The sequence below is a fragment of the Dendrobates tinctorius genome, unplaced genomic scaffold, assembly GCF_039654945.1.
Source record: "Dendrobates tinctorius isolate UK_male_01 unplaced genomic scaffold, ASM3965494v1 ptg000022l, whole genome shotgun sequence".
Taxonomy (NCBI): Eukaryota; Metazoa; Chordata; class Amphibia; order Anura; family Dendrobatidae; genus Dendrobates; species Dendrobates tinctorius.
The window spans coordinates 24,452,274-24,690,000 of NW_027361690.1; the positions used below are offsets into that span (position 1 = coordinate 24,452,274).

At 45.7% G+C, this 237,727-nt stretch overlaps 2 protein-coding genes across 9 annotated transcripts in view; one reads left to right on the forward strand and one right to left on the reverse strand.

Annotated features, from left to right (window-relative positions):
- Positions 1-23,600: 23,600 nt before the first annotated feature.
- Positions 23,601-168,260, reverse strand: USP8 (ubiquitin specific peptidase 8). Of its 4 annotated transcripts, none has more exons than XM_073568503.1 (21): positions 168,075-168,260; positions 152,067-152,766; positions 151,045-151,223; positions 140,754-140,898; positions 139,478-139,563; positions 129,766-129,883; positions 117,146-117,200; positions 108,559-108,712; positions 106,808-106,970; positions 98,772-98,916; positions 93,783-93,991; positions 77,615-78,022; positions 59,472-59,549; positions 54,305-54,379; positions 53,312-53,559; positions 51,666-51,878; positions 50,255-50,465; positions 27,371-27,607; positions 25,823-25,965; positions 25,603-25,732; positions 23,601-24,469 (listed from the first exon to the last, which is right to left on the reverse strand). In XM_073568503.1, exons 3-21 carry the CDS (start codon positions 151,146-151,148, stop codon positions 24,284-24,286), a joined length of 3,108 nt encoding a protein of 1,035 aa, XP_073424604.1. In that variant the 5' UTR covers positions 151,149-151,223; positions 152,067-152,766; positions 168,075-168,260; the 3' UTR covers positions 23,601-24,283. The 4 variants fall into 4 exon arrangements, with proteins under 4 accessions (XP_073424604.1, XP_073424603.1, XP_073424602.1 ...); XM_073568502.1 differs by having other exon boundaries at positions 151,045-151,226; XM_073568501.1 differs by lacking the exon at positions 152,067-152,766.
- Positions 168,261-209,863: 41,603 nt separating this feature from the next.
- Positions 209,864-237,727, forward strand: part of GABPB1 (GA binding protein transcription factor subunit beta 1) — a 97,144-nt gene continuing 69,280 nt past the window's right edge. For 2 of the 5 annotated variants that reach the window (XM_073568504.1, XM_073568508.1), the window contains exons 1-2: positions 209,864-210,270; positions 231,585-231,692. In XM_073568504.1, coding sequence (XP_073424605.1) covers positions 231,585-231,692 — 108 coding nt within the window. In that variant the 5' untranslated portion in view covers positions 209,864-210,270. Of the gene's footprint in view, positions 210,271-210,413; positions 210,507-222,193; positions 222,315-231,584; positions 231,693-237,727 lie in introns of those variants that run through there. The other 3 variants (XM_073568506.1, XR_012230927.1, XM_073568507.1) reach the window with 3 other exon arrangements.

Here is a 237,727-nt window from a genome sequence, read left to right on the forward strand (position 1 = left end):
GGGGGAGGGATGCCAATAGGCCGATACTTGAACATACAGTGTAGAGGGGGTGAATAAACAACCCAGATGTTAATATAAACGAATACCAGAATATCATATACATGCTATAATCTCCCATATTCCGATCATTCAAAATATGTTTACAAAGACATAATAAAAAGTCCCAAAGATGGAAAGAGAGAGAGGCAATATAACCACATCCTCCTATGTTCGACGTGATTCCCAGCATCATGACGAAGTATCATTAATAATGTACAGATTAAACACGTCAAGACGGGAGATCTCGGAGTCCAGCCAGTGAAGGAGAAAGGTCCCAAGGCCCAATGTGTAAGAGGAACCAGGACCTAGACTCTAGGGGGAAGAAACAAAAGGAAGAGATATATTAGTAGGATGACCCATCACGGTCTATATCTTCTTATAGAAACCGTTGTAAAGCAACTCCTCATTGAGACCTCGAGGTGATAGGCAATACAAGACATAGATCCACCTAGCTCCCCGACGGAGGAGCTTGTCTGAGATGTTATCCCCCCCTGATGTTGACACGAACCCCCTCCAGTCCTAGAACCTTGAGGGAGTCAGGAGAACCCCCATGGATGTCAAGGAAATGTGTGGCCACAGAGGTCAGCGGTTTCCCCTTACCCCTGTCGGACCGTGCCGTCATGATATTCGAGAGGTGCTGCTGTGTCCTACGTCGTAATTCTTGCGTTGTCTGCCCCACATAAATTTTCTTGCATCCACAAACCAGGGCGTAGACCATATTGCGGGAGCGGCAGTTGAAATACGCCTTCGGCTGTATCTGTGTGGGCAGACAAAGCACAGAAATTAATCGATTAGACAAAATCCGAGGACAGATAGAGCAAGCACCACATGGGAAAGTACCCCTATTGTCATTACCGGTACGAATCTTGGTGGTAGGGCATCTAAAATGACTGTTAGACAGAATGTCTTTGAGGTTCTGCGCCCTCCTGGCCACCACACTAGGGCGTTCATCTATAAAGCGTCGTAACTTGGAATCACTTAACAAAATGCCCCAGTTGTTCCCAAGGATTTGGTAAACGTCACTCCACTGGTTGTGGAACCTCGTAATGAGACTGATCCGATTTCGGGCATCCCTTACCCGTGGAGTTAAAAATTCCTCCCTGGGCCTATTCCTGGAGAACTCAAAGGCCCCAGATACAATCCTCCTTGGATATCCTCTCTCACAAAATCTGTTGGACAGTTGGCATGATTCCCTCATGAAGTCTTCTGTACGGCTGCAGTTTCTCCTGATTCGAATGAATTGTCCTTTGGGAATTCCCTTGCGTAAATGTGCAGGGTGAAAACTATCAAAGTGTAATACGTTATTTGTTGCTGTTTTTTTGTGGAACAATGTTGTAGTGATACGATTTTGGCACATTCCAGTCCTAAGATCCAAAAAATCCACCTAACTGGAAGAGAAAGCACAAGTGAGCTTGATGTTCCAACAATTCCCATTTAATACTGAAATGAAATCCATTAGCTGGGTTTCAGACCCCGACCAAATGATGGAAATGTCATCAATATATCTATACCACTTGATCACCCATTTGGAAAAGCTGTCTTGTTGGTAGACGTGTCTCCTCCCACCAACCCAAAAAGAGGTTGGCGTAGGAGGGCGCACACTTCGCCCCCATGGCGGTCCCAGACACTTGCCTAAAAAATGCCCTATCAAAAACAAAATAGTTTTTTTCTAGGACTAATTTTAACAACTCCAGAATGAACGTGTCATGACCCCTATCGCCCGTGGTATGATGGTTTAAAAAATAAGAGACAGCCTCCATACCAAGACTGTGGCTGATGTTGGTGTAAAGTGCCTCCACATCTAGGGTGACCAGAATGGTGCCATCGGGTATTACCAGATCCTTCAGAAGTAATAGCAGATGAGTGGTATCTCGGACGAAAGACTCCAACCGCTGGGCCAGAGGCTGCAAAAAGAAATCAAGATAAGCACAAGGTTTCTCGTACAAACCCCCCAGCCCAGATACAATGGGTCTGCCCGGGGGCTCCATGATAGATTTGTGTACCTTTGATAATAAATAGAATGTTGGTACAACCGGATGGCTGGTAGTCAGAAAATCATGCTCTTTTTTTATTAATGGTGCCACTCAGGAGTGCCCTAGAGAGTAATCTATCTAACTGGCCCTTGAAGATAGTGGTCGGGTCTGAAGGTAAAATTTGATAATACAGAGTATTATCAAGCTGGCGGTGGGCTTCCAGGCAGTACATGTTTTTAGGCCATAGGACGATGTTCCCGCCTTTATCAGCTTCCTTAATTTCAAAGGAATCATTATTTTTCAGACTCTTAAGGCCCTTTTACATTTAGCGATGCACCAGCGATCCGACCAGCGATACGACCCGGTCAGGATCGCTGGTGCATCGCTAAATGATCGCTAGTGAGCTTTCATACAGAAAGACCTCACAGCGATGCAGCAGCGACGCAGCGCACGATACTTACCATTCACACACAGCGATCCTGACGTCCTCCCACCCGCCTCCACGCGTCGCTCGTCGTCACAGCAGGAAGTCTCAGCAGGAAGCGCCCGACGAGAAATGGAGCCGGACATTCTCGCGCGATCAGCGATGGACAGCGGGGGAGCCGGTCGCTGGTAAGTATCACACATAGCGATATCGCTAGCAATATCGCTATAACGTCACAAAACCAGTGACGTTTTAGCGATATTGCTAGCGATATCGCTTAGTGTAAAACCCCCTTTAAGAGCCAGTTTCTCCCCTCTACTCAGATTGTTTTGGCGAGGCTTGTCAATCCTGAGTCTCTTAATGTCCCTGCATGTCTTACTCCACAGGTAAGGGATGCCCGAAATCGGATCAGTCTCATTACGAGGTTCCACAACCAGTGGAGTGACGTTTACCAAATCCTTGGGAACAACTGGGGCATTTTGTTAAGTGATTCCAAGTTACGACGCTTTATAGATGAACGCCCTAGTGTGGTGGCCAGGAGGGCGCAGAACCTCAAAGACATTCTGTCTAACAGTCATTTTAGATGCCCTACCACCAAGATTCGTAGCGGTAATGACAATAGGGGTACTTTCCCATGTGGTGCTTGCTCTATCTGTCCTCGGATTTTGTCTAATCGATTAATTTCTGTGCTTTGTCTGCCCACACAGATACAGCCGAAGGCGTATTTCAACTGCCGCTCCCGCAATATGGTCTACGCCCTGGTTTGTGGATGCAAGAAAATTTATGTGGGGCTGACAACGCAAGAATTACGACGTAGGACACAGCAGCACCTCTCGAATATCATGACGACACGGTCCGACAGGGGTAAGGGGAAACCGCTGACCTCTGTGGCCACACATTTCCTTGACATCCATGGGGGTTCTCCTGACTCCCTCAAGGTTCTAGGACTGGAGGGGGTTCGTGTCAACATCAGGGGGGGTAACATCTCAGACGAGCTCCTCCGTCCGGAAGCTAGGTGGATCTGTCTTGTATTGCCTATCACCTCGAGGTCTCAATGAGGAGTTGCTTTACAACGGTTTCTATAAGAAGATATAGACCGTGATGGGTCATCCTACTAATATATCTCTTCCTTTTGTTTCTTCCCCCTAGAGTCTAGGTCCTGGTTCCTCTTACACATTGGGCCTTGGGACCTTTCTCCTTCACTGGCTGGACTCCGAGATCTCCCGTCTTGACGTGTTTAATCTGTACATTATTAATGATACTTCGTCATGATGCTGGGAATCACATCGAACATAGGAGGATGTGGTTATATTGCCTCTCTCTCTTTCCATCTTTGGGACTTTTTATTATGTCTTTGTAAACATATTTGGAATGATCGGAATATGGAAGATTATATTCTGGTATTCGTTTATATTAACATATGGGTTGTTTATTCACCCCCTCTACACTGTATGTTCAAGTATTGGCCTATTGGCATCCCTCCCCCCCCCCCCCCCCGTTTTTCGAATCTGTACTCAAACACATGATATAAAGATATGTTGATAGACATTTATGGTTAGGTGAGTAAACTCTGATTGTCTGTTACTCAAATTGGTTCCATTCTTTCCCATTTTTGGGTTTAATGAGTCATCAGCAGTGTTTGGTCTTTACCTGTATTGGTTTGGCGTTTGTTTATTCACGCTTTGTATCCACTTTCTATATGTTTAGAAATATGACATCAGGTATGCCTAAAATTACTTATATACCTTTAGTCTCCATTATCATCATTGATGGCTCTGGTGTTCATTTCTTACTTATATTGTGCTACATCGAGCTGCATATGGGTCATTACAATGCGCCTTAATACTATCACTGCTCTTACCTTTTATAATATTCTGGTGTGATGTTTGGTATTATTACCTCTGTAGTTTGTTGGTATAAGTTCAACAACAATATGATCTCAAGTGGGGGGTCTCTATGTATTTATCACAGAACCAGGCCTGGTTTCCGTCACATCAAACTAGAATCTGTACCTATGTATGATTTTATTTCATCTAATACCATTGTTATAGGCTGTTCTCATGTAAGATGCCCATCAAATGTCGACCTCTCAATTTAGCAGATACAGCGACAATATATTTTTATTATTAATATATATGGTAATGTTTTCAGTTGATGTGTATTTATGAGATGTTTCTCTGATTACTATGATTATCTTATCATCTGAGCTGTTGGTATATGGGCTGTATCACTGCTTTCTGCTACAGCTATATTACGTATGCATGGGTTGTGTAAGTCCTATAAGATCTAATCTTTATCAAGCGCCGCCCTTTTGTCACATAGTGTTTGTGTATCAAATCGTCTTTTGTCATTTTTAGTCATCGTTTTCCGCAACATAGCGGACACTTTGACAGTGTTCACACTTTAAACATGTGTGTCTAGCATTTATTGCTTTGGTCATTCGTCCAGTCGAATTGTGCTTACATGTGATGTGTAGGCCTTATGAGACTTTAGTTTACATCAAATGCCGCTCTGTATGCTGTGACAGCACCTGCATGTATTGCTATGGTTACCCTAGGGTTGGATTGCGCATGCGTGAGATTTGCAAATCACACGAGACTTTGACTTACACTAAACGCCGCTCTGCAGTCTGTGACAGCGCTTACAAACAGCGCTATGGTTACCCGCCTGGTTGCAGTGCGCATGCGCGGGACATTCAATTCCCACGAGATCTTGACTTATACCTAAACGTCTGCTTGTTATGCTGTGACGGCGCCTGCGCACTACATTTGAAACTTGTGACGCTATGTCCGCCTCCCTGTGTGTCTGCACGCTACTAGCTGCCACCTGGTAAGGATTTATCTGTGATTATTGTGATTTAAATAGCTGCACTACCAAGCAACATCAGCACTCACCTTGAGAAAGACACCTGCGGTGTCGGAATACGTGGGTTACTGTATCCCGCTGTGGCTGCTAGCACCTTACACAGACGCTGGGGCGGCATTGACTGGACTTTCTGACTGTTTGCTCCTGGGTGATGTATTGCACTCCAGTTTGGGGTATGGAATTATCGCACATTATTAGCCTCTTCATTTGGAAGCTTCAGTGGCTCTTTTGAATGGTGATTTCACCCCATGAGGAGCTTCATTGGTTACCCATGGTTTTTTTACCTTTTTCCATCAGGTATTTACCAAACACTGCAGGGCTCTTATCAGGGACTGTTGATTGTTACTCCCTGCTGTTTGTTATGCATTCAGTGCAATCTATCACTATAGGGTTACAATAATATGTCCAGTCATTTTTGATTGCTTCTTTCTATTGTTCCCACTGTATTGTCTGTATCACATGGAGCTTTACTAATAGCTTGATTGATCTATATTAGTGCCTGTATATCTTTTAGTCAGCGGTTTACATGCTGACTAGATTGTTTTAATTGTTTTTAATGTGTGGTGTTTTTTGCTGCTTTTGTGCAATCAATAAAAACTTATATTTTCAAATAATTGTTTCATGCGTGGTGATCCCACATATATGCATAGTCTTTTTTCTTCCTTTGTTTATTGATCATGGTTATAAAGGGCGCCCAAAGCCACTACTTGCACCTTTAATGTGTTGACCGCTAGACCCTGTTCTAGGCCCCTTTGTAGAAATTCTAGGATCTTATCAATGTGAATCCCGTCCTAAACCTTTACCCCAGAAGTGGATAAGCATTTTTTCCACATTCTCCCATAAGCTCTCATTGTAACCGGTTTTCTACTTTTTTGTAACGTAGTTATCAGGTTCTCTGAAAACCCTCTGTCTCTCATCAGTGCCCTCTCATATTCCATGCAGTTAAATGGAGGTTCTCTGCCTGAGGGTGTAACACTGGGCCCTGCAATAGCAGGTCCGGGAGATCTGGTAGGATCCATGGGTCCATGGGTCGGTTACTGAGAGCATTCTTAGCCAGGAGAATCAAGTTCTTTTGGTCCAGAAGGGGGCTATTAATATCATTCTTGTCCTGTCCTCCCTGACTTTTCTTAGGATGGCCGGAAAAAGCATGATCGGGGGAAAGGCATATATTAGGCTCTGTGTCCATGGGAGCATGAAAGCGTCCAGAGCTAGAGGATTCCCCCTGTGGTCTAGGGAGCAGAAAGTTTTCACTTTTTTGTTTCTGAAGTCGGCGAACAGATCTATGTCCGGGGCCCCCCACACTTTTACAATCTGCCGAAAAACAGACCACTTTAGGACCCATTCCCCTTGCCGTAATTGGATGCGGCTCAGAAAGTCTGCTCTTTGATTCTCTGTGCCTCGGATGTGTAGCGCTCACAGAGATGGCAGGTTTGCCTCTGCTAGTTTGAGGACTCTGGAGGATGTATCCATTAGGGCTCAGGACCTGGTTCCCCCCTGATGATTTATATAGGCTACTGTGACTCGATTGTCCAAAAATATGCGGACATGATGACCTTGGAGCAAGGGTAGGAAGTGTGTTATCGTGTAGCCCACTGCTAAGAGCTCTTTCTGGTTTGAGGAGGTTTCTAATTCTTGACCTCCCCACGCACCCTGAGCCACCTCGTTGTTCATGTGTGCTCCCCATCCTGTTGGATTGGCATCCGTGGTAACTATGTGTATTATTTTTGTTACCCAGGGGATCCCTTTGGAAAGGTTGTCGACTTCTCCACCAGGCTAGGGAATGAGTAGTTTTTGAATTTAGGGTAATACGACCCTCTAGGTGTCCCCCCCTACTGCTGACTCGTTGGCTAGTACGTCCCACTGGAGATCTCTCGTGTGTAACTGAGCCCATTGGACTGCTGGCAGGCAGGCGGAGAGAGAACCCAGCAGTGACATAGCTTTCCTTAATGTCATGGAGGGATTTTGGATTGCTCGTTACAATTTGAGCGATTTTCTCCTTCTTGCGGTCTGGGAGGCGGCACTCCTGAATGTTTGAGTCCAGTGTTAGACCCAAGAATTCCTGCACTCTGCTGGGCTCCAATCTTGATTTTTTTTCAGATTTAGGAGCCAGCCCAGGCCCTGTAGAGTGTCCATCACCCTGTCCCTCTGTTCCTGGCATTTTTGAGCCAAGCTGCTTGCTATTAAAAAATCGTCTAGATACGGGATTATTATTATGTCTTGCTCCCTTATATGGGCCATCATTTGTGCTACTATTTTGGTAAATACCCATGGAGCTACAGATATTCCAAATGGTAAGGCTCTGTACTGAAATTCTTTTACCTCGCCCTTTATCGAGACGGCTAACCTGAGATATTTCCTGGAGTCTTTGTGAATTTGGGAAGTGATAATAGGCGCCGCTGAGATCTAACACCGTCATGAAGCAGTTCGGGAACAGGATTTTGGTGGTGGACCTGATCGACTCCATTTTGAAGCTTTGATTCCTGATGTATCTGTTTAATTTTCTTAGATTTATGATTGTCCAAAACGTGCCATCTGGCTTGGTCACCAGGAAAAGAAGGGAGCAGAACCCCCTGCCCCTTTCCTTCAGGGTAACCTCCTTGAGGACTCTTTTTTTTTTTTACCAGGCTTAGGACCTCGCTTTCTAGGGCTTCCTGCTCTTGCATACTGGATCTCAGCGGAGTCATTACATACTTTTGAGGTGGGAGAGAGAAAGTCTATTCTTAGGCCCTCCTGGATTAGGTTTACTATCCATGGGTGGTTTGAGATTTTCTTCCAGGCTGGCAGGAAAAGGGTTAACCTTCCCCCCCACCCTGGGCAAACTGTCACTTAAAGGGTTTTTTGTCTCGGGACGAGTTACCAAAGAGGAACCCTCTATCTCTTCTCTTGTCATCCCACTTTTGTTCCCTCGGTGGTCTCCTCTGAAAAAACTTTCTATTCCGTAAGGGCCTTTTAAATGCTGCAGGCCCAAAAATTTGGGAACCCTTTCTTTTTGTCCCCCGCTTTCTGGAGGATGTTGTCTAACGTCTCCCCAAAAAGGAATTTCCCTTCACAGGGGATTGAGCACAGTTTCATTTTGGTCTGTAGGTCCCCTGGCCAACTTTTGAGCCATAGTGTTTTTCAGGCTGCATTTGAGAGTGCTGCTGCTCTGGACGCTAACCGGACTGAATCGGCTGATGAGTCCGCTAAGAAGGCAGCCACTCCCCTTATTACTGGGATAGAATCTAGGATCTTATCCCATGGCGTCCCTTCCCTTAGTTGCTTTTCTAGTCGTTCCACCCATACCATTAGGGCTCTTGAGGTACATGTTGCCGCTATGGCTGGCCTGAGATTACCTCCTGCTGACTCCCATGCCCCTTTAAGAAAGGTATCTGCCTTTTTATCTAGGGGATCCCTGAGGGTGCCCATGTCTTCAAAGGGAAGGGCGAATTTCTTTGAGGCCTTTGCAACGGCTACTTCAAGCTTCGGGGCTTTATCCCAAGATGTAGATGCCTCCTCCTCATAGAGATATTTTCTTTTAAGGGAAGGGACAGTGGTGTTTTTCCTCTCCGGTTTATCCCATTCTTTTTTGATTAGGCCCTGAACATTTTCATTTAGCCGGAACACTCTCCGCTTTTTCTGGCCTAGTCCCCCGAACATTATGTCCTGGACTGTTTTATCGGGCCTAGGGTCCAACACCCCCATGGTAGACCTTACCGCTTTCACTAGCTTGTCTACCTCTTCTAGGGGAAAGCAGTGGCGCCCCTATGTTTCCTCGTCTGAAGATGAGGAACCGGATTCTGAGGTTTTAGACGCGATTTCTCCCGACGTCGAAGAGTCCGACTGGGAAGTCCCTATTGTGTCTTTCTTTTTTGATTTGTCCCTGTGCTTAAGGGATGTAAGGGCACTCTGAACCTCTGATTTGATTGCAACTCTTAGGTCAGAGGCAAAATCCGGAGTCTCCTGCCAGAGGATTTATTTTGTACAAGACTCGCAAAGTTTTTTCTCCCAAGATATAGGTAGGGGTCTAGTACAAATGGGGCATTACTGTTCTTTCTCCCCTTCTTCTTTCCCTAGTAAGGGAAAGGAATACTATTACAATGGTGAACATTCACGAAGATCACTCACCCAGAAATATGCGGCTGCAGGTACCGATTCGGGAGGAGTCAGGTCCTGTACAGGCTGATCTCCTGGTGGCGATTTGCTCCTTGCAGCTGACGTGCTACGCTGCGTGGAGTGACTGCTGGAATGGCCATTCCTGTCTCGTTCCTTTTGGCGATGATGGTGGTGGTGGTGCTGCTGGTCACTATCCCCCATTGTTCAGGATCGCTTCCAGCCAGGAGTGTTTCTGGCCCCACCATTTTAAAATTTCCCGGCGTGTGACGTCACCGCTCCCATCCTGCACCGCGTTCACCGGGGAGAGCGCTCCTGGGCATGCGCCGGTTCCCGGAAGCCGGTTTCTATTTCCGGGGCGGCTTCCATCTTGGTACACCTCTGTACCATGGCACCGCCTGCATGTTTACCGGGGTCCCTGCGAGCCCCGACCTCCTCTCCGGAGCGGCGGCTCCGACGTCTCTCCTGCCCGCTCACCTGGCAGCCCGCATCGGCCCAGCAGTGGCGGCTTCGGGCACCGCACCTCCCCGTGGCAGGGGCCTCCCCGCTGCCATGCATCGGTCAGGCCGGCCCCGGATCCGGATTACGATGAACAGGTATGTACCGTCCTGTGGGTCACCTGTCAGGGACAGGAACCCAACTGAAGGCGGAGGAGAGGTCCTGCCCTTTTTATCTGTAGGTTCCTGTCCCTGAAGGGCGGATCCCCTCTCTCCGTGGTGCTGTCATGGGTGAGAAAGGGCTGTTATCCATAAGGTTGCTACTTCATATAAAAACAGCTAAATTCTCCAATAATGCATATTTATAAGTAACGCAACTGTGTGCTGAATGTCCCCATATAAGTAGAAGTAGTGTCGACTTAATAGCAATTGAAAAAAAGAGAGGAAAAAAGTCGCAAAACTACAATAAATTATAAACTTTGATTACAAAAGACACATAGTGAAACAAGACATGCTACAAAATTCACATGGTATGTTGAAATTTGTGGGAAGGAGAAAAATGACCATATACCCCTGATGTATAAAAATCATATAGGTGGGATAAGCAAGTGCAAAAGTCATGCCAAATTCAGGCAGCTTGCCAGTTGGATCCCATGTGGGAATTTCATGTCCATAAGGTAATATATCCGAGTACTCCCCACTGTGCAAGTGAACATGAAAGTGGCCAGACCAAGCACCTTAAATACCTCTAATGTAAACCTAAAACCACACGGTGCAATGAAACACCAGGCTGCAGGATCAACCTCACAAATATCCAATGCCCATACCTCAGCCGAGGTTATATCTAATGAAGAGGGGTCTGTGCCATACCAGGAGCCAGAACACTGGGTCCGGAAATGGGTCAGGAAAATGAAGGCTTACCCATTGTAAGAGCCGCTCAGGTGCACCAGGTCCATACCAGTAAGAATCAGAGGTGCAATCAATGTCACAGTCAAAAACATTGCAAGTAGAGTTGAGCGACTTTAGTTGGATCGGGTTTCATGAAACAAAATTTGTTTCAGATGAAACTGGTCCGACTAGGGCAAAAAAAAGTTGTAGTTTCATCCGAAACCCGACCCCAATGCGAGTCAATGGAGAATAAAAGTCGACATTGAGTGGATGAATGTCATCCACTCAATGCCGACTTTTATTCCATTGACTTGCATTGAGGTCGGGTTTCGGACGAAACACCGACTTTTTTTGCCCTAGTCGGACCAGTTTCATCTGAAACAAATTTTGTTTCATGAAACCCCATCCGACTAAAGTCGCTCAACTCTAATTGCAAGTACTACCTTAGTGTGACTTGTGCACATAAAGGACACAGATGTGTGTTTAAGCTTCTTCCTAGGGCTATGTGAATGAAGAGGGGTCAAAGCAGTCCTTAAATATGTATGTGTGCTGTCACCTGATTGACGGCGCTTGCAACAGCCATGCCGTGCGCCGGAAGCAGTGGGTTTTGCCGCCCACCTCTCGCGCGTCAGATGATGACAATGTGAGGGATGCATAACTGAAGCAACCGAGGACCAGCCGGCCGGAGCAAGAGCACAACACTTAGTGTAAGGGGTATGAAGTACACATTCATGTGCAAAGTACACTTTTATGTGCACAGAACAAGGTGTTCAAGTGAAGATCATGTTCTCGGTAGCATTTATCCTGCTTATATAGGACAACATGCTGCCAAGGACAGTGATTTCTAGCTTACTTAATCATTTAATTCAATACATGTTTTGCTTGATCATCAGATGAGTGCCAAATTTTTTTTTAGATAGGCCAATAGTAGGGACATGAGCAGTCCTAGGAACACTCACTCCTCTTTATTGGCAAATGTAATCAGGTGCCAAGAACATTGGCTTTCTTGAGACCAGCTTCCTGGCATGCTCCTCAGAAGGTTGCCTCTTGGTTGCTTCAGCCTCAAGAGTCTTGTATGGAAGGATGTAGCAGTGTGGATTGGCTACCTCCTACCATACTAGATATGTGTATCTAACATAGGCAATAGGCTTAGTGTATTTAACCCCTTAATGACAGTTTTTTTCTGTTTTGCGTTTTAGCTTTTCGCTCCCCTTCTTGCCAGAGCCATAGGTTTTATACTTTTCCATCACTATGGCCATGTGAGGGCTTATTTTTTGCAGGCAGAGTTGTACTTTTGAACGACATCATTGGTTTTAGCATGTCGTGTACCAATAAATGGGAACAAATTTCCAAGTGCGGTGAAATTGCAAAAAAAAGTGCAATCCCACACTTGTTTTTTTAAAACTGCCCTGCCATTATGATTCTCCAGGTCATTACGAGTTCATAGACACCAAACATGTCTAGGTTCTTTTTTTTATCTATGTGGCGAAAAAAAATTCCAAAGTTTGCTTAAAAAAAAGCGCCATTTTCCAATACCGCAGCGTCTCCATTTTTCGTAATCTTGGGTTGGGTGAGGGCTTATTTTTTGTGTGCTGTGTTGACGCTTTTAATGATACCACTTTTGTGCAGATATGTTCTTTTGATCACCAGTTACTGCATTTTAATGCAATGTCGCGGCGACCAAATAACCGTAAATTCTGGTGTTTGTTTTTTTTCCTGCTATGCAGTTTAGCGATCAGGTTAATCCTTTTTTTTTCTTTTTTTTTTTTTATTGATCAGGCGAATCGGAACGCAGTGATACCGTCTATGTGTGATTTTTTTTTTTTTTGTTTTATTTTGAATGGGGCGAAAGGGGGGGTGATTTTAAACTTTTTTATTTTTTTTTTTAAATTTTGGCATGCTTCAATAGCATGGGAGGCTAGAAGCATCCACTACTCGATCGGCTCTGCTACGTATAGGTGATGTACAGATCACCTCTATGCAGCAGAATTACAGCATTGCTATGAGCGCCGTCCACCGGGTGGAGCTCATAGCAATCCAGCATCAACAACCATAGAGTTCTCCAGGAGACTTCTGGTTGTGATGTCAAAGCATCGCTGACCCCCGATCACGTGACGGGGGTCGGCGATGCGCGTATTTCCGGCCCGGCGACTGGAAGCGGGTGTTTAATGCCACTGTCAGCGTTTGACAGCGGCATTAAACTAGTTAATAGGCACGGGTGGATTGCGATTCCACCTGCGTCTATTGCGGGCACGTTAGCTGTTCAAAACAGCTGACATGTCCTGGCTTTGATGCGGGCTCACCGCCGGAGCCCTCATCAAAGCGGGAGATCTGATCTTGGATGTACTATTGCGTCCAAGGTCAAAAAGGGGTTAAACGTATATGATTAAGAACATGTCTAAGTCAAATTTATTTTCTCAGCCTATAGGAGATTCACCTTACTTGTACAACTGTCTAACCCTAGTAATTAGGCAGAGAACCATGTAAAAAGCAAAAATGTGAGCTCTTGATGTGAGAAGTCGGGTGGCTGTGCTTCTCTGCCACCATTAGCCTCAATTATCCTGCACAGAGCCCGAACTAGCTAATTCCTTTACCAGGATCAGATGTCTGAAGGTCATAGGAGTCAGGGGCGAGCTTCAGCCAGACTCAGAGAGACAGACATGGGCCGTAAAAGGCAGAAAGATGCCGGAGCCTGCAGCAGTGCCCCAGTCCAAGATGGCGCTGAGAGAGAGGAGGAGGTGGGAAGAAGAAACACAGCCTATGCACAGAAGCTGGAAGTCTCAGCCCGGCTGAACAGGTATGTGAGGGGCATGGAGACAGATGAAGAAGGAAATGGAGGGAGTGAGAAGCACAGAGATGAGGAGGAAGACGATGAGGAGATGCCTGTGCTGAATGCAGAGCTGGAGCAGCAGGAAGAGGGGGATGGTGACACTATGCAGGCAGCTGAAAGTGCAGATGTAGCAGAGCCCACCCTGCGGGATGTATTCCAAGCTGTCTTATACTGCAAAACTGCCTTAACTGCTCTGACAAAGCAGGTGAATTGCCTGAAAGTGGAAATGGGAGGCATAAAAACATCTATGCAGAAAGTTACAGCCAGATTAACTGAGGTGGAGGACAGAGTTGGTTTAACAGAAGATCACTTAACCTCAGTGCAAGAGACACAACAACAGCACACTCAGAGGATCACGGTAGTAGCCAATGAAAATGATGACCTGGAAAACCGGTCACGTAGGAACAATTTGCGCATTGTGGGCATCCCTGAGAGAGCTGAGGGTGCTGACCCCACAGCCTTTATTGAAACCTGGCTGCTGGACAAGTTTGGTGCTGATAACTTGTCGAGAGTGTTTGCGGTGGAGCGTGCCCATCGCGTACCCATGAGACCCCCAGTGCCGGGAGATGGACCTCGCACGATGCTAGCCAGAATCCTGAATTGCAGAGACAGGGACACTATCTTACGAAAGGCTGGAAAGTTGACAGATCTTAACCTGGAGGGCAAACAAATCGAAATATACCCGGATAACTCAGCCGAGGTGCAAAAGTTACGACTGCGGTATGGCCAAGTGAAGAAACAGCTCCGCTCTTTGCATTTGAAATACTCTACAATTTATCCTGCTAAATTAAGAGTGGAAGCTTTTGGAAAGGTCATTTTTTTCCAGTCACCGGTTGAGGCTGCTTTGTGGTTGGAGCGCAACCGGAGCAAATTGAGAAGATAATGGCAATATGACCACATGATCCTGCTAGACTGATCACTGGACAGGGTTGTGGCGCTGCTTTACTCTGCGAAATAGGAGCGCAGAGGAGGGGGAGAACTCCCCACTGAGATCTACGTATTATGGTTAATTGTTTGACTAATGGTTCGGGACTATTCATACTGTTGACAATATGGCGGAGAGGCTGCCAATGATGGAGGACACGACGCATGTTGAAGTGCGGAATACTGAAACGCTGCTCTGGTTCTTTGAGTTCCCACTCTCACGTTGGGGAGAGAGTGACAACTGCAAAAGGGGAAGGGTGGGGGGAGGGGAAGTGGAGAGGGATGGGGGGAGGTGGGCGGTGCGGTTTTGTAGGGAGATGGGGGTTTTCATGCTGTTTGACCGGGTATGATTGGGACCACAATGTAATGATGTTACTTGATGATGATGGATTGTTCTTTCTAATGCACAATGAGTAACCGTACTGTTCGGATGTTAAGTTGGAATGTACGTGGTATATCTGATAAGGTTAAGAGGGCGGCTGTTCTGAATCATATCAAATCCTGTCAGCCTATGATCGCGTGCTTGCAGGAGACACATCTCACTAGAGACACTATGCACTGGTTGTCAAGAGCCTGGATGCTAAAGACATATCATTCTACGTATTCCTCGTATTCCAGGGGGGGTGTCAGTCCTAATACACAAAAACACACATTATGAAGAGCTGGAAGTGCATGTAGACAGTGAAGGGCAGTATGTATGGATTGCTTGCAGATTGTTCGGACACAAAATGATTTTAGTGGTTTTATATATCCCTCCAACTTACTCTAAAAAGAAACTACAAGTAGTACTGGAACTGACGGGCAGATGGGGGGAGACTCCATTGTTGATTATGGGAGATGTTAACAACACTATGAATGATTATTGGGATAAAGTACAACCGGCAGGTACGGAGCTGGACAGGACAGGATGACTGCCTTTGGCACGTATGTAGGGGAACTTGGGCTGGTAGATCTGTGGAGAGTACAAAATGAGGGTAAGAGGACTTTTTCATGTCATTCGGCAACACATGGAACACTGTCGAGGATAGACCTGGCTTTGGGGGATACCGCTATGGATGGAATGGTGGGGGAGGTGGAATACCTACAGAGGACTCTTTCGGATCATGATCCTGTGCTGGTCACGCTTCTGGTGAGATCTGTTCAGGGTCAGAGGGGAGGTTGGCGTCTTCACCCGACGTGGCTTAAAGTGGTGGATATGGGTGGCATAACCAAAGAGCTAGAGCACTTCTTCCAAATGAACGAAGGGAGTACTGAGGCCACAACGGTATGGGATGCCATGAAGGCGTTTACGAGGGGACTTTTTATAAGTGAGATTGCGAGGTGTAAGACCAAAACTAAATTGGCAGATCAACAAATAAAGGATGACCTGACAAGAGCGGAGGCAGACATGATTTTGGCGCCAACGAGTGAAGCTCACAATAGACTAAAATTGGCTCAGGAGGCAGTTGATAAACTGCACATGATGCAAGCTGAGAGGAAAAGGGCATTTCAGCAAGCCCAATTCTTTGAAGAAGGAGAGTGGGTCACTTGTTGGTGGTGATATCTGCGGCACAGAGGGAGTCTTCCAGGGTGTATAAACTGAGAGATCAAACAGGGGCGACTCTGACAGACACAAAGGACATACTGGAGGTCTTCAAGGAATATTACATGGCACTGTACACTTTGAGAGCACAGGACACAGAGGGGGATGTGGAGAATTTTTTGGAAGGCATTTCACTACCTAAATTGTCTGAGGAAGATAGGTTGAGGTTGGAAGAACCTGTGAGTGTGAAGGAGGTGGAATGTGCAATACTGTCTATGCCCAATAACAAATCACCGGGAGCTGATGGTCTACCTGGGGAGGTGTACAGGGAGTTAGTGGAACTGCTGGCTCCGAAATTGAAATCTGTGTTTGATGAGGCTTTAGTGACGGGGGCACTGCCGAGATCAATGGAGGAAGCGGTGATGGTAGTTCTGCTGAAGGAGGGAAAAGATCCCATGGATGTGGAGTCGTACAGGCCCATTTCGTTGTTGACAACGGATGTCAAAATACTCGCTAAGATCCTGGCCACCCGGCTCACCGGGGTTGCTCATACCATTATACACAAGGACCAGTCGGGCTTTATGTCTAACCACTCCACAGCTGTTAACTTAAGAAGATTATTTCTTAATATGCAACTGCCTGCTGATAATGGTGGCAGGAGAATAGTGATGTCATTGGACGCTAGAAAAGCATTTGATAGCGTGGAATGGCAATACTTATGGAAAAATCATGGAACTGATGGGATTCGGCCCCACGTTCATGGCCTGGGTGAAGTTATTGTACTCATCCCCAAAGGCGGTAGTTAAGGTGAATAGAGAACAGTCCGGAATGTTTGACTTGCATAGGGGCACAAGGCAGGGGTGTCCGCTATCCCTGCTATTGTTCGCGGTGGCAGTGGAGCCCCTGGCGGCCAAGATAAGAGCTGAGAGGGGAGTGGTCGGATTTAAATTTGGGAAGCTGGAAGAAAAAATATCATTGTATGCCGACGACATCCTGTTGTTTTTGGAAAGTGCAGGAGAGACACTGGGGTGCACGATGGATGTAATTAAACAATTTGGGAGCATTTCGGGACTGAAGATAAATTGGCACAAGTCTTATGTCATGGCTGTGGATAGAGCAATAGAAGTGGAGGAGATAGATGAGAGGGGGAAACAACTCCAGCTAGTTTCACAGTTTAGATACCTAGGGATATGGGTAGCTCTTCCACTGTCCCGATTCATGGATCTGAATTTGGTTCCTCTGCTAGAGAAATTTAAAGGGAAAATAGGTGCATGGTGCAAATTGGCTTTAACGGTAACGGGTAGAACTAACCTGATTAAGATGGTCCTTATGCCACAACTAATGTACGTTTTGCACAATTCGCCGATATGGCTACCAAATAAACTGTTTTGGGGCGTTGATTCTATCTTCAGATCCTTGATATGGGGCAAGAGGCAGGCACGGATTAAATTTGGAACTCTGCAAAAAGGGAAGGACGAGGGAGGACTGGCCGCACCAAGTCCATGGGTCTATTTCTTGGCAGTACAGGGCCAGCATGTCAGGGGATGGAGAGAGCTCGATTGTGGAGGAGCAGCTCACCGGGTGCTGGTACATGTGACGGGGAGACGCCCACTTATCCAAGGTCTAGAGGATGGTACCTTTAAGAAACTGGGAGCACTATATCCTACCATAGGCATGATTAAGAAGGTATGGGATACCATTAAAAGGATCAAAGGGGTGGATGAGCTGACTAGGTACTCACCGGTGTGGGACAATGAGCATCTTCTGGAACTTAATAAGCTGCGTCAAATGGGCAATTGGAAGGCGAAAGGAGTGAGATATGTGTGCCAGCTGCAGAGTGGAACGGACCTGAAGACCTTTGAGACATTGAGAGAGGAATTTGATTTGCCTTCGGTATGGGGGTTTCAATACTATATGCTTTGACATGCTTGGAGGGCACAGTGTAGATTGGGAGCCATGACGGTTCAGGGCGACATTGTACTAGACTTTGTGTGTATGAAGGGAGGGACGAGGGGAGTTATATCGAGCATATATCATTATCTACTACACTCTTATCTGGGGGACAGTCACCTCACTGCAAAGAGTAAATGGGAAAGGGAGGTGGGTACTCTCACAAAAGAACAATGGGAGGCTATTCTTGAATATGTCCCGAAGATCTCTCTAAGTGAGCAGGCACGGCTCTCCCAATTATATGTAATACATAGAACATACAAAACACCGCTGGTCCTATTCAAGGCGGGCTTGAGGGGAGACTCTAGCAGCCCTAGATGTGGCACAGACCAGGCCGGACTGTTACATATGTTATGTTCGTGTCCGCGGCTGGTGGCATACTGGCTGGTCGTTATCAACAAAATTGAGAGCTTAAGCATGTACGCTCGACAGGAATCCAGTGCTGTGTGTTTTGGGGGAGGTGGATGGGATACCTGTCTCAGAACATTTCAAGGTGGCAATAGCATCGTTCTGTATGTGGCACGCAAACTAATAGCACGAAAATGGAAGGATTCGGAACCCCCCACTAGGAGGGAATTTATTGCTCAGACACGTACGGTAATGCATTTAGAGGAAAACATTTACAGGCGAAGGCATAGTGAAAGAACTTTCGAAAAAATATGGTCCGCCTGGATGGCGGTGATATGATTGCTAAGACTCTCAAGTATACCCGGCATAAGGAGTATTGGGGGAGGGGGGGATGGCTTTGATTGTATTATTACAAGATATGTGAATTGTTACATGTATATTCATATCCACTGTTTATTGTTTAAAATCTTTTTAAACCTAAATAAAAATAACTGGTTTAAAAAAAAAAAAAAAAAAAAAGCAAAAATGTTTTAATAAAATGTTATGTAACTGCCCTGCTTTTTTTTCCAGAATCATTTTGGGGAACTAGATTTTGGCCATTACACTGCATTTTGCAAGCACCCTGGGACCAAAGAGTGGAATGCTTTTGACGATATTAGGTACTTCCCGATAGCAGAATCTACGGTGCAAACATCTTCAGCTTACATATTGTTCTACACCAGTCAGACATTCGGCTTGCCAAAGAAGACCTCATCCTGCTCGGCGTGCTGATCCATAATGAATAAACAAAATTGAGTGTATATGTCTTCTTGGTCTTTCCAATAGCTTAGAAAAGAAGGAACATGGATTTGCAACTGTAAGGAATCACCATATTCTCTGCTCTTTGAATATTCTAAATGAAACAAAACAAGAATAGGAGAATATATCCCTAAAGTTAAAGCATTCCATCCAAAAGCTGGAAACAAATATCTGGGAACAGAAGCAAAGTCCATATTTTGGTGGTATTTTCTTGTAAAGAAACATATCATTGTTTTTGAAAAATTACATTTAAATGAAATCGTTTTTTGTACCCTAATCCACTGGCATGTCCTTATACTGCTCGGAATTAGGTTACCAAACATGGACCCATTGAAACTCTCCGTTACGTGGGATAAAAGTGTTTCCATACACTGCCCGATGTATGTATTTACTGTAAAATGCTCAAACAGCATTCATCGGCTCACTGCGCATGAACTACACAACGCATGACTAGGCAGGCTGCATCCAAATTATGTTGTAACAGTGTTGTCAACAGCACGTCTAGTGCCCAAAGTCCCTACAGCACATCGTCGTGCTAGTGTTTAGGAGTACACATCTAGTGATTGGTTCCATTCAATGTTCAAATGGACAACACAGTAAACTGGAAAAAGTAATATTTTGGAAGTCCAAGTTATAGGCCTTATAGACGGTTTGTAATTGTAACAAGTCTGGGTCGGAATGTAGGAACTGGAGCAAGGAGACCAGCAAGGAAACCTAGTAAGCCAAGAAATTGGGGATTGTTTAAGTATGGCTTCTTTTATTATTTTAGCTCATTCTAAGCAGTTTTCAAATGTTCCTGTCTGTACAACCTCTTAAAATGTGACATGTTAGGATTCATCAGATTACATATCCTTTCTATAAAATAAAAAAACAATTTACAAAACGTTGCAAAGAAATATAGACCGCTACACTGTAACAACCAGTTCTGTATTGCAACCGTAATTTGTTGAGCACTCGCAATACTGCTCAATGACCCTCAGAAACTTTGCCTGCTGCGTCCGGTCCTGTTTCAGCATGAAAGTGATTCCGATGACGCGAATGGTATGACGACATGACCAGGCAAAATTAAGGGAAAGTCTTTCTTTTCTTTTACCATGTACAGTTTTTATTTTCAATTTACTACTTACAGCAACCCAAAACCTTTTAGAATTCTTTTTTGCAACTAGCATCACCCATTCGTCAAGCATCTTTACCCGTTTTCGGCACCACACGTTCTTTTCTGAATACCCTGGATCCTCTGTCCTATACATAGTGCTTGCCCATTTTTCCTTTTATTGACCAGTATCAGATGTTGTTTTTTTTATATTTGAAAAGTTGCCAGGAACAATCATCCCAGAGCCGCTTCTTTATTGTAAAAGTCTGGTGTTTTGGAGCTGCTTAGTAATATACCGTCTTATAAGCTGTGAGGTCTACATTACTCATAGGGACAGCATGGTGGCTCAATGATCAGCCCAATCGACAACATCTGCAAGGAGTTTGCATGTTCTTCCTTTCTATGGTTTTCTCGCACACACCAAAGATATTTAGATTGCGAGCCCCAATGGGGACAGTGAAGATGTCTGTAAAACGCTGTGGAATATTGAGGACAGTAAACCAAAATAAACCCGAGACTGACATTAAATGATTTCCATAGTTTTGCATCAGAAACCACCCACTTCTTCCAATCCTGGTGAGGACTAGTTTGAGATAATTTGTAAAGTAAGTAGTATACACTATGTTGTAGCTCCAGTTCCTTAGCAAATCCTTGAATGGAATGACCATTAGGTCTCAGAACCATAATAAATTGATGACTTTTGAAACAAGCTGTTTTCTTTGTACCCAGTTTGAGACCAAACTAACCCCTGAATCACATTGTTTTAATGGAAACACAGAACCACTCTAGGAGAGAAAACCGCAAATAGGGTCTTATCCGAGGATAGTTTCAAAGTAAATATCAGTTTGCACTCACCTAGTCTTCCATATAATAAGAGCCCATAGGACTCATCAGAGCCAACAGCTGCCGCAGATCCACAGGTCAAACCATTTGACAATTCATAATAAAAAAAAATACCAGTTTTTTAATCCATATACTGGGATTGTGATTTCTACAGCAGCGTGGTCAATAGGTACGTTTCTTTCTATCTACTATTGTTTTAATGGAGACATGAGATCTACAACATATGATACTGTCAAACGGCTGAGATTTAAATTCCAAAATATTGCAAAGAAAATCAAGAAAGGCCAATCAGACAACACATCCATTATTAACCATTCCTGAGTAATAGCCTCTTCGAAAAATACCTCAATAAATGGAATAGAAGAAAAACTTTATTTCATAAAATGCATTTCTAGAGAAAGTTAAGTGCATATACAATTTTTTTTTCTTCAAATTCTGAACAGAAAAATACTGCACAGAAGTGGAATGAAGGCTATTTTAAAAACCCAATTGTCTTACTAGCACCCCTCTCAAGGTGAGCATGATGACAGACACCAGCCCGTACTGAATTACGTGCATGTGTTTATGCATCAAATATGATTGTGGCTGCAATATTTTAGTGTCAGATGTGATGTGCAGGTCTACATATAATAACCCCTCCACCCCCAGGTGATTTTTTCCATTTTTTTTTTTTTCACTTTTTGCACCCCTTACTATATAGGTAGGGCTTGAGTTTTGCGTTACGAGTTGTACTTTTGAAAGATACCATTTTTCTATATAGCATACTGGAAAATGGGGGGGGGGGGGAAGACAAGTGCGGTGAAACAGCAAAAAATAAAGTGCAATTCCACAACTGTTTTTTTCGCTTTTTTTTTTATCTAGTGTTCACTAAATGCTAAAACTGACCGGCCAATATGATTCCCCAGGTCAGTATGAGTACAAAGATCACACATGTATATGTTCTTTTTTTATTTAAGTGGTAAAAAAACCAAAACAGAATTATGTAAGAAAAAAAAAAGTGCTTATGTCGCCATTTTCTGAGACCCCCAAACCATAGGTCTCAATTGGAAAATCCCAAAGGGACAGAAAAGTGCAACACAACTCCAATCAATAAAAATCACAACTTTTTTAACTCATTTAATGAAGCAGGAAAAGTAATAAGCAACAGTACCTCATGAGAGATCAAAGCACAGATATAGCCCTATTGCTATATCATCCCTAACATGCTGATTTTGCTTTTCTTACTTATATGATCTATTTGGTATATGCCCTTAGTGATACTATTTAATGCTGACACCACTGGGCTTTGATATCTCATGAGGTACTGTTGCTTACTATTACTTTTTCTGCTGCCTTATGTATCTTAACTAATTTCTTCAAAAAATTTGTGACTATTGATTGGCGTTGTATGGCACTTTTCTGGCCCCTTTGGGATTTTCCCAATTGAGACCTACGGTTTGATTTTTTCTTTTTTGATAGAGTGTATCCATATTATTGTTCATGGATCGATTTAAGGAGTAATGTTTATATTTTCCACAGACACGTAGTCTTCATTTTTCGGGATCTGGTGCTGGGAGAGAGCTTATTTTTTTACTCTGAGCTGATGTTTTTATTGATAGCATTTTGGGGTACATGCAATGTTTTGATCGCCTGTTATTGCATTTTATTACAATGTTCCAGCAACCAAAAAAAATGGTAATTCTGGGGCTTCGATTTTTTTTCTCGTTACACCATTTAACGATCAGATTAATTTACTTTGCATTTTGATAGGTCAGACATTTTCTGAAAGCAGTGATACCAAATGTGTATTGAGTGGGGCAAAAGGGGTAAGATTTGAACGTGCGTGTGTGTATATATATGACATTGTAAATCTTGTGGCCGGCGTTGATGCCGCTGTCAGAGATTGACAGAGGCATTTAACTTAACAGTAAGCTCTTACGGGTAGGGTCGTCAGTATATTTGCATTATCGCTAACTTTGTTATGACTGTTGTATATGAACTGTTGAATTGTAAGCACAGTGGAATATATTAGCGCTACAGCTTAATGTGGATTGTGGCTGTTAGGGGCATATGACAGCTGATCATTTCAACAGTCGTGTGCAGGAAAGATGTGGGCTCAGCATCAAAGGCAGGGACAGTACCTATACGTCAGTCATGAAGAGGTTAATGGATGAGAAAAATGAAAAAGCGGCAATGAAAGATTAGTACAGACATGAAAGTGGAGGGGGGGAAATCACAAATAAAACAATTATCCAAAATATGAATATATTGGGGGAAAAAATTATCCTAAAAAGACGAATGGTCAGAAGCCAACGATCATTAAATAAACTGAGCCGATCTTCAGGTTTGGATGGCTCCCATACAAATAGCCAGCAGAGGTCTTCTGACCGCTTCCAAGCATTATATAGGTAGGGAACATTATATATCATTGATAGGGCAGTGCAGTTGCTTTTGGACCATGTTACATCAGCAAACTACATGCACAATAAATATTTCAGAAAAATGCTGTATTCTGCCCTCTGAATGGCTGCTTCCAGGACTTGCAGAAGGGCTCGGTATCTGTATATTGTGATTTTAGAATACTAAGTATATACATCCTCAAGTAGATAGATTTATTTAGATATTAGACAATTTATCAAGTGCTATAGGTATTTTACATAAATATGATTTACAACAAAGGATATATATATACATACACATTAGGAGTGATGTGCAAGTTTGCAGTCTTTGATTCAATATGTTCCATTCTGCTTAGACCGTTTGTTTGTCACAGTAGAGAAGCATATGGAAAAGGCAAGAAAAGGACACTAGACAAGTTACTTATCAAAGGATTAATACGGACAGATCCAAGGCATTTCCAGTTTCTTGATGCTGCAGTGTTGGATCACAAGTGCAACCAACCTGATTGCTATATACTGTAAGATTCCTGTAAGCATAGCCTGCCTGTTAGTACAAAGTGTACAGCATAGACGGTCCAGAAAGAAGAGCAGAGGAAAAACGTGGAGATCACCTAAAGCCACCATTCAATGCTTTTATTATACAGCAGTCCGCATGAGTAAGAACTCTAATCATCTGTATGAGAATAGAAATGCGGCTTAGGCTCTCGTCTTCTTGGGAGCCTCAGCCCATCATACTACGAGAGCAGGAGAGTACCCGCTCTTTAATACCCCTGTGGGGAGGAAATAAGCGTCGCACCACAGTACTTCATTGAAAATAAGACTATGTAGAATGCTCTACTTTTTTTGAGAAGTAAATCCTAAGGAGTGTTTCTGGACAAATGCTTAAGTCAAAAGCTCAGCTCCTCGAAGATCCAATGAAGTGTAAAATAGGATGTATGCAGCCGAGGTTTTCACAGATGAGACTGAAATGTCGGACACTTCATGGTCATCAAACTTAAACCACTTCTGTTTCATTGCATTTTTGCAGTAAGCAGTGTAATGCCCACCATCCAGTCCACCATAGTGATTCTGTTCAAAACACAAAACGTGATATGTCAAAAGTAGCAACATCACACGGGGAACAAAAAACTAAACTAATAAATTAAACTATAAATACAACCTGCCTAGTTTGAATCGCGTCATCCGTTTCATTAGCCTTGCATATCACACCACCAATGCTGAGATCACTAATGAACCTGAAGCGTCCAGACACCGGTAAGGAATCAATGGATTCCTACTCCCAGCATCTTTATAGGGGCTGTACAGCATTTACAACATATAGCTTCTACAAACTTAGTGTAATATCAGTCACTAGGATGTATGGAGTTGAACTGCAATACCTGACACAACCAGTGACAGGTGTGGCACTGTGTAGGCAAAACAGCAGCTATGCTTTTCAAACACTGTACCACACTTCTAAAGCCCAAAAGCAAGCACATTTAAATGGAATCTGTCAATAGGTATTTGCCACTTAATCTGGGAGCAGCTTAATGTAGAGGCAGAGATCCTGATTCCAGCGATGTGTGGGCCTGCTTGCTGCAACTTTGACAAAAATCAGTTTTATCAGCATGAGATTATCACTAGTAAACCTGATGTGATGCCATGTAGTCCTCCATATTCATGAGCACTGTATAACCCCACCACCACAACTGATTGGCACATTTCTGTTTACACTGTGCACAGGCAGAAAGTTGCCAATTAGCGGTGTGGTTGGGGTAATATAGAGCATTTGTCAAACAGTTAGATGTGCATCAGATAAAACAGTGATTTTATTACAAGTGCAGCAAGCAGACCGGTAAGTGACATTGCAGGAATCAGGGTCTCTGCCCCTATACTATACAGCTCTCAGATGGGGTAGCAAAAACCAGGTGTAGCTTGGACCTATAGCATTGATGACCTAGCTCCTATACACTAAACCAAACTGTACTGTTCAGCTCCATGCACAACTAATTGCGGAGGGTGGGTGTTTAACGCCAACTGATCGGTCATCAGTATTATATGACTGGACAATCCCATTAATAAGGAGACAGAATAGAACAATTCATTTTTACTGTTGTTCAGAGTAGTTTAGTACATATACACTACATTATCACAATAGCCTCAAAAGGTGTACTTCTTATAAATAGGACAGTTTTTTTTTTTATTTAGAATTAACTACTTACAGATACTCCAAATAAACTGTATTTCTTAAACGTCTTGGGTCCTATGACATACTGTGACAAGTCAAGATGTTCCAATGGAAAATCCACACATGTCTGAAGTTTTTGCTTCCAGCGTCCTTCATAAGAAAATCTAGGAAACATTCATACATGCCATTGTTACAACCAACTGATCAGCGGGGTTATGACAAGTATTGTGAAAATGAACATAAAATACAATTACCGTTTTAGGTGCACAAGGAGAACTGGGGGGAGTTTCCAAATCTCCATTTTCTTTGTAGAATCTCTACTAGCTTTACAGTTGCTACAAAAAAACCTATTGTTATCCGTGAGCTTTTCTTCTTTGGAAAAAGACTTAAGGCAATCCTAAAAATAAATAAAAACAATCAATCCCAAGCTGCTTGATTGCATTAATTTTTTTTTTTTGGAGGGTAGGTGGTGAGGTGAGAGGGGGGGGGGGGGGGACAAAAGGATTAGGATACTAGAAACATCCTTGTGCTAGGTTCACACATTGCGAATTGGCTGAGGTTTTTTTGGCTTTTTTTTTTGGAATGCAAATTAAAAGCTTCGTTTTACAGTACCAGCAAAAGCTATGAGATTTCAGAAATCTCATGCACACACACGTTGTTGTTTTTTCCTGACAGTTGGAAAACTGCCGAGTTTTTGAAAGCTGCCGCATGTCACTTCTTTCAGTGTTTTTGGAGCGTTTTTTTCACCCAGAGAAAGCAAATGAGCAAGTCCAAAAAAAGCAGCAAAAACGCAGGTTTTGGTGCAGAACACTCAGAAACAACAGGCACTAAACTGTATCAGAATGAGTAAGAGACAAATGTACCTGAGAAACACAACAAAAATACAGCAAAACCTGCTTTTTTAAGCAACTTATTTACTGCCGAGACAGCAGGTTTTGCCTGCAGAAAAAAATGCAGAAAAAATGCAACATGTGAACAAAGCCTAAAGGTTTTCTGTGACTTCGTAATAGCAAAAAAAATCAGAACGGTGGAGATCCGACACCCAGCAGCTCCATGATCAGTTGAATGAGAAGGAAAGAGACATCTGGGCGTTTCAGTACCAGGCAGAACCACTGCCAAAACTACATAGCTTCGCCTAGTAAACTACAAAGTGGAAGAGGGGCTTACCCATGCACCCTGTCCTTCAATAAGCTGGTCAGTGGAATGTCACTGATCAAAGATTCGATTTATATCCTACACTGAGAGCTATCTGAAGCGCCCGTGTGACTGTAGTGTTGATCATGCACACTGCCACTCCATTTATTCCGGACAGTGCTGAAGACCAGTGGAGCGCAGCACTCCGCTATCTCCGGCGGTCCCATTAGTGATCAAATGGAGTGGCAGTGCGCATGATCAGCCAGCTGGACCATTCACACAGGACGCTTAAGAGCCCCGGTTTTTCGGGATCAGTTGGTGTCTCAGTGATCAGAAACTTATGCCCTATCCAGTGGACCGGGAATAACTTCCAAACTTGAGAGTACCCCTCTTACACCAGTTAGAAATAGTTCATGACATCAGTAGAGTTCTGTTCATGGAAATAATTGAAATACAGCAATTAACCCAAGTATTCATAATCCCTTATGAAAGTGTCTTGCATCAAAAAAAAGCATGGCTGCTTAGTCTTCCATGAACAGCAGGCACGCTCACAGCTAACACAAGAAAAGTTGGTTCCAGTGGGATATAGACATTTCAGATTTATTATATTTTGTCATCTATTTCTGTACCTAAACTTAAAGAAGGAGAAATTATCTTGAAACAAATACCTGAAGAGAACATTTGCTTAACGATGGAAGTGGTAGAGACAAGTACATGAAAGCTTCAAACGTTCGGGACTTTTTGTGGCAAGTTAGACATTGCACTGTCGACTTGAACTGCCCTTGGAAAAGTGCCACAATGATAGATTCATTGAGCTGCTTGTGCTTTATCCAAGCCATGTCTGCAGCCTGGGAGTCATTCAAGTGATCGTTGTTTTCTTCCTTATGTCTCTTCCTATTGTCAGCCTGAAAAACACAGAAATGACCCAATAGAAAAAGTACGACAAATACAGCAATACTATAAGCAGGTGACATTTTAGGTCATGACTATATGGTAATTGGAACCAAGAATTAAAATAGGTAACTTGTAATATCACAACTACGGGTCGTACTCTGTAAGATCAGCACTTATAATATAGACCCGTTCCTATATATCAGATTCCGATCAAGCTTCCATTGCTTTCATTACCATACTGTCCTCTCACATAAAAAACTGTTCAAATCATAATGCATGGAAAAATTACACAGCATGGGAACAAGTAAGGAGAATTGGAGCTGCTATCACAGGAGGAGAGATATGATGTCATAGGCATCACTGAAACATGGTGGTGGGATGATACACATGATTGTAATACAAACCTTGAAGGCTACACCTTATTCATTTGAAAAAGGATTAACAAGAAGGGAGTAGGTATGGAATCGTATGTTAGGAAAAAGTATATCTCCACAGAGATCCAAGCTTCAGAAAATGGTAGCTCTGCAGAATCTGTTTAGGTAAAAATACAAGGAGAGAAGAACAGACAGGACACTATTGTAGGCCACCTGGACAGACTGATGATATGGATGAATTATTTTTTCATCAGATGTACAGTACAGACCAAAAGTTTGGACACAGCTTCTCATTAAAAGAGTTTTCTTTATTTTCATGACTATGAAAATTGTAGATTCATTCTGAAGGCATCAAAACAATGAATTAACACATGTGGAATTATATAATTAACAAAAAAAGTGTGAAACAACTGAAAATATGTCTTATATTCTAGGTTCTTCAAAGTAGCCACCTTTTGCTTTGATTACTGCTTTGCACACTCTTGGCATTCTCTTGATGAGCTTCAAGAGGTAGTCACCTTAAATGGTCTTCCAACAGTCTTGAAGGAGTTCCCAGAGATGCTTAGCACTTGTTGGCCCTTTTGCCTTCACTCTGCGGTCCAGCTCACCCCAAACCATCTCGATTGAGTTCAGGTCTGGTGACTGTGGAGGACAGGTCATTTGGCGTAGCACCCCATCACTCTCCTTCTTGGTCAAATAGCCTTTACACAGCCTGAAGGTGTGTTTGCAGTCATTGTCCTGTTGAAAAATAAATGATGGTCCAACTAAACGCAAACCGCATGGAATAGCATGCCGCTGCAAGATGCTGTGGTAGCCATGCTGGTTCAGTATGCCTTCAATTTTGAATAAATCCCCAACAGTGTCACCAGCAAAGCACCCCCACACCATCACACCTCCTCCTCCATGCTTCATCTCCATAACCACCCCATATGATAACCACACATACAAATCAGCACAATACAAAACCCATGAGAAGTGAAGTGGGGCAGGTAGAGCCAGAGACCCGACGCGTCGCCACTCTAGATGGCTTCGTCAGGGGTACAGATTGCCAGTCAGCTGTGTCAATATATATGGTTGCGTAATTAGTAGACAGGGAACAGCTGCGCTGCTGCTTACCATGACAGAGTTAACATCCAATATACCTGAGAGTCAGCGGTTAGTCACTGATCCATGTGTGAGCTTACTAATTCTCCTATTGAGAATCCTGTTTACATGGACCTAGGGATATAGGCATCATTCTCGGTGAGGGTGATAGTTGGTAGCAGGTGGGTTGCTCTATTATGAGCATTGCATTATTTGTGTATGTGTCACATCTGTGACCATTTTTAATATTTTTAAGAATTTTTGCTGTTTGCTGTGTTTAATAAAATTTGTATTATACTGTATATGCTATGTCCTATTCAGGGTGATCCCCTGCTCATGGCCTATTTCTTTCTTTCCTTTTTGTCAAACATATGTACTATTTAGGTCTAGGTTGGATCCGCTTAATTACCTTTCGGTGGTGCCCCCATTTCTTTGTTTCTCACGGTGGGAACCAGGCATGTAGAGTCCATCCGTTCACCTTTTCTGCGTCGCACAAAGACACGGTGGTTGGAACCAAAGATCTCAAATTTGGACTCATCAGACCAAAGCACAGATTTCCACTGGTCTAATGCCCATTCCTTGTGTTCTTTAGCCCAAACAAGTCTCTACTGCTTGTGGCCTGTCCTTAGCATTGATTTCCTAGCAGCTATTTTACCATGAAGGCCGGCTGCACAAAGTCTCCTCTTAACAGTTGTTGTAGAGATGAATCTGCTGCGAGAACTCTATGTGGCATTGACCTGGTCTCTAATCTGAGCTGCTGTTAACCTGCGATTTCTGGTTGGTGACTCGGATGAACTTATCCTCCGCAGTAGAGGTGACTCTTGGTCTTCCTTTCCTGGGGCAGTCCTCATGTGAGCCAGTTTCTTTGTAGCACTTGATGGTTTTTGCCACTGCACTTGGGGACACTTTCAAAGTTTTCCCAATTTTTCGGACTGACTGACCTTCATTTCTTAAAGTAATGATGGCCACTCATTTTTCTTTACTTAGAATTTGTATTATGGAAAGAAAAAAGCAGCTAACAGTCTATTCAGTAGGACTATCAGCTGTGTATCCACCAGAATTCTGCACAACACAACTGATGGTCCCAACCCCATTTATAAGGCAAGAAATCCCACTTATTAAACCTGGCAGGGCACACCTGTGAAGTGAAAACCATTTTCGGTGACTACCTCTTGAAGCTCATCAAGAGAATGTTAAGTGTGTGCAAAGCAGTAATCAAAGCAAAAGGTGGCTACTTTGAAGAACCTAGAATATAAGACATACAGTATTTTCAGTTGTTTCACACTTTTTTGCTAATTATACAATTCCACATGTGTTAATTCATAGTTTTGATGCCTTCAGAGTGACTCTACAATTTTCATAGTCATGAAAAGAAAACTCGAATGAGAAGGTGTGTCCAAACTTTTGGTCTGTACTGTATATGTTCACCAAAAAGTTTGACATGGTTATCATGGGAGATTTTCATTATAAAGATATTAGTTGTGAAGCTCTCTCAGGCAAAAATAATGAATCCAGAAAATTCTTCTCTTGTTGACATCTTTATCTTTCAAAAGGTAGAATAGAGAACAAGAGGATCTGCAATCTTGGACTTAATAATTCTTACCAAAACGGAGGAAATAGCTGAGAAAGCAAAGAGTGGTGATAAATTGTTGCACATTCATTTGGAAGAGTGTTTCAAGTGGGGTACCACAAGGCTCTATTCTGGCCCCAGTGGTGTTCAACATTTTTATAAATAAGGGAAATGAAGGTAACCTAATCAAAATTTGCAGACGATGCAAAGCTAGGAGGGATAGCTAACACTAGAGAAGACAGAGAAAGGACTCAGAAGGATCTAGATAAGCTTGTGCAATGGGCAGTCACTAATAGAATGATATTGAACAGGGAGACATGCAAGATTCTACATTTGGCAAAGAAAAACGAAAATTACATCTACAGAATGGGAAGAATAGAACTAAGCAATAGCACGTGTGAAAAAGACCACAGTCATCAGTGTTATGCAGCGAAAACATGGATTTTTGTGAGTACTCACCGTAAAATCCTTTTCTCCGAGACGCTCATTGGGGGACACAGATACTGTGGGTGTATGCTTCTGCCGCTAGGAGGCTGACACTAAGTGAAAAAAAGAGGTTAGCTCCTCCTCCATCGTATACACCCTCTCCCCTATTGCGGGTGGAAATCAGTTTGGTGCCAAAGCAGTAGGAGGACAACAAAATCAGCCTTAATACAGGTACAACATATCCAAAACACCACCCTTATATCAAATTAGTAAATGCATATAAATTTAAACAAAACAAGAGCCAACTGGCTAATAGGGTGGGTGCTGTGTCCCCCAATGAGCGTCTCGGAGAAAAGGATTTTACGGTGAGTACTCACAAAAATCCATGTTTTTCCTTCGCCTCATTGGGGGACACAGATACTGTGGGACGTCTTAAAGCAGTCCCTGGGTTGGAGATTGACTCACCGATCCAAGCTACATGCACCTCTTGTTTAAAGGTGCGCCACCGTTGCTTGGAGAATCCTTCTACCCAGGCTCGCATCCGCCGAGGCCTGAGCATGGATATTATAATGTTTGGCAAATGTGTGCAGGCTGGACCAGGTTGCGGCCTTGCAAACCTGTTCCGTCGAAGCCTGGTACCAAAGAGCCCAAGAGGCGCCCACTGCCCGGGTAGAGTGCGCTCTGATCCCTGCTGGAATCGGCGTGCCTCTAATGCGGTAGGACTCCTGAATAGTCAGACGAATCCATCTGGCTATGGTCGACCATGAGGCAGCGAGTCCCTACCTGCGCTCTTCCGGGAGCACGAACCGCGTGTCTGTCGACGAAAAGGTGCCGTCCGCAACACGTACCTCCGGAGGGCTCTTACCAGGTTTAACGTGTGAAGCGCCTTTTCCACACGGTGCACCGGTGCTGGACAAAATGAAGGCAAAACAACATCTTCATTAATGTGAAATGAGGACACGACTTTCGGCAGAACAGGAGGGGCTGGTCTGAGGACCACCTCATCCTTATGGAAAGTGAGGAACGGAGCTCGGCAGGATAGAGCCGCCAGCTCTGAAACCCACCTGATGGAAGTGATGGCCACTAGGGGAACAACCTTCCAGGAAAGGTACCTCAAAGAGATATCCTGAAGCGGTTCAAAATGGAGCTTCCTGCAGAACACCTAGGACCATGTTAAGGACCCAGGCGTCCATAGGCGCCTTATAGGGAGGTATCCAGTGGGAGACTCCCTGGATGAAAAGTCTTCACCTGCAAATTGGTAGTAATTCTGCACTGGAACAGGACGGATAAGGCCAACACTTGTCTCCTGCGGGAACTTGGGGCAAAACCCAAGTCTAAGCCCGACTGGAGAAAAGCCAAAGATGTTGGGGATCGAGAATCTCAGCGGAGAAACACCGCGGCCTCGACATCAAGCACAGAACACCTTCCAGGTGTGGTAGTAAATTCATGCTGAAGCAGGCTTTCGGGAGCTAATCATTGTAGCGACCACCTTGCTCCCGAACCCTGCCTGGGTTAGAACCCAAGATTCAACGGCCATGCTGTCATACACAGAGTCCCTGAGTTCGGGTGGCAAATCAGCCCTTGAGACGGTAGATCTGGGCACTCTAGCAGGCGCCCAGGCACGTCGGCGAGCAGCTGCATTAGATCTGCGTACCACGCTCGACGGGGCCAGTCTGGGGCCAGCAGAATCGCCGGCCCCCCTTCCGTCTTGATCCCTTTGCAGACTCTCGGGAGTAGTGGTAGTGGAGGAAATAGATATGGGAGGCGAAACTGGTTCCATGGCAGAACCAACGCATCCACCGTGAATGCCTGCGGGCCCCTGGCCCGAGTGACATATGTGAGCACCTTGGCATTCACTCTGGAAGCCATCAGGTCCACATCCGTAGCTCCCCACAGTTGACAACTCTGCTGAAGAACCTCGGGATGTAAAGACCACTCTCCGGATGCAAGACCCTGCCGGCTGAGGAAGTCTGCCGCCCAATTTTCCACGCCCAGGATGTGGACAGCCGAAATCACCGATCGGTCTGCTTCGGCCCACTGAAGAACGTGCCCCAACTCGTGCATGGTTGCTCTGCTGCAGGTGCCCCCCTGACGAATTATGTAAGCCACCACCGTGGCGTCCGATTGAATCCGGACGGGGTGGCCTGCTAGAAAGTGATGAAACTCCTGCAGAGCCAGCCGAATTGCTCGTCTCTCCAAAAAGTTGATCGGGAGGCGTGCCTCCTGTGGCGACCACCGTTCCTAGGTTGTGTGGTGGTGAAACACCGCTCCCCATCCGAGGAGACTGGCGTCGATTGTCATTCTCAGCCCATGACCTGGGGGGGGAAAGGTTTCCCCTAGGCCAGAGAGGAACTGGTTATCCACATCCGAGCGACTGCCTGACCTGAGATGACAGTTGGTACCGCCGATCGAGCGTGAAAGGATTCTTGTCCCAGGCTGACACGAGGCATGCTGCAGGGGGCAAAGATATAACTGGGCGAAAAGGTATCGCTTCCATTGCTGCCACCATTTTCCCTAGGATCCTCATCCCAGATCGGATGGTATGAGGGACTGGTTGGCGTAGTGTCTGGACTCCCTGCCGGAGACTAGCGCCTTTTCCTGAGGAAGAATTACCAACCCTCGGCTTTCGAAGATCATTCCTAGGAAGGAGATCCTTTGAGCTAGCACAAGGGATGACTTCTTCGTATTGACCAACCATTTAGGCAGGCAAGAGTATCTAGCGTGATGCTGACACCTTCCTCGCATGCCCGTATTGACGGGCCCTTGACCAAGAGGTCGTCCAGATAAGGCAAGACGACCATGCCTCGAGAATGCAGTGTGGCCATGACAATTGCCATAACCTTTGTGAACACTCTGGGAGCCGTGGCTAGCCCGAAGGGTAGCGTTACGAACTGAAAATGTTGAACGCTGATGGCGAAGCGTAGAAACCTCTGATGAGGAGGAAACATGGGAATATGCAGAAATGCGTCCTGGCTGTCTATTGAGGCCAAGTATTCTCACTGCTCCATGGCCGATATGACTGAACGCAGAGAATCCGGGAATGTCTGATCCTGCTGAATTTGTTCAGAAGCTTCAGGTGCAAAACAGGCCTGACCGACCCGTCCTTTTTGGGGACCGCAAAAAGGTTGGGATAGAACCCTGAGCTCTTCCATGTTCCGGCACTGGAACAAGGACTCCGTTGTGCAGAAGCGACTTGATGGCTCCTAATAGAGCCCTTGCCTGGGTATCCACCCTGGGAAGCCGGAAAAGAAAAAAAAAACATTTTGGACGATATCAGACAAAATCTATTTTGTAACCTGAGGCCACCAATTTCTTTACCCATGCGTCGTGAGCGACATTGACCCAGATGTGGTGAAACCAGAGTAGGCGGCCGACCACCTTGCCTGTTTCGCCCGGTAAAGGCCTCGAGTCATTTGGCCAACGATCTTTGGGATCTGGATCCTCTCGATCTGAGCCGCCGAGTATGCAACCTCCCCAATGGGTTGGCTCTATATGAGACCTGCCGCCCCTATCCTGGCTGGCGCGGCCTGAGGCGGCGGCATTGGCCGCTGTAGTCCACCTGGAGTTGCGAAAGGCCCGAAAACGTGCCTGAAAACGGGTGACGAAAAAACGTTTTGACCCTTTGTTGAGGGAGAAACCCGCTCTTTGCTCCTGTGGAGTCGGAGATAAGTTGATTCAACTTCCCCCCAAATAGATGGCTACACTGATAAGGCAGGGAAGTCAGACTTCTTAGAAGTAGAGTCGGCTCGCCATGTCCTTAACCATAGGGCTCTTCTGATAGAAATTGCATTAGTGGCAGCAAGTGCCGAGCAATTGTCCGCATCCAAAGACGCATCGATTACATAGTCTCCGGCCATCGCCATCTGACCTGCGACCTCCGAAATCTCTGCAGGAAGATCCTGCTCCTGCGCGACCTTGTTTAATGTTTCTGACAATGATATCATGGCCTTGGCCACCCAAGTTGCTGCGAATGAGGAAGCGAGCGCTGACCCCGATGCCTCATATACTGCGCGAGCTTGGCTCTCTATAAGGCGATTCGTGGGATCCTTAATCGAAACCGGAGGATCCACCAACGGGGATTCCATCCCTTTCTTACGGAGATCCGGAACAAACGGATACCCTGTTTTGAGTGCCTTTTGACCTGAAAAAACGCCTGTCTGGACGTTCTCTGTGCCGCTGCACTATGTCCTCAGACTCCGGGTGAGAGGAAAAAAATTCTGTGCGGGCGCTTCACTCGCTTAAATGCCACTTTATGCCCCGTAGCCGCTGCAGGACAATCTTCAATCCCCAGGGTCTGATCGACGGCTTCTATGAAGCTGTCCACTGTTTCACGTGATCCTGGCGTGTCCAGGTCAAGGGGCTCGTCTGAGTTGCAATCTGAGGTCTGCTCGCTATCAACCACTGGTGACGGGGAGCGAGAAGCAGAACTTACGGATGCCGAAGCATTGGATGGACTGGGCGACACCGTGTGGACTCTTTTTCCCCGGGTCTGCCTGGAACGAGAGCGGCCCCTGCAGGCCAAAGGCTCTTGTGAGGTGGAGGTTCCCTCTAAGGCCAAGTGCACACGTAGCGGAACTCTCGCGGAAATTACCGCGAGAATTCCATTCCGCGGGAAAATCGCATTTTAAATTCCCGCGATTTTCCCGCGGAAAAACTAGCATTTTGCAAGCGTATTTAGCTTGCAGAATGCTAGCATTTTCCAAGCGATCTGGAGCATCGCTTGGAGAACTGATTGACAGGTTGGTCACACTCGTCAAACATAGTGTTTGACAAGTGTGACCAACTTTTTACTACTGAGGCCGCCTATGCAGCATCAGTAGTAAAAGATAAAATGTAAAAAAAAAATAAAAAATGGTGTTATTCTTACCTTCCGACGTCCCGCGCAGCCATTCCCAGTAATCCTTTGCGAAAATGCCCGCGATGACGTCCGTTCTCGCGGTCATTCGCGATGACATCGCGCGAATGACCGCGAGACTTCGCGATCCCGCGAGAACGGACGTCATCGCGGGCATTTTCGCAAAGGATTACTGGGAACGAGAGCGTGGAGAGAAGCGGGAAGGCCGCGCGGGACGCCGGAAGGTAAGAGTAACAATATTTTTTATTTTAAATTCTATTTTTTACAGTGATATGGTACCCAAAGCCCGGAGGACAGTCTCCTCTCCTCCGGACCGTGGGTACCATCCGCAAATGTTCTGCTTACTTTCCGCAAGGTGTGCACAGCCACATGCGGGAAGTAAGCGGAACAATGCATTCCTATGGGTGCGGAATCGCCGCGATTCCGCAAAATTAATGAGCATGCTGAGTTTTTTACCGCAAAGCGATTCCGCCGCGGTAAAAACCGCAGCATTAGCACAGCATTGCGGAATCCCATAGGAATGCATGGGATGCTTATTTTTTGCGTTTTCGCGGCAAAATCGCGCGGTTAAAACTGCCACGGAAACGCGAATAAAACGCCACGTGTGAACTCAGCCTAAGGCCAGCGAGCCACTGTCCCTGCCCCTATCTGGGGTCTGAAGGGACTCAACTGCCCTCGTCAGCGATGTCATGGACTGTGATAGAGATAGCCCACTCCGGGGGGGTCCGGGACCTCGGTCGCAGGGGAGGGCTCCTGGGCGCGTTCGGAGTCACAGGCTTCGCATAATTTTGGCTCTGCGCTCGTGGAAACCTAACTCCAGAAGAAATGCATGCGGCATAAAGGAACGTGTGCCTTACCCCGTCCTGTGTCCCCACGTCCGCTGCCTCTGCGCTCCTTTCCTCTGGGTAGGCCGGGACGTTCCTCTCCCGGATGTGGCCTACCCTGCCATGAAGCCGGGGGCTCAATTTGTTCGGCGTCCGCCCCAGGCCGGGGGGCGGCGCTGGAAATGACGTCACACCAGGGGCGGTACTTCCGCCCGCGGCCTAGTCACAGCCGTAGCCGCTGGCTAAATTTTGCATGCCCGCACGCCGCGAAAAGAGGGGAGGGGGGGGTGTCACGCTGCTGATCCCTGCCGCCGGAACCCGGCGTCCACGCCTGGCGGAAAGAGGGAGGAGAGGGAAGGAGGAATGCCTTACACTTCCTAAGATACCTGGAGCTTCAGTGGATTCCCCGGAGCGCTGCCGCAGGGCCCTCCCCAGCCCTCCTTACCTGACTCCAGATCTAGCACACCAGGTAGAGGGGATGGGGTTAATTTCTGGACGGTGCAGGCACCCTAGCTCCGTCTAAGCCCTTCAGGGGGTGAGGAGAGGGACCGTCCGCCGCCTTGCAGCACCGCCGTCTAGCGTTGGTGGAGCAGTGGGGGCCGCACAGACTAGTCTTGTGCCTCTGTACAAGCCCATGGTTTCAATACCTAGGGGTGGACAGGGCTAAGTCTGGCATAATGTCCCACGACGCAGGAAAGGATATGTGGAGGGACACTCGCACGTACTCGTCCTTTGATGGTTTGGGGAAATCAAGACACTAAGCATAAAACTGATTTCCGTCCGCAATAGGGGCGAGGGTGTATACGACGGAGGAGGAGCTAACCTCTTTTTTTTTTCCACTTAGTGTCAGCCTCCTAGCGGCAGAAGCATACACCCAATGTGTCCCCCAATGAGGCGAAGGAGAAAAAAAAAACGCAAACACTGTTCTAGGATTGTATTAAGAGAAGCATAGATTCTAGATCACGTGAAGTAATTATCCCCTCTGCTCCTCCTTGGTCAGGTTTCATCTGGAATACTGTGTCCAATTCTGGGCACCACATTTTAAAAAAGACATTGAAAAACTGGAGCAAGTTCAGAGAAGAGTTACCAGGATTGTGAGAGGACTGCAAAGGATCTGGGAATGTTTAGCTTGTAAAAAAGAAGCCTAAGAGGACACTGAACAGCTACCTACATATATTTGAAGGGCTGCCACAGTGTAGAGGGATCATCCTTATTCTCATTTGCACATGGAAACACGAGAAGCATTGAAATTAAACTGTAAGGGAGAAGATACAGTTTAGATATTAGAAAAAACTTTTGGACAGTGAGAGTGATCAATGAGTGAAACTGGCTGCCACGAGAGGTAGTGAGTCCATCTTCAAACAGAGGCTGGACAGACATCTGTCAGAAGGTTTAGTGAATCCTGCGTTGGACACGATGACCTTGGCGGTTTCTTCCAACTCTAAGGGTATGTGCACACGTAGTTTTTAGTCTCTGCGGATTTTGTAGAGAAAACCGCAGGAAATCCGCAGGACAAAGTGCTGCGGTTTTTCTGCGGTTTATCTGCGGATTATCTGCGTTTTTTCTGCGGTTTTGCCCTGCGGTTTTACACCTCATAATGGATGAGGTGTAAAACCGCAGCGTTTCTGCACCAAACAATTGACATGCTGCGGATTGTAAACCGCAGCAAAACCGCGCGGAAAAAAACGCAGCATGTGCACAGCTTTTTTTTATTTCCATAGGAAATAAAGGTACTGTACAACGCAGCAAAATCTGCTGCGTTTCTGCAGAGCCAAAAACGCTGCGAAAACGCAGCAGAATCCGCAGCGTGTGCACATACCCTAACAGTCTATGATTCTATATTGCAGAACATAAAGATGATGGATGGTTGTGTGATAGAGGACATGTAAAAACAATCGTTCTTTGCAAAGGTCTTACCTTAGAAGTGTCAAATAAAAATCATTTCAGGTAAGAGGCAATATTTGCATTTGCAGAAAAAAAAAAATGTATTTAATCAGTCTTGCCTTTTGGGAATTTTTTTTTTTTCATTTAATGGAACTTAACAATTCTCTCCAAATTCTGCTCAATGCTAAAATAAACGAACAGTAATAAACACATTTTATACAGTAATGAGTAGTACAGCATCGGTGGCAAATATCAGAACCCTTTTATCTTGGCAATAAAGGGAATAAAATACATAAGTTGATACCAAGACAAGATATGTTTGCGATTTATGGATTTTGTCTGGGTGTTGCCATATAAAGAGGCTTTATTATGGCTGATTCTCGACTTCTCATTGCTACTTACTGTATGTGCTCACTACCCTGTCCAGGCACAGTGGATGGTTGCTGCAGAAGAGCAGATATTGCTGAAAGGATTACACATTTAAACATTATATTTAATGCCCTTTCCATCTGGTTTGTTTCTTGGACAGAACAATGACCTCTAAAGTTTCATTGATCCATACACACACACACAAGTCAGGTTTGAAAATGGATCTGCGCCTCCAGTCCATGAGACTCAGAACATGTCCTTTTCTCATCAGTTTTTAGGATTGAACTTGGCCATTACAGGCTATGGCTATCCATGTAAAATGAATGAGATTCTGTACTTGAGAGTTCCATCAAAGTTTCATCAGTTTTTAACTGATCCATTTTCAAGAATCGATGGATACATTCTCAGACAGTTCACATGTTTCAATGAAAAAAAAATGGTTAAGCATAAAAACTGAAGCATCCAGGATGACACCCAAGGCCAAAAAAAAAATCAAATGGGTCTCTTTCTCCTGGATAGTAACACTCACATGGATGCGTGAATGCAACCTTATTGCCATGGCAGGTCGATTATCCCATGAAGGTGTGATTATGAAACGACTGGTGGGAGTACCGTTGCCGAGTCTCCCATCAGTCACACACAGGCACATCCTTGTAATTAATGGGACTCTGTCAGCACAGAATGACTGTTCAAAAAAAGTCCTGCTGCTCGGCGGGGGCCCGTCATTTATATACACCACTCACCGGCTTTGTCCCTCAATCTCCATACACCCTCTTCTTTGATTATGAAGCCAGAGCTGTCAGAGAAAGGAGGGGATAGATGGAAAACAAATAGGATTGAACAGTCATTTTGTGGTGACAGACTCCCTTTAACTCCTTAATGACGGGAGCTTTTTTCGGTTTTGCGTTTTCGCTCCCCTTATTTTCAGAGCCAACTTTAATTTTTCTGACAATATGGCCATGTGAGGGCTTATTTTTTGCGGGACAAGTTGTACTTTTCAATGATACCATTGGTTTTACCATGTCGTGTAACAGAAAACAGGAAAAAAAATTCCAAGTGAAATTGCAAATAAAAGTGCAATCCCACACTAGTTTTTTGTTTGGCTTTTTTGCTAGGTTCACTAAATGCTAAAACTGACCTGCCACTATGATTCTTCAGGTCATTCTAAGTTCATAGACACCAAACATGTCTAGGTTCTTTTTTTTATCTGAGTAGTGAAAAAAAAATCCAGAGTTTGCAAAAAAAAAAAAAAAATTGTGCCATTTTCCGAGACCCGTAGCATCTCCCATTTTTCGTGATCTCGGGTTTGCTGAGGGCTTATTTTTTGCATGCCGAGCTAAAGTTTTTAATGATACCACTTTTGTACAGATACGTTGTTTTGATCGCCTGTTATTTTAATGCAATGTCGTGGCGACCAAAAAAAGTAATTCTGACGTTTTGATTTTTTTCCCGCTACATCGTTTAGCGATCGGGTTAATCCTTTTTTTTTTTTATTGATAAAACGGGCAATTCTGAACACAACGATACCAAATATGTGTAGGTTTGATTTTTTTTTTTTATTGTTTTATTTTGAATGGGGCGAAAGGGAGGTGATTTGACCTTGTTTTTTTAAACATTTTTTTTTTTTTTACTTTTGGCATGCTTCAATAGTCTCCATGGGAGGCTACAAGCATCCACTACTCGATCGGCTCTGCTACATATAGGCGATGCACAGATCACCTCTATGTAGCTGAATTACAGCATTGCTATGAGCGCCGACCACAGGGTGGCGCTCATAGCAATCAGTCAACAACCATTGAGGTCTCCAGGAGACCTCTGGTTGTGATGGCAACGCATTGGTGACCCCCAATTACGTGATGGGGTCAGCAATGCGCCTACTTCCGGCCCGGCGTCCTGAAGCGCTTGTTAAATGCCGCTGTCAGCATTTGACAGTGGCATTTAACTAGTTAATAGGCACGGGTGGATCGCGATTCCGCTCGCGCCCATTGCGGGCACATGTCAGCTGTTGAAAACAGCTGACATGTCACGGCTTTGAGGTGGGCTCACCGCCGGAGCCCACCTCAAAGCGGGGGATACTGCAGTCAGGGGGCAGTAAGAACTATGGTGTAAACCCCATTAACGTTCATTGCACTACATGGATTTTTCCAGTCTGCAGATAAGTAGTGTTTTCCCCCTATTGCAATGTTAAGGATAACGGTGTGCAGGATCCAGTCTCTGTAGGTGTACTCTACAAGGCCTGTAGAAAGATAGCTTCTGGTAAGGTGGAAAATGGTTTAAATAATACACAAACGGAAAAGTGGTAAATCATCTAATGAAACAGAAAACCATGAGTATGAGGTGACCCACATTTAATGGTCATGCTGCAGATGTGAGCGAAGAAAATATACTCTGTTGTAATGAGAAGACGACATATACGGAACAGTACAACACAGACATATTACTTCATGTCACTGCTTATCCCACAAAAAACAACACAGACCTATGTATAAACAGAAAACGGAGCCTTTCGCCTTTACAAACACGAATGGTTTGGCTTACTTACTCTCTACACGGATCATCAAACGACACGTAAAATAGAAAGTAAAACAAAATGAGATATTATGTCACGCATAATATTAATTCCATGTATAACAACATGATAAACTATCCCTGCACCATGTTGTAGCAGTCACCAAGGAGAAACACATGTCAAATGTGGTGACAGATTGCCTTGAAGCCTATATAAGCTGTTAGTATGGACATAGAGGTTATACACTGCTGGGCAGAGTGATGCCTCATATCAAGATGTCTTGTTGTGGATAAATCATATTTTATCACTTTATGTAAATGATCTCTTCCAGACTCGGGAGGACGCTGCCCTGGAGATTACACTGCCTCCAGAGCTTATTTTACATGAAGGGAGGAGAGTTACCAGAGTGATATGTAATGGTTACCAGTGGTATGTGTAATGGCCGCTCTCTACTCTCCTGATCTCACTGCAGAGCTGTGTGTGATTATACCTGATACACCTGTATGTTCCTCTCAGCTTCAGTTTCCAGCTCACAGGCAGACAGAGTTGTAATATTGTTGCAATACAGCAGAGCTCAGATAGCTGCAAAAACAGGATTTTTGGGTTGCTTACCGTAAAATCTGTTTCTTGGAGCCTTCATTGGGGGACACAGAGACCATGGGTATATGCTGCTGACACTATGCACAAAAAAAGGTTAGCTCCTCCTCCGCAGTGTACACGACCGGCAGGGAATTCCTCAGTTAGTGAGAAAGCAGTAGGAGAAGTAACAGAATAGATTGAAAAGAGAACAAACAACTCAACTGTAACCAATCAACCAAAGTAAGAACAGGAGTTGTAGAACATGGGAGGGTGCTGTGTCCCCCAATGAAGGCTCCGAGAAACAGATTTTACGGTAAGCAACCCAAAAATCCTGTTTTCTCATTCGCCTTATTGGGGGACACAGAGACCATGGGACGTCCCAAAGCAGTCCCTGGGGTGGGAAACAAACTTCCATCAGGCCAGTGGACTCACCACCGCTGCCTGCAGGATCATTCTACCTAGGCTGGCGTCCGCCGAAGCGTAGGTGTGGACCTTGTAGAATTTCACAAACGTGTGAACCGAAGACCAGGTTGCAGCTTTGCAAAGCTGCAGCGTGGAGGCTCTGTGGCGTACCGCCCATGAAGCACCCACTGCCCGGGTAGTGTGCGCTCTGATCGCCGGAGGGGCCACTCGATGCTTAACCCGGTAGGCCTCCAAAATTGCTGATCTGATCCAGCGAGCAATAGTAGCTTTGGAAGCCGGGTGACCTTTCCGCGCCCCATCTGGAATGATGAAAAGAGAGTCTGTCTTTCGCAAGGAAGTCGTCCTAGACAGATAGACTCATCGCCCTGACCAGATCCAGCTTGTTCAGGGACCGCTCCCGAGGGTGAGTTGGACTCGGACAGAAGGACGGCAGAACAATATCCTCATTGAGGTGAAAGGAGGACACCACCTTCGGAAGAAAAGAGGGCGGAGGCCGCAGAACTACCTTGTCCTGGTGAAGTACCAAGAAAGGAGAGCGGCAAAAAAGAGCCGCCAATTCTGACACGCGCCGGATGGAAGTGATGGCCACCAGAAAAGCTACCTTCCAAGAAAGGAGAGAAAGGGAAACATCCCTGAGAGGTTCAAAAGGAGAACCTTGCAGAACCTCAAGAACCAGATTAAGATCCCATGGATCCACGGGCGCTCGATACGGAGGAGCCGTGTGAGTCACGCCCTGAAGAAAGGTTTTGACCTGAGGGCGGGAGGCCAACGTCTTCTGAAACAAAATGGACAGCGCCGAAACTTGACCCTTCAAGGAACTGAGAGCAAGCCCCGCATCCAGCCCTGCCTGAAGAAACGCCAGAACGGAAGGGAGCGAAAAGCACATGGGCGCGATGTTATTGGCCTCACACCAAGTGAAATAGGCCTTCCAAGTACGGTAGTAAATTTTGGATGATGATTGCTTCCTGGCTCGGATCATGGTATGAATTACTCGACCGGAGAATCATGCTCGTTTCAAAACCTCGGTCTCAACAGCCACGCCGTTAAATTGAGCGGCCGAGAATTGGGGTGGCAAATCGGGCCTTGAGACAGCAGATCTGCCCTGTCTGGAAGCTTCCAGGGGGCGTCCGCGAGAAGGTTGACAATGTCCGCGAACCAAGACCTTCTGGGCCAATTCGGGGCGATGAGAATGACTGGAATTCCTTCTGCTTTGATCTTCTTCAACAGCTTGGGAAGAAGAGGCAGGGGAGGAAACAGGTAGGGGAGCTCGAACTGCGACCAAGGAATGGCCAGAGCGTCGGCGCCCACTGCGAGAGGATCTCGAGCCCTGGATACGAACTGTGGGACTTTCCTGTTGAGGCGAGAAGCTAGCAGATCTACGTCTGGGGTTCCCCAACGACGGCAGAGCTGAAGAAATACCTCCGGATGTAGGGACTACTCTCCTGCCGCGAGGCCCTCGCGGCTGAGAAAATAGGCGGCCCAGTTGTCTACGCCGGGAATGTGTACCGCTGAGATTGTCGGTACCGAAATCTCTGCCCACTGAAGGATCTTGGACACTTCTGCCAGGGCTGAGACACTCCGTGTCCCTCCTTGGCGGTTGACATATGCCACCGCTGTGGCATTGTCTGTCTGAATCCGGACAGGCAGGCCCCTGAGGAGCCTCTCCCAGTGGACGAGAGCCAGATGGATCGCTCGTATCTCTAGGACGTTGATCGGCAGAGCAGATTCCTGAGTCGACCAACGACCCTGAACGGTGTGATGGCGGAACACTGCACCCCAGCCGAGGAGGCTGGCATCCGTTGTTACAATCTGCCAGTGAACGGGAAGAAAAGACTGCCCCAAGAGGATGAGAGGTGACGTCAACCACCAGTTGAGTGACCGCTTGATCCGGCATGAAAGATGAACAGGGCGATCCAGGGACAGAGCCGACCTGTTCCACCTCGACAAAATGGCGTGTTGGAGAGGTCTGGCGTGAAATTGGGCAAAGGGAACTGCCTCTATCGCCGCCACCATCTTTCCCAGGACCCTCATGGTTGTTCGGAGGAACGGAAATCGTGTGGTCTGCAGCGATTGTACATCCTGCCGCAGGGAGAGAATCTTCTCTTGTGGGAGAAAGACCCTTGACCGACGAGTGTCGAACAGGAGGCCCAGAAACACAAGACGTTGAGTAGGAACCAGACAGGACTTTTTCCTGTTGACGATCCACCCGAAATTGGAAAGAGTGTCTAGGACGATCATCAAACTTAGGTGTGCCTGTTGGAAAGAGGGAGCTTTGATCAGAATATCGTCGAGGTACGGAAAAAGAACGAGACCTCTGATCCTCAACAAGGCCATCAACGCAGCCATGATCTTCGTGAAGACTCTGGGAGCGGTGGCGAGACCGAAGGGCAACGCGACGAACTGGTAATGTTCCTGGCGAACCGCAAAACGCAGGAACTTCTGATGTCCGTAGAATATGGGAACATGTAGATAGGCATCTTGGATGTCTATTGAACACATGAATTCCTGCTCCTACATGGAAGCGATTACCGAACGAACCGACTCCATCCAGAAGTGGCGAAGACGGACTCTCTTGTTGAGCAGCTTGAGATCCAAGATGGGTCGGACCGCCCCGTCTTTTTTCGGCACGACAAATAGGTTTGAATAAAACCCTGTAAACCACTCCGATTCGGGAACGGGCACAATCACCCCGGAACTGAGGAGAGAGTCGATGGCTGTAAAGAACCCCGGGATCAAAGCTGGATCTTTTGGAGGACGGGATTCGAAGAAACGATCCCGTGGAAGAGAGACGAACTCTATCTTGTATCCTGACGATACAACCTCTCTGACCCAAGCGTCCTCTACTGAGGCCAGCCAGACGTCCTTGAAGAACAGGAGTCGACCTCCCAACTGGAAGGGACCCTCGGGAGTCCGAGGATAGTCATGCTGATGTGGACCGTCCAGATCCGGATCTGGATGGCCTGCCCTGCGAAGAGTGGGAACGCCAGGAGGGAGTGGGTCTGAAGGAAACTTTCTTCCTATCTTGGCGTGCCTGCGGTTTTTGTTGGTTAGAGGTCTCCGCTGTATTGAAACGGCGGTAAGCCCGAAAGGGTCGAAACTGACGCCTTAGTGGAGGTCTGCGAGGCTTGGACTGAGGCAGGAGAGAACTCGTGCCTCCGGTGGCGTCCTTAATAATCTGGTCCAATTGGGATCCAAAGAGGCGCCCTCCCTGAAAAGGCAGATTAGTAAGAGACTTTTTAGAAGACAGGTCCGCCTGCCAGGCCTTGAGCCAAATTGTACGTCGGATTGCCACAACGTTACTGGAAGCCTGAACTGCGCAGGATGTGGCATCCAAAGAAGCAGAAAGCAGATAATCCCCCGCATGGGAAATCTGATTGGCGAGATCGGCCAATCGATCTGGTTGTGCTTTCTCTAGGATGCCCTGACGAAGATCCTCTGCCCAAGTAGCTATGGCCTTTGCTGCCCAAGATGAAGCAAAAATTGGGCATACCGCCGAAGCCGCTTTGAAGGCAGACTTCGCTAGGGATTCTATAATCCTATCATTAGAATCCTTTAGAGACGCCACGCCTGAAAGCGGGAGAACAGTGTTAGTAGAAAGCCTGGACACGGGCGGGTCGACCGAGGGGGAGGCAGACCAGTTGTCCGTGAGCTCTTTAGCAAACGGGTACAGAACGCCGAGACACTTTCCTCTTTGAAAGCGTCTGGTCGGATCGCCTCTTTCCCTGGTAAAAATCTTTCCAAACTCGGAATGTAAAGGGAATACCCTGGAGGGTGTTTCCTCCCGTCTGAACGAAACCTCCTGATCTGAGGATTTCGCAGGGGGGTCAGCAATGTCGAAGGTCTGATGGATCGCTGCAATGAGGTTCTGTACAGTAACCCTCATGTTCGCATCCTGGTCCGAATCCAGCTCTAAGATCCCCTCAGATGACCTGTCCGAGAGAGCTTCACCTGACTCGGGAGAGGAGGCACGGGAGGGAGGCTGCCGAGAAGGACTATGTGGTGACATGGGGCGAGGAGAGGATTCCGGCTGGAGATCCTGCCTGGGTCTTTTGCGACTAACGCTGGCCGACTCAGATGGAACCTCTTGAGGCCTGCTGGACCCTGTAGAGGTGTCCAGGGGTAACTTATCCAGAACGGCTACTAGGGACTGAGACACCCTGGTGAGGTCTGCCACTGACTGTGATAGAGACGAGGCCCAGCTGGGCATGGGGGGGTTCACTCTCGCCTGGGGCACTAGATGGCTCCTGGGCGGCGTCAGGTTGAATAGGATTGCTACAATCCAGGCAGAGGGAAGTGGACTGACCTGAGGGAAGTTTGCGATTGCAAGACGAGCATGCAAAGAACTTGACTAGAGTGCAGGAGGGAGCCGCAGGGCGGTTACTACGGTCAGATTTGGAGTTAGACATAGTAAAACCTGAGGTAGTGCCGAAAGGTTGGGGGACAGGGTGCAGAGAAGGGTGTCAGCCTGCAGATGACAGCTACTCACGGTCCGGTGACCCCGGAGACGAAGATATCCACCTCTCTGCAGATGCAGGACAGCGCAATATCCGTCTGACAGGCCCAGGGAGCGATATCCAGCTGACAGGGGCGTCCGGCTGTGCAGCTGAAAAGATGGCGACCGCCTGAGAGGAAACCGGGAAAAATGCGCTCCCAGGGTAAGAAGAAGGGCGGAGAACCGCCTGCTGAATCCGGCACCGCCCCGGCCAGAAACAGGCTGAGAAGGGCGGTGGGAGGGCCTGGAACAGGCGGGAGAGAAGCTCGCTTAGAAGAAAGGGGCGGGGGGCGTGGACGCGACGCTAAGGTAGGCCCGACAGAAGCCGGGGCCTTAATTACTAGCGGCGGCCGCCTGTCAGCACGGGGTCGGCACGGAGGTGCCGCAATGTGAGCGCCCCCGCGAGAGGACCCTGGAATACCCAATCGGAGTGTAGGGGAGAAGAGGACGGTGAAGGGGCTGGCTGTAGGAGCAGGATGGGCGCAGGAGTTCGCAGTGCCACAGCATCCCTGCTCCAGGGAAGACGCTGCAAGCGTGCCCTCGGCGAGGAATGCTGCAGGCCAAAGGGTCCCAATACTTACCCGTCCCGGGCCCGAATCCTCCCTGTACATGAAGAGTCTGCGTCTCATCCAACCGACAGGCTCTGGTAGGCGAGTGGATGGGAGACTGGCGACGAGGACCCTCTGGATCGCTGACACATCTTCGTGTTGGCGTCCGCCTGGAAGGCTGGTGGTCCTGCTATGGAGAACTGTGAGGATACGGGGTGGCAGTACACGCCGTACTCACAGACTCCTTGTGGGAGTACAGATGTGACCATTCACACTGTATCCCTCCGGGAAAACCTGAAAAGGAACGACGCACATCGAGGTAGATATGGTCTAATTAAAGACCCGTGTCCACCTCCTACTGACACTAAGCTAAACTGAGGAATTCCCTGCCGGTCAGTGGGGTGTACACTGCGGAGGAGGAGCTAACCTTTTTTTGTGCATAGTGTCAGCCTCCTAGTGGCAGCAGCATATACCCATGGTCTCTGTGTCCCCCAATAAGGCGAACGAGAAAAGTGTGTTTTTAAGGAGGCAGAGTTCAGTTCTATTGCACTGTGCTAGTTACTTGTCTCCCACTGATAACGCCCCTTCCTGTATAGGCTCTGCGGGCAGGGTTATCTTTCCAGGCAGCGTTCGCCCCATAGCCTGGAAGAGATCATTTACGTAAAGTGGTCAAATGTGGCTATAGATTTTTTTTTAAATGGGTTTTCTGCAGGGGTTGGCTGCAGTTGAGACCAGTGGAGGGACCAGTGTTGAAAGAAGAGCGTTGGGCTGTTTCTGGCATGGTTCCAGTCCTGTGGCCGTCACCTTATGACAGCAACTTCGGACCAGAAGTCAGAGGCAACAGTCACAAGCTCTCAATGTAGGTCTATGAGAGCCAGACCGAGGCTAGAATGAGGCAGTCATAGACTTGCATGGAAAAGTGACCTCCAACTCAGTGCAGCAAACACTGAAACAATCCGGTAGGTCACAAACTGTGCGCACGTTGGGTCTGTGCACACTTTGCGGATTCTGCTGCGGATCCGCAGCAGATTCTCCTGCGGTGTACAGTACCATTATATCCTATGTAAAATAAAAAAACGCTGTGCACATGCTGCGGATTTATCTGCATTTGAATCTGCAGCATGTCAATTCTTTTGTGCGTATCCGCAGCATTTTTACATCTGCTCCATTATAGAAATCCGTAGTTGTAAAAACGCAGGGGAAATCCGCACAAAATCTGCAGAAAATCCACAGGAAATCTGCACTAAATCCGCAGGTAAAACGCAGGTCATTTTACCTGCGGATTTAGCTAAATCCGCGCGGAAAAATCCTAAGCACAATCCGCAAGGTGTGCACATACCCTTCAACTAAGGACAGGGACTTTACATTAGGAGCACCACTCCAGCACTGCAATAAAAGAAAACACTGGAGTGTTGCTGTAAGTATACCATGTGATACATGGTATTTACTGCATGCCTCTGTGAAGAGCATAGATAACTGAACTACTTTCCTCAACAAACATAAAAGTACAGCGACTAGTGAGGAGCAAACATGCTCTGATAAGGTGTTATCATGAGTATGCTCAGTGCTAACCAAGCGACTTTGGCATGCTCAAATAATATGTTTGATACCCCACGCTTGCATGTGTTGTGGCTATCGAACAACTGTGAGACATGCGGCTGCGGGAACGCAAAAATATTTTTCGAGCATGCGGAAGACACTCTGTTAGCGCACGAGCGACTTATATTGGGCAGACAGAGGCCAAAAGAACACAGACATTTCTCCAGGTTCTTATGCCAAAACATCCTTCATTTCTAACCATGCTACTCAGAAATGAGACTACAGCATCACAGATCAATACTGTGTGCTGGAATCAGGTTAATGAGGATCTCTACTCAAAAAGCACAAGGTTTTTACAAAGACTGAAAACATATACCTACAATATGCCATCAGTGGGTGATTGCTGACTGATGGTGCTAGCCCGCCTGTAGAGAATCCAACAATCACTATAGACTGTGCTGTGTATCCTAGTACTGACGCTCAATTGCAGTGTTTGGTAAAACCAGAGGGGCACTTCAATGGGAGAGGTCGGCCATTTCTAATCACAAAATGATGGCATATTCTAGGGACACTGCCATTTCCACTCGGCTTCTTTTCCCCTTTGAGGACACTACTCGACTTCTAATACACAAAAATGTTCAACACACTGCTGTAAATGATACAAGTATTATACCAGTACTTAGTTTTAACCACTGAGTCCCTAAACAAGCACATTCAGAGAATGTATTTACAATAATTCCTACAGTATAAGGCTAGTTTCACACTAGCGTTCTTGGGCGCAGCGCAGGGCCACCGTCAAGCCCCGCCCCCGGCCGCGCCTCCTCCGATTAGTTCCTCCTCTGATCAGTTCCTCCTCTGATCACATGAGGCTGCATGCGATCAGCGTATCCTATATTTAGTGTTGGATAGGCTGATCGTGCGCTGATCTGATTTTGCTGGCGCTGCGCCCAGAGCACAAAAATGCAACATAGCGTGCTTTTTTGCGCAGTGCCAGTAAAATCAGACCAGCGCACGGTCAGCGTATCCAACACTAAATATAGGATACGCTGATCGCATGCAGCCTCATGCGATCAGAGGAGGAACTGACCGGAGGGGGAGCGGCGGCGGCCCTGTGCCCAAGAACGCTAGTGTGAAACTAGCCTAACAGAGGCACATTCTCATTTAGGAACAGTAAGTAGATTACCTTATTGAGATCCTCATGGAGTCCATCCATTAAGAATAACAGCAGCTCTTGGGAGTCTTGCTGACTGTATCCCGCAAACTGGTCATTGATTTTTCCAATTGTTACCTTGAAATCTTTAGGGCTTATGTATTTATATTGACCAGTCCAAAGAGCCTTCATTATAATACCAAACTCCTCGGCCACTTCTCCTTTATGACCTAGAAGATTAAATCTGCACAGAACAGACACCGTTCAGAATCCCAGGCATCACATTCACCCAAACAAGCAAAAAACTAATATGGCAATGATTTCTCCTGCATCTGAGCAAAATGCAGCTCTCAGCTCCGTTTTGAGATTTCTGCACTAATTATATAAGATTGTAGGCCTGTAACTTCCCAAACTGATAGTACAGGACAATCATCAATAAGTAAAGAGGTTTCCATATTTTCATTGTGCACCTCAAGTCCTTTTCTGCATAATGTCTCATAGGTTTGCTTTAAAGTTGAAATATTACCACGTTTCACAACCGAAACTCCATACATCATTAAACAAATGTCTGTGACCTGGCAAGCTCACTTTGAAAATTCACATCAGAATGGCGGTATAATCATTTCCGAATGTTTTAACTCCATCTCCGCTCACCTCACTAGAATGCCAGTTCCTCAGCACCCCTCCTCCCTGCTGCGATCTCACCCTGCTGAGTATAAGTAAGGCGGGATGGATGGTGACTGAATACACTGACTGAGTTCTCTTATTATTCAGCAAGACTCAAACTTTATTTTCTTAAAAAAAAATAAAAAATGACATTTTATTTGTAATATATGAAAAATGTACGCTACAAAAATAGAGCCCAGGAATACATATTATGATCCATGCAGAATAAGTGTTGTAAATCATATTATAGGAATAAGCTACTTATTCCTGAAGAACCAGCTACTAGAGGGGAAGATCTATCTTGGAAAGGGAAGCACAGACTGTAGAGACTGGACAATAATCCAGGTCTATGAATAGCAGACATGATTTAGGGTCTTCTGCTATGGGCATCCCAATCCTATTTGGAAATGTGATAATTTGGGCCCCAAGAGCCCCCAATTTCCAGGCAGCCCCACACAAAATGGAAAAACGTCTAAACTAGTACCAGGACTAGCCGTACGACCTTTGAAGGATAAACAACTGTTCGGGCCTTTCTGACTAGCTAAGGGATACCGACTTGGGGGCTTCTGGGGCCAAATATCACATAGCCTCTAAAATAAGAAGCTCATTTAATTATTTGGATTAGACAGTCATTCTGATGTGAAGTTTCACAGTAAGTACATCAGTCTCATCACACCTAACAATCCTTATTAATGATCCATGCTGTTTACTGACAAGTCCGCTTTACACATCACCTGGCAAAAAAAAAAAAGGACATAGGGTTATAGGTTAAGCCTACCTGTTGATATCTGCCTGATAGCAGTTCTTGTGGAAGTACTCAGCCAAGTGAGGAGTGTTACAGAGACACTGTAAGATCGAGTTCATGTAACACGTATTGCCAAGATTCCTGAGACCAGTAAGAGCTGGGCCGACTCCTCCAAACACGGGGTTCAGGCTGCGGATCTTGGATGCAGATAACTTTGTGATCTCGGTTTTAGCATGGGTTGTTGGCCTGGAAATCATTCGTTACAATTAAAAAGTGCAATTTTCCAAACAGTAAAAAACAACGGCAAAACCATTTTTATTTCTCCGTTTGGTAGTAATGAAGTGTGTATGTGTAATGATCGCAGAAACATAATCACCTGTCTTTGTATTTTCAATGGCGCACCGGCTTCACGTGACTGCATTTGTGATCTGCCGAATCCCACAGCTTGTTTGTTCTGTGTGGCTCAGAGGTCACTTTCGAAATCTTCTCAGTCCAAGGCTATGAGACTCAGGAGGAGGTCGCAGTGCCTCACAAAATCGCATTGAGGAAGTAACCACCATCCCACTCAGCAGACATTGTGTGATCCAGGAGGCTACAACTGCAGTCAGTTCACAAATGGAAGAGACAAGGGCGCTGTTGAAAACAGCAGAAGATGGCGACCAATGAGTATGTTACTCCACTAATTACACACTTCATTGCTAGCAAAGGGAGAAATACAAATTTTCACCAGAGTGGTCCTGTAAGAGACCAGTAACAGAGCAGCCATGCAGTTTAACCCATTATCTCCGTAAATAAAGGTTTACGTTACCATCTTGCAACAATAAAGTTCCTCACTAGGTTTATAATTGTGTCAATCAGTTCTATACAGTCTTGGGTATTGCAAAGTGATGTTCCTGACTACTTTACTAATATAGCAGCAGAGAACACACTGAGAAAGACTTCAGTGGAATTAAAGACGGCCTTCGATGATGAGAAGGTCTTCTGAAAATCTTGTAAAATCTCCACGCGCCTCCAAATGTAGAAATGCCTGTCCGGGTGCTTGCACTCTTTGGCCAAAACCTCGTTGAATTCCATGTGGATCGAGAAACGTCTGGCAGCTCACCTGACCCTCTTTAAGAGCATAATCTGCACAGAGAAAGAGGGGTCTGCTTTCTAAACGGTCCAGGGATTGGTTTACAATCTGGACCAGACTGTCAACCATGTCTCTCAGCTAACACGTCTGGTCGGAGTCCAGGTCTGAATCTGAGCCGGAGACAGGGACTAAGCTGTCAAATCAGTTGAGCCCCATCGACAGAGCAGCCTGCAAGAAGAGCTGCCCTGTTGGCACGGAACAGCTGAATAGCCAGCAGGATCAGTCAGTGACTGCTCTGAGCCGGGTTGAACAGGTAGGTAGTTGTTTCTGTAAGCAACTACCTGTCTGTTAGGTTTTAGGCCAGAAGTAAAACAGAAAAGAAAAGCTCTTGGATAACCCCTCTAATCTCAAAAAATTAACAATTGGTGTCTTTTCAGTACATTTAACGCAAGAGCAATGGCCTGCGGAAAAAAACTATCAGGTAATGTCATGTCTAGGATTAGGAAAACAAATCCAACTAGAATCAATCTGAGAACATGGCACAGGAATTATTTTCAATAGAATATGTTGCAGTCATTCACAAAATTACAAAGGCGAGCAAACTTACTTATTTTCACGGTTGATAATCGGTGTTGGAATCCTTTTTTCTTCTTTAATAGCCTGGGTTAAATCTGGAGAAGAATATGATCGTTTCAACTTGGTTTGCTCTTTGTCTGTGTCTGAATGTGCCTGATGCTTGACTTTCTGAACTTGAGTCGATGGTGCAGACGACGGCTTCATTTCAGGCGGATACATGTGAACAGTGTGCGTTGGTGAATGATAATAGCGGTAAGTACCAGTTACTGCATCAAGAAACTGCAGATGAATGAAATAAGAGTTTTATTACGCATGCAATAATCAGGATTCAAAGGATAAGAGAATAACTTGCTGACTGCTGGCGATCCAACTGTTGAGACAAATGGGGCTCTAAAGTCCAATCCTAAATGGAGTGGAGGTGAGCAAGAGTGGCCTGTGCTTATTTATCTATGGGACTACCCATTGCATCTGTTTCAATCAGCTTCACATAAAATGAATGGAACAGAGGCTGCACTTGTGTACCTCTGCTTCGATCAGGACTGGGCTGTAAAATCATAGTCTCAGTATTGTTTGGTGGAATAACAGCAGTCAGACCCCTAGGGATAGGGGGAAACTTGATTAAAAAAAAAAAAAAAAAAATCCCTTTAAATGTAATTTTATTATGATTATATTAACTTCATACACTCACATTAGTATGAGCTCCCAATAATCATCTGTATTGTTTTAAAGAAAAATATAAAAAAAACCAAATAAAACACCTAAATGTTTTTATTTATCTTTTTATTCTGGCCCACTTAATCAAGAAGAAAAAAGAGAACACACATTCTGTGCAAAGCATAGAGGTCCTGTACATTGCACACAATGTGAAGAAGGAGGCCATAGCTCAGTGCAGTGAATGTATTGGGGGAGTTAGGACAGATATTGTCTGTCACCGGCCAACCATCTCAAATGTGTGGCCAGCTAAAGCCTTTTTTCTTCACGTCTTAATACTTGTGTGGCAGTCAGATATTTATAAGCTAATTACCTTAACCCAGCCTTCGGGCATTCCTGGAACAGTTCTCCCCATCTCTTCACTTCGAGCTCGCATCAAAGGTTCTCGCTAAAGCAAAAAAAAACAAAGATACAAATGACACTAGCCGCAGCAAGAATTGAATTACAAGTGTTCTAAAGATAATAAAAGTGCACTGGGCATCTCATCTTTATAGTTTATGAGGGCAGGGACAGTACAAATTGTTTTTTCTTTTTTAATCTCCATGGAGTACCGCTTTAACTCTTCAGCCTGAAATGAAGCTACTGCACATACTCGCTAAGCTCTGGTGGTTGGTCTCCTTGGCAACTAGCTGTAAACCATGTGAGAAAAAAGCTCTCATTGGCAGAGAATGATAGCAGATAAAGCAAGTCAAATTCACCCCTCATTTTTGTAAATATTTTATTATATATATATTTTTAAACTCTTTTTATTGAAGGATTCCACAACATAGTATATCAAGCATAGAACATTACAATATAAAGTCAGAGTTATTCATAATAACATAACCATGATATCATATTCCAGTAATAAGAAACAAACAAAACAGTTACAACACAATATTCTTACTCAATACAGTATACCTTCCATTGCATCTTGTAACTAACAGGGTCTATTTAGGATCCGTGAGCTCGTATCAGGTCAGATTATAGAAGATACACATTCTAAAATTGACATAAATCAAAGCTAGAAGTGACACACATCATGGACCAGATCTCGAAATCGAAGAGACCATATCATTAGGATCCAAGTGTGTCAAAGGGGAGTCACACTACCTTTCCCAAATCCTATGGAACTTCTGAGGACATTTTCTGTTTTTATATAATACTAGCTGAAGAGCCTGGCGTTGCCTGGGCACAGTAACCAACTGTGGTTAGTTATAACAAATTATAATGATTATATTGCACATAAAAACATTTCACATCATATATTCAACACTACAGATTTGCAACACAAATTAACTAAACGATTACCCAAGTATTGATAGTATTTTATTTTCAACTCATTCAAGAGCCTTTTGATAAACATTTTTGGTTTTTCCTTTCGGTGCAAAGATGAACAGATTTTTGGCAGTTCCAACTCTTGAACAGATCACGTAAAGCTGACCATGAGAAAAGCATGGAGATTGCAAATCGATCCCTTCTACTTTCAAGGACTGTCCCTGAGCATTGTTAATGGACATTGCAAATAGCAGTTGAACTGGAAACTGGGGGCGTTTAAAATAAAAAAACAAATAAGATGGAATGAGTGGAATTCTTGGAATGAAAATGTCCTCTCCTTTGGCACATCCTGTTTCTGAGCTGTGTATCTAACCCTATCCTGTGTGATAATGTCTGCTGAGCTGTGTACCTCCTGTGTGATACTGACTGCTGAGTCGTGTACGTACTCCTATCATGTGTGTTACTGACTGCTCAGCCGTCTATCTAATCCTATCCTGTGTGATACTGACTGCTGAGCCGTGTATCTATTCCTATCCTGTGTGATACTGACTGCTGAGCCGTGTATCTAATCCTATCCTGTGTGATACTGACTGCTGAGCCGTGTATCTAATCCTATTCTGTTTGAACTGGAAACTGGAGGCATATTCTGTGTGATACTGTCTGCTGAGCCGTCTATCTAATACTATCCTGTGTGATACTGTGTGCTGAGCTGTGTATCTAATCCTATCCTGTGTGATACTGTGTGCTGAGCCGTGTATTTAATCCTATCCTGTGTGATACTAACTGCTGAGCCATGTGTCTAATCCTCTCCTGTGTGATACTGACTGCTGAGCTGTGTATCTAATCCTATCCTGTGTGATACTGGGCTACCCCTGCAGTCTGTGTCAGAGGGCGGTCTTTGTTGGCACGGTAATAAATTGTGTTATTTCCAGCTTTACAAAAGGACGATAACACCATAAAAAATTGTTTGGTGAATTGGAACACGCGGGGTTAAAATTTCGCCTCACAACATAGCCTATGACGCTCTCGGGGTCCAGACGTGTGACTGTGCAAAATTTTGTGGCTGTAGCTGCGACGGCGCGGATGCCAATCCTGGACATAGACACATACATACAAACACACACACACATTGAGCTTTATATATTAGATGTTCTCGTAAGGAATTATGTCATTTACCAATTTCTTCCATTCATTAACTGCCTTCCTAGCCATAAATAAAACCTCTTGAAGAAATATTCTATCATAATGAACCCACATCTCTTCATCCACAACACCCAGGAGACATAATTCAGGAGTGCATTCAATCAGTATTTCCAATATTCATTCCAACGTATAAATGACATCTCTCCAATACCCCCGAACGCTACCACAGCTCCAGATAAGGTGCCAAAAATCCGCCCCCGATTCCCCACATCAATGGCATTCATCTGCTGCCCTTCTACCGAATTTATAAAGTCTGCTTGGGGTCAAATACGACTGGTGAAGAATATACAATTGGATTAATTTGTTGTTTGCAGCTGGTGACACCATCGTATGTGCTTCCAGGGCGTCATTCCACTGTTCATCAGTGATGGCAGGTATCAAGTGGCGCCATTTACTCTCTACAACGAGCTGAGTGGATGCAATCTTAGAGTTCAATAAAAAGGTGTAGAGAGAGGAAATCATCCCCGTAGGTCCCTGACTTGATAATATTCCTATCAATGGGTATTTAGATATTCTCATTCTAGGAAACGGGAATTGATACATTATGGCGTGTCTCAGCTGCAGATATCTATAAAATTCTCTGTAAGAGACTCCAAATCTCACATGCATTTGTTCAAACGAAAACAAAATTCCATTTTCAAAAATCTGACTAAGTGTTATTATTCCATTCTGTTTCCAAAAATTTGGATCCTGTAAGTTCTGAAGGTGTGGGTACTCAGGATTATCCCATATCAGAACATCCCCAATCTGATCAGTAAATTGCCAAATTTGTATCGCTAATTTATGTGCAAATAACAATTCCTGGGGGGGTCTACATGAGCCCTCCAATATTGCCCACGGCGTATGTCCATTCAGGAAGTGCACTAGATGTGCCTCTGCATTACTGAATCCTGCTCCAATTAACCAGTGTTTTAGATGACGTAATTGACCAGCTAAATAGTATAAGTACAGGTCTGGGAGAGCATAACCACCCTGATTTTTGGGCCTCTGCAGGGATCCAATACTCAACCTAGATCTAGACGATCCCAATACAAACGTTGCCATCATACTATTTATTTGTTTAAAGAAACCCTTAGGAACCCTTATTGATATGTGCTCCAGCATATATAAACATTTGGGAAGGATTATCATTTTGATTAATCCAATCCTACCCACAACAGATAGGGGAAGTCGGGACCACGTCTCAAATTTTTTCCTGATCATATCTTCCAGGGGGTAGATATCATCTTTAAGGTCGTTGATTGGGTTCTTATTCATCATGATACCTAAGTATTTAAATTTTTGTACTACCTGTAAGCCACATAGCATAGGCACAGGTATGTTATCCATCATCGGCATAATCGCCGACTTGCCCCAGTTGATTTTTTTATTATAACTTTAAATGGGACAACACTGCAAATATGACAATGAAAAGTAGTCCGTGTACAACTTGTATAACAGTGTAAATTTGGTGTGCCCTCGAAATAACTCAACAAACAGCCATTAATGTCTAAACCACTGGCAAAAAAAAGTGAGTACACTCCTAAGAGAAAATGGCCTAAATTTTCCCTCCCCAGTGTCATGTGACTCAGTGTTACAAAGTCTCAGGTGTGAATGGGGACCAGGTATGTTACATTTGGTGTTATTGCTCTCACACTCTCTCATACTGGTCACTGGAACAACATGGCACCTCATCGCAAAGAACTCTCTGAGGATATGAAAAAAAAATCATTGTGGCTCTACATAAATATGGTCTAGGCTATAAAAAGATTGCCAACACCCTGAAACTGAGCTGCAGCATGGTGGCCAACACCAAAGAGCGGTTTAACAAGACACATTCCACTCAGAATAAGCCTCGCCATGGTCGACCAAAGAAGTTGAGAGCACATGCTCAACGTCATATCCAGTGGTTGTCTTTGCAAAATAGATGTATGAGTGCAGCCAGCATTAATGCAAAGGTTACAGGGGTGAGGGCAGCCTGTCACTGCTCAGAGAATACGCATCAGATGGCATCAAATTGGCTGTCTTCAAAAGCTGATGCACAAGAAAGTCCACAAACACTTTGCAGAAGACAAGTAGACTAAGTACATGGATTATTGGAACCATGTCCTGTGGTCTGATGAGACCAAGATGAACATATTTGGTCCAGATGGTGTCCAGCATGTGTGGCGGCAACCAGGTGAGGAGTATGAAGATAAGTGTGTCTTGCCTACAATCAAGCATGGTGGTGAGAGTGTCAAGGTTTGGGGGATGCGTGAGTGCTGCCAGGTGTGGGGAACTACAGTTCATTGAGGGAACCATGAATGTCAACATGTACTGTGACATACTGAAGCAGAATATGATCCCCTCCTTTCGGAAGGGCAGTATACCAACATAACGTCCCCAAACACACCTCAAAGACTACCATTGCCATGCTAAAGAAACTGAGGGAAAAATGCTGGACTGGCCAAGCATATTGACAGATCTAAACCCTACTGAGCATTTGTGGGGCATTCTCAAACGGAAAGAAGAGGAGTGCAAGGTCTCCAACAACATCGACCAGCTCAGTGATGTCGTCATGGAAAAGGATTCCAGTAGCAGCCTGTGAAGCTCTAGTGACCTCCATTGTCCAAGAGAGTTAAGGCAGTGCTTGAAAAAAATGGTGGCCACACAAAATATTCACAATTTAGGCACAAGTTGGCCATTTTTACTTAGGGGTGTACTCACTTTTGTTGCTAGCGGTTTACAAATTAATGGCTGTGTGCTGATTTATTTAAAGGGCAGACCAAATTTACAGTTATACAAGCTGTACACTGACTATTTTACATTGTATCAAAGTTTCATATCTTCAGTGTTGTCCCAAGAAAAGATACAAAACATTTACAAAAACATGAGGGGTGTACTCACTTTTATGATATACTGAAGGTTTTCAAAGTTGTCTAAATAATCATAACTTTTTTAGAATATGAGAATAATCCTTAAAATGTAATAAATCTACTATATAAACAATGAATAGCAAAATTTAATTCCAAAGTCAAATTAAAAAGTAAAGGTGCACATACTTTAGGTCTATCATCTTCGGCCACCTCTTTTGTAACCATCTCCGCTTTATCTTCTTGAGGTCCTTTTCCTACTTCTCGCTGCAAAATAAAGTGCAGTAAACATTTGCAAAACGTAACAATAGTTTCTACACTGCAGTCCTCAACTACAACTCAATAAAACAAATTCATGGAAATTGTGTTTCTCTGCACATTACCAAATTCCACAATTAATTTTTGTTAGGGTCAAGAGGAAGAGAGCAAAAAAAAAAAAAAATACCTGAAAGGTATGAAAGAGGTCTTAATCAGAATTAAAGTGGTGGTCCAATACCTATAAAGCACTTTAAATATATTTATAAAGCTGTAAGCACTTTTGTAATTAGTTTTATTATTAAATTCCCTACTTGTGGTGTTTAGGCTACTTTCACACATCAGGTTTTCGGCGTCAGGCGCGATCCGGCGTCGTGCCGGAGCGCTCCGGCAAATATTTCGTAAAACCGGATGTGACGGATCCGTTTTTCAAAAAGGCAATGACGAAATTACAGTTGGTAATAACAAGGTAGATGAATTAGCCAAAGAGGCAGCAGTGATAGGAGAAAAGTGGGCTTCCTATGATGTAGAGGAAAAGCAAGCCTGGGAAGAACAAGATTTTGAGGACAAGGATGAAGATGAGCTTGAGTTAGAGTGTTTCCCTGTTGTTAAAGTACCTACACCTTGTTTGGCAGCAGAACAGGATAATACAAAATTAAGGAAGGACCAGGCAAGCCACCAAAAAATTACAACTAGGTAACAGGGTGATGGTAAAGAATTTTGTACCCAAATCTTCATGGGATGCAAATTGGATAGGACCTTATGTCGTTAACTATGACACTGAGTGAACAAGTCGTAAAAGTTAAACGAATAGACAAGAAAAGTGTCAAATGCATGAAAAGGAGAGATATAGAAAAGTGGGTTCATGTAGATCAGTGTAAACGGATATAACTGATAAGAATTTGATGCCGCTCTTGTTCTTGTTTCCCAGGATCCTAAATGAAGCGTGAAGTAAAAGATGGAAATTTCTGGATTCTGGATATGAGAATTGCAGCAATTTTGTTGGCAATTGGAATCATCAATTCTATGGAATCAACTCACATTGAACACTCTGGAGATATCGATAAGGGTATATTACCTAACAAGGAAAATGGACACATGTTATTTACACACCCAGACATAACCATTGATGCAAATAGCGACTACAAAGATAATGGTGTTAAAAGTAGGACAGCTAGACTGATACCAGAGGGTAAAAAGTTAACTGGGAGATATTATCAGGGTCCCAGCAGTCAGTATAGTGTTGTCTTTTCGTTTGGGAGAGTCAATCATAGCTCTAGTACCCAGAGGTTAACGTATATGGAAGGAGTACAAAATATAGATCCAAAATCACTACAGCCATTCATGAGCGCTACAATATATGTAAATGAAACTGGGTACTGGTTGGGGGAAGAGTCTAAGTTACCCAACAAAAATGAGGAAAAGGGGATAGATTATGGGTTTTTTAGTGACAACTTAAAAGAAGGAGAATATTTATTTGTATGTGGTATATATTGGCATAATAGTATACACCCAATGTTCAGGCCAAAAAGGATTACCCACACATATCGTGAAGCATACATTGGAGATGCTACAGAGGTGGAGATGTCAGTTCAGCAAGGGACAAATTTTATAATTGGTTCAATGTCTGGTTATTGGGCATGTGGAGCACCAGAAATAGAGATAGGTGAGATGCACATTATTGATGCCGCTCCAGATTACATGAAACCATGTGTCACCAATGAATCTGACAGCAATCAGCAGACAATGTATTTAGAAGAGGGACACCCTTTACAGGTCAACCTAGATTCTACTCAAACAATTGCTAGTGACGTTCAATATGCGTTTGTTACTTGGAGAGTTAATATCTCCTTATGGTTGACAAAAACCTACTACCCAATTTGTACAGGATATACATTAAATCATGTACATGCCCTATATAGATGGTTTACTAATAAAAATTTGGGAAATCAGATAAGACACAATAACAAACCATTTAATTCTAAGAATGACAGAGGGCGAAGAGATACTTTCAGAACACAGTTGTGAGAATTAGGAACAGGTATGGGTATCATTAATGAAGCTGATATCAGTAGTTTAAGGACAAAACTTATAGACATAGCAACCAATAGCAAGAAAGGTTTTGAAGTACAAAGGAAAATCAATGATGTAATTAACAATTTGAAACAAGATCATGTAAACACTTATATCGGAGTAGCAAAAGATTTCATCCAACATTTTAAAGAATTAATGGAAGATACGCTGGCAAGAGGTAGGAATATGTTTTGGGCTCTAGTCTGTACACAAGGACAAATGGAATTATCAACTAACTTCAAGCTAGCAGTACAAGCTATTTATGATGGACAATGGCCATTTGAATGGTTGTCTCAAGCCACTACAGTGTTACCTGAACTCATGAGCTGTACACATTCAAAATGGTGGGTGAACGCATGGGTTGGGTGCAACAACTATGACTTGAGAAATGCTATGCCTCTTCATTTATTCCATATACTAATTCACCTTTAGAGCTCATACATAAAGTTAGTTCAATAGGTATTTTAACTGGAGATTCTACATTACTACACCCTAGATTAGAGCATCCTCAAGTAATTCGGAGAAATGGTAAGTGGAAACAGGTTGACATTTCTCTTTGCATAGAAAGGAATCATGTTCTATGTACGCCAGGACAGTTTAGGTTAGTTGAAGACAAATGCTGGAATAATTCATCCACTTGTATTCTAGATGGGGAATCAATCTCAAAAGACATAGCACCAATCTTCTATCTAGGGCATCAAAGAGCTTGTTGCTTTCTCCTAAATACCGCCAATGTATCTATAACAACACAACATTGTTATGTAATGACATCTGTAGCTAGGGGAGCATGGTGCACTCTTAGTGGAGTTACAAAAATTGAGACAACTAACTGGCATTATGTAATTCCTACTATTGCTAATCTGTCAATTGATCTGAAATACCACACTCCAGTTAATTTGCAAGCCTAAAGCCTAGGAATGGGAAAAGAACTTGGAGAATGGTTGGTAAAATTTAATAGGGATGAATATTTATTGATGAAGCTTAATCAAGAAAAGGCCAATGCCACAATTCTATTACATCATGACCAAAATGAACTAAAGGAAGTTACCCATCTGTTAGAAAATAATGCTAAGGGTTATTGGTGGGAGGTAATATTTGGTCATTCAAATGCGGCAAATGGCATACTGAATTATTTAATCCACCCTATTGTTATATTGCTTATTGTTTCTGTAATTTTAATCCTTTTACAAGTCTATATGTGCTGTGTTACCCGGTACCTATATAGGAAGATTCAGAGCTTAACTGTGAAAGGACAAGCCAATGTCAAAATTGCATCATGTGTCACGGATGTACAAATTCCCATCGAATTAAAGGAAATTGTAATATGTGAGAACTGTGGCAGAAGAGGGCACAGTAAAAAAGGTTGTTTGATTCCAAAACGAAACCTATAGGTAATTCCTAGTAAGGAATTGGTATTCTATCACAAATTATAAAATTGCTTGTTTTCTATATGATTTTTGTGTGATGTAAAGATTATATGTATAATATGATGTATTTTTTTCCATGCCTCCTTCAATGTCCTAATAGAAATCAAGCTATAGCAAAGTTATTTTTTTTTCTTCTTTGGAGTGAATGTTGGCAGCTAATGAGTGAGTGTATCAAGACTCCTTGCCCTAAGAAGAATCAACCACAGTGGTGAAGAGGATTCTGGATTTGTGGCCTCCTAACAGTTGTGTGTCATTCAGACACAAAGGGGGGTATGTTGGAAGATGACATGGACAACGATATATATCATAGGAATCACTGAACTTTATATTGAATTTATGAGAGCTGAATAGTTCCAGGACTCTAATCATGAGATAAACCAGATGCAAGACTATGTACATGAGAAGGCCTACGTTGGTGTGTGATGTCTTTTTGTTTTAGACATAAGATACAAGTGCATCTGCATACGAAATGAATACTGGCCTTCCAACATAATAGAAGATACAGGTGTAAATTGTGGAGGTCGTGAATGAATAGCCTCTATCCTGTTTGTGACCTATGGTTATCTACATATGTACACAGCTCCTGTGGGTTTCCATTACGAACCAGTGTTCCTGAGATAGACATCCTGTCTCCGGCCTATGGATATGTATATTGATACACAATGTCTGTGGTGCTTGGATAATTAACTATTATTCATCAGATGGACATCTAGTCTTGGTCTAAACTGAATACCCTCAGGCCTTTTGACCCCAGGACTTTATGCTAAATACAAGGCCGCCATCTACAGGAAAATGTTGAATACTGCAGCCAATGACAGTGTTCCTATTACAGGAAGATGATTGGATATTTGCCACAGTAGATACCAGAAGAAGGGTGGAGTCATGGGTTGTATGTGGGTGTGAATGTGAAATCTGGGTATAAATGAAGGAAGAATCAAGGCAATCTCTCACTCTCTCATTATTGCCATGAAGAACCATTGCTAAGTATACTTGTATTACATAGATATTTGTATTGGTATTTATCTAATTCTAGGACATTGAAGAAAGGTTTTGTTGTTATATTATTGTTTGAATTGTCTTATTACTATTTTATTTTACTTGTCCTTAAATATCTTTGTCATTCTCCCAAACTTGAGTTATTGATTATATAGGAAATATTCAGGAAGGAAAATCACCTCCAACATTGGATGTGACGGATCCGTTTTTCTGCCGGATCCGTCTTGTTCTTGACAGACAAAACCGGATCCGTCTCATTCGGTTTTTGTTCCATTTTTCGACGGATTACGCCGGATCCGGTTTTTAAAATCGCCCCTTGCGGCCTTCCGAACGGGATTGGCTACTGAAAAACTATATATAGCGTGTTCCTACAGCCCTTCTTTGACAGGTTGTAGAGGAGAAAGTGCAGGTTGAAGAGAAGAGCAAGTTACTGGCGAAGATGGATGTTGTGATTGGAAATATTTTGAAGAATTTGGCAGATTTTACAGCGGAGGCGAATCGTTTGAGGGCGATTGTTCTGGAGAAGGAGAGAGCGAGACAGCAGCGCATCAGGCATCGTAGACGACGTTTGTGGATCCACCCCATCACAGCCAAGAGAATGACGCGTGGGGTCTATTCTACACTCTGCATGGACCTTAGACGAAACCCGGATACATTTTTTGGATATGTTCGGATGAAAATGGAGAATTTTGATTACTTGGTGGAGCGCATTGCACACCTCATAAGAAAAGCGGACACCTATTGCTGCTTCTCTGTTTCACCCGCAGAGCGTCTGATGGTGACTTTAAGGTAAGCCACATTTATTGGATATGCTCACATCAGAGCACACTTTCACTGCAATCTTGTTGGTGGTAGTTTGTATCTCCAAGTGTTATAGCTGAGTTTTGGTATGTAATGCTGTGATTTTAAACTAATTGATTGTTTTTTAATTCCCCACAGATTTCTTGCAACTGGAGAATCCCTTTCGTCACTGCATTTCCAGTACAGACTCGGGATTTCCACCATATCTGGAATAGTGAAGTACACATGCCGTGCACTGTGGGACTCCTTAGCTGAAGAGTTTTTACCAGAGCCCACAACAGAGAGGTGGATTGAAATTTCAGAAAAGTTACTACAGATATGTCAGTTTCCGAACTGCTTGGGCGCTGTGGACGGGAAACATATCCGCATTGTAAAGCCAGCCGGATCGGGATCGGAATATTTCAATTACAAGAAATATTTTTCAATTGTCCTCATGGCCATCGCTGACGCGGAATACAAATTTATTGCTGCTGATATTGGGGCCTATGGCCGCTCCAATGACTCTCAAGTTTTCAAACTGTCTGCCATGGGGCGTAAACTGTATGGAAACACCTTCCAGTTCCCACCCCCTAGACCGCTGCTGCAAACATCTGGTCCACCTATGCCATTTGTCTGTGTAGGGGATGAAGCCTTCCAGCTGTCAGAACACCTTTTGAAACCGTACGGTAGCAGAGGATTGTCAAGAACAAAACGCATTTTTAATTACCGCCTCACAAGAGCAAGAAGAATGGTTGAATGTACCTTTGGTATTCTGACAGCCAAATGGCGGGTCCTATTGACTGCGATCAACCTCAAGACAGAAACTGTGGAGGAGGTGATCAAAGCTTGCGTGGTACTCCACAATTTTGTTATCTGCAAGGAACCCATTTCCATTGAGGACACCTCTGAAGAAACCACCTTGCAAGATTACCATGACATTACCACTAGAAGTTCTGTGACAGTTTCAGTAATGAGGGACAATTTTGCACTATACTTTATGTCACCTCAAGGCAGAGTACACTGGCAGGATGACAGAGTGTGAAAGATTTGTGCCCTTAACCAAACTTGTGTACCTTCTGTACCAACAGTATATACCTTTGCCAACCAAAGTTGGCTATCTTGTCATGGTCTTACTATTTTTACCTTTAGGCCACAGGTGTGTACCTGGTTGTGTTTTATGCAAAGTATTTCACCTTTTAACAAAAGTTGTGTACATTGTTAGGAAATCACCAACAATAAACACAACTTTTTCGGTGAAATACTTTGCTTCAAACACAACCAGGAACACAGCTGTGGCAAAAAGCTAACATTTACCCACAGTTATATACCTGGTTTTGAATACCTTTTTACCTTTGAAATACCCTGTATTTAACCTTTTTTTTTTTAAACATAGTTCGCCGCAGAAAGAAATGACAGACAACCATTGTGAAACGATAATTTAACTTTTATTTAAAATATTTTTTTTTTTTGTAAAATGTTTTTACTGTGCAAAAAAGAGGGATTTTGGGTTCTTACCGTAAAATCTCTTTCTTGGAGCCTTCATTGGGGGACACAGATAACCATGGGGTGTATGCTGCAGCTGCTAGGAGGCTGACACTATGCAAAACAAGAAACTTAGCTCCTCCCTGGCAGTATACACCCACCGACAGGCACCAAGCACCTCAGTTGGTGAAAAAAGCAGCAGGAGAAGCAACCAAAAACCATAAACATATGTACAAACTCAACAAGGGACTCTCAGACCCAACACGGTACTACTTAAACAGGGAGGGTGCTGTGTCCCCCACTGAAGGCTCCAAGAAAGATTTTACGGTAAGAACCCAAAATCCCTCTTTCTTTATTGCCTTATTGGGGGACACAAATAACCATGGGACGTTCCAAAGCAGTCCCGAGGGTGGGAACAACAATAAAGGAACGAAATAAGGAAGGGCTTAGGTCGGTCGATGCGCCACCGCCGCCTCCAGAACCTTCCTACCAAGAGCTGCATCAGACGAGGCCTGGGTATGAACCCTGTAGAACCTCGCAAAAGGTGTGCAAAGACGACCAGGTCGCGGCCCTGCAGAGTTGTAAGGCCGAAGCCTGGTGCCGCACAGCCCAAGAAGCCCCTACAGCCCGGGTGGAGTGGGCTTTCACTCCCGGAGGGGGCCGTTTCTCCTGAAGACGGTAGGCCTCCAGGATGGTAGACCGAATCCAACGAGCAATTGTGGATTTGGAATCCGGAAGACCTTTCCGGCGACCCTCAGAAATGACAAGGAATCAGATTGGCGAAAGGAAGCGGTCCTGGCAAGGTAAACACGCAAGACTCTCACTACATCCAGTTTGTGGAGCGACTTTTCCAGAGGATGAGCAGGCGCAGGACAAAACGATGGAAGGACGATATCTTCGTTAATGTGAAAGGGAGATACCACTTTCGGAAGGAAAGAAGGAACTGGCCTGAGAACAACCTTATCTTGGTGGAGGATAAGGTACGGAGAACGACAGGATAAGGCCGTCAGCTCAGAAACTCTCCTGATGGATGTAATGGCGATTAGAAAAGCCACCTTCCATGAAAGAAAGGACAGAGGGATATCCTGGATCGGCTCGAACGGCGCCTTCTGGAGAGCGCCAAGAACAAGATTGAGATCCCATGGATCTATCGGAGAACGATGAGGAGGAGCCACATGGGCGACTCCTTGGAGAAAAGTCTTCACTTGCGGTAAGGAAGCTAGATCCTTCTGGAAGAGGATTGCTAGGGCAGACACCTGGCCTTTGAGGGTACTGAGGGATAGGCCCGCATCCAAACCGGATTGGAGGAAACCAAGAATGGGAGGAATGGAGAATGATAGTGGAAAAACATCGTTCTCGTCACACCAACGAAAAAAGGCCTTCCAGTACCTATGGTAAATGCGGGAGGAAGCCGGCTTAAGAGCCTTAATAAAGGTCTGAATGACCCGGTCGGAAAACCCTGATTCCCTCAGAATCGTGGCCTCAACGGCCATGCCGTTAAACTCTGAGACTGAGAACTCTGGTGGTAAAGGGGGCCTTGCGAGAGAAGATCTGGACGGTCTGGAAGCCTCCAGGGGACATCCGCGAGCATGTTCACCAATTCCGCGTACCAAGGGCGTCTCGGCCAGTCTGGAGCCACTAAGATGATTGGGATGCCCTCTGACTTTATCTTTTTGACCACTCTTGGGATCAGGGCAAGCGGAGGAAACAGGTAAGGTAGTTGGAACTGGGACCACGGAATCACTAGGGCGTCGTAACCGAAGGCTAAAGGATCCCTGGACCTGGCTACAAAGTGAGGAACCTTGTTGTTCATTCGAGATGCCATGAGATCGATGTCCGGGGTGCCCCAACGCTGGCATATCTGACTGAAGACTGTGGGATGAAGGGACCATTCGCCTGACGCTAGACCTTGGCGACTCAAGAAGTCGGCTGCCCAGTTTTCCACCCCTGGAATGTGAACGGCGGAAATCGCCGGCACATGACGCTCCGCCCAGCGGAGTGTCCTTGCCACTTCTGACATCACCTGCCTGCTGCGAGTACCGCCCTGGTGGTTTATGTACGCCACGGCCGTGGCGTTGTCTGACTGAATGCGGACCGGTTTGCCTACGAGAAGATGCTGCCAATGAAGGAGAGCGAGGAAGATTGCCCTGATCTCCAGAAGGTTGATGGGCAGAAGAGTCTCCTGGGCGCTCCAACTCCCTTGGGCCGTTCTCTGATAGTAGACCGCCCCCCATCCTAGGAGACTGGCATCGGTGGTGATGACCTGCCACCGAGGCGGGAGAAAGGATCTTCCGCGGAGAACTGACGCCGGCAACGTCCACCAAGTCAGCGATTGTCTGACTCTGAGCGGAAGAAGAATGGGGCGATCCAGAGAAAACGAGGTCTTGTCCCAGACTGACAGGAGGAACAGTTGGAGAGGGTGAGAGTGGAATTGTGCAAAGGGCACTGCTTCCATAGAGGCTATCATCTTCCCCAGGACTCTCATGCAGGACCGAAGGGACATGATCCTCGAGCGCCGAAGGGACTGGATCCCCTTGCGAAGGGTTGAAAACTTGTCCCTCGGTAGGAACACTCGGGCTAGAGTCGTATCGAACTCCATGCCCAAAAAGGTCAGACGCTGGGTAGGGTGCAGAGTGGACTTGTCCTTGTTGACTATCCATCCCAGGCGTCTGAGGGCATCCAAAGTTATGTGAAGACAGTCTTGGCGGGACGAGCCCTTGATCAGGAGATTGTCCAGGTAAGGGATGATAAGAACCCCTCTGGATCGAAGGATGGCCATGACTGTTGCCATCACCTTCGTGAAGACACGAGGGGCGGAGGCTAGGCCGAAGGGAAGGGCCGTGAACTGATAATGATTGTCCTGAATCGCAAAGCGGAGGTATCTCTGATGCCGCCGAGAAATGGGGATGTGGAGGTAGGCATCCTGTATGTCCACCGAACAGAGAAACTCTCCGGGCTCCATCGAGGCTATTACCGAACGCAGAGACTCCATCCTGAAGTGGCGGATCTTCACGTGGCAATTGAGCAGCTTGAGGTCCAAAATCGGGCGAAGAGAGCCGTCCTTTTTCGGGACTACAAAGAGATTCGAGTAGAACCCTAAAAACCGCTCGTTTGTAGGAACGGGAACGATGACCCCCGGCGGAAAGGAGAGAGGAGACGGCCGGAAGGAACCCTGGAACCTGTGATCGCTGTTTTGGGGTTCGAGTCAGACAGAAACGACTGTTTGGGATGGAAGAAAACTCGATTTTGTATCCGGATGTGATGATTTCCCTGACCCAAGCGTCGTCGACAACGGATAGCCACGCATCCTTGAAAAAGGAAAGTCTGCCTCCCACCCTGGAAAGCTTTCCAGGTGGGGGTGACCCGTCACTTAGATGAAAACCTTCCGGATCGAGAGCCTGAGGACCTGGAAAGGCTGACCCCTGGATTTCCAGCGAGGGGCCGGCTTATACGATGGCTTTCTCCAGTCACTGGAAGCAGTGTTCCGGTCCTGCTGGGATGAACCGTCTGTGGGAGAGAAGGGACGAAAGGACCTAAACGGCCGAGAAACCTTCTTGTTAAAGAACCTCTTAGGGCGGGACTGGGGAAGGGAAGTGCTCTTTCCACCAGTGGCATCCGAGATTATCTGATCCAGCTTGGCGCCAAAGAGCCTAGTGCCGTGAAATGCCAGGTTGGTGAGCGACTTCTTTGAGGTGGTATCCGCGTTCCAAGACTTCAACCAAAGAATGCGGCGTACGGCCACAATGTTGCTGTTAGCTCTAGCTACGCACCCTGCCGCGTCCAAGGAGGCGGCCAGAAGGTACTTGCCTGCGTGATTAATTTGGTCTGCTAAATCTGCCAGCTCGTCCTGAGGAGCTGCCGCTGAAATGCCCCTGCGCAGACTTTTCGCCCAAGCCGAAATGGCTTTCGCCACCCAAGCGGATGCGAAGATAGGGCAGAGGGATGCACCGGATGCCTCAAAGATAGACTTAGCCAACGACTCTATTTGCCTGTCTGATGGGTCCTTAAGAGAAGCTCCGTCCGGAAGGGAAAGAACCGTCTTAGATGAAATACGAGAAACTGGTGGATCTACCTCGGGAGCTTTGGTCCATTTTGTGACTAGATCCGCATCGAAGGGATAAAGTACATCTAAGTACTTGCGTCCTGAGAAACGTTTCTCAGAATGTTGCCAGTGATTGGCTAAGGAAGTGTCAAAATCCTTATTAGGAAAGGTTCGAGATGGAGGCCTCGCCTTCTTAAGGGAAACAGAGCATTCCTGAGGGGGGGCCTTGTCCTCTTTTATCTTGAGTGTTTGGTATATAGCCGATATGAGACTATCTACCATAACCCGAGTCCTAGCTATGTCGTCCGCCTCTGAGTCTGATCCAGATTGTGAATCCTCGTCTGACCCAGGATCGTCTGCCGATGAGGGAGACGAGGAGCGTAGCCTGAGAGAGGCGGAGGGACCCTGCGAACCGGAAGAAGAGCCAGACAGGACCCGCTTCCTAGAGCCCCTACCCGGTCTGTCCGTCTGAGGGCCACGGTCCGGTGCTGTCGACTCACTATGCGAGGCGGTCGGTGCACAGGTGACTGCAGATAACTGAGGTAACCGCTCTAAGACCTGGACCAGCGAGTGAGACATCTTTGTCAGCTCAGAAACTGACTGAGACATCGCCACGGCCCACTCAGGGGGTGGGGTGGTCTCCGCCCGGGGTTTGGAGTGCTCCTGAGGGGCAGACATGGTGGAAGGGCTGCAGGACGGGCAGAGGGGAGACGACTGACCCGAAGCCCACTTCTTTTTACAGCGCGCGCAGGCGTAGTGAGTAGCGGTGGGTCTGGAGCAGAAGGCCCTTGCAGGGTTGGGCATAAGTCTCACTGGTAGAAAAAAACTGCGGGGGGGGAAGCTAAGTTAGGTGTCAGGGATAGACAGCGTCTAGCCTACCGAGGTTCAGAAGGAGCTAGCGATGTGTCCCCCAGGCAAGGTCCGGAGAGAAGGAGAAAGCAGCTCGGCAATTCAGGAAGGAACGCTGGCGGTGGGCGGAGCTAAGCCACCGCACCGCGCGATTGGCTGAGACCCGAGTGGGGGGGGCGCGGTTAAAGACACTGACAGGGCTGAAATGAAAGCAGCCTTGAGATAGGCTGAAGAAGCGCGCAAAGAAAACGCGCGCAGGGAGAGGGAGGACCGCTTTTGAAAATGAAAGCGCTCCCTCAGCTTTCACTAGCGACGGCGCGCCCGGGCTCCCTGTTGAATACTGAGGAGGGGAGCGCGGACAGAGGAAGCGCCGATAGGGGAAGCGCGCCCCCCCCCCCCCCCGCCGGACCCCCCGCGACAGGAGGGACGCGCGCCTGTCAGAGCGCTGGGTCAAAGGAGCGGGGAATTCAAACAGGAGGAGGTGAGGTACTCTGTTGATCTGCATGTGGTCCTTGATTGGTCTGTGAGCGCAGGGCTGCGGGGATCATTCAGACAATCTTACCTGATGTCCCTGAAGAGGCTGACCACAGGGGCCACGATAGAGCGCAGGCCGCTGGGAGAGGTGATCCTCAGTACCCGCACCCGCTGTATGGTGCAGAAGACGGCTCCAATCCCTGTGCCAATGGAAACGTCACCGCTGGCGACCGCCGTCTTCCTCTCAGCCCTGTCCTAGGAGAGGGATGAGGAGGGGAATCGGCAAGGACCGGACACCTATCCATGGACCCTAGCACCCGAAGGTGATAGGGAAAGGTCCTGCCTGCGGGCCTGAGAGTTGCGATGTGGGCAATACCACATTGCTCGCTCAGCCGCATTACTAGGAAAAGCAGGATGAACTCACATCCCGTTTCCTGATGCTGTATCTGGAAAAGAAAGGGGAAATCATTAAAAAAAAAAAACACAACTAAAACCTGAAAAGAAAAGGATTAAATGCGGATCTGGGGAGATCCCGGTCCGCCTCCTACAGACACTAAGCACAAACTGAGGTGCTTGGTGCCTGTCGGTGGGTGTATACTGCCGGGGAGGAGCTAAGTTTCTTGTTTTGCATAGTGTCAGCCTCCTAGCAGCAGCAGCATACACCCCATGGTTATCTGTGTCCCCCAATAAGGCGATAAAGAAACTTTTTTAATAAAGGTTTTAAACCCAATGGGCATTTTTATTTAAAAACACATTATAAATCTGTGTGTGGAGAGAGGACTGGGATCGTGGTGGGGAAGGAACAGTTAGAGGTGAAGGTGTGGAAAAAGCTACAGAATGGGTGGACATGTGGGAGGCAGAAGAGGTGGTGGGCGGTGGAGTGGAGGGTTGGGCAGGGACTGTAGGAGCAGATGATGTTGATGGCAAGTTGTATGGGGAAGGAGTTTGGTACGGGGAAGGAGTTTGGTACGGGTCAGGTTGCTGGAAGTGGGGAGATGTCTGGTACTGGGGAGGTGGCTGGTGCTGGGAGGTGGCTGGTATGTAATAGGAGGGGGAGGATGGAAAGTGGCTGGAGGGGGTGCAGATGGAGGAACTACTGGGGTGGGAGGAGGAGGTTGGGAGGTAACGTGCTGGAGAGCACCGTGGCATGAATGCATTACATGCATCTGCAGGGTAGGAAAGAGCGTTTCCATGCGCTCCACAACAGACCTGAAAAAGGTGTGGTTTGGCGAAGATCTTGCTTCTGAATGCATGGTTTGCATAAGTGTCTTCACCTCCAGAATGCTGGAGTTGATCTGCTGAAAGCCTGCGGAGATTTGCTCTGACAAGACTTTTAGACAGTTCTGGAAAGATGCATTCAGATGCAAGAACTCTGGCGCATAAGTCTTTTCCTGACCCCTCTGCCGCTGCCGCCCAGTACCCGCAGGTGTACTAGAGGTGGCAGGGGCAGAAGGGTGGGGTAAAGGGAAAGCGATCTCCTCACCAGCAGCTTCATGTAATGTAGGCGGCCACGATGCTCCTGTGCTGGTGGATGGGACAGATGGGTCGAATGTGTGGGAAGGTGCAGATGTACCGGGGCGGTCGAAGTGTCCCTCGGTGACGGTCTCCTCAGGGATCGCCTCAGAAGGGTCCAATCGTGCAGGCTCCCGAGTGCTGCTCACCGTGCTGTGGAATAAAGAGAAAAAAAAAACAATTAAAATAGTGACATGGCATGGCCCTGGCTGAAAAAAAATTGTTACATCTAAACATTTTTTTTCACATGTGGTGTGTAATATTTACCTTCTGGTGACCATTGTATCCCGGAGGAACGACAGGGCTCGTGCGTACTTGTACTTGCTCCTGCGTCCTCCAGATCCACTCGGGGCCAGCATCTCTTTATTGAACTCCTTCTTGAAACGATCCCTCACAGACCGCCACCGCTTCACAATTCTCTCCCCTGAAACGAGAAAGGACAAAGTGGTTAGTATACAACATCAGTGTTTCCCAAACTCCAGTCCTCATGGTCCCCAGGGGTCATGTTTTCAGGATTTCCATAGGAAATAGAAATCCTGAACACATGATCCGTGGGGACCACGAGGACTGGAGTTCGGGAAACACTGGTTTACATCAAGCAACCGGTACTGTATATACTTACGCTCTTTAATCTGGGCCCGAGCATCGAGGTCCTCCCAGCGGTCCACAAGGAGCGAACAGATTTCCTCCCAGAGTCGTCGGGTAACTATCAGGTCAGCATGGCGGCGGTCAGCCATATTCCATAGCGGCTCCCTTTCTCTGACGAGATCGATGAGGTGGTCCACATCAATTCCTCCATCCTCACAGTCTGAGTCGGGAGCACGCTGTGATGGCTGTTAAAGTGAAAGAGAAAAATAGCAAAATTAGTCACCACACTTAAGACATGAAATAAAAAGTGTACCAAAATTTCACTTAAATATTATACTTACACGCTGGTGACCGCCGCATTGCTGTCGCTGACGACCCTGGGAGGCACTGCGAGGACCTCTTGGCCGAGCACCAGATTGGGAAGACTAGAGAAGAAAAGAAAAAAATTTATGTGTTTGGATGTAGGCATTTGTTTGCTGTGTGTGGTCTGCAGAACATTGTTTTCTATGTGTTGTGTGTAGTGTGATGTTGTGTTTCTGCGTTTGATGCAAAAAACTTACCAATTGTGAGCCCACTCCAGGTGTCTGTCCACCCCTTCCTTCTTCTTCTGGGAGCTCCTCTTCAGCTTGTGATTCCTGTTTTGAAATAAAAGGCAATGAATAGACATATATTACAGAGATGATGGATTTTGGAAATAAAAACTTACCGTCAAACGCTGACGATGCGAGGGAGGGCTCCCAGAAGAAGATGTGCTGTCTTCCTGCTGGCCAGACTCCATGCCTGTGGGTGGTGTTACTGCTGCTGCCAGTGCTGCCACTGTTGCTGCTGCTGCATCTCTTGGGCGGCTGTTGAATAAAGAGAAACAAAGGGCCAATGAATATCTTGATATTCCATGGCCCTAGTTTGGAGGAATGGGGGATTTGATAATTACCGTCTCTCATCTGCTGCTGGACTCCCCTCCCGTTGTTCAGCATGCTGCTCCATTTGGGGTGGTGGTGGTGCTGATGGTGCTGCTGCAGTGGTCTCCTGCCTTCTCCTGCGCCTGGTTGCTGTCTTGGGTGGCATGTTGGGTGTGGCTGAGGGTCCCACTGTCATGCTTTTATATATGTGTCTTGTGGGCAGAGCTACTGAGCATGCTCAGACCAAAAAAAAACGGATCCGGATCAGGCGCATTGCGGCGCTCATAGGCTTTCATTGTGTGAAAAAGCCGGACACGCCGGATCCGGCGTGTCCGGCTTTTTCGCCGGAGACAAAAAAACGTTACAGTAGACGTTTTTTCCAGACGCCGGATCGCGACACATTGCCGGATCCGTCGAAAACCGGATGAAACGCATGGCCATCCAGCACGATCCGGCGCTAATGCAAGTCAATGGGGGGGAAACCGGATCCGGCATTGCATTTCGCCGGATCCGGTTTTTGTCAAAAGTGCCGGATCGCGCCTGACGGCGAAAACCTGATGTGTGAAAGAGGCCTTAGAGAGGAGTCTCAAATAGGACATCACAGGAACCTGGGGCTGCACTCAGTTCTCTGCCACATCTATAGCCCCTCCTGGAAAAGTACATCAGGAGGTGGAGCTACAGTCACTTACTGTCACAAGTGTCCCCAATGACATCCTGAGTTCAGTAGAGTTGCCAAGCCGTCATCATAGTTACTGCTTCTAACACCACAGTCTTTCCCTGAAACGAATAGTCATCAGGGGCCGGTGATACCAGCCGATTCATTCGAGGACAGTAAAAAAAGATTGGCGAGTGACAGCTGTGTCTCGCCAAAGATTCTTTAACCACACTCAAACGAACTGCCATCAGGGGTGGTGCTTGTGTCACTAACTCCACCCCCTGATGAGGATTAATTTCCAGGACAGAGACTGTGGTGTCAGAAGCAGCGATTGTGTGACAGTGACTGAAGACGTGGCCATTTCTTGATCACCTCTACTGAACCAGGTGACCATCAGCAGGAGGCGGTGACAGTAATGGTGATAAGTGACCGCAGCACTGCCCCAGAATATGTCTGGTTTCAGGAGGGTGATAGACGCTGCTGGGAAGGGCGTGCAGTCCCAGCTTCCGGTGACATTCGGTTTGAGGCTCCATTCAAACAAAACGTCACAGTAAGTAAATTAAAACAATGTACGTATAGGAAGAAGCAACATAGGAGCAAGTGTTGTGAATTTAATAGTAAAGCTAATTACAAAAATGCTTAAAGATAGGCTTTAAAAAATGGCTTTATTATAGGTATTGGGCCACCCTTTAAATCTACACAACATCTGTAAAATTGCATTTACATAATCACTATTGTAATTAAAGCAATATAGAGGTAAGCACTAGCACTATCACAATCTGAGCTCATCTCTTAATTTTGTATTTTATTTTTGAATTGTGCACTTCTTTTCCAGCTTACAGAAAATCATACAATGTACAGTGGGGGAAATGATTATTTGATCCCTTGCTGATTCTGTAAGTTTGCTCATCGACAAAGTCTTGAACAGGCTATAATTTTAAGGGTAGGTTAATTTTAACACTGAAAGATAGAATATCAAAAATAAAATCCAGAAAAATCACATTGTATAAATTTATTTGCATTTTGCAGTGGGAAATAAGTATTTGATCTTTCTGGCAAACAAGACGTAATACTTGGTAGCAAAACCCTTGTTGGCAAGCACAGCAGTCAGACATTTTTTGTAGTAGATGATGAGGTTTGCACACATGTCAGAGGGAATTTTGGTCCACTCCTCTTTGCAGATCATCTCTAAATCATTAAGACTTTGAGGCTGACGCTTGTCAACTCAGAGCTTCACCTCCCTCCATAAGTTTTCTATGGGATTAAGGTCTGGAGACTGGCTAGGCTACTCCATGATCTAATGTGCTTCTTTTTGAGCCCCTCTTTAGTTCCCTTTGCTGTATGTACTGGGTCACTGTCTTGCTGAAAGACCCAGCCACGACCCATTTTTAATGTTCTGGTGGAAGGAAGGAGGTTGTCAGTCAGGATTTTACGGTACTTGGTTCCATCCATTCTCCCATTTATGTGGTGAAGTAGTCCTGTCCCCTTAGCAAAAAATCACCCCCAAAATATAAATGTTTCCATCTCCATGCTTGACAGTGGGGATGGTGTTCTTTGGGTCATAGGCATCATTTCTCTTCCTCCAAACACAATGAGCTGAGTTAATCCCAAAGAGATCAATTTTTGTCTCATCTGACCACAGCACCTTCTCCCAATCACTCACAGAATCATCCAGATGTTCATTGGCACACGTCTTACTTATACTTTTGTAGCCCATTCCAGCTTAGAGTCTGACTGATTGAGTCTGTGGACTGGAGTCTTTTATAAAGGTGACTATATAAGACAGCTGTCTTTAATGCAGGTAACAAGTTGATTAGGAGCATCTAATTGGTCTGTAGGAGCCAGAACTCTTAATTGTTGTAGATCAAATACTTATTTCTCACTGCAAAATGCAAATAAATTTATACAATGTGATTTTCTGGATTTTATTTTTGATATTCTATCTCTCAATGTTAAAATTAATCTACCCTTAAAGTTATAGACTGTTCACGTCTTTGTCAGTGGGCAAACGTACAAAATCAGCAAGGGATCAAATACTTATTTCCCCCCACTGTATTACAGAGACTTATATGGTCCCTTAAAGATGAGCTAGTCACAAGGAATACTTCTGCTCAGACTCCTGGGGATTATATACAATCACAGGAGCTGCTAATATTGGGGAATAAAGCATTGAAAGATACCCCCATAGAAACCAATGGCTGTATGTATAAAGCATGAACTTGTGGTCATCAGAGAAGCTCCTTGCATAATTTCTCAAAAAGCAGCTGGAACATACTGTAATTGATAGAAAATCACTTTACCTTGTTAGGGTTAGCAGCCACAGACATATCTTTCTTTTTCTCGGAGCCAGCTTTTTTAATTTCCTTATTTTCGTTATCAATCACAACTTTTTTTTCTGGCTCTTGTTTCTTCTGCGGAGTCCCAGAGTCCGATTCTCCGGTGTTGAGCCGATTAATTTGCTTTTCTTCTTGGGTACTAGCAATTTGGACTTCCTCTTTGTCGGTGTTCTCTTTTTGGTCTTGAGATTTTTCTGATGTGTTTTTATCTGATAAAGAATAGGTTTCTGCTTTTTTGGTGTTTATTGATGGCTTGGTAGAACGATCTGGAATGATTTTACCATTTTGCATTGGATTGTTTTCTTTCACTTCATTTTTAGCTTTTTGGGGACTGTCACCCATTCTAACAGTCGGTTTCTTTGTGCGATCAAACTGCAAGTGACATGTATAAAGAAAGAACAGGGCATTATAATACAAGAAATGTGATATAAAAAGATTACAAAAGAGAAACATTCTTGACATAGCACTTCTAGGAAACATACAAAAACAGGAAAATAAATATATATTATATAATTTTTCTCTTCTGACCTATCTTATAGCACAGGAATAAAATATCTTGTGGTATTGCAGCACATAAGGGTAAAATAAAATCATACCGGGGCAATCAATTTCCCCTCGACGGTATTCGCAGAAAATTCCCAGTGTTCTTTACCAGCAAATAGACTGTAAAGCCACATGTCAGGTTATATAAAGGAGAGTTTTTGGCTTGCTTTCATTTACAAAACTTGCAGTTAAGACACAAAATGGTTAATAAATTACATTTCTCACACATTACATTAGCATCATTTTTCAAGTGGGTCACAAATATAAAGGTATCACTTTCTTCAGCTTCGTATGATCTACATGCCCATAACGATGGCTTAGGAGGGTTCATCCTACTGACAATCCTTTTACTTCACAGGTAGTCATTTTGCGCTAAATAAAAATATATATATCACTTGAGCGTATATACTCTCACACAAGAGAATTGGATCTATTATGGTAATGACACTTGGCACAGACTGACCAAAGTGTCAGCTTACTGTAGTCAGATTCTCTTTCAAGGAATAATTGTAGCACAGGCGTGGAGAACACTGCATACTTCATTTCTCCAACTTCTCTGTGGCTGTGTCCGCATAAACTGGACTGCACTCAGATGACATCCACATGCAGTCCAATGTTTCACTGGAGAGTTGTATGGGTGCACATGATCCAATTTGTGGAGCCACTTTGCAGCATGCTGCAATTGTTTTCTCATGTCGTTGTGAGCGAGCCCTGACATTGACACAAGGCATGTTAGACTATGCTTGTGGCAGGGACTAGAGGCCCACCGTACCTACCGTGCAGACCTGTAGGCCACTAGATGGCTTCTGGTTGCCATAGCAACCATTGGCACACTGCGATCAGATAGCAGGGTGGCTGATAGTTTGAAAGCGAGAGCTTTTTCCTCCCTCTGAGAAGATGCAATGGTCTTTATTGATCATGGCATCTAGTGGAATAAACAGCCAGAATCGGTGCTGGCATCCACCATGCTTGTTGCTGCTCGTCTGTCAGTTAAGCAGATCTCTATTATGTGGGAACGCTTTCCTAATCATAATGTACACACGCGGTCAAAATCGTTAGTGCCCCTCGTTTAATGACAGAAAAACACGGGTATCACATACCTGGTAATGTGTTTTTTCATGAGACATGACGGCACCACGAGAGATGGGATCCGTCCAACAAGGACAGGAAACCTTCAAGATAAAAGGGGCGGCTCCTCTCTCCGCATCAGTTGTTTTACAGAGCACGAGAGGAACTCCGCAGGTTAGTATGCATATAAATAATACATCCTTTATACTACTAAATTTCCAACACCCAAGGACATGTATATTGCTAATAATGCACCCAACTAATGATGTTATCAATAGGGAGGGAATATAAGGGTGCCGTCATGTCTCATGAAAAAAAAAAAAACACATTACCAGGTATGTAATACCCGTGTTTTTCCATTCTACATGACGGCACCACGAGAGAGTTAGAGATTTGTGCTCTCTTAGGGAGGGATCACTGCTTGTAACACTCTTCTCCCGAATGTGAGATCAGAGATAGCAGATAGGTCTAACCTATAATGTTTGAAAAAGGTAGACGGAGAGGACCAAGTGGCCACCTTACAGATTTGGTCAATGGAGTCGTCTGCTCTCTCCGCACAGGACGTCGCCATGGCCCTCGTGGAGTGGGCTTTTAAGCCCTCTGGAACAGCCCTGCCTGCACTACTATACGCTAGCATGATGGCCTCTCTCACCCATCTAGCTATAGTCTGTTTAGAGGCTTTAAAGGGCATGTCACACTAAGAGATATCGCTAGCAATATCGCTATAACTAATGACGTTATAGCGATATCTCTGTGTCTGATACTTACCTACGACCCGCTCCCCCGCTGGTTATCGCTGATCGCGCGAGAACGTTCAGGACTGTTTCTCGTCGTCAGCTTCCTGCGACGTGTGGAGCCGGGCGGGAGGACGCAGGATCGCCTGGTGTGACAGGTAAGTAGCGACCCCCGTCCCCAGCGATGTCGCTAGTGAGATCTGCCTATGTGGCAGCTCACTAGCGACCACTTAGCGATGTACCAGCGATCCTGACCGCGTCATATCGCTGGTCGGGATCGCAGGTACATCGCTAAGTGTGACAGTACCTTAAGGCCTTTTCTTGCCCCCTGGTATGAGACAAATAAGGCCCTCTGTTTTCTCCATAGTCTTGTCACCTCTAAATACTGCAGGATACATCTCTTAACGTCTAGGCAATGAAGCCTCTCCTCCTTCTGGTTGTTAGGGTTAGGACAAAAGGATGGTAAGACTATCTCTTGATCCCTATGGAATTTCGATACCACCTTAGGAAGGTATGCTGGATCTAATTTTAACACAACTCTATCGTCCATGACCTGAGTGTAGGGAGGGTCTGCTGATAGTGTGTGCAAGTCCCCAACCCTACGGGCCGATGTGAGTGCCACTAATAAGGCTGTCTTTAGTGTTAGAACTAATGTTGTGTTTAGTGGTTCAAACGGACTTTCTGTCAGAGATGATAGGACTAAAGTTAGATCCCAAGGAGGAGGAGTAGGGGACGGGACAGAGTCAGCTCTAGTACAGGCCCGGATAAATCTGACCACCCACCTATTGTTTGCTAGGTCACAGTTGAATAAAACTGCCAGGGCTGAGACGTGTACTTTGAGGGTACTGACAGCTAACCCCAACTCTAAACATTTCTGCAGAAATTCCAATATTGTCACTATCGGGACTTCCCCTTCCCGTATTGGGCCGGAGGTAGAGAAGAATTTTTTCCATAATCTACCATAAATTTTTGTAGTCACTGGTTTCTGCTACTGAGTAAGGTGGATATTAACTCTGCTGAGAATCCCTTCTTTTCTAGTAGTGAGCTTTCAAATTCCAGGCTGTCAATTGCAGCCCAGACTTCGGATTGTGATTGAAGGGACCCTGTGTTAGGAGGTTGTGGTCCTCCGGTAGCACCCATGGGTCCGGCACCGACATCACTCTCAGCCAATAAAACCATGGTCTTTTCGGCCAAAAGGGAGCTATCATAATCACTCTGGCTCTGTCCTCCCTGATCTTCCTCAGAACTGCTGGAATGAGGCATATAGGAGGGAAGGCGTACAGGAGACCTGATGTTCACTCTATCCTGAAGGCATCTACTGTCAGTGGCCTGTCTGCTGGACTTAGGGAGCAGAAATTTTGAACCTTCCTGTTGGTTTTTGAGGCGAAGAGATTGATGTTGGGTTTCCCCCACATATGCACAATCCGTTGAAAAATGGACTCTTTTAGGCACCATTCTCCTTGCCTCAAGTGGTTCCTGCTCAGAAAGTCTGCCTTCAGGTTGTCCATGCCTCGGATATGCAGGGCCAATAATGAGAGGAACTGGTGTTTTGCCAGAGTCATGACCCTTTTTGCTATTTGCATCAAGGCCTGAGAACGGGTGCCCCCCTGGTGGTTCACATATGCGACCGCCGTTTGGTTGTCTGATAGGACTCTCACATGGTGTCCTCTTAGATGTGTCAACAATCCTTTCAGTGCCCTTTCAATTGCTAGCAGCTCCCAATCGTTTGAGGATAGATTTCTTTCCTCCTGGCCCCAGGGATCCTGGAGCCATAGTGTGTCTAGGTGGGCACCCCACTCCCAAGGGCTGGCGTCCGTTGTGACTACCTTGGAGGCTGTGTACGTCCAGGGTACTCCTCTCGGAGAAGACTGTAACCACCACCTGAGTGATTGGAGTACAAGGTACGGGAGGGTGAGCTTTTGCTCTAACTGTCCCTGGAGCCTCAGGTCATTTTGTAGCACACACCACTGAAGTTCTTTTGTGTGGAACTGGGCTCATTTTACTGCTGGTATGCAGGAGGTTAGGGACCCCAACACTGACATGTCCCTTCTCAGAGTAATTTCTGTTTTTTTTTAATGTTGTCACAATTAGATTTTTGATCATTTTTTCTTTTTCCTCTGGGAGGCGACACTCCTGCACTACAGAGTCCATTGTTAAGCCTAAGAAATTATGGATCATGGCTGGTTCCAGTTTGGACTTTTTGAGGTTCAGCTGCGATCCCAGCGTCTGTAGTGTCTCCATCACTATTTTGACTTGTTCTTGACAGAGAGAGAGATTTCTTCCCACTATCAAGAAGTCGTCCAGATATGGTATCACCAGAGTGTCTTTTTCCGAGATGCGCTGTGACCTCTGCAATTAATTTCGTGAAGACTCGGGGGACTATTGCTACCCCAAAGGGCAGAGCCCTGTATTGAAAGTGAAGCCACTGAGACCTCATCTGGATCGCCACCCTGAGATATTTGTGATCTTGTTGCCGGATAGGGACATGATAAGCATCCTTGAGGTCCAGGACTGCCATGTAACACTGAGGAAAGAAGAGCTTTACCGCCGATCTTATTGTTTCCATCTTGAATAATGGGACTATCAGATATTTCTTCAGGCCTTTCAGATTTATAATCGTCCCCAAGGAATTGTCTTTTTTTATGAGAAATATGGCGTAGTAAAAACCTCCCTTCTTTTCCTCTTCCGGAACTTCTTCCAGGACATGTTTGTCTAGGAGTGATATTACTTCCCCCTCCAGACTTTGTTTTTCTTGAGATGACTGTACTGGAGTCTGCATGTATCTTCATGGCGGCCAGTGCTGGAACCTTAACTTCAGACCTGACCCCACAATTTGTCGGATCCAGGCGCTGGATGAGATACTCTCCCAGGCTGGGAGGAAGTGAGAGAGCCTTCCCCCCACCTGAGAAGGACCATCACTGGGAGGGTTTTTTGGCGTCTTTGGAGGGCTTGCCGAAGTAGAAGCCTCTCTCACCTCTGGATCGCTTGTCAGAGTTGTTTCTGTCTCGATCCCTGTACTGCTGTCTTCTGAATTTTCGGTCCTTCTGAGAGGAGCGCCGAAAGTCCTGAAATGGCTGTTTTGGGAAATTTTTCTTTTTGTCGCCAGCTTTCTTCAATACGTCATCCAATGCCGGTCCAAACAGGAGATTTCCCTCACATGGCAGAGAGCAAAGTTTCATCTTTGCCTGTGTGTCCCCCGGCCAGCACTTGAGCCATACTGCACGGCGTCCCACATTAGTTAATTCTGCTGATTTTGCTGCTAGCCTGGCCAAATCTGCTGACGCTTCAGCGAGAAAGACTGCTGCTGCTCTGATGGCCGGTATTGCATCTAAGATAGACTCCCTGGGGACTCCTTGCTCTAGCTAATCCTCCAGGTTATCAACCCATATTTTTAGGGATCTAGCAACACAAGTGGCCGCGATAGCAGGCCTTAGTGCACCAGCCGAGGCCTCCCAGGATGTTTTAAGACAATTGTCTGTCTTTCGGTCCAGAGGTTCCTTTAGGGAACCTAAATCCTCAAAGGGTAGGGAGGATTTCCTGGTGACTTTTGAGATCGCTACATCAATTTTTGGAGCTCTATCCCAGGATGAGGATGCGTCTTCATCAAAGGGATACCTCCTTTTGAGGGAATTGATTATCTGAGACTTCTTCTCTGGTTTTTCCCATTCCCTTTTTATGAGCCCTTCCAGCTGTTCGTTAATAGGGAAGGCTCTACGTTTCTTCTTTTACAACTCGCTAAACATGAGTTCCTGAGCCATCTTTTTTGCTCGCTCATCTACCAGCCCCATAGTAGATCGGATTGCTTTTATAAGCTTGTCTGTAGCTTCTACTGGGAATGCGTCTTCATCAGAGTCTGAATAGTGGGATTTATCGGAGTCCTCCTCTGACCCTGTGGAGTCTTCCTGAGAGACTACTGAGGGGCTGGATCTATCTCTTGCTTTGCTATTCGTATCCACTGAATGTAAAGCCCTCACTGATTTACAGACTTCTGATTGAATCAGGGATCTCAGGTTATCCAAAAAAGAGGGATTTTGGGTTCTTACCGTAAAATCTTTCTTGGAGCCTTCATTGGGGGACACAGATAACCATGGGGTGTATGCTGCTGCTGCTAGGAGGCTGACACTATGCAAAACAAGAAACTTAGCTCCTCCCCGGCAGTATACACCCACCGACAGGCACCAAGCACCTCAGTTGGTGAAAAAAGCAGTAGGAGAAGCAACCAAAAGCCATAAACATATGTACCAACTCAACAAGGGACTCTCAGACCCAACACAGTACTACTTAAACAGGGAGGGTGCTGTGTCCCCCAATGAAGGCTCCAAGAAAGAGATTTTACTGTAAGAACCCAAAATCCCTCTTTCTTTTTCGCCTTATTGGGGGACACAGATAACCATGGGACGTTCCAAAGCAGTCCCGAGGGTGGGAACAACAATAAAGGAACGAAATAAGGAAGGGCTTAGGTCGGTCGATGCGCCACCGCCGCCTGCAGAACCTTCCTACCAAGAGCTGCATCAGACGAGGCCTGGGTATGAACCCTGTAGAACCTCGCAAAGGTGTGCAAAGACGACCAGGTCGCGGCCCTGCAGAGTTGTAAGGCCGAAGCCTGGTGCCGCACAGCCCAAGAAGCCCCTACAGCCCGGGTGGAGTGGGCCGTTTCTCCTGAAGACGGTAGGCCTCCAGGATGGTAGACCGAATCCAACAAGCAATTGTGGATTTGGAAGCCGGAAGACCTTTCCGGCGACCCTCAGAAATGACAAACAAGGAATCAGATTGGCGAAAGGAAGCGGTCCTGGCAAGGTAAACACGCAAGGCTCTCACTACATCCAGCTTGTGGAGCGACTTTTCCAGAGGATGAGCAGGCGCAGGACAAAACGATGGAAGGACGATATCTTCGTTAATGTGAAAGGGAGATACCACTTTCGGAAGGAAAGAAGGAACTGGCCTGAGAACAACCTTATCTTGGTGGAGGATAAGGTACGGAGAACGACAGGATAAGGCCGCCAGCTCAGAAACTCTCCTGATGGATGCAATGGAGATTAGAAAAGCCACCTTCCATGAAAGAAAAGACAGAGGGATATCCTGGATTGGCTCGAACGGCGCCTTCTGGAGAGCGCCAAGAACAAGATTGAGATCCCATGGATCTATCGGAGGAGCGACTCCTTGGAGAAAAGTCTTCACTTGTGGTAAGGAAGCTAGATCCTTCTGGAAGAGGATTGCTAGGGCAGACACCTGGCCTTTGAGGGTACTGAGGGATAGGCCCGCATCCAAACCGGATTGGAGGAAACCAAGAATGGGAGGAATGGAGAATGATAGTGGAAAAACATCGTTTTCGTCACACCAACGAAAAAAGGCCTTCCAGTACCTATGGTAAATGCGGGAGGAAGCCGGCTTCCAAGCCTTAATCAAGGTCTGAATGACCCGGTTGGAAAACCCCGATTCCCTCAGAATCGCGGCCTCAACGGCCATGCCGTTAAACTCAGAGACTGAGAACTCTGGTGGTAAAGGGGGCCTTGCGAGAGAAGATCTGGACGGTCTGGAAGCATCCTGGGGACGTCCGCGAGCATGTTCACCAACTCCGCGTACCAAGAGCGTCTCGGCCAGTCTGGAGCCACTAAGATAACTGGGATGCCCTCTGACTTTCTCTTCTTCACCACTCTTGGGATCAGGGCAAGCGGAGGAAACAGGTAAGGTAGTTGGAACTGGGACCACGGAATTACTAGGGCGTCGGAACCGACGGCTAAAGGATCCCTGGACCTGGCTACAAAGTGAGGAACCTTGTTGTTCATCCGAGATGCCATGAGATCGACGTCCGGGGTGCCCCAACGCTGGCATATCTGACTGAAGACTGTGGGATGAAGGGACCATTCGCCTGACGCTAGACCTTGGCGACTCAAGAAGTCGGCTGCCCAGTTTTCCACCCCTGGAATGTGAACGGCGGAAATCGCCGGCACGTGACGCTCTGCCCAACGGAGTATCCTTGCCACTTCTGACATCACCTGCCTGCTGCGAGTACTGCCCTGGTGGTTTATGTACGCCACGGCCGTGGCATTGTCTGACTGAATGCGGACCGGTTTGCCTACGAGAAGATGCTGCCAACGAAGGAGAGCGAGGAAGATTGCCCTGATCTCCAGAAGGTTGATGGGCAGAAGAGTCTCCTGGGCGTTCCAACGCCCTTGGGCCGTTCTCTGATAGTAGACCGCCCCCCATCCTAGGAGACTGGCATCGGTGGTGATGACCTGCCACCGAGGCGGGAGAAAGGATCTTCCGCGGAGAACTGACGCCGGCAACGTCCACCAAGTCAGCGATTGTCTGACTCTGAGCGGAAGAAGAATGGGGCGATCCAGAGAAAACGAGGTCTTGTCCCAGACTGACAGGAGGAACAGTTGGAGAGGGTGAGAGTGGAATTGTGCAAAGGGCACTGCTTCCATTGAGGCTATCATCTTCCCCAGGACTCTCATGCAGGACCGAAGGGACATGATCCTCGAGCGCTGAAGGGACTGGATCCCCTTGCGAAGGGTTGAAAACTTGTCCCTCGGTAGAAACACTCGGGCTAGATTCATATCGAACTCCATGCCCAAAAAGGTCAGACGCTAGGTAGGGCGCAGAGTGGACTTGTCCTTGTTGACTATCCATCCGAGGCGTCTGAGGGCATCCAAGGTTATGTGAAGACAGTCTTGGCGGGACGAGCCCTTGATCAGAAGATCGTCCAGGTAAGGGATGATAAGAATTCCTCTGGATCGAAGGATGGCCATGACTGTTGCCATCACCTTCGTAAAGACACGAGGGGCGAAGGCTAGGCGGAAGGGAAGGGCCGCGAACTGATAGTGATTGTTCTGAATTGCAAAGCGGAGGTATCTCTGATGCCGCAGAGAAATGGGGATGTGGAGGTAGGCATCCTGTATGTCCACCGAGCAGTGAAACTCTCCGGGCTCCATCGAGGCTATTACCGAACGCAGAGACTCCATCTTGAAGTGGCGGATCTTCACGTGGCGATTGAGCAGCTTGAGGTCCAAAATTGGACGAAGAGAGCCGTCCTTTTTCGGGACTACAAAGAGATTCGAGTAGAACCCTAAAAAACGTTCGTTTGTAGGAACGGGAACGATGACCCCGGCGGAAAGGAGAGAGGAGACGGCCTGAAGGAACCCTGGAACCTGTGATCGCTGTCTTGGGGATCGAAACAGACAGAAACGACTGTTTGGGAGGGAAGAAAACTCGATTTTGTATCCGGATGTGACGATTTCCCTGATCCAAGCGTCGTCGACAACGGATAGCCACGCGCCCCTGAAAAAGGAAAGTCTGCCTCCCACCCTGGAAAGCTTTCCAGGTGGGGGTGACCCGTCACTTAGATGAAAACCTTCCGGATCGAGAGCCTGAGGACCTGGAAGGCTGACCTCTGGATCTCCAGCGAGGGGCCGGCTTATAAGATGGCTTTCTCCGGTCACTGAAAGCAGTGTTCCGGTCCTGCTGGGATGAACCTTCTGCGGGAGAGAAGGGGCGAAAGGACCTAAAAGGCCGAGAAACCTTCCTGTTAAAGAACCTCTTAGGGCGGGACTGTGGAAGGGAAGTGCTCTTTCCACCAGTGGCATCCGAGATTATCTGATCCAGCTTGGCGCCAAAGAGCCTAGTACCGTGAAATGCCCGGTTGGTGAGCGACTTCTTTGAGGTGGCATCCGCATTCCAAGACTTCAACCAAAGAATGCGGCGTACGGCCACAATGTTGCTGTTAGCTCTAGCTACGCACCCTGCCGCGTCCAAGGAGGCGGCCAAAAGATACTTGCCTGCATGATTAATTTGGTCTGCTAAATCTGCCAGCTCGTCCTGAGGAGCTGCCGCTGAAATGCCCCTGCGCAGAATTTTTGCCCAAGCCAAAATGACTTTCGCCACCCAAGCGGATGCGAAGATAGGACAGAGGGATGTGCCGGATGCCTCAAAGATTGACTTAGCCAACGACTCTATTTGCCTGTCTGATGGGTCCTTAAGAGAAGCTCCGTCCGGAAGGGAAAGAACCGTCTTAGAGGAAATACAAGAGACTGGTGGATCTACCTCGGGAGCTTTGGTCCATTTCGTGACTAGATCCCCATCGAAGGGATAAAGTACATCTAAGTACTTGCGGCCTGAAAAACGTTTCTCAGGATGTTGCCAGTGATTGGCTAAGGAAGTGTTGAAATCCTTGTTATTAGGAAAGGTTCGAGATGGAGGCCTCGCTTTCTTAAGGGAAACAGAGCTTTCCTGAGGGGGGGCCTTATCCTCCTTTATCTTGAGTGTTTGGTATATAGCCGATATGAGACTATCTACCATATCCCGAGTTCTAGCTATATTGTCCGCATCTGAGTCTGATCCAGGATCGTCTGCCGATGAGGGAGACGAGGAGCGTAGCCTGAGAGAAGCGGAGGACCCTGCGAACTGAAGAAGAGCCAGACAGGACCCGCTTCCTAGAGCCCCTACCCGGTCTGTCCGTCTGAGGGTCACGGTCCGGTGCTGTCGACTCACTATGAGAGGCGGTCGGTGCACAGGTGACTGCAGATAACTGAGGTAACCGCTCTAAGACCTGGACCAGCGATTGAGACACTTTTGTCAGATCAGAAACTGACAGATATCGCCACGGCCCATTCAGGGGGTGGGGTGGTCTCCACCCGGGGTTCGGAGTGCTCCTGAGGGGCAGACATGGCGGAAGGGCTGCAAGACGGGCAGAGGGGAGACGACTGACCTGAAGCCCACTTCTTTTTACAGCGCGCAGGCGTAGTGAGTAGCGGTGGGTCTGGAGCAGAAGGCCCTTGCAGGGTTGGGCATAAGTCTCAGTGGTAGAAACACTACCTGAAAGAAACTGCGGGGGGGGAGCTAAGTTAAGCGTCAGGGAGAGTCAGAGTCGAGCCTACCGAGGTTCTGAAGCAGACACACTAGCGTTGTGGCCCCCAGGCAAAAATCCAGAGAGAAGAAGGAAGAAGCTCCGGAAATCCAGGAAGAGTATGCTGGCGGTGGGCGGAGCTTAGCCACTGCACTGCGTGATTGGCTGAGACCCGGGGAGGGGGCGCGGTTAATGACACGCTGACAGGGCTAAAGAGAAAGGAGCCCTGAGATAGGCTGTAGAAGCGCGCGAAGAAAGCGCGCGCACAGGGAGAGGGAGGACCGCTTTGAAAATGAAAGTGAAAGCGCTCCCTCTGCTTTCACTAGCGACGGCGCGCCCGGGATGCCTACTACCGCAGTTAAAGGAGAACTCTCTCTGGGCTGAATACTGAGGACAGGGGACGCAGACCGAGGAAGCGCCCCCCCCGCGACAGGAGGGACGCGCGTCAGAGCGCCGTGTCAAAAGGAGGAGTGAGGTACTTGATTGCAGAAGTCTTTGATAGGTCTATGAGAGCGGGGCTGAAGGGTACATTCAGAAGCTTACCTGATGTCCCTGAAGAGGCTGACCGCAGGGGCCCACGATAGAGCGCAGGCCGCTGGGAGAGGCGATCCTCAGTACCCGCACCATCCGTATGGTGCAGAAGACTGCTCCAACCCCAGTGTCAGGGGAAACGTCACCGCTGGCGACCGCCGTCTTCCTCTCAGCCCTGTCCTAGGAGAGGGATGACGAGGGGAATCGGCTAGGACCGTCCATCCATGGCCCCTAGCACCTGAGGGTGATAGGGGAAGGTCCTGCCTGCGGGCCTGAGAGTTGCGATGTGGGCAATACCACATTGCTCGCTCAGCCGCATTAAAAGGAAAAGCAGGATGAACTCACATCCCGTTTCCTGATGCTGTATCTGGAAAAGAAAGGGGAAAACATTAAAAAACACAACAAAAGCCTGAAAAGAAAATGATTAAATGCGGATCTGGGGAGATCCCGGTCCGCCTCCTACAGACACTAAGCACAAACTGAGGTGCTTGGTGCCTGTCGGTGGGTGTATACTGCCGGGGAGGAGCTAAGTTTCTTGTTTTGCATAGTGTCAGCCTCCTAGCAGCAGCAGCAGCATACACCCCATGGTTATCTCTGTCCCCCAATAAGGCGATAAAGAAAGAGGGAGTTTCTTCCGCTACTGTTTTATTAATACAGTCCTGGCACAATCTTTTACTCCAAGATGCTCCTAAGAGACTATTGCATATGGGACATTCTATATTCTTGGAATTTGTCCTACTCTTTTTAGGGGCCTCCTATACTCCATCCCGCCAATGTAAGTAAAAAGAGGGGAGAGAGGAGACGAAAGAGAGAGAGAGAGAAAGAAAGAAAGAGAACAGGCATTAGCGTGCTGGACTTTCTCGAAGCTCACTCACCACTCGGTCGCTTCACAGAACGGGTATCGGATCTGGAGGCTGACTGGTCTTCTCACTGTCTCCCAAAGAGACTAAGGACCCCTCCTTTCTGCGGTGTCGATCCACCCATGCGCTGCCCGAGTGGCTCCCACTGCTACTGCGGCGTGTCTGGCTCTTCTATTCTGAGCGAGACCGCCTTTCCTGCACCTCCTGGTGCGGTTGAAGGTGCTCTGGCAAAGGGCTCTCCATCTTACAAGCTGCTTTTGCTGCTGCTTCCTGACGAGAGTATTCACACTCGACCTGAAAATGGTTTGGTGACGCCTACTAGCAGTTCTGCTGTGTTTAAATATCAGCACTCTTTTTTTTTAATGAACACCTGGTTGTGCACATGTGGCCGCCTGCGCTTTCTGTATTATGTGTGTGCGCGCCCCCAGCAATCATATCCGGTGCGCGCTCATTTAGTGCCCGTGTCTCCTTGCTACTATGCATGTGTCGCTCGTGCACCCCCGGCTGAGGCAGGTACACGCGAACCCGGCAACCACATCCGGTGCACGATCTGTACTGCTCCCTTCTGCGCGCCCCTGTGCATGACATCCAGAGCGCGCCCGCCCCTGTAATAATGGAGCGGACAGCGAGGTGCCGGTCTTGCCGACGGGCCGTCTCCCTTACCCAGCTCTGGCGCTGCCTTAGTGCTGACCCCTGGGTGTGCATACCCGAAGCACGCACCCAGTTTACTTCCGGTACGCGCCCAGAGCATAACTCTGTGTGTACCTGGGCCATATACCTGGCGTTTTCCTGCCATACCCCCAGTGCTGCTTTGTCATGGTCGTCAGATCGGAGAGCCACCCACGCTGTGTTCTACCTTGCCTGGACCGGAGGAAGCAACAGCACCGCCACCACTGCAGGTATTTTCTCCCCTGGGGCAGTTCTTCTGGCTCTTAGCTGCTCAACAGGGAGGGTACACATATGTGGCCTCCTAGGAGCTTAACTTCTGCCCGGCCACCGATGTGCCACACGGGCTGCATGGCCACCGTATGTCGACAGGGAGGGAGCACGGAAAGTGGCCTCCGTGGACTTCTATGGGGTATGTTTAGCATCAGGGAGGGAACACCCAAAGTGGCCGCCGAGGCTCTAACTTCACCCGGGCACTTGCCTCACGGGCTGTGGCCATGCACTCGCTCAGGGGGGGGCATAGGAATATATGGCCCCTGAGGCGACTACCGGTACCTGGTGACGGGTGTAGCAGACCGGTGTCTGCCAGTAATCACCCGACCCAGGCATCCTCTTCTTTCTTCCAGAATCTTCAAGAGGTTTTTCATCTTGACGGTTCCCCATCGAGGACAGGAAACCAACTGATGCGGAGAGAGGAGCCGCCCCTTTTATCTTGAAGGTTTCCTGTCCTTGTTGGGCGGATCCCCTATCTCGTGGTGCCGTCATGTAGAATGGAAAAACCCACAATGGTCACAGAAATAACTTGAATCTGACAAAAGTAATAAATAAAAAATCTATGAAAATGAGCAAATGAAAGTCAGACATTGCTTTTCAACCATACTTCCACAGAATTTTTATTTTTAAAATACATGAAATAGGTCTGGACAGAAATGATGGTACCCTTAACTTAATAATTTGTTGCACAACCTTTTGAGGTAATCACTGCAATCAAACAATTCCTGTAACTGTTAATGAGACTTCTGCACCTCTCGACAGGTATTTTGGCCCACTCCTCAAGAGCAAACTGCTCCAGTTGTCTCGTGTTTGAAGGTTGCCTTTTCCAGACGGCATGTTTCAGCTCTTTCCAAAGATGCTCAATAGGATTTAGGTCAGGGCTCATAGAAGTCCACTTCAGATTAGTCCAATGTTTTCCTCTTAGCCATTTTGGGTGTTTTATGGGGTCATTAACCTGTTGCAAGACCCATGACCTGCAACTGAGACCAAGCTTTATGACACTGGGTAGCACACTTCTCTCTGAATCCCTTGATAGTCTTGAGATTTCATTTTACCCTGCACAGATTCTAGACACCCTGTGCCAGATGCAGCAAAGCAGCCCCAGAACATAAGAGCCTCCTCCATGTTTCACTTTAGGGACAGTGTTCTTTTCTTGATATGCTTCATTTTTCCGTCTGTGAACATAGAGCTGATGTGCCTTGCCAAAAAGTTCTACTTTTGTCTCTTATCAATAGGACATTCTCTCAGAAGCTTTTTGGCTTGTCAACCTGTAGTTTGGCAAATTCCACTCTGGCTTTATGAATTTTTTTTTCAACAATGGTGTCCTCTTTGGTCGTCTCCCATGAAGTCCACTTTGACTCATACAACAATGGATGGTGCGATCTGACACTGATGTTAATTGAGCATGAAGTTCACCTTTAATCTGTTTAGAAGGTTTTTTTTTTTCCATTCATATTATCCATCTCTTTGATTTGTCATCAATTTTCCTCCTGCGGCCACGTCCAGGGAGGTTGGCTACAGTCCCATGGAGCTTAAATTTCTGAATATTATGTGCAACTGTAGTCACAGGACCATCAAGCTGCTTGGAGATGGTCTTATAACTTTTACCTTTAACATGCTTGTCTATAATTTCCAAAGACATACTGATAGGGAATTTAGATTGTGAGCCCCATCGGGAAGAGTGATGATAATGTGTGCAAACTGTAAAGCGCTGCGGAATATGTTAGCTGTATATAATAATAAAGATTATTATTAATTATAATTTTCTTTCTAATCTCCTGAGACAACTCTTTCCTTAGCTTCCTCTGGTCCATGTTGAGTGTGATACACACCATGTCACCAAACAGCACAGTGAGTATCTGTAGCCCTCTATACAGGTCCATTCACGGATCCCAAGATTGTAGACACCTGTGATGCTAATTAGTGGACACACCTTGATTTAACATGTCCCTTTCGTCACATTATTTTCAGGGGTACCATCATTTCTGTCCAGGCCTATTTCAGGAGTTTTTTTTTTTTTTTTTTTATTCTGTGGAAGCATTGTTGAAAAGCAATGTCTGACTTTCATTTGTTCCTGTTTTATAGATTTTTGACTATTAGTTTTGTTAGATTCAAGTTATTTCTGTGACCACTGTGGGTTTTTCTGTCATTAAACGAAGGGTACCAACAATTTTGACCACGTGTATACATGTAAGACAGGTATCAAAAAGGGATTACTTATGTTCTATTAATTTAAGGTGAATTTCGTATCTATCAAACAGCTAATCACAACCATGGTCTCTAGCAGTGATAGGAAGTCAGTTATGACCTCTGCGGCCCCTGGTGCTAGTTGCCTTCACGCTGCTGTAAGGATTTCTTTAAACATCTGTGAATATCATTTGTTATCACTAATTATTGGCCATTTTTGAAGGAGTCAGAACTAAAGTGTGAAAAAATAGAGTAGTCAGAACCTTGGCTTACCAACTACACAATCCTAAATTGACAGGATTGGGGGATGACAGACAAAACAAACATCCAAAACTAAGGTCTACTACGCAATAGAAACTAGCAACAGCATCATACTAACAACTTGATTGTGACAGCCGCCCCATGGTTATATTCTATGAGCAGACCTGTGGGATAAGCTTGGGTGCTTCTGATGGCTGTACCGAGGCTGCAGGTTCTGCCTTCTGAATTACACTGATGGGTTCCTCTACAGTTTCTTCTTTAATGGCGTTCTTGCCTCCGTCTTGTACATCTGGTGTATGCACTGGAGAAGGATTAACCTGGACAGCAGGTGGAGGAGGTGGTGGTTCTTCTAGAGAAGGATAGCTGAAATTCACTAGCACAAATGAAGTAAACAATTCAATAAAGGTAAGTAAAAAAAAGAGACAATACCACGATGTAGGTTGGACTAAGAGTGGACAACCTATTCGCAAATGTGTCCTTTTTTCAAAACGCCAGGTACCATTTTGCAGGTTTATCCCCTTCACCCCTAGGCCATTTTCCATTTTTTAGCATTTGTTTTTTTGCTCCTCTTCTTCCCAGAGCCATAGCCTTTTCATTTTACTGTCAATATGGCCATGTGAGGGCTTGTTTCTTGCAGGATGAGTTGTACTTTTGAATGACACCATTGATTTTACCATATAATGTACTGGAAAATGGGGAAAAAGTGCCAAGTGTGGTGAAATTGCAAAAAAAAAAAAAGTCCAATTCTACAATTTTTTTTTTTTTTTTTACCATGATCACCAAATGCTAAAACTGACCGGCCATTATGATTCTACAAGTCATTAGAAGTTTGTAGATAAAAAAAAATGGTTATTTTTTAAGTGGTGAAGAAGAAAAAAAAAAAAGGCACTATTTTCCAAGACATGGGGCTGGGTGAGGGCTTATTTTTTGCACACCAAGTTGATGTTTTCATTTACACCAAAAATGTATCCATACGATCTTTTGATTGCCCGATATTGCATCGTATTGCAATGTAGCAGCGACCAAAAAAAAAAAAAAAAAAAAGTAATTTTGGTTTTCTGACTTTCTCGTTACGCCGTTTAGCGATCGGGCTAATTCTCTTTTTATATTGATAGATTGGGCGACTCTGAACGAGATACCAAATAGGTGCATGTTTGACTTTTTTAACCCCTTTCCTACAATGGACGTAATATTCCGTCCATGTGACCCTGGACCTAATTCCCATGGATGGAATATTACGTCATAGCGATCAGCGGTGAGCGCCGCTGATCGCGGCCGGGTGTCAGCTGATTATCACTGCTGACACCAGGCACAATGTGTCAGGGGCGGTCACGGACTGCCCCCGATACATTAACCCCTTGCACACCGCGATCAAACACGATCGCGGTGTACCGGGGGTTAAAGGGAAGAAGGGAAGCATCGGCAGGGAGGGGGCTCCCTCCGTGCTTCCCTGAGCCCCCCACAGCAGCGCAATATGCAGCGCTGCTGTGGGGGGCTCCATCCCTGCAGGTCCCCGGATCCAAGATGGCGACAGGGGCCTGCAGGGAGCTGGCTTCCTCAGTGCCTGCAAAGCGCAGACACGAGGAAGCCTTGTGCAATGCCTGTGACAGATCGCTGAGCTGTCACAGTGATCTGTGATGTGACAGATCAGCGATCTGTCACATGACAGTTATGTCCCCCCTGGGACGATGTAATAAAGTAAAAAAAAAAAAAAGTGTAAAAATTAAAAAAAAAAAAAAAATTCCCTAATAAATTCGTTTTTTGGAAATAAAAAAACAAAACAAAAAAAGTACACATATTTGGTATCGCCGCGTCAGTGACGACCCGCCCTATAAAACTGTCCCATTAGTTAACCCCTTTAGCGAACCCCTTAAAAAATAAAAAACGAAGCAAAAAATAATGATTTATTATCATACCGCCGAACAAAAAGTGCAATAACGCGAGATCAAAAAGACGCATATAGACGCATATAAATATCCATGGTACCGCTGAAAACGTCATCTTATCCAGCAAAAAACGAGCCGCCACACAGCATCATCAGCAAAAAAATTAAAAAGTTATAGCTCGCAGAATAAAGCGATGCAAAAATAATTATTTTTTATATAAAATTGTTTTCATTGCATAAAAATGCCAAAACATAAAAAAAGACCTAACTGAGGTATCGCTCTAACGGTAATGACCCGAAGAATAAAAGCACTTTATCAATTTTACCGCAGGCGGAACGGTGTAAGCGCACCCCCCAAAAGAAATTCATGAAACGCTTGTTTTTGTTCATTCTGCGTCCCAAAAATCAGAATAAAAAGCGATCAAAAGATGTATTTATTTCCATTTTCCCATTAGGGTTAGGGCTGAGATTAGGGCTAGGGGTGTGTTGGGGTTAGGGCTGTAGTTATAATTGGGGGTTTCCACTGTTTTGGCACATCAGGTGCTCTCCAAATGCAACATGGCGTCTGATCTCAATTCCAGCCAATTCTGCGTTGAGAAAGTCAAATGGTGCTCCTTCCCTTCCATGCTCTGCCATGCGCCCAAACAGTGTTTTACCCCCACATATAGGGTATCCGCCTACTCAGGACAAATTGCAAAACAACTTTTGGGGTCCAATTTCTCCTGATACTCTTAGGAAAATAAAAAATTGGGGGGCAAAAATATCATTTTTGTGGAAAAAAATGATTTTTTTATTTTCACGCCCGGGCATTATAAACTTCTGTGAAGCACTTGGGGGTTCAAAGTGCTCACCACACATCTAGATAAGTTCCTTAGGGGGTCTATTTTCCAAAATGGGGTCACTTGTGGGGGGTTTCCACTGTTTAGGTACATCAGGGGCTCTCCAAATGCAACATGACACCCGCGGACCATTCCATCAAAGTCTGCATTCCAAAACGTCACTACTTCCCTTCCGAGCCCTGACGTGTGCCCATACAGTAGTTTTCTCCCACATATGGGATATCAGCATACTCAGGACAAATTGGACAACAACTTTTAGGGTCCAATTTCTCCTGGTACCCTTGTGAAAATACAAAAATTGGTGACTAAAAGATCATGTTTGTGGAAAAAATACGATTTTTTTATTTTCACGCCCGGGCGTTATAAACTTCTGTGAGGCACTGGGGGGTTTAAAGTGCTCACCACACATCTAGATAAGTTCCTTGGGGGGGGTCTAGTTTCCAAAATGGTGTCATTTGTGTGGGGTTTCCACTGTTTTGGTACATCAGGGGTTTTCCAATCGCGACATGGTGTCCAATCTCAATTCCAGCCAAAAAAGTCAAATGGCGCTGCTTCCCTTCTGAGCTCTGCCATGCGCCCAAATAGTCGTTTACACCCACATATGCGATATCAGCGTACTCAGGACAAATTGCACAATAACTTTTAGGGTCCTGTTACCCTTGGGAAAATAAGAATTGAGGGTGAAAAGATCATTTTTGTGGAAAAAATATGATTTTTTAATTGTACCGCTGTAAGTTATAAACTTCTGTGAAGCCCTTGTGGGTTCAAAGTTCTCACCACATATCTAGATAAGTTCCTTGGGGGGTCTAGTTTCCAAAATGGGGTCATTTGTGGGGGGTTTCCACTGTTTAGGTACATCAGGGGCTCTCCAAACGTGACATGGCGTCCAATCTGAATTCCAGCCAATTTTGCATTGAAAAAAATCAAACGGCGCTCCTTCCATTCTGAGCTCTGCCATGTGCCGAAACAGTGGTCCCCCCTCATATCAGGTATCGGCGTACTCAGGACAAACTGCACAATAACTTTTGCGTCCAATTTCTCCTGTTACCCTTGGTAAAATAAAAAAAATTAAACCTGAAGTATTTTTTTTAAATATTCAAAAAAATTCCTGACGCACCTGATGGGTTAATAAACTTCTTGAATGTGGTTGTGAGCACCTTAAGGGGTGCAGTTTTTAGAATGGTGTCACTTTTGGGTATTTTCTATCATATAGACCCCTCAAAGTGGCTTCAAATGTGATGTGGTCCGTAAAAATAAAATGGTGTTGCAAAAATGAGAAATTGCTGGTCAACTTTTAACCCTTATAACTTCCTAACAAAAAAAAATTTTGGTTCCAAAATTGTGCTGATGTAAAGCAAACATGTGGGAAATGTTACTTATGAAGTTTTTTTGTGTGCTGTATCTCTGTGATTTAAGGGCATAAAAATTCAAAGTTGGAAAATTGTGAAATTTTAAAAATTTTCGCCAAATTTCCATTTTTTTCACAAATAAACGCAAGTTATTTGAATGAAATTTTACCACTAACATGAAGTACAATATGTCACGAGAAAACAATGTCAGAATCACCGGGATCCATGGAAGCGTTTCAGAGTTATTACCTCATAAAGGGACAGTGGTCAGAATTGTAAAAATTGGCCCAGGAGTTAATGTGCAAACCCCCCTTTGTAGTGAAGGGGTTAATGGTTTTATTTTGAGTGGGGTGAAAGAGGGACAATATGAAATTTTATATTTTTTAAAATATTTTTAAAAACATTTTTTTTTTTTTTTTTTTTTTTTACTTTTTGCATGCTTCAATAGTCTCCATGGGAGAATAGAAGCTGCAGTTGTCCGATCAACTCTGCTACACACAGGCGATGATCAGATCGCCCGTACATAGCAGAAATGCTAACTTGCTATGAGCGCCGAATACCGGGCGGTGCTTATACCAATCTGGATAGGACAACCATAGAGGTTGCATGCCCACCCATCGGTGACCCACGATCATGTGATTGTATTTCCGGCACGCTTGCCGGGAGCGTGAGTTATATGCAGCTGTCAGAGATTGACAGAGACATTCAATGTGTTAACAGCGGTGGGTGGATCACGATTCAAAACAAAAGGGGTTCAAAACAGCTGACGTGCAGTGAAAGATGTGGGCTCAGCGCCAGAGCCCACAACAAAGGGATGGATTCCGACGCGGGCGTACCATTCCGCCCAACGTCAGAAAGTGGTTAATGATACTATGTGTAATATGTAGCAGATTTTCAACAAGTGGGAACATAGCCTAACTACAGCTTAGGAAACAACCTTGATTTTTATGGTTAGTACCAAAAATTCAAAATTATAGTAAGGCTTAACTCACATTGGTTTACAAATATAAGTTTGCTGTATATAAAAATCTATAATTAAAACAACAAAACACTGAAATATTTGAGATAAACTTCACTCACATGACAGGACCGCGTTTTCATCTTTCTTTCTTTTAGGCACAGATACTTTCCCATTCGTGGTGTACATTGGATAGGAAAACAGCCAATTTTCATAGCCGCCATCCAATACCAAAGGCTCACTTTTCAGGATGGCTTTAGTTTCCCACTATAAATAAAGAATATGCAGGCAGATATAATGGAACGTTTACCGATGTGACAGACCTCCTGAATCACGTGGAAAACTGGAGATCTCTCAAAATGTGGGATAAGCTTCTACATCACTGCGCCTATGTTCTTTGCACAATTTTGAGCATTATGACCATTTATTTAGATTTATCAATGTTCTGATAAGTTTTGCTCCAGAATAAATCATGAATTCATTGCTGACCATTTTGTGCATTTAATTTGTGAACTTATAGTTTCTAATCTTCCAGCTAAAGAGTAATTGAAGTGCAACACTGACCAACGCCGGCCATTCCCAGGCTCAGCAACAGTATAATGTGCATGGGGGCCTCCTGACACTCCCCCAAAAGATGATGTTAGGAGAGATAAGGACCTGGAATATAAGATTTTGGACTGATGACCTTTCAGGACTCAGCGAGAAAAAACGACAGTAGATAAATCTGTCAGTGGCTCTTAGATCACAGGAGCGCTCAGATGACAGCCTAACGTGTATGGAGGAGGCGGGAGAGATGGCTGCCGACCGAACCATCATTCTGCTAACAGCTCTCTATTGTGTACGGGGCTCATAAGTCTCAAACAAGTATCAGTTTAGGTATTAATGGACAAAAGGCCACATTCACATTTCTCTCACCATAATCTATATCACTGCAGTGAAAGTTTGTGTGGTAACATTTTATATTTTCCCTTTAAAGGAACCCCAAAATGAATGGCAATATTAGTGAGGGGATAAGCTCACTTAGGGACATGCATAAAAAATGTTGCTAATACAAAGCGTAATTTCAGAAACGTTGCAGAGAAGGCAGGAGTTAATGTCCTGCTGATCTCCTTGATCTTGGCTGAAGGTGGATGAGGGCTGAGGCATAATTAATTAATGCCATTGTAACCTGCAGAGATTGCCAAACGAACAGGAATCCTATCGAACAGCCACGAGACATGCAGCTGTGGGGACTTGGAACATATATTTCGAGCACACCGAATATACTTAGCACCCGATCATGCTGAGATAACACCTTATCCAAGCATGTTCACTCATCACTAGCGGTCACGCATGTGCAGTATAAATCTATTTCTGCATCACATATTGGGATGGATGCAGCTCCTAGTGCTTGACCCCCTTCCCGTGGACAGATACAGTAAATGTATTTAGTGGGAAACCTTGCTTAAGGGCTTGTTCACACACTTGTTTTTTATTCCACCTTTTCCCCCAAGGTAAAAAACGCTGCACTTTACAGAACCAACAAAGTAAATTAGATTTCTGGCATTTAATGCACACACTGCTTATTTTTCAAATTTACAGCATGTCCATGCTTTCAGCATTTTTGCAGCGTTTTTTCACTCATTTAGATAATAGGGAAAAAATTCAAGTAAAAGAGTTAAAAAAACAAACAAAAAAAAACAAAACAAAAAAAAAACTGCAGCACGTGTTTATTTTTTCAATGTATTTTGTACACAGAGGGGAATAAAATAAATATGTGGAGAGAGGAGGGGTGGAAATTTAAAGATGTGTGTGTACCCACTATAAAATCCTTTTCTCCGAGCCACTCAATGGGGGACACAGAACCATGGGTGTATGCTGCTGCCATTAGAAGGCTGACACTAAAGGGGGTTTTACACATAGCGATATCACTAGCAATATCGCTATAACGTCATCCATTTTGTGACGTTATAGCGATATTGCTAGCGATATCGCGGTGTGTGATACTTACCTCCGACCGGCTCCCCCGCTGTCTGCCGCTGATCGCGCGAGATCGGCCGGCTCCATTTCTCGTCGGGCGCTTCCTGCTGGAGCCAACGAGCGATGTGTGGAGGCGGGCGGGAGGACGTCAGGATCGCCTCGTCTGAAAGGTAAGTATCGTCCGCTGTATCGCTGCTGCATCGCTGTGAGATCTGCCTGTTTGGCAGCTCACTAGCGACCATTTAGCGATGCACCAGCGATCCTGACCGGGTCGTATCGTGGTCGGGATCGCTGGTGCATCGCTAAATGTAAAAGGGCCTTAAGGTAATACAAAAAAAGTTAGCTCATCTCTGCAGTATACACCCTTGTGCTGGCTCCAAGAGACCCAGTCCAGTGCAAAAGAAGTAGGAAAATATTAACAACATAAGAATACAACATGGTAACCTAAAGAACAGTCCAAACCAATAGGCTAGCAAGGTGGGTGCTGTGTCCCCCAATGAGTGGCTCGGAGAAAAGGATTTTACGGTGAGTACACACAAAAATCCCTATTTCTTCTTCGCCTCATTGGGACATTGGGGGACACAGGACCATGGGACGTCCCACAGCAGTCCCTGGGTGGTAAAATAACAGAAAAGATTAGGCTTCACGTACCAACTGCCTAGATGTGCGCTACCGCGGCCTGCAGAATTCTTCTGCCCAGACCCGCATCCGCGGAAGCCGGAGAGTTAATATTATAATGCTTTGAGAACGTATGTAGACTGAATCAAGTCGCAGCCTTACAGACCTGTTCCGCCGACGCCTAATGACGAATGGCCCAAGAAGCTCCACCGCCCAAGTGGAGTGTGCTCTGATCCCCGCTGGGATGGGTTAGCCTCTGACTCAGCAGAACTCTTGGATGGAAGAACAAATCCACCCGGCTATCGTGGCCTTTGAAGCGGCGAAACCCTTCCTATGACCTTCAGGGATCACAAACAAAGCATCCGTCCTTCTGAATGACGCCGACCTCGAAACGTATCTTCTCAGAGCTCTGACTAGGTCCAGTGAGTGGAGAGCTCTTTCCACCCTGGACAAAATGAAGGAAGAACAATGTCCTCATTAAGATGGAAGGACGAGATGACCTTGGGCAAAAAGGAAGGGGACAGCCTGAGGACAACCTTGTCCTGATGAAAATTAAGGAAAGGCGCCCGACAGGACAGAGCGGCTAGCTCCGAGACATGCCTGATTGAAGTAATCGCCACAAGGAAGGCGACCTTCCAGGACAAAAAAGTCAGGGAAATGTCCTGAAGCAGTTCGAAGGTTGTTCCTGTAGGACACAGTACCAAATTGAGGTCCCAAGGCTCTAAAGGCATGCGATGGGGGTACCAAATGTGAAACCCCCTGCATGAAGGTCTTCACTTGAAGTTTTGTTGCGATCCTTCTTTGGAATAAGACCGATAGGGCAGAGATCTGGCCCTTGAGAGAGCCGAGCGCCAGGCCCGAATCCAGGCCGGCCTGTAAGAACTCTAAAATGGTGGGGATGGAGAAGATGAGAGGAGGAAGCCCCCAATCCTTGCACAGGCAAAAAATGTCTTCCAGGTTCGATGATAAATGCGTACTGACTTCTGTTTTCGAGCGCTAACCATTGTGGAAATAACCTATTTTGAAGACCAGCCTGGGTCAGAACCCAGGATTCAATGGCCTCGCGATTAAACACAGGGTCCCTGAGTTCTGGTTGCAAATAGGACCTTGGGAGACCCGATCTGGACGTCCCCGCAATTGCCAGGGCACGTCAGCGACGAGGCGCACTAACTCCGTGAACCATGCGTGGCGTGGGCAGTCCAGAGCGACCAGGATCACCGGGACTCCCTCTGCCTTGAGCTTCCTGGTGACTCTCTGAAGCAGAGGCAGCGAAAGAAAAAAAAGGAAAAACGTATGGAAGATGGAATTGACGCCACGGAAGAACCAGCACATCTACTCTGATGGCTCTTGGATCTAGAGACCGAGCTATGAACTTTGGCATTGAGTCTGGACGCCATCAGATCCACACCTGGGGTTCCCAAGCGAAGACAGATCTGTTGGAACAATTCCAGATGAAGCTCTCAGTCCCCCGAGGTGAGACCCTGACGGCTGAGGAAGTCTGCTGTCCAGTTTTCTACGCCTGGTATGTGCACAGTTGAGATTACCGAGCGGTTTTTCTCTTCCCAATCGGAGAATGTGAGTTAGCTCGGATATGGCCGCCCTGCTGCGGGTGCCCCCTTGATGATTGCTGTATGCCACAGCCGTGGCGTTGTCCGATTGAATTCGGATGGGGTGGCCAGCTAGGAAACAATGGAACTGCTGTAGGGCTATCCGGATTGCACGGATCTCCAGGATATTGATCAGCCTCAATTCCCGAATAGGCCAGAAGCATTGATCGGTGTGATGACGAAACACTGCTCCCCGGCCCAGACGACTGGCATCGGTAGTCACCACTAGCCATTGAACCGGGAGAAAGGACCTCACCTGATTGAGAGAAGGACTCAATGTTCACCATCTGAGAGCCTGCCTGACTCGCAGGGATAAACGGCACCGGCGGTCGAGGGAGACCGTGTTCCTGTCCCTAACCGCCAGAAGAGCATGCTACAGGAGATGAAGGTGTAGCTGTGCAAAAGGGACCGCTTCCATCGCTGCCACCATTTTTCCCAGTACCCTCATAGCAAACAGGATGGAATGAGGGGATGACTGACAAAGAGCGCAGGGTCCTAGTCGAAGGGCTAGGAATTCTCGAGAGGTGTCCATGGTCATCTCTAAAAAGGATATCTGCTGGGCTGGGACGGGGGATGACATGCTTAAGTTTATCATCCAGCCCAGGCGAGAAAGGGTATCACAAGTGATGCGAATGGACTCCACACAGTCGTGGAAAGACGAACCTTTGACCAAAAGGTCGTCGAGATAGGGCAGAACAACCACGCCCCGAGAGTGTAAGATGGACATAACAGCCACCATGACTACTGTGAACACTCTGGGGACCGTAGTGATGCCAAAAGGGCAGGGCCGTGAATTGAAAGTGCTGGTCGTAAATGGCGAAGCGCAGGAAACTCTGGAGGGGAGGAAAAATAGGGATATGCAGGTAAGCATCTCTGATGTTGATGAATGCCAAAAACTCCCCTTCCATAGAAGTGATGACTGAACGCAAAGATTCCATGCAGAAATGCCGGATGATGACAAACTTGTCTAGAAGTTTGAGGTCTGGAATGGGTCTCACCTTCCGTCCTTTTTTTGGGACAACGAAAATGTTCGAGTAGAAACCCTGAAACCTTTTGTTTTCTAGGATGGGGACAATGACGCCGTTGCGACGCAATGAGTCCATGGCTTGGAAAAAGGCCTTTGCCTTTGATGATGGAGGTCGGGAGGGGAAGAAACGAGTTGGGGGACGTGCAGCAAAATTGGTTTTGTATCCAGAAGACACCAGGTCTCTCATGGACGACGGAAAGCCAGGCATGACGAAACAGGAGTAGGCGGCCACCTACCCTGCCGGTGTCGACTGGATAGCACCAGGAGTCAGCGGGCGGAAAATCTGAGACCTAGATCCCTTAGATCTAGCCTGATTGGGTCGAGATTTCCATTGCCGGCTAGGCCTATAGGAGGCCTGGGATCCTCCATCCCTGCGTGGAGAGCGTCTTGACCCAGAAGAGGTAGTGGGCCAGCCCGGGTTGGAGCGAAATGATCGGAAACGGAACTGTTTTTTTCTCCGAAAGGGACACCTAAGCATCTGTTGGGGAAGAAATTTACTCTTTCCTCCCGTAGCATCAGAAATAAGCTGATCCAGATTCTCTCCAAATAGGCGGCCATTCTGATAAGGAAGAGATGTGAGAGACTTTTTTGACGCATTCCCCTTTCCACTCTCTGAGCCATAATGCTCTTCTGATCGAGATGGCATTAGCGGCTGACAGAGCAGCACAGCCAGCCGCATCCAAAGATGCATGTACCAGGTAATTTCCAGCCCGAGAAATTTGGCTGGCAAGATGCGCTGCATCAGGGGGAAGATTACTGCTCTGAATGGAATTGGCTAAGGTCTCCGACAAGAAGACCATTGCCTTAGCTATCCATGCTGCAGCAAAGGATGGATAAAAAGCCGAACCTGAGGCTTCAAAGACAGAGCGAGACAAATTTTCTATCTGACGGCCCGTGGGATTTTTAATGGATGACCCATCCAGCATGGATAGAAGGGTCTTGGATGCCAGACGGGATACTGGAGGTTCTACTACAGGAGATTAAGCCCAATCTTTCACCAGCTCAGCTGAAAAAGGATATTTCGCTTCAAGAGGTCTTTGTCCTGTGAAGCGTTTATCCAGTTGCTTCCTGTGCCGATTAACTATGGCCCTAAACTCAGGGTGAATGGCAAGTGCCTTATGAGGACGTTTAGTCTTAAAGGACATGGCTTGTTCCGGAACGGAGCCTGAGTCTTCTTCAACCTTCAGTGTCAGGTTGACCGCCTCAATCAGTGAATCCATCATTTTCTGAAAATCGGGCGAATCCAGATCCAAGGAACCTTCCGCTTCGTATTCAGAATCACGTTCTCTACTGAGAGGGAGCGCGAGAAACAGAATTTGCGGACGACGGGGCACGTGTTTGCTCGGGAGACGTGCTACGGATCCGTTTCCTAGACGCCCGTAGGCGTCTAGGGTGCTTCCGTCCCCTGATAACCAACTGCTCCCATATGGGGGAGGATCCGTCTACATCAGTCCTGCGCACGCTACGATCCGCAGAGGGATCACGGAGGGATTCAATCGCTTTGGCCAGAGAAGCCATGAATCGTGACAGTGACAAAGCCCACTGAGGGGGACTGGGTACACTGAACTCGGTGGCGGCGGAGGGCTCCTGGGTGCATTTAGAGTCACAGTCTTGACAGAGCGGCAAACTCTGAGCCTTAGGAAATGTAGAATGGCAGGAAGAGCATGAAGTGAAAAAGACTGCAATCGCCTTGCTAGCCTTTTTAGATGCTTTAGGTTGGGACATTGTACCCTTCTATTTGTCCCCTTTAAAAATTAGAGATTCCTTTGGTGAAAGGGTTACAGCAGGGAGGAGGGGGGATGGAATAGAGCAGCGCTCCCTTACCGAGATCCTGTGTCCCCAGCTGCTTTTTGCGTGGCACTTCAGCTGTCGAGCCCAAAGGGAGTGCTGACGCCTGCGGTGACAATTTGGCACAGGGAGCACTGCCGGATGCCAGCGTGTGTCCGGAGGGAGATGGCCGCCGAGATTAGTAGAGGTACTTCTCGTCCAGAAAAGTGGGCGGAGCCGCCGAAGCACGTCCTAGTGTGGGAGGGGATTCAGGTTGCGGCATGCTGAAGGCCGAAGTCGGGGACTAAATTTATCGGCGCAGACGCAAGAAGGACCAGGGAGTGCCGCTGCTTGCCAGGATGAGCCCCCTTATGCCAGCGCCACCCCAGACCGTCTGCTCAGAGCCCTCCAGCCCCGTCATTTACCTGGAGAAGCTTCCCGGTGGCAGGTAAGCCAGCGATATGCAGCGGGTAGTAGTCCTCCTCCTGCCGCTGCTGGTTTTGGATGGTGCAGTGATAAAGGGATAACTCTCAATCCACCATGCCTCTAACAGAAAGGGGAAAGAAACCGTCTGCCTTCTTGCAACATCCGCTTTAACAGTGGTGGTGCAGTGGGGGCTGCATGGACGCCAAAAGGAGTCTCTGTACATCCAAGGGATTAAATCCTTTAGGATGGGACAGGGCGAAATGTCCGGCATTAGGCCTGGCTGCGGAAGAGGATACATGGAGGCAACACTCCATGTGCTCGTCCGTTAAGGATGCGGGGAGATCGGTGCCCTTTAAGGGACCCGTCCCCCCTAAAAAAAAAAACAGCCCAGGCATGGCATCCCATGTCACAGGAGAGGATACGGGGAGGCGACACTCCCCGTGCTCGCCTGTTGATGGCTCGGGGAGATCGGAGCCCCATTCGTCCGTGTAAAATACAAAAATAAAAATCAAAATGTAAAAAGATAAAATTGAAAAATAAAATAAAAAGAGCTTTTGGTCTGGACACTAAGCAAGAACTGGGTCTCTTGGAGCCAGCACAAGAGTGTATACTGAAGAGGAGAAGCTAACTATTTTGTATTAACTTAGTGTCAGCCTCCTAGTCCCAGCAGCATAACACCCATGATCCTGTGTCCCCCACTGAGGCGAAGTAGAAAAATGTCATTTCCACGATTTTCAAAAGTGTTCTTGCTTACCTTAAAAAGGGCATCTTTCAGACTATGGAGAGTTGTTCCAAGCTTTAAGTCACTGACTGAACTGAACCAGTCCAGCAGAACAATGTAATCTGCGTGGCTTCTGGTGCTCCATAAATGCTTTGATGCCTCTGGAAGGTCGCTCTCAATCCGTGTAGCTATAAATCTGAATGTAACACAATGTCTCTCATTAGTAAAATGCAAGAAGATTCCAAACCAGCCAAACATACACTAATAAAGACCTGAGTGTGCACCTCAGCAACAGGAACATTTTAAAATATTGTGAACGAAAAAAAACAACATGTACTGACACAGCTAGAAAAAAAAAAAAAAAAATCAGGTCTTTTATCATTCCATTACTATCTACATAATTTTAACTCCTTCATGCACCCCGACTCAAGTGTACCTCAAAGTCCGGGCACATGGAATGGAACGGGATCAAGGTGATAAACCAACACCATATTGGGAAGATATCGGCTGTGTTACACAGCCAGTATCTGCATGTAAAATCAACTCTGATCTCTGCTGTTTAACCATTTAGATGCCACTGTCAACTAGTGGCATCGGAATTTAAACTGTCTAGTTTCTGTTACGCTCGTGCACCAGCAAGCATAGGCCAGCTGTCGACATGATTGCAGAGTGCTGATGGGTTGTTATGGCAGACAATGGACAGCTGAAGGCCCTGTCACTGCCATGTTGGTCAATTACACATCAATTATACCACATGACGAAATTCAGAAGCGATGTATACATGAGAAAAATAATCACAGGTTCAAGTCACCAAGAGGGACTATAAAAAAAAATAAAAGCTTTTAAAATAATATAAAAGTTTGAATCACCAAATCAAACAAATTTCCAATCAAATGAAAGAAAATAATAAGACAAAACACATTTGGTATTGACATGATCATAAAAGTGAAATTAAAAAAAATTATAACATGCTATATTACTTTAAACCGTAAAATATACAAAAATAAATGTCAGAACTGCTGTTTTTTAGTTGCTCCACATCCCTCAAAACGTGCAATACAAAGCAATCAAAACATTGTGTATACCCCAAAAGCTTCATTAATGGAAGAATAAAAATAAAACGACTCTCAGAAATGGGTAAAACCATACTATTCCCTACAAACTTCTGTTTTTTAAAAAAACAAAAACACTAACATATACATATATTAGGCAGTATCGTAATTCTACTGATCTGAGGAATCGAGCCGCCTGGTAACTTTTACCACTTAATGAACATTGTAATAACAAAAAACTCTAGCAACACTGGGGAATTGCATTATTATCACCCAAATTGGAATTTTTTGTCCATTTTTCAGATTATATGATGAAATGAATGGTGTCATTGAAAACTACAGATCAGCCCGTAAAGAACAAGCCCTCATGTTGAAGGAAAAATAAAAAAGTTATGAGTCTTTGAAAAAAGGGGGAAGAAAACAACAAAAGTGTAAGATGTGTGTGCGAGCGTGCATACACACACATGCAAGTTTATTATTGCTATAACTTTTCTCCCCACTTGTAATTTTATCCCGATTTTACATAACATTGTTTGGTAAAATGATTTCTTTTAATTCAAAAGTACAAAAAATAAGCTGTCATTTGGCTATGTCAACGGAGTATTTAAAAAATATGGCTCACGAGGAAGAAAACAAAAAAAACTGCAAAAAAAAAGAAAAATGTTCTTGCTATGAAAATGTTATGGTCTGGCTCCAAAGACATGGCAGAACCAAGACTGGTCCCATACATACCCAGGACAGATGGCCTCCTCTGGGATATTTATAGAGGAATTAATATGAGATTCTTCAAAATCGATTGATCTACGAGCATCCATTATAACAACATTAATATCGGGGTCCTTCATCATCGCAAACAATTTCACTGGAGTTATAGATCCATTAGGCACTAAAAATCGATATGAGAAAACAATATTAATTTACATCTAATATAAGCTATGCATAATACAAGGAAATTATAAATCAATAATAGCTTTAGACTATATGTGCACGTTGCGTATTTGCTTGCTGAAATTTCTGCAAGGTTTCAGCATCTCTTGGCAGGAAAACGGCTACATAAAAAAACAAGAGTTTTTGCATGCATGTTTGTACAGCAATGAAAGCATTTTTGCAATGTAATTTCTTGGTTCAACACCACCTTTTTCATGCTGATGCAGGGTGGCATCAGGGTGATGGGATTAGGGCTTAGTGTCAGCAGCTGTCATTGACACCTATAGCTCTAGGCTTAGTAAAGAAGTAAACACAAACAAACCTACACACATTGTCACCAGCCTATGTAGGAGCGTTAACAGAACGAACCTACATAAGCTGTAACAAGATAGCAACTGTTAATTTTAATTACCAGCAGAGGAAAAGCCGGCTGAGGGCTAATGTTAATATTCTGGGAAGAAGCCAATAGCTATAAAGGTTCCTAGGCTATTAATATCAGCTCACAGCTGTTTGCTTAGCCTTTACTGGCTAGATTACAGAAGGATCCCAGAAAAAAATTGATATAGAGTCCCTCTATAAAATCTAACTAGCAAAGGCTAAGCAAACAGATGCAGGCTGATATTAATAGCCTAGGAAGGGACCATGGATATTGGCCCCCTCCCAGGCTAAAAACATCAGCTCTCAGCCGCCCCAGAAAAGGCGCATCTATAAGAGGAGCCAAATTCGGTGCTTAGCCTCGCTCTTCCCACTTGCCCTGTAGTGGTGGCAAGTGGGGTTCATATTTGTGGGGTTGATGTCATCTTTGTATTGTCAGGTGACATCCAGCCCACAGGTTACTAATTCAAATGTGTCTATAAGACACCTATCCATTACTAACCCCATAGTGATATTATATTAAAACACAGACACCCAGAATAAAGTCCTTTATTTGAAATAATGACACAGACTCCTTTCATGAATCTTAATTTAACCTTACTTATCGAACGGCTAAGCCACCAAAACCAACGTCTCTCCTGCAACAAAAACAGGATTTTTGGGTTGCTTACCGTAAAATCTATTTCTCGGAGCCTTCATTGGGGGACACAGAGACCATGGGTGTATGCTGCTGCCACTAGGAGGCTGACACTATGTACAAAAAAAGGTTAGCTCCTCCTCTGCAGTATACACCCCACCAACCGGCACTAATTTGCTCAGTTAGTGAGAAAGCAGTAGGAGAAGAAACAAAACAGAATGAAAACAGAACAACTCAACTGTAACCAACAAACAGAAGAACAGGAGTTACAGAACATGGGAGGGTGCTGTGTCCCCCAATGAAGGCTCAGAGAAACAGATTTTACGGTAAGCAACCCAAAAATCCTACTTTCTCTATCGCTTCATTGGGGGACACAGAGACCATGGGACGTCCCAAAGCAGTCCCTGGGGAGGGAGAAGCAAACTTCCATTAGGTCTGAGGACTCAACACCGCCGCCTGCAGGATCTTTCTGCCTAGGCTGGTGTCCGCCGAAGCGTAGGTGTGGACCTTGTAAAATTTGGCAAACGTGTGGATCGAAGACCAGGTTGCCGGTTTGCAGAGCTGCAGCGCGGATGCTCTGTGGCGCACCGCCCAGGAAGCACCCACTGCCCTGGTTGAGTGAGCTCTAATTCCAGGAGGGGGAACTCGACGCTTGACCCGGTAGGCCTCCAAAATTGCTGATCTGATCCAGCGAGCAATGTTAGCCTTGGAGGCCGGCTGACCTTTCCGTGCACCATCTGGAATGATGAAAAGAGAGTGTCTTCCGCAAGGGAGACGTCCTAGCCAGGTAAACCTTCATCGCCCTGACCAGGTCAAGCTTGTTCAAGGAGCGCTCCAGAGGATGGATTGGACCAAGACAAAAGGAAGGAAGAACAATGTCCTCATTTAGGTGGAAAGTAGACACCACCTTAGGAAGGAAGGAAGGCGGGGGCCACAGGATCACCTTGTCCTGATGGAGCACCAAGAAAGGGGGGTGACAAGAAAAGGCCGCCAATTCTGACACGCGCCGGATGGAGGTGATGGCCACCAGAAAAGCTACTTTCCAGGAGAGAAGAGATAGGTAGACTTCCCTGAGCGGTTCAAAGGGTGACCGTTGAAGAGCCTCCAGAACCAGATTGAGATCCCATGGATCCACGGGAGCGCGATAAGGGGGTGCCGTATGAGCCAGTCCCTGAAGAAAGGTCTTGACCTGCGGACGGGAGGCCAACGTCTTCTGAAAAAGGATGGAAAGTGCTGAGACTTGACCCTTCAAAGAGCTGAGGGCAAGGCCCGCATGCAGGCCTGCCTGGAGGAACGCTAGGATAGAAGGGAGAGAAAAGGACATGGGCGGAACGTCATTGGCCTCACACCAAGTGAAAAAGGCCTTCCACGTACGATAGTAAATTCTGGAAGACGATGGTTTTCTAGCCCGGATCCTGGTGTGAATAACCCGATCCGAAAAACCTGACCGTTTCAGAACCACGGTTTCAACAGCCACGCCGTTAAATTGAGTGGCAGAGAATTGGGGTGGCAGATTGGACCCTGAGACAGGAGATCTGCTCTGTCTGGAAGCTTCCAGGGGGCATCCGTGAGGTTGACGATGTCCGCGAACCAAGCCCTTCTTTGCCAATCCGGAGCGATGAGGATGACTGGTACCTCTTCCGCCTTGATTTTCTTCAGCAGTTTGGGAAGAAGAGGAAGGGGAAGGAACAGATAGGGGAGCTTGAACTGAGACTGGTCAGAGCATCGGCGCCCACTGCGAGAGGATCTCGGGCCCTGGATACGAACTGTGGGACCTTCCTGTTCAGGCGAGACGCCAGGAGATCCACATCCGGAGTCCCCCAACGACAGCAAAGCTGATGGAAGACGTCCGGATGTAAGGACCACTCTCCCACCGCGAGGCCCTCGCGGCTGAGAAAATCGGCGGCCCAGTTGTCCACGCCGGGAATGTGCACTGCGGATATCGCTGGGACCGATACCTCTGCCCAGAGAAGAATCTTGGACACTTCCGCTAGAGCCGAGGAGCTCAGTGTCCCCCCTGGGTGGTTGACATATGCCACAGCTGTGGCATTGTCTGTCTGAATCCGGACCGGCAGACCCCTGAGAAGCCTTTCCCAGTGAATGAGAGACAGATAAATGGACCGAATCTCGAGGACGTTGATCGGCAGAGTTGTCTCTTGAGTCGACCACCGACCCTGAACAGTCTGATTGCGAAACAATGCACACCAGCAGAGAAGGCTAGCGTCCATTGTCACAATCTGCCAGTGAATCGGAAGGAATGACCGGCCCAGGGAAATGAGAGGTGACGTCAGCCACCAACTGAGGGACTGTTTGACCAGGGACGAGAGGCGAATTGGACGATCCAGGGAGAGAACGGACCTGTTCCACCAAGACAGGATGGCCTGTTGAAGCGGTCTCGTGTGGAATTGAGCAAAGGGAATCGCTTCGGTCGTCGCCACCATCTTTCCCAAGACCTTCATGGCTGACCGGAAGGATGGAGGCTTTGGACTCTGCAGCGATCGTACATCTCGCCGCAGGGAGACCATTTTCTCTTCCGGAAGAAAGACCCTCGATCGACGGGTGTCGAACAGTGAGCCCAGAAACACAAGACGTTGGGTCGGAACGAGGCATGACTTTCTTTTGTTTACAAGCCACCCGAAACTGGACAGGGTGTCGAGAACGATGGTAAGGCTTTGGAGAGTCTGGTGAAAAGACGGAGCTTTGATTAGAATGTCGTCGAGGTACGGGAAGAGTACGAGACCTCTGATCCTCAACAGGGCCATCACCGCCGCAATGATCTTTGTAAAAACTCTGGGCGCGGTGGCGAGACCGAACGGCAGGGTGACAAATTGGTAGGGGTCCTGATGAATCGCGAAACGCAGGAATTTCTGATGCCCGTGAAAGATGGGGACATGCAGATAGGCATCTTGAATATCTATTGAGCACATGAATTCCTGCGCTTCCATGGAAGCGATTACTGAACGAAGGGACTCCATCCGGAAGTGTCGCAGGCGGACTCTCTTGTTCAGCAGTTTGAGGTCCAGAATGGGCCGAACTGCGCCGCCTTTTCTCGGCACTACAAACAGGTTTGAGTAAAACCCTGTGAATCGTTGTGTTTCGGGAACGGGCACAATCACCCCGGAACTGAGAAGAGAGGCGATGGATGCAAAGAAGCGTAGAACTAAGGCGGGGTCTTTTGGGGGTTGAGACTCGAAGAAGCGATCTCAGGGCCGAGAGACGAACTCTATCTTGTATCTTGAGGATACAACTTCCCTGACCCAAGCGTCTTCCACCGAGGCAAGCCAGACGTCTCTGAAAAAAAGAAGTCGCCCGCCCAGTTGGGGATGCGCCCCGGAACTTTGCTGACAGTCATGCCGATGTGGATTGTCCAGTTCTGGACCTGGAGGATCCGCCCTGGGAGGAGTAAGATCGCCAGGAGTAGGCCTAAAAGGAAACCTCCTTCCTATCCTGGTGCGCTTGCGGCCTTTGTTGGTTGGACAAAGTTTCCGCCATTGCGACGCGGCGGAAGGGCCGAAAGGGCCGAAACTGACGCTTTGGAGGGGGTCTATGTGGCTTGGACTGAGGAAAAAGAGAGCTTGTGCCCCCAGTGGAGTCTTTAATAATCTGGTCCAGCTGGGAACCGAAAGACACGCTCCGTGAAATGGCAGATTGGTAAGGGACTTTTTTGATGACAAATCCGCCTGCCAAGCCTTGAGCCAAATTGTACTCCGGATTGCAACTACGCTGCTGGACGATTGAGCTGCGCAAGACGCGGCGTCTAAGGAGGCAGAGACCAAATATTCCCCTGCATGGGAGATCTGATAGGCCAGCTCGGCCAGTCTCTCTGGCTGGGCTCCATCAAGAATGCCCAGGCGTAGATCTTCCGCCCAAGTAGCAATGGCCTTGGCTACCCAAGTGGAAGCAAAGGTTGGGCTTAGCATCGTCGCTTCGAATGCTGACTTTGCCAAGGATTCTATGATCCTGTCATTAGAATCTTTCAGAGACGCCACACCTGAAATCGGAAGGACAGTGTTGTTAGATAGTCTGGACACAGGAGCGTCTACAGATGGGGAAGCCGACCAGTTGTCGGTGAGCTCTTGAGAAAATGGATATAGCACGCCGAGACGCTTCCCTCTTTGAAAGCGTCTGGTCGGATTTTCTCTTTCCCTGGTAAGAAGCTTAACAAACTCAGAGTGAGGAGCGAAGACTCTAGAAGGTGCTTCTGCATTTCTGAACGAAACCTCCTGATCTGAGGGTTTCGCATGGGAGTCTGTAATCTCGAAAGTATGGTTAATTGCTGCAATGAGGTTCTGTACCGTAACCTTCATGTCAGCGTCATGGTCCGAATCCAGCTCTAGAATCTCTTCGGATGGCGCATCCGAGAACGTTTCGCCTGACTCGGGTGAGGAAGGACGGGAAGGAGACTGCTGGGGACTATGCGGTGACATGGAGCGCGGGGAGGAATCCGGCCGGGGATCCTGCCTGGGCCTTTTGCCGCTCATGCTCCCTGATTCAGATGTATCTTCTTGTGACCTGCAGGGCCCTGCAGAAGTGTCCAGGGGCAACTTATCAAGCACGGCCACTAGGGACTGAGAGACCCTGGTGAGATCTGCCACTGATTGCGACAGAGAGGAAGCCCAGCCGGGAATGGGGGGTTCACTCTCACGTGGAACATTAGGGGGCTCCTGAATGGCAGGCTCAATTGGATTGCTGCAGTCTAGGCAGAGGGGAGTGGACTGACCAGAGGGAAGTTTGTGATTGCAAGAAGAGCACGCAAAGTACTTGACTAAGGTGCAAGAGGAAGCAGGAGGACGAGAGCGGTCAGACTTAGAGATAGAGATAATTATGGAAAGTCACTGAAGCAGTGCCGAAAGGTTGGGGGACAGGAGGCAGAGGAGGGTGTCAGTCTGCAGTTCCAGAGCTACTCACGGTCCGGTGTCCTGTCGCGGCTTCCAGCAATTAAAGAAGCACGGCTCGTCTGGACTTGCAGGGGGCACGGCAGAGAGGACAGCGTCCAACTGACAGGCTGCGAAAATAGCGGCAGCCTGAGAAGAACAGAGCAGGAAGTGCGCGCTTTCCTGCAGAGACCGAGGAAGAGGATGGCTGGAGCTAACCGCCGATGCTAAAGATGGCGCCGCCCTCTCAAAATAGCCAGACTGGGGGTGGGTGGAGACAGCGCCGCCTCAGGGACGCCTAAAATGAGGGGAGAAGGCGGTGGGTGGACTTAAAGCAGGCGGGAGAGAAGCCCGCCCGAGAAGAAGGCAGGGGGGGCGTGACCGCGATGCAGGACAAGGCCCAAATGGAGCCGGGGCCTGGATTAAACGTGGTGGCCGCCTGTCAGCACGGGGTGGCGCGGAGGCCCCGCAGCACTGCCGCGGCGACCGCTTCCGAGGAAAGCTGTGGCCAGGCGGAAGAGAAGCCTGCATAAGAATGCAAGTGGGGGCGAAGTCGCTGCAGAACAGGCCCAAAACAAAGCCGGGGCCTGAATTAAATGCGGCGGCCGCCGGGAGACGCGGGGCGGCGCGGAGGCCTCGCAGCACTGCCGCTGCGACCGCTCCCAAAGAATCCGTGCCTGAAGCTGCTGAGGAGAATGGACTCGGGGGCCTCATACTTACCCTGCCTGATCCGTCTTCTGGTAAACCTGTGAGAATAAAGGTACCTTCATCATCCAGCGTGTGCTGTGATTCTTGTAGCAAAGTGTCCGCACCTCATCCAACCAACAGGCTCTGGTAGGCGAGTGGGTGGGAGACGGGGGAAGAGGACAATCTGGGTCGCTGACACTCGTCCGTGTTCGGAGCTCCTGGTCCTGCTGTAGAGAGCTATGAGGATACGGGGTGGCAGTACACGCCGTACTCATAGTATCTTTGTGAGACTACAGATGTGACTATTCACTCTGTATCCCTCCGGAAAACCTGAAAGAAAAACGACGCACACTGAGGTAGATATGGGTCTAAGAAAGACCCGTGTCCTCCTCTTACTGACACTAAGCTAAACTGAGCAAATTAGTGCCGGTTGGTGAGGTGTATACTGCGGAGGAGGAGCTAACCTTTTTTTGTACAAAGTGTCAGCCTCCTAGTGGCAGCAGCATACACCCATGGTCTCTGTGTCCCCCAATGAAGCGATAGAGAAAATAAAATAATAAACCACAATATTCCTCACCTGCCTGCAGAGATAATTCATAATGTCCCACGACGATCCTGATCACTTTGCGAGCAGTCACTCTCAAAGACAGCCAGCGATACACTGACAGGAGGTAATCGCTTCCGCAGTGTATCACTGAGCTGCTGTGAGAGACTTCATAGGAGTTAATCAGCTCCAGTGATCTCCCTTACGGCACCACTGCTGCGTGAGAAAGCTCTCACGCAGTGGTGCCATAAGTGGGATCACCGCAGCTGATGACCTCTGGTGAACTGTCTCATGGCAGCTCAGTGATACACTGCGGGAGCGATTACCTCCTGTCGGTGTATCGCTGGAGGCCATTTCCTGATGTGACTGTTCTACACACAAGACAATCGAGATTACGTGGACTACGGCGGACAGGCGAGTATATGGTGGTTTATTACGTTACATCATTTCTAAAAGACGAGCACATCAGGGGAAATAGTGCGTTTTTTATTTTTATTGAATACGTATGTAATTATTTTACTACGACTCCCATCAGCGGCACCTGCTGTCACTGTTATTAGAAGACATAGCCTGATGGGAGCAGTCATCTCATCAGCCCACACCTGCTGACCTGTGGTAAACTTTTTACCGCATGTCACCGCTGCGGGTCACAGTCACAGCTGTGGGATCGCGCTGACATCTGACAGCATGACCCAGCAGTGCTCTGACAGACTGTCTTACCACCGTTAACCATCGCGCTGGTATTTCCCACACTGTCAAACAGATGACAGCGTGGGAAACACCATAGGAAGCTGGTAAAACGCAAAGCAAAAACTGAGCAAAACCAGTGCACATCCGCAAACATTTTTTCATACCTGCGTTTTTGCTGCAGATTTGACTAACTCAGTTGAAGTCAATGGGTGAAAAAGGCAGCAAAAATGCACAAAGAATTGACATGCTGCAGAAAAAAAAAAAAAAAAAAAAAACACACTGCAAATACTTAAGGAAATTTACTGATCATGTGCACAACACTTCAGGATTGTCACTGCATTAGCTTCCATAAGGATTCCATAGCACTTTTGGCCTATTTCCATGGGGACAAAACGCATAAAAAACGGTCTGTGTGCACATAGCCTTACACGGTCATGTCCACAATTTATTGTCAAACAGCATCCACCTATTTTGATCAAGGTGTACAGATTTCATTGTTTGCCGTTAAAGATCAGTACAATTATTAATTTTCTATACATAATGTAGATAATATAACAATACATTGGTACAAAAAGGTAAACCTACCATTTGAAGACACTTCATTCTTCATAGGAAGGAGCTGTTTTTTATCACCACTTATCTGAATAAGAAAAAATAAAATCCTTACATTTGTAAGTTTGGAAACATAAGCAGCACTATCTCTCAAAACATACACACACACGTAAAGAGTACATACACACGGAAGTTATAAGTATATATTAGGAGTATACCTATCACCTTCGCTGCCAGTATTTCCAGGCTTGTGGCCTACTTACAGTGGGGAAAAAAAAAAAGTATTTAGCCAGACACCAATTGTGCAAGTTCTCCTCCCACGAGGAGAGGCCTGTAATTAGCATCATAGATAGACCACAACTATGAGAGTCAAAATGAGAAAACAAATCAGAAAATCACCTTGTCTGATGTGGCAAGATTTATTTTGCAAATTATGGTGGAAAATAAGTATTTGGTCATTAACAAAAGTTATTATTATTTATATCGCACCATTAACTCCATGGTGCTGTACATGAGAAGGGGGGTTACATACAAAGTTATAGATATCATTAACAGTAAGCAAATTTACAATGACAGACTGGTACAGAGGGGTGATTACCTTGTCCTTGCAGACTTGCGTTCTATGGGATAGTGGGGAAGAGACAGAAGGTCGGGGGTGCAGCAGCTCTGGTGGTTTTGAGGCAGCAGCTCGGGCGGAGGTGAGGTGGCAGAATGGTTATTGCAGGCTGTAAGCTTTCCTGAAAAGATGGGTTTTCAGGTTCCGTTTGAAGGATCCGAGGGTGGTGGATAATCGGACGTGTTGAGGCATGGCATTCCAGAGGATAGGGGATATTCGGGAGAAATCTTGGAGGCGGTTGTGTGAGGAACAAATAAGTTTGAAGGAGAGTAGGAGGTCTTGGGAGGATCGAAGATTATGTGAGGGAAGATATTGGGAGATTAGTTCAGAGATATAGGGAGGGGATAGGTTTGTAGACTTTGTAGGTCAGTGTTCGTAGTTTGAACTGGATTTGTTGGTGAATTGGGAGCCAGTGGAGGGATTTGCAGAGGGGAGAGACAGGGAAGTAGCGAGTAGAGAGGTGGATTAGTCGGGCAGCAGAGTTGAGGACAGACTGGAGTTGTGCAAGAAAGTTAGCAGGGAGGCCACAGAGGAGAGTGTTGCAGTAGTCAAGGCGGGAGATGATGAGGGCATGTACAAAAGTTTTAGTAGATTGAGGGCTGAGGAAGGGACGGATTCTGGAAATATTTTTGAGTTGGAGGCGACAGGAGGTGGCAAGAGTTTGGACGGCCCGAGCTCCTCAGCCACCAGCGATACTAAAGCAGCTCAAATAACAGCGGGGTGACTGGAGGAGGCTTATTTCAAGAGGCAGGGGCGGCGGAACCACTGGAGAGTGAAGTAAGGATGACGCAGGGGAAAAGGAGGGAGCAGGCGCTGGGCAGGGTCTAGGTCTTTGAGGCGGCGGGCAGCTGGATCTAAGATGGCGGCGGCGACTCTCACCACGAGGCCGCCGGCAGCAGCAGAAGTAGTAACAGTGTGCGGCCAAGCTTGGAGTCACACGCTGAAGCACATAATCAGCACCACACCCCTAATAAAGATGCAAACACCCTGGTTGCACAGAACTTCTAACCAGCGCTGCAGTCCCTGCTCCTCTCCCCTGCTAAAAGTGCTGGAGGTCCAGAGCCTAATGATTTACAGTTACAAAGCACGGCCCTGACCATCCCCTTGCAATCTCCTATTTAAGACCCCAATTCTGCCTCAGTCATTGTAGTCACACTCAGATCCCTGCTGGGAGATCTGAAACAAGCCATTCATACTGACATCACAATGGCTTTCACTGCGCTACATAAAGAAATCACGCAGATTGGTGACAGAACCTCACACAGAGGGGAAACTGGAAGAATATACTACGGCACAGAACTATCTTGTGGATGCACATAATGAAGCGGATGAAGAAATCATGGCCTTAAAACTGAAGCTTGCAGACATAGAAGATCGATCTAGGCGCAACAATTTGCACTTCTGAGGGATGCCTGAGAGCGTGACAGCGGAGGCCTTAAAGGCGTTTCTAAGGGACTTTTTTACAACCCTAGTGCCGTCGGCGGATCAAAGAGACCTGTTGATTGACAGGGCGTATCGGATCCCTAAGCCAAAGTCGGCTCCAAGCTCCACACCACGAGATGTGATAGCCAGGCTACATTTCTATCATTTTAAGGAGGCAGTGACCAGGGCAGCGACAGCAAAGCAGGATCTTTAGGAAATATTTTGGAACATCTCAGTATTCACCGACTTGTCTGCGACCACTCTGAGCAGAAGGGGGGAATTTTCATCTGCAACCAAGATTTTACGAGACAACAATATCATCTACAAGTGGGGATATCCGGTAAAGCTCATCATGACGAAGAACGGAGTCACTCACATCCTTGTGTCCCCCAGAGAGGCCATGACCCTGCTTCAGGAGTGGTCCCTGGCATCGGTGGATGAAGACACCAGCTCCCCACTAAAGAAGAGACCCCCGTCGCTGAGCAAAGAATGGACCTAATCTCCATGCAAGCAGGGCTGTGGAGTCGGAGCTCATTTTGGTGGAGTCGGAGTCGGTATAAAATGGTCCGACTCCGAATCCTAAATATATAATAAATTGGGTACAGTAGTTCAATGCAGAATGTGCTGAATATTTTTTCATAGGAATTTGGGAAAGTTATGAAATGTCCTATAAATGGCTGTTCTATTCCTGATCTAAGGCTACATTCACACACAGCGTTTTTGCTGCGTTTTTTGAGGATACGTTTTTCAGCTGTAAAAGCAGATCAGCTTTTTAAAAAACCGCATCACCTGAAAGGTTTTTGAGCTCATAGATAATGTTTTCAATAGCAAAAGCAAATTAGAAATCTGCTCTATCCATCCATTTATCCATATCTGTCTATCCATATCTTATCTGTACCAAAAAGAATGAAAGCCTGGTAGCACACAGACTAACACTCCTTTTTTTTTTTAGCACCAGTCAGGTACACCTCATAGCTGCCCAAAAGGACGCCCAGGACAGGCATTGCTCGTCTTCAGTAACACATCAACATCAATTGATAGTTGGAATAAATAGACTCACCACATCTTAAGGTTCAGGCTTTATTTTCAAATGTAAGGGTGTGCAGTATAAGGTTCTGCAACAGCTGAGGTGTGCAGTATGAGATTCTGCGGAACAGTATGAGGTTCTGCCCCCCCTAGCTTTGATCCTGGCTAAAACCGTTTCTTATAGATATGGCGAACCCTCAGGTAACCCTAAATGTAGGTCAATGGACACAGGTGGCTGAATTGAAGGAATTGCTTAAATCACCTATTTACCGTGACTAAAGAATTACAAGCTGAGGATTAAACTCCTGGCATTTTCATAAGGGAGTGGAAGAACTTGCTATTTTGCCTGTCCCAAAGAGATTTAATCGCAGATGGCATTTCTGCTTCAATGAAACGGAGAGAGACACAGTTATTGGAAAATAAAATTTTTCTGGCAGCTGTTTATGTGGACCCAAGTCATCGTATATTGCTTGATGATCAACAGCTTACTAAAGGAAAAGAAGCTCTGACTGAGGTAGCAGTTAGGATGAGTGGCCTACAGGAGGACTGCCAAGCACAAGAGGACTTGGGTCCTGACAGTGCTACTGCTGCCAAATCTTCATCCTCATCAGATGAGGAGTTTGACTTTGACAAGTATTTGGATGATATGGAGCAGGCAAAGCGTTGCTGCAAGGAAAAAGATTTCACTCCGTCTCCTATAGCAAGCAGATTGACCATATTTCAGCAAAATGTTTCACTTGTTCTCAAAGAAAAATTCAACCGTTCATCAAAACTGACTGTTTATGAGGCAATTCCTTTATACTTGGAAATTGTTAGAGATGTTGCCCATGTGGTTACGGCTTTGCCTCCAACCCAAGTTAGTGTGTAGAGAGGTTGTTCTCTGGCCTTAAAATTATTATGTCAGATATTAGGTCATCTATGAAGGAGGATCTGATGGAGGCAATTCTATTTCTTAGAACAAATTCATAGACTGCACAAATGTTATTTAGTATGTTTTTGTTGAAAACTGTTTTTTTTGCCACTTACATAGTTTATTACATAGCTATATATACGGTATATGTAATTGATATTACATAGTGTATTACAGATTTACAATCAGTTTTTTGTGTTCTAAAGTTGTATTCCAATAAATATATATTATGTTCTATCTAAATGTCTTGATAATTGTATCATAAAAATGATTAAATGTCTGATGTTCACATTGTACTACAATAAATTTTTCACTTAAATATAAGCAATATATGTGGGAGTCGGAGTCATGGAGTCGGTGGAAGGGAAATTGAGGAGTCGGAGTTGCAAGTTTGGCTTACCGACTCCACAGCCCCGCATGCAAGTATTCTGTGACCATATGTAGCCCCTGTGTGCTTATGCCGGGACACCCCACTGCTAGTTTTTTTTTTGCTTTGCTGGCAGGCTGAAGGGACATGAGAATAATATTTTCTTTTTTTCCATTCTCACCCCCCCAATACTGGATAGGAACGAATATCCAGTTGGTTCACATAGAACCGGACTCTGAGTTGTACAAGTTGTACTTGTTGTTAACTTTAACCCCTTCATTTCCCCAATTATTGCCCCATATTTGGTGACTCATTGATACTTTTACATACTACTGTAACTGATGGTACTTCAGATTTCAAGCATTAATGCAAAAGGTCTAAATAGCCCCTTCAAAAGATCGTTACTTTGGAAGGAAGCCCAGAAACTTAAGGCGGACATATTATGTGTCCAAGAAACACATCTAAACCGTGAGGATGCGCATAGATTACAACATAGAAACTACCCCCCATATCTATGTGTCATATGCGGCGAAAAAGAAGAGGTGTAGCGATCGTAATAAAAGACACTATAGCGTTCCAACTTATTGACAGCGTTCTAGATGAAGGTAGATATGTAATATTAATATGTAATAATAATAAAGTGTATACAATCACATCCATATATACACCCAATTCAGGTCAAATCTCCTTCATTAAAGATCTTATAACTAAATTATCTAATATAAAACAAGAATCCCTGCTAATTTGTGGGGATTTTAACATTGCTCCGATTCCTAGTATAGACAAATCATGGTGCTCAAAGAAAAAACCCCAGTCCCATGCGTTATCCCAGTGTCTCATGTCAGAAGAATTGTATGACGCGTGGACAGTCCTTCACGCTTCTGAACGGGATTATGCGTATTACTACCACCCACATAAAATATATTCAAGAATAGATCTAATGGTAGTGGATAAATGGCTCCTACAAAATATACAGTCAGCCAAAAATGGAAACATACCTTTGTCGGACCATGCCCTTGTAACGTGTCAAATTAAAGAGACGTACAATAATGTAAATTATTCCCCGTGGAGAATTAATAACTAATATCCTCAGATAACATCAAATCCCAAGTAAATGACCTCCTCCAAGAATATTTTAATATCAATAGTACCCCCGATGTGTCTCCGACCACAGTGTGGTGCGCCCACAAGGCCTATATAAGAAGGCGGCTAATGCAGATAGCAGCACAACACAAAAAATTAAGAATGCGACAAATAGAAGAGCTAAACAAAAATATAGGAACACTGGAGGACACCCATAAACAGAATCCTTCACCCACGGTATATAGGGAACTACAAAAGGCAAGATATGAATTATATCAGCTACTCCAATATAAATATGAGCATAACTTGAGGAGAAACAAAGCAAAATATTATTGGCAAGAGAATAAGACAAGTAAAATTCTAGCCAATAAGATCAAAGCGAGATTAACAAAGCAAAAAATAGTTCATGTACAAGACTCGCAAAAGAATAAAATTTACAACCCTAAAGAAATTTCGAATACCTTCGCAAAATATTATTCTTCACTCTATAATCTCGAGAACGATAACCTGACCCCACAACCAAATGCGGATCTAATTAATAATTTTTTGAACAGCATATCCCTACCCCAAATCCCAGAGGATAAACTGATGGTAATAAACCAACCCATAAGCCAAAAAGAAATCCAGCAAACCATTCAAGCAACCAAAAATAACAAATCCCCAGGACCGGATGGTATAACCAATGAATACTTAAAGTTATTCAACCAAATTTTGTCCCCACACCTATTAGTCTTCCAAAATATATTCGAAGCGGGCAAAATACGTGATGAAATGTTACAAGCGACTGTAGTCCCCCTCCCTAAGCCAGGCAAATCACCCGACCATCCAAATAATTTTAGGCCAATATCCCTTTTAAATACTGACCTCAAGCTGTACTCCAAAATTTTAGCAAATAGAATCTCTGATATAATCCCTTCCCTGGTGCTCAGGGATCAGGTTGGATTTATTAAATCTAGACAGACATTGGATGCCACCAGACGAATGATTAAGCTCATTCATGTGGCGGGGGGAATCGGACGCCTTCTCTGCTCCTATCATTGGATGCGGAAAAGGCGTTCGATCGGGTGCATTGGGGATATCTGTTTGAGGTTTTAACCAGGCTCAGATTTAAGGGTAATATTTTTAAGGCAATTACTCTGTTAGAAACTGATGCTGATGGGTGAGAATATATCTTGGGAATGATGTCGGATAGGTTTTTTATTACCAATGGGACGAGACAGGGGTGTCCGTTGTCACCCCTTATATTCGCTTTGGTGATTGAACCTCTAGTGGAAAAAATGAGGCTACATTCAGCAACATCAGGAATCCCAGGTGCATAAAGCAGAACACAAAATCGGATTATTTGCGGATGACATCATCTTAGCGTTAACAAATCCCACAGAGTCATTACCGGCAGCAATGCAAATAATTGAATCATACACTAAAACATCATATTATAAGCTGAATATGTCCAAATGTCAGGTATTAAATTTAACCCCATCTGTAACGTATCCAAAATTTTTTTAGGATAAATATCCTTTTAAATGGGGGAATGATTGTATTGAGTATCTGGGTATTCGGCTTACATTATCAGCAGATAATTGCTATTATTAAACAATGAGGCTCTGAGGAAGAAAATCCAAGTTCACATGCTACGTATGAAGAAACATGAACTATCATGGCTGGGCAGGATAGCGTCAGTTAAAATGTTCATTCTCCCACAGATATTGTATTTGTTCCGCAATCTCCCCATCATATTCCCAATGAAAACATTAAAAGAGATCCAAGCAATGATCTTAAAATATATTTGGCAAGAGAAAAAAATCCAGGGTCCAAGCGTTTACGCTTTACATCCCTATGAGCAAGGGAGGTCTGGAATGCCCCTCGGTGGTCCGTTACTACAGAGCCGCATTATTCGAATATTTACGATTCATGTGGAATAACGATGATGACCGGCATTGGATAACAACTGAAAAATATTTGATGAGAACCTCCAATGTCTCAGCCTTTTACCATGCACATCACATCACATCACATCACAGTCCCTAATAGAAACCTAAACATACAACAGTTGACGCAGCTCTGGAACTATGGAAAATGCTGAATAGTAAACTAGGCCTTATACAAACCGCATTTCTAAAAGCCCCACATAGAGACAGACGCTGGAGCATTGCATCCCGGACCTCAAACTCAAAAATTGGAAATCTTCCGGAGTCGCTTCGGTTGTGGGTTTGTATGAGGGGAGGGAACTAATTACTTTCTCATCATTGGAAGATAAATACAATGTCACTCAAATGGATTTCTATAAATATTTGCAAATCCGGCATTTTCTAACTGAAAGGAAGGAACAGGTTCATGTTCTAGCTAAACTATACTCTATGATAATAAATCCCACATTACAAATTAGGGCGTTATCAATAGGCTATGATTGTATGATGGAGAATACCCTGCCCTCACTAACTACATACCTACACGTTTGAAAAAGACCTTAACTGCACATTTACACCGGATCAGTGGAGGGCATCCTTCTGAATTATTGGAAGCCAATCTAAATGCACTATCCACTTAGAGAATGCAAGGAAATTATTATATAGGTGGTATTTCACTCCTTATAGGCTGTCCGGAATGTTCCGCAGTTCCCCAGACACGTGTTGGAGATGTGGAAACCCTGGCGCAGACATGTTACATATATGGTGGAGTTGTGGTAATGTTAGGAGTCTGTGGAAATAATAATCTTTATTTATATAGCGCCAACATATTCCGCAGCGCTTTACAGTTTAACAGTTTCAAAACACAAGTCATAAGTAACAACGTTCATAAGTAACAACGTTAACAGCTATAGACCATTTGATACTTCAAATTTGTGGTATATCAGTGTCTCGTAAAGCACAGCAGGCGCTACTCGCCATTGATCTGGACTCGTTTCCCTATGAGTTCCGCACAGTAATTGTACATATTATTGTGGCGACAAGTATTAAAATTGCTAGCTACTGGACAAACTCCAAATGCCCCTCGTTTTCCGAAGTAGTCTCGCTAATTAACGAGAATTGTTTATCAGAAAAAATAATTGCTGCATCTAACAATATGTCTCAATTTCATAAAAAATGGAATAATTGGTTATCCTTCCATTTAAATACTGTAGTTAAGTAAATATGTAGATTCGCATTTAGAGAATGTGATTGGATTGTAAATGCAATGTCACCACCTACCCCATTTCTCCCTCCTTTCCCCATCCCCTATAATATTGTGTTATTCATTAAGAAAATAATGTCAATACGATGTAATGCTTGGCACATTTTGTTAATAAAATTTATGGTTTAAAAAAATAGATATATTGGGTAGAAAAGATACGCGAGATGGAGGAAAGATAATGAGTTCAGTTTTGTCTACAGTGAGTTTTAGGAAGCGAGAGGTGAAAAAGGAGGATGTGGCTGATAGGCACTCCGGGATTCTGGACAGCAGAGAGGTGACATCTGGGCCAGAGAGGTAGACCTGAGTGTCGTCCGCATACAGGTGGTACTGGAAGCCATGGGACTTTATGAGTTGTCCTAGGCCAAGAGTATAGATGGAAAAAAGTAGGGGCCCCAGGACAGAGCCTTGGGGACTCCAACAGAGAGAGGGCGGGATGAGGAGGTAGTGTTGGAGTGGGAAACGCTGAATGTGCGGTCAGAAAGGTATGAGGCAATCTAGGACAGGGCAAGGTCTTTGATGCCAAGGGAAGAAAGAATCTGTAGCAATAGGCAGTGGTCGACTGAGTCGAAGGCAGAGGACAGGTCAAGAAGGAGGAGGATGGAGAACTGTCAGTTAGCTTTGGCTGTGAGTAAGTCATTAGTAATTTTGGTAAGGGCAGTTTCAGTGGAGTGGTGGGGGCAGAAGCCAGGTTGGAGGATGTCAAGGAGGGAGTTAGATGAGAGGTGGGAAGAAAGTTGAGCATGGACATGCTGTTCAAGGAGTTTGGAAGCAAACAGGAGCAGTGACATGGGGCAATAGCTGGGCATAGCAGTTGGGTGAAGGTTTGATTTTTTGAGGATGGGTGTGATGGTGGCATGTTTGAAGGCAGAGTGGAAGGTACCAGAAGATAGGGATAGGTTGAAGAGATGGGTTAGGGCTGGAATGATCATGTTAGTGAGGTTGGGGAGCAGGTGGGAAGGGATGGGGTCAAGTGCACAGGTGGTGAGGTGCGATTTGGAAAGGAGATGAGTAAGGTCTCCTTCAGTGATGTTGGAGAGGGAGGTTATTGGGGAAGGGCAGAGGTCTGGTACGTGGAGTGGTTGGGGTGATGGGACAGTAAAGATTTGCCTTGTTTGGTCAATCTTGTTTTTGAAGTAAGTGGCAAAGTCCTCAGCAGAGATGAGGGGAGTTGGGGGTGGCAGTGGTGGGCGGAGGAGAGAGTTGAATGTGCTGAACAGTTGTTTTGGGTTGTGGGATAATGAAGATACAAGGTTTGTGAAATAGGTCTGTTTAGCAGAGGTGAGGGCTGATTTGAAGGCAAGTGTAGCTTCTTTGAAAGCAATGAAGTCGTCTGGCAGGCGTGTTTTCTTTCAACGCCGCTCCGCGACCCTGGATGCTTGTCAAAGTTTTTTGGCAAGGTTGTTGTGCCAGGGTTTCCTATTGATTCGTCGCAATTTACCGTGCATGAGAGGGGCGACTGAGTCTATGGCTGAGGTGAGGATGGCATTGTAGAAAGTGGTGGCACTGTGTGTTGTGGAGTGACGATATGAAGGACAGAGGTAGAAGAGTCTGTGAATGTCTAGGTGTGTGAGGTTTCTGCGAGGATGTGCTAGTGGCTGGATATGGGGGGCAGGTGAGGACAAGGATGAGAAGGTGAGTAAATGGTGGTCAGATAGGGGGAAGGGAGAGGTTGTGAAATTAGGTAGGGAACAGAGGCGGGTGAAGACATCTAATGTATGTCCGTCTGTGTGGGTGGCTGTGGAGGACCACTAAGTCCTAAGGATGAGGTAAGTGACAGGAGTTTGGAGGCTACTGGCTGGTGGGTGTCAATGGGGATGTTGAAGTCCCCCATGATGATGGTGGGGATGTCAGCAGAGAGAAAGTGGAGGAGCCAGGTGGAGAATTGGTCGATGAAGGCAGTGGCTGAGCCCAGTGGTCGGTATATGACAGCCATTTGGAGATTAGAGGGAGAGTAGATACGGACAGAGTGAACCTCGAAAGAAGGGAGGATAAGGGTGGGTGGGGGTTGGATAGGGTTAAAGGAGCAGTTTTTCGAAAGAAGGAAACCCACTCCTCCACCATGTCTGTTGCCAGGGCGAGGAGTGTGGGTAAAGTGGAGGCCACCAAAAGTTCATCTCAATATTTTGTTATATATCCTTTGTTGGCAATGACAGATGTCAAATGTTTTCTGCAAGTCTTCATAAGGTTGGCACACACTGTTGGTGGTATGTAGGCCCATTCCTCCATGCAGATCTCCTCTAGAGCAGTGATGTTTTGGGCCTGTCGCTGGGCAACACTAACTTTCAAATCCTTCCAAAGGTTTTCTATGGGGTGGAGATCGAGAGACTGGCTAGACCACTTCAGGACCTTCATATGCGTCTTACGAAGCCACACCCTCATTGCCCTGGCGGTGTTCTTAGGATAATTATCATGCTGAAAGACCCATCCACGTTTCATCTTCAATGTCCTTGCTGATGGAAGGAGGTTTGAACTCAAAATCTCATGATACATGGCCCCATTCATTCTTTCATGTACACGGATCAGTCGTCTTGGTCCCTTTGCAGAGAAACAACCTCAAAGCATGATGTTGCCATCCCCATGCTTCACAGTAGGTATGGTGTTCCTTGGATGCAACTCAGCATTCTGTCTCCTCCAAACACGACGAGTTTTGCTTCTACCAAACAGTTCTATTTAGGTTTCATCAGACCATATGACATTCTCCCAATACTCTTCTGGATAATCCAAATGCTCTCTAGCAAACTTCAGATGAGCCCGGACATATACTGGCTTAAGCAGGGGGACAAGTCTGGCACTTCAGGATCGGAGTGCCTAGCGGCGTAGTGTGTTATTGATAGTAGCCTTTGTTACGGTGGTCTCAGCTCTATGGAGGTCATTTACTAGGTCCCCCTGTGTGGTTCTGAGATTTTTGCTCACCGTTATTGTGATCATTTTGACCCCACTGAGTGAGAACTTGCTTGGAGCCCCAGATCAAGGGAGCTTTTCAGTGGTCTTGTATGTCTTCCATTTTCTTATTATTGCTCCTACAGTTGATTTCATCACACCAAGCTGCTTGCCTATTGCAGATTCAGTCCTCCCAGCCCGGTTCAGGGCTACAATTTTGTTTCTGGTGTTCTTCGACAGCTTTTTGGTCTTCACCATAGTAGAGTTTGGAGTGTGACTGTTTGAGGTTGTGGACAGGTGATAAGTTCAAACAGGTGCCATTACTACAGGTAATGAGTGGAGGACAGAGGAACCTCTTAAAAAGAAGAAGTTACAGGTCTGTGAGACAGTGAGAGCCAGAAATATTGCATGTTTTTAGGTGACCAAATACTTATTTTCCACCATAATTTGAAAAATAAATCTTGCCAAACCAGACAAGGTGATTTTCTGGATTTATTTTCTCATTTTGACTCATAGCTGTGGTCTACCTATGATGTCAATTACAGGCCTCTCTCATCTTTTTAAGAGGGAGAACTTGCACAATTGGTGGCTGACTAAATAATTTTTTTCGCCCACTGTATTACAGCCTCAGTCTGCAAAATAAAATTTCTCTTAACAAAGATACCCACGAGTTGAGTGCCAAGTTTTCTTATTATATCACATTGTGATTTGGGTAACCTACTTGTGCACCTTCACAGTAGTGCCATGGTATACTTCACATTATACTCTTACATCATGGACTTGTTACCGTCCAGCAAATGGTAACCATCAGCAATTTCTAAACTACAAATTATGCCTTAAGTACATTTTGGATCATGATAAAAATGTATTTGGAAGGTAGTAATGACACCTAGGTGCACTGCCCCCTCCAGAGACCACCAGGTCTATCTCAGTGAGCAGCAGCGGTCACTTTACATAGCTGATATTATCTACAGAGAGTGCATATGATTTCATAACATCTTATCCTCAACACTACCAGTGTAATATGCAGCGGAGTTTTCACCCAAAAACGTGAATGGCCAAATCTGCTACATATGCATCTTATGTGCACAAAACCCTTACAGTCAGCAACGAGCGTAATATGAAGCAGAAGCCTCTGAAAAGCAGACCAGAAAGCAATTCATGAGAAATATTATTACATTATCAGATTGTGGAGAAATATCAGGAACTTCCTTCGAGAAACACTGCCCCTCTTGTTTCTTCTGTTCTTCCTTGTCTCGCTCTTCAAGCCTCTTTCTAACTTCAGCTTCTTCATACCTAGTGAGGAGCACATGAGTTACTGTACTTTATACACAACTCCATCATTTAAATTAAAGTTAAAGGGAAGGTGACATCCAAAAAAAAATTTTTCAGCATTTGAAAAAATGTAAAGAATTAATGTTTACATTTTCTTAAAAAATATTATCATTTGTTTTTAATTTTGTAAAATATGAAAAATAATTTTAAAAAGTTTGGCATTTCCACTTGTTAACACTAGGGGGAGCAGATACTGAAGTTTGGCACAAAAACCTAGTGCAACTAGCTCACATTACTGCACTGGAGTAAATATGGGCGGAGTCTGCTGACATGTGTGTGATGTCACTCCTCTCCTCCCCTTCTGGGTGTTTGCTAAGGGAAAAGAGAGGATGACATCTAGGAACACAGTGAGCAGCCATTTTGATGGGGCCTGCAAAGTTACTGACTGTCTTTTCATGTAAAGTCTGGATCAGAACAGGTCACCAATCAGCAGAAATGTTTCCTGGATTTCTGTGGAGCAGACAAGCAGACAGTCCATCCATGTGTATAAAACACAGCGCTCTATGTACAATCCCTGGCACCGATCAGGGCGCCCCCCATAGACCAGCACACTGCTCTCCTGAAATACTCTGTGCTGCTGTCACTCTGCTCCTTCCACCATACATCAGGCCCGTCGCCTCACTTTCACACATCGCCAGGACAGGATCTGAGGAGAGGAATGGGGTCTTCGGTCACCGAGGATGGCAGGCAGCAAGGATTCTGGGAGCAGGGAGACAGCAGCACAGAGTATTTCAGGAGAGCAGTATCACACGGGATAGGATTAAGGGCCTGTCACACTAAGAGATATCGCTATAACTTGTGACATTATAGCGATATCGCTATGTCTGATACTTACCTACGACCGGCTCCCCCGCTGATTATCGCTGATCGCGCGAGAACGTCCAGGACTGTTTCTCGTCGTCAGCTTCCTGCGGCGCTTCCTGCTGTAACGACGAGCGACGCGTGGAGCCAGGCGGGAGGACGCAGGATCGCCTGGTGTGACAGGTAAGTAGCGACCCCCGACCCCTGCGATGTCTGTCTCACTAGCGACCACTTAGCGATGTACCAGCGATCCTGACCGGGTCATATCACTGGTCGCGATCGCTGGTACATCGCTAAGGCTAGTTTCACACTAGCGGCCTGCGCACGGCTGCCGCTAAGCCCCGCCCCTGCCACGCCTTCGCCGGTAGCTCCGCCTACCGGCGCATGACGCTGCATGCGTCCTGCGTCCCCTATCTTTATCACTGGGGGCGCAGGCCGTGCGCAGTATGCGTTTGGCGGCGCATGCGTCCTTTTGACGGTGCGCCGACCTGTGCCAAATGCAACTGCTGCAGTTTGGATGCGCCGGCGCACCGTCAAAAAGGCGCATGCGCCGCCAAACGCATACTGCGCACGGCCTGCGCCCCCAGTGATAAAGATAGGGGACGCAGGACGCATGCAGCGTCATGCGCCGGTAGGCGGAGCTACCGGTGGAGGCAGGGCAGGGGCGGGGCTTAGCGGCGGCCGTGCGCAGGCCGTCGCTGCGCTCAAAAGCGCTAGTGTGAAACTAGCCTAAGTGTGACAGTACCTTCAGATACACAGCTCAGCAGTCAGTATCACACAGGAGGATTAGATACACAGCTCAGCAGACAGTATCACACAGGAGAGGATTAGATACACGGCTCAGCACACAGTATCACACAGGAGAGGATTAGATACACGGCTCAGCACACAGTATCACACAGGAGAGGATTAGATACACGGCTCAGCACACTATCACACAGGAGAGGATTAGATACACGGCTCAGCAGTCTGTATCACACAGGAGAGGATTAGATACACGGCTCAGCAGTCTATCACACAGGAGAGGATTAGATACACGGGTCAGCAGTCAGTATCACACAGAATAGGATTAGATACACGGCTCAGCAGTCAGTATCACACAGGATAGGGTTAGATACACGGCTCAGCAGACAGTATCACAGGAGAGGATTAGATACACGGCTCAGCACACAGGAGAGGATTAGATACATAGCTCAGCAGTCAGTATTACACAGGAGAGGGTTAGATACACGGCTCAGCAGTCAGTATCACACAGGAGAGGATTAGATACACAGCTCACCAGACAGTATCACACAGGAGAGGATTAGATAAACAGCTCAGCAGTCAGTATCACACAGGAGAAGATTAGATACACGGCTCAGCAGTCAGTATCACACAGGGGAGGATTAGATACACGGCTCAGCAGTCAGTATCACACAGGAGAGGATTAGATACACGGCTCAGCAGTCAGTATCACACAGGAGAGGATTAGATACACGGCTCAGCAGTCAGTATCACACAGGAGAGGATTAGATACACGGCTCAGCAGTCAGTATCACACAGGAGAGGATTAGATACACAGCTCAGCAGTCAGTATCACACAGGAGAGGATTAGATGTCCAGCAGATTGCCAAGTGTTTTGAAACAGCAGGGAGCAGCTCCTCCTATGTTTTGCAGGGGCAGCAGCTGGTCGGGTGATTTGGGAAAAAACAGCTCGGTCTCCAGCAGCTCGTCCTGGTTCCTCTCTTACAGCTGGTATGTGCAGAGTGAACATCCAAGCCGTTATGCTGGAACAGTACAGCATCCAGGGCTTGCAATAGAGTGTAAATGAAGCTAACAGGAAAGCACTGGGCTCTAATAAGATGGCGCCTGGCCACACCTACAGCTGTGATTGAGCTGCCCACAGAGGCGTGGCCAGTTCCCTCCTGATGCAGCTGCAATGAAAGAGATAGGGGTCGGGAGCCGACCGTTATGTCTTAGGCCCAGGGACTGCAGTAAATGAGCATGGAAAGTGTCGTTCAGCAGCCAGAGAGGTAAGATGGCAGCCCCCAGTCGCTGCATTACTACAGAAAAAAAAAAAATCCATACACACCACTGAGTCAAGCTTAGGGGACAATATCTTTTTAAACTATTTTCTTTTTTACATTCAATTATGAAAAAACACGGCACCTTCCCTTTAACTATATCTGACAATAAGCGAATATTACAGGCATACTGCCATCCAGGTTCCATGGAAGACCTTGTGTCCGCTGTAATTGACATTAATTCTCTATGTATGGAGAATGACACTAAGGAATTAACAACCTGGACAACACCTGTAAAGAAAGAGCAACCAATCGCAGCTTTGGACACTAGACCCCCCCACGGAACTTATCTAGATGTGTGGTGAGCACTTTGAACCCCCAAGTGCTTCACAGAAGGTTATAACGCCCGGGCGTGATACTAAAAAAAACAATTTTTTCTACAAAAATGATATTTTTGCCCCCAATTTTTTTATTTTCCTAAGGTTAACAGGAGAAATTGGACCCCAAAAGTTGTTTTGCAATTGGTCCTGAGTACACTGATACCCTATATGTGGGGGTAAACCACTGTTTGGGCGCATGGCAGAGCTTGGAAGGGAAGGAGCACCATTTGACTTTTTCAACGCAGAATTGGCTGGAATTGAGATCAGACGCCATGTTGCATTTGGAGAGCACCTGATGTGCCCAAACAGTGGAAACCCCCAATTCTAACTCCAACACACCCCTAATCTCAGCCCTAACCCTAATGGGAAAATGGAAATAAATACTTTTTTTTTATTTTATTATTTTTCCCTAACTAAGGGGGTGATAACAGGGGGATTGATTTACGATTTATGGCGGTTTTTATATTTGGCAGCTGTCACACGCTAAAAGACGCTTTTTATTGTAAAAATAGTTTTTGCATCACCACATAGAGCTATAATTTTTCCATATTTTGACCCACTGAGTCATGTGAGGTCTTATTTTTTGCAGGACGAGTTGACGCTTTTATTGGTATCATTTTCGGGCACGTGACATCTTTTGATCGCTTTTTATTCCGATTTTTGGGACGCAGAATGATCAAAAACCAGCGTTTCATGAATTTCTTTTGGGGGGTGCGCTTACACCGTTCCACGTGCGGTAAAATTGATAAAGCGGTTTTATTCTTCGGGTCAGTACGGTTACAGCGATACCTCATTTAGGTCTTTTTTATGTTTTGGCGCTTTTATGCAATGAAAACAATTTTATATAAAAAATAATTACCGTATTTTTGCATCGCTTTATTCTGCGAGCTATAACTTTTTTATTTTTTCACTGATGATGCTGTTTGTTGGCTCGTTTTTTGCGGGACAAGATGACATTTTCGGCAGTACCATGCATAGAGTCTTTTTGATCGCGCGCTATTGCACTTTTTGTTCGGTGGTATGATAATAAATCATTTTTTGCTTCGTTTTTTATTTTTATTTTTTAAGGGGTTAACTAACGGGACAGTTTTATAGGGCGGGTCGTTACGGACGCGGCGATACCAAATGTGTACTTTTATTGTTTTGTTTTTTTTATTTCCAAAAAATGAATTAGGGAATATTTTTTTTTTTAATTTAGCGATTTTTTAAAAATTATTTTTACATTTTTTTTTTTTTTAAACTTTATTACATTGTCCAAGGTGGGACATCACTGTCCTGTGACAGATCGCTGATCTGTCACATCACAGATCACTGTGACAGATCAGCAATCTGTCACAGGCACTGCACAAGGCTTCCTCCTTGCCTGCGCTTTGCAGGCACTGAGGAAGCCAGCTCCCTACAAGCCCCCCAAAGGTCCCCGTCGCCATCTTGGATTCGGGGACCTGCAGGGATGGAGCCCCCCGCAGCAGCGCTGCACACTGCGCTGCTGTGGGGGGCTCAGGGAAGCACGGAGGGAGCCCCCTCCCTGCCGATGCTTCCCTTTAACCCCCGATAGACCGCGATCGTGCTTGATCGCGGTGTGCAAGGGGTTAACGTGTCGGGGGCGGTCCGTGACCGCCCCTGACACATTGTGCCAGGTGTCAGCTATGATAATCAGCTGACACCCGGCCGCAATCAGCAGCGCTCACCACGTGGGCGCCGCTGATCACTGTGACGCACTATCCCATCTCTGGGAATTAAGTCCCAGGGAACATGGACGGGATAGTACGTCACATGACAGAAAGGGGTTAAACTGACTCCAGCATCTCTGCAAACTCTGAACTTGTGGAAATAGTAAAAGTCCTTGGATATACACGTGGGTGATTATCTGTCAACACTGAATGATGTCATTCTGCTATGATGAACATTATTGAATATTTTATAAAGAAGTGTCTCAGTACAATTCTACATATGCACCAGTTACTTATATAAAACCCGATTGGTTTGCTTTTTAGGTATTTTAGAGCATTTGAAGTCCAATTTCTTGAAAGTGGAACAAACAATTTAAAAAAAAAAAAAAAAAAAGAAAAATACCTAACACTTTCTCTCAATTGCTACTTCAGTCACAAAATCATATGAAAAAACCCTAAAAACGATGCTTTATTATTAAAAGACCAAAGGTCACACCACAAAGTGAACAAAACAAAACAACATCCAGTGGATGGAAAAGGTCCCTTTACTAAACTCAAAAACAAGAGTGAAAAGATGCCACCTCAAGGGGATACTAAGAACATTGACATTTTTGCATCATTAGTTGAGAGAGATCTCAAAAGGATTATGAAAAGAACTAACTGGGATGATGAGGAGAATCTGGCAATGGGGGAACGGGATGCCCTCATGGGTCTGAAGAGAAATGACCATTTGATTATTAAATCATCCGATAAAGGTGGTAACCTTGTGATTATGAATCATCTAGAATATCGCAAGATGTGTCTAAATATTCTGCAGGACGCTTTTACCTATGAGGTCCTGAAGGTAAGTCCATTATTGGACTATAAGGCAGAACTTAGAACCTTAGTTGATGAGGCTCTCTTGAATAAATTAATCTCTAAAACTGAATCTGATTTCCTTGTACCCAAGTTTCCAATGATAGCGACCTTTTATGCACTTCCAAAAGTACATAAAGGTATAGATCCTCTGAAAGGACGCCCAATTGTCTCAGGGGTGGACTCCCTGATACAAAATTGTGGGATATATGTAGATCAAATTCTGCGTCCATTTGTGACCTCACTTCCCTCATATCTGAGGGATACATCAGACCTATTATTAAAACTGGAAGGTATCCATCTTGAGGAAGGTACTTGGCTGGGCTCTATTGATATAGAAGCATTATATAGTAGTATCCCACACCAGGAAGGGATCAGCAGTGTTGAACACTATCTACAACAAAGGTCAATTGCTTGCAGAAAGCACAATAGCTTTGTATAATCTCTTCTCAATTTCACCCTCACACGCAATGTTTTCACCTTCGACGGTAGGTTTTTCCACCAGCTCAGGGGCACTGCGATGGGGAGCCCCTGCGCCCCGTCGTATGCAAATTTGTTCCTGGGCTGGTGGGAGGAGACTATTGTGTTCGGAGGTGACACAAAATGGTGGCAGCAACACATCTCTATGTGGTATCGCTATATAGATGATGTTTTTGTTGTATGGTCAGGATCGAAACAACAATTTGAGATGTTCGTTAATGAGCTTAACCACAATGTTATTAATCTCAGATTCACTTTTGAAATTGAGAAGCAAGAACTGGCCTTCCTGGATATTAAAATCAGGAGAGAATCTTTTGGGAATATCTCAACGAGTATCCATCGTAAACCCACTAGTACCAACAGTCTGCTGCACTGGCAGAGTCATCACCCTGTCCCTCTCAAGAGAGGCATCCCTAAAGGCCAGTTCCTTAGACTGAGGAGAAATTGTTCGAGAAAAGATCTTTTTTATAGTCAGGCTGGTGACATGTATAACAGATTTAGGGAAAAGGGATATCCGACACATGTCTTGGATACAGCATTAAACTTTGCTGAAAGAGCGGATAGGCAGAAACTCCTACAGAAACGTACGGAAAGGGATACATCTGAAATAGTCAGAATCATAGGTACATTTGATGATAAACATCAAGAAGTTAGGAGAATCATTACAAGACATTGGGATATTCTTAGACTAGATCCGGATATTGGAAGTCTGATAGGCGAACGCCCCAACATCACATTCAGGAAAGGGAAGTCCATTAGAGACATGCTAGTACATAGTCAATACAAGAGACCTGAACCGAAGGGTACTTGGCTTGAGAGGAAACCTATCGGTTTTTTCAAGTGTGGGGACTGTAGCCTCTGTAGATGGATGAAGCCCAACAAATTCTTTTGTAGTGCTGCCACGGGGAAAACCTTCTACCAACGCAATTTCTCAAACTGTAAGACCACTGGAGTGATCTATCTAGCCACTTGCTCTTGCCCTAAGGATTATATAGGGAAGACGAAGAGGGAATTCAGACGTAGAGTAGGCGAGCACATGGGAGATATCAGGAATGGTAGAGACACCCCTTTGGCTAAACACATGCTATTGGTCCACAATAATTCCCTTGCTGAGGTCAGGTTCACGATTATTGAGGTAGTGAATATTAACCCTAGAGGAGGCAACACAGATAAAACCATCCTAAAAAGAGAGTGTGAATGGATATTCAGGATGGAGAGTCGTGAACCAAGGGGACTAAATGAACAACTATCCTTTGCCTGTTTTTTGTGATTCTTCATCCTTGTTCACGGGTCTGTTATATATTAAATTTTGCATTAAACCCAGATATAATTCCTATGAGGACCAAATGTAAGACTGGACTGTTTTCCAAATTCTTGTTAAGGTCTAGGTTTAAGACCTACATGGATCTACCATGACAAATTATTTTGATGACTTAAAAATTCCCCCTTATACTACTAGGGACTTGACACCCCGCCTTGAGACCACCCAGATGATCAAGGTAGTTTGAGGTCTGATATTGGCCAATCACAGATTTATGTATTGGCGTAACATACACTAATAAAGGATTCAATGCACCTACTAACAGGGTGTCCTATTTGGCACCATATTTAAGAGATGAACACGGGCATTTAAAATGCATGTTTACCCATGAGGATAGTAGTATATATTGCCTCTGCTCTGCTAATATAAAATATGGTGTTCAATTATAGATGTACACATTGGCCAAATATATATATATGAATAGAGGACAGAATGCACCTACTAACATGATGATTTCTATCATGGATCTACATTGAATGTGTTTCATCTCGTACTATAATCAAAGAGATGAACATGGGCATTCATTGTATGTCGTTTGTGGTGCTAGCGTTATATATTGCCTCTGCTCTGCTGGACTGGAGGATCGGGTTCATCTGTCCCTATTGTGCCTTTGTTCGGGATGCTTGCTGCCGGCTTCCATTGAGTGCTATGTACCCGCTACGTATGCGGGCTTTGAATGGCCGGTGGTGGACATGCGCAGTAATAGGGATTCATGATGGTGGTGTCTCCCAGCTGGAACCCGCCCGGTGGACACTTTCGGGTTATGGATGCAGTGAATGCGCTTTTGAGAGACCGTGGCTCTGCACGGTGAGATCCACCTTTGACCTACCCGGAAATAATACAATCAGTTCCGGGTTGTATATACGCAAGCCCCTTATTGTGGTATATTGATGAGCGACATGCGTGTTAGGAACTAGGTCACACTAAATATCAATACATGTTGTTCTTATTAACACATACCCACCCCCCGTGACTTTGCGCGTCTATCATCAAACGCAGTATAATACGGGGGTAGGGTGGGATTGTCTTTACATCCGTGACAGGGGCGTTATCTAAATCATGACAGGCGCACTCGATGTGAGGAAATGAATGAGACACTCTACAACCAATGGGTGAGTCTCTTTTCTAGTCGGGACATGCGCAGTAGTGTTAAGGGGGTGTGTCCCTTCATAGCGTCCGGAGCTGGCGAACGCTGTGGCGGTAACTATAAAATAAGGGTTATCGTGCCAGCACATCTACTATACCACATCAGGACACTATTTTTATTGAGACCGGCCCTCCTGATGAGCCCAGATGGGGCGAAACGCGTCGAGGCGCTTCACGTACATGGCAGAAGGCGTTTGACATGATGAGTATCTGCAGCATTGATCATTGAGTGTTTGAATTATGTATCTATTGGCACCGTATTTCTAGTCAGGTGGCATGTTCATTGTCACTATGCATGCAAATCTTTGGCTATTTAGTGATTGACCATTTGTGGAGTTTGCATCTTTGTGCCATTTTGATCTAACCTCATGTAAATGATATTGGATACCCTATATGCTGTGGACTTTCTCTACTGTATCTATTTGACTCATGTCACTGAGATGCCATCACTTTTATGCCAGTACATTAATGTGTTCCTTTGATTTTAATCCTTTTGGGGATTAGGGTCCTCCTTACTATAGTTGATCTCTGTCTAATGATAGGGGCCCCTTTAGCATCGGGGAAGGGATCCCTAGTGGCTGCAGGGTTCATCAGGGTCCATAGGGACAGCCACCGTTGAGCGGGGGCGCCACAACGTTCCCCCTAGGGTGCCAACCTCCGCGGCAAGGAAGGATTGAGCATTAGACGTCAATAGGGACTCCTAGGAAACCCCCATTACATGTTTTTTGTATTTGGGTACTAATTTGGACACGTTGTTGTTTTGTTTTGTTCACTTTGTGGTGTGACCTTTGGTCTTTTAATAATAAAGCATCGTTTTTAGGGTTTTTTCATATGATTTTTTGGCTTGAGACCCTCTACATTTGATAGTTAATTTTACTTCATAGTCACAGCACACTTACCGGTTCTTAAGACTTTTCGAAAGCTTTTCTGCTTCTTCAATTGATTTTAAGATGGTGGTAGGCCCAAGTAAGGATTTAAAGTAGTCCTATAATTATAAACAGTCAGTCTGAGTGTTGCTTCTATTACTGCATATATTAACTGTTGAACATGTCAGCAAACAGTGATGATAAAAACCAGGAGTACTTATCATACCCAAAAGGTGTCCTGACCTCCAGACATCAGCCTCAGTCCAGGCAAGCCCAGCTTCAAAGCTAAGGTACAAAACAGGAAAAGGCTTCCACATTGCCAGTTTGTGTGTAGGGTTTAGCAAAAGGGGCTGGATAATTGGCTGAGTTCAATTCCTAAGCCAGCTTCATTTTCTTTCACAGCTAACAGAAAATGGGGCTTGCTTAGCTACTAAAGAGCCAGTTAGTCATCCCCTTTCACCTATACAAAAGTTCTCCTCTTGTCTACTCCCAAGTCAGAACTGGGAGTGATGCTGGTATCCAGAGATCGGACTCCTTTAATATTAAAGGTTTTCCCCATATAAAGTAGGGCCAGCACCTGTAAGCAATCATATACAGCATTCTAGAATGCTGTACATAAGTCCTGAATGCAATCTGCATAACACAAAAAATATCTTTTAGTATACTGGCCACGGGGCAGGGCGGTCCAGTCCGATGGGCGTCTCGTCTTGATCTGGCGCCTCCTATCTTACAATTACTGTCCTCCTTGCCTGCTTTGACATGTCCTATGTCATCCACACAGCGTCTCCCCATCATGCTCCTGCATAGGCGCATTTCTCTTTGTCTTGTCGAGGACGGAGCAAAGTACTGTAATGCACATGAGCACGGATAGTCAAAAGAGCGCCGATATCCCGTAGGTAAAGCCAGCACATGTGCCCTATAGTGCTTTGCTCTGCCCTCGGCAAGGCAGCGAGAAGTGTGCCTGCACAAATGTGTGTGGATGACATGGGACACGTGAAGCAGGGGAGGAGGACAGTGATTGCAAGAAAAGAGGGTATAGGGTTACAGAATCCATACAAAACAGCAAACAGTGGCTCCTTTGGTCACAAATAATATTACAAGTACCAATACGCAGTAAAAACTATATTATATACAACAGTCAACATAGGCATCCTCTATGCCGAGCACAATACCACATACATGGCTGGAAGCACTTTTACTTTGCTGGGACACCAAGGTTCAGGGCAAAATTTTATGGGTGCACAGTACAGATCTGGTATAAGATTTCTTTGACTATCTGTAATATAAACATTTTAAAAAAACACCATACCTGGTTTTGCTTGAAATCCGACCTTTTTTTAACAAGGTCAAATACAAATAAGAACTTCATATAGAGGACGTAAGCTTTCTCTTCATCTCTGTCAAGTCTGCATTCCTCCGCTTTCTGAAAAATCTTGCAGGCAGTGGCGACATAGCTGAATAAAAAATAAATTATGCATATTAACAAGCTAGAACCACATTTGACAGGAGCATATAGAAAGAGAACACTGAGCAGCTGCTAATAAGCATTTTTCCCACTAATCAAATGTATTATGAGGAAAGGGTGGGGCACCAGCTTATAATTACTGCAAAAGCAACTTCTTTTAGGCCCCACTTGGACACTTTGGTTATGGTGAGAGAAGGTATTCTGGCTGTCTTTTGAGACTTGACAATTTCTATACATATATATTTTCTATATCTTTTCTATAAGATTACACTACAGGTTTTGTGGCAGGAGGACAGACTGGCTAGAGGCTGTACCAGATGAACTACAGGAGGCTGTGGCGGTTATGGCAAATGAGGCATCTGGCTCTGATGAATTTGCCGTTGTATTGTACAAGTTATTTGGGAGATGTACTACGTCCTGATCAGTTACAGGTTTTCCAGAACGCTCTGAGGATAAGACGACTACTTGCCTATGTCTGATGCCTTTAACTCGATCTTGTGCCAAGGATCTTGAAGGATAAACACTGCAGGATGATCGATCTTGTGCAAGCCTAGATAAGGTCCACCAGGGTCTTCACCACCGTTATCTAGACTGTATCATGTCACCTGTTGCTGATATTCATCTTCACCTTGTTCCTTCTATTCTTCCAACCATGAGGTCCTTATCCAGTGATTACACTCTTCGTATTAAGTGCCCAAAGTAGGCAAGTCAAACCTTGGTGATACTTGCGTCGGGTGACATGTCTGGCTTGTTTTGTTCCAAAATATATATTTGTTGTTATTGCCATCCATGGTATTAAAAAAACATCCTTCTCCAGCACCACATTTCAAAGGCATTGCTTCTTCTACAGTCTTCTTACTTTATCATCCAAGTTTCGCATCCGAATGTTATCAAAGAAAAGAACTGACTATTAACGAGCCGTGTCTTCATTGCCAGTAAAATGTTCCTCGATTTGAAGACATTGTTTAGTGGCTTAATTGTTGTTTTGCCATAGCTATTCTAACATTGACTTTTGGGGTTATCACTGCATCTTAAGTGATCATTGAAGTCCTTTACAAACTTTCAGTTCATCGTTGTCCATCTCAAATATGTCCCAGGCGTACCAGGCAGTAATCAATATATTTGTCTTTTTTTTATTGAGTAGAGTCCCATATTCGAGCTTTCCATCTTGACACTCCGTAAGATGTTCTTCATTCTGCTTGTTGCCAGCAATGGTGTATCGTCTGCATATTTAATATTGTTGATGGTTCGTCCAGCAATCTTGATTCCTTCTTTTTCAGCAAGTTCAGCCTTCCTGAAATTAGATTCTACATGTAAATTGAATAGAAATGGTGACAGGATTCATCCTTGTCTGATGTCTCACTCTACTTTGAACCATGCAGTGGTCGCAGCGTACCATTTGGACTATTGTTTCTTGGTCAATTTAAAGGTTCCTAATGAAGCTGATCAGCTGGTTTGACACACCCATATCCTTAATGGTATTTCAAAGCTTATGGTGTGCAACATAGTCGAAGGCTTTGCTGTAGTTGAAGCAAAAATAGATCTCCTATTTGTATTCTTTGGCCTTTTCCCATTATCCATCTAATGTTAGCGATCACATCTCTTGTTCTCTTTCTTTTCTGAATCCTGCTTGTTCCTCTGGCACCTCTTTGTCAAAGTAAGGATGTAGCCTTCTTTGTAGGATCTTCACTATCAATATCTTCCAAACCATGACCATTATATTATTATTTATATAGCGCCATTAATTCCATGGTGCTGTACATGAGAAGGGGGGTTACATACAAAGTTATAGATATCGTTCACAGTAAACAAATTTACAATGACAGACTGGTACAGAGGGGAGAGGACCCTATCCTTGCGGACTTACATTCTACAGGATAGTGGGGAAGATACAGAAGGTCGGGGGTGCAGCAGCTCGGGTGGTGATGAGGCAGCAGAATTATATACTGTAATTATAGTGGTTTGAAAAAACCACTATATTGTAATCCGAACGCTGCTTATTCTTCTTCTGCTCCTTCTTATTATTCAGCCGATTCTCCGCAATTAATGCGGCCTGAACCGCTACACACACAGACTCCGTTGAGGTGTCGTTTCGAAGCCAGCGTCCACGAGTGGTGTGCTAAGTAATTTTCGTGTCCATCGGATGTGTAGTTTTTGCGCAATTTGCATTTGAAAAAACATTTTCCTCAATGCATTTCAATGCGAAAATGTTGCCACAGAGAAAACATGCCCTGAGGCGATTCAAATGGCAGTTAAGCTCATTGATATGCGCAGGCAGACCCACTTACTATGCCAACGCCTACGAACGTCACATGACTCCACCAGGACACCGTTTCTGCCAGATAATTTCAGCTCTTAAAGCGAAACCCACAGCACAAATGCAAATCTAGCTTCATCACATGACGCATGCCCCTGAGAGAGAATGTGCGCCAAAGTGGATTTAGAAGTCCAGTGAGCCAAACTGGCTCTTAAAGGGCCGATGCGCCAAAGTGATTCTTAACCCCTTTCTGCCATTAGACGTACTATCCCGTCCATGTGCCCTGGGACTTAATCCCCAAGGACAGGATAGTACGTCTAATGCGATCAGCGGCGCCCACGTGGTGAGCGCCACTCTTCGCGGCCGGGTGTCAGCTGATTATCACAGCTGACACTCTGCACAATGTGTCAGGGGCGGTCACGGACCGCCCCCGACACGTTAACCCCTTGTACACCGCGATCAAACACGATCGCGGTGTACCGGGGGTTAAAGGGAAGCATCGGCAGGGAGGGGTCTCCCTCCGTGCTTCCCTGAGCCCCCCACGGCAGCGCAATGTGCAGCGCTGCTGCGGGGGACTCCTTTCCTACAGGCCCCCGGATCCAAGATGGCGACAGGGGCCTTCGGGGGCCTGTAGGGAGCCGACTTCCTCACTGCCTGCAAAGCGGCATGAGGAAGTCTGCAGAACTGCCTGTGACAGATTGCTGATCTGTCACAGTGATCTGTGATGTGACAGATCAGCGATTATTTATTATGTAATAAAGTAAAAAAAAAAAAAATAAAAAAAAAATAAAAAAAAAAAATCGCTAAATAAATTAGTACAAAAAAAAAAAATTCCCCAATAAATTCGTTTTTTGAAAATAAAAACAAAAAAACAAGAAAAGTACACATATTTGGTATCACCGCGTCCGTAGCGACCCGCCCTATAAAACTGTCCCATTAGTTAACCCCTTTAGCGAACCCTTTACAAAATAAAAATAAAAAACTAAGCAAAAAATAATGATTAATTATCATAGCACCGAACAAAAAGTGCAATAACACGCGATCAAAAAGACGCATATAAATATCCATGGTACCGCTGAAAATGTCATCTTGTCCCGCAAAAAACATATCATCCGCAAAAAAATAAAAAAATTATAGCTCGCAGAATAAAGCGATGCAAAAATAATTATTTTTTTATATAAAATTGCTTTCATTGCAAAAAAACGACAAAACATAAAAAAAGACTTAAATGAGGTATCGCTGTAACCGTACCGACCCGAAGAATAAAATCGCTTTATCAATTTTACCGCACGCGTAACGGTGTAAATGCACTCCCCCAAAAGAAATTCATGAAACGCTGGTTTTTGTTCATTCTGCATCCCAAAAATCGAAATAAAAAGCGAACAAAAAATGTCACGTGCCCGAAAATGCTATCAATAAAAACGTCAACTCGTCCCGCAAAGAATAAGACCTCACATGACTTGGTGGGTCAAAACATGGAAACATTATAGCTCTCAATATGTGGTGATGCAAAAACTATATTTACAATAAAAAGCGTCTTTTAGCGTGCGACAGCCGCCAAACATAAAAACCGCCATAAATAGTAAATCAAACCCCCCGTTATCACCCCCTTAGTTAGGGAAAAATAATAAAATTTAAAAAAAAGTATTTATTTCCATTTTCCCGTTAGGGTTAGGGCTAGGGCTAGGGTTAGGGCTAGGGCTAGGGGTGTGTTGGGGTTAGGGTTGGAGTTATAATTGGGGGGTTTCCACTGTTTGGGCACATCAGGTGCTCTCCAAATGCAACATGACGTCTGATCTCAATTCCAGCCAATTCTGCGTTGAAAAAGTCAAACGGTGCTCCTTCCCTTCCAAGCTCTGCAATGCGCCCAAACAGTGTTTTACCCCCACAATATGGGGTGTCAGCATACTCAGGACAAATTGCAAAACAACTTTTGGGGTCCAATTTCTCCTGTTACCCTTAGGAAAATAAATAATTGGGGGCAAAAATATCATTTTTGTGGAAAAAAATGATTTTTTTATATTCACGCCCGGGCATTATAAACTTCTGTGAAGCCCTTGGGGGTTCAAAGTGCTCACCACACATCTAGATAAGTTCCTTAGGGGGTCTATTTTCCAAAATGGGGTCACTTGTGGGGGGTTTCCACTGTTTAGGTACATCAGGGGCTCTCCAAAAGCAACATGACACCCACAGACCATTCCATCAAAGTCTGCATTCCAAAACGTCACTACTTCCCTTCCGAGCCCCGACGTGTGCCCATACAGTAGTTTTCTCCCACATATGAGGTATCAGCGTACTCAGGACAAATTGGACAACAACTTTTGGGGTCCAATTTCTCCTTGAACCCTTGGGAAAATGAAAAAATTGGTGACTAAATGATCATGTTTGTGGAAAAAATACGATTTTTTTATTTTCACGCCCGGGCGTTATAAACTTCTGTGAAGCACTTGGGGGTTCAAAGTGCTCACCACACATTTAGATAAGTTCCTTGAGGGGTCTAGTTTCCAAAATGGTGTCATTGTGGGGGGTTTCTACTGTTTTGGTACATCAGGGGCTTTCCAAACGCGACATGGTGTCCGATCTCAATTCCAGACAAAAACGTCAAATGGCGCTGCTTCCCTTCCGAGCTCTGCCATGCACCCAAATAGTGGTTTACCCCCACATGTGGGGTTTCAGCGTAATCAGGACAAATTGCACAATAACTTTTAGGGACCTGTTACCCTTGGAAAAATAAAAATTGGGGGTGAAAAGATCATTTTTGTGGAAAAAATATGATTTTTTAATTGTACCGCTGTACGTTATAAACTTCTGTGAAGCCCTTGTGGGTTCAAAGTTCTCACCACATATCTAGATAAGTTCCTTGGGGGGTCTGGTTTCCAAAATGGGGTCACTTGGGGGGGTTTCCCCTGTTTAGGTACATCAGGGGCTCTCCAAACGCGACATGGCGTCCGATCTGAATTCCAGCCAATTTTGCATTGAAAAAGTCAAACGGCGCTCCTTCCCTGCTGAGGTCTGCCATGCGCCGAAACAGTGGTTCCCCCCCACATATCAGGTATCAGCATACTCAGGACAAATTGCACAATAACTTTTGCAGTCCAATTTCTCCTGTTACCCTTGGTAAAATAAAAAAAAAAAATTGAACCTGAAGTATTTTTTTTAGTGAAAAAAAGTTAAGTTCATTTTTTTTTTTAAATATTCAAAAAATTCCTGTGACGCACCTAAAGGGTTAATAAACTTCTTGAATGTGGTTTTGAGCACCTTAAGGGGTGCAGTTTTTAGAATGGTGTCACTTTTGGGTATTTTCTATCATATAGACCCCTCAAAGTGGCTTCAAATGTGATGTGGTCCGTAAAAATAAAATGGTGTTGCAAAAATGAGAAATCGCTGGTCAATTTTTAACCCTTATAACTTCCTAACAAAAAAAAAATTTGGTTTCAAAATTGTGCTGATGTAAAGTAAACATGTGGGAAATGTTACTTATCAAGTTTTTTGTGTGCCGTATCTCTGTGATTTAAGGGCATAAAAATTCAAATTTGGAAAATTGGGAATTTTCAAAATTTTTGCCAAATTTCCATTTTTTTCACAAATAAACGCAAGTTATTTGAATGAAATTTTGCCACTAACATGAAATACAATATGTCACGAGAAAACAATGTCAGAATCACCGGGATCTATGGAAGCGTTTCAGAGTTATTACCTCATAAAGGGACACCCTTGGGACTTAAGGGGTTAAAGGGCCGGCGCACCGAAATGAGTCTTAAAGGGCCAGCACGCCAAATCGAAAGCTGATTGACCCCGGCTTCCAAATCGGAGCTAGAGTGGCCCCGCCCACCAAAGATCCTGAGAGGCCCCGCCCACCAAATCGCACCGAGGGTCCCCACCCACAAAATCAGACCCTGAGGTCCCCACCCACAAAATCAGACCCTGAGGGGGCCCCACCCACAAAATCAGACCCTGAGGGGGCCCCACCCACAAAATCAGACCCTGAGGGGTCCCGGCCACAAAATCAGACCCTGAGGGGTCCCGGCCACAAAATCAGACCCTGAGGGGCCCCGGCCACAAAATCAGACCCTGAGGGGCCCCGGCCACCAATTCAAGCCCTGAGGAGCCCAGGCCACCGAATCGGATCCTGAGGGGCCCCACCCACCAAATCAGACCCTGAGGCAACAGTGGCCCCTGAGAGGCACCCACAGTTTAAACGGATCCTGAGTTGAAAGTCTTGCAGGGGCAGCAGGCAAGTCTCTCTTAAAAGGGGCAGCCCGGGCACCATTTCAAAGCACTATCTGTACTTCCTTCAGGAAATACACATCTAGTTGTATACCTCATGACCATGTGTCAGTAAATGGCCAGGAAACTAAATTACAATGGACACTACACCAGAACATAAATCCTATGAGAAACGGAGTCAAAAATCCAAAATATAATTGGTTTTTAAAACGAGCAAAAAGTTTATTATACAAAATGACAACTACTGGCACAAAATTACACCGTGATCAAAGCAGAAAATGATGGTGGAAGCCTATGTGAAACGCAAGTTGGGGCTGTTGTCAGTTGCTTTTTGTTCGCACAGGGTACTATTGGTGAGATAGCCTTTTGACATACCTTCAGTATTTGTTTCCCCCTTTCTCTATGTACTTTTAATGTTGTAATTCTTTGATCTCGTCGTCACCTAATAACTGCTATATGTATTCATTGTAACCTTATGCTATTTTTCATATATGAGCAATGGGGGGGGGGGTTCACCACAAATGTATGGTGTAATATGTATGGTGTTGCAGAAATCATGTACCATCATGGTCTACTTTGATCACGGTCACACATGTGACTTCCTGTAGACAGACACCATATTTATGGACTTAATTGCACCCATTGGCTTATTTTGCTGCTAAACCTGCTATAATAGTGCATATTTGCATCAACCTGATACTGTGTACCATCACCTTGAACTGTTTTTATAAGTGTATTTTGTGCCAGTATGATCGCAATAGTCTGATATTTTCCACAGGCGGCAGCATCTACCTTCTTCTGAACAGGAATAAACACCGATTTTGTGTAGTCCTTCGGTCATTTAGGGTATGTGCACACGTTCCGTTTTTTTATGCATTTCCGTGGCGTTTTTTGTAGCGCAGAATTGCGTCAAATCCGCAGTGCAGACTGCACACAATGTTAGTGAATGGGAAATCCAAAAACGCTGTGCACACGCTGTGGAAAAAAACGCACAGATTCGCAGCGTTTAATTTTCCGCAGCATGTCAATTCTTTGTGCAGAACTGCAGCGTTTCTGTACCCATTGACTTGCATTAAGTCGGGCACTTCTGCAGCAAAACCGCAGATGTAAAAAATATCTGCGGTTTTGCTGCGGATGAAACGCTGCAGATCAGGAGGAGAGAAGAATGTGGGCGGTGACTGTGTGCGTGTGCGCTTGCGTGTGTAGTCAGGCATCGTCCGATGGGACTACAAGTCCCATCCGGCTATGTCTGCTACAGTGATTAACACCTTAGCCAATGATGGGAGAGTAGTAGTCCCATCACCCGGCTAATGTGTTGAATAAAAACAAACAAACAAACAAAAAAAAAAAAAAAACACATACACACACATCTAGTCCATACTTACAATAATAATCTGCTAATCCCCAAAACCCTCACTCACCAGAAAAAAATTAAAATAAACAAACACTATACTCCCTGTGTCTGACGTAGTCCAATTAATACGACTGTCGCACGACGATCTCCCGTGGAGAGCTGTCACATCAGCTGATGCAACCGCTCTCCAGGGGCTCCAGTGATACAATGACAGTGATAATCCTCCGCATTGTATCACTCTGCCGCCGACAGGTCATCTGAGTTCACCTGTCACTTTGCGGCACTCCAGCGTGAGAATTTTCTCACACTGTAGTGCCGTAAAGCCAGAGGTTTATCTTCAATGACACACTGAAGGAGGGTCATCTCTGGTCAGTGTGTCATCGGAGGCCTATAGAGCAGTCACATGATGTGACAGCTCTATAGGGGAGATCGTCGTGGGGCAATTGTTATTAGTGGAATTACGTCGGACAGGGAGTATATTGGGGGGTTTTTTTTAATTTTTTTTTTTTTTTTTTTTTTTTTTTACAGGTGATGGAGGGCTTTGAATGAATTTAGGCGTTTAATAAAAATTATGAAAAATGTGTAGTGTTTTAGATTTCATTAAAATAATTTATTCTGAATGTGTTTTTTTAACCCTTTATTACTTAGATTAATAATGGATAGGCGTCTTATTGACACCTCTCCATTATTAACCGGGCTTAATGTCACCTTACAATAGCAAGGTGACATTAAGCCCTTATTACCCCATATGCCACCACTACACGGCAGTGGGAAGAGAGGGGCTAATTGCCAGAATTGGTGCATCTTAGAGATGCCCCATTTCTGGGGCGGCTGTGGGCTGGTACTTGTAGCCGGGGGGAAGGGGGAGGGGGCAATATCCATGGCCCCTTCCTAGGCTATGAATATCAGCCTGCAGCTGTCTGCGTAGCCTTTCTGGCTATAAAACATAGGGAAGTCCCCCTATTTTAATAGTCAGTAAAGGCTACGCAGACAGTTGGGGGCTGATATTCATAGCCTCGGAAGGGGCCATGGGTATTACCCCGTTCCCAGGCTACAAATATTGGCCCCCGGCTTTCCCTCTCTGGCACAGAAAATTGCGCAGGAGCTCACGCCATTTTTTCCCGTTTTTTTTTTTTTTTCAAAATTAAACATTGTTCATTAATAAACATCGGCCTTGCTATTATTGGTCTATCTCTATCCATAGATATATCAAAAGATTGATAGATCTATGGATATCTATTGAAGCAGGGCAAGGATGTGTTAATTGCGGATTCCTACAGACATCTCCATTTCCAGCTGATGGTAAAATAATAGCAATTAATTTAAACTTTTATATTTTTTTTAATATTAAATATTTTTAAAACTTTTTTTTTTTACTGGCTTCAGTATTGAATACTCTCCATGAGAGACTAGAATCTGCAATCTTCTGATCACTTGCACTAAACATAGCAAGGCTTCAGCCCTGCTATCTGTTGCTAAAATGCTCATCTGCTATGACCGCCGGCCACTGGGTGGCGCTCATAGCGGTTCTTCTGCAGACCTTGGGTTGTCATGCCATTTCATTGGCAAGGACATGTGACATGTGTGCCGATGGACTGGGTTTGTGACGCACTTCCGGAGCGATCATTTTAGATTGAGAGTGGCATTTAACATGTTGATCGCGATTCCACCTGTGGCAGTTAGGAGCACGTGTCAGCTGATAAAATCAGCTGACATGGGCAGGAAAAGTTGTGGGCTCATTACCGGCGCGCGCATCAAGCAGGGGGAGTCGACCTATGACGTACCTATACGTCCAAGGTTGTAAAGGGGTGAAAGTGTAAAGCTCTCTGTAACACAGCAGCATTTCAGAATCAAACGTACATAACTGAGTTCATGTAGCCAGTGAATGCTAAGTGTTGCCTGAGGTTCGAGGAGCATGTATCAGCTGTCTGGTTCACTTTAACATATGTTTAGGAAAACTGAGAAGGGGCAACAAAGTAAAATGCATCGCATCTGTAATTTTAGCTTCCCCCATAAAAAGAAAAACAATGTTGCAAACCTAAAGTCAGCAATACTCCCCCCCTCACACGGACTCATCTCATAATTATTTCAATATTTATTGCAGCACATTTCTTCACAGATTGTGCAATGGAAAGTTTTAAGCATTTCTAGTACTCTTTGGAACATGATGCAACTCTCAGAAAGACAAAAAAGGTGAAACAAGCCTTCACTAAAAAGTGCAAAACAGAGCAAGACTTTACTAGTGGTGTGGAAGTCTGTACTAATCTGTCTTCCAGGAGTCAAGTAAATACACATACCTCTTGGTGCTGGATGTATCTGCTTTAACCTCAGCTTTCTTATTAAGCTCTGACAGAGAGGTGGAAAGATACAGCTCTTTGGGTAATGACGATGCTGTCGGCATGATGCCCCTGGGTTCCTTTCTTTTTTGTTCACATCAGCAGCAGGTCGATCTTCTAATCATCCTGGTGTCAAGGAGCTTCTTTGTGCAATGAATAAGGACAAACATATTAACAAAATAACTACTGGAGCCAGATAATTATGAATAATATAAGTAGGCTCTGAAGGAAATATATACAGTAATGTAAGGGAAACTATAATATCAGCAAAATAACTAGTTAAGCCTGGTTTCACATTAGCGTTTTTTTGCGCAGCACATCGTGCGCGTCCATGCGCATGCATCATGTGCACCTATGTTTAACATGGGGGCACATAGTCTAGCATTCGCACACGTTCATGTGCGCTTTCGTGCGCATGCGGTTTTTTAAGGTGTGCGGCCAGACGCAACCTGTTGCATTTTTGGGTCCGTCCAACGGCGCCAAAAAAACAAATGCGCACACATGCGACAAATTAACGCATTACAGTCTATGGGAATGCAGGCGTGCGCATGGACATGCGCATGCCTGCATTAAAAAACGCATGCATTTTAAGAGTTAATATGGCTTCAAAATGGTTAAAACGCCTGCACCTAAAAAAACGCAAAACGCATGCAAAACGCATGATGCGTTTTTTGCATGCGTTTCCATTGCGCACGAAGCGCTGCGCTAAAAAACGTTAATGTGAAAGTAGCCTAAGGCTGCATCCCAATGATTGGCTCTACACAAAGGAGATAACATCTACCTACTCTTATTGCAGGGACTCATAACCACAGTGGGTAGGGGTGGTCTGCTGAGAGAATACAGAGATGTGCCAAACATATCAGCTGGGCTCCTACCCTTAGCTTCAAAGGGGTTAGCAAATGGTCTGTACTAGGAAGAATATTTACTATTGACTGTATAGAGAAGAGTGGGGGAGACACAGAATAATTTAAATGCAATCTCACCAATCAGTCACCAAACAGCAGTTTTTAAATAGTCCAATCAGGTAATCCTTGAAATATGAGCCTATGGTCAAGATGATAAAGCTGTGTGGCACAAAAAAAGTTGTTCACATGTGGAGGCTGACTAGGAGGCTGATCTGATCCATAATAAATTTGTCACGTGTACCTGTCCTGTGTGACAGGACCCGCAGGTCGGTAACTGAAACAACAAGACAAAAGGGGAACACCGGGGAAACGGTTACAACGGTGGGCCCTGCAATAGGGAACGGGGACGTGGAGACCTCCTGCACTGCCTGAGGCAGTGTCCCTGAACACTCCTAACGTTCCCTATACAGGCTCTTCACCTGTCGCCAAGCAGGATACCTGAACCCCTCACTATCCCTGCACTTATCCCTTGCTAGGGAACTGGATAGTACGGACACTGGTCCCACCGCTACACTAATACACACGAAGGAAAAAGGGGAAAACACCAAAACACTTATCTTTCTCTGCTGCAGTCACCAGGCAGCAGAGTGCAGCACCAGATCAGCTTTCAGCAGTGGCTCGACACCTCAGAGCCAGCTGCTACTTTCACCATCTTTCTCTGCTGCAGACACCGGGCAGGCAGAGTTCAGCACCAGTTTCAGCCGTGGCTAAACACCTCAGAGCCAGCTGCTCACTTCACCGTGGTTGGAATCCAAAAAGGACCTGCTATAACCAACACCTGTTGATACACCATGTGACTTTATATAGGAAAAGGGAGTGGTCACATCAGCAGGGAAACCAACAGACATGCAATAACACCTATGGCCACCGGGGGGGGGGGGGGGGGGCAAAAACCCATATTAAGCTCCCAGGCCTGAAAGGAAAAAAAAAAAAAAAGGTTTAAATGAGGGAATCCAGAATCTGACACAGATCCAAGAATTGGACTGTGATAGTACCCCTCCCTCAATAAGCGGCCTCAGGACCCTCAACACCGTACTTCACTGGGCCACCTACAGTGAGGATGCCTTGTTCCACCATAGTTCACTTCAGCAATCATCTGACACTCCGGGTCATGGCAAGAGAGGGCAGATGGAAGTGACGACATATACTGCGGAGGTACCACAAATCTCCAGAGCGCCGACCTGGGGAATGAGCTAGGCCTGGGTATAACAAAGGGTAACTCAGACACCCATACAAATACGTACATACCCAGGTCCGGACCTGCACATTTATTGTCATTCACTCTCTTGCCACTAGATGGTGAACTCCTAACAGAAACAACAACAGAGGCGTCCCCCTGTGTCGTAACACTCACACTCCCACAAGGCTCAGAGGTAACCACTCCTCTCTGCCCCCTTCTCCTATGAGGACTCCGACTCTAAGGGGCAGCTTGTGGTGAGGGGTGCGACTTGCCTCTACTTCCTGGCAGCAGCCCTGCTGCCACTACTGGAGGAGAAGGGGATGGGGATATGGAGGAAATATACACTCCCTGGTCGTCTTCCTCCACACGACCAGGAGGGGGCGGCTTCTTAGATGGTATAGAAGTTTCGTCGTGAGCCCCGCGGACCAAATCATCAGTCTGTTCACCGCAGGGAGGCGCCCCCTCACCTCGGAGAACATCAGGCAGCACCACGGGGACACCAACTCCTCCCACCTGCCAGGGTGCGTCTGCATGTATGAGCAAGTCCTGCTCCCTAGCAGGGACTACAGGGGGCATATTTGCCAGAGCCGCAATTGGGAAGGGAAGGAAGAAGGACAGGGCTCTGTCCTGGGCCCTGTATTGTTCAACATCTTTATCAACGATTTAGATGAAGGAATTGAGGGTAAACTGATTAAATTTGCTGATGACATAAAGCTAGGAGGGATAGCCAATACTAGAGGAGAGAGGATTCAAAAAGATAAATAAACTGGAGCAGTGGGCAGCAACTAACAGAATGGTTTTTAACAGGGAAAAATGCAAAGTACTACATCTGGGCAATAAAAATGAAAAAAGCATATACAGAATGGGAGGAATAGGGCTAAGCAACAGCACATGTGAAAAAGACTTGGGTATACTAATAGATCACAGACTGAATATGAGTCAACAGTGTGATGCAGCAGCAAAAAAGGCAAATGCAATTCTAGGATGTATTAACAGAAGCATACAGTCTAGATCACGTGAAGTCATTATTGCCCTCTACTCCTCTTTGGTCAGAACTCATCTGGAATACTGTGTCCAGTTTCAGGCACCACATTTTAAAAAAAGACATCAACAAACTGGAGCAAGTTCAGAAAAGAGCGACCAGAATGGTGACCGGTCTGCAAACCCTGTCTTATGAGGAAAGGTTGCAGGATTTGGGAATGTTTAGCTTGCAAAAGAGAAGACTGAGAGGAGACTTAATAGCTGTCTACAAATATCTCAAGGGCTGTCACATTGTAGAAGGATCATCTTTATTATCATTTGCACAAGGAAAGACTAGAAACAATGGGATGAAACTGAATGGGAGGAGACACAGATTAGATATTAGAAAAAACTTTTTGACAGAGTGATCAATGAGTGGAACAGGCTGCCACGAGAAGTGGTGAGTTCTCCTTCAATAGAAGTCTTCAAACAGAGGCTGGACAGACATCTGTCTGGGATGATTTAGCGAATCCTGCTTTGAGCAGGGGGTTGGACCAGATGGCCCAGGAGGTCCCTTCCAACTCTACGATTCTATGATTCTAATATACTCTTCTGGTCGTCTTCCTCCACACGACCAGGAGGGGGCAGCTTCTTCGATAGTGTAGAAGTTTCGGCGTGAGCCCCGCGGAATAAATCATCAGTCTGCTCACTACAGGGACGTGCCCCCTCACCACAGGGAACATCAGGCAGCACCACGGGGACACCAACTCCTCCCACCTACCTGGGTGCATTCCTGTGTATGAGCAAGTCTTGCTCCCTATCAGGAACTACAGGGGGCATATTTGCTAAAGCCGCAAATTGGTGTTCTGGTGGAGCCAGAGGGGAGGCCCTAGACCCTGATAACTGCTGCTGCACCAACATACCATGCAGCTCCTCACTCTCCTCAGTGAGGACCTGAAGCAATTGATCACAGGTCTGTACTTGGCCCATGGCTCACCAGAGAAAATGGTAGGGGTTGGTTATAAACTGTCACGTGTACCTGTCTTGTGTGACACGAACCGCGGGTCGGTAACTGAAACAACAAGACAATGTCACGTATACCTGTCCTGTGTGACACGACCCGCAGGTCAGTAACTGAAACAAGACAAAAGGGGAACACCGGGGAAACAGTTACATTGGTGGGCCCTGCAATAGGGAACGGGGACGTGGAGACCTCCTGCACTCCCTGAGGCAGTGTCCCCGAACCCTCCTAACGTTCCCTATACAGGCTCTTCACCTGTCGCCGACCAGGATACCCGAACCCCTCACTATCCCTGCAACTATCCCTTGCTAGGGAACTGGATAGTGTGGTCTCACCGCTGCACTAATACACACGAAGGAAAAAGGGGAAAACAAAAAAAACACTTATCTTTCCTTGCTGCAGTCACCAGGCAGCAGAGTGCAGCACCAGATCAGCTTTCAGGAGTGGCTCGACACCTCAGAGACAGCTGCTACTTTCACCATCTTTCTCTGCTGCAGACACCAGGCAGGCAGAGTTCAGCACCAGTTTCAGCCGTGGCTAAACACCTCAGAGCCAGCTGCTCACTTCACCGTGGTTGGAATCCAAAATGGACCTGCTATAACCAACACCTGCTGATACACCATGTGACCTTATATAGGAAAAGGGAGTGGTCACATCAGCAGGGAAACCAACAGACATGCAATAACACCTATGGCCACCGGGGGCAAAAACCCACATTAAGCTCCCAGGCCTGAAAGGAAAAAAAAGATTTAAATGAGGGAATCCAGAATCTGACACAGATCCAAGAATTGGACTGTGACAAAATTTCTCAAGGATACAGAATATAACAGTAGAAGTAAACATTTAGATATTTCTGCTATTTCTCCCTTTTTACTTTATAACTGTTTTGCATGTTTGAGTTTTGCTTTATTTTTATCTTTTAATATCCTTTATTGTAAGGGCTGTATATTTTTATATTAAAGCTTAAAATATTTAATAAGCTTAATCCTTGTATGCTCTAAAGAAGCATAGCTTTCAGAGAGTGTATGACCTTTTGATTGTTTAACAGTAAGAGATGAGTGAACCCGAACAGTAAAGTTCGGCGTCCGTACCTAACACCTACTGTTCGGGCACGGACGCCGAACACTGACTTCACCAGGAAGTTTCTGTTACAGTTCGGGTTCAGCTGCTCTGCAACGTACATGACAGCGCGACAAACACGGCTTATGATCGGCAGGGAAATCATCCCCGCCGGTCAGAGAGCCGTGGTTCCCATGCTGTCAAAAGACAGCAAGAGCGCTCAGCTCTGATCAGAGGTATAAAGCTTACCTCCAGTCACTGGCGTCTGCTGATGGGACTACTGATCTCATCATTCGACACCTGCCACCGCTAATTACAGTGGAGAGCAGGAGCAGTGGATGGGAGTATTCATCAGCTGCTCCTGCACTGTAAATCGGTGTGAGTTGCCATGTATTTTTGCTAACCAGCCAGCCAAAACTCACAGCTGGGGGCTGCAACCCTCAGCTGTCAGCAAGGCAGGTTATCAAGAATAGAGGGGTCTCCATGCTTTTTTTTTATTTAAATAATTTTAAAAAATTTTGTGGGGTCCCCCATTTTTGACAACCAACCTTTCTAGAGCAGACAGCTCGAGGAGAGAGTTTTTCTCACCGTGCTAGTGAAGATGTCACCGAGGTTCAGCCCGGCTGGGAACAGAGCCTCACTGTAGGTAACCTCGATGACGTCACCACCGGTCACTGAGGCTGTGCTGGCCGCATCTCATTGACCATTGGTTTTCAGCCGGGGCGGTCGCATCTTGGCACCGTCCAGGTTGAAAACTGTTTATCCCCTAGTCATGGATTAAGGCGTCTTGACAGAATGACAGACAGGTATGGTATACTGTCGTTTTTTTATTTTACTTTTACTACAGGAGAACGAGGGCTTCGCAGGAATTAGGCGTTTAATAAAAATGGAAAATTTAGTTTAGTCTTATTTAAAAAAAAAAGCAGTTTATTCTGGCTGTGTCTTTATTTACCATACAACTATAGGAATAGTAATGGGTAGGTGTCTTATAGACGCCTCTCCATTACTAAGCCGTGGGCTTGATGTCAACTGACAATACAAAGGTGACATCAACCCCAGAAATATTACCCCACTTGCCACCGCTACAGTGCAAGTGGAAGAGCCGGGCAAAGCACCAGAATTGGCGCATCTAAAAGATGTGCCTTTTCTGGACAGCTGCGGGCTGCTATTTTTAGGCTGGGGGGGGGAGGGAGGGGAGGGCAATATCCATGGCCCCTTACCGGCCTGAGAATACCAGCCCCCAGCTGTCTGCTTTTACTAAAGTTGGTTGTCAAAAATGGGGAGGGGACCCCCACGCCGTTTTTTTTTTTTTTTTTTTTTTTAATTATTTATTTAAATAATTTAAAAAAACAACGTGGAGACCCCTCTATTCTTATTAGCCAGCCTTGCTTAAGCCCCCAGCTGTGAGTTTTGTCTGGCTGGTTAGCAAAATTACAGGGGAACCCACGCAGTTTTTTTTTTTTTATTATTTATTTACAGCGCAGGAGCGGCTGATGAATACTCCCATCCGTCGCTCCTGCTCTCACTGTTATTAGCGGCTGCAGGTGGCGGATAATAGGATCAGGAGTCCCATCAGCTGACACCAGTGACCGGAGGTGAGCTTTATACTTCTGATCACAGCTGAGAACTCTCGCTGTCTTTTTTACAGCGTGGGAACCGCGGCTCTCTGACTGGCGGGGATGATTTGCCCGCTGATCAGAAGCGGTGATTGCCGCGCTGTTATGCACATTACAGCGGAGCCATCACTGTATGTTCAGGCCCCCCATTCAAGTGAATGGGTTCTTGGTTCAGGTACTGTTCTGGGCCCCAAACTTTTTGTAACTGTTAGGCCGAACCCAAACATTCAGGTCTTTGTCATCCCCAAGTAACATATATCAAGGACTCATCACCTCATGTTTGATGAGTAGTGGCAGCATGCTGGGTGTGTTGAATGTGTCAGGGTGTGATTTATGCTCACTTTATAGCCAAAAACAGAGGTTGAGCACTAGATTGAGTTAGAAGAGAAATTAACCTTTGTAGGAGCACCCCACGTCATGTGCCGAGAAGTGTGTATGTGACAGGCACAATAGGTACCTATTCTATCCGTGAAAAAAAATAAAAGAGACAGGACATGTAGAAATACAGCAGACTTCTGAATGAGACCTTCTGTACAGATGATTCAGTCCCTTATTTTATAGTATTAAAGTGCACCTGTCACCTATTTTGGCCGCTATAAGATGAGGCCGCTGCCTTTCAGGGCTTATCTACAGAATTCTATAATGCAGTATATAATCGCCCGATCCAACCTGCAAGATAAGAAAAATAAGTTTTATTATACTCACCGGGGGGGCTCAGTCTGGTCCGATGGGCGTCATCGCACTTCTGAGCCTCTCTTACCTTTCCCGGCGCCTGCGCACTGTAGTACTTTGCTCTGCCCTCAACAGGGCAGAGAAGTACGCCTGCACAGAAGTGTGATGCAGGGGGCGAGGAAGCAAGCAGAAGAGTGGCGGCGCATGAAGATGGGAGGTGCCGGACCCGGACCTGCGACACCCATCGGACTGGACCGCCCCCCCGGTTGAGTATAATAAAACTTATTTTTCTCATCTTTCAGGTCGGATCAGGGGCTTATCTACAACATTATAGAATGCTGTAGATAAGCCCTAAAAGGCAGTGGGCGCATCTTATAGTGGCCAAAACAGGTGACCGGTTCCCTTTAATGGGTTGTATTCCAACCACACATCTCCTATTGATGTCCTATTAAATTTTCTTGGTAATGAAACTTTTTCAGTGTATGATCCCATAGCATATAGTGGCCTCAGGCAGCAATAACACTGCAAAAAAAAATGCCGGGATGATGCACATTTCACCATTGTATCTCTAAACTATAGATTCACGCTTTGGAACACCATCTATTAGCTATTGTTGAATTGTTGCTACAATGGACATCAGGAGTACTCAAAGCATTAGGCACTGTGCACACGGTGCGGATTCTGCTGTGGATCTGCAGCGGTTTTACCGCTGCGGATCTGCAGCAGAACTGCAGGTGATGTACAGTACCATTAAAGACTATGAAATAAAAAAAACCCCGCTTTGCACATGCTGCGTTTTTTCCGCGCGGTTTCCGTGCGGAAAAAAAAAAGCAGCATGTGACTTCTTTTGTGCGGTTTTCCTGCAGTTTTCCACCTACTCCACTATAGGAGTCCGCAGGTGGAAAACCGCACGAAAACCACAAAAAACAGGAAGAAATCCGCAGGAAAAATGCAGATCATTTGACCTGCGGATTTCGTGGATTCTGCACAGAAAATGCAAGCACAGAATACGCACAGTGTGCACATAGCCTTAGACTGCAACTGTGGTGAATGGGTAACCCCAGCTGATTGTTAGAGGGAGTGGCCACTGATTATCAGGGTCTACAAAGACAAGTTCAAATAACAGTTTTTGGTCCGTGTGCTGAAAAAGTAGCCCAAAGACAGCACATGAGCCATGTATGTAATTGGCTACGTCAGATTATTTTTCTCACATTGACTGCCATGTAGAAAAGATACAGCATGCACATATTCAAAAGAGATTTACCTATAATATAAATATATATATATATATACACACACACACATACATACATACACACTGTATACATACTGTAAGGTAGCGCTTATTGTTAGTGTTGGGGGACACTCACTTGGCTGCGATATTGAGGCACACCAGAACACTTTCACTTAAAACAGTTAAGTGCCATCATAAACCGCACCGTAAGCCATGTTATACTTCACAGGCTTACACATAGTCCATAACATAGTACACGGCTTTAATACGCTGTCACTAAACACGCTGGACCTCTTTGTCCAGTTACCGTGGGCGACCGTACGCCGTACAGTTCATTAATGTCCATAGTTATATCTCCATGTCCGGGGTTACCTCGCATGAGCTCCGACTCCAGATGCCGAATCTTTGTCAGTCCTCTCTTCCCAGGGAAGCTACCGAACTGGGATCACCGTCCTGGACAACGCCTTGCTCACCAGGCCACCTGACAGTACAGATCCACAGATGGACGGTAGCTCCCCCCAATGCAGTGCCGTCTCCAATTCTGCAAACACACGTGGCCTGTCCGTGTGCTGTTCAGGACGTCCGCCCCCCACTTGGAACCGTCCAACACACAGGCCTCACCGGGTGCTATTCATAGATCCGACCCTACTCCCAGGGTCTCCCAACACACTGGCCTCACCAGGTCCAGGGCCTCAGCGGGTGCTATTCAGGACGTCCATCCCCTCCTGAGACCGTCCAACACTCACACCTCACCGGGTGCTATTCAGGGATCGGATCCTACTCCCAGGATCTCCCAACACACCGTCCTCACCAGGTCCAAGGTCGCAGCACGTGCTCCAGGGATCCGATCCTACTCTCAGGATCTCCCAACACTGACCCTCCAGGACCTTGCACCCTGAACCACTCAGGTACACACACTCTCTCCATGTGACCCACCTCAGGCACATTACATGGTACATAACCACGCCCACAGCTGAGGTAAAGATCACATGGTCATGACCTCACATGGGTCCTTTTAACACACCCAGCAACACACACACACAGGCTTTACTTTGGGCATTCAGACACACACCCCTGGGTGGGTTTGTAGGTGACTGGTCCCACCCATCTCACCAAGTCGTCACCTAATACACAGTAACATACCCTCAGCAGTATATCTCTGCTGATCAATACACGTTCCAGCTTCCATCACAAGACTACCCATTCTTGTGATACATATCGGCCATTTACAACCCTGCCACTCACCATTTCCCCATCACAACAAAGGGAACGCCTGCATACATGTCCTGGGAAGCCCATACAGCGACCCCTAGCTGTCACAGGGGTCACTGCATAACAATACATACACAAACACACATGCAGCGCCTTGAAAAATTATTCATGCCTTGCGGTCTTTTCCACATTGTTTCACGTTACACTCACAAACTTCTGTATTTTATTGGGATTTTATGTGATATACCAACACAAAGTAGCAAGTATTTGTGAAGAGTAAAGGAAATTATATATACCATAGCTTTCTAAATATTTTTAAAAAAATCTAAAAATTGTGATGAGAATTTATATTCAAGACCTCTAATCTGATACCCCTAAATAAAATCCTGGGTGACCAATTACCTCCAGATGTCATACAATTATTGAGTCCACTTGTGTGTAATCTATTCTCTGTGTAACTACAGCTGTTCTTTGAAGGCCTCAGAGGATTGTTTGGGAACATTAAGGAACGAAAAGCATCATGAAAATCAAGGAACACACCAGACATGTCAGGGATAAAGTTGTAGAGAAGAGTAAAGCAGGGTTAGGCTACAAAAAAAAAAAAAAAAAAAAAATAGCCCAAGCTCTGAACCTCTCACGAATCAATCATCCAAAACAGAAAGACCATAGCACAACAGCAAACCTACCAAGATATGGCCGTCTACCTACACTGAAATCCCAAGCCTTAATTAGAGACTTATGGTCACTGTAGAGAAGCTTTAGAGATCCACAGCTCAGTGTGAGAACCTGTCCACAAGATAACTATTAGGCCACGGTCACACGTTCAGTATTTGACATCAGTATCTGTAAACCAAAGCAGGAGTTAAATAATATGAAGAAAATTATAGTAGAAAAACGTCACCACTTCTGAATTTTTCACCCAACCCTGATTTTGGCTTATAAATCTGGATGTGAAATACTGACCAAATACTAAACTTGTGAATGTGGCCTTCGTCGTATACTCCACAAATCTGGCCTTTAGAAGAAAAGTGGCAAGATGAAAGCCATTTTTGAAAGCAAATCATAAGAAGTCCCGTTTGCAGTTTGCAAAAAGCCATATAGGGGACACCGCTAGTATGTGGAAGAAGGTGCTCTCGTCAGATAATGCCCAAGTAGGCTAAATGCAAAATGTATCTGTGGCGGAAAACTAACATTGCACATCACCCTGAAAACACAATCCTCACCATCCAACATGGCGGTGGCTAATCATGCTGTGCGGATGCTTCTTTTCAGCAGTGACAGGGTAGCTGTCCAGAGTTGATGGGAGATGGATGGAGCTAAATACAGGGCAATCCTGGAGGTAAATCTTTTAGAGGCTACAATGACTTGAGACTGGGAACAACAATGCTAAATACACTGTCAGGGATACAATGTGATGGTTTAAATCAAAGCATATTCATGCATTTGAATAGCTCAGTCACAGTCCAGACCTGAATCCCATTGAAAATCTGAGGCAAGACTTGAAAATTGCTGTTCACAGACGCCTCCATCCAATCTTACTGAGCGAGAGGGCAAAGAAGAATGGGCAAAATTAGTCCCGCATACTATTGGATTCGGGGGGCAGAATATAAATACACGTTCTGAAAGTGCACGTAGTCGCATAGTGGGCATGGGAATTCTAGAAATCCCATCCACTACGCTGTAACATCTGGACGCTGCGGTTTTGACGCAGTATAAATATGGGTCAAAACTGCAGCAATTCCTGAACGTAGGAACATATCCTGACAGTGGTTGCATTCATGTGCGTTTTTTTATTTGCCTGCTTCAATAGAACTGGGCAAGTTGCAGAGTCCACATATCCACAAGATGAATTACACCGGAGATGAGCAAGATTATTAGGACTTCAATATCGGCCAGATTCCTCATAAATTACTGACGTCTTTACGTAAACACATTATATATACACATGTAAATAGAGAACCATAACATGCAAACTGTCCAACCAAGAAATGGATCCTGGAGATGAGGTACAAGATGACAAACACTCTACATTCCGATCTGCTAGTGCCAGATCGGACAAGCTCTGTCCTGTATATGAGCCCGCCATTAATATACACTGTGTTCCAAATTATTATGCAAAAAATATTTCCTCATATTTTCTCTAAATTACCTATATGAATTGCAGTCATTGTTATTTTCCAGTCACCTAATATTCTAGTATAATTGTAATGTTTTTGAACAAACTGCCTATGAAAACAGTATATTTTTAAATATAAGAAACACTCAAAATGCATGTTCCAAATTATTATGCACAGCAGGGTTTTCAACCTTTTTATTTTGAACAAAAAAATGGTCAATTGTGAAATTATAAGCATTATCAGCTTATTACAAAATGAAATCAAACAGTTTTCAAGTCAAAACTTTATTCTAGGTGATGTTACATTTGCACATAGGACATAGGACATAGGACCCCTTGTTCCAAAGAAGCTTCTGAACTCTCTCGTCCATTGAATGTCAGTTTTTGGACGGTTTATGCTTCAATTGTTTGGCATGTGGACACAATACTCTCCCAGAGCTGTTGCTTAGATGTGAACTGCCTCCCGCCATCATAGACACTCCTTTTGATGATGCTCCAGAGGTTCTCAATGGGGTTGAGGTCAGGGGAAGATGGTGGCCACACCATAACTTTGTCCTCCCATAGCAGCCAGAGATGCAGATGTGTTATTTGCAGCATGAGACGGTGCATTATCATGCATGAAAATGATCTTGCTGCGGAAAGCACGGTTCTTCCTCTTGAACCATGGCAGGAAGTGCTGTTTTAGAAACTCCACATATATTATAGAGTTCATCTTTACCCCTTCAGGGATCCTAAAGGGGCCGACAAACTCTCTCTCCACGATTCCAGCCCAAAACATTACTCCACCTCCTCCTTGTTGGCGCCTTAGCCGTGTTTTCATGGGGTGTCCATCAACCAGCCATCCTCCACTCCATCCATCTGGACCATCGAGCGTTGCACGGCACTCATTGGTGAACAAAACAGTTTGGAAGTCAGTCTTCATGTATCGTTTGGCCCACTGGAGCCGTTTCTGCTTGTGTGCAGTGGATAGAGGTGGTCGACAGGATGGCTTACGCACAGCTGCAAACCTCTGAAGGACCCTGCATCTTGTTGTTCGGGGGACGTTGGAGGCACCAGCAGCTTCAAAAACTTGTCTGCTGCTATGACAAGGCATTTTTACAGCTGCTCTTTTAACCTGACGCAATTGCCTGTTGGAAAGAATCCTCAATTTTTCAGCACGCATACGTGTGTGCTGGGAATCAGCTACAAACTTCTTGATTGTGCGATGATCACGATGAAGTGTCTTGGCAATGTTGATTGTAGTCATGCCTTGACCTAAATACTCCACAATTTGTTGCTTCTCAGCAGCCGACACATCCTTTCTCTTTCCCATTTTGGCAAAAAATGTAGGCTGCTTAATAATGTGGAACAGCCTTCTTAGGCTATGTGCCCACGTAGCGCTTAAATCCGGACACTGAAAGCCGGACTCCTTCCCAGAAATCGCGCGATTATGTTCGCGAATTTGCCGCGATTTTCGCGTGCGATATTCAAGCACTTTCCAAGCGATTTGAGCATCACTTGGAAAGTGATTGACAGGTTGGTCACACTCGTCAAACATAGTGTTTGACAAGTGTGACCAGGTTTTTACTATTGAGGCTGCCTATGCGGCATCAATAGTAAAAGAAAGAATGTAAAAAATAATTACAAAATAAAAAAATCGGGGTATATTTACCTTCCGACGTCCCGAGCCTCAGCGTTCCCAGTAATGCCTTGCGAGACCTGTGATGACGTTGGTCTCGCGTTGCTATAGCGATCTCACGAGACCGCTAGAGTAACTCGAGACTACGTCATTACAGGACCTTGCCGCAAGGCATTACTGGGAACGCTTAGGCCCGGGATGGCAGCGCGGGATGTCGAAAGGTAAATATACCCCAATTTTTTATTTTACAGGGGTATGGTACCCAGGGCCTGGAGGACAGTCTCCTCCACACCGTGGGTACCAACCGCACGAGACGCTTAACTTCGCGCATGGTGGGCATAGCCACATGCGAGAAGTAAGCGATTCTCATGCATTCCTATGGGTGCGGAATCGTGGCAATTCTTTGGGGAAAAAAGCGCAGCATGTGCGGAATGCCATAGGAATGCATGTGGTGCGTTCTGTACAAGATTTTTAAACGTTTTCGCGCGAAAATCGCTGTAAAAACGCTTAAAAATCGCATCGTGGGCACACAGCCTTAAGTAGTCTTGCCTTTATTTGGACACACCTGCCAAACTAATTTGCACAAGTATCTGCAATTGCTTTCAGTGATATAAAGAGCCCTGACACACATCACCATCAATGAGATTAAATGACAAACAAAAAAATTCTAACCTTATCACTCCTAAACTCTTTTTGCATAATAATTTGGAACACAGTTTAGTCCTCAGCAAGCGCAGCTTGTACAGCATACCTGATCCGTACAACACACAGACAAGAATCTAAACGGAAAGTAAGATTATTCATCAGCTCACAAATTTATATCCTGCAGAAGTGAAAAAAAAATTGCCTGTGCGCGCGCACACACAGCCACGCGCTCCTGCACCCCACAAACACACAGCCACGCGCTCCTGCACCCCACAAACACACAGCCTCACGCTCCTGCACTCCCCACAGCCTCGCGCTCCTGCACCCCCCCACACACAGCCTCGCGCTCCTGCACCCCCCACACACAGCCTCGCGCTCCTGCACCCCCCACACACAGCCTCGCGCTTCTGCACCCCACACACACACAGCCTCACGCTCCTGCACCCCACACAGCCTCGCGCTCCTGCACCCCCCCACACACAGCCTCGCGCTCCTGCACCCCCCACACACAGCCTCGCGCTCCTGCACCCCCCACACACAGCCTCGCGCTCCTGCACCACACACACACACACAGCCTCGCGCTCCTGCACCCCACACACACACAGCCTCGCGCTCCTGCACCCCACACACACAGCCTCGCGCTCCTGCACCCCACACACACACAGCCTCGCGCTCCTGCACCCCACACACACACAGCCTCGCGCTCCTGCACCCCACACACACACAGCCTCGCGCTCCTGCACCCCACACACACACAGCCTCGCGCTCCTGCACCCCACACACACACAGCCTCGCGCTCCTGCACCCCACACACACACAGCCTCGCGCTCCTGCAACCCACACACACACACAGCCTCGCGCTCCTGCAACCCACACACACACACACACAGCCTCGCGCTCCTGCACCACACACACACAGCCTCGCACTCCTGAACCCCACACACACACAGCCTCGCACTCCTGCACCCCACACACACACAGCCTCGCACTCCTGCACCCCACACACACACAGCCTCGCACTCCTGCACCCCACACACAAACAGCCTCGCACTCATGCACCCCACACACACAGCCTCGCACTCATGCACCCCACACACACAGCCTCGCACTCATGCACCCCACACACACAGCCTCGCACTCATGCACCCCACACACACAGCCTCGCACTCATGCACCCCACACACACAGCCTCGCACTCATGCACTACAACCACACACAGCCTCTTGCGCGGTACCACCAGCGGAACACTGTCGCACTGCACCTGCACGAATTCTGCTAAGGAGCAGTAAATCATTCGGATGATCACGGTGGCAGATGCACGATGTGTCTACAGGCAGAGGAAGTCGGTCACATTAAAGGGGTTTTCCCACAAATGAAAGTTAATTTTAAAAATTCTCTGTTTAACCCTGTACGGAGCATCCCACATCTCCTGGGCAGGGGAGGAAGCAAAAGACAATACTGACATTACAGCAGGGGATCACAGAGGAATCATTTTGTGAGGTAAATTATTTCACTGACTGTTTTTAAACAATATTTTACCTCACAAAATATATTCTCTGCAATCTCCTGCTGTAATGTCAGTACTGTCTCTTGCTTCCTCCCCTGCCCAGGAGCTGTGGTATGTTCTGTACACGGTCAGACACAGGGGTGAGAGAGACAGAGCACAGGGGGGAGACAGCTCAAACGGGACAGAACATGAGTGTGAGAACACAGCACAGGAAGGAGCGAGACAGCAGACAAGGGGGATAGCACATGGGGTAGACAGGTCAAAGAAGAGAGCACAGACAGGAGGGCAGCAAATGAGGAAAGAGAGAGTGGATAGGTGGGTGAGCACATGGAGGGGGGGAGATTCTCAACGCTGCAAAGCCTGCCCCTATCGTGACATTACCGCCCTCGCATCGGGCCTCCATCTAGTTCTATATAAGCCACAACCAGGAGTGGGTGATGAATACAGAAGTGGTGACGGGTTTCTATTATACTTTCCCTCTGATTGTTCCACTCCAGGCTTTGGTTTACAAATACTAATGGGAAATACTGACCCAGTACTGAACGTGTGACCGTGGCCTAATTGCTGCACAAACCCCAGGAGCGAGCGGCGATACGACGCTCATTACTTATGGAAAGGCCTACTGGGGAATAATAACTCAACCAATCTGGCACCTAAAGTCTTGTTCACCTGGATGGGGCAGTGTAGTGGGAGTCCGTCCCGTGTAGGGGGCAATTATGTATGGCAGCCACAGCAATGTGAGCGAGCCTGTAACTATGGCGCTGGCACTACAGTGGTGGGTGATTATGGAGGAATTATCAGGGGGCAGTCTGTGGAGCAGGAGGGCCTTCCTGGGCACCGCTTGTCAGCGTGGCACACAGTACATATACCCTGTGCAGACCACCACCCTCCACAGCTAAGGACATGGTCAAGAAGTTCTGCTGGTGAACACTGTAGTGCTCAGGGCATGCTGGGATCTGTAGTGCTCAGGGCATGCTGGGATCTGTAGTGCTCAGGGCATGCTGGGATCTGTAGTGCTCCCAGGGTCGTATCACCCACACCAGGGAGCGTCTGTGACACCACGTGATATATGATATACAGCCACTCCCCACGATGTGCACACACGTACCAGCAACGCTAGCGACATACATCGAGACATAGGTCGGAACATCACATGACAGCTGGCCGGAACACAGCGGCCACCGTCTATGTCGCGAGAGTCAGGGCCGCACACTGCCCTAGTTTTGGAGCAGTCATAGTGACTTACCGCGACCGTCCCGTCCCAGGCTGTTCCACTCCAGCACATCGCCCACCGTACACACAGGACCGCGGCTCCGGTAGCTGCACAAGCCAAAATGGCCTCGGATTGTTTTCCTTGCGGTGTCAGTGAGCGGCCGGCGTGATGACGTCACGAGCTGAGAGCACGTGACTCTCCTATGGCGTGAGGAGCCGGCTTCGTGTGTCCCGTCACCCAGTGTGTCCCTCCGCTGAGCACCGGCTCTACCGGGAGATAACGGGAGTGTTGGGCGTCACTGCAGACACTGACAGCTGTGTTGGCGGAAAAGTGAAACTGCTCCACAAGCATATGTGTGTATTGCACTTACAGGAGTTTTCCACCCCGGGGCGCGCTGTACACGGTCAGGTTACGGCCGCGCTCTGTCAGCAGAGTCTTCTCTATGTTCTAATCACACAGGTAAATCCGCAGGTCACTGAACAATGAGGATTTACCGCATCCAGTACATTCTATTCTGGAAACTTCTGTTGCGGAGACTGGTGTCTTCACTGCGGATGGCTGACACGCTGCGGCTCATAAGGTTCTCATTGGCTGTAAGCCATAATCTTCAACATCAACAGAAATAAACACTTGAAATGGATCACACTGTAATGACTCTATAATATATGTGATTCACTTTTTATATTGAAGAACTGAAATAGAGAAAGGGTATGTTTCCACGCTGCGTAGTAGCAGCTCTTTGGATGCGGCGGAAACCCCGCTCCGCCCAAAGCGCTGCCCCCTTTTTTACGCGTGTCTCCGCAAGATAGACATAGTGCGGGCTATAAAGACGTGCTGCTAGGGATGAGCGAGCATAATCGTGGGTATTCGGTACTCGGAACAATGCGAGTATTTACTCGCCTCGCACTACTCGGATCTCCCGCCTAGCAGCTAGTGTAGGGAGAGTGTGAGCAGCTGCTAGGGAGAGTTGTGTTTGTTTCTGCAAATCATCCAGAAATCCTCTGTAAAACCCAAAAGCTCTTTTCAGAGCTGAAAGTATAATGTCAGGGACTGAGTAGTGACCGTTTTCCCAGCTATTTTTGGGGTCTCATTTACCCCTGCAGGGCAGTTTTTTGTGCCGTTGTGGTGCTGCTGTGTTCACAGCGAATAGTACGCACGCACGGTACTGCACAACTGACACGCAGCCAGCACCGCTGTCTTGTGTGGTGACTGGGGTGCATAATCTCGCCTTATACCTCAGGGCAATTTTTTAGTGGCAGCACCGCTGTCTTGTGTGATGACTGTGGTGCGTAATCTCGCCTTAAACCTCAGGGCAATATTTTTGTGCTGCTCCAGTGCTGTTTGTAAAACACAAAGCAGAACTAGGCTGTAGCGCTACCTTCCACAAAGCCCTAACTGCTCCTTGTTCCCGAATATCTGCATCTGAATATCTGCAACTATGGCAGAAAAATCCAAAATTCCTAAAAAGGCTGTTGTGAAGGGATGTGGACGTGGGGTTGTCATTGGTGCCCAACAAGGCACAGAGTCTGGGAGACCGAAGAAGGTTGATGCATCTAGGTTCCTGGCGAAAGTTCCCGGTCTGGAACATAAACTGGTCTGGAAGCCAGAAGAACAAGAGCAGATATTGTCTTGGATGACTGATAAGGCCTCAAAGAAATGTTCTGGCAGCACCCAATCGTCCATGACAAAAGAGTCTACTGTCCATACAGAGAACGGTGGGTCATCCTTTTCTCAACCTGTTCCTAGTTCATCACCTGGTCAGGAGTCATAGGAAATATTTGACCCCAACCTTGGTCACTCCGAGGATCTGTTTGATCCAATTCCTTTTGTTGCCTCTGGCCTCTCACCGCGCAACATTGAAGAGGAACGTGAGGGGGTATCGTCCATTGATGATGGCCAAATATTTGAAACCCCAAGGCCTTAAGAAAGCCACTTTCATCCATGTGATATACCGGGTGAAGAGATGGAGGCTGATGGTGATGACACACAGTTGTCATCTGGCCAGTTGCCAATATCAACATGGAAGGAGGATGACATGGACAACGAGATGGTCGATGATGAGATCTCTGATCCGACCTGGACCATTGACACGCATAGCCAGCACAGCAGCACAGAGGAAGAAGGTGGATACGTAGCACCAAGGGCTACTGGTTTGAGCAGAGTGCTAAGTGTGTCAACTGTTGCCAAGAGCAATCCCGCTGTGCCCCAAGTCAAGGGAAGGGTGCATTCAGCAGCTGTCTGGAAATTTTTTTCTGATAGTCCTTCTGAACCAAATGTCATCTGTAGCATCTGCTATACGAAGCTGAGCAGAGGCCAGGGCAAAGGCAACCAAAGCACCACCAGAATGCGGAAATACATGGCAGCCAAGCACCCTAGTCAGTGGGCTGAACAACAGGGTACCAAATCAGTGTCTGCGACTGCAGGTCAAGCCACTGCCATATGATACGTCCTTTCCAATCTGCTGGGCAGGAAGCAGGTGATCATCATACCTCTTGCTCACAAGCTGTGGTTGCACAGACACAGGCCACAACAAGCTCATCCACTTGTTTGTCCCAGGAAAGCGTCCAATTGTCTGTGCCCCAGATGTATGAAAGGACGCGTAAATACCAAGCCACGCACCTGCAAGCACAAATACTGAACGCGCACATTGCCAAGTTGCTAGCCGTGGAGATGTTGCCATTTAGGCTTGTGGGGACACAGTCTTTCCATGATCTTTTGGCTGTGGCTGCCCCACGATACTCAGTTCCCAGCCGGCAATACTTTTCCTGGTGTGCCGTCCCCGCGTTACACCAGCATGTCTTAAACAATCTAAAGCGTGCTCTCACCAACGCCATAACCTGGAAGGTCCATCTTACAACAGACACGTGGACAAGTACTTGTGGCCAGGGATGATACATCTCTGTCACGGCACACTGGCTCAACCTGGTGGAGGGTGGGACAAAGTCTCAAACTGCACCATCATCACATCCTACCCACGCCTCGAATAGCTGGCCCAACCTCAATCAGGGTTTCCGCCTCATCATATACATCCAGTCTCCCCTCTTCCTTCTCCGCCTCGTCATCCTATGCTGAATTACCCTCCACATCACTCCCAAGTTGGGAGCTGTGCAGCAGCGCATCGGTTAAGCGGCAACACGCTCTGCTGAAGCTGATCTGCTTAGGTCAAACACCACACACTGCAGCAGAGCTGTGGCAAGGACTAAAACAACAGACCGATCAGTGGCTCTCCCCACTGCAACTCCAACCTGGTCTGGTTGTCTGCGACATTGAGCGTAACCTGGTGGCGGCTTTAAAGCTCAGGAAGCTGGTACACGTGCCATGCATGGCTCACGTGCTGAACCTAGTGGTGCAGAAATTTATAAAAAACATACCCTGACTTGCCGTACCTACTTGAGAAGGTGCGCCGTATTTGCGCCCATTTCCGCCATTCAACCGCTGTTGCTGGTCTTGCAGCGCTTCAAAAGCAATTTAATTTGCCAAACCACAGACTCATTTGCGACCTGCCAACATGGTGGAACTCAAAATACGATATGTTGGCAAGGGTAAGTGAGCAGCAGAGGGCACTTTCTGAATACCAGCTTAAACATGCCCGTCACACTGAGACTCAGCCAAGACACATAACAACTGTCGAGTGGGTGTGGATCGCTGATATTTGTGAGGTGCTTGATAACTTTGAGTACTGCACCAAGCTTGTGAGCGGTGATCAGGCTATTATCAGTGTAGCCATCCCTATGCTATGTCTGCTGAAAAAATCACTGCAGAATCAAAAAATGGAATCTTTACATGCCCAGCAGCTGGGTATGGAGCAAGATTTCACCCAGCCCACTCATCCTACCCAGCCCAGCCAATATCATCAGGTAAGATTGGGGGATGAAGATGATGATGAAAATGAGGAGGGAGAGGTCTTTTTCATCGGTACCGAGGGGACATCTCATGCTACAGAGGGGAATCCCAACCCCAGCTTCATGTCTGTCCAGCATGGGTGGGCTGAAGAGGAGGAGGTGTAGGAGGAGAGTCAGTGTGAGGAGAGGATGGGTATTGTTCCTCCTTCTGGGGTCACAAAAGATTTGCCTCTTGCAGCTTGGCACACATGGCACACTTCATATCTGACTGTCTGTGCCAAGACCGTTGCGTAATGCACATTTTCAATAGCAACCTATACTGGTTGGCCATCTTTCTAGACTCACAGTACAAGGACAAATTTCCTTCGCTACTGTTGCACTCACCAAGGGGTTTCACAATGGAATCCTTCAAGAAGGCCGTTGTTGATCATTTGATGGCAACAGCACCCTCAGACACCACTGCTAGCAGAGGTACCAGCTCTGTGCAACAGCATGCATTAATGGGGAGAGGCACGCCAAGCAGGTCCAAAAGAGGTGGTGGTAAAATGTCCACAAACTGGGCCATCTTTAATAAAGCGGCTCAGCTTGCGAGCAGGGCCCTCATTCCTCTTGGTATCTGTTATGATCTATGTGATTATTCTTATGCTGTAATGTCTATTGTCTGCACAAGTCCCCTCTGAAATGTAAAGTGCTGTGGAATATGTCGGCGTTATAGAAATAAAATGTATTATTATTATTATCACCAAGGACTAGCTGGAACAGTAACAATGTCAAGGAGGGAGAAGTTGAACAAGATGGTCAATGACTAAGTGACCATACCTGCGTCCTTCCTGACACTTCTGTTCAGAGGCGTATCTAGGCTTTCTGGCACCCGTGGCAAGAATTTGGTTCGGCGCCCCCCCCCCCAAGTACATATGCGACTTGCACAGTTAGTCATGTACCCACGAGTTGCTCTCCCTAATCCTCTCAATGTTCAGTAAAAAACTGAAAGCAGGAAGAGAAGCTCGTTGTCACAGGACCATAACTATGAAAATTGCATTTGAGTGAAGTGTCCATGTGATGACACTGGAACCTGCAGAGCTGAATCCTGACATTGCAGCTTTTGAATTCTCACAACTAATGCACTGCACACTTTTAGGATTCTCCCTTGCCGATGTACAGTCATGTCAGCACAAGTATGTGATTTGTATACTTCTGGCCACATTCCAACTAGATGTGCCCAGCATCGCTCTGTTCATTTTCATTGAGTGAGGCCACACACGTCTAGTCAGCATGTGACCGCATGTATGTAAATTACCGGCACGAGAGAATCCTGACAGCGTTCAGTGAGCACTGTGAGAATTCAGAAGTCTGCAGTCACATAGAATGACTGCAGACTCAGCATAAGCCTGGACAACCCTTTTAATGTTCCTAACAAATTAAAACATGAGAATTAGTCAGTATCACAAATAATATTTACATCCAGGTACCTTATGTCGTCTCTGGAGTCGTTCTCCTTTTCTTCTTGTCCAGACCCCATGATGAGTTTTCTCATCCACAGCCGTCTCTGCTGACGTCCATCTTCTCCCGTCTTCTGCAGCAAATCCCCACATGATCCCCTTAAAGATAGATGTGTCATTATAATGCTCCCAAATAAAAATGTCTGCAATACACTGTCTCCTCACACTATTCCCCTCCCTCCTCATACTGTCTCCTCTAACATCCCCCTGTTCACCATACTGTCTCCTCATATATTTACCCCCTCACTCTCTATACTGTCTGCTCACACATACCCCCGACTCCCCATACTGTGTCTGCACACACCCCATCACCCTCACTCCCCATACTGTGTCCACATACATTAACCAGTTCGCTCCCCATACTGTCTGCACCCATCCCCCATACTGTTTCCTCATACATACTCTTCATTTTGTGTCCTCAAATCTCCCCACACACATTAAATCCCCCATCCCTCACACACATTAAATAACCCCCAATCCCTACTCCCAAATCCCCCCACACATTATTTACCCCCCACTCCAAATCCCCCCACACATTAACCCCATCCCCACTCCAAATCCCCCACACATTAAGTATCCCCCATCCCCACTCATTAACCCCCCCCACACTTTAACCCCCATCCCCACTCATTATCCCCATCCCCACTCATTAACCCCCCACACACATTAACCCCCATCCCCACTCATAATCCCCCACACATTAACCCCCAAGCCCACTCATTAACCCCCCACACAAATTAACCCCCATCCCCTCATTAACCCCCCCACACATTAACCTCCATCCCCTCATTAACCCCCCCACACATTAACCCCCATCCTCACTCATTAACCCCATCCTCACTCATTAACCCCCCATCCCCACTCATTAACCCCCCCACACACATTAACCCCCCACACACATTAACCCCATCCCCACTCATTAACCCCCCACTCATTAACCCCCTTCCCCACATTAACACCCCCCATCTTCGGTCTCTTTAGCTCCACAGTGGAGCACTTACCACCAGCGTTCGCTCCGGGTGCTGGGGAGTGACGTCAGCAGTGTGATCACATGACCTGATCACGCTGCTGACATCGCTCTGGCCCGGCGGTCAGAACTTCAATTGTACTGGCGTCTGCATAGACGCCAGTACAATTGTTCCCTGGGAGCCGGCACGCGCACCTCTGCGCCAGCTGTCAGCTTGACAGCTGACACAGAGAACCGCTGACTCTCAGGCCGGGGGCGACAGAATGCAGCCGCCAGGGAGGACACTGCGGACCGCTGCAATAGGCGGGCCGTCTCCGTCCCCTGCCGGCTGCGCCCGGGGCAACTGCCCCGGCTGCCCCCCCTAGATACGCCCCTGCTTCTGTTCCGTTTAATTACTGGGTATCCAAGCTGCATAGTTGGCCAGACCTCTCCTTATATGCCTTGCTGGCCTGCCCTGCTGCTAGTGTTATGTCAGAACGTGTTTTCAGTGCCACTGGGGCAATCATCACTGATACACGCACACGGTTGACAACAGAGAATGCAGACAGGCTGACTCTGAAAAAATTTAACAATGACTGGATTTCACAACAGTATTTAAGCCCTCCAGATGACAGTATCCCAACCTAAAGTCACCCAAAACGTAATTTTTTTTAAAATTGGTGATCAGTCACGTCCATCCCTTCCCAAACAAGCCCCTTTTCTTCTTCTTACCCATGTTTTCAAATCCTGCTTCTGCCACATGTACCTCATGGTCAATAAGCTAAAAACAATGTTACGTTAATAAATATTTCCTATCGGAGGCACTTGTGATGAGAGTGAGACCCTTCTGCCTTCATCAACCATGGTATCATGCCCCTTGGGCTAATTTTTGGAGACACTATGGCTATGCCTGGACACTGGGCACTGCCACCTCTATGCTAGTAGTCCTAGCTTCATCATAATTGTTTGGCCCTTCAGACCTGCCTTGCTTTCTTCATCAACCATAATAAAGCCCCTAGGGCTAATGTTTTGAAGACACTATGTCTATGCCTACACATTGGGCAGTGGTAGTGGAACAACAAGGACAATAGTCCAAGCTTTATTATTGTGAATCCCTTGTGATGATGATGATGGGTGGCTTCTTCCTGCATTAACCATCACACAGCCCCTAGGGCAGATCGCTCTCCTTACACCACTTACACACTTAGTTGTCAGAAGATCGCCTCCATCATCACTCGCTCTTACGGCACTTCTGATATATCACTGGCAGTGCGTAACTGGCGTACGAGTCCCACTCTGCCGGCAAAAAATCACAGGACTTCAAATAGTGTTTGTACATTCTAGTGAAGCAGTGTCATGTCCGCCATGCCTGTTATGCCGCAAGTTGCCTGGAGCAGTGTGCACGGGTGCCTTACCTCATGGCTGCACGCTGTTGCTGGGTAACCATCCGTCTCTGTCTGTTCTGCAATCCGCTGTATTCCAGGAACTCCTGATCATGTGACCTGCTCTATGGTTCTACCCAGGCTGTTCTAGCGATGCTCTTTATGATCCTGGAGGATCTGAACCGGAAGTCCTTCCATGATCCTGACCCAGAACTGAAGGTGCTATGGTGCTATATCAGACCGCCCCTCCCTATGGTCAGGGCCTGAGTATCGTGTTGTTTCCCTGCATGGCTGCTTGGTCTGCTCGGTCGCTCCCTGTATTCTGTGCCCCTGCACTCTGCCCTGTCGTGCGTCTCTGCACACCCTCTGTGTTTGTACTCTGCTTCTTGTCTTGTGCCTTGTCTTGTGTTGTCTCTCATGCCATGTTTGTCCTTGCCTTGCAGTACTTCCGCTGTTCTCTGCCTTAGCCTGTTTTGCTATGTCTTGTCTAAGCTCTTCCTTGCCTTGTTGTTCGTCCTATGTTCCGCGTCTAGTCTCAAGGTTCTCCCTTGACCTGGCTCTGGGCTTCGGCCTACGCTCCGCTGCTAGACTCTGTCCTATCGTGCTCTCTTGCACATTTTCACGCTAGTCTCAAGGTTCTCCCTTGACCCGGCTCTGGGCTTCGGCCTACGCTCCGCTGCTAGCTCTGTTCTCGCTCTGACCTGGCTCTGTGTTTCTGCCTATGTTCCGCTGTGTTCCATACCCCGTCTTGCCTTGTTTCTCGCCTAGCTCTGCCTTGTTTATTGCCTTGCCTTGTTTCTTCGTGTGCCCTTTGCATGTGCCTGGCCTTCCTAGCCTCCTGCTTGTGCCTCAGCCATGCCTGCTTGCTTGTGCCTCAGCCGTGCCTGCCCTAGCCGTGCCTGCCTGCTTGTGCCTCAGCCATGCTCGTCGGTCAGTGACAGCTGTGTTGCCTGCTATGCCCTAGCCGGGTTCGCTGGAGTCTTGCCCGCCTGTTTGTGCTGCAGCCCGTCCAGCTAGCCAGTGGCCCAGCCGTGCTCTCTGTGCCTCCTTGCACTCACGCTGTCTCTGCACTGTGCTCTCCGTGCTTCTATTAGCACGCGCAGGCCCTCGCCTGCCCCGTGGCATACCTCCCCGTACTTCTGTAAAAGTACGCGTCCCTTGTCGTGCCCTCTCGCACACACAGGTCCTAGCCTGTACTCTGTCCCTGGTGTGCCCTCTGCACGCACAGGACTCTGCTTTTAACCCTGACCCTGGCGTGTCTCTCTGCACGCGCAGGACTCTGCCTTGAACCCTGACCCTGGCATGCCCTCTGCATGCGCAGGACTCTGCCTTGTACCTTGTGCCTTGGCGTGTCTCTACACACGCACCCTGTCTTGTTTGTTGTACTTTGAACCCTGGCGTGTCCCCTACACATGCACCTTGCTTTGACCTTGCTTTGACCCCTGGCGTGTCCCCTACACACGCACCCTGCCTTGCACCTTGCCCTGGACCCTGGTGTGCCCCTAGCACGCACCCTGCCTGGAATCCTGCCTTGGACCTCGGCGTGTTCCCTAACACGTACCATGCCTGGATATCTGTCGTGCCTCCTTGCCTGAACTCTGGTTTGCCTGCCGGATGCCCGGAACCTGACGATCGCTGCCAGAGATCGTAAGCCTGATGACTACGGCCTGATGTCCGCAGCCTGATGCCCTGATCATGTTGATCGTGCCAGCTGACCGGAGTCCGATGCCATTGTGCCTTTGCCTGTACCCAGGCGTGTCACCTAGCACGTACTATGCTATGGACCTTGGCGTGCCCACGCACCTTGCCGGGTTTGCTTGTTCTCACGTTTTTGCACTGAATGTTCCTGCAGTTGTCTAAATGAAGATACCTTGAACTTACGTCTTGTCTTGTTTCCTGCTTGTCCCTGGTCATCAGACACTCACATAGTGTCCCTTTGAGCTGGCCATCTGGTCCCAGCAGTCGTGGTGGCTCACCCCCTTGGTCTTGCCCCTGACACTCCCTGTATAGGGGTGGTTCCTCACAAGGTCAGCTCGCCCTCGGTGGGTGGGTGCCACGACCCAGAGGGTCCACTCAAAAAATGGGCTCAGCAGAAGCTGAGCCCGTCACAAGCAGTGGTGTAAAACCACTCATGCAGCCTCTGACCAGGTGCCCCCATGTTATATACATTTGTTTACAGCATACATTTTTTTTAACATTTACACATTTTTTAGCCTTTTCCTCAGCTCCCAGACCGCTTTGTAGGGTCCAGCAGACAATTACTCGCATTTTCCATTGACTATCATTGGACTCGCTAATCGTACTGAATACCCGAATACTTCAGTACTTGCTCATCCCTATGCGCCGCATGTCTGGATTCGTGGGTGTGTCACCTGTGTCTTTGTACGAAGAGTGGAGACGGGATTTCATAAAATCTCCACTATGCTGTAACATCTGGACGCTGCGGATTAAACGCTATGGCTGTACGCAGCGCTCAATCCGCAGCAAATCCTGATGTATTATGCCACGTGGAAACATACCCTTACTTTTTTGATATTCTAATTTAGTGAGAAGCACTTGTACATGCGTGAGGTTTGCAGACAACCAATGATGACGTCGCTCTAGCAAATCCCATCAATCACACCACAGCGTTGCACTTTCAAGAAGGGAGGGTCTTTCTGGTTCCTTTGGCGTCAGTTATGCAACTAATCCATTTTACAAATGAATCCTGTTCGCTTGATTCCCAAAATGAAACAGACAACTGAAGACCCCGAACCCAGTTATGAACCTAGCCTTAGGCTGCTTTTACACTTACCGTGGTTTTGCGGGCCGTTTTTGCGGCCCCAACTGATTTCTATGGGGCCGCAAAATCGGCCCACAAAAATTCCACATTGCGCCATGTGCTGTACAGCCGTGAGGGCTATATTTGCAGCCATGAAAAAAGATTGAGCCTGCTCGATCTTTTTCACAGTGTACAGACACGGCCTTCATTGAAAATCAATGGGGATGCAACTTCTGGTTTTGCGAAACGCCGTTTTTTTTCCCAATTCTATTTCCATAGTATTGGAAACATGAAAAATGGCGATGCGCAAGTTTTTTGCGGTTCATTATTGCGGCAGACCGTAAAAATTGCGGCGATACGGCCCTCAAAAAACTTGGTAAGTGTAAAAGTAGCCTGTGTGTCTAGTGTTTTTTTTATTGCATTTTTTTACATTATGTGGAATCAGAATCACATGAATTATAATGCTAAAAATGTAACTGAAAGAAAAACACGTGAATTAACCCTTCCCGACATGGCCAATATCTATCTTTGTGGGTTTTAGTTTTAGCTCCCCTCCCAAGAGCCATTTGTGTGAGGGCTTGTTTTTTGTGGCCCGAGTTGTACTTTTGAATGACACCATTAATTTTACCCCAAAGTGTACTGGAAAGAAGGAAAAAAAAATTCCAAGTGCTGTGAAATTGTAAAAAAAAAAAAAAAAAAAGACGATTCTGACATTGTTTCTTGGGAATTGCTTTTATTGCATACATTGTATGGTAAAATGACCCGGCATTAAGATTTTATTTGTCAGCATGATTACAGCATTTACAAACTTGTGTAGTATTTTTACTATTTTCGTGGTGAAAAAAATCTGAATTTTTATTTTTTTTTATTGTGTTGCCATTTTCTGAGACCCATAATATTTTTATTTCTCACTCAATGGGCCTGTGTGAGTGATTATTTTTTGTGGGGTAAGAGAATGTTTTTACTGATATCGTTTTAGTATAGATATTACATTTTTATCACTTCTCTCAGCATTATTTTGCGGTGCTGTGTCGACTGAAAAACCATAATTTTGTTGTGACTACTTTTTTGGATTTCCCCTTCAGCTTTTGAAGTACCCTCCTGGCATATGACCCCGGACTGTTACCTGACTACTCTTTTGTATCACCCCTCTATACTACAAGCCCTCCTGGTGTCTGACTTCGGAAGGATTCCCCCCCCCCCTGTGATCTTCTTCATTTCTCAGAAATCAAGGCAAGGACGGAGACCCCCATCTCTCTTATTTACAAAGAAGAATTCAGCAGCCTCTTTTTTTCTGAGAACACAACTGTGAAGTAGACAGTTCTGGGGCTTGAGAGGTCAAAGAAAATGCCTAAGTCTGGGGGCCACCTCGAAATAGGGACATAACTTTTCCCACCTGCAGTCTTTATGCATTTTCGCCTCCATCCTGCATTCTTCCTAAGGACATTGTAGGAGGAGATCCGTAAAACTCAATTGTTGGCCCTGTCCGCCACTCCAGGGTCTAAGCTATTTGTGCCTGTGTACTTAAGATTGTGCCTGTTATAGGAGTTTCATGATTCCATCATGAGTGGTCACCCGGGGGTCACAGCTATGCAGAAAGCTATTTCCAGACTCTTTTGGTGGCCATCTATGAGTAATAATATTAAAGATTTTATATCAACCTGTGAAGTTTGCACACACGCCAAAGTTTGTCATAACCAGCCCGCTGGGGAATTGGTCCCATTGCCAGTACCAGAAAGACAGTGGACTCATCTGTCCATGGATTTCATCACAGATTTACCTTGGTCTGATGGGATGACTCTTATGTGGGTGGTAGTTGAGTATTTCAGTAAACTAGCTCATTTTGTTCCATTGTCAGGATTACCTAATGCAGAAACACTCTCCAAGTTGCTTATTAATCATATGGTGAGGTTGTATGGAATTCCTCTTAAAATTGTGTCTGATAGGGGAGTGCAATTTATATCCACGTTCTGGAGGGCTTTTTGTAAGAAACTTAGGATAGACTTGCCTTTTTCCTCTGCTTACCACCCTGAAAGCAATGGTCAGACAGAGAGGACTTTTGTCCAGCAAAAAGCAGCCGACCGCACAACAGGAGCTAAGTGGATGCAGGTTCAAAGGTTCACGAACCCAAATGAACAAAATGTCCATATAAGAAAAAGGAACAGCATCCAATCCAGGTGAAAATCGTATCAAAAATTTATTCTGCCATTGTGAAATAGAACGTTTCGACCATATTGTGGTCTTTTTCAAGTATACCATAATAGCACAGATGTGGCCTTTTATGGTGTGGCGCAGCCAATCACCATTTCAGGTAACACCCATCACATAAAGTCATACATAAAATACATACAAATACATCCATCAGATACAAATATCTTCAATAAAACTGTTTATCTGATTAATATCAATAACTGTCATAATCTTATTAGAAATATTACAAAATATTTCATCCATAAACAGAAATCCCCAAATAAACCCACCAATGATCGTCATGCATCTAAAGTATCCATGGAGATAACATACCAATCACCAACAATGATACATATCCCTGTATAATCCACCAATCCATATTCCCATAGTAATGGTGCCATCCCCAAAAGCCAATTATATGAGGACTCACACATCCATGTATAGGCAGAATTCCCTCTCACCTCCATGACATCAGCAGGAGCCAAGCTTTGTCAGAGGCGCAACCCAGTGACGCATGTCACCAGGACACTGCGCACGCGCCGCCCACTCCAATAGGCCCGTTCTCATGACGCATCCCACACAAAGCACCGCGCTTGCGCAGTGCCGTGCATAAGAAGCAGCCACACGAACCGCCCACCAGAGGGACCGCGCACGCGCAGTGACCCGGAGCCTGCAGACACACGAGACGCCCCCTCTCAAGCTCGCACCTGCGCAGTTGATCAAAAAACAGTACAATACCGCACTTGAATAAATGAGTCCACACAAATGAGCCAAAGATCTCCTACATAACAATAATATATAGCAACATATAGGGCATTACAAATCAAGTAACCACATCCATAGTAACTTTAATATTTTATATTTCGTAAAATCCCCCAAAAAATGGGTCACCATATATTGCATATTATAGAAGGAGCACAATCATGACGGGGATACATGTATAACAGGAGACAAATAAGAAAAAAAGAAAAAAGGAAGAAGAGAGGGCACGGGGAATGATGGGCAAGAAATATATGACAAAAAATCTCAAAGGACAACATCCTCTTCACAATTCAGGACTGTTCAGTCCCCGTGTCCTCCACTCCATACAAATGTGCAACCTATAAACACAAAAATAAACATAAGAAAATTAAAAAAAAAAAAAAATCATAAAAAACCACATATATAAATATATTCCCCAACATCAAAGGATAATGACACAGGACAAGGGATTAAGTAACACAAATCTGTAAATTATAATCTAAATTTAAACCCCTTGGTTGCAATGTATCCAAAATCGATATCCATCTCAACTCCTTCTTTTTCAACATCTTTACCCTATCACCCCCACATCTCAATACAGGAACCCCATCTATTACTCTAAATCGTAACTGATTCACTGAGTATCCCCCCCTCTGCTCAGACCACTCCGGTTGAGCAATGACACCCGCCAAACAGTGCACTCGGGACAGGGCATCTGCATTCCCCATCTGTACCCCTGGGCGGTGCACCACCGTAAAAGTGTAGGCCTGCAGGGCAAGGAACCACCGGGTCACCCGGCTATTCCGTTCCTTGTTCAAGTGCATCCACTTCAGAGGGGCATGGTCAGTGATCAGCCTGAACTTTCGGCCCACCATGTAATATTTGAGGGCCTCTAGAGCCCACTTAATGGCTAGGCACTCTTTTTCTATGACTGCATACTTTTGCTCATGTTTGTTCAGCTTCCTGCTGAGATAGAGGACTGGGTGTTCCACTCCGTCCCTCACTTGTGACAGTACGGCCCCAATACCGGTATCCGAGGCATCTGTTTGTACCACAAACTCGCTGCAGAAGTCCGGAGTCACCAGTACTGGTTGAGAGCAAAGTGCCTGTTTTAGGCTATGGAAGACTTCTTCAGCCGCTAAACTCCATTTAATCATGACGGAGTCTTTCCCTTTTGTAAGATCCGTCAGGGGGGTAGCGATGGCTGCAAAATTGGGTATGAACCGGCGTTAATAGCCGGCGATCCCCAGAAAGGCTTGCACCTGCATCTTGTTGACAGGTTGCGGCCAGTCCTGAACCGCCTGAATCTTATCGAGCTGGGGTTTAACAATACCCCTCCCAATTACATACCCCAAATACTGGGCTTCTTCTAGCCCGATGTGACATTTCTTGGGGTTCGCGGTTAGACCTGCCTCCCACAGGTCGTCAATCACAGCTTGTACTTTCTGGAGATGAGTCTCCCAGTCCAAGCTGTAAATGACAATGTCAGGACTCGATCCATCAGTCTCTGGAAGGTCGCCGGTGCTCTGTGCAGTCCAAACGGCATATACACATACTGAAATAAACCTTCCGGCGTAGCAAATGCCGTCTTTTCTCTGGCAGCCGCAGTCAGAGGGATCTGCCAATACCCCTTTGTTAGATCTAGGGTCGTAATATACCAGGCTTTTCCTGACCGATCTATTAACTCGTCGACCCGGGGCATAGGGTAGGCATCAAATTTTGAGACCGCATTCAGTTTCCTGAAGTCATTGCAGAACCGGATGGTGCCGTCCGGTTTAGGAATTAGCACAATCGGGCTGGACCAAGCACTGTGCGATTCCTCAATGACTCCTAACTCTAACATTGCCTTCACTTCTCAGGAAACGGCTTCACGGCGCGCTTCCGGAATTCGGTAGGGTTTTACGTGAACTGTGACACCAGGTTCCGTTACGATGTCATGTTTCATTAGCGTAGTCTGCCCGGGTTTTTCCACGAAAAACTTTTGGTTGTGAAGTAGAAACTGCCTGACCTCAGTCTTTTGCTGCTCCGAGAGAGTCTCTGCAACCCGTACCTCCGGTACGGTATGCGAGCAGACGGGACGGGCCAGCTCTACTGACAAGGCAGACCGATCTTTCCAGGGTTTTATCAGATTTACATGATAAATCTGTTCAGGTTTCAGTTTACCTGCCTGGTATACTTTGTAGTTTACTTCACCAACTTTTTCCTTAATCTCAAAGGGGCCCTGCCACTTTGCCAGGAACTTACTGTCCACCGTGGGGACCAGGATCAACACCCTATCTCTGGGTGCAAATGTACGGATCTTGGCGCCCCTATTATAGATTCTTTTTTGGGCTCCTTGAGCCTGCATCATGTGTTCTTTGACGATAGGCATAACAGCCGCAATATGGCCCTGCATCTGTGTGACGTGATCTATCACCGTTTTAAACGGAGTGACCTGACCCTCCCAGGTTTCTTTTGCAACGTCTAACAGTCCGCGAGGACGTCGGGCGTGCAATAACTCGAAAGGCGAGAATCCCGTGGAAGACTGGGGTACTTCCCTGATGGCAAAAAGCAAATACGGAAGCAAATAGTCCCAGTTCTTCCCATCCTTGTCTATCACCTTTCTCAGCATCTGCTTCAGAGTTTTATTGAACCGTTCGACCAACCCGTCTGTTTGAGGGTGATACACGGATGTGCGTAATGGTTCGATTTGTAACAATCGGCAGAGCTCCTTCATTACCCTGGACATAAAGGGGGTCCCCTGGTAGGTGAGTATCTGTTTTGGTATACCGACCCGACTAAACACATGCACCAGTTCCTTGGCAATCGTCTTGGTGGCCGTGTTACGCAAAGGGATGGCCTCCAGGTAACGAGTGGCATAATCCAAGATGACCAGGATATGTTGGTGTCCACGTGCAGACCGTGGAAGGGGCCCAACTAAATCCATCCCAATCCTCTCAAACGGGACTTCAATAATAGGTAGGGGTACCAAAGGGCTACAGAACCGGGGCTTAGGTGCAGAGGCTTGGCAGTCAGGACAAGACTCACAATTTACACGAATATCGTGATGCATGCCTGGCCAAACAAAACAGTGTAATATCCTTTCGGTGGTTTTCTGGACTCCCAGGTGACCTCCCATCACATGTCCGTGGGCCAGGTCCAGCACCTGCCGCCGGTAGGGTTTTGGCACAACTAATAGTTGCACCGTGTCTTCCCCCTTTTTCTCTATCTGATAGAGTAAATCATTCTCCAGAACCATGTAAGAATATGCCAGCCTAGAGCCAGGTTCTATGGGTACCCCATTTATCACTTTTACATTTGTCCTAGCCTGAGAAAGGGTAGGATCCTTTATTTGCTCGCTTTGGAAGTTATGTGAGAATCATGTGGGAATAGTGGATGAGGGCAGGTATATCTTGCCCAGATACCTTTCCTATGTGGCCTAGTCTGGTCAGTATATCACCTGGTTACTAATGAATAATGGGAGGCGGATATAAAAGGATGCCAGGTGGTTGTGTGTCTCAGCCTGGGAACACAGAGAGCCTGTCCGTGTGAGACACACGTGAGTGAAAGCAGTGCCCACTGCAACTGTGGTTTGGCTGGACGGGAGAAGCCCGCCAGTTGGTAGTTAGGTTGTACCTTGTTTAGTTAGTGCCGGACAGGCAAGGATTTGTTTTATGTTTTATTTTCTTTATGTATTGCTTTCACCGTTAATAAACCTGACCCAGTGTCAGTTATACCCGAATCCCAGCTCTGCGCCTGAGTTTCATGCTGAACGCACGTGACCTTTGACCCCAGCAAAGGCGATCCCGGAGTGTTTTATCACACCACTCAGACAATTACAGGGGAAAATAATCCTCATATAGAGTCATAGTAAGGGGTAAACCTAGAGACATCATAAAATAGTTTCAAACACCACCAATGGTCTCCTCCATGTAATGCTTACCCATGTGGGAGGCTCAGAATGTTTCTGGCGTAGCCCCCGACACGCATTTCGCGTGGTGGGCTTCCTCGGGGGGTGGTATGGCACATGTCCACTGGTCTTTTATGGGGCCGTCGCAGGTGCATGTTGAACGGGCACCGCCATCTTTGATTGGCGCATGCGCAGTGGAAGAGCGACCTCCGCTGCGTCATTTCCCGCAATCCCGGAATCCAGTGCGGGTCAAGGGGGAATACTTCCTATGATGTCACCAGCCCGCACTAGATCCAAACGGATGCCTTCCAGGACGCAGGCGGAGCATGCCGCCACCGCGCATGCGCACGATACAGCGGCCATTCAAGTTGTGGTCAAATGTATGGACACTACCTAAACCGATGTTAAAGTGAGTATATCCAAAATAAAAATGGACCAATAAGACGAATAAATAAATTACATAACCCAACGCAACCATTATATGGGAACAACAAAATGTATGCAAATGATTATAACACATCCGCAGAATCTGTTCACCTTTCCCCAAATGACAAGACATATTATTTAGCACATAGTATCAGTAGAAAGGCACTGAAGTGAGAACATCCTCACGTCACTTCAAATGTCCACAATAGATTAGATGGAGTTATTCATGTTCCCTCTCCACAGATGTCACAAATAGGACTTTATTGATCTGGTTGCATACGGGACAAAGACGACCATAGTAGAGACCAATATATAAGTCATCAAATATCCACATAAAGAAGACTCTGTTAAAAATCAAAAATAATATTAAAATAAAGACAAACACAACATGATTAAAAACATATGGAAACCAAGGAGTACAAGGGCATCAATTGTGGCTATAGGAATGATGAGGACAATTTTTCATTAAGGCCACGGGGACATGGTGTCAAGTGTGACAATCCACCGACATTTGACCTCTGTCAACGTGCGTTTAAGGTTCCCACCTCTAGTACCACAATGAACTCTATACCACGCACTGCTAGACCTGCTGGATTACAATCATGATACAGTTTGAGATGCTTAGGAATAGTTTTAACCCCTTCATGACCCAGCCTATTTTGACCTTAATGACCTGGCCATTTTTGGCAATATTGACCAGTGTCCCTTTATGAGGTAATAACTCAGGAACGCTTCAACGGATCCTAGCGATTCTGAGATTGTTTTTTCGTGACATATTTGGCTTCATGTTAGTGGTAAACTTAGGTCAATAATGTTTTAATTTATTTGTGAAAAAAACGGAAATTTGGCGAAAATTTTGAAAATTTCGCAATTTTCACATTTTTAATTTTTATTCCGTTAAACCAGAGAGTTATGTGACACAAAATAGTTAATAAATAACATTTCCCACATGTCTACTTTACATCAGCACAATTTTGTTGGGAAGTTATAAGGGTTAAAAGTTGACCAGCGATTTCTCATTTTTACAACAAAATTTACAAAACCATTTTTTTAGGGACCACCTAAGTCACTTTGAGGGGTCTATATGGCAGAAAATACCCCAAAGTGACACCATTCTAAAAACTGCACCCCTCAAGCTACTCAAAACTACATTCAAGAAGATTATTAACCCTTCAGGTGCTTCACAGCTACTAAAGCAATGTGGAAGGAAAAAATGAACATTTTAATTTTTCCAATAAAAAATTTCTTTTAGCATCAATTTTTTCATTTTCACATGGGCAACAGGATAAAATGGATCCTAAAATTTGTTGGGCAATTTCTCCTGAGTACACCGATACCTCATATGTGGTCATAAACCACTGTTTGGGCGCACGGCAGGGCTCAGAAGGGAAGGAGCGTCATTTGACTTTTTGAATGGAAAATATGCTGGAATATTTAGCGGTTGCCATGTGGCGTTTGGAGAGTCCCTGTGCGCCTAAACATTGGAGCTCTCCCACAAGTGACCCCATTTTGGAAACTAGACTCTCCAAGGAACTTATTTAGATGCATAGTGAGCACTTTGAACCGCCAGGTGCTTCACAAATTGATCCATAAAAAAAAAAGGACTTTTTTTTCACAAAAATTTTCTTTTAGCCTCAGTTTTTTCATTTTCACATGGGCAGTGGGATAAAATGGATCCTAAAATTTGTTGGGCAATTTCTCCTGAGTGCACAGATACCTCATATGTGGTCATAAACCACTGTTTGGGCACACGGCAGGGTCCCGAAGGGAAGGAGCACCATTTGACTTTTTGAATGGAAAATTAGCTCCAATCGTTAGTGGACACCATGTCGTGTTTGGAGAGCCCCTGTGTGCCTAAACATTAGAGCTCCCCCACAAGTGACCCCATTTTGGAAACTAGACCACCCAAGGAACTTTTCTAGATGTGTGGTGAGGACTTTGAACCCACAAGTGCTTCACAGAAGTTTATGACGCAGAAAAGTGAAAATAAAAAAATAATTTTTTTTCCTCAAAAATGATTTTTTAGCCCGCTATTTTTTATTTTCACAAGGCTAACAGGAGAAATTGGACCACAAAAGTTGTTGTGTAATTTGTCCTGAGTACACCGATACCACATATGTCAGGGGAAACCACTGTTTGGGCGCATGGGAGAGCTCAGAAGGGAAGGAGCGCAATTTTGGAATGCAGACTGATGGGATGTTCTGCGGGCATCATGTTGCGTTTGCAGAGCCCCTGATGTGCCTAAACAGTAGAAACCCCCCACAAGTGACCCCATTTTGGAAACTAGACCCCCCAAGGAGCTTATCTAGATGTGTAGTGAGCACTTTGAACCCCCAAGTGCTTCACAGAAGTTTATAAACGCAGAGCCATGAAAATAAAAAATCATTTTTTTTCCTCAAAAATGATTTTTTAGCCCGCTATTTTTTATTTTCACAAGGGTAACAGGATAAATTGGACCCCTAAAGTTGCTGTTCAGTTTGTCCTGAGTACGGTGGCACCCCATATGTGGGAGGGAACCACTGTTTGGGCGCACGGCAGGGCTCAGAAGGGAAGGAGCGCCATTTGACTTTTTGAATGGAAAATTAGCTCCAATCGTTAGCGGACACCATGTCGTGTTTGGAGAGGCCCTGTCTGCCTACACTTTGGAGCTCCCCCACATATCACCCCATTTTGGAAACTAGACCCCCTAAGGAAGTTATCTAGATGCATAGTGAGCACTTTGAACCCCCAGGTGCTTTACAGAAGTGTATAACGCAGAGCTGTGAAAATAAAAATATTTTTTTTCCTCAAAAAATGATTTTTTTAGCCCGCTATTTTTTATTTTCACAATAGTAACAGGAGAAATTGGACCCCAAAAGTTGTTGTCCAGTTTGTCCTGAGTACGCTGGTACCCAATATGTGGGGAGGGACCACTGTTTGGGCACGCGTCGGGGCTCAGAAGGGAAGTAGTGATGTTTTGAAATACCGACTTGATGGAATCGTCTGCGGGCGTCATGTTACGTTTGCAGAGCCCCTGATGTGCCTAAACAGTGGAAACCCCCCACAAGTGATCCCATTTTGGAAACTAGACCCCCAAGGAACTTATCTAGATGTGTGGTGAGCACTTTGAACCCCCAAGTGCTTCACAGAAGTTTATAACGCAGAACCGTGAAAATAAGAAATCTATTTTTTTCCTCAAAAAATGATTTTTTAGCCCGCAAATTTTTATTTTCACAAGGTTAACAGGATAAATTCGACCCCAAAAGTTGTTGTACAGTTTGTCCTGAGTACGCTGGTACCCCATATGTGGGGGGGGGACCACTGTTTGGGCACACATCGGGGCTCGGAAGGGAAGTAGTGACGTTTTGAAATACCGACTTGATGGAATGGTCTGCGGGCGTCATGTTACGTTTGCAGAGCCCCTGATGTGCCTAAACAGTGGAAACCCCCTACAAATGACCCCATTTTGGAAACTAGACCACCCAAGGAACTTATCTAGATATGTGGTGAGCATTTTGAACCCCCAAGTGCTTCACAGAAGTTTATAACGCAGAACCGTGAAAATAAAAAAATCTTTTTTTTCCTCAAAAAATGATTTTTTAGCCCGCAATTTTTTATTTTCACAAGGTTAACAGGATAAATTCGACCCCAAAAGTTGTTGTACAGTTTGTCCTGAGTACGCTGGTACCCCATATGTGGGGGGGACCACTGTTTGGGCACACATCGGGGCTCAGAAGGGAAGTAGTGACGTATTGAAATAACGACTTAATGGAATGATCTGCGGGCGTCATGTTACGTTTGCAGAGCCCCTGATGTGCCTAAACAGTGGAAACCCCCCACAAGTGACCCCATTTTGGAAACTAGACCCCCCAAGGAACTTATCTAGATGTTTGATGAGTACTTTGAACCCCCAAGTGCTTCACCGAAGTTTATAACTCAGAGCCGTGAAAAAAAAAATCATTTTTTTTCACAAAAATCATTTTTTTAGCCCCCAATTTTTTATTTTCCCAAGGGTAACAGGAGAAATTAGACTCCCAAAGTTGTTGTGCAATTTTTCCTGAGTACGCTGATACCCCATATGTGGGGGTAAACCACTGTTTGGTCACACGTCGGGGCTCGGAATGGAGAGAGTGCTGTTTGACATTTTGAACGCAAAATTGGCTGGAATAAATCGTGGCGCCATGTCGCGCTCGGAGACCCCGTGATGTGCCTAAACAGTGGAAACCCCTCAATTCTAACTCCAACCCTAACTCCAACACACCCCTAACCAAAATCCCACCCTAATAATAACCCTAACCACAGCCCTAACGCCAACACACCCCTAACCCTAATCCCAACTCTAACCCTAACTACAAGCCTAACCCTAATCCCAACCCACCCCTAACCCTAATTCCAGCCCTAACCCTAATTCCAGCCCTAACCCTAATTCCAGCCCTAACCCTAATTCCAGCCCTAACCCTAATTCCAACCCTAACCCTAATTCTAGCCCTAACCCTAATTCCAACCCTAACCCTAATTTTAACCCTAATTTTAACCCTAACCCTAATTTTAACCCTAATTCCAACCCTAACCCTAATTCTAGCCCTAACCCTATTTCTAACCCTAACCCTATCTGTAACCCTTATTCCAACCCTAACCCTAATTCCAACCCTAACCCTAGTTCGAACCCTAAATGGAAAAAAAAATATTTTTTTTATTTTATTATTTGCACCTGGCTATGGGGGTGATAAAAGGGGGGTGTATTTACTTTTTTTTTCATTTTGATCACTGTGAGAGTGTATCACAGTGATCAAAATGAAAAATGAACGGGCAACCGGCAAATTCATGGGCGCCGCCATCTTGGACAATGGCAGGCGCACTGCGCATGCGCCCGCCATTTTGCAAGATGGCGGCACCCATGATCCGGACGCCGGGAGCCACGGCAGGACACCGGGAGCACGATCGGAGGTCCTGGGGGCATCGGAAGGTGGGAGGGAGCGATAGACAGGGGAGGGGGAGCAGATGATGACGGCGGCGAACGATTGCCGCCGTCCATCGGTGGCGGGGGCCGATCGGCCCCGCCAGTCGGTGTGTGGGGGGGTCGGGGGTCAGTGTCCAGCCATGTCCGATGCTATTGCAGCATCGGCCATGGCTGGATTGTAATATTTCACCAAATTTCATTGGTGAAATATTACAAATCGCTCCGATTGGCTGTTTCACTTTTAACAGCCAATCAGAGCGATCGTAGGCACGTGGGGGCTAAGCCACGCCCCCAGGGATTAACTGTAGAGTGTCCTTTGTGTGCGGGTCGGGTGACCTTTCAGTGACCCCGGTCACCCGACCCGCAGGGGGGCTATTTATAGCATGACGCCTACGTAGGCGTCATAGGTCGTTTGGGCACGACTTTTCATGACGCCTACGTAGGCGTCATGGGTCGTGAAGGGGTTAAAGGGAAGGTGCCGTGTTTTTTCATAATTTAATCTAAAAAAGAAAATAGTATAAAAAGATATTGTCCCCTAAGCTTAACTCAGTGGTGTGTATGGATTTTTTTTTTACTGTATTAATGCAGCCACTGGAGGCTGCCATCTTACCTCTCTGGCTGCTGAACGACACTTTCCATGCTCATTTACGGCAGTCCCTGGGCATAAGACATAACAGTCGGCTGCCGACCCTATCTCTTTCATTGCAGCTGCATCAGCTGTGAACTGGGCACGCCTCTGAGGGCAGCTCAATTCACAGGTGTAGGTGTGGCCAGGCGCCATTTTATTAGAGCCCAGTGCTTTCCTTTTAGCTCCATTTACACTCTATTGAAAGCCCTGTTATGCCGGATGCAGGGCTTGGATGTTCACTCTGCACATACCAGCTGCAAGAGAGGATACAGGACAAGCTCCTGGAGACCAAGCTGCTCTTTCCAAAACACCAGACCAGCTGCAGCCCCTGCTCTTGCAAAACATAGGAGGAGCTGCACCCTGCTGTTTCAAAACACTTGGCCATCTGATGGACATCTAATCCTCTCCTGTGTGATACTGACTGCTGAGCCGTGTATCTAATCCTTTCCTGTGTGATACTGACTGCTGAGCCGTGTATCTAATCCTTTCCTGTGTGATACTGACTGCTGAGCCGGGTATCTAATCCTATCCTGTGTGATACTGTCTGCTAAGCTGTGTATCTAATCCTCTCCTGTGTGATACTGACTGCTGAGCCGTGTATCTAATCCTCTCCTGTGTGATACTGACTGCTGAGCCGTGTATCTAATCCTCTCAGTGTGATACTGACTGCTGAGCCATGTATCTAATCCTCTCCAGTGTGATACTGACTGCTGAGCCATGTATCTAATCCTCTCCAGTGTGATACTGACTGCTGAGCCGTGTAACTAATCCTCTCCTGTGTGATACTGACTGCTGAGCCGTGTATCTAATCCTCTCAGTGTGATACTGACTGCTGAGCCATGTATCTAATCCTCTCCAGTGTGATACTGAGTGATGAGCCATGTATCTAATCCTCTCCAGTGTGATACTGACTGCTGAGCCGTGTAACTAATCCTCTCCTGTGTGATACTGACTGCTGAGCCGTGTATCTAATCCTATCCTGTGTGATACTGACTGCTGAGCCGTGTATCTAATCCTCTCAGTGTGATACTGACTGCTGAGCCATGTATCTAATACTATCCAGTGTGATACTGACTGCTGAGCCATGTATCTAATCCTATCCTGTGTGATACTGACTGCTGAGCCGTGTATCTAATCCTCTCCTGTGTGATACTGACTGCTGAGCCATGTATCTAATCCTATCCTGTGTGGTACTGACTGCTGAGCCGTGTATCTAATCCTCTCCAGTGTGATACTGACTGCTGAGCCGTGTATCTAATCCTATCCTGTGTGATACTGACTGCTGTGCCGTGTATGTAATCCTATCCTGTGTGATACTGACTGCTGAGCTGTGTATCTAATCCTCTCCTGTGTGATACTGACTGCTGAGCCGTGTATCTACTCCTCTCCTGTGTGATACTGACTGCTGAGCCGTGTATCTAATCCTATCCTGTGTGATACTGACTGCTGAGTCGTGTATCTAATCCTATCCCGTGTGATACTGCTCACCTGAAATACTCTGTGCTGCTATCACCCTGCTCCTCCACCATATATCTCCCTCTGTGCCCCCCATAGATCAGCACACTGCTCTCCTGAAATACTCTGTGCTGCTGTCACCCTGCTCCTCCATCATATACTGTATCTCCCTCTGTGTCCCTCATAGACCAGTACACTGCTCTCCTGAAATACTCTGTGCTGCTATCTCCCTGCTCCTCCACCATATATCTCCCTCTGTGCCCCCCATAGATCAGCACACTGCTCTCCTGAAATACTCTGTGCTGCTGTCACCCTGCTCCTCCACCATATACTGTATCTCCCTCTGTGTCCCTCATAGACCAGTACACTGCTCTCCTGAAATACTCTGTGCTGCTGTCACCCTGCTCCTCCACCATATATCTCCCTCTCTGCCCCCCATAGACCAGCACACTGCTCTCCTGAAATACTTTGTGCTGCTGTCACCCTGCTCCTCCACCATATATCTCCCTTTGTGCACCCCATAGACCAGTACACTGCTCTCCTGAAATACTGTGCTGCTGTCACCCTGCTCCTCCATATATCTCCCTCTGTGCACCCTATAGACCAGTACACTGCTCTCCTGAAATACTCGGTGCTGCTGTCACCCTGCTCCTCCACCATTTATCTCCCTCTGTGTCCCGCATAGACCAGTACACTGCTCTCCTGAAATACTTTGTGCTGCTGTCACCCTGCTCCTCCACCATATATCTCCCTCTGTGCCTCCCATAGACCATTACACTGCTCTCCTGAAATACTCGGTGCTGCTGTCACCCTGCTCCTCCACCATATACTGTATCTCCCTCTGTGTCCCTCATAGACCAGTGCACTGCTCTCCTGAAATACTCTGTGCTGCTGTCACCCTGCTCCTCCACCATATATCTCTCTCTGTGCACCCCATAGACCAGTACACTGCTCTCCTGAAATACTCGGTGCTGCTGTCACCCTGCTCCTCCACCATTTATCTCCCTCTGTGTCCCGCATAGACCAGTACACTGCTCTCCTGAAATACTTTGTCCTGCTGTCACCCTGCTCCTCCACCATATATCACCCTCTGTGCCTCCCATAGACCAGTACACTGCTCTTCTGAAATACTCTGTTCTGCTGTCACCCTGCTCCTCCACCATATATCTCCTTCTGTGACCCCCCATAGACCAGCACACTGCTCTCCTGAAATACTCTGTGCTGCTGTCACCCTGCTCATCCCCCATATATCTCCCTCTGTGACCCCCCATAGACCAGTACACTGCTCTCCTGAAATACTCTGTGCTGCTGTCTCCTGCTCCTCCCCCATATATCATTACACTGCTCTCCTGAAATACTCTGTGCTGCTGTCACCCTGCTCCTCCCCCATATATCTCCCTCTGTGCCCCCCATAGACCAGTACACTACTCTCCTGAAATACTCTGTGCTGGTGTCACCCTGCTCCTCCACCATATATCTCCCTCTGTGCCCCCATAGACCAGTACACTGCTCTCCTGAAATACTCTGTGCTGCTGTCACCCTGCTCCCAGAATCCTTGCTGCCTTCCATCCTCGGTGACCGAAGACCCCATTCCTCTCCTCAGATCCTGTCCTGGCGATGTGTGAAAGCGAGGCGACAGGGGCCTGATATATGGTGGAAGGAGCAGGGTGACAGCAGCACAGAGTATTTCAGGAGAGCAGTGTGCTGGTCTTTGGGGGGCACCCTGTTCGGTGCCAGGGATTGTACATAGAGCGCTGTGTTATATACACATGGATGGACCATCTGCTTGTCTGCTCCACAGAAATCCAGGAAACATTTCTGCTGATTGATGACCTGTTCTGATCCAGACTTTGCATGCAAAGACAGTCAGTAACTTTGCAGGCCCCATCAAAATGGCTGCTCACTGTGTTCCTAAATGTCATCCTCTCTTTTCCCTTAGCAAACACCCAGAAGGGGAGGAGAGGAGTGACACCACACCCATGTCAGCAGATTCCGCCCATAATTACTGCAGGGCAGTAATGTGAGCTAGTTGTACACTAGGTTTTTGTGCCAAATTTCAGTAGCTGCTCCCCCTAGTGTTAACAAGTGGAAATGCCAAACTTTTAAAAATTATTTTTCATATTTTACAAAATTAAAAACAAATGATATTTTTAAGAAAATGTAAACATTAATTTTTTACATTTTTTCAATTGCTGGAAAAAAAATTTTTTGGGTGGCACCTTCCCTTTAAGGTCTGAAATGTCAGTGAATGTCCCAGCCACCACGATGTCCCTCACATGTTCCCTTGTCCTGACACGACGTTCTCATGACATAAGGCCAACATAGATACCATTGCATGGGCATGTGGCATAGTACACCACATACCTAGTACTGCATGAAATAGCATTGGTGCATGCAAATGCAAAAAATGCAAAAAATGCAAAAACCAGGGGAAGAGTCTTGAGGAGATCATTTGCATATTCCCAGTGCCTTCTGGGATAAGTGAAGAGTCTCCGCGAGCTCAACGATCACTGGGTTTTGGCCGTTGCAGCTGAAAAGAGGAAATCGGAAAACCAGGGGAAGAGTCTTGAGGAGATCATTTGCATATTCCCAGTGCCTTCTGGGATAAGTGAAGAGTCTCCGCGAGCTCAACAATCACTGGGTTTTGGCCGTTGCAGCTGAAAAGAGGAAATCGGAAAACCAGGGGAAGAGTCTTGAGGAGATCATTTGCATATTCCCAGTGCCTTCTGGGATAAGTGAAGAGTCTCCGCGAGCTCAACGATCACTGGGTTTTGGCCGTTGCAGCTGAAAAGAGGAAATCGGAAAACCAGGGGAAGAGTCTTGAGGAGATCATTTGCATATTCCCAGTGCCTTCTGGGATAAGTGAAGAGTCTCCGCGAGCTCAACGATCACTGGGTTTTGGCCGTTGCAGCTGAAAAGAGGAAATCGGAAAAACCGGAATTTTGGCTCATCTTTCATCGTTTTTAAGAAATCTCAAGATGGAAGAGGCCAGGAGCCATTTGGTGAGCTGCATTTCTTGCTACATGTTCACAGACTTACCAGTGGAAAAGCCAAACTTCACATGCCACAAATGCAAGCTTGTGTCCCTGTTGGAGGAAAAGTTGCAAAATCTCGAAGAGAGGTTAGCTACGTTGAAGATCATTAAGGAAGGTGAAGAGTTCTTGGACAGAGCAGAATTATCTCTTCATGTTACAGAAAGAGAAGAAATTCGAAGTGCACCTGAAGAAACAGAGGAATGGAGACATGTGACCCAGAGAAGCAGGAGGATCAGGAGGCAGTCAGCACCCATACTGCTCAGAAACCAGTACCAGGCTCTCACGCAGGAAAACAATGAAGAAATACATCAGGATAAGACTTTGCCAACAAGCAGCAACCTTGTACGCCTTCAGAGTCCTCCTGGATGGAGAAAGAAAAATGTTGTGAAGAAGAAACGGAGAGTGGTGGTCATAGGGGATTCCCTGCTGAGAGGAACTGAGGCCGCTATCTGCAGACCGGATATAACTTCAAGAGAAATGTGCTGTCTTCCAGGTGCAAAAATTAAAGATGTGTCTGACAGGATATCAGGACTCTTCAGACCTACAGATGACTACCCATTCCTGCTACTACATGTGGGGACAAATGACACTGCAAGAAACGACCTGGAAACCATCTGCAGAGACTTTGAAGACTTAGGCAAGAAAGTGAAAGAACTGGGAGCGCAGGTGGTCTTCTCTTCCATCCTCCCAGTGGATGGCCATGGAACAAGGAGGTGGAATAAGATTCTGCAGGTGAACAACTGGCTACGTCGATGGTGCCGTCAGCAACGATTTGGATTTCTGGATCACGGAGTGAACTACTTATACGATGGACTACTTGCTAGAGATGGGGTGCACCTTACGAAGACTGGTAAGCATGTATTTGGAAGTCGCCTTGCTACACTTGTAAGGAGAGCTTTAAACTAGAACAACATGGGAAGGGAAGCAAAAGACCAGAAAAAGCCATACACCTGACAAATGCTATTGAGAACTCTGCTATTAGAAGTGGAAAGGAAGAACAAAGACGAAAGAATCTAATTAATAAAAATATTGGAGAAAGAGAAACCAATCACAAACTAAAATGTTTCTATACTAATGCACAAAGCATGGGCAACAAACAAGGAGAATTGGAACTACTAACACAGGAAAAGAAATATGATGTCATTGGAATCACTGAAACTTGGTGGGACAATACACATGATTGGAATACAAGACTAGAAGGATACAACTTATTTGCAAGAAACAGACTTGATAAACGAGGAGGGGGTGTCGCATTGTATGTTAGAAACGCGTATATCTGCACAGAGATTGAAGCTTCAGAGACTGGGAGTTCTGTGGAAACTGTTTGGGTAAGAATACAAGGACAGAACAATGGAAAGGACACCATTGTAGGCATTTACTACAGGCCGCCTGTGCAAGCTGAAGCTATGGATGAACTCTTTATGCATCAAATGGCCAAGTTCTCCAAAAAATATGACATAGTTGTCATGGGAGATTTCAACTATCCAGACATTTGTTGGGAATCTCTCTCAGGCAAAACTAACAGGTCAAGGAAATTCTTATCCTCTCTTGCTGACAACTTTATCTTCCAAAAGGTAAGGGAGAAAACAAGGGGAACTGCTACCTTGGATCTAATCCTTATAAACAGGGAGGAAATGGTTGAGGAGGTAAAAGTGGCTGGGACCCTAGGAGGTAGCGACCATGCTATTTTAGAATTTTGGATAACTAGAGGCGGAAGACCTGTGAAGACTCAGACGTCAAGGTTAGATTTCAGAAAGGCAGATTTTAAGGGATTCAGAAAGAGAATTGGAGGGATCCAATGGCTGGATATCCTTAAAGACAAAAATGTCCAGGAAGGATGGGAAATCTTGAAAAATGAAATTCTCAAAGCACAGTTGTTAACAATTCCAAAAAGAGGGAAGAATAGGAAGCAGTTAAGGAAACCAGGATGGATGAACACAGAACTTAAGCACATGCTAAAAAGGAAGAAAAAAATGTTTATAAAATGGAAAGAGGGAGGCATATCTAAAGAAGAATATAATGCTGTCTGCAGAACCTGCAGGGCACAAATCAGATTATCTAAAGCTGAAAATGAATTGAGGCTTGCAAGAGATGTCAAAAGCAATAATAAAGGATTTTGGGGATATGTCAAAAGTAAAAGAAAAGTCAAAGATGCTATAGGATTTTTACAGGATGAAAATGATGAAATGGTAAGACAGGATGTTGAGAAGGCTGAACTTTTAAATTCCTATTTTGCATCTGTTTTCTCTCAGAAAGGAAATGTAACATCAACTGTTATTCACTGTCCTATTAAGGGAATAGAAGAATCCAGGATATCTATAAACAGAAAGATAGTGAGGAAACACTTAGCTAGCCTAAATGAATTCAAGTCTCCAGGTCCAGATGAATTGCACCCCAGAGTACTGAAGGAGATAGCAGAAGAAATTTTTGAACCCCTCTCTATAATCTTTGAAAATTCTTGGAGAACAGGAGAAGTGCCAGAAGACTGGAGAAGAGCAAATGTTGTTCCTATCTTCAAAAAGGGGAAGAAGGTGGACCCAGGTAACTATAGGCCGGTGAGTCTGACTTCTATACCAGGAAAGATCTTTGAACAAATTATTAAACAACATGTATGTCAATACCTGGATAAGAATGAAGTGATTAAACAGAGTCAGCATGGGTTTGTAACTAATAAGTCATGTCAGACTAACTTAATTTCCTTCTATGACGGTATCACTGATTGGTTGGATCAAGGAAATGCTGTAGATATAGTATATCTTGACTTCAGCAAAGCATTTGACAAAGTCTCTCATACAATCCTTATTGAAAAAATGATTAAGTATGGAATGGACAAGGCAACTGTTAGGTGGATTCATAACTGGCTTAGTGATCGGACCCAAAGAGTGGTCGTAAATGGCTGCACATCCAGTTGGAAGAATGTCTCAAGTGGGGTACCACAGGGCTCTGTCCTGGGCCCTGTATTGTTCAACATCTTTATCAACGATTTAGATGAAGGAATTGAGGGTAAACTGATTAAATTTGCTGATGACACAAAGCTAGGAGGGATAGCTAATACTAGAGAAGAGAGAGAGAGGATTCAAAAAGATTTAAATAAACTGGAGAAGTGGGCAGCAACTAACAGAATGGTTTTTAACAGGGAGAAATGCAAAGTACTACATCTGGGCAATAAAAATGGAAAAAGCATATATAGAATGGGAGGAATAGGGCTAAGTGACAGCACATGTGAAAAAGACTTGGGTATACTAATAGATCACAGACTGAATATGAGTCAACAGTGTGATGCAGCAGCAAAAAAGGCAAATGCAATTCTAGGATGTATTAACAGAAGCATACAGTCTAGATCACGTGAAGTCATTATTTCCCTCTACTCCTCTTTGGTCAGACCTCATCTGGAATATTGTGTCCAGTTTTGGGCACCACATTTTAAAAAAGACATCAACAAACTGGAGCAAGTTCAGAAAAGAGCGACCAGAATGGTGACCGGTCTGCAAACCCTGTCTTATGAGGAAAGGTTGCAGGATTTGGGAATGTTTAGTTTGCAAAAGAGAAGACTGAGAGGAGACTTAATAGCTGTCTACAAATATCTAAAGGGCTGTCACATTGTAGAAGGATCAACTTTATTCTCATTTGCACAAGGAAAGACTAGAAGCAATGGGATGAAACTGAATGGGAGGAGACACAGATTAGATATTAGAAAAAACTTTTTGACACTTAGAGTGATCAATGAGTGGAACAGGCTGCCACGAGAAGTGGTGAGTTCTCCTTCAATGGAAGTCTTCAAACAGAGGCTGGACAGACATCTGACTGGGATGATTTAGCGAATCCTGCTTTGAGCAGGGGGTTGGACCAGATGGCCCAGGAGGTCCCTTCCAACTCTACGATTCTATGATTCTATGATTCTATGTCCAAAACGGAGAACGACCCAAACAGTGAACTGATAGATCCAAAGTTGTGATAGTCCGGTTATATCTTTTTTTTTTTTTTTTCGTATATGTACCTACTGTCAATGTAATCCCTTTATGCATCTGTATCTGTACTTGTTCCTGCCTTGCTGCTGTAATGCTCTGAATTTCCCCATGGTGGGATGATTAAAGGATTACCGTATTTTTCGCTTTATAAGACGCACCTGATTATAAGACGCACCCCCAAATGTGGTGAAGGAATAGAGAATTTTTTAATAAATGGGGTCCGTCTTATAATGCCAGTGTCCGTCTAACAAATCATATAGGGTATATGTCCCTCATAGCCCCCCATCCTAAAATTAGCCCCCTTAATCTGGATATGGCCACCTTATATTGAATATAGTCCCCTTGTGCTGACACACTGGCCCCCTGTGGCTGACACACGGCCCCCTGTGGCTGACACACGGCCCCCTGTGGCTGGCACACGGGCCCCCTGTGGCTGACACACGGCCCCCTGTGGCTGACACACGGCCCCCTGTGGCTGGCACACTGGCCCCCTGTGGCTGACACACGGCCCCCTGTGGCTGACACACGGCCCCCTGTGGCTGGCACACTGGCCCCCTGTGGCTGAAACACGGCCCCCTGTGGCTGACACACGGCCCCCTGTGGCTGAAACACGGCCCCCTGTGGCTGAAACACGGCCCCCTGTGGCTGACACACGGCCCCCTGTGGCTGAAACACGGCCCCATGTGGCTGACACACGGCCCCCTGTGGCTGAAACACGGCCCCCTGTGGTTGACACACGGCCCCCTGTGGCTGACACACGGCCCCCTGTGGCTGACACATGGCCCCCTGTGTTAGATATCGCCTCCATGCTGCTGCTTTTAGTAAAATAAACTCTTTCCTTACCTTCTCAGCGCTGTCCCTCCTCGTGTCTCCCTCAGTGTGGTTGAGCTCCTCCTCCACTTCCTGGTCCTCAGTGCCGGTCATGTGATCAGCACAGCAGAGTGATATCATCTCTGCGTGCCTGATGACAGCGGCAGCCGAGACACTGGGAGATCAGCGCTGGAGGAGGTAAGGAAAGAGTTTTTTATTTTACTATGGGCAGCAGCATGGGGGGCGATATCTAACACAGGGGATCATGTGCGATCAAAGGAGGGCGCAGGCAGCTATAATATGCGCCGCTCCCCCAGCCAGTCACCGTGGTGCGGTTTCAGCACCATGGTGATGGACAGCGGCAGTGCATATTATATGAGCGGGAGCAGGAGATCAAAGGCTCCCTCCGGCAGCTTTTACCAGCTCACAGCACCGCTCCAAAGCTGCCCCCACCTCCCCTGGACCCTGCAGTATATATATATATACACCCCCCCTCCCCCGTATATTCGGATTATAAGACGCACCCCCTACTTTCCCCCAAAATTTTGGGGAACAAAAGTGCGTCTTATAAAGCGAAAAATACGGTATCTTTTCTTAAATCCTTCGATATGGGATCAGAGTGACAACTCGCATAATGATATCATCAAAAACCGGAGATTGTGGGAGAAAATATTTTGCGAATTGGATCCTCGTCATCTTGAAGAGTCCACCTCCTCTCAAAAAAAAAATTGGTAATTATTGCTCATCTGAAATATATGTTAGATCATTAAATATTGTTAAAGAGAATTAATTTTTGTCTTCATATTGTAACTTTTATTGTAGCTGATGCAGTCCATACCCGTTGGAGATCAATAAGGGATAGATTTGTCTATGACTACCGGAACAGCCAAAACACCCCAAGTGGTTCATCAGGAAAACGAATCACCCCTTATGTTCCCTATGAGCAATTGATGTTTCTGCAGAAAACTTTGTCCCAGCAATTGTAAGTAAACAGTAATGTTATTGTTTGTGTTGGAAAAAATGTGTGAGAGCAACAAGTGTTTCTGAAAATCTCTTGTATGTTATTTTTGGTAGAACGATCTGCAGTACAGCTGCGCCTCAAGAGCCGGAGGCACCGGAGCCATCTCCCCAGGAAACAAGCCAACAGACGGGCACTGAAGATGTGTCTGTCCTTAGCGAGCCACAATCAATGGACAGTAGTACTGTGGCTCCTGTTGTCAGTGCCCGTCTGTTGCAAGCGCAGCGCGGATGCAAGAGATCATCCGCCAAAGAGGAAGTCAATGCCATAATTGGTGATGGACTCCAACGGTTAGAGGATCTGTGTCGCAGCGAACACAGAGACATAAGGCGGGAAATTAAGGACTTGCAATCACGAGAATCAGTGTACGCAGCCAATGATTGGAAGCTCCTGTTTTTATCTTATGTCCATTTAGTTAAAAACATACCGCCGCACAGAAATTTACTGTTTCGTCAAAGATTTAACGATCTAGTAGAGGAGTTTTTGGCCCCTCAGGAACCCACTTCCTCTCAAACCAAAACAGGTGCAAGCCTTTGTACCATGGAGATGCAGTCGCACCAAGCGACAACACAAGTCAGAGGCCAAGGTGAACCTGGTCTGGAAATCCACCGGCAATGTAGCAGTCCACCTTTCCGTTGGACAGATAATACGCCCGCGCAATACCACAATCTCTAACAATTATTAAAAATTGCCATAGTTCGGCAATATAGCCTTGGAAAGTTTTGTTTGACTTTATACAAGACTTCAATTTGAATATTTATGTAAATCCCTATGGGATCGCATATGTTTCAAATGACTACCAACATTTTGAGTGGGAGACTATTGTATTCCTGACTTGTTAAACTGTTTTATTATGAAAAATAAAATTTGATAATTTAATTAGATTTTTTAAAAACTATAAAACTCAATTGCAAACTACATGGCCATTAACCTATAGAAACATTTTTTATAAAAGAATCACAATCTACACACATTGCACATATGTCAATAAAATTCAGGTTCCAAAAAGGAATCACGCATGACTGTTTTGCCATGGAACCTGACCTGCATTGACAATAAAATTTGCAAATTTATCACGTATTTGCATAACAACAACTGTCGAACGAACAGTAGTCGACTCAATGCTCATCAGGTTCGACTCACAGTCATCGGGGTCAACTAGCAGGGGTTCATGTCTGGCCACAAAATTGTGCAGGCAGAGGCAAGCTTTAACTACACGGTCTACATTTTCTGGTTGCAGTTGCATACAAGATAGTAAAATCCGAAATTTTGTTGTCAAAATACCAAAAGTGCATTCCACATAACGCCTTGCCCGGCTCAACCGATAATTAAAAATGTGTCTGGTGTAGTTTAGACTGCGGCTTGATGAGATTTCTTCCTAGTTGGAGCGCCTCATCCCCAACTAAAACAAAGGGCAAACTTGGGACATCAGTGCCTGGTAGAGGTCGTGCTGAGGGTATGTTGAAGTGGTTGTTGTACAAACATTTCCCCATGTTTGACTCTTTAAAGACTCTGGAATTGTTCGTCCGTCCATATGCTCCGATATCTACTGCAACAAAGCGGTATCTAGCATCCGCTATAGCCATTAACACAATAGAAAAGTATTTTTTGTGGTTGTAGTACAGGGATCCACTATGCATGGGTTTTTGAATCCGGATGGGCTTCCGGTCCACGTCACCAATGCAATTGGGAAAATTTGCCACATCCTCAAAGTGTTTTGCAATTGATAGCCACATTTCTGTTGTCGGTGTCGGTAGTACAAGTGGATGTAAGTTGTTCCAAATGGCATCACAGGTTTCCCGAACAAGTTGGCAAATGGTCGAGTTTTCCAGCCTAAATTGGAAGTGCAGTGAGGCAAAAGTTTCTCCCATAGCCAGGTATCTATGAACAAAAAACAATGTTTTGACTAAAATGGACATATGGTACAGATTTTACGCAAAGATTTTGTCTGACAACAAAGGCAAATGAAAATGGACTATGACAGTAGGCTACGTGTAGGAAATAACAAGACATGCACAACGATAAATTATATCTTGTCTAGCCACTGGGACAATGTAAAGAAGTCAAAGGAAAATTACCTCAGGGTCACCACTAAACGTTCTTACGCAGAAATACTTTCCCGGAAAGTGCTGTGTTGATGACATATCTCATCCTTCACATGCGACAGCAGAATATCAAACGTTTCAAATGTCATTCAAAGATAACGCTGACATTTAAAGGGATGATCACGAAGTTGAACGTAGAGGGTGTGAAAGGCACCATATGTTTCCTGAAAAAATTCACTTAATGAATCCAATATCTCCTTCGGGAAATACGCCTTCTCTGACGACGTCGCAACTGCATCTAGCGAAATCTTACAAGCTGAGACACAAACATCTTGCTTGCAGCAGAAGTTCACTCAATGCTTCCAAAATGGAGAATGTGTGTCCACCCACACACGACGCGGACAAAAAAAACAAAAAAGAAAAAAAAAAATTGAACAACTTTATTGACAGTGCCTGAATGCACACATGCAGATGGTTCAGGAATGGACATCAAAATGACATACACGCAGTCACATACGTTAATGCAAGCATTAACGCAATGGCAAATTTACACCAAATTGGACTTATTTCTGCATATTCATTTAACGGATCCGTTAAATGGATTGAACCAAATGCAATGTGAACCTAGCTTAACTGAAAATGAAGAATAACCCCATTACCCCAAGGGTGGTTTGCACGTTAATGAGCGGGCCAATTTTTACAATTCTGACCACTGTCCCTTTATGAGGTAATAACTCTGGAATGCTTCTATGGATCCTGGTGATTCTGACACTGTTTTCTCGTGACATATTGTACTTCATGATAGTGGTAAAATTTCTTTGATATGACTTACATTTGTGAAAAAAACGGAAATTTGGCGAAAATTTTGAAAATGTCATAATTTTCCAACTTTGAATTTTCCTGTCCTTAAATCACAGAGATACGGCACACAAAAAACTTAATATGTAACATTTCCCACATGCTTACTTTACATCAGCACAATTTTGGAACCCAAATTTTTTTGTTAGGAAGTTACAAGGGTTAAAAGTTGACCAGTGATTTCTCATTTTTACAACACCATTTTTTTTTTTTTTTAGGGACCACATCACATTTGAAGCCACTTTGAGGGGTCTATATGATAGAAAATAACCAAAAGTGACACCATTCTAAAAACTGCACCCCTCAAGGTGCCCAAAACCACATTCAAGAAGTTTATTAACCCTTCAGGTGCTTCACAGCGATTTTTGGAATGTTTAAAAAAAACTCGAACATTTACCTTTTTTTGTCATGGTCAGGACATGGTTAATGTCCTGTTCTCATAGGGTTAACTTTTGCCGGCCTCTCTTTGGATCTGGGAGGGGTATTTATACTCACTCCAGACTAGCATTCTCTGTCAGCTATACTGTTATTCTTGCTGTGTGTCTGACCAACCCCCCTGGTGTGCGTATACTGCATTGCTTGTTTGATTTCCGTGTATGACCCGGCCTGTCCCCTCACTCTGAACTCCCGTCTCACGTTTTAGGTACTATTGTCTTCTCTGGCTCTGACCTCCTGGCTTGGCTATTGTTACTCCACTACTGTTGCCCCTATTGCACCGTCTATTGCCCGTTCTGGTTTTCTGATCTATTGCTACATCCTGACTATCCGCTTTATCTAACCCTTTGGTACTGTCCTGCTATCTCGTGCATTGACCCCGGCTTGATCTGGTTTCCGCCCCTGTCTATGCCCCTTGGTAACTTGTCCCGTAGTTACCTTTCTAGGAGTTTCCCTGCAGCTCCTAGCTCTGTGGAGCTTAGGCCACGCCCCCAGCAGTCACGTGCTTCAGGTCCTGATAGTTTGAAGCACGCATTGTCACCGCTCCTGCCCTGCTCCACAGGTATCTTTGAGCACGTTTTTTTGTACTCAGGACATGCGCACTGGCTCAGTGAGCAAGTGCAGTGCTCCTGACATTTTTCACAAAAAAAATTGCCGTATATACTCAAGTATAAGCCGAAGCACCTAATTTTGCCACTGAAAAACTAGGTAAGCTTATTGACTCGAGTATAAGCCAGGTATGCATTGTCCCCTTATCCTTGTCCTGCTCTGTGTGGCTCCCCCTGTCCCAAGCTTCTATCTATGGCTCGGCTCCCCCTGTCCCATCCTTCTATACATTACTCAGCTCCCCCCAGTCCCATCTTTCTATATATGGCTCCTCTTGTCCCATTCTTCTATACATTGCTTGGCTCCCCCCAGTCCCATCCTTCTATGTATGGCTCAGCTCCCCGTCCTCCTCCGCGCTCCCTCGTCTTCCTGGCATACTCACACTCCTCGCGCCATCACTGCACGTCCCTGTGTCTCAGTTGTCCCGGTTTCCTGCAGCCCTCCTGTGCTGAGCAGTCACTTGGTACCAATCATTAAGGTAAAGAATATGCACTCCATGCCTATGGGAGTGGAGATACATGCATATTCATTACCTTAATGAGCGGTACCACGTGACCGCTCAACACAGGAAGAGCTGCCCTGCTGGGACAATGGGGATGCAGGGACATTCAGCGATGGCAGGAGGGTGAGTATGATGTCACAGCCGCCGGCTCCTGCTGTTCCCCCTCCCCCGCCTGATTTCTGCACAATGACTCGTGGATAAGCCAAGGAGGGCATTTTCAGCACAAAAAAAGTGCTGAAAATCTTGGCTTATACAAGAGTATATATGGTACTTCAGGTCCAATTTATTTTATTTTCCCAAGGGTAACAGGAGAAATTGGACCCCAAAAGTTATTTTGCAATTTGTCCTGTGAACGCTGATACCCCATATGTGGGGGTAAACCACTGTTTGGGCGCATGGCAGAGCCCGGAAGGGAACGAGCGCCGTTTGACTTTTTCAGCGCAAAATTGGCTGGAATTGAGATCGGACGCCATATCGCGTTTGGAGAGCCCCTGATGTGCCTAAATAGTGGAAACCTCCCACAAGTGACCCCATTTTAGAAACAAGCCCCCCAAGGAACTTATCTAGATGTGTGGTGAGAACTTTGAACCCCCAAGGCCTTCACTGAAGTTCCACAAAAATGATCTTTTCACCCCCAATTTTTATTTTCCCAAGGGTAACAAGACCGCAAAAGTTATTGTGCAATTTGTCCTGAGTACGATGATACCCCATATGTGGGGGTAAATCACTGTTTGGGCACATGGCAGAGCTCAGAAGGGAATGAGCGCCTTTTGACTTTTTCAATGCAGAATTGGCTGGAATTGAGATCAGACGCCATGTCGCGTTTCGAGAGCCCCTGATGTGCCCAAACAGTGGAACCCCCCCATTCTAACTCCAACCCTAACCCCAACACTCCCCTAACAGTATGTGCACACGTTGCGGATTCGTGTGGATATTTTCCAGTCGGAATCTGTAGAATCCGCAAGTCAAAATGCCTGCATTTTACCTGCAAATTTCTAGTGGATTTAGTGCGGATTTCACCTGCGTTTTTACAACTGCAGATTCCTAGAATGGAATAGGTGTAAGCACGCTGCAGAATCCGCACAAAGAATTGACATGCTGCGGAAAATAAACCACTGTGTTTCAGTGCGGAATTTTCTGCGGCATGTGTACAGCAGTTTTTGTTTTCCATAGGATAACATGGTACTGTACATCAATTAGAAAACTGCTGCGGATCTGCAGGGCCAAATCTGCTGCGGATCCACAAACGAATCCGCAACGTGTGCACATACCATTACCCTAACTTTAGCCGCAACCCTAACCCTACTGTGAAAACGGAAGTACTTTTTTAACTATTTTTCCCTAACTAAGGGGGTGATAAAGGGGGGTTTGATTTACTATTTATGGCGGGTTTCACACGCTAAAAGACGCTTTTTATTGCAAAAAATAGTTTTTCCATCACTACATTTTGAGAGCTATAAATTTTCCATATTTTGACCCACCGAGTCATGTGAGGTCTTATTTTTTGCGGGACGAGTTGACGTTTTTATTGGTACCATTTTCGGGCACGTGACTTTTTTCATCGCTTTTTATTACGATTTTTCGGAAGCAGAATGAACAAAAACCAGCAATTCATGAATTTATTTTGGGGAGTGCGTTTACACCGTTCCTCATGTGGTAAAATTGATAATGCAGTTTTATTCTTCGGGTCAGTACGATCACAGCAATACCTCATCTATATTTTTATGTTTTGGCAATTTTATACAATAAAAACAATTTTATAAAAAAAATTATTTTTGCATCTCTTTATTCTGAGAGCTATAACTTTTTTATTTTTTCGCTGATGACTCTGTGTGGCGGCTCGTTTTTTGCAGGACAAGATGACATTTTCAGCGGTACCATGTTTATATGTATCCGTCTTTTTGATTGTGTGTTATTCCACTTTTTGTTCAGCGGTATGATGATAAAGCAGTTTTTTTTTTTTAAGGGGTTCACAAAAGGGGTTAACTAGTGGGACAGTTTTAGGCTATGTGCACACGGTGCGGATTCTGCTGTGGATCCGCAGCGTTTCTGGCCCTGCGGGTCCACAGCAGTTTCTGCTGCGTTGTACAGTACTATTGTTTCCAATGGTAAAACCAAAAACGCTGTGCACATGCTGCGGATTTGCGGTTTCACACCTTATCCATTATGAGGTATGGAACCGCAGGACTTTTGACCTGCGGTTTTTTTACAAATCCACGGGGACAAATCCGCAGCTCTTAAAAGTACGTGTGAACATAGCCTCATAGGGCGGTTCATTACGGACGTGGCAATACTAAATGTGTGTACTTTTGTTTTTTTATTTACATAAAGAAGTTTATTTTTTGGAACAATAGTTTTATTTAGGATATTTTTTAAAAATATTTTTACACTTTTTTTTTTTTTTAACTTTGTCCCAGGGTTTGCAGAGCACTGTGTCAGATAGCGATCTGACAGACAGTGCAGGAGGCTTGCCGATGCCTGCTCAACATGCACTGACAAGCCACCTCCCTGCAGGACCCAGCGGCCATCTTGGATCCGGGGGCCTGCAGGGAGGAGGCCATCGGAAAAACGCGATCAGGGACCGCTCCCGGGACACTACGATCAAACATGATCCCAGCGTTTCGGAAGCATCGCGCAGGGAGGGGGCTGCTTTTGTGCTTCCCTGATTCCCCCAGAACGCTATGTGATCACATTGTTCTGAGGGTCTCAGGGAAGCACGCAGGGAGCCCCCTCCCTACGCGATGCTTCCCTATGCCACCGCAACACTGGGATCATGTTTGATCGCAGTGTGTCGGAAGCGGTACCTGATCACTGGTGGCACATAGAGCTGGGTGTCAGCTGTGATAATCAGCTGACACCCGGCCGTAAACAGTTGTGCCCCCCCGCTGTGTGCAGCTAATCGGTATGACGTACTATCCCGTCCACGGTCATGTGGGCCTGGGTCACCTGGACAGGATAGTACGTCATATGTCAGAAAGGGGTTAAACAACCACAAGACGGATTTCAGCAACCAAGATATCATTGTAATCAGTATAACGGCGCCGACCTGACCCTGTCCGTAGGTTACTGTGCACAGTCCTGCTGACAGGTTCCCTTTAAGGACTATAGGCCCTTTTACATTTAGCGATGCATCAGCGATCCGACGCGGTCAGGATCGCTGGTGCATCGCTAAATGATCGCTAGTGAGCTTTTATACAGAAAGACCTCACAGCGATTCAGCAGCGACGCAGCGCACGATACTCACCTTTCAAACACAGCGATCCTGTGTCCTCCCGCCCGCCTCCACGCGTCGCTCGTCGTCACAGCAGGAAGCGCCCGACAAGAAATGGAGCCGGACATTCTCGCGCGATCAGCGATGGAGCCGGTTGTTGGTAAGTATCACACATAGCGATATCGCTAGCAATATCGCTATAACGTCACAAAACCAGTGACGTTTTAGCGATATTGCTTGCGATATCGCTTAGTGTAAAACCCCCTTTAGTCCCAAAGAAGACAAAAGAGCCAGATATGTGTATATATGAAATGTAAATATATTTATTATCCCACACCGTATTTTATGTAACTCACGTCAGCATTATTGTTCTGCCATCACACTATGTACATGCCCCACATACCATCTCTGGAACATTTTCGGGCAGACTGCACAAAAACGTCTTTTTTTCTGGAGGCACAAATGTGATATAAAATTTAACTATTTCCTAAAACATCCCACAAACAATGATTTGTAAATACCCCGCAGACTGCGTTCCGCCCCAAACATGCTGCAGTCATGGGAACCACACACACAGCACGTACTCGGCAGACCCCGTGCAGGGATATATCACCACAGAAGACCCCACACATCCTGGTCCATCACCGCGCATGCGCCGTAGGATCCCGGCACCGCCTTACATTAGTATTCCTCCGCCGCCCGCTTCTTTTTAGTAAATTAAACCTCGGCCTTTCCCTCTGCGTTGAGTGTAATCCCGCCACCGATTACCGGTCTCCACAAAATATAACACGTTTAATAAACAGGAAAAAAGCCAGAACTAAAACCCAGCTCATTAGAGTATAGCGATCAGCGACGTGAGTGGTGGTGATGCGGCCCTATAGAGATCACTGTGCACATCCGCGCACAACGCGGGGACTTTTCTTCGGGGATTTTCGGCGCCGATGAGATTGCATTTGAAGTGACCCGGCTCGGCGAGCGAGAAGTCCTCAGCCGGGAGTTGAGCAGCCAGGAGCGGGGTGGGAGGCACAGCCACGGAGGGCACGGTGAGTACGGACGGCGCCTTTGTGCAGTTACCGAATCTTTTCCAGGTCAGTGTTGGGTGTCGGGCCCTACCGGATGTGGAAGTTGATCTCTTCTGTGGTAAAAAATAATTCAACTTCCCCCGGAACCCAGATCATCCGAACGATTTCCTGTTTATTGCGTTAAAGTCGGCAGGTTTCCGGGGACCCGGGGCCGTGCAGTGTCCATCCCGGGCTGCGGGGACTGCGCAGCGGGATCGGTACATGCGTGAGACCGGGCGGCGGGAATGAAGGCCGCGCTGCTCCCACCGGGACGGCCCCTCACATTGGGCGGGAAACCCTCGGCCAGCGGGTCCTCGGTGTACACGTGTAATAAAGCCGCACGGTGTATTGGCGCCATTGTCCGGTGATCAGTGCGGGGAGGCGGCGGCATTGGCCTAAGGCTGTGTGCACACGCTGCGGATTCCGCTGCGTTTCCGCAGCGGTTTTGGCCGCTGCGGACACGCAGCAGTTTTAGCTGCGGTGTACAGTACCATTCATTTGAATGGAAAAACAAAAAACGCTGTGCCGACGCTGCGGAAAAAACCGCGCGGATTTGCTGCGGTTTTGGGTGTGTGCACACGCTGCGGATTTTGCTGCGGTTCCGCAGCGGTTTTGGCCGCTGCGGACCCGCAGCAGTTTCTGCTGCGGTGTACAGTACAATGATTCCCTATGGGAATCAAAAACCGCAGTGCAGACGGTGCGGAATTTTCCGCGCGGATTATCTGCGGTTTTCAATCCGCAGAAAGAATTGACATGTCAATTCTTTCTGCGGATTCTCCTGCGGTTTGCCATCTCCTCCATTGAGGAGATGAAAAACCGCAGGGCAAAACCGCAGAGCAATCCGCAGGTAAAACCGCAGGTCTTTTGACCTGCGGTTTCACCTGCGGATTGTACAAAATCCGCAGCGTGTGCACACAGCCTTAGAATCCGCAGAAAGAATTGCATGTCAATTCTTTCTGCGGAAACCGCTGCGGGTTCCTATCTCCACCATTGTGGAGATAGTGAATCCGCAGGACCAAACCGCAGGCAAAACCGCAGATAATCCACAGGTCTTTGGACCTGCGGATTATCTGCGGTTTTTGCAAAATCCGTGCGGATTAATCCGCAGCGTGTGCACACAGCCTAAGGCTGTGTGCACACGCTGCAGATTAGGTGCGGATTCATCCGTGCGGATTTTGTAAAATCCGCAGGTGAGACCTGCGGATTGCTCTGCGGTTTTTCATCTCAATGGAGGAGATGGCAAACCGCAGAAAGGCTGTGTGCACACGCTGCGGAAAAGGTGCGGATTTTGTACAATCCGCAGGTCAAAATACCTGCGCATTGCTCTGCGGTTTTGCCCTGCGGTTTTTCATCTCCTCAATGGAGGAGATGGCAAACCGCAGCGGAATCCGCAGAAAGAATTGACATGTCAATTCTTTCTGCGGATTGAAAACCGCAGATAATCCGCGCGGAAAATTCCGCACCGTCTGCACTGCGGTTTTTGATTCCCATAGGGAATCATTGTACTGTACACCGCAGCAGAAACTGCTGCGGGTCCGCAGCGGCCAAAACCGCTGCGGAACCGCAGCAAAATCCGCAGCGTGTGCACACAGCCAAAGAATTCACATGTCAATTCTTTCTGCGGATTGAAAACCGCAGATAATCCGCGCGGAAAATTCCGCACCGTCTGCATTGCGGTTTTTGATTCCCATAGGGTCCGCAGCGGAACCGCAGCAAAATCCGCAGCGTGTGCACACAGCCTAAGGAGACCGCGCACTGATGGGACGGTATTACAGACCGTGTACCGCTGTGTGCTCTGATGGGACGGTATTATAGACCATATACCGCTGTGTGCTCTGATGCCACGGTATTATAGACCGTATACCGCTGTGTGCTCTGATGCCACGGTATTATAGACCGTATACCGCTGTGTGCTCTGATGCCACGGTATTATAGACCGTATACCGCTGTGTGCTCTGATGCCACGGTATTATAGACCGTATACCGCTGTGTGCTCTGATGCCACGGTATTATAGACCGTATACCGCTGTGTGCTCTGATGGGACGGTATTATAGACCGTATACCGCTGTGTGCTCTGATGGGACAGTATTATAGACTGTATACCGCTGTGTGCTCTGATGCCACGGTATTATAGACCGTGTACCGCTGTGTGCTCTGATGGGACGGTATTATAGATCGTATACCGCTGTGTGCTCTGATGCCACGGTATTATAGACCGTATACCGCTGTGTGCTCTGATGCCACGGTATTATAGACCGTATACCGCTGTGTGCTCTGATGCCACGGTATTATAGACCGTATACCGCTGTGTGCTCTGATGCCACGGTATTATAGACCGTATACCGCTGTGTGCTCTGATGCCACGGTATTATAGACCGTATACCGCTGTGTGCTCTGATGCCACGGTATTATAGACCGTATACCGCTGTGTGCTCTGATGCCACGGTATTATAGACCGTATACCGCTGTGTGCTCTGATGCCACGGTATTATAGACCGTATACCGCTGTGTGCTCTGATGCCACGGTATTATAGACCGTATACCGCTGTGTGCTCTGATGCCACGGTATTATAGACCGTATACCGCTGTGTGCTCTGATGCCACGGTATTATAGACCGTATACCGCTGTGTGCTCTGATGCCACGGTATTATAGACCGTATACCGCTGTGTGCTCTGATGCCACGGTATTATAGACCGTATACCGCTGTGTGCTCTGATGCCACGGTATTATAGACCGTATACCGCTGTGTGCTCTGATGCCACGGTATTATAGACCGTATACCGCTGTGTGCTCTGATGCCGCGGTATTATAGACCGTATACCGCTGTGTGCTCTGATGCCGCGGTATTATAGACCGTATACCGCTGTGTGCTCTGATGCCGCGGTATTATAGACCGTATACCGCTGTGTGCTCTGATGCCGCGGTATTATAGACCGTATACCGCTGTGTGCTCTGATGCCGCGGTATTATAGACCGTATACCGCTGTGTGCTCTGATAGGACGGTATTATAGACCGTATACCGCTGTGTGCTCTGATGCCACGGTATTATAGACCGTATACCGCTGTGTGCTCAGATGCCACCGTATTATAGACCGTATACTGCTGTGTGCTCTGATTGGACGGTATTATAGACCGTATACCGCTGTGTGCTCTGATGCCACGATATTATAGACCGTATACCGCTGTGTGATCTGATGCCACGGTATTATAGACCTTATACCGCTGTGTGCTCTGATGGGACGGTATTATAGACCGTATATTGCTGTGTGACCTGATGCCACGGTATTGTAGACCGTGTACCGCTGGTGGGCTCTGATGCCACGGTATTGTAGACCGTATGCCGCTGGTGGGCTCTGATGCCACGGTATTGTAGACCGTATGCCGCTGGTGGGCTCTGATGCCACGGTATTGTAGACCGTATGCCGCTGGTGGGCTCTGATGCCACGGTATTGTAGACGGTATGCCGCTGGTGGGCTCTGATGCCACGGTATTGTAGACCGTACACTGCTGTGTTGGGACAGTATTACCGTATATAATAGACCGCTGTGTGCCCTGATGCCACGGTATTATATAGCGTATTCCGCTCACTGTCTTGTATACCGCTATGTGCGCTTATGGAACAGGGGTTGTATTCAGTATACTACTGTGTGCTGTTTGCACAGGATTGAGTCATACACACTCTTACGTGTACAGTGATGGTATGGTGACATGCAACAACCTGCAAGAAGACGACAGCCGCCATATGATCAGTAAAGATAACGGACATAAAGTTTGAGAAACTTTATTAAATGACGAATGTGACCACATTGTGCAAAATGACGTCGGACAACAGGAGACGTGTAGATAAAATTGGAATGACAATAACCTCCAATAGGGTCTTACCTGGTTTAGATGAAAGAGTAAGGCCGGGGTCACACTACCCGGCGCAAAATACGGTCCGTAGTTTACAGGCGCAATACGGGTGAATGTCCCCTAAGTGGTTCTCCGTAGGTCATCCGTAAGCAAGGTGTGGTTGCGTATTTTGAGCATGTCTGCATCCGTATGTAATCCATATGGCGAGATTTTCTCGCCGCCTTGCAAAATGGACATATAATGGAGCCCTATGACAGGGTTTATAACAGAAATGAAATAATAGATATAGACACATAGAATGCATATATATATATATATATATATATATATATACACACCCACAAGTCATTGTGATAAAAAAAAAAAAATATATATATATATATACATACACACACACACACACACACAAATGGAGATTCAGTGGCGCTTGTTTGTATGAGTGTAATTCCAGCAGCAAACACTAAGACACCTGTCACAAGGGTGTCAAAGAAATAAGGTAAAATAACTAATAATATTAGTGTGCGCTTGGAACACTCAAAGAAGAGGGAAATCTAAATTGGGTGGTTATAGGGGAAAAAAAAAAAAAACCTCTTATAAGTGCTCTTTATGTAGCTGGATAATAGCGAGAAAATAGCAATTAGTAATAGTCAATTGTAAGACCTCAGAAGAAGTGCTTAAGGGAAAAAGAATATATATAAATGCTGGTGGCAATCTTAGTTCCAACCTGAACAATCACAAACTAAAAAGGCATGAGTGAGGGTAAAAAGCTGAAATCACTGAACAGGTTATATACTGCAGGGTAATTCTCCCTGATAGTAGCTTAAAAAAAAAAAAAGTCAAATTGCAGCCTGTGAACGGCTTTGCAGAGTAGCTGCAATAGTAAATGCACAAGTCAGAGAGCGGTACCTGTAAAGATAATGCGGTGCAAGTTAAAATAGCGCTTTTTGCTCCAGCGCTTGGAAAAGGAGGGGGGGGTTTGTACACTGGGGTATAGACGAGTTACAGGGGCTGCCCCGGCCGGTGGCAGCCTCCTGTCAGTGTACCTCCAGCTGTGGAGCAGACGTGAGCGGCCTCTCGTGCTCCCGGCGTCTGTGAGCTGCTCCAGGTATACAGGACCTTCGTGATGTGAGTCAACACATGACCACGTCAGTTTCACTTGCTGGTGGTTGCGACGGGGACCAATGGACTTTCCAACATGTTTCAAAGACTAACTGTCTTCTTCCTCAGTCTTTGAAACATGTTGGAAAGTCCATTGGTCCCCGTCGCAACCACCAGCAAGTGAAACTGACGTGGTCATGTGTTGACTCACATCACGAAGGTCCTGTATACCTGGAGCAGCTCACAGACGCCGGGAGCACGAGAGGCCGCTCACGTCTGCTCCACAGCTGGAGGTACACTGACAGGAGGCTGCCACCGGCCGGGGCAGCCCCTGTAACTCGTCTATACCCCAGTGTACAAACCCCCCCTCCTTTTCCAAGCGCTGGAGCAAAAAGCGCTATTTGAACTTGCACCGCTTACTGGAGTGAGGACTTTGCATCGCATTATCTTTACAGGTACCGCTCTCTGACTTGTGCATTTACTATTGCGGCTACTCTGCACAGCCGTTCACAGGCTGCAATTTGACTTTTTTTTTTTTTTAAGCTACTATCAGGGAGAATTACCCTGCAGTATATAACCTGTTCAGTGATTTCAGGTTTTTACCCTCACTCATGCCTTTTTAGTTTGTGATTGTTCAGGTTAGAACTAAGATTGCCACCAGCATCTATATATATTCTTTTTCCCTTAAGCACTTCTTCTGAGGTCTTACAATTGACTATTACTAATTGCTATTTTCTCGCTATTATCCAGCTACATAAAGAGCACTTATAATAGGTTTTTTTTTTTTTTTTTTCTTCTATAACCACCCAATTTAGATTTCCCTCTTCTTTGAGTGTTCCAAGCGCACACTAATATTATTAGTGTTATATATTTATATTTCACAGAGTTCTTCATAGCAGAATAGCCGCTAATTAAATTGCCGGCTTCTATCAAATCCTTCCCCAACCCGACATGAAATGACACATGGTTTACATTCAGTAAACCATTTCATGTTTTTTTTTATATGTCCTTGACTAATAATTAGATGCGGGTTTGTGTGCAAAATTTGGGAGTTGTAGTTATTTAAAGGGGTTAATTCGTTTATAAAAAATGCGTGGGCTTCCCAATGCCCTGTAGCGGTGGCGAATGGGTTAATCTAAAAGGGTTAATGTCACCTTACAATCGAATGGTGACATTAACCCTTTGTTAGATTAACCCACTCGCCACCAATATAGGGCAAAGGGAAGCCCACGCATTTTTTTAACAACGAATTAACCCCTTAAAATAACAACTACAACTCCCAAATTTTGCACACAAACCCGCAACTAATTATTAGTCAAGGACATATAAAAAAAACATGAAATGGTTTACTGAATGTAAACCATGTGTCATTTCATGTCGGGTTGGGGAAGGATTTGATAGAAGCCGGCAATTTAATTAGCGGCTATTCTGCTATGAAGAACTCTGTGAAATATAAATATATATGTTTGTCACAATGACATGTATGTATGTATTCTATGTGTCTATATCTATTCTTTCTTTATTAAACCTGTCAGTGTGAGTTTACTGTATCGCGCACTGAATTGCCGGCTTTTCTAAAAGACACCGGGTGCGTATTTCTCGCAAGTCACATGTGTGGTCCGTGTGTAATCCGTATTTTTTGCGCACCCATAGACTTGCATTGGCGTATTACGGGCGTAGTACGCTGACAATCGACGCATGCTGCGATTGGCACGGAGCGTAGAATACGGATGAGAAATATACGGCTGTTGGGAGCAAACCCATAGAGAATCATTTGTCCGTGTGTAATGCATGCTTTTAGCGCCTCTCACTCGTCCGTATTCCTCTCTAGTGTGACCCCGGCCTAAAACTGGATTTGCTACAGATCCACCAGTCAGTAAATTTGGAGACAGTGGATGTAGAACTGCACTGATGAAAATCCGATATACAATACAAGATACAGTATGGATGCGGTTTTATTAGTCAACATATTTTGGGGTGATCTTACCTCTTCAGAACAAACCGCAATGATGGGGTCTATGGAGGAATGTAATGTGAATAAATTATTAGGTATTTCTGGCTCTTCTCATAATGTTACTTGTAGCATAGGGTATTGTCATAAGGTATATAGTGAAGTAAATAATTATTTGATCCCTTGGTAATTTTGTAAGTTTTCCCACTGACAAAGACATGAACAGTCTATAATTTTAAGGGTAGGTTAATTTTAACATTAAAAGATCAAAAATAAAGTCCAGAAAATCACATTGTATAAATTATATAAATTTATTTGCATTTTGCAGTGAGAAATAGGTATTTGGTTCCCTACCAACCATTAACCCCTTCATGACTGGATGTATTTTTGCTTGCTTTCTTCCCAGAGCCATAACTTTTTTAATTTTCCATTAATATGGCCATGTGAGGGCTTGCTTTTTGCAGGACATGTTGTAGTTTTGAACAACACCATTGGTTTTAACATATCATGTACTGGAAAACAGGAGAAATATTCCAAGTACACTGAAATTGGGAAAAAAAAGTGCAAATGCTAAAATGAACCTGCCATTATGATTCTCAAGGTCATTATGAGTTCATAAACACCAAACACGTTCTAGGCAGGGCTGTGGAGTCGGTAAGCCAAACCTGCGACTCCGACTCCTCAATTTCCCTTACACACCGACTCCACGACTCCGACTCCGATTCCCACACATATTGCTTATATTTAAGTGAAAAATTTATTGTAGTACAATGTGAACCTCAGACATTTAATCATTTTTATGATCCAATAATCAAGATATTTAGATAGAACAGTATATATTGGTGTACTACCCGGTTTTCATTCTTTTTGGTACAGATACGATATGGATAGACAGATATGGATAGAGCAGATTTCTAATCTGCTTTTGCTATTGAAAACATTATCTATGAGCTCAAAAACCTTTCAGGTGATGCAGTTTTTTAAAAAGATGATCAGCTTTTGCAGCTGAAAAACGTATCCTCAAAAAACACAGGAAAAACGCTGTGAGTGAATGTAGCCTTAGATCAGGAATATAACAGCCATTTATAGGACATTTCATAACTTTCCCAAACTCCTATGAAAAAATATTCAGCACATCCTGCATTGAATTACTGTACCCAATTTATTATAGATTTTAGGAGTCGGTCCATTTTATACCGACTCCAACTCCTACTCCGACTCCACCAAAATGAGCACCGACTCCGACTCCACAGCCCTGGTTCTAGGTTTTGTTTTGTTTTTTTATCATCTAGGTGGTGAAAAAAATTTCCAACGTTTCTAAAAAAAATAAATAAATAAAATAAGTCCATTTTCTGAAACCCGAGCTGAAGCTTTTAAAGATACCATTTTGGTGCAGATACAGTCTTTTGATCACCATTTATTGTATTTTAATGCAAAGTTGCAGTGACCAAAAAAAATCGTAATTCTGGCGTTTTGACTTTTTTTTTTTTTTCTCGTAATGCCATTTAACGATCTGGTTAATTTTTATTCATAGATCAGACAATTCTGAACGTGGCAAAACCAAACGTGTATGTTTGTTTTATTTTGAATAGAGGAAAAGGGGTGATTTCAACTCTTATATTTTTTGGTTTAACATTTTTTTTTTTTTTTTTTTATTTAAATGTTTTTTTCATTTTTGGCATGCTTTAATAGTCTCCATGGGAGACTAGAAGCTGCCATTGTCCGATCGGCTCTGCTACATACAGGCTATGATCAAATAATTATTCCCCCACTGTATGAAGGACATGTGAAACAAACCTGAAATAGCATGCTCAAAAAAAATAAAGGGAACACTTACAGAATACAACTTCAAGTAAATCAAACTTCTGTGAAATCAAACTGTCCACTTAGGAAGCAACACTGATTGACAATCAATTTCACATGCTGTTGTGCAATTGGAATAGACAACAGATGGAAATTATTAGCAATTATCAAGACACCCTCAATAAAGGAGTGGTTCTGCAGGTGGGGAGCACAGACCACATCTCAGTACCAATGCTTTCTGGCTGATGTTTTGGTCATTTTTGAATGTTGGCTGTGCTTTCACACTCATGGTAGCATGAGACGGACTCTACAACCCACACAAGTGGCTCAGGTAGTGCAGCTCATCCAGGATGGCACATCAATGCGAGCTGTGGCAAGAAGGTTAGCTGTGTCTGTCAGCGTAGTGTCCAGAGGATGGAGGCGCTACCAGGAGACAGGCCAGTACAGCAGGAGAGTGGAGGGGGCCGTAGGAGGGCAACAACCCAGCAGCAGGACTGTTACCTCCACCTTTGTGCAAGGAGGAATAGGAGGAGCACTGCCAGAGCCCTGGAAAATGACCTCCAACAGGTCACAAATGTGCATGTGTCTGCACAAATGGTTAGAAACAGACTCCATGAGGATGGTCTGAGGGCCCAACGTCCACAGATGGGTGTTGTGCTCACAACCCAACACCATGCAGGACGCTTGGCCTTTGCCACAGAACACCAGGATTGTCAAATTCGCCACTGGTGCCCTGTGCTCTTCACAGATGAAAGCAGGTTCACACTGAGCACGAGACAGACGTGATAGTGTCTAGACGCCATGAAGAGCGATCTGCTGCCTGCAACATCCTTCAACATGACCGGTTTGGCAGTGGGTCAGTAATGGTGTGGGGTGGCATTTCTTTGGAGGGCCGCACAGCCCTCCATGTGCTTGCCAGAGGTAGCCTGACTGCCATTAGGTACCGAGATGAGACCCTCAGACCCCTTGTGAGACCATATGCTGGTGCGGTTGGCCCTGGATTCCTCCTAATGCAGGACAATGCCCGACCTCATGTGGCCGAAGTCTGTCAGCTGTTCCTGCAAGAGGAAGGCATTGAAGCTATGGACTGGCCCGCCCGTTCCCCAGACCTGAATCCGATTGAGCACATCTGGGACATCATGTCTCGCTCCATCCATCAACGTCACACCACAGACTGTCCATGAGTTGGCGGATGCTTTAGTCCAGGTCTGGGAGGAGATCCCACAGGAGACCATCCGCCGCCTCATCGGGAGCATGCCCAGATGTTGTACAGTAGGGAGGTCATACAGGCACCTGGAGGCCACACACAATGCGGAGCATGTTTTCCTTGTCATGAGGCATTTCTACTGAATTTGGATCAGCCTGTAATTTGATTTTCCCCTTTGATTTTGAGTATCGCTCCAAATCCAGACCTCCATGGGATATTCATTTTGATTTACATTGATAATTGTTTTATTGTTCTGAACACATTCCACTATGCAATAAATAAAAAATTACAACTGGAATATTTCATTCAGTGATATCTAGGATGTGGTACTTTATTTTTTGAGCAGTGTATATCTCCATAGTGAATGCAGATGCATATCTATGAGTTTCCCAAGAAGACATCAGCTGCAACGCATGTTTCAACAATCTGCCTTCATCTGCGAGTTACTAGATGTGACATAACACTGCTGTGATGGCAGTATAGGGACAATACATGCTAATGTAAGAAATCAAATCCCACTTCCTAGACTGACAAGTCTCCTGTAGGCACACAGGGAGAGACCTAGGAGAGCAAGGTATGATCAGTCATCCAAGATTCATAGTCCCTGTCCGGTACACAAAATGTTTTCTCTGAATAAAAAAAAACAAAAGAGGAAAAACAGCGCGACTGGAGTTTGATTTGTGCTTCCAGTGGTTTAGGCATCATAAATCAGATGACTGGTTCCATTTAAAGAGAACCTGTCCCCAAGCTTTTGCTATGTAGTCTGAAGACAGCATGAGAAAAGGGTTAAACACAGATTTCAGGGATACCTCTTTTGTTTGCTTACAATGATTGTTTTAGCACTAGGAGCTTATTACCTGTGATAGACACCTCACTGTCTATGGACACTGTGTATATACAGAGCCTGGTGTGGCTGGTGTTAGCTCTGGTGTGGGAGGGGGTCAGCTTCCTCAGCTCTGCTTCATTCTAAATCTAAAGGGTATGTGCACACGTTGCGGATTCTGCTGTGGATCTGCAGCAGGTTTGGCCCTGTGGATTCGCAGGAGATTCTGCTGCGTTTACAGTACCATTCAAGTCTACCTATTTTCAAAAATGCTGAGTACATGCTGAGGATTTTTCTGTGCGGATTAGCTGCGGGTTCAAATCCGCAGCATGTCAATTCTTTTTGCGGATCCGCAACGTTTTTACACCTGCTCCACTATAGGAAAACGCAGGGGAAATATGCACAAAAACTGCAATAAATCTGCAGGTAAAACGCAGGTCATTTGCACATACACAAAATCCTTGGTTGTGTCAGAGCGGCTGCATCCAGTAATCAAAGTAATACATGCTTGGATTCAGCTTCTCTTTGCCTATGTGAGGTTGCTTTTAGATGAGTTTTGACATAGGAATAACCTGGTGTATAGTTGGTTATAATTTGAAGAGCTGACAACCCTTAAAAAATAAATTTTTAATATATAATCATTGAAAACACTTAAAGGGAATCTGTTACCCCTTTTTTCGAATATGAGCTGCCGGCACTGCCATCAGGGGCTTATCTACAGCCTTCTGTAAGGCTGTAGATTAGCCCTCGATGTAACATGAAAGATAAGAAAAATTAGTTATATTATACTCACCCAGGGGCGGTCCGGGTCCGGTTTTGGTCCAATGGGTGTCGCCGTCCGGTCCGGCACCTCCCATCTTCTAACGGTGACGTCCTCTTCTTTCCTTCCTGTCGTGGCTCCTGCGCAGGCGCACTGCTCTGCCCTGTTGAGGGCAGAGCAGAATACTGCATTGCGCAGGCGCCTGACCTCTCCCGACGACTGCGCACTGCAGGTCTCTGCTCTGCCCTCAACAGGGCAGAGCAGTATGCCTGCGCAGGAGCCACGACAAGAAGGAAAGAAGAGGATGGCATCGTATAGATAGGAAGCGCCTGACCGCTACACCCTCCGGACCAAAGCCGGACCGCCCCGGCTGAGTATAATCGAACTCTTTTTTTCTTATCTTTCAGGTTACATCGGGGGCTTATAAGCCCCTGATGTCGGTGCTGGCAGCTCATATTCGAAAAAAGGGGTGACAGATTTCCTTTAAACAGAAAAGGTGCAAGGAAAGAAAAATTGGAGACAAGACAGGTAATGAATTGCTGGCGGATAGGTTAATGCGTTATAATCCTTACTAGAAGATCCAAAAGCAGCTATGTATCATGAGAAATAGTCTATCAAAAATGACTCAATGTATAAAAATGTAAGTGCTAGAAGTGCAGCGTTATGGAATAGTCACTAGCCATTTTGGGTGTTTTAAAGGGAACCTGTCAGCAGGATTGTGCACACTAACCTACAGTGTCAGGTTGGCGTTGTTATACTGATTAAAATGATACCTTGGTTAATTAAATCTGTCTTGTGGTTGTTGTGTAATCTGTGTTTTCACTTAATGAGATTCTCTTGCTTCGGGGAGGCCTGTTGGGGGGGTGGGGGATGGTGTTTATGAGGTGCTCTGCTTACATATGCATCTGTATGGCTTATGACAGGTCACTGATCCCTCAGTGACCTGCCTCCTATTTTCATGCTTATTAAAATATATATTGGAAAAAAGATCACATTCAGCAGGCAGGTGTCGGCACCTGGGCTGTAGCATGATCGCATCTATAATATACATTAAACTATTTTATTCAATGATATGCATTTATTCTGAAAAAAAAAAAAAATTCTCTCAAAATGGCGCCCGTGCCATTTTGCAAGAGGAGGGGGGAAAACATTTCACCAAGATTGCGGCTCTTGTGCAGTAGCATCTATCTGATCATGTGTGCGTTTGTGTACATCAATGAATGCTTTTTTCAGCTAAAGATTTTTGAAAAAAAATGTTATGTGATTTGCTGGTTCAACCCTTTTTCATGCCGATGCAGTGGCATCAGGGTAACTGGGTTAGGGCTTGGTGTCAGCAGCTGTCCCAAACACCAAGCCTTAGGTTTAGTAATGAAGAGGTGTCAGCCAGACACCCTCATTACTAAACTGGTAAGTAAAGAGTTAAATACACATTGTCACCAGCCTATATAGGAACCTTAACAGAATAAACCTACATAGGCTTTAACCAAACAGCAACTGGCAGAAATCAGCGTGCACCCCAATACTTTATTAATTTTTCCAAAAAATCTGGGCTCCCGCATAATTTTCATAACAAGCAGAGGGAAAGCTGAGGGCTGATGTTAATATTCTGGGAAGGAGCCAATAGTCATAAGGCTAAGTTCACACTGGGCATTTTTGCTGCTTTTATTTATTCTAATTTTCAGTGCGTCTTACAGTACCAGCAAAGCCTATGAGATTTCAGAAATCTTGTGCACACAGCTTGTTTTTTTGTCATCAGTATTTTGTGCTTTGCATGTTTTTTTGGACATAGAGCATGTCACTTCTTTCAGCGTTTTTCACCCATTGACTTGAATGGGTGGTGAAAAAACGCAGGTATCATTTCTTGCAGCGTTTTTTGTGCTAAAACCTCATTCATTGAAATAGGACTTTTTTTCAATCCTAAACTTTATCAGCATGCACAGGAGACAAATCTAGCATGTCAAAACCGCCACAAAAACGCATCAAAAACGCCACAAAAAACACAGGGAAACAAGTTTTTTTTCTGCAGCTTTTTCCCGCCAAGAGATCAGTTTTTGCTGCAGAAAAAACGCCTAATGTGTACTTACCATAAAGGTTCCCATGCTATTTAATATCAGCTCACAGCTGTTTGCTGAACCCTTACTGACTAGTTTACAGGGGGATCCCAGAAAATAAATTGGCGTAGGGTCCACCTATACAATCTAACCAGGAAAGGCTAGGCAGACAGCTGTGGGCTATTAGCCTAGGAAAGGGTCATGGATATTGGCCCCCTCCCAGACTTAAAAACATCAGCTCTCAGCTGCCCCAGAAATGGCGCATCAATAAGATGTGCCACATGTGGCACTTAGCCTCGCTCTTCCCACTTTGGTGCTTTGGCAAATGGGGTATAAGTATTGGGACTCATGTCAGCCTTGTATTGGCAGCTGACAAGAAGCCCAGTTTAGTAATGGCGAGGTGTTTAAGACGCCCCCAATATTAACCCCATAGTAAATGTTTGTAAATAAAATACACCCAGAATAAAGCTCTTTATTTGAAAAAAAGAAAATGAAACAGACTCCTTTTTATTCAAAATTTACAATACCCGCTGAACTCCTAATCCCTGATAACCATGTCCCCTGTAAACAATCTAGAATATTAAACCACCATATACTCTCCTGTTCGCTGTAGTCCACGTAATCTAGTGTCCAACAGTGGTCTCACTTGCAGAAAATTCACATCGAGGGGTGTGACTGCTCTAACCGGCCGCCAGATACACACTGACAGGAACATCATCGCTCCCGCAGGGTATAGTGCTGAGCTGCCGTGAGAGGGCTCACAAGTTCATCAGCAGATTAGCTCAGGGGATCTCATGGCACCACCGCTGAGTGAGAACTTTCTTGGTCACTAAGGTGATTTATGTTTTTTTTTTTTTTTTTATTTTAAAATTTTTCATGAGACAAGGGCATTGGGGTTTTGGTGTTAGGTGAGTATAAAGTGTCTTATTTTAAATGTGTTTTTCTTGTTTGAGCACAGTCGTCGGCTAATGAGAGACTACTTCTCCCATAGGCTATGCCTGCTATCACTAATAGCAGACGTAACATGGTGGGAGTCACTCATCAACCAACACCTGTGGTAAGCTTTTTACAGCGGGTCTCAGTCACAGCTGCGGGGTCACGCTGACGTCTGGCAGCATGACCCTGCAGCATTCCAACTGATGGTAACTATCTTGCAGGCGGTAGTGTGTTGCCGTCGATCAGAACTGCCGGTGTTTCTCCCGTTGTCACACGTGACAGCTTGGGAAACGCCGTATGGAAGTCCCCAAAAACCCAAGCAAAAACGTAGCAAATCCACAAACATTTTTACACCTGCGTTTTTGCTACGGATTTGACTGATTTAGTTGAAGTCAGTGGATGAAAAACGCTAAAAATCCACACAAAGAATTAACATGCTGCAGAATAAAATGCACTGCAACTACTCAAGGAAAATTACTGATGATATGCACAGCACTCACAGGATTCTCATTGAATTAGCTGGGATAAGGATTCCCTAGCGTGTTCACACAACCTTACTTTCTTATGAAGGCTTTTATTGGATTTCTGTCGACACATCAACAACACTCCCTTCACCTTGTACAATGGTGTCCTGTCTTCACATATCAAAAGTTGAGCATTATAGAGACACTTAGGTTGTGTGCACACATTGCGGTTTTTGCTGCGGATGCGCAGCAGATTTGGTCCTGCGGATCCGCAGCAGTTTCCATGTGGTTTACAGTACCATGTAAACCTATAGAAAACCAATTCTGCTGTGCACATGCTGCTGAAAATTCCGCACAGATTCGCGGCGGTTTATTTTCCGCAGCATGTCACTTCTTTTTTGCGGAACCGCAGCTACATTGTACGTTCCGGGAAATGCAAATAAAATATTCATTCTCTCATTTTCTCTCTCTCTCTCTCTCTCTCTCTCTCTTTCTTTCTCTATCTGCATCAAATCCGCTGACCAAATACTAGAAATATTTTACCGTGCGGTTTCTCTTCAGAAAAAGCCGCAGCAAAAACCGCAACGTGTGCACACACCCTTATAGTACATAATAATGCCGTGTGTGTTTACATACACAAAGTTCTATGCGGGACATGGCAGCGCGTAACACTGCTGTATGCGGGATACGGCAGCGCGTAACACTGCTGTATGCGGGATACGGCAGCGCGTAACACTGCTGTATGCGGGATACGGCAGCGCGTAACACTGCTGTATGCGGGATACGGCAGCGCGTAACACTGCTGTATGCGGGATACGGCAGCGCGTAACACTGCTGTATGCGGGATACGGCAGCGCGTAACACTGCTGTATGCGGGATACGGCAGCGCGTAACACTGCTGTATGCGGGATACGGCAGCGCGTAACACTGCTGTATGCGGGATACGGCAGCGCGTAACACTGCTGTATGCGGGATACGGCAGCGCGTAACACTGCTGTATGCGGGATACGGCAGCGCGTAACACTGCTGTATGCGGGACACGGCAGCGCGTAACACTGCTGTATGCGGGACACGGCAGCGCGTAACACTGCTGTATGCGGGACACGGCAGCGCGTAACACTGCTGTATGCGGGACACGGCAGCGCGTAACACTGCTGTATGCGGGACACGGCAGCGCGTAACACTGCTGTATGCGGGACACGGCAGCGCGTAACACTACTGTATGCGGGACACGGCAGCGCGTATCACTACTGTATGCGGGACACGGCAGCGCGTTATACCGCTGTATCTGGGACACGGCAGCTCGTAATACTGGTGTCTGCGTGATATGGCAGCGCGTAATACTGCTTTATGCGGGACACTGCAGCGCCTAATATTGCTGTATGCTGGACACGTTGGCGCGTAATACTGCTCTATGCCGGACACTGCAGCGCCTAATATTGCTGTATGCTGGACACGTTGGCGCGTAATACTGCTCTATGCCGGACACTGCAGCGCCTAATATTGCTGTATGCTGGACACGTTGGCGCGTAATACTGCTCTATGCGGGACACCGCAGTGCCTAATATTGCTGTATGCTGGACACGTTGGGACATATTACTGCTGTATGCAGGGCACGGCAGCACGTAATACTGGTGTCTGCGTCATATGGCAGCGCGTAATAATGCTCTATACGGGACACTGCAGCGCCTAATAATGTATTGCTGTATGCTGGACACGTTAGCGCGTAATATTTCTCTATGCCGGACACTGCAGAGCCTAATATTGCTGTATGCAAGACATGTTAGAGCGTAATACTGCTCTATGCGGGACACTGCAGAGCCTAATATTGCTGTATGCAGGACACGTTGGGACATACTTTATTACTGCTGTATGCAGGGCACGGCAGCGCGTAATACTGGTGTCTGCGGGATACGGCAGCGCGTAATACTGCTCTATGCGGGACACTGCAGAGCCTAATATTGCTGTATGCTGGACACATTAGCGCGTAATACTGCTCTATGCGGGACACTGCAGAGCCTAATATTGCTGTATGCAGGACACGTTGGGACATACTTTATTACTGCTGTATGCAGGGCACGGCAGCGCATAATACTGGTGTCTGCGGGATATGGCAGCGCGTAATACTGCTCTATGCGGGACACTGCAGAGCCTAATATTGCTGTATGCTGGACACGTTGGGACATACTACTGTATGCGGGGCATGGCAGCGCGTAATACTGCTGTATGCGGGACACGGCAGCGCGTAATACTGGTGTCTGCGTGATATGGCAGCGCGTAATACTGCTCTGTGCGGGACACTGCAGCGCCTAATATTGCTGTATGCTGGACACGTTAGCGCATAATACTGCTCTATGCGGGACCGTGCAGCGCCTAATATTGCTGTATGCGGAACACGTTGGGGCATATTACTGCTGTATGCGGGACATGGCAGCACATAATACTCTACTGTGCCCTTCCAGGACAGCAGCGCATAATACTTTATTGTGCCCTTCTGGGACAGCAGTGCAAGATATACGGATGCAGCTGCACATAATGCTATGTGCATGTATAGATGCTGTGTCGAGCACATTTGTGTAACTTATGGGTAGAACTGTGTGTGTACAGGAACTCTATACTCTGCTGCTATGGATTTTATTCTTTAATTTCCTGATATCATTGACAGAACTGCGCCAAGAAAGAATAAGGGTATGTGCACATGTTGCGGATTTGCCTGCAGAATTTTCTGCACATAATCTGCATCTCTTGGCAGAAAACGCAGGCCAAAATGCTTGCAGATTTCATGTGGATTTATTGCAGATTGTCATGCGTTTTTTGTTGTGCGGATTTGCCTTACTCAATGTATAGTCAATGGTTGCAGAAATGCTGCAGATCCGCACAAAGAATTGACATGCGGAAAATAAAACTCTGCGAATCCTCAGCATATGCACACCAATTCTCAAATTCCCATTGACTATCATTGGTACTGTACTACACTGTGGATTTGATGCAATTCCGCGCTTCCAAAAATGCTGCGGAAATACATCAAAATCTGCAACGTGTGCACATAGCCTTAGGGTATATGCACACCTTAAGTATTTGTAGCTGATATTTCTGCACCAAAAACAGATCTCATAGCATGACAAATAGTGTGTTTTCAACAGCTGACATGTGCCCTGCAATAGGCGCGAGTGGAATCTCGATCTGCCCGCGCCTATTAACTAGTTAGATAGGTCATAGCTGCACAAAAATAGTATCGTTAAAAACGTCAGCTCAGCATGCAGAAAATAAGCCGTCACTTAACCTGACATCATGAAAAATGGAGACGCTATGGGTCTCAGGAAAATGGTGCAATTTTTTTTTTTTTACGCAAACTTTGGATTTTTTATTCACCACTCAGATAAAAAAGAACCTAGACTTGTTTTAGACATGTTTTGTGTCTGTGAACTCCTAATGACCTGGAGAATCATAATAGCAGGTCAGTTTTAGCATTTAGTGAACCTAGCCAAAAAGCCAAACAGTGGGATTGCACTTTTTTTTCCAACTTCACCGCACTTGGATTTTTTTTCCCATTTTCTTTTACATCACATGGTAAAACCAATGGTATCATTCAAAAGTACAACTCGTCCCACAAAAAATAAGCTCTCACAGCCATATTGACGGAAAAATAAAGTTATGGCTCTGGGAAGAAGGGGAGGGAAAAACGGAAAGAAAAAAAAAAAAAAGCTCTGGTCATGAAGGTGTTAATGATAAAAAAAAATTTTTTTGGCTGCAGTGAAAAATTTGAAGGGGTCTGAATTCTCGTACCCACTGTACACTTGCCCCTTCTGTGGTGGATTTCAGAATATTTGTCTGTAAGGGGCTATAACCTCACATATTGTCCTTTTGGCTTAAAAAGTTGTCTTAAAAAACTAAGTGATTTCAGCCTAATACAGTGGATTCACAAAGAGAGAGCTCAATCCTACCATTTAGGTCATGTTCACATGGACTTGTGTGGGGTTTTTTTTTTTTCTGTTTTTTTTGTTTTTACAGATTTCACTGCACAATTCTGCTCTGAAAACCACACATAGAATGTCTCCCTTTTAATATAATGAAAAATTTGTTGACGTTCATATGGCCATAGTTTTAATTGAAGACCACTTTTAATTACATGTATTACCTGCTGTTCAGAAACCATGGTGATAGGTCATTGAGTGGGGTAGGCTGCAACCTCCGTGGGAACATACACTTAGGGTATGTGCACACAATGCTAATTTTGATGCGTTTTTTGACTCACTGAATTGCTGCAAATCCGCATTGCAGTGTGCACACAATGTTAATGAATGAGGAATGCAAAAACGCTGTGCACATGCTGCGGAAAATTCTGCACGGAATCGCAGCATTTTATTTTCCGCAGCATGTCAATTCTTTAGTATTTAGTAAGCCCAATTATTGGCGAATGAGCGTTTGGAGAACACTTGTTCCCGACTGTTGTCCTGTGTAATAATTATTAGTATAGCGCTGTTTATTCCATGGCGCTTTACATGTCGAAAGGGGTATACATGGTAATAACCAGTACAATAATCCTGACCAATACAAGTCACCGACTGGTACAGGAGGAGCGAGGCCCCTCCCCCGAGGGCTCACAGTCTACAAGGGGTGGGTGAGGATACAGTAGAGGAGGGCAGCGCTGGTCATGCTGCGGTGTGTGCTGGTAATGCAGGTAAACATCATGTTCATCACCCAGTGAAGAGGCAAAACTCATTTGTTGGGTGATTGGATCATTTATGGTGGGGAAAAAAAATCTTATCAATTTGGACTGGACAACCCCTTTAATATACTGAAAATGGTGAGGAACTAAAACCTAAAATAGGTCAGAAACTTCCATAACATTTGATTTTATATAGTGCAAAATTGATTTAGAATGAAAAATGTGCAGGCTGACTTATACTGCAGTTTTTGATGTGACGTTTAACCAAAAATCCAGCATGTTTGTATGGTTTCTGGCATCAGTCATGCTCTGAAGCGTGGCACTTATTAGAGGCAGTATTCAACCTAGCCGCCATGTAGTCCAGTCTTTGCATTTACAGTGTGCTTAAGGAGAATTCCATACCCCATACATTACCCATATGCTCCCATTTTAAGGTATATTGCAAAGAAAGTACAGCAAATTGGTATTTCACAGCCTCTTTCAACAGTAATCAGAAAAGTAAAAAGAGCTTACTTTTGCTGTTGTAGCTGAGGTGTGTGAAAATCAGTTTGGCGAGCTGAAAGAACATGCCACAGATATAGACTGAGCTTGGTATATTCATGATGAGCTTGTAATGAACGTGTCCGCTCAGCTCCAGAGCACACTTTTATTCATGAGAACTTGTCAGTCCCTGCCCTGAGGATTGGGTGAGGTGTTCTCAGTTATATATTGAAGCAATATGTCGCTCTTATCTGCCAAATCGCATATACAGTATATACATTTTTTTTTTTTTTTTGGGGGGGGGGGTTTATTGACTACTATGCGTATACTATGTACTGGTTACTTGGGGTAGCATCTTAAGGGGTTGTATCATCATCATCCAATATACATACATGCAGCTTTGTAGTTTTCGTGTTTATTAAAATTAATTCTCAAGAAAGGTCTGTTTATTTAATTTTATAGTTTATATTTCATTGCCTTAGTTTACAGAGGTAGCCGGTAACCTTTCAGCTGTGGCCAGCCTTCTAAGCAAGTAATAATTGGCTTACGAGTGCATTACAAAGGGCTTTCAGGCACTACTCTGAAGCTGCCAGCTTCAGTACCCTTACTTTCCTCTGATGTTGCAGAGGCAAAGCTTGCCACATCGGAGTGCACACAATTCGGCCAGTGATGCTACTAAGTCACTGGTACACAAAACTGGATTCGGGTATGCACCGACGGGGCCAAAGACTATAATGGTGCTGGCAGATCGAATGTGTGTTCTGTCGTGCATCATTTTCAGGAGTATATACCTACTGGAGACTTACACCCATTCTACCACGTGTGAGTGTCCGCTTCTGTGACTGCTCTGTTGGCATCATTATAGTCTATGGCCCCGTCGACTTATACGCCCAAATCCCGTTTTGTGTGTCACTGAGCTTGGTGCCTGAGCACAGTGTGAAAGCCCCTTTATTAGTTTACACCAATAGAGCCAGCTAAAATAGATGAGCCATGGTATACAGCCTTTGTTCTGCTATTGTCTGTAGGCATTTACATTGACTCTCACCCTGACATGAAAATAAAAACGTTTCTATATATTTTCTGTATTTCCATGTAAAATAGTATACACTGTTAGACATAATGGAAAATTGTGCAAGCCAACTGTTTTATTTTAAAGACTTCACAAATAATTTTTTTAATTATTTTTTTTTTTTTTTAGATGTCCTTGGTAGATTTGGGAAAAAAACTTTTAGAGGCAGCTCGAGCTGGTCAAGATGATGAAGTTCGGATATTAATGGCAAATGGAGCTCCTTTTACTACAGATTGGGTAATTAGTGTAACATTGATGATATTTATTACATCAGTTGTATTATTCTAATGTTTGCCATTGTAACATAATGTTTTATCAGAGAAATTTGCTTATGTCTTCACTTATGAGCTTCTTCCCACCCCTCCTGCCTTCAGAATTCATAATTCACTCTGAAATACAACTAAAAATCCATCTAGCTCAAAACAAGACAGACTGGAAGCTCACTAAGGTGGCAGACTAAGGTTGCCTATTAAATGCTATGCAGAATTAAATACACAGAGAAATAGTGCTGCTGCTTTCTAGTAAGGGTTTGATCTCACTCTCGCTCATTACAAAGTTGCTTATTTCTAAGTGTACTATTGATTTATGAAATAAAAATTAAAACTTTTACTCATCAAAGTAAAAATGACCTATTAACAGGGAACGTATTACTGTTGCGGTATACACATCAATTCTTTTATTCTAATAAGGTGTTTGATGCGCCATATTAACCATGCAATCTTTCAAAAAGGCTTGTATATTGAGCAGTGTTGCATTTGCTAGTGAGGCAGGACTACTCTGGTGAGTGTCTCCTGGTTTAGACTAATCCTCATTTGGATCATCTCACACTTCCTCTCGGTGTGACATTGACACTTGTTACTGGCCTACCATAAATAAGTATTCTATGCAGGCTGTCAGACACGCATCAGTGAGGTGTCATTAGATGATCCGAAGCAGGACTAATCTGCAGTAGTTCTGCTTCATTAGGACTGCGGATCAAAAATTATTTTTGTAAAGATTGTATGATTAGTATGTCACTTTCAACATTTCATTAGAATACAGAATATACATGTATACTGGTATAGGAGGAATAGGGAACCTGACAGGTTCTTTTTAAACTCTGAACGCTCCAGTGGTAGTCCCTGTCTCTGTCTACTTTCCTGCTGGTAATAATGAACAGGCTACCGATGTGACTGCTGCAGCCTCAGCGGTGTTGTGCCGAACATATACAGTGGCTTGCGAAAGTATTCTCCCCCTTTTTACCTGTTTTGTTACATTACAATTTGGGTTTTAAATATTTTTTTTAATCCCATTTTATGCGTGATGCATCACCACCTAAATAGGCTAAGTTAGTGAAGTGAAAACAATATACACATAAACTAATTTAGGCAGTCAAATAGCTAAAAATTTGTATGTATTATCCTCTTTTGCGATGAAGCCCCTAAAAATTTCTGGTGCAAGCAATTACGTTCATAAGTCACATGCTTAGCGAAAGGAAGACCACCTGCAGGGCTGTGGAGTCGGTAAGCCAAATCTGCGACTCCGACTCCTCAATTTCCCTTACGCCGACTCCACGACTCCGACTCCCACATATATTGCTTATGTTTAAGTGAAAAATTTATTGTAGTACAATGTGAACATCAGACATTTAATCATTTTTATGATACAATAATCAAGATATTTAGAACATAATATATTTATTGGAATACAACTTTAGAACACAAAAAACGGTATTAAATTGTAAATATGTAATACACTCATATATACAGTGCCAACAAGTAGTATTCAACCCCCTGCAGATTTAGCAGGTTTGATAAGATGCAAATAAGTTAGAGCCTTCAAACTTCACACAAGAGCAGGATTTATTAACAGATGCATAAATCTTACAAACCAAAAAGTTATGTTGCTCAGTTAAATTTTAATAAATTTTAAACATAAAAGTGTGGGTCAATTATTATTCAACCCCTAGGTTTAATATTTTGTGGAATAACCCTTGTTTGCAATTACAGCTAATAATCGTCTTTTATAAGGCCTGATCAGGCCGGCACAGGTCTCTGGAGTTATCTTGGCCCACTCCTCCATGCAGATCTTCTCCAAGTTATCTAGGTTCTTTGGGTGTCTCATGTGGACTTTAATCTTGAGCTCCTTCCACAAGTTTTCAATTGGGTTAAGGTCAGGAGACTGACTAGGCCACTCCAACACCTTGATTTTTTCCCTCTTGAACCAGGCCTTGGTTTTCTTGGCTGTGTGCTTTGGGTCGTTGTCTTGTTGGAAGATGAAATGATGACCCATCTTAAGATCCTTGATGGAGGAGCGGAGGTTCTTGGCCAAAATCTCCAGGTAGGCCGTGCTATCCATCTTCCCATGGATGCGGACCAGATGGCCAGGCCCCTTGGCTGAGAAACAGCCCCACAGCATGATGCTGCCACCACCATGCTTGACTGTAGGGATGGTATTCTTGGGGTCGTATGCAGTGCCATCCAGTCTCCAAACGTCACGTGTGTGGTTGGCACCAAAGATCTCGATCTTGGTCTCATCAGACCAGAGAACCTTGAACCAGTCTGTCTCAGAGTCCTCCAAGTGATCATGAGCAAACTGTAGACGAGCCTTGACATGACGCTTTGAAAGTAAAGGTACCTTACAGGCTCGTCTGGAACGGAGACCATTGCGGTGGAGTACGTTACTTATGGTATTGACTGAAACCAATGTCCCCACTGCCATGAGATCTTCCCGGAGCTCCTTCCTTGTTGTCCTTGGGTTAGCCTTGACTCTTCGGACAAGCCTGGCCTCGGCACAGGAGGAAACTTTCAAAGGCTGTCCAGGCCATGGAAGGCTAACAGTAGTTCCATAAGCCTTCCACTTCCGGATGATGCTCCCAACAGTGGAGACAGGTAGGCCCAACTCCTTGGAAAGGGTTTTGTACCCCTTGCCAGCCTTGTGACCCGCCACGATCTTGTCTCTGATGGACTTGGAATGCTCCTTTGTCTTTCCCATGTTGACCATGTATGAGTGCTGTTCACAAGTTTGGGGAGGGTCTTAAATAGTCAGAAAAGGCTGGAAAAAGAGATAATTAATCCAAAAATGTGAAGCTCATTGTTCTTTGTGCCTGAAATACTTCTTAATACTTTAGGGGAACCAAACAGAATTCTGGTGGTTTGAGGGGTTGAATAATAAATGACCCTCTGAATAAACTTTTCACAATTTAAAAAAAAAAATTAAACAAAGAAATAACATTCTTTTTTGCTGCAGTGCATTTCACACTTCCAGGCTGATCTACAGTCCAAATGTCACAATGCAAAGTTAATTCCAAATGTGTAAATCTGCAGGGGGTTGAATACTACTTGTAGACACTGTGTATATGTATATATATATATATATATATATATATTATGTGTGTGTGTGTATATATATATATATATATATATATATATATATATATATATATATATATATATACACACATACCGTTGTGGCCAAAAGTATTGACACCCCTGCAATTCTGTCAGATAATACTTGGTTTCTTCCTGAAAATGTTTGCAAACACAAATTCTTTGGTATTATTGTCTTCATTTAATTTGTCTTACATTAAATGAAAAAAACACAAAAGAGAATGAAGCAAAAAGCAAAACATTGATCATTTCACACAAAACTCCAAAAATGGTCCAGACAAAAGTATTGGCACCCTCAGCCTAATACTTTGTTGCACAACCTTTAGCCAAAATAGCTGCGACCAACCGCTTCCGGTAACCATCAATAAGTTTCTTACAATGCTCTGCTGGAATTTTAGACCATTCTTCTTTGGCAGACTGCTCCAGGTCCCTGATATTAGAAGGGTGCCTTCTCCAAACTGCCATTTTTAGATCTCTCCACAGATGTTCTATGGGATTCAGGTCTGGACTCATTGCTGGCCACCTTAGAAGTCTCCAGTGCTTTCTCTCAAACCATTTTCTAGTGCTTTTTGAAGTATGTTTTGGGTCATTGTCCTGCTGGAAGACCCATGACCTCTGAGGGAGATCCTGCTTTCTCACACTGGGCCCTACATTATGCTGCAAAATTTGTTGGTAGTCTTCAGACTTCATAATGCCGTGCACATGGTTAAGCAGTTCAGTGCCAGAGGCAGCAAGCAACCCCAAAACATCAGGGAACCTCCGCCATGTTTGACTGTAGGGACCGTGTTCTTTTCTTTGAATGCCTCTTTTTTTTCTCCTGTAAACTCTATGTTGATGCCTTTGCCCAAAAAGCTCTACTTTTGTCTCATCTGACCAGAGAACATTCTTCCAAAACGTTTTAGGCTTTTTCAGGTAAGTCTTGGCAAACTCCAGCCTGGCTTTTTTATGTCTCGGGGTAAGAAGTGGGGTCTTCCTGAGTCTCCTACCATACAGTCCCTTTTCATTCAGACGCCGACGGATAGTACGGGTTGACACTGTTGTACCCTCGGACGGCAGGGCAGCTTGAACTTGTTTGGATGTTAGTCGAGGTTCTTTATCCAACATCCGCACAATCTTGCATTGAAATTTCTTGTCAATTTTTCTTTTCCGTCCACATCTAGGGAGGTTAGCCACAGTGCCATGGCTTTAACCCCTTCCCGACCTGTGACACAGCGTATGCGTCATGAAAGTCGGTGCCAATCCGACCTATGACGCATACCCTGTGTCATGAATTCAAAGCCCCCCTGCAGGTCGGGTGACCGGGGTCAATGAAAGGTCACCTAACCCGCAGATACAGGGGGCTTTGTAATTCACCACAGGGGGCGTGGCTTCGCCCCCACGTGGCTACGATCGCTCTGATTGGCTGTTAAAAGTGAAACAGCCAATCAGAGCGATAGTAATATTTCATCAATGAAAATCAATGAAATATTACAATCCAGCCATGGCCGATGCTGCAGTAGCATCGGACATGGCTGGAGACACCGATTTGACCCCCCCCACCGGCGATCGCCCCCCCGCCACTGAATGACAGCGGCGATCTGCCGCCGCTGTCATCATCTGCCCCCGCTGTCACCATCTGCCCCCCTGCCATTCCCTTCGCTCCCCGCCAGCATCCGATAACCCCCTCACCCACTCTGACCGCCCCCGGCACCTTCTAAGTCCCCCCCGTCGCTCCCGGTGTCCGGCGGGTCCGGTTCATGGGCGCCGCCATCTTAGAAAATGGCGGGCGCATGCGCAGTGCGCCCGCCCGAATCTGCCGACTGCAGATTCCATTATTTCATTTTGATCACTCTCGCAGTGATCAAAATGAAATAAAAAGTAAATGAACCCCCCGATTATCACCCCCATAGGTAGGCAGAACTAATAAAATAAAGAAAATATTTTTATTTTTATTTTTCCATCAGGGTTAGGGTTAGGGTTGGAAAGAGGGTTAGGGTTGGAAAGAGGGTTAGGGTTGGAAAGAGGGTTAGGGTTGGAAAGAGGGTTAGGGTTGGAAAGAGGGTTAGGGTTGGAAAGAGGGTTAGGGTTGGAATTAGGGTTAGGGTTGGAATTAGGGTTAGGGTTGGAATTAGGGTTAGGGTTGGAAAGAGGGTTAGGGTTGGAAAGAGGGTTAGGGTTGGAAAGAGGGTTAGGGTTGGAAAGAGGGTTAGGGTTGGAAAGAGGGTTAGGGTTGGAATTAGGGTTAGGGTTGGAATTATGGTTAGGGTTGGAATTAGGGTTAGGGTTGGAAAGAGGGTTAGGGTTGGAAAGAGGGTTAGGGTTGGAAAGAGGGTTAGGGTTGGAAAGAGGGTTAGGGTTGGAAAGAGGGTTAGGGTTGGAAAGAGGGTTAGGGTTGGAAAGAGGGTTAGGGTTGGAAAGAGGGTTAGGGTTGGAAAGAGGGTTAGGGTTGGAATTAGGGTTAGGGTTGGAAAGAGGGTTAGGGTTGGAAAGAGGGTTAGGGTTGGAAAGAGGGTTAGGGTTGGAAAGAGGGTTAGGGTTGGAAAGAGGGTTAGGGTTGGAATTAGGGTTAGGGTTGGAAAGAGGGTTAGGGTTGGAAAGAGGGTTAGGGTTGGAAAGAGGGTTAGGGTTGGAAAGAGGGTTAGGGTTGGAAAGAGGGTTAGGGTTGGAAAGAGGGTTAGGGTTGGAATTAGGGTTAGGGTTGGAATTAGGGTTAGGGTTGGAAAGAGGGTTAGGGTTGGAAAGAGGGTTAGGGTTGGAAAGAGGGTTAGGGTTGGAATTAGGGTTAGGGTTGGAATTAGGGTTAGGGTTGGAATTAGGGTTAGGGTTGGAATTAGGGTTAGGGTTGGAAAGAGGGTTAGGGTTAGAATTAGGGTTAGGCTTGTGGTTAGTGTTATGGTTAGTGTTGGGGTTAGGGGTGTGTTAGGG

What these genes read in the sequence shown, in the direction of transcription:
- USP8 (XM_073568501.1), bottom strand. Translation starts at nt 151,148, where the DNA reads ATGCCGACAGCATCGTCATTACCCAAAGAGCTGTATCTTTCCACCTCT. An exon ending in GATACATCCAGCACCAAGAG is followed by an intron (nt 140,899 to 151,044) that starts GTATGTGTATTT and finishes TTTTTTATTCAG; the next exon opens with CTATGTCGCCACTGCCTGCA. An exon ending in CACCCAAGCTTATCCCACAG is followed by an intron (nt 78,023 to 93,782) that starts GTCTGCTCATAG and finishes TGTCACTTGCAG; the next exon opens with TTTGATCGCACAAAGAAACC.